The sequence below is a fragment of the Chelonia mydas genome, chromosome 1 (assembly GCF_015237465.2).
Source record: "Chelonia mydas isolate rCheMyd1 chromosome 1, rCheMyd1.pri.v2, whole genome shotgun sequence".
In the NCBI taxonomy this organism is placed as follows: Eukaryota; Metazoa; Chordata; order Testudines; family Cheloniidae; genus Chelonia; species Chelonia mydas.
The window spans coordinates 279437300-279695855 of record NC_057849.1 but is presented as its reverse complement, the minus strand read 5'-3'; the positions used below and the strand labels follow the sequence as shown (position 1 = coordinate 279695855).

The 258556-nt window shown below is 43.8% G+C and overlaps 5 protein-coding genes and 1 long non-coding RNA gene across 9 annotated transcripts; 4 read left to right on the top strand and 2 right to left on the bottom strand.

Annotated features, from left to right (window-relative positions):
• Positions 1-20222: 20222 nt before the first annotated feature.
• Positions 20223-40584, bottom strand: CCDC107 (coiled-coil domain containing 107). Its single transcript, XM_027832831.3, has 6 exons — positions 40233-40584; positions 32499-32704; positions 27779-27845; positions 23292-23382; positions 21700-21809; positions 20223-20825 (listed from the first exon to the last, which is right to left on the bottom strand). Exons 1-6 carry the CDS (start codon positions 40393-40395, stop codon positions 20533-20535), a joined length of 930 nt encoding a protein of 309 aa, XP_027688632.2. The 5' UTR covers positions 40396-40584; the 3' UTR covers positions 20223-20532.
• Positions 40585-41981: 1397 nt separating this feature from the next.
• LOC114022105 (glioma pathogenesis-related protein 1) lies at positions 41982-100608 on the top strand. Of its 2 annotated transcripts, XM_027832835.3 has the most exons (6): positions 41982-42281; positions 52863-53108; positions 62045-62148; positions 84652-84737; positions 97146-97172; positions 97267-100608. In XM_027832835.3, the coding sequence occupies exons 1-6, from the start codon at positions 42096-42098 to the stop codon at positions 97419-97421; spliced, it is 804 nt and encodes a 267-aa protein (XP_027688636.2). In that variant the 5' UTR covers positions 41982-42095; the 3' UTR covers positions 97422-100608. The 2 variants fall into 2 exon arrangements, with proteins under 2 accessions (XP_027688636.2, XP_043403569.1); XM_043547634.1 differs by lacking the exons at positions 84652-84737; positions 97146-97172; positions 97267-100608 and adding an exon at positions 69712-69869 and having other exon boundaries at positions 42060-42281.
• Positions 100609-104382: 3774 nt separating this feature from the next.
• On the top strand, positions 104383-116473 carry LOC102944414 (glioma pathogenesis-related protein 1). 2 transcript variants are annotated; one of them, XM_043547621.1, is made up of 7 exons: positions 104383-105340; positions 106279-106524; positions 107178-107290; positions 110653-110735; positions 112091-112117; positions 112214-112259; positions 112327-116473. In XM_043547621.1, exons 1-7 carry the CDS (start codon positions 105161-105163, stop codon positions 112373-112375), a joined length of 744 nt encoding a protein of 247 aa, XP_043403556.1. In that variant the 5' UTR covers positions 104383-105160; the 3' UTR covers positions 112376-116473. The 2 variants fall into 2 exon arrangements, with proteins under 2 accessions (XP_043403556.1, XP_027688634.2); XM_027832833.3 differs by having other exon boundaries at positions 104385-105340; positions 112214-116473.
• Positions 116474-126694: 10221 nt separating this feature from the next.
• LOC102944644 (glioma pathogenesis-related protein 1) lies at positions 126695-142161 on the top strand. The gene is made up of 6 exons (XM_027832830.3): positions 126695-127032; positions 134459-134704; positions 136701-136810; positions 138504-138586; positions 140133-140159; positions 140248-142161. Exons 1-6 carry the CDS (start codon positions 126853-126855, stop codon positions 140415-140417), a joined length of 816 nt encoding a protein of 271 aa, XP_027688631.1. The 5' UTR covers positions 126695-126852; the 3' UTR covers positions 140418-142161.
• A 9695-nt stretch (positions 142162-151856) lies between these two features.
• Positions 151857-162805, bottom strand: KRR1 (KRR1 small subunit processome component homolog). Of its 2 annotated transcripts, none has more exons than XM_037886281.2 (10): positions 162520-162805; positions 158139-158314; positions 157676-157810; positions 157185-157310; positions 157007-157090; positions 155720-155776; positions 154981-155151; positions 154739-154816; positions 154511-154604; positions 151857-152578 (listed from the first exon to the last, which is right to left on the bottom strand). In XM_037886281.2, exons 1-10 carry the CDS (start codon positions 162590-162592, stop codon positions 152436-152438), a joined length of 1137 nt encoding a protein of 378 aa, XP_037742209.1. In that variant the 5' UTR covers positions 162593-162805; the 3' UTR covers positions 151857-152435. The 2 variants fall into 2 exon arrangements, with proteins under 2 accessions (XP_037742209.1, XP_037742217.1); XM_037886289.2 differs by lacking the exon at positions 162520-162805 and adding an exon at positions 161999-162053.
• A 43342-nt stretch (positions 162806-206147) lies between these two features.
• On the top strand, positions 206148-229813 carry LOC122466071. The gene is made up of 3 exons (XR_006291295.1): positions 206148-206187; positions 228758-228800; positions 229766-229813. It is a non-coding gene; the product is annotated as an uncharacterized LOC122466071 (long non-coding RNA).
• Positions 229814-258556: the final 28743 nt, after the last annotated feature.

Sequence of the window (258556 nt, the reverse complement as noted above, 5' to 3'; positions counted from 1 at the left end):
CTCTGAGGAAGTAGGCTGAGGCCCATCGCCAGACTCTCAAAGCATGTAGCAAAAATCTCATAGCTTCATCTGCAGTGAAGCTATACATACCTTTCAATAGGATATTAATCCGCAACCGAATGACTTTTCAAATATCTCACAAGGCCTACTTTGTACAAAACATAACATATATAACAGTGGTGAATATGTGGGTATGGGGGTTACATGGGGTACAATATGTCACAACCACAAACACACTGGGCACTGCACAGTTCCACATAAACATCACCCACGGTCCTGAAGCACTTACAGCCTAAAGGCTAAAAGCTCCCACACACACACAGACCACCTTTTTTTTTTTGTATTGGGGCAGGGGTGATGACTACACTTAAAAAGATAGTAGCTGTTTAATTTCACTTTAATGAGTAGTTTTATACCATGGCAAAGTTTGTCCACATTTAACAAAAGAGAAACAAGTTTCTGTTCCAAATTCACTGTTTCCTTTATTTATTAGCATGCCCCCACTCATCTATGCACATCCAGGGAATGGTGTGGCCACAAGATAGGGAGACAGCCACAGTGCCCAAGTATCCTTGTCCCCTCTGGCACTGGTAGCCACACACTCAAACATCACCAAAAAGGCATCAAGGCCATCCTACATAGTTCCAAGCCCCCCGCCAGATTTCCGGTTCCCTCACTGGAATTTACTAATCTCTTTAGGAGGTGTTGCTTTATTTGAGACTGTTTCTTAATAAACTTCTGTAGCATCCTCTCCTGCTCTGCCTGCCAGCCCAAGAGCGCTTGCCTCTCTGCCTGCTGAGTTTTCTGTATTTCTGTCGGTTGCTCACTAGCCAGCCCAGCATCTCCTTCACTGAGTCCAGATCCTCCTGCCCTCACACTGGTTACCTCTTCAGTCACCTTCTCTCAATCAAGTGTGTTAAACTGACAGACAAGCATGTCTCAGGGTATTCTTTCAGCTACTCAGTGTGCTGCACTGTCTAGCCTGTTTCTGCCACCTCATGCTGGACTGTTTTCCTTTCATCACATGTACCTTTTATTCCTCTGCTCATCTACACACAGAACATAACACACACCTTATGAAAGGCACTTTCCACACAGCCTTCCCCCTCAGCACATCTTACCTTTAAAGCCTCTGCTTGCTTCCTGTTCCTTCTACTTATATCCTCCAATTATATCATTATCTCAGTAATTACCACACAGGTGCACATGGTACCCGACATCATGTGTTTATTGGTCACAGCTGAGCCTACAGTCTTCTTTATGCTGCCGCAACATCAGCGATCAGGGTGCTGCTGATAGCACTCTGTCACAAACACATTTATTGCAAATGGCTTTATTGCCAGAGTGAACAACAGGGGGAATGACAGGAAAACTTGTCTCATACCACCTAGATGAATTAAAAGGAGGGAATTTGATTACCATTAACCAAAGTACATGCCCAAGGATGAGTATATAGGGCGGATATGCCCCTATAAAAGTGATTTCCAAAACCAAACCTTATCAAAATCAGTCTGAAGTTATCCCACTCCAGCCAGTCAAAGCTTTCTTGGAATCCAAAGTAAGTAGCACACAGGAAGAATTACTCGAATTAATATTATATATCAAATTCAGAATTATTTTGATATTATCAGAGAGATCCCTGCCAGCAACAAACCCAGATTGGTCAGGGTGAACATATTTGGACAAGTTGACACTCAATCTGTTTGCCAGCATGTTAGCATAAGTTTTAGCATCCACGTTAATTAAAGAAATAGGTCCACATGATGTACAATTGGTAATATCTTTTCCTTTTTGAGACTGACAACAATTTTTGCCTCTTTTTAGGAATCTGGACTCTCATTCCCTTGCAATATAGCATTAAACAATTCAGTTAAAAAAGGGACCAACTCCTGCTTTAGCATTCTATAATACTCCCAGAAAACCCATCGGGACCTGGAGCTTTATTGGATTTTAAATTCTTAATTACACCTTCAATTTCCTCTGCAGCAATTTGCCTATCTAGAGCTGCCACATCATCCTCTGAGAGGTGAGGTAGTCTCACACTTCTCAAATATCTATTAATAAATTCAGGACTGGGGTGTTGTGAAGCATACAAAATACAGAAAAAGTTAGCAAATGCTTCAGAGATTTGTTTGATGCCAATAAATAAATCTCCCTTTTTATTTCTAATCAGAGGCATGACAGATTTATCCTGGTTTTTTGTTTTTTTGTTTTTTTTTTACTTTCTGGCTAAAAACCTATCAACTTAATTGCCCTTTTCATAATATTTTTGTTTAATATATCTAAGTGTTTGCTCAGCCTTCCTTGTTTGTAATAGGTTAATCTTCCTTCTTATCTAATTATTTTCTTATACACCCTTTTAGATCCTGTGGATTTATGTCTACCTTCCAAATTAGAAAGTTCTTTAACCAAACACTCTTCTTCAAGAGCTCTCATCTTTTTGAGGTATGATGTTTTATAAGGATCCCCTCATTACTGCCTTTCCAGTGTCCCAGAGAACACTGTTATTGATCCCTTCCTTATCATTTTCTTCTCTGTGTTTCTGAAAATTTTCTTCCAGCTCTTGAATTCTAAGATGGTGTCATACAGTAACGCTCTATTCAACCACCAGGCACTTTGTTTTTCCACTGAATCCCAATTTTTAATATAATATATGCAGGGGCATGATCAGACCAAGTTATAATTCCCAGATCAGCTTTTTTTGGCCAAATTAGCCCAATGTCCTAGAAAAGAAAATTATATCAAGACTGGAATAAGATTTATTAGTAGCAGAATAATAGGCATAATCCCTGACATCCAGATTTATCTCCAGCTAGACATCTGCCAGATCATCATTTTCTAAGTGATGCAACACATTTGTACTTGCTACCCCTGGATGCCCTCTGGGCACAGTCAATCAATTCAAAAGGGGATTAAGCACCTCATTAACACCCGCCACTCCCCCTGGAGTAATATCACCTTCCCTAAAATTTCCTAAACTAGAAACTGCTTTTAAAACAGGAAGTTTGCCCTTGATTGAGAGTATATAATTAGCTATGATGAGAAATTTACCTTTCAAGGACCCCTTAACTAAAATATATCTGCCCTCTGTAACTGTAAATTGTGCTGAAACAAGAAAAAGGAAGTGTTTAGCAAAGAGTACTGCCATCCCTATTCTATTATATTGCCCTGGAGAGACATATGGTAGATGTATCCAAGAAGCATTCAGGTATTTATCAACATTTTTCTTCCGGTGTATTTACTCTAAATAGATTATACTAAGATTATACTCTTTCAGTGAGCAGAATACCCTTTTCCATTTTGTTGGATTGTTCATTCCCTTAACATTATCAATCATGACATTATTAAACTCATCCTTGAGTACCAAGGCTACTCTGGCCCAGTATAACACCCTTTGTTAAAAAGGTCCCCATTACATTTGCACCCCCTTCTTTAAATAAGACATTTTTGGTAGAGTTCCCATCATACACACAGTAATTTTAAAACTCCCACATATATTGCTTTTCTTTTTTAACACCTATATTATTGTACCCTCATCCTGAGTCTGATTTGCCATAAATTTTTAATTATTTTTATTAATATAATCATTCTATTAAAACATAAAAGGACATTTAACATCTGGTTTTGGTGTTGGTAAATTTGTACAGTCAATTGCTTGACCACGCGTTGGTTCATTATGAAATATACTCAAGAGATCAAATAACCAATAACAGTCACCTTTATTGCTAAAAGTCAATAATATTATAGTACAAGGGGAAAGGTTCTGTACCATACCAGTGTTCAGGAAACCATCTCTTGGAGCATTGTTCAATACACTTACACAGAAGGCATTCTTCCAAAGTTACACATTTCAGCTAAGAGTATTTATAGGATGATTTTACAAGCTACAAAACTGTTTGCATATCACTAAAATCCAACCCTTCAGATTGTCCAAGGTCCTTATCTTGTTGTTCTGTACCTTCCTGAGCTTTAGATTGGATACTAGCATTCCAGGTACTGATCCATGAAGGTATCTCCCTAGCTTGTACCAGGGCAAAACATTAAAGTATTTAGCCTTTGACAAATTTTCTATTTTCTAATGCCAATGCTAATTTCAGCTTTTTAAACTGTTGTGGGATACTTAGCATAAGAGAACAGGATTATGAAAAAACATATAGCCTGAACTGGCTTATAACTGCTAGCAATAAATAATGGTATATTGATAGTGTGCTGAATACATATTAATATATGGGTATGAATAATACATATTGATATGCTATATATATGTTAGCCCAGCATATATATTAGTCCACAGGTCCCCCGCTTGTTGCTTTGACAATTGTTATTAACGAGGCAACCCTTTTGTCAAATTAATATATGAAGCAGTGGTGAAGGCATTTATATGTGATTTATACCATCTCAACAAACCGCATAAGCGACAATACATAATTCACACAACTAAAACTAATACTTGTAATACAAGCAAAGCTTTAAATGCAACTTTTATCCAAGTGTGGGAAATCAGCATTTTAAGATTCCCATCACAGCTAAGGTCTTTTGAGGCTTGCTTTGCCTTGTACATGTCATTGCTAATCTGAATCATATGTGTGTCTTTTTGATCTGATAATGTTACTAAATTTAAAGGAAGTGGTCAATGTGCACATTAAAAATTGTTAGATACTTTTTGAATTCATCTCTGATACTGGGGTTCACATTTAATCATAGATTCATTTTGAAAATCTGGGATAGGCATTTTTATAGTGTGTTTGTGTTGCTGTGTGATACACCTGTAGTTGAGATAGATCCAGTCATTACTGTTAGATGCCACTTTCCTGGTAACCTACTGAATGGACTGTAGTTAATGTATTAAATATCGCTGTGTGAGGATCCAATATTGGTAACAGTACCATAAAAGAAATCTACATAGAACCAGACGCAGAGCAAGATTATTTTGAATAACGTGTGCCTCAGCTAGGATGCAATGTCACTGACCCCAGATTACAAATGGTACTAAAGTGGAATTTATCTACAACTTTTAATGCATTGCCAATTCACAATAACTTATATTATGCACCGAGGACAATGCCATTTGTCTAATTGCTCATCATTGATAAGAGCAAGCAATAAATTTATTTTCTATTTGTCAATACTGTTCTCTGATCCCCATTTCCCTCCTTCCTTGTGCATTTTCCCCCATTGTCACTTGATCCCCTCTAGCTGTGGGAGCCTGGACTCTCCTTACTTCCCCCCATGGGCATGTTAGTTCCCTGTTGGTGGGTTTTGTTTTTGTTTGTTTGTAATATGTATATATTCTTAAGAACTAAGCCTTACCTAATCTTATCAAACATCTTCATAACATTGGAAATTATGAGACTATTACACCATATCTGAGTTCACTTATTCTTAAAATTTTCCATGATAGGTGACCTTTCTTCATTTAATATAAATTTTGGAATATTTTTTTCTAAAGTCAAATTTACCTCAATAGGGGAGACCTAGGTCTCTTGCTATTAACTTTGTTTATGTTTATAATACAAATCACAATAAATTAAATGTAATGTTATACCTATTAAGTATACTTAGACTTGGAAGGATTAGGTTTTTGATTGGTAAATGTTGATTTCACAGTACACAAACTGACAAATATTTCCATCAAAAATAATTGAAATTGCCAGATAGGTAAAGTAAGAAAAATGCTCCTTGAGAACTTATTAGAATTTGATTTAAGGATACTTAGGCTGTGTCTATACTGCTACTTTCAGTGCTAACACTTCAGTTGTTCAGGGACGTGAAAAAAAAAAAACACAACACACCCCTGAGCAACAAAAGTTTAGTACTGAAAAGCGCCAGTATAGACAGCACTTTATCCCTGGCGATAAAGCTACCACCCCTCAGTCAGGGTGGGGTTTTTTTAAATCGCCAGGAGAGCTCTCCCCTGGCGCTAAAGTGTGACTAAACTGCCCACATCACAGCACTGTAACATGGGCAGTGTAGACATACCCTTACTTTGTATATTTTGACATGCAATGCTGACAATTTGTGTTTTAACAGTTTATAAAGTTTAACTTCTTGAATTTCAATGCCTACTGTTATTAAATAATTACTGTCTGACCTTTCCTCATAATTTCCTGAAACTCTAATCATTTTGATTTTTAAATATTGAAAAAATGCTTATAATACATAATTTTGTGCAACTAAAAATTGATAAAAATTGAAAACAATGCTTAAAAATAAAGATAGTATGTCAAAGTTATACAAAAAAAATTCTTCCAAGCCTAAGTATACTGTATCCACATAGAGTGAAATATCCTGGATGGTATACAGCCCAGCTTCCATTTAACTATATCCTTTTATCATTATAATCACATGGATTTATTATCTATTATATATTGTAATGTCTTATTTTTCCTGGACCTGGATTGTTTCTTCTGCTCTCATATTTGTCCTGTTGTCTTGACGTTGCATCTTTTTGTGCTGTTCTGGCTCTCTTTGATCTCACTGATTTGTTGGTGACCTATAGGACAATGCCTTTGATCCCATTCAGATTGTTCTTGACCTGTTTTGCCTGTTCCCATGTCCACAAGTACCCGTTTCACTGGAAGGGCAGATAGATATCTATCTTAAAAAAAAAGAAGTGAAAGAAGTGATTTTTCAACCTTTTTTCATTTATGGACCCCTAAAATATTTCAAATGGAGGTGCAGTCCCCTTTGGAAATCTTAGACATAGTCTACAGGACCCCCACAAGTCCACAGACCACAGGTTGAAAACCACTGTTCTGTGATAACAAAAATCTTTTGTGGACCCCTTAGATGTAGTCTGCTGACAAGGGGTCCACAAACCACAGGTTGAAAACCACTGCTTAAGGTTTCAGAGTAGCAGCCATGTTAGTCTGTATTCGCAAAAAGAAAAGGAGTACTTGTGGCACCTTAGAGACTGAGCTGTAGCTCACAAAAGCTTATGCTCAAATAAATTGGTTAGTCTCTAAGGTGCCACAAGTACTCCTTTTCTTACTGCTTTAAAGGACAGTCTAAATGGGAACCCACATTTGTATCTTGTTATTTCTGCGAACTGTGGTAACCTGGTATAGTTCTCTTCACTTTCTAAGGGTTGAGGTTGCCAGATGAGGGAACAGATCACTTGATTACCTGTTCTGATGACCCAGCACACGTTGTTCATTTTAAGAACACTTTCACTGCAGATTTGACAAAATGCAAAGAATGTACCAATGTGAAATTTCTAAAGATAGCTACATCACTCGACCCAAGGTTTAAGAATCTGAAATGCCTTCCAAAATCTGAGACAAGGTGTGGAGCATGCTTTCAGAAGTCTTAGAAGAGCAGTCCTGTGATGTGGAAACTACAGAACCCAAACCACCAAAAAAGAAAATCAACCTTCTGCTGGTGGCATCTGACTCAGATAACGAAAATGAACATGTGTCGGTCCATACTGCTTTCGATAGTGATCGAGCAGAACCTGTCATCAGCATGGACGTATGTACCCTGGAATGGTGACTGAAGCCTGAAGGGACATATGAATCTTTAGCGCATCTGGCACGTAAATATCTTGTGACGCCGGCTACAACAGTGCCATGAGAATGCCTGTTCTCATTTTCAGGTGGCATTGTAAACAGGAAGTGGGCAGTATTATCTTCTGCAAATGTAAAGAAGCTTGTTTGTCTGAGCGATTGGCTGAACAAGAAGTAGGACTGAATGGACTTGCAAGCTCTAAAATTTTACATTGTTTTATTTTTGAATGCAGGGATTGGTTGTTTTTTTTTTACATAATTCTACATTTGTAAGTTCAACTTTCATGATAAAAAGATTTCATTACAGTACTTGTATTATGTGAATTGAAAAATACTATTTCTTTGTTTTGTTTTTTTACAGTGCAAATACTTGTAATCAAAAATATAAAGTGAGCACTGTACACTTTGTATTGTGTTGTAATTGAAATCAATGTATTTTAAAATGTAGAAAACATCCAAAAATATTTAAAAAGGTATTAACAGTATGATTAATTTTTTAATAGCTTGACAGCCTTAAAAAAAACCAAAAAAAACCCCAAAACCCTGATACACAATCCCTTATTGTAAGTTAAAGAGCATTCAAAGTACAATAGCATATCATTCAAATGATTCTAAGCAAAGGGATTTGTTACAAGTGGTCAGTTTGTAACAAATTGCTGACAGCAGTTCTAAAATTGCTTTAAAGTTTACATAGATTGTTGCAATTAAAAGCTGAATTTTATGCATTTTTATAAATACACACACACACTAACCCTATACACTATCCTACACAATACTTATACTATGATATAATTAAAAGAACAGGTTTACTTTATAAATCTGTTGGTATTGCTTTATAAATTCTTTCGAATTTTTCCTCTAGTCCCTGTTGCTGTTCAGTTCGTGGTCAGTCAGCTTCGGTCTTCTTTCTTGCTCTCTGGCACAGATTTTCTGACTTCTTTCCACCAGCTTTTCTTTGGCTCCTCTTGCTGGTTTTCATCTTCTCCCGATCATCCGACCCTCTCTCTCTCTCTCGCTGACTCAGGATCAGACTCAGAAACTGCCTGCTGGCAGCTGGCCTTTTAAGCTACATTGTCGCTCCCTTCTAATATAGGTTTTTATTTTTTTGAAGCAATTATCTCACTCGCACTTGCCCAGTATTAACTATTACTTCAGAATTCTGAACAGTTCTGACCTTTGTTTTAAAGTTGTGACCGGTTTGAGTGGGCTCCAACCAGCTAGCTACTCAGTTAACTGACCTCTCTGTCATCTCTTACTGCACATGCTTAGTAGCCACCAATCTTTCACATGCTCACTGTTGTCATTTGCCTCAGAGCTATGATTCTGCTGATCCACACATACCTGGCTCTTTGCAACGGCACCATTTTAGAAATCCTGGGTTCTCCCTGAGTATGCTCAGGGTCCACAGCGTTCAACTCCAGGTGGAGTGACTTTTGCTTATTTAGAATAGAGAATAGAAAAGCAAAGTGGAGATTGGAGAATTTCTTTAGTAATACAGGGAGCCAGCATCTTGAGCTTCAGGAAGGATTCCATTGTTTTGTTAAGTGCCAGAATACAGCAGTTTTCAAACTTTAGCAACCCTAGAACTCCCATTTTGATTTAAAAATTTTCATGGACCCCTAAGCCAACTTTAATTTTCCCGAGGGGTGCTCAACCCCTGCTTGGCCCCAGGCCCCGCCCCAACTCCACCCTTTCCCCCCCAAGGTCCCACCCCTTCCTGCCCCCTCCGTGCTCCTCTTCCTTGTCTCTTTCCACCCCCTCCCCCAAGCACGCCCCGTCCCCGCTCTTCCCTTCCCTTCCAGTGCCTCCTGCACACAGTGGAACAGCTGTTCCGTGACATGCAGGAGGCACTGGGAGGGTGGGAGAGGAGTTGATCAGAGGGGCTGGCAGCCCCGGACATGACTCATGGACCCCCTGGAGCCAGACATGACTTGCAGACCCCAGTTTGAGAACTGCTGCCATAATAGATTCCTGGAAGTAATCTAGTCTTACATCAGACCTACACTTTTAACTTTAGTATTTCCAAGTGGTGTCTCATTTCCCAACTAGAGACATTTGTTGAGGCTGTGGCTAATGTTCTTCTCTTAGCTCGGTGAAACTTTAGTGTTAAAAAAAAAATCCGGCTTTAGAAAAAAAATTTAATATATTTTAGTGGAAAATGTTTTCCAACACTCTTCTAGAAGAAAAAGGATGAACGCCATGTATATTGCCAACTTACAGGACAAAATAAACTGTACCTAAAATTATTTCTTTGCTTTAGCTCTTGCATATTTAATCCCTCTTTAGATATTTAATGTGAATGTTTGTGCTTTTTTTTTTTAAAAGAGACTCAAAGCATTCACACTTGCATATGATTAAATACAATTGATTTCACTTAAAGCAGCTTCTGAGTTATAGAAGTGTGAATAAGGATGAAGCCAATACACAATTAATGATGATGAAGGAGTCTCCTATTGAGTTCAATGGATGAGCTAGTCAGTCACTTATTGTGGGTCGTGAGATGAGACCCAAGACCAATTTCAGCCCTCCAGCCCTATCCACAAGTGCCACAGGTAAAAACAAATAATTGCAGATAAGCGTGCACTGCTTTTAGTTTTGTGCCCTGCACAGCTCTCCTTGATTGCAGCAATCCATGAGCTCTCAAAGTCTTTCAGTTAGAGATGGCAGAGCTACCGCCATCGGATCTTGTCATGGTCTTAGACTCCTAGGTGTTGACATCAACTTTGCAAGATTGGAGGTTAGCTTTGAGTCTTTGGAATGTTTCCTTAGTCTGCCTCTAAAACAAGTTCTAGCCTGCAATTCTCTGTAGAAGACAGCCTTCGGTATTCTATCATCAGACATACAGACCACACTACCGCACCTTCCGAGCTGCACTTTCACTATAAAAGATTCAATGCCTGTGATGCTGCAGCACTTGAGAACCTTGGTGTATGGAATCAAATATGGTCATTTAATCCTCCTTATCCACCACAGACATCGTAGTGGAAGTGGTCTAAGAATTTTAGGTGGCATTGATAAGTAATTAATGATTTGCAGCTGTAGAGGAGCATGATGCTGTTGACATCGCAGTAAACATCTGTTTGTTTGCAGACTGATAGCATATTTGTCCCAGAGATGATGCTGAAGTTTTCCAAAGACATCCCTGGCTGCACCAATGTGCTTCATAATGTTGTCATCAAACCATGCATCTCATGAAATGACACTGCCTACATAGCACAATTTGTCACTACCTTGAGTGGTACATTGTGGATGGACAAAACTAGAGTAGTTGCACCACTTCCTGACTGAGGATGTACCATGACTTTGGTCTTCTTTAGGCTGATTGTTAAGCCAAAACATTTTGGTGCATGTGCAAAACAATCTGTAGGCAATGTCAAGGTGAATGTCCCTGAGTATATAGGTCAATGAAGTATCATCATCAATGGAAAGTAATTCATGAATAATTGTTTTCATTAACTTTTGTCTTCTCACACAATGTAGATTCAACACACCACTATCCATACAGTACTGGTGACAAAGGGACTTGAGAAGCAGCCTTGGTCAAGGACATGAACCTCCATTCTTGCCTGAAAAGATTTAATAATGTTCACAAACTTATCGGGACAACCAAACTTGCAGAGGACGGTCACAAGCCATCTTGATTTACAAAATCAAAGGCATTAGTAAGATTGACAAAAACTACATAGGTTTTGATTGTGTTCTCCTGAATTTGCCCAAGTACAAATCATGTATGAAGCACCATGCCCAGAATGGAAGCCACACTGGCTTTCAGGGAGTATCTTGCAATTTAAAAAAAAAAAAAGTGATAAGAAGTTAGTCCTGGACAGAGATTTCATATGCCAAAACTCTGTCCAAAGCAAGTGATAGCTGAGTTATAAACTTTCAGAAAAGGTTATTTCTAATAATCTGACACAAACTACATCAGCCCTGAAATACCACTGTAATTATGGTGTTAATCCTGTTTTTTTTCTGGCACATGGTCACCAAACCTGCTCATAACATTCTGAAAAAAGTAAAGTGGAACAGAATTAGAGCACTTTAGCTTTTCATCGTAATTGTTAGACATTTAACTTTTTAAGCAGCATTTGTCAATGGTGAGTGTGTTTTGCTTAGAAAGCTGTTCATTACTAGATTGAATATTTTACTTTTACATATTTGTTTCCTTGTACTTATTAAAATGAAACTGAAAGAAAAGGAGTACTTGTGGCACCTTAGAGACTAACCAATTTATTTGAGCATAAGCTTTCGTGAGCTACAGCTCACTTCATCGGATGCATACTGTGGAAAAATGAAACTGAGTTTGCCATATGGCATCCATAATTATTTAGTCAAGTTCATTTGCTTGTTACCCTGTTTACTATACTTGTATTGCATGATATTGTTCCGGACACTGGGGCATGGCCACTAGGTAACTCGAGGGGATGGAAGACCATGAGTGTCGATGAAGCCCCCTCGCACTAGGCCCAGGTGTCCTCGGCCCCCCCTCCCGCCTGGAGGCACTCGCAGCAGCTCTGAATACTAGGCCCAACTGTCCTCAGCCCCCCTGCCTGGAGGCACACACAGCAGTTCTGCTGAGAATCTGCAACAATATGCTGCAGAGTCAGACTGCCTGAAACTAAGCAAGGCCAAACAGGACAGATATGGAAGAACAATGCTGAATAAAGCAGCTTTATGTATAGTTTAACAAATGATACAGAGAACCAGGGAACTAGCTGGGAACTGGATTGGCTGGCTATATGGATACTTGGGGCAGCTTGCTATTGGATAAGTATGCTGGGAAAAAGGATGTATAAAAGCCTGTGTAACTTCCTGCTCTGTGTACAGGATTTGAGATTCAAATCTCTCTGTACCTATTTGAAGCTTCAAATTAACTTTTCTGCTTCTCCATCCCGTTGTGATTATTGGGTGTAGCACACCGGGTAACGAACCAACTCAAGCTGTTGTTCAGCCTCTCGGCACTGGGTGCCGGCAACAATATCAAATGGAGTTCTTTATACTAGTTATGTCCTGAGAAATTATATAGATTAGAAAACAGTAAACTGAGAAGCAATTGCCATATGGAAGATAATTTTGCATTTTTCTATTATTTTGGATTGTTCTTGAAAGTTTGTTTTAAATGAGCATTTTTGCTATAGCTCAACCACTTTTAGAAATATGCTAGATGGACCTTTATCAGACTTCAAGAAATTCAGGTGTTTTCACGTATTGTCTATAGTACAATATTAATATTTAACAATTTATTTGCCAAACATGTATGTGATGGTTTGGACCCCTTAAGGTGTCACCTGATGTGCTGAGATAACGCTGAGCCTGCTTGTTAAGCCAGCCTGGGCACCCTTTTTACCTGTCTAGCTGAGCCAAGCTATTAAGCCTCTTCCAGCACACGCACAGGCAGGGCCATACCCAACTGCAGAACAAAACAGACTCTGAGATCAGTTCTGGGAAGGCTCGGTGTAAGGGACTTGCCCTCAGCACTCTAGTGTCCACTTTCCTTGAGGTGCAGAACCAAAGCTATATTATGAAATCCGCCTCCTTCCTCAATGTGGAGGAAGGTATGCACAGCCTCTTTCCCTGCTCCCAATTATTAATAAAATAACATTTAGGGTAAGAAATTGCATTTTGTAACCTGTTTTATGTTCACATCAAAACCTTTTATAGTTTTGTTTATAATATAACCCCTTATTATAAGGGTTATAAACAAAACTATAAAAGGTGAATTTGATGTGAATATAAGCAACAACAGACAGAACAAAGCAGATTACTGAGCAAACAAAACAAAATATGGAAGCTAAGCTCAATATACTTCAGAAACAGGTTACAAAATGCAATTTCTTACCCTAAATGTTATTTTAGGCAGGTTGCAAAGTCTCTGTGGTTTAGAGTTCCAGTTATATTTCTTTTCAGACTGGATCCCTGTCTCAGTCTGGACTCCCCCTTTGCCTTCCCTTCAGGTGTCTTTAGCAGTCTTTCTTCTTGGGCAGGCAGGCAGGCCATGGAGAGGAGTCCCCCCATTTGCCTTCCTCCCCACCCTTAAATTAGATTTAGATGAGGCGGGAATCCTTTGTTTCCCAGACTTGACTCCCCTTCCCTTTCAATGGAAAGTTACAAGAAGTATCAGTTGACAAGACCACCTGACCTAGTAGTGTCACAGTTAGGTCCCCAGACACCTTCCAGAAGGGACAGAGATTAGTATCTTCATAGTCTTGTTGTTCCTTCCTGATGATCCATCAAATGTGATGGCTGATCATCTGGTGGGTGTCTTCCCAATGCACACCCAGTTGTAATTGTAATGTAGTCCATATTCGTAACATTAGATACAGAAATGATACATGCATACAAATTGGATAATCACATTCAGTAAATCATAGTCTTTCCAATGATACCTTACAAGACCCATCTTGCATAATATATCAGTTATGTCATATCCATGTTATAAGCATATTTCCATAAAGAATATGGAGTGTAATGCCACAATGTATATTTGTTAACATAGAAGTGTTTTTGTATTTTCCCTACTATATTTATTTTACATGACAAAAATGTATGCAGATTGTCTGTCTTCACAGGAATTACTATATCAGGAAAGTATCCTGCTTCTACCATTAAGTCACATTACCCAGATGCAACAGAGGAAGGAAAACTGGGTCCTTCAACCATTCAATAATCTTCATGCAAATTTATTCCTGATTGCACCTGGTAATCACCTTATTCCAGAAAGCTAGAAGAATAACAGCCAATCATTTAAAGTCTATCTAGTAGAACCAGTTTTACATTACGTAATACTTTTTGAGAGTTGATTTATACAATGCAGATTCTTGTATGTTGGCTAGGCTTATCACTGTGGCTATCCAGTACGAAGTTTCCCATAAGGAAGACCTCAAAGCTTCAACTCTATTGTAATACTCAAACTTATTTTGTACCCAGAAAAAAACCGAGACTGGAAGAAACAGCTGTTGAATTGCAACTGGATTCAAAACTTGGAGACTAGCCTGGTACAGAATTCTGTGTTTCCGTTAGGTCAGTGTAACAGGAAATATATTATAGCAGTAAAAACACAACATCTGCAAAGTTTTAAAACTTGGATGCCTAAGGCACTTATGTAGGAGTGTGTATTTCCAGACATGCTGACCACCTGAAACTACCATTAACTTTAACGGGCTTTGGGGAGGTTAAGTGTTTCTGGAAGTCACACCACTTAGAGGCCTAATGATGGCAACCGAGGTTTGAAAACTTGCCACAATGTAGACTGTTATTCTCCAGCTGGATCTTTGCAGCCAATTTAGAAAGGTTACTGGTTTTGAATGTGAAGCTGAATTGTGATAAAGATATTACAACTATGTCTTACACAGTGAGAAATGAAAGGCAAACTATCAGTTTGGGTATTTTAAGTGCTAATCTGGCTCCTTTAACGTAAATTGTTCTCTCATTTGGTATCTCTGCTTCAGAGGCCTATCCCTGTCATACTTCAAAAGATTTTTAGCTTAGTACTGCACAACATCTAGCTTAATTTTCCTAAGGAGGGGCAACCTGTAAGATTATAGATTTTAAGGCCATAAGGGACCATCATGATGATCTAGTCTGATCTCCTGCATATCATAGGCCACAGAAGCTTATCCACCCAATCCTGTAAAAGACCTATAACTTCTGGCTGAGTTACTGAAGTCTCAAACATTGATTTAAAGACTTCAAGTTACAGAGAATCCACCATTTACACTAGTTTAAACCTGCACGTGACTCATGCCCCATGTTGCAGAGGAACGCGAAACCCCCCCAGGGTCTCTGCCAATCTGACCTGGGAGAAAATTCCTTCCCAACCCCAAATATGACCATCAGTTAGACCACGAGCATGTGGGCAAGACCCAACACCAGACACCTGGGAAAGAATTCTATGTAGTGTTCCATCACCAGCCATTGGAGATATTTACTGCTAGCAGTTGCAGATCAGCTACATGCTATTGTAGGCAATCATCATACCATCCCCTCCATAAATTTATCAAGCTCCATCTTGAAGCCAGTTAGATTTTTTTTGCCCCTGTCAAGGTTCCTTCCCCACTCTGAACTCTAGGGTACAGATGTGGGGACCTGCATGAAAACTCCCTAAGCTTATTTTTACCAGCTTAGGTTAAAACTTCCAAGGTACAAACTATTTTACCTTTTGCCCTTGGACTTTATTGCTGCCACCACCAAGCATCTAACATACATAACAGGGAAAGAGCCCGCTTGGAAACATCTTTCCCCCAAAATCCTCCCCAAACCCTACACCCCCTTTCCTGGGGAAGGCTAGATAAAAATCCTCACCAATTTGCATAGGTGAACACAGACCCAAACCCTTGGATCTTAAGAACAATGAAAAAGCAATCAGGTTCTTAAAAGAAGAATTTTAATTGAAGAAAAAAAAGTAAAAGAATCACCTCTGTAAAATCAGGATGGTAAATACCTTACAGGGTAATCAGATTCAAAACACAGAGAATCCCTCTAGGCAAAACCTTAAGTTGCAAAAAGACAGAAAAACAGGAATATACATTCCATTCAGCACAGCTTATTTTATGAGCCATTTAAACAAAACAGAATCTAACGCATATCTAGCTAGATTACTTATTAAGTTCTAAGACTCCATTCCTTTTCTGTTCCCAGCAAAAGCAACACAGACAGAGAGAGCCTTTGTTTCTCCCCCCTCCAGCTTTGAAAGTATCTTGTCTCCTCATTGGTCATTTTGGTCAGGTGCCAGCGAGGTTATCCTAGCTTCTTAGCCCTTTACAGGTGAAAGGGTTTTTCCTCTGGCCAGGAGGGATTTTAAAGGTGTTTACCCTTCCCTTTATGACACCCCCCTTGGTAGATTATTCCAGAACTTCACTCCTCTGATGGTTAGAAACCTTTGTCTAATTTCAAGCCTAAACTTGTTGATGGCCAGTTTATATCCATTTGTTCTTATGTCTACATTGGCGTTTAACTCCTCTGTAAATACATCAAAGAGATAAATACAAGGGTGGGAGAGAGCAACCATATCTTCCCTCAGCCTTCATTTAGTTAGGCTAAACAAGCCAAGGTCTTTGAATCTCCTCTAAGGTAGGTTTTCCATTCCTCAGATCATCCTAGTAGCCCTTCTCTGCACCTGATCCTGTTTGAATTAATTTTTCTTAAACATGGCAGACCAGAACTGCACACAGTATTCCAGGTGTGGTCTCACCAGTGCCTTGTACCATGGTACTAACATTCCCTGTCTCTACTGGAAATACCCTGCCTGATGCATTTTTGGACTGCATGAGCCTTTTCACAGCTCAGTCATCCTCTGATCAACTAATTCACCCAGGTCTTTCTCCTCCTCCTGTCGCTTCCCACTGATAAATCCCCAGCTTATAGCAAAAATTCTTGTTGTTAGTCCTTAAGTGTATGACATTGTACTCTTCATTACTAAGTTTTATCCCATTTCTATTCCAGTTTTCAAGGTCATCCAGACCTTCTTGTATGGTATTACGGTCCTCCTCCATATTGGCAATTCTTCTGAACTTCATGTCATCCACGGATTTTATTAGCACACTCCCAGTTTTTGTGCCAAGATCATTAATGAAGTTAAAATAGGTCCCAAAACCAATCCCTGAAGAACTCCACTCATAACCGCCCTCCATCCTGACAGTTCACCTTTTAGTATGACTCCTCGTAGTCTCCCCTTTAACCAGTTCCTCACCCAACTTTCTGCCAACATAGTAATCCCCCATCTTCTGTAATTTAATAATTTCCCATGTGGAACTGGATCAAATGCCTTACTAAAATCCAGGTAGATGTGATCTGCATGTTCTTTGTCTACAAAAAAATCAGTTATCTTAAAGAATGAGATCTCATTGGTCTGGCACAATCTACCTTTTGTAAAACCATGTTATATTCTATCCCAATTACCATTTACCTCTATGTCCTTAACTACTTCCTCTTTCAAAATTTGTTCCAAGACCTTACATACAACTGAGGTCAACCTAATGGACCTGCAGTTTCCCAGATCACTCTTAAAAATAGATACTATATTAGCAATTCTGTAGTCATAGGGCACAACCCCCGAGTTCACAGATTCATTAAAAATCCTTGCTATTGGGCTTGAAATTTCATGTGCCAGTTCCTTTAATATTCTTGGATAGAGATTATCCAGCCCCCTGATTTAGTCCCATTAAGCTGTTTGACTTCCACCTCAGATGTGGAAATTTCCACTTCCATATCCTCATTCCCATTAGCTACCCTTCCACTATCCCGAAGAACCTTATTACCACTTAGACACTTTGCCTCAGTTTAAGTGTTGTCATGCCTAGATTATCTTTAATCTCCACCCCATCCTCAGTGCTCAGCAGTCCCACTTCTTCTTTCCTTAGTTTCTTTCTACTTATATGGCTACAGAACCTTTTACTATTGGTTTTAATCTTCTTTGCAAGGTCCAACTCTGCTTGGCTTTTGACAGCTCTCTTTTCTGACCTCCAAGAGGAATCACCTTTCCTTGCTGATCTAGCCCATTCTGCTTTCTCTTAATAACCTCTTTGAGATGCTTATCCATTCAGCTTGGTCTGCAACCCTTCCCTACAAATGTTTTCCCCTGGCTTGCGATGCAGGCTTCAGACAGTTTTTGCAATGGTGACAAAGTAATTCCAAGCCTCCACCACATTCAGAACCTTGAGTTCAGTCCAGTCCACTTCCCTAACAAATTCCCTTAATTTTTTAAAGTTTGCCCTTTTGAAAATCAAGGACCCTTGATGCAGATCTATTTTTGTTTATCCTTCCATTTAGTTTAAACTGAATTAGCTCATGATGATTTGAACCAAGGTTGTCCCTACAATCAGCTCTTCTATGAGGTCCTTACGACTCACCAATACCAAATCTAAAATGGCATCACCTTTAGTTGGTGCAGTGATTCACACCCAGGAAAATCTGGGCCCTACTATTAGTAGTAACACTTGTCCTCCAATCTGTGTGTGATTATGGGAAACTAACTTCCCAGATAATTCCCAGTATTTATTTCATTAAAAACATTAAAGAGGTCTCTATCCATATCCAAATTGGATTCTGGGGGGTCTGTAGCATACCCCAAGCACTAGCCCTGGGGAACCTCTGGTAGTTCTTCCTCAGTGATTTTTGACCCAAAACAGACTGTCTTATCCATCACTTCTTTTATTTACAGTCTACCTTGTCATTAATATACTACTCCACCACCTTTACATTTATTTCTGTCTTTCTTGAACAGCACATACCCTTCAATACCTGTACTCCAGTCATGACTACTATTCTACCACATTTGCTATCCTTACAATACCTGGTTTCACTTCCTGCATGAGTAGTTCTAGTTCCTCCATTTTGTTATCCAGGCTCCTTGCATTGGTATACAAACATTTTAATTGTTTCTGCTTGGCTTTGCCCAGATTCCTCACCCAATTGGGTACAGCCATTTTACTGCCAGTGTCACCTACCTGTTAGCTTAATTGATATGAGCACTCTTTCCTCTTAACGTTCATTCTTCTACCCACTGCTGTTCCTTTCTCCATTGCTGCATTCTCCTTCTTGATTTTCCTCCGTCAACATTAGAATCAGACATGAAGATTACACGATCATCTCCCAACCATCTCCTCTGAGTTCCTAGTTTAAAGCTCTTTTAATCAATCAGTTGTGCCAACCTCCAACCCAGATGTCTATTTCCCTCCCTACTCAGGTGGCGTCTGTCCCATGAGAACAGTCCTCTGTCCCTGAATACTTCCCAGTGGTCAAACACTCCAAAACCCACCTTACAGCACCACTGCCTGAGCCATCTGTTGATCATCATACCTTTGAGATCTGGATGCACTGGGCTTGGGGGGCGGGGGCGGAGTGCTGTTCCTAGGTGCAGGGGCAATGGGACTCAGCAGGGGATCCCGGTGAAGGTGTTGGAGCTCAGCAGGGAGGTCCGGGTGTGGGGGCTCAGTGGGGAGGTTCAGGTGCTGGGGTAGTGGGGCTTGATAGGGTGGGGATCCAGGCGCAGCAGGTCGGGGATCAGTGGGGTGGAGGGGGCTCAGAGGGTCCAGGTGTATGGCAGTAGGGATTATCAGGGTGAGGGTTTGATGGGCCTGCTTAACAGGGGAGCCCCAGCTGCTGCCGAGGGGATACTGCATGCCAGACTCTTGCTTCTCCCCACGATTCCCCTATCCCCTTTCTTCTCTATCCCCCTCCCCTCACTCCCACATTCCCCTCCCCCTGCTCTATTCCACCCCTTCCTTCCTCACTGCCTCTTCCCCCACCCCCGCTTACCCAGCCCCACCGCAGGTACTCACTGTTGCACAGAAAACAGGAAAGCTCCCAGCACACACAAAGGGAGCACAACTACCACTCGGACTCAGGAGGCAGTGTTCAGCTGCAGAGGCAGCAGAGCAGAAAGCAGCCTCCTTCAGCTGGGTAGCTGTGCTTGCAGAAATGAGGGCGGGCAGTGGCATGAAACCCTGTGTGTCTCCCATGCACCTCACTCTGTTTGGAGGGGGCAATCCCCCCCAAAAAACTGCAGCCATGGTCACCCCACCTCCCTCCTCTGGCGTGGCTTCCCTTTGCTTCCCTGCCATTTTCTGCAGGGAAGCCCAGGAATTCTACAGGAGAGCCATTTTCAGTGGGCATGCAGAATCTCCCAGGCAGTATACTTCCTTCAGTTTGCATGTGCAACTCCAGAAAAAGACCTGTAAATTACTCTAAGATTTCTATATTTAAAATAATCACTATGAGTTATATCTATTCCTCTTAGTTTTAATTAGGTATGAAAACAAATATTGTATTAAGAAACCTTGATGCTTTAGTGAAGCACCATGTGTAATTTCAGTGTATTATATACAGATAGTACAGAAATATTTTCTATAGGAAAAATAAACAGAAATATATGTGTAAACATTCTGGGTGAAAGCCTGCCACCCACTGAAGTCAACTGCAGAACTCCCATTGACTTCAGTGGGGCAGGATTTCACCTCTAAAGCATATAGCAGTGACAGAATATTTTAAAAGTGCATACGTTATGTGCAACAATTCTTTAATTTTGAACATTTTATATAAGCATATTTAATTCATATCTATTACGCCTCCTTAATTCAGTCTCTTCTGGTTCCAGTATCTCTCTATTTATTATTTCTTGAACTTCTATCACCTTTGGCTCAATCAGCTGACTAAGTGTGAAATCATCATCACACAGTTCATGCTCTTCCTTTCTGTAACAACCATCAGTATCTTCAAGCACATCTTCAATACTATGATCTTCTTTGTCATCTGCTTTTTCCTGAGTGTGTCTGCCAAACGACTGAATGAGATCTTCAAGTTTCTCATTACACGTGTGATTAACATCTTAGTTTACAAAACAAGAAAATGGAGATTTAAGATTAGTGATAGGGTTTTCAGTTTCAGAAGTCATTCTTAGAAGTTTCAGTTTGAATTCCTCCAAAAAGTCTGACTAATGCATTTGAGACCTATTGAGGCTGAGAACTCATGATGCGTTCAGACAATTCCAGTCTCATTAATAAAGCAGCAGAGGACTTCTGGCTCTAAATGCAGCAGTGTATTCTGGTAGGATTGAACTGTGTTCCCACCTCTAAAGATACAACATCTCAATTTGTAACTAGGTACCCGGCAGGTAAGAAGTGAGCTGCTACTTTTATAGACTACAACAAGAGGCAAAAAATAAGATTTTAAAATACTGTCTGATAATATCCACCAGTCTGGAAGTAAGAACCATATTGCATCCAAGATGTATGAACTGAACATTCAATTATTTACAACTTAAGTAAGCTAAACACTGATTTTACTGTAATAAGGATCTACAACAGGGGTCTCAAACACGCAGTCTGCGGAGCTATTTGCTGTGGCCCGCCAAGTTCTCCGTACCCCTCCCAGTTATTTCCTGCGGCTGCCAAGCTCCCCTCCCCGGCCGCCCCTCCAATGCGCCTCGTCCCTGCTCCTCTACTTACCTCCAGGCTCTTCCAGCCGCCAAACAAAGTGCTGTTTGGCAGCACTTAGCGGTTTCCAGGAGGGGCGGCAGGAGCGGGGAGCTGTGTGCTCAGGGGAGGAGGTGGAGAAGAGGCGGGGCAGGGATTTGGGGAAGGGGTAGTGGGCAGTGTCAGTGATGCGGCCCTCAGGCCAATGTATTAGTCTTCATGCGGCCCTCCTGGTAATTTGAGTTTAAGATCCCTGATCTACAACATTGACTGAAAACTAGAAGTACCTTTTATTTTCATTTCTGATTTATCCAATCCACTTTCCTTCATCAGCTGTCTAATGGACTGGAGCTGTGTCATTATTTCATCTTTCTGTTCACAAGCCAAAGCATTAACACTGAAATGAAGAAAGACACAAGAAGCTGAAGGTTCACCTGAACTAAAGCTGGAAATGAATACTTGTCAAAATTGCATTGAAAATATTATTCTGACTCCAGAATAGATCGAACTATTTTTTCCAGGTGAATTACTACTATCATGGTTGGAGTGACTAAACAGTTTGAAAACTTGTTGGCAACCATCATTACATTTCCTCTGAAGACTGAGGGAGAAAAAAGCAAAACTGAAATATAGCTACTGGCTGATTTCATTACTGAATTTTTATGATGGGTGTTCCAGTTTAAGTGCCCACTGAAACATGGAATTAATGATGAAAGCTATTCTAGACAAGTTGTCTAAAGACCTCAGAAGGGGAACATTACAGCTTCGATAAGAGTGTTTTATCAAGATGTTTTGTTTTGAAGAGATTGCCGTTAGAGTATTAGCCAGTTGCAAGTTTGTCATTAAATTTTCTGATTTAATAAGGAGTTTCAACACATGCAGTACCTGTTAAATTTAATAATGTATTGAAAGTTATTAAGTTCAAGAACAGCACTGAGGTAATACATTTGCTTTAATTTAATAATGTAGTTCTCATGAAAGATGTCAAATCAACACCCAGTACTCAGTTCACATGCAGATAGGGACTCCTGATTGCTGATGTACAACACTCCCAATTAGTGTGCCTCAACCCTACTTCAGGGGAGGTACTTTTCTAGAAGTATAGGGAATAACTAACATGAGCTACTTATTTTCTACTGAGACTACCAATGGATCAGAAATTATGATAATTCCCTATGATATATATTTATAGCTACCTAAACCAAATAAGTTAAGTTCATAAAGGCCAAATATGGTCGCTATCAAATGGTAGTTACTTTTGGTCACTACCCATGATCTGGAAGGGGAAGAAACTCCATATTATGTTAAGTCATGAGCCATCCAATCCCCAGCAAAGAATTTCAAATGCTATTTAGGTTTACTTTGTATTTAGAAGAGATTTCACTAAACTATACTTATTTCTCCTTCCTCAGAATCTGTATTAAGTTTCAATTAAGATCAGTTTTTCTATAACTGGGCTTTCCATAATTCTGAAGACAATCTTTATTAAAAAATCATTTGAGAAACCAGGAATTTTACTTAGTACTTAAGATAATATTGTTTCTAAAGAACTGAAGCAAAATTGGTGAACATGTTTGTATGGGTGTTTTGAATGTGGCAAGACATGAAAATACCACTTTGCAGTATTATTATCCCATTACTATGCAGCTTACATCTGTATGTCAACAAGGGAGCTGTCTGTAGGAATGTCTGTTTAAATCTGAAGAGTTGGCTACTGTCTGTACAGCATTATACAAATGCTACATTACAAACAAGGTTTCTCAGTACCTCATAAATAAGATGATCTTGAGATGTTTGTAACTCCCTAAAAAAGTTAGAAGTCAATTAGTATAACTTTATTTAAGGCATAACCTGTATTCCTTATCCTGGAATTACTCACCAGTTTGACAGTGGGTCTAACTGAGTCAATAAAGAATTTAAAATTTTCTCTGTCTGTGCTAGATGCTGCTCCAGTTCCAAAAGCTGATGTTCTAAAAGAAAAGAGTGTATTAGACATGTGTTTGCACTGCAAAATGGCAGCAAAGAAATAAAAGCCAATTATATTTCTGGTTGGGTATACATCAAAGAAATAAAGTAACCCCATCTCTGTAAAACTTTGGAGTGACTGTGTGTAAAAGTTGCTCAGCTCTTGGCACTATCTTACCAAAAAAAGGAGGAACTGAAGTTCAGAAAAAGTAACTCCAGTTATCAGACAAATGCAGGAAAAAATTGACGAATGAAAAAGAAAAACTATACACACAAATATTTTTCTAAGCATGATGGGGAGGACACCCTAATAGGTTACAGGGATTTGAAGGATGTAAACACCAGCAAAGGCACAGGAGTTGGTTAGGGTAGTAAATAAAAAGCAATGTAACTAGGAGCAATAAAGGGGAAATCATGACTACAAAGGCAAAACATCCTGAGAGTAAATATTAAGCTCTATTGCAGGTTCCCCAAAGGACGTAGAAACCACATTACTTGGCATTTAGACTAGGCTCAAAAAGACACTAGAAAGTGAGCTGTGGGGAACAATCCTTTATTAATATGCAGTGGTAATGGATTATTCCATTACTCTTTACTATATCTCTTCTATAAAGCTGTTATGATTTTTAAATACACTGTAAAGTTTGACATGCCCAGTCTGACCTACTCTAAAAAATGACACATTAGTACACATTGATCTTCTGCTCTAGAGTGCAAGACCCAAGAAAACAGACTGTAATCTACTTAAACTGCCAAACTCCCACCCTCAAAATTACTTTATTGGAAAACATTCAACCAACCATAACAGGGGTGGGCAAACTATGGCCTGGGGGCCACATCCAGACCTTCAGATGTTTTAATCTGGCCCTCAAGCTCCAGCCAGGGAGCAGGGTCATGGGCTTGCCCCCCTCCGCATGTGCCATGGCTCTCGAAAGCAGCAGCACGTCCCTCTCCGGCTCCTACGCGACCAATGGGAGCTGCAGGGGTGGTGCCTGCGGACAGGGCAGCGCGCAGAGCCGCCTAGCCACTCCTCAATGTAGGAGACAGAGGGGGGTCCCAGCCCAGAGAACTCTCTTGCACCCCCAACCACTCATCCCCAACCCCATCCCAGAGCCCACATCCCCAGCCAGAGCTCCCTCCCACACCCTGAACTCACCATTTCTGGCCCCACCCCAGAGCCTGCACCCCCAGCCGGAGCCCTCACCCTAACCCCCAATTCCGTGAGCAATCATGACCTGCCATACAATTTCCATACCCAGATGTGGCCCTTGGGCCAAAAAGTTTGCACACCCCTGAACCATAAGAATGGCCATCCTGGATCAGACCAATGGTCCATCTAGACCCGTATCCTGTCTTCCAACAGTGGCCAATGTCAGGTGCTTCAGAGGGAATGAACAAAATGGGGCAATTATCAAGTGATTCATCCCCTGACGTCCACTCCCAGCGTATCATAGTCAGAGGCCAGGGACACCTAGAGCACAGGATTGCATCCCTGACCATCTTGGCTAATACCCACTGATGTACCTATCCTCCACGAACTTTTTGATCTCATTTTTGAACTGAGTTATGCTTTTGGCCTTCACAACATCCCCTGGCAATGAGTTGAAGAAGTACTTCCATTTGTTTGTTTTAAACCTACTGCCTATTAATTTCATTGGGTGACCCCTGGTTCTAGTGTTATGTGAAGGAGTAAATACCACTTATTTACTTTCTCCACACCAGTCACAATCATATTCCCCCTTCATCATCATCTCTTTTCCAAACTGAAAAGTCACAGTCTTATTAAACTCTCCTCATATGGAAGTTGTTCTATACCCCTAATCGTTTTTGTTGCCCTTCTCTGTACTTTTTCCAAGTCTAATAGATCTTTGAGATGGGGTGACCAGAACGAGACATAGTATTCAAGGTATGGGCATACCATGGATTTATATAATGGCATTATGACATTTACTATCTTACCTTCTATCCTTTTCCTAATTATTCCTAACGTTCGGTTTGCTTTTTGGAATGCCACTGTGCATTGAGTGGACGTTTTCACAGAACTATCCACAATGACTCCAAGATCTCTTAAGTGGTAATAGCTAATTTAGATCCCATTGTCTTGTATGTACAATTGGGATTAGGTTTTCCAGTGTGCATTACTTTGCATTTATCAACCAAGAATGTCCTGTTACAGCAAGTTATTCTAAATGTATATTGTGTCCTCATTGCCAAAAAGAACAAGCCAACCAATAAACAACAGTCATGCCCTTAGCATTTTGAAACCAAAGGCTCACAAATAGCTCCTTTACCTGAAAAATGAAAAAAGGAATTTATAAATGTAGAAACAGAGAAATTGCTAAGGACGGACAGACAAGAACAGCACAAGCATGTAGAGACAAAAATCAGAACGCCTAAGACAAAATGTGTTATGTCTAGCAAGAAACAAAAGGCAATATGAAGAGGTTCTAGAAATACATTAGGAGGAAGAGAAAATACTGGATCACAGCTTAGCTGGAGAAGAAAAACTGAGAACACGTGACATCAAGAAGGCTGAGGTGTTTAATGCCTGTTTTGCTTTAGTCTTCCATAAAAAGGTTAACTGTGACCAAATGCTTAACACAATATTAACAATAAGAGGGAAGGAACAAGTTAGAGAATATTTAGATAAATTAGATGCATTCAAGATGGCAGGGCCTGACAAAGTTTACCCTAAGGAACTGAAGGAATTAGACATAGCAATCTCAGAATCATTGGGAATTATCTTCAAAAATTCATGGAGGACGGGTACGGTCCCAGAAGCCTGGAAAACAGCAAACATAGTACATATCTTTAAAAAGGGGAACAAAGGACTCAGCTAATTAGAGACCAGTCAGCCTAACTTTGATACTTGTAAAAATACTGGAACAAGTTATTAAAACAATCAATCAGTTTGTAAGTGCCTACAGGATAATAGGGTTTCATGTAATAGTCCACATGGATTCATCAAAAATAAATCCTGACAGGCCCCTTCTTTGATAGGGTTACTGGCCCATTGGCTGGGGTGGAAGTAGCATGTGTGATAGATCTTGATGTTAGTAAAGCTTTTGACATAGTCCCACATGACAGTCTATTAAGCAAACTAGGTAAATGTAGTCTAGAAGAAGTTACTATAGGGTGGATGCACAGCTGTTTAAAGACCATTCTCAAATAGTAGTTATCAACAGTTCACTGTCAAACTGGAAGGGTGTATCTAATGGGGTCTCTCAGGGGTCAGTCCTGGGTTTATTACTATTCATTATTTCCATTAATGACTTGGAATGAAGTGGAGAATATGCTCGTAAAGTCTGAGGAGGACATCAAGCTGGGAGGGGTTTCAAACACTTTGAAGGACAGGATTAGAATTAAAAACAAAACTGAAGAACTGGTCTGGAATCAACAAGATGAAATTCAATGAAGACAAGAGCAAAGTACTGCACTTTGGAAGGAAAAAAAATCAAATGTGTGAATACAAATTGGGAAATGACTTGCTAGGCAGTAGTATTGCAGAAAAGGATGAGGGTGTTATAGTGGATCACAAATTGAATATGAGCCAACAATGTGAATCAGTTTTAAGAAAGTCAAATGTCATTCTGGGACGTATTAAGAAGGGTTGTATGCAACACAGGAGGTTGTTTTGGAACGCACTCTAGTTAGCAATGGTAGGCCTCAGCTAAAGTTGTGTGTCCAGTTTTGGGCACCACACTTTAAGAAATATGTAGACAAGCTAGAGAGTCCTGGGGAAAGCAACAAAAAGGATAAGAAGTTTAGAAAACCTGAACTATCAGGAAAGGTAAAACAATGGGACATATTTAGTTTTGAGAAAAGAAAGCTGAGGGAGAACTTCAGTCTTCAAATATGTTAAGGGCTGTTACAAAGAAAGAGGACAGTGATGAATTGTTCTCCATGTACACTCAAGGCAGGACAAGAAGTCAATTGTTTAATCTGCAGCAACGGAGATTTAGGTTGGATATTAAGAAAAACACTCACTAAAACAATAGGTAAGCTCTGGACTAGGCTTCCAAAGAAGGTTGTGAAACCCCTACTATTGGAGGCTTTTAGGAACAGGTTGGACAAACACCTGTCAGGTATGATCTAGGTATACTAGGTGCTGCCTCAGCACAGTGGGTGGGCTAGAAAGCTGCTCCGAGTCCCTTCCAGACCCACATTTCTCTGATTGTAAGTATGCCACTACTGAGCACTGCTCTATGCCTATCACATACCCAAGCACCTAATTTTAAATTAACAGTCTTGCTAATGTTCTTCAAAGCATTTTAATAAACTAAGGGATTGGGTTTTGTTCTGCAACATATCAATGAATGCATTTTTTTTATTTTATTGGTTTTATTTTAGAAGGAAAACTATGCATTTTGCAATTATGCAGGTTCTGAACTGATGCCTTGCCTGTTTCTTTTGCCTTATCTTCTGTATTTTTCTGTTTCTTGGAAGAACTTCCTTCTTGAGATTTCATCTAAAAAAAAGTGAAGTTACACTTAAGCCAACATAAAAGCTTAATATATGTTTTAGAAGATAGAAACCTTATTTAAGCATCTAAATCTATTAAAAGTCTCAGCTACTGTTTACTTTGTGATATTTTCATTCACCCTTGATCCCCCCACTCCTCAAATGCAGCAAAGCTCTCACTGAAACTATCCAAAGCTTTTTGCTAAAGGGACATTTTAACATTTGTGAAATAATGTCCATAAAACGTTTGTCCAAATCACTCTAGTTTTGCTAGTGTAGTAGGTGTCCTGTTGCTTTCAGCACATGCATTATATAAAACAAAATAATTTTATTTGTTTCAGATCTCACCAGAAGTACCCACTTCAGAATCAGACAATTTATTTCAGAAGCTGCCAGAAAACAAGCCAAGGATAACAAAGATGCGTGTATAAAACTACGTTCAAGATCTTACATATGTTCATCGACCCAAAATATTTTGACCTCTACCTCAAATATGTCATTGTAAGCACATAGAAAAAAAAAAAAAACACTGATTTACACTGCTACCTTAAACTAGGTGCCACATTTTTGTCAAAACGGTTTACAGAATTTCTCAAGTCACTGTATGAACAATGCATGAAAATTGCTATACGGTTATTCAATTGTGCAAATACACAAATTGGTCTCAAATTTATTAAGGGGAATTTGTTTTAGCAGACACATTAACACCTTCAATTTACATTTAACCACAAAAATCTTCAGAAATTTAACCTCCTAGACCATATAATTATGCAAGACAATTAAGACTCCATTTCTGATCAATGTATACTAACTGCCTCAACTACAGTATGTTAATAAATCTCCAAGTATGTGAAGACTATAAACACCAAGAATGCTGAGGAATGCCAGCATACAGGGTGGTAGGGAGAAATCTCAATGGGAATGATACCTTTATTTAAAAAAAAAAAAAAAAAAAGTTATGCTGAATGTCAGGAAAATTTTCTTGATAAGGCCTTTCGGGCCCTGGAATTCTCCCCCAAGAAAAGTGGTGGAAGCCCTCTCTATATCTATATCTAGGGCTTCCACTATTTTTCTTGGGAAAAATTCCAGGGCCTAAAAGGTCTTATCAAGGAAAACAAATATATATATATTATATAATATAATATCTGGGGCATTTAAAAGGCAAAGGGGGGAGGTTTTCCTTTGTATACTGGATAAGCAACCTCTAGCAATGACCTTTTCTCTCCAACCATACCGTTAAGCCTCTTGTAGCACAGGCCCTCATCCTGAATCTCAATTACCACTACCTTTTCTTCTCCAGCTTTGAGAAATGCAGTCTGCCCTGCTTATATTGCTGCAAAAATAGTTTTCATGGCTCACCACTTTGACTAGGCCAGCCCCCTTTGCATTTCTCCCTCTCCTCACAGCAAACACGCTACTCATCTTTTCTGTTAAGGCCCTCCATGATACTTCTGCAGGAATTCTGTGCCAAAAAATTCTGCATATTTTGTCAAAATAACACAACATAATCACACTTATGTCAATTATTTTGGTAATACAGCAAGTATGTCTGTAATAATTGCTGGAAAGGAGCCTGGGAGTGAACCTGGAGGGTTGTTGGGTGTGGGTGGGAGAGTATGGAACAAGGTTTGTTTGTTTGTTTGGAGGGGGGTGGATTGTTAGGCTGTTTGGAAGCATCCGCCACACTGACCCTAGCTGACCCCTAGCCTCTCCCCCCCCCCTCAGCCACCCTCCCATGCCCCCTGGGGTCCTACAACACCCCCCTCACTCAGCCACCCCCCCATACGCCCTGCCTCCCCCATCACCCCTGGGGTTCCCCTCATCACCCTGCACCTCCAGTCCTAGTCAGCCCCTAGCTCAATGCTAGCACACCCTTCTGAACCCCAGTCTATGTGACCCCCAGCAGCCCTGTGTGCCCTGCTCTGTCCATCCCTCCATATCCTGAGTCTCCTCACCTGGCCCTGTTGGCAGGGCACTGTGAGGAATGCAGTCTCTCCCCTCCTCCCTATCTGCAGCTGGCTGCTCCAGCCTGAGCCAGCTGCCCTCTGTTCTGGCATCACAGCAGCCCCTGGTGGGTAAAAGGTGTAACCACAGCACCTCTCCAGCAAAATTCTATTTTCTGCAGAGAAAAAAAAAAAAAAAAAAAAATCTGTGGGGGACATGAATTCTCCACATGTGCAGTGGCGCAGAATTCCCCAGAAGTACCTTCGAGGCCTGTCCTCCATTATCTCCTATACACATGAAGATGTCAACTTCAGCAGCATCCGCTTTGATAACGACACCAGCCTTTGTAAATTTAACAAATGTGTTACAAACAAGCACCTTCACGTTCTCTCCCATATTGCTTCTCATGCATGGGAGGAGGTTCCCCATAAACACCCACAAGGCCAACTGATCAGCCTCCTTAAAACTCTCTTCTCTCACAATGTCCACAAAAGAAACTTACACCAGCTGCTGACTGCCGTTAAACGTGACAACTACTTTTCATGCTGACCAGTTTTGACTTATTACCTTATGCTCCTTGTTTGTTGTACCCACCTGTAGTCTCTGGTCTCATTTAGACTGTAATCACTTCAGAAAAGCGACTGTCATTTTATTATGTGTTTGTATAGTGCCCAGAATGGTTTTTTCCAGTTCTAGGAGTGGAGATCTTAGTAGCTACCACAATGCAAATAAATATCAGGTCCTCACTTCACTAGAAAACTGGACTACCACCTCTCTTTTGGTGGCAAAGGGGGGAGGTTTAAATACATATGGTGTTCTGTTTTTTAAACAAAATTCCCCATTGTTGCTGCATAACTGATGGGAGGAAAAAAAGTCTAGACTTTTCTTACCGCTAAAGATTTCAGGGCGTGTCTATACAGTGCTCCTAGCATGCTCTAGAAGGTACCTAGTTACATGAATTAGGTACCTTTAGACCCTGCTGGCATGTTCTATGACAGGGCAGGTAGATTTACTCCTGAGAGAATTTTACAGAAAAAAAAAAAAAAAAAAAATTCTACCTATTTTATTTGTCAAACCACCACACCACCACCACCACCCCATTTTCAATTATTTGCTGAAAAGTGTTTTGAAATAAATTACCAAAATAACTGAAAATGGTGTGGTTCATAGAATATCAGGGTTGGAAGGGAGCTCAGGAGATCATCTAGTCCAACCCCCTGCTGAAAGCAGGACCAATCCCCAATTTTTGCTCCAGATCCCTAAATGGCCCCCTCAAGGATTGAACTCACAACCCTGGGTTTAGCAGGCCAATGCTCAAACCACTGAGCTATCCTCCATTGTGTTACTGTGTTATTTTGACAAATAAAATAGGCAGCATTTTGCAGAAATTAAAGTTTTTAGGCGCAGGATTTTTAATTTTAGGTTCAGAATTCCCTCAAGAGTACCAGGGTTCTGTGTGGTACAATTTAGATGCAGGCAGCTCTGCGGGAAATCCAGGTGTAAGGGGGATCTGTATGCACAGGGACTCGTTGTGGGGTTCTGGGTGCAGGGGAGTCCAGGTGAAGATGGTTAGGGCTCAGTGCTGGGGGGTCCGGATGCTGGGGCAGTGGGTGAGGTTTGAGGGGGTGGAGGGCTCTGGATGCAGGGAAGTCTGAGGGTGGGGGGCTCCTGATGCAAGGGGTGAGGCTTGGCAGGGTGGGAATTCCGGGGGGGGGGGGGGAAGAGGGGGGGGCGTGGGTGCTGGGTGCAGGGACTGGTCCAGATGCACAAAGGTTGGGTAGACAGGTGGAACAGCTCCCCATACAGTGACCCCTTCCCTCGTGGAGGAGGAACAGTGGGGCTAAGAAGTGGGGGGATGGGTCACTGTACGGGGAGCTGCTCCCCGTCTGACCAACCCCCATGCATCTGGACTCAACCCACATACCCAAACCCCTCACCGAGCCTCACTCTCCCACATGCAGAACTCCCAACCCACTGAGCCGCACCCTCTGCACCCAGACCCCTCCGCCATTCAGAGCTTCCTGCAGCTGGGGGGAGGTTTCTGGGGGGTTGATCTGACCCAACCCTAGTTGCTCCGTGTGGGGAAGGGGGAACTCCATCTCCATGTCATCCTCCTCCCCCATCCCCTGCCCAGCTGGGACTAATGTCCCTGTGCAGCCAGGGCATCCACAGACACTTCCAGCCCCTTTCCCTCCAGCAGTGAGACTTACCTATCCCCCAGCTGCTCCAGGTGCCTGGACAGATGCATCTGCACTGCCAGGGAGTGAGCACTGGTACAGCTTCTCTTTGCTTCACCACAGAAACCATTTTTCTGCAGGGAAACAAAGAGAATCTGCAGGGGGACACGTTTCTACATGGGAAGAGAGAGAGAGAGAGAGTTTGAGCTGCTGCTTAGATTATGAATAGTACTATCGTGTGAGGCTGTATCTCCAAAGTCTTGCCCAAGACCCAGAGAGGGAAGTTAGGATCTTAGATTTTAAATGTAAAAGACAAGAGGAAAAATGAAGAGTTAGAAAGTCTCCATACACACACACAAAAAAGCAGTAAACAGCACAGTTTTTACTTTGCAGCTCACCTTTGAAACCACACTGGGCAAAAACCAAAATAGGAGTATTTTAAAAAACAATCTGCATGGACACAGGGGAGGAACAAATGACCTGTTAGATCTTTACAATCTCTCACTTCTATGGTTAAGATATTTATATTTAATATTTACCTTTAGGAATTTGTATGCTGCAAACACCCCCACACCAATAGCATACAAGGGCATGAGGGTAAAAGCTAAGTCTTTGCCACTTCCTCTAGTTCTCTCACTCTTCCTGTCCTTTTCCCTTACATGCCTCATCTGCTGAAAGCTTTGGTATGTTTTACTTTCAGAACTTCCTGAATTCAGATGAGACTGATGAACTCTCTCAGAGGCACCTGCAAAATGAAATATTTTAAAAGAAAAAGTTTAGCCTTGTAGTTAATTTCAAAATGAGACTGTTCTCAGATTTTCCTCCTTGTAGATTCACCATTTCTTTAATATTGTGTCAACTGAAAGCTATTATAGAACAACCACATACAAGACTACACTAGACCACCCTTTCACATATGCACAGTAAAGGGTATCTTTAAAAAATTCTCAAAGTAAAACACTCTTTCTTCAAAACTACTAAATAAAACACAAAAAGAAAAGGAGTACTTGTGGCACCTTAGAGACTAACCAATTTATTTGAGCATAAGCTTTCGTGAGCTACAGCTCACTTCATCGGATGCATACTGTGGAAAGTTTAGAAGATCTTATTATATACACACAAAGCATGAAAAAATACCTCCTCCCACCCCACTCTCCTGCTGGTAATAGCTTATCTAAAGTGATCACTCTCCTTACAATGTGTATGATAATCAAGTTGGGCCATTACCAGCAGGAGAGTGGGGTGGGAGGAGGTATTTTTTCATGCTTTGTGTGTATATAATAAGATCTTCTAAACTTTCCACAGTATGCATCCGATGAAGTGAGCTGTAGCTCACGAAAGCTTATGCTCAAATAAATTGGTTAGTCTCTAAGGTGCCACAAGTACTCCTTTTCTTTCTGCGAATACAGACTAACACGGCTGTTACTCTGAAACCTGTCATTAAATAAAACACAGTACAAGTTACTAGGCGATTTCTTTCTTACCAATGGAAATAATTTGGCAAAGTAATTGCAAACTGCAGTTAAGAAGGATATAACCAGTAATACACTGACATTAAAATGAAAATGCAAATAGCAATCTGGCATTGAACTTAAACCTACTGGAACTGATTTTTATTATTAGCATCAAACTTTCACTAATTTTTCCATAAAAAGAGCTGTGATTTCAATATTATCTATCTTTAGAAACAGAAATTTAATGTTTCCCTGTCTAAGCAAGAGACATTCACTGAAATAACCAGATTAGCATATGTAAAATACAGGTTTTAGCTCTAGGTTCGGTGTTATTGTGAATGCTCTTACGCACGTGTAGGAGCATCATATCTCAGTAGAGTTAAATATATAGTATTACACATATGCAGTACACGTTTTCCAAACACTTAACTCTATTTCTAAAAAGGCTTTCCATGTGTCTTATTAAGATGTCCTATTGACAACTGAATCAACAAGGAGTCTGAAGTTTCCAAATCAGTATCTTTGAAATGTGAATTGAGGAGAGCAAGAATTGTATTGAAGCATGAAAAGTCTGCCTCCCACATACCAATATGATCTAGAAAATGGAAAATGAAATTTTAGCAACCTTTACATGGCTAACAAATATATACCCTTAAGATGAAAAGAAGCATGAAGTTTCAGACTACAGTGTAATTCTCCCCCCAGAAATAAGTAACAAATGCATTCTTAGCTCAAGTGCCACCTCCCAGTCACAACTTCTAATATCCTTCAGAACACCAACACAGCTGAGGATTTCTAGTGAGAGTAACGAAGAACATAATTACAGACAGTTCTCATGTGAATCTAAGTAAGCTTACTACTTCTGCCAATAGTTGATAGCCTATGGTCATATTTTGCTGCCTATTGAACAATGTGCCTTAAAGTTTCCAGAGATGTGAGCCTTGTTTCCTTCAACACCACTTCACGAGAAGGTGATACTGTACTTGAAAACACACACTCCCTGGTATTATCTTACATCAAGATAGCAGTGTCCAGTGAATGTACAACAAGTGGGATTCAAGCCTTAAACAAAAATAGACATTGCAATTTTGTCACAGTCAAAGGAGAAAGATTACTAAAATAGATTCCTCTAGGTGGAGGAGTGGTTTTGATACAGATTTTTTTTTTTTTTTTTTAGTCAAGAAGTGAAAACATGAACTTAGATGCAGGGAGACGACCCCAAATCATGATATTTTGTAAATCTAGAATACATTATCTAATATGAGAGGTTTCAGAATTATCTTAAAATGCCAAAGCCCTCACCAAAAAACATTCAGACCTCTAATGATGAATTGGCAGTATAGTTGAGATTAATATCAGCTCTTCAGTGGAGCAGTTCTCAACAACCCTTCAAGTTCTGTCATATTTAATCAGTTTTTTTTTAGTCAAGAAGTGAAAACATGAACTTAGATGCAGGGAGACGACCCCAAATCATGATATTTTGTAAATCTAGAATACATTATCTAATATGAGAGGTTTCAGAATTATCTTAAAATGCCAAAGCCCTCACCAAAAAACATTCAGACCTCTAATGATGAATTGGCAGTATAGTTGAGATTAATATCAGCTCTTCAGTGGAGCAGTTCTCAACAACCCTTCAAGTTCTGTCATATTTAATCAGTTTGCAGCATCTGATATTTGAGCAAGTTTTACATATCCAATTGTTGTTCCTTGGATCATGAAGTAGAGCCGGGTAGCCATATTAAGATATCACATGAGCTACTCCAACTAATGCAGACAGAACTCAAGACAGCACAAACAGCTACCTCAATCAAGTTCATGGATATCCTGACAGAGCTTATGAGTTTAAAATGAGTTTAAACTAAAGAGTTTAAAATGACATTGGCAGGTAGCAAACAACGTTTGAATAAAACAGTTAAGTCATTAGGCCATTGTGTATTAACTCAAACCCAGGTAGATTTTGGGTTTAAGGTATCAAATCATATCAAACTTTTGGCATAGCTCTGATTAAGGGATTGGTACTCAAAATTAGAAAGCCTGCTTTTTATAGAGCCGCAGTATTTTTAATATAGTGTCCAAAAGTCACTAGATTCTTTCCTAACATATGGATGACAAAAATTTACAGTCTTAACAAACCAAAAAGGGTAACGTGACATGGAAGAAATAGCATGCAATAATTATTTTTAAGATATATATTTTCCTTCACCTAGTTATTTTGCCCATTAATAGTTAGTCTTTACTTTCTGTTGTTTTAACTTGTGCTCAGTCATAGCCGTTTGTACCTACTTCCAGTTTTGTTTGTTTTCAAAACATTTAAGTTACTTTAATCTCTTATTTCCTTTTTTTTTTAAAAGCCATTTATGTAAACATTTCTACATGCTTAAACTTTGTTTAGATCAATCATCTTGTGTAGTCCTCATGACTAAGGCTACGATTTAGTCATGGGTATTTTTAGTAAAAGTCATGAACAGGTCATAGGCAATAAACAAAAATTCATGGCCAGTGACCTGTCTAAGGCTTTTACTAAAAATATCCATGACTAAATGGGGGGGTGGGGTGGAAGGAGAGACGCTGATGCGGGGGGCGGGCTGCTGCTGCTCAGGGGGAACACCACTCCAGCAGCGGCCAGTGCACCGAGCTGCGGGGCTGCCCGAGCAGCTGGGTGCAGAGCTGGTCCAGCAACTGCTGGTGTGGCTGTCCCCAGAGCCATCTGAGCAGCTGGTCCCGGAGCTAGCTGCCTGAGCCGCCCTGGGGTCAGCCACACTGGCCGCTGCAGAAGTTACAGAACCTGTGACTTCTGCGACCTTTGAGAAAACACATGGACAAGTTAAAGCACTTTCTTCGGTCTTCTTTCTTTTGCATAAATAACCAACGGGAAAATAGTCAGCATGATTTACTGACCAAACATCCAAGACGTGCAAGGGTCTTACCTAATGTATGGGTCAGAGTCTGGATATCTTCTGAATTGGCACAGGGAACTGAATATGTGGGAACTGCACAGCCAGCTAAAGAGTTTATTTTACTTTGTTACCATACCAAAACACTGGCTCCAGTAGGTAATGCACAGGAATGTGGGCCAAATGCTGGCCTCCAGTCAAACAGGATGAATTGATTTAACTCATTGATTTTGATCATGATTTAAATCAGCAAGCAGGAAATTTTTATTTAAATAAAGAATTTTAATCTCATTTTGCATTTGCACTTTTTAGTCCTTCTAATGAAAAGCTGAATCTCATTGGTTGGTAAATATATTGATTTTTAATTAAATATAGTCTTTACTCTAAGTTTGGTGGTACTTTTTGCTAATAAGGAGGAAATGCTATATCTATTTAATTATATAGCTTAAGACATTTATTCAGATTCTTATTTTTATTATGTTAAAAATGGCCTCTGGCATCTTATTTACTAAATGATTCATATGTTGTGTGTGATGTTTTTCCAGCTGCATGTAGATGGAAAATTAGAATTAAAGATAACTTTAAAATGGCGGAGTTTTGTGTTTTTCGTTAAATAAAACCCATCTTAAATTCACTGGATAGGCAAGAAAAAAAGTTTATCAAGATATATTTTATATTTAAAACTAACTTATTTATTAAATAAAAGGAAGTATTACCTATAGTTCCAATTGTTTCTGGTCTTCATGTACTTCAAGATTTTAAAACTAGTACATCGCATCCCAATTTTATTCATAGATTGGAAGAGAAAAACTGCTTTTTCAGCTGCCAATCAGCATCTCAGTTTTAAATGGATTAGTCAGTGAAATGAAATATATGAATAAACTGAAATGGAGTGTGTTCTCTACACCTGAAGAGACTACTGCTATCAAAAGGTAGTTTAGCGCTTCAGCAAACTCTGATTCCAGGTGCTTAGCCAGTGACTTTCAACATTTCAGCGACATGACTCTTTAAATTTTACCAGCAAATATGTGCTGCTTGAATATTTAATTTAATTTAAATGGTTTTAAATAGATTATAATAAATTCAGGTCTTAACATAGGTTGTCAATCTCAAATTAATTTTGAATAGTTTTTTTTTTTAAATGTAATTTAAATTTTAAAAATCCATTTTTTAAAGTATTGATTTTTATCCACCCTGCAGCCAACTCATCTTCAGTAATGGGCATGGAACATACTCAGATGCAGAAGGGATCTTTTGTAGTTCAGTGGAAACCCCTGTGACAGTGCCCCCCATAAGGCTTTATGGAAATACGCTTATGCATATATATGACATAATTGGAATATGTTCTATGCTACATATGCCATGTAACATATCTATATAAAGGTTATGATCTACTGCATCTATTAATCCTATTTGTATGCATGTATCATTTTTGTGTTGGAAGTTATGAATATTGGCCGTGTACTGGCTTGATTTCTAAATAACCTTAGTAGAGCATTTGGTCAGTTCCTGGAGAAAGGAACTTGTAAAGTTAAGTGCCCAATCAAGAAGCACTTAAGGAACAATGCATCTTGGAATGCTCCAATCCACATAAGAAGTCTTACTGGAGACATTCAAGATACCATGTGGGCAATGGCTTCTGCCTGTAAAAACTGTGAGTCATGCACGGACATATGACTTGCCCAGGTGACTCCAGAACTCCATCTTGGAGCTGGACTTTGCATAGGAGAGAGGAGGGGGTTTCCACCCACAAGAGAAAGTCTATTTAAGTCCATGGGAGACCCTTCCATTTTGTCTTCAGCTGGCTAAAGAGATAGCCTCTTCACCCCCAAGGAAGAAACTGGAACAAAGGGCAATAACTACAGGGGGTGTGAGTGATTACTGGACTCGGACTAGAAGGAGATCAGTCTGTAAAAGGAAGCTTACTGGAACTGGTGAGGTTTGGTCTGTATTCAGTTTTATTAGACATAGACTTGCGGGTTTTATTTCATTTTGCTTGGTAATTCACTTTGTTCTGTCTGTTACTACTTGGAAACACTTAAATCCTACTTTCTGTATTTAATAAAATCACTTTTTACTTATTAATTAACCCAGAGTATGTATTAATTCTTGGGGGGCAAACAGCTGTGCATCTCTCTCTATCAGTGTTCTAGAGGGCGAACAATTTATGAGTTTACCCTGTATAAGATTTATTCAGGGTTTGGGCCCCACTGGGAGTTGGGCATCTGAATGTCAAGGACAGGAACACTTACGTAAACTGCTTTCAGTTAAGCCTACAGCTGTTAGGGGACATGGTTCAGACCTGGGTCTGGGTTTGCAGCAGGCTAGCGGGTCTGGCTCAAACCAGGCAGGGCACTGAAGTCCTAAGCTGACAGCGCAGGAAAGCAGGAGCAGAAGTAGTCTTGTTATTTCTCCTGGTTTACAACTGCCTTCAATTTATCAAATCCTAAGGCTGTCTCAAGAAGTTAAATTGATCTAATTAATTGCAAATATTAAAATGGAGCACTTGCCTTTAGATTTATAGGGCCAAATCCTTGGCTGGCATAAATTAGCACAGTTCCATACCAATTTAGACCAGACAAGGATTTGGATTTAGTGAACAGCTCCAATCTCAGCACAGATGAAGATTATTAGTTTTAAACAAACTCACCCCCAATGCCTGTTTGCAGAAGTAAATACTAGCACATTACCCACCAATCAACATTATTTGATTTCCTTATTGAGATTGTAACACTCAGCTTTTTCACACTTCCCTGCATCCTGTTTTTACCATTTATTTGGAATAAAAAAAGACTAAGACCACCAGTTGGTTACAAGCAATACCTCGTTAGCCTAATAAAATGTGTGCTTTTGAGAACAGAGTATCATCTACAATTTTAGGAGAGGGGGAAATGCTCCCAGTTACCTCCTCTCTATTAAATGAAACAAAGTGTGTCTTAGCAATGTCTCTATCTTGTGATTCCTTTATAATGACTTCATTCTGTTGACTGCAAATAGTTATGTTTATTTTATGCACCAGAACACTGGGTGAGTGTAGGAAGTTAGATAGTTTGACTTATCCAGAGTTGATTGTCACAAAACTCTTCAAGCTAGCCTCCGATGTGTAGCTCTAAACAAGAAAACACAAAGCAATTCCAACTATTGGCCACATCTAAGTGTTTACAGAGAGGGAGGCAAAGGCCAAAGCCTGGTCTACACTATAGGGTTGCCTTGACACAAGCGGTCTTACATCACCCAGCTGTGGAAGTCTTCACTTACATTTGACTCCAGCTGACATAAGTGCCTCACTACACCAATTTAGTAACATCACCTCCCCAAGCAGCCTAGAATCAGGGTCAATGTAATTAGGTCAGCATCCATGTAAACACCGAGTTGCTTACATCAACTACTAGATGCTTTCAGGAGCCACCCCACAATGCCCCACACTGGCGATAAAATTGGTAGAAGGGCTCCTGGTGGTGTCCAGGACCCACACCACCAACACAAGGAGCCAAGCCTGCACAAGAACACAGGAGCGCTCTGTGGCTGTATGCCAACATAAGATAGGTCGACATAATTTTGTTGGGTAGACATGGCCTAAAAAGGCTGTGGCTTCACCCCATTCCACAAACCCTCCTGACTGAAGACCAGGGTCACAGATTGCGCCATCTCTCACACCCCCAAGCTAACCCCCCACGGGGAGGAAGGGAACAGCATAAGAGAAATCGCAGCCTGTTACCCTTTCTTCTACCACCACCTCTCCTCCAGCTAGGGGGACAAGGGGGTTCAGCCTGTTACCCAAAGCCGGCCCACCGGCCTAAGGAGGACGCTTAACAACAAGTGGCGCCGCCAATCTCCGCTGCTGCCGGGACAGAAGGGAGGCTCGGGCGGCGGCTCCTCCGGAGACAAGTCGCAGCGCCCGGCGGGAGGGGGCGGTCTGTACCTGTGGGGGGCGGATAGGGACCGTAGCGACCGGGGCCAGCCTTGCCCCCCCGCAAGGCTCTGCCTGCTCCTCCTCCGCCCCCGAACAGCCTGGGCACCGCCACGAAGAGACAGAGCAGCAGCACGACAGAGACCATGCCCTGCTGCAGCGCAGAGACCGCCATGGCTCAGCCGCGCGCGCGCCCAGACGCCCGCTGCGAAGCCCTAGCCCGCTGTCCCTTCAGGAGGAAGAAGGAGTCGGACCTGCCGAGGAGCTGCCAGGGAGCCCGGAATGAGAGGCGGCCCCAGCCCTGCTGCGGCTCCTCCTCCCCTGTCGGTATCGCCCCCCTGCGGGCTCCAGCCTCTCCTTGGCTAGCAGCAGGATCTGGTTCAGACAGCGCTGCAGTCATAGACTGTCCCCAAGCCCTGTCATGGGTCCCGCTCCCTCACTGCAAAACAGCCCCCAAACACCCCTGCACAGAGCCAGTTAGCGCCTTACAGTCCTCCTAATACACCCACCACAGGAACACCACGTGGTGCAGTACAGTCCTGTTACACCCACCCACTGAAACACCACGATAGGAGCTGCTTAATGCTCCAGTCAGGTCACACAGAAACCCCACAATACTGAGCCTTTCAGTGCAGTACAATTATAATAAACACACATTCTTTAATGAAAAATAAAAATTAAGACATTATAAATACGCCTCATCCACAAAAACCAAGATTTAGTAATGCCAAATGCCTTTCCCCATGAGTGTTTTAGACTGAGATAGATGAAGTCTTTAATAAATAAAATAAAATACGAATAATTAATTATTATTATTTATTGGACTATTGTAGCTGAATAGACGAGAAATTTCATTACGTAATGGGAAATATTTACAATTTCAAAATATTTTCTCTCTCTCTTCACCCCCCCTACATACGCACACACACACACTTACTTTTAATTCAGCATATATCCTTCTTATTACTCAACAGTGGAAAATGTAATTAGACAAGAACTCGAACAGTTCAGGTAGTTGGAAAGAATGCGGATGGAAAACCTCTGCGCTATAAGAAGTATATTGGGAATGCTGGAGTGGACTTGACACATTTTTGGAGGCTATGCAATGTTTCCAGATTGGACCTGTTTCAAACATTTTCCAGGAAAGATCTCCAGAGTCTAAGCCCTCTCTGATTTTAAAGCCACCAGCAAATTTAACTCCTCATCCTGACATCTGTTTGTCAGGAGCTATATGTTTTTACCAAGATGCAGGAAGTACCTATGCATTCCAGGGAGGCAAAGTATATTCTCATTCATACGTCTACAGACTTGGTGGCAACCAGGGGGTGACAAATGCACAGGGAACGGGGCTCTTTGCTGCTGCAGAGCCTTGCAATTAATATCAGGTTGGAGGAAGGGATGGTTTTCACGGAGAGAAGTAGAGTTAGTGATGCTATTATGTGTGAGTTCCAGGAAATTTGCAGGTGTCAGAGTGCTGTAGCTCGATGTCAACGGGAGTTTAAAGGGGACTATGTGAGTGCTTCCAGATTACTCTTTCGGAGGGGGATACAGAAAATGCTGCTGGGGAGGAATCCTGATGCGGAGTAGAATCTATACTGGGGACGAGTGGCGGGGACGACTTAGTGGGAGACTGTCAATGCATGCACGTTGTGAGGGGGCCCAGTCAGTGCTGTGTGTGTGGACGGGTCCCCGGAGGCGGAGGGGCTCAGGCAGAGCGGGGGGTCGGGCTCGCCTGGGGGCGGGAGATTCTCTCTGGGACCGTTGGAGTCACAGCGCGAGCGCGCCCGGGGAGCCGTTTGAGAACTTGACTGGTGCCGCTCCCGGCGCCGGGTAGAGGCCGCCTGCGACCGCAGCCTCGCTCGGACCGGCGGCGCCATGCGGCTCTGGCTGCTGGCCGTGCTGGGGCTGGGAGTGCTGGCGGAGGTCTGCCGCGTACAGGGCAGGAGGGCCAGGCCGGTCCTGCCGACCATCACCAACCAAACGTTCATCAACGCGTGCGTGCGGGAGCACAACAAGCACCGCACCGCCGTCCGGCCCGCGGCCGCCAAAATGCTATACATGGTAGGGAGGGGCCGCTGGGCCGGGGCGATAAAGGGAGGGCGCAGCTGGGCGGGCTGCAGTCCCTGGGAGACAAGAGGAGGACGGTTGGAGGGGGCGCTGTCTCACGGGGGACGTTGGAGGAGGGGGTTGATTGGAGGGGGCGCTGCCCTCTGGGGACATTAGGAGGGGCGCTGCCCCACAGGGGACGTTGGAGGAGGGGCTGATTGGAGGGGGCGCTGTCCCATAGCGCCTATGAAAGATCAAGGCTGGAACCAACCTAAGAGTCAGAAATGAAAAAAAAAATATTAATGAATAATTGACACTTAAATGGCTGGTGCTGCGAAAGCATTTTATAAAGGGAATGGTGAAGAATAATTGTTCCTATTTTAGAGATTAGACAAAAAGGCCTCATCTACAATGTAGATCCAACAAGGTGGGGAGCCATTTACACTACCATTCAATACAGATCAGCTGCGTGCTGTGGGCAGGACCAAAACATATTTTAACCTTTCCACCGCATAAAACTTCAGCCTTGAGCTTTGCAGAGTTGCTGCCCATTTCAGGAACACCATTCAACCCTCTCAGTGCAAAAGTAAACCATGCCGTACCAGGGGCTACCCGGTTCTAACTGGGTCCCCCCCGGCCCTGTCGGATTCGCAGTGTACAGAGGACCTTTCTTGTTTAGACCCAGGTATTGGAAGGGGGCCAGGCAATTCTCCTTTACTGCAGTGGAAGCTGCAGCCTCACCTCAGGATCAGTCCCACACATTACATTCATCAGGGTTGAGTGTGAGGGAGTGATTAATTTATAATTATATTTAATTATTTAAATATCTTATTTAATGGCAGCTAAGGAAACTTGATAAGAGAGATCTTAAGAGAGGGAAATTCAAGCTACCTCTAGGATTGGGGGGTGCCACAGGGCATCATGGGGATTGTAGTCTTTGATGGTCCCTGGGTCGGTCTTTCTCTCTGTCTCACACACACACACACACACACTCTCACTCACACTCTCTCTATCTCTCCCCCCTCCCCCTAGGTGATCAGTTCCTTGCCCTCCTCACAGCACAGGCGGGCCTGGGAACATCTGTGGCCAGCAAGATAGAAACTAGATAAATCCAACATGAGGGCAGGATCCTATCATGGCGAACAATGGATGTGAAAATAAAAAGTCAAGCAGCTTAACTGGGGAGAAATGTTTAGGTGTCAAACTATGCATTGTTACTATAGCCATGTTGGTCCCAGCATATTAGAGAGACAAGGTGGGTGAGATAATATCTTTTATTGGACCAACTTCTGTTGGTGAGAGAGACAAGCTTTCAGTGCAAGCTAACACAGAGCTCTTAAGACTTCAGGTCTGGGAAAGGTACTCCCAGCATCACAGCTAAGTACAAGGTGGAACAGATTGTTTAGTATAAGTAGTTAACACAAATTTCAAGGGACTATTCAAAGTGAAGTGGCCAGTTAACACTAGGTCAAATTACAAAGGATGAATATAAACAAACAACAAGCATATAAAGGGACAGAATTAGAAAGGCCAAAGCACAAAACAAGATTAAACTAGCTAGAGACATAAAGGGTAGCAAGAAAACATTCTACAAATACATTAGAAGCAACAGAAGACCAAGGACAGGGGAGGCCCTTTGTTCAGTGAGGGGGGAAAAGACAATAACAAAAAACGTGGAAATTTCAGTTTTAAGCAAAAAATTAAGTAGTGGTTGGATGTCTAACATAGTGAACGCCAGTGAAAATGTGGTAGGATCTCAGGCTAAAATAGGGAAAGAACAAGTTAAAGATTATTTAGACAAGTTAGATGTCTAGTCAGCAGGGCTTGATGAAATACATCCTAGAATTCTGAAGGAGCTGACTGCAGAGATATCCTGAGCCATTAGCAGTTATCTTTAAAAACTCATGGAAAACAGGCTAAGTTCTCTGTAAGCAGCGCAGCCACGCAGCAGCCTATTTAGTGCCATGCAGGCACTCAGGGAACCTGTCCAGGGACCTGTCGGGAGGGGCGCCTCTCCCCCGGCCCCAACATAGGCCAGCCCCCAACCTGCCATGGCAGCCCCCTAACCCCAACTATGCCACAGCCTGAACCTGCTGTGGTCGGGGCAACCCCCCAGCTGCAACTATGCTGTGGCTTGGACCTGCCACGACTGGGGTGCCCCAACTCCGGCCTGGAACCAGCCGCAGCTGGCGCAGTGCGGCCCGAACCTGGGTGGCCCTAGCCACTGCAGCCCAGCCCATATCTGTCGTGGGGCCCCCCTCCCTGAACCCAGCCCCGTCTGGACCACGGGGGCCGGGGGAAGGATGGCTATCCTGCGGCCCCAGCCCTGGAGCTGCCATGGCGGGGAGAGGTGCCTCTCCCCCCCAGCCCAGGTGTTGCTGCGGGGAGAGAGAGCTTGGGGGAGTCCTCTCTCCCTGCCGTAGCCCCGGAGCACCCTCCTGAACCCCTAACAACCTCATCCTCCGTGTCCCGCCAGAGCCTACACCCCCATCCGGAGCCCTCATGCCCCTGTACCCCAACCCTCTGCCCCAGCTCTGAGCCCCCTCCCACATTCCGAACCTCTTGGCCCCACCCCCACCACATGAATTTTGTTATGTGCATCGATATGAAGGTGATGTGTCACACATCACCTCCATATTGGTGCACATAACAATTCATTCTGCACATGGGTGGGAAAAATTAGAGGGAACACTGAAGACGGGAGAGATTCCAGAGGACTAGAAGAGGGCAAATGGTCAATTTATAAAAAGGGGAATAAGGACAACCCAGGGAATTACAGACCAGTTAGCTTAACATCAGTACCCAGAAAGATAATGGAGCAAATAATCAATTTGCAAACATCTAAAAAATAATAAGGTGATAAGTAACAGTCAACATGGATTTGTCAAGAACATATCATGTCAAACAAACTTAATAGCTTTCTTTGACAGGGTAACAATCCTTGTGGATGGGGGGAAGTGGTAGATGTGGTATATCTTGACTTTAGTAAGGCTTTTGATGCGATCTTCCATGACCTTCTCATAAACAAACTAGGGAAATACAACCTAGATGGAGTTACTATAAGCTGGGTGCATAACTGGTTGTAAAACTGTTCCCAGAGAGCAGTTATCAGTGGTTCACAAGCCAGAAGTTCCTATCAAGTGGGGTCCCATAGGGATCAGTTCTGGGTCTGGTTCTGTTCAATATCTTCAGAAATTATTTAGATAGTGCAGGCAATACCAAGCTGGGAGGGGTTGCCAGTACTTTGGAGGATAGGATTAAAACTCAAAATGATCTGGACAAACTGGAGAAATTATCTGAAGTAAATAGGATGAAATTCAATAGAATAAATGCAAAATACTCCACTTAGGAAGGAACTATCAGTTGCACACATACAAAATGGTAAATGACTGCCTAGAAAGGAGTACTGCAGAAAGGGATCTGGATTATAGTGGATCACAAGCTAACTATGAGTCACCAGTGTAACACTGTTGCAAAAAAAAATTTAAAAAAGCAAACATCATTTTGGGATGTATTAGCAAGAATATTGTAAGCAAGACATGAGAAGTAATTCTTCCACTCTACTTCATGCTGATAAGTCCTCAGCTAGAGTATTGGATCCAGTTCTGGGTGCCACATTTCAGGAAAGATGTGGACAAAGTGGAGAAAGTCCAGAGGAGAGCAACAAAAATTGATTAAAGGTCTAAAAATCATGACCCATGAGGACAGATTGAAAAAATTGGGTTTGTTTAGTCTGGAGAAGAGAAGACTGAGGTGGGACATGATAACAATTTTCAAGTACATACAGTACAATTTTCAAGTACATACAGTAAATGTTATACGGCCCTTTACTAACTGGAAAGCTCTATAAACTGGCATTTCTAAACTTCATAGAAAGTCCGGTTTATAGTACGGTTGGTGCGGGGCCAGCAGGCTACCTACCTGGCTCCACGTGGCTCCCTGGAAGCAGCCCCCTGCTGCTCCTAGGCCGAGGAACGGCCACGAGGAGTTCGGAGTACAGGAAGGGGTGCGGGGCTGCGAGTTGGGGTGTGGGAGGGAGTTTGGGTGTGGGAGGAGGCTTGGGGGAGGGGGTTGGGGCATGCGGGGGGTGGGGTGCTGGATCCGAGGGGGGACTCACCTAGGGCAGCTCCCCGCAAGCGGCGACCTGTCCCTGCTGCTCCTAGGCAGAGGTGTGGCAGGCAGCTCTGCGTGCTGTCTCTGCCCGCAGGCACCACCTCCCCAGCTCCCATTGGCCGCGGTTCCTGGCCAATGGGAGCTATAGAGCCAGAGCTCGGGGCGGGGTGGGGGCAGTGCGCAGAGTCCCCTCCTGCACCCAACTCCCTCCCAAAGCCCACACCCCACACTCCCTCCTGAACCCCAACCCCCAGCCCCACACCCCCTCCCATACTCAAACTTCCTCCCTCTTAGTTAACCGGAATTTTTCCCTTTCCAGCACCCCCCATTTCTCCAACATGCTGTATAAAAAAGCATTTACTTTAAAAGGCTGTTAGAAGGAGGAGGGCAAAAAAATGTTGTCATTAACCTCTGGACAAGAAGCAATGGGCTTAAATTGCAGCAAGGGAGGTTTAGGTTGGACATTAAGAAAAACTTCCTAACTGTCAGGGTAGTTAAGCACTGGAACAAATTTCCAGGGAGGTTATGGAATCTCTGTTATTAGAGGTTTTTAAGAACAGATTAGACAACACCTGTCAGGGATGGTCTAGTTAATACTTAGTCCTGTCTTGAATGCAGTGGACTGGACTAGATGACCTCTTGAGGTCCTTTCTTGTCCTATACTTCTATGATTCTATGTAGCGTAGACATGGCTACAGTTTTTGTACTGATTTTTCTAGATTGGTTTAGAAGACGCCACAGTTAAATCAGTGCAACCTGCTAGCATGGCCACAATTATATAGAGGGGCTTATATTGGTAAAGCTGTATAGTAAATTTTCAGAAACAACAATACCAATATAAGCATTATTAGAGCAGTAGAATTGCATCCACACCAGAGGATTGCACTGATTTAACCATAACTGTTTCTAATCCGATAGTTAAAGCAGTGCAAAAACTGAATGTGGACAAGCTCAAGGCTAAGGAAAGCCAAGTATTGCAAAGTATTCAGGTGAGGTATGTTATGCTGTGGGGGGAGCGGGCCTCCCTAGACCCTCCCCAGGTTCCGCTGTCCATTGTTTATCCTTGCTTCCTCCTCCCCCCATTGGCAGCACTGGGGGGGGAGCTCTATGACTCTGTGGCAACTGCACACAGGCAGAGGGTCAGGCTCCTCCCCTTCCCTTCCCCTTGCAAGGGATAAGGATCTGCCTGGAAAGAGGGCCAGACAGCCCCAGGATATTCAGTTCTAAGGGCGTAGGCTCCCAGAGTCTATTGCCTCTTTGCGACGTTTACCTTCTACCCCTCTTCCTGGGGTGTATTGCCTCACTATCAGTCAGGGTACTGCTGGGAGTGGTGCATCTTGCAACTGTCTTCTCCTCAGCTGGACTACCTCTGCTACCAGCAATCTCTGCATGGAGCAGCCTTCTTCCTGTTCATCTCTCCTTCCTGTGGTAAGTTTCCCCCTTTTAAGGTCCTCCTCCTCCAGGCTGAACAAGTCTTGTAGGTACATCTTGTTAGTGTGGAAGTCTTACTTGCACAAAATTCTCTGTTACTCACACTCTCTAGGGGCACCCACCTTTACTCATTTCCTAGGGCTCAAGGCGTAACCCTCTTAATTGAGGCACCCATCCTTACCCCGTTCCTAGGGCTCAAGCATAACCTTACACTTTAGGGCACCCACCCTTACCCTGTTTCTGGGGCTCAGGCATAACCCCGTCAATTTAGGCACCCACCCTCACCGTTCTGTGGGCTCAGGCATAACCTTACACTCTGCGGGTTTGCAGGGTCTTTTACCGGTGAAAGAGCCTTACACACTAATATCCTTATTCTCTATTTATTAACAATCACCAAAAACAGAATGCACACACTACACATACAATGCTCACCACTCCGAATTAGACAGGTGAACTTTTCTTGATGGCCAGTCAGGATCAGGTTCATCTGGGGGACTCCAGCTTCTGCACGGTGTCATTGGCAGAGTGTTGAGGTCTGGCAGGTCTATTTGAGGCTGTGTCCTGGAGTTGATTTCCAAAGAACTCCTTTTTGGACCCCAGTTTACATAGTGTAATTTGAGTCCTTTTTAGCTATACCTTAACCAATCATTATTCTAAAATTTTACTAACCAATCCTAACATAGTGTAACGACATTCTCTAACCAGTCCTACCCCACCAACTTAATTAATTTACACCTAGCAAAATTAATTATGTAACAGACAGAAACAATTAAAGAACCAGACTGAGACCATACAGATAAACAATAGGGAAGTGGGGACCATAATGACAAAACAATAAAGAAATGAGGATTTCACAGCCACAACTATTGATAAGTCATTTCTTGACAGACAGAATGCTATCAAACTAAGTTTTGTTTAACCATCTTAAGATCTGTTTCTTTATCTGGTGATAGTGGGTGCTATTAGGAGAGGGTCTCCTTACCAGCCCGATACTACATTGTTTTAATGTAGTTTAGATGGAATGTGAGGATGTGACTTCCTCCTTCTCAGCTAATGGCTGCTGCTCAGCTGCTCTTTTAATCTGGCCGCAGACGAAGGCCTTAGGCCAGTGGTGGGCAACCTGCGGCCCATCAGGATAATCCGCTGGCGGGCCACGAGACAGTTTGTTTACATTAACCCGCCGCAGGCATGGCCGCCTGCAGCTCCCAGTGGCCGCGGTTTGCTGTTCCCGGCCAATGGGAGCTGCGGGAAGCGGCAGCCGGCTGTGCCTGCGGACGGTCAATGTAAACAAACTGTCACGCGGCCCGTAAGTGGATTAACCTGATGGGCCGCAGGTTGCCCACCAGTGCCTTAGGCCTTACAACATGGTTGCAGACAAAGGCCTTATCCTTACAGAACAGGCCCAGAAGAGCTCATTAGCCTCCTCCATACTAGTATGAGGGCATGCTCCTTCAGATATGCGAACTGTTTGTTTTACAACTTACCGTTTTCACTCTATTAATAAATCTGTTTTTTAAGAAAACTATTGTTGTATGTGTGATGTCACACAGATGGCCCACAAAAATCCCGCACGAATCCCTCATTCCGTAAGGACAAGTGCTGAATAGTAAGAAATTTCAGGAACCTAATCCCTCCTCTCATGGTCTTGGTAACATGGGGCATGGAGAGGAAAATGTCCTCTCCCTTTAATGCATATCTGGCAACACAGGAGAGAAACCTAGTGTTCAAGGAGATGTGCATTGGTGAGGGCTCAGCTAACATTAATATTCCACTGTGAGAATTATCCCAACCAGAGTCAGTCACTTGTGGTGGAGTCAGTTCTGAATGTGCCTTAATCAACAACATTTATCCCATTAAACAGATACCAGGATATTCTGGCCACAATTTCCTGGTATTTTCATGGTTTCAGTTACAACTAATGGACTGCATTCATTTAAGATAGTTTTCTTCACAGTAAGACTACACAAACAAGCCAATCCTTATTCTCCAAGAAACAAAGGATTAGAGTAGCCAATATAGTGGTGGAGGAGTGCAGTGAAGGGAAGCTTGTTTCTACAGTTATCTTCCTTTCCATGGGTGATGGTCCCCAAACTGTGGGGCATGCCCCCCAAGGGCAGCATGGAGAAACATTCGGGGGAGGGGGAGATAGTGGGGCCCAACCCTGCTCTGACCTAAGCTATGTTCCAGTCCCACCTCAGCCCCGGCTGTGGCTTCGCTCCCAGCTGCAGCCGCAGCTCCAGCCCCACTCCCAGGCGTGACCCCACTCCTGGCCCCTGACCACGGCCCCCGGATCCTGGAGGCGGGATGTGGACTGGTAAGAGGGGGCGCAAGCAAAAAAGTTAGGGGATCCCTGGCATGGGGTGACCGTAAGTCCTGTTTTGACCCCAGATGTCCCAGCTTTTTTGGCAAAACTGGTAATCAGTTGGCAAGAGCAAATGGGACAAATGCCCAGTTTTACCAAAAAGAGGCTTTGGGGGGGTGAGCAGCAGGGCTCGTGGGGGAGGAGTGGAGGGGGCTTGGGCCAGCTCTGTGCGAGGGAGGAGGGTGGCTTGGGTGAGTGGCTCAGGCTAGTCCAACATAGGGGCAGGGGAGAGGGGTTTGGGCTAGTGCTGTGCCGAACGGGGAAATGGGGGCCCCCTCAGGCCAGCTGTGTGCCACATGGTGGGGCCCCTCAGGCCAGCTCCACATCGCGCGGGGGAAGGGGGACCCCTCGGCCAGCTCTGTGCGGGGCTTGGGTGAGCAGCTCCACACAAGGGGTCAATATGCTCATCCTACCACAGACTGCACCTTCCAGCCCAGCCACAGGGTGGGGTCTCAGGCAGAAGAAGAGGAACAGGGCAGTGGGGCACCAGTTAGAGAGGAGGAGCAGGAGCCGGGGCCTGGTTCTGGTGCTCCTGCAGGGCCCCCAAATTGGCCAGGGCCCCTAGGCACAGTGCCCGTTGGCCCATGTGATAATATGCCACGGGCTGGAGGATTTTATGTGTATTTACCTGTTTCCATAAGCTCTGTTTCAGAAAATGTGTTTTTTAAGAAGTAATAGACACAGAACTGAAACTATGTTATGTATGCAATTTGACATTTCCTTGATTGATATGTAAACACTAAAACTCCCAAATAAACTACTTGACCAAAAACAAAACAAAAAACAAAAGAACAGTTGTGTGTGTAAAGTAATGTAAATTATGTCATTTCTTACTTTAAGATAAAAATGCATTTTTAAAATTTTATGCACTGATTAAAAAAAGTTGCCACCACTGGGATACTCAGGATCTCTTTTAATGTCAACAACATCAGGTGCCCAGGCACACAGGTGAGTGTTGCCTGCTCTCAAGTAACCCAGGGAAGAAAGGGGTGGGGGGTTACACACACTTACCCAAGGTTCCTTCCCCTGCATTGGGCTTACTGGTGGGACTGGCTGGACTGCAGTAGGGTCAAAAACAGATCTTGGCTCACTGTGCAGCTGGTTCCCCTGGCTGCCTGTCTTCCATACACCTCCTCCTCCTTGTTCACGAGCCTGTGACTCGGGCTCTTTGGAGGTATCCACAGTGCTGTAAGGGTGGTAGTGGAGTCTCTGTCAAGTAGGGCATGCATCTCTTTGTAAAAGTGGCCAGGTCTGCAGACCGATTGTTGGCCTCCCTAGCCTTCTGGTATGCCTACCAAAGCTCCTTGGCTTTCACGCAGCATTGCTGGTCCTGTTGTAGCCCCTGTCCTGATTCACCAAGCAATCTGCTCATAGATATCCACCATTCTATGTCTGGACATCCAATATTTCCTGTCTGCGCATCTGGAGGCAGAGCATGTAGCTGGCATGGTCAGCATGGCAGTTGCACTCAACAGTGGAGAGCTGCTAGGTGTCCTCACCAAGCCAGGCAATCTGGAAAAGGAATTTCAAAAATTAACAGGGCTTTAAAGGGAAGGGTGGGCTTCCAGTCTCTGTGACCTTTGGCAGCAGAGTTCACAATGGTGACCAGAGCGGTCAGCACTGGGCATTGTGGAACAGCTGCTGGGGGACAATAAAGGTCGACTTAAGTAATGCAATATCTACACTCACACTGCATTGACCTAAGTACATCAAACTTGGCTCTATGTCACATGGGAACATGGCGTTATTAAGTTGGCGTAATGGGGCTCTTATGTTGGTGGGAGCCAAATTTAAGTGTAGAGTCATGACTAGGTCAACGTAAGGTCAACATAAGCTGCCTTGTGTTGACCTAACTTTGTAGTGTAGACCAGACCTAAGTTTTCTACAGCAACACAAGAAAAAAAAAGAAAATGTTGCAATGAGTCATAGAAGGTGATTCATTCTATAACACAACAACTGTCTTTTGTTCTACATCTGCAGAAGTGTTAACTGCCCACTTCACTTTGAATGGTCTCTTACAACAATCTGTTCCTCTTTGTATTTAGCTGACACACTCTGGATATGTCTACTTAGCAACTGACACTTATGGCTGGCCCATGCCATCCAGCTCAGGCTCACAGAGCTCAGGCTGTGGGGATGTTTCATTTCAGGCTCTAGCTGGTGCCCAGGCTCTAGGACCCTGTGAGGGGGAGGGTCCTAGGCCTTTTGCTGCAGCTCGAACCCGGAAGTCTACACAGCAATGAAACAACCCTGTGGCCCGAGCCCTGCAAACCGAGTCAGTTGGCATGAACCAGATGCAGGCATCTAGTTGCTGTGTAGTCATACCCTCTGAGTACCTTTCCCTGACCTAACAAATAGCTCTATGTAGGCTCGAAAGCTTGTCTCTTTCACCTGCAGAAGTTGATTCAATAATCATCCACCTTGTCACTCTTCTATGAGTAAGTCAGTTTACATTTCTATACAGCTACCCTAAAGTTCACTGGTAAGTTAAAGACAGGATTTTGGAGTGCTTGACTGGATGACAGAAGGGGAACAAAATATTTGTATTGTATAGTTTTACAGAATTTACAGACAATTTTAGTTAAAGTCAATTTATAGCTATTCATTTTCTACTTTAATTTGTCTGATGGATACAAATGCCATTGTAATTTAACTCTCTGCATAGCTTCTTCAACTTTACTGTTTTGCAGACTTGGGATGCAGCTTTAGCACGGACTGCCAGGGCATGGGCAAAAAAATGCCTTTTTAAACATAGTCCATATTTAACAAAAAAATTTATGTCCCATCCTCATTATGGGCATGTTGGAGAAAATATCTGGACTGGACATTACGGGATATTTGGTGTCCCTGAAGCCATCAAATTATGGACCGATGAAGTCCAGCACTACGATCTTCAGACTCACAAGTGTACTAAAACATGTGGTCATTATACTCAGGTAACAATTTTCATTGCTAAAACAGTTTACACAGCTCAAAGCACAATCCCAAGAATTAGAATTGGTGGACACAATAAATAATTACCAGTTAGTGGCAAATAGCTGTTATAATGAGTGACCCATACCCCACTTTCTTTCAATGTTCCATTTAGATACGTTTACAGCCCCCATCATCATACTGTCTGCTAACTCTTAAGATACAGTTTGAAAACGATCACCCTCGGTTGCACAACAACTGTGAAAGACTTCCTAGCTAATACTGTGATTATGTTAACTGTTGTAAACAGAAATTTTCTCTAACTTGGTGTTCAATCTAGCCAAAGCACCTCACTCATCTTTTCTAAGTTTTTCAATCTTATAAGAAATAAAGAAAATTCTGTAGCGGAAAATGGGGAATGTGACGCGGCTCCACTCATCACACTGGTGACTCCTGCTGGCCGTCTTTGGGATTAGCTCCGTAGGTCAGTATGCCCACTCCTGGTGGTGCCTTGTCTGCCGTCACTTTTGCTCCCGGACCCACGTCACTCCAAGGACTGTGGCGTCTTCTTCATGAGCGTCTGTATCATGCTCTGTGCTCCCCCCTTCCAGGGGTCAGTACCGCAACCCAACTGTTCCAGCACTTCCCCAGTTGCGACGGGGGAGGGTAGGGGGACCTGGACCCACCCATTACTCCGTGTCCTGGCACAGGGACCCTGTAGATGGCAGCCACGTGCTGCATCCCCTACAGCTCATCAGTACCTTTCCCTGGACCACTTTCCTGTGGCCCCAGGACCCTCTTCGACCTTGCCTCAGGGCCTCAGCCTGCAAATCCCAGCTGCCAGCCAGAAGCTCTCTCTAGCTCTCCTGGTCCCTGCTAGCAGCACTGCTTTGTCTAGGGTGCTACCTTCTTTCTGCCTGACTAGGAGCCTGATTTTCCCTCCGTGAACTCCAGGCAGCTACTGAATCCACTCTGCCCTGCAGTCTTCTTCTATGTGCCTGCCAGGCCCTGATTGGCTGCTTCTTGCAGCCCCTCTCCTATTGGCTGCTTCTCTCTCAGCCTCCCTAGGGCTCTATTAACCCCTTACAGGCCAGTGTGGGGCAGATGCCCCATCACAGGGGGGAAGAAAAGAGATAACTAGTTATTTGACAGAAATATAACTCTGTTTTATTTGTATCAAAAAGGTAAATAAGCTTTATGAAAATCTTAAATGATTGTGAATCCACATGAACTTTGAAACAGAATTGTTTTCCAGTATTGCAGATATAGTCACATTTTACCTCTCTGAAACAGTAGTTAATTTTGTCAGGCTCAAATTGTTAGCTAGCAGCCAATAGAAGTGGGTATTTAAAAGAAAGACTTCATCCTTTATTTTTAATTATGAAACACCAGATTGTGAGTTATGCTTATATGTTGATCTTGCATTTTTTCATGTAGTGAAACCTATTAACAGCCACTGGAGTGACTACCAGTTCATCAAGTGGCTTCTGCACTTATGGGACCAAGGCAGCTGTATTGTGAGCTTCCAGAAGCTTTTACAGAGAAGTAAAGGGCCACTCACCTCTTCCCTTCCCTCATGTAGAGTTCTGAGGTTATAAAAGGGGGAGTTAGTCCCAACTGCCTGTTTCTTCTAATTGCCAAGGGTGCCATATCATCTAATTGCCAGATCACACTCAATATCCTCAGTGCTTACTTTGGTTCCATGGTCCTTTTAAGATCCTGCAACAGGTTAATCCAGTCACTTTTGAACTCCAGAGAGCGGGGTAGTTGAAGATTCATCTGGTGATTCACGTATCACTTTTGAAACCCAACACGGAAACCCTTTCCCTCACAGGACCCAGCTGCCTCCTCCATCAGTACAGGTACAGGGTCACAAGAATTATTCATTTAATGAGATCCTGGACTCTAAATGTAAACATGTCAGACTCTGGTATCTTGTTGACTGGGAGGGGTGCAGGCCTGAGGAGCACACCTCGGAATCTGCAGAAAATGTACATGCTACCACACTTGTGCGGGTGTTCCACAGGAATTATCCTGAAAAGCCTGGTTTCACATCACCCTGAGAGTGCCCCTTGGGGAGGTGATGATGTCATCAGAGACCACAGGTCTATTAGGAGCTTGTACATTCCAGCCTGCCATCCAGTGACCTAACAATTTCCAGAATTGAAGCTGAACCCCAACAAAGGTTTACAGTCCTGGAATCTAATTGGCAGAACGCTGAGGGACCTGATTGGTTCACAGCTTCTATATAAATCCAGCTCAGGAACAGGAAGTTGTCCTTGCAACTAGAATCTCCCTGCTTAGGACTGCTTCCACTGCAATACCTGTTCTTGCTACTTGCCATTGATCTCCTGGTAACCTGACCCTGCCTGCCTCCTGACACCTGACTCTCAGTTTTGCCCTTTAGCTTGCCTTGAACTCCGTCCTTCTAGTATCTGACCTGGCCTGACTCCTGACTCCCAACGCTTGCTCTGACCACTAGATCAAACTGCCCACGCTCTGGTCGTTACAAAGGCCTCGGTTCCCTTGACTGTATATGCCACAAATGGTACTGAAATCTATGGACCTGAGTGGGTTGACGGAGTCTGGTGCTTATGGTCAAGCTTTGCAAAGAGCTGCTCAGTATCATGGCTCCATATCTGGATGGACTTGGAGGTCTGTGTTGGGGTTTCTCAGTGATCTGACTTTCATCCTAACACTCCTGGGCCAGACCACAACTTGGGTTTTATCCTAGAACAGCAGGGTCAGGTCCCCCGTCTCCCAGTCAAGTCTTACTCACAGTCCTGGTCTTTCCCCCGTAGTTCACTCTGTCTCAGCTGCTACAGCGTCTGCCTTCTTGCAGCCAGTCTCTCATCCACTATCCCCCTGCACTTGACTGCCAGAGCTTCCTTTTAAGCAGGTCCTCCATAGGAAGCATACCTGGCAGCTGCTGGGGGCAGGGCCTTCTTAGTCCAATACTGCTCCACCACTCCTTTTAACCTTAGTGTGGGGGCTGTAAGCCCCATCACAAGGACACAGTGCTTTCTCAGAAGCTGGTCAAGGACTCAAGGTGCATTTCTTTAACTTTGCCTATAAATATATAGCAGTGTACATATTTATTTAAAAGAAAAAACAGTTACCAAAACACTCCACTTCACAATACTGGAGTTTAGTGACTGATTTAGTGATAGTCTTCGTCTTGGATCAGCAGCAACTGGGGTCGAAGAGCTTGCCATCCATTCTGTATTAGATGTGAAGTACAGAGGGGAGCTTGTCAGCGTTGAGAAGGAGGATGACAGCAATGAAGATGGAGGGGTTGGAGCGATGACATAGCCTTTCTTTACTCCTGTCTTGACTAGGAAGGGGTCCGTTTTGTATCCATTGTTGGTGTGGAGGAGTTGGAGGACGGCAACAAATTTTGGCGGGCATCCAAATCTAAGGAGAATTCTCTACATAGCCTCATGATTGATGGAGTCAAATGCTTTCTTGAAGTCGATGAAAGCCATGTACAGAGGTTGATGTTGCTCACGGCACTTTTCCTGAAGTTGGCAGGCAGTGAAGATTATGTCAGTGGTACCACAAGGTGGCCTGAATCCACATTGTGACCTTGGGAGGATTTCTTCTGCCAAGGGAAGCAGCTGGTTGAGGAGAATTCTGGCAAAAATCTTTCCGGAAATGAACAACAGGGCGATTTCTGGATAGTTTGCACAATCTGATTTGTCTCCTTTCTTGAAGATGGTCATGATCATAACATCCCTAAAATCAACTGGGATTTCTTCTGAATTCCAAATCTTGAGGATTAAGATGTGAAGCTGGTGAGCCAGCCTTCTTCCATCAGGTCCAGATGCCTTATTGTTCTTCATCTGTTTGACGACTTTTTTTTACCTCGACGAATATTGGTGGGGTTCTGAGGTCATCCTTGATAGGATATTAAGGGATTAAGTCAATGATGCTTTCGTCAGCATTGGAATCATGATTCAGGAGGTCTTTGAAGTATTTCTTCCATCATGCATTGATTGAGTCATTGTCCTAAGGAGGTTGGCTCCATCCCTGGATCTGAGACGGGGTTAGCCCTTGGGTCCGAAGAGGGCTTTGATGGCATTGAAGAATCCGCTCATTTCATGGGTGTTGATGAGTTGTTGGATCTCCTTCGCATTGTTCTCCCACCACCTGTTCTTCATTTCCTTTAAACCTCAGCTTTCAGTTGATGGTGGATATATTGCTTCTGGTTGGAATTGATGTAATTCTGCCAAGCACAGAAGGCCTTGTACTTATGTTTGATCAGGTCTTGGATTTCCTGATTGTTCTTGTCAAACCGATCTTGGTGCTTCCTGTTTGAGAAGCCCAGTGTTCCCTCACACACAAAATGGACAGCCAATTTGAGCACTTTCCAGTGATCTTTGGGGTTCTCCATCTTGATTTTGATATTCATCAGTTTCTTGGTGAGGCACTGCTGGAAAAGGTCATGGTATAGTTGGGTCCTTAGGACTCTCGACATTGATCTTCTGTCTGGCTGATTTCTTCTGCATTTTTTGTTTCAGTGCGAGTTTGATGGAAATAATGGAGCAGATAAGGTGATGGTCTATCCAACCATTGTTGCACAAGTCAGCACTTTGTTGATGTAAAGTCTTCACAGTTACGAACACGGACAATGACATAGTCAATCAGATGCCAATACTTAGATCGTGGGTGTTCCCACAAGGTCTTGTACTTGTTATTTTGGCAGAATGTGGTGTTCGTGAAAATTAGGTCATGTTCTGTGCATATGGTCAGAAGAATTCTGTTGGAATTGGTCTTGCCCACTCCTTTATTTCCAATTGTGCCATTCCAAAGGTCCGAGTCACATCCAACTTTTGTGTTAAAATCACCAGGGAGTATGAGCTTGTCCTCTTTGCAGATGGCGGAGAGAATTTGGTCAAGGTTGGTTTAGAATCCCTTTTTGGTTTCATTGTCAGCATCAAGGTTGGATCGTATGCACTGTTGAGTGTTGCCTGCTGGTTCTTGGCAAGTTTAAGGTGGAGGGTCATGAGTAATTCATTGATGCTAACAGTCATTGAACTCCAGTATGCATATAACTGTGCCCTGTGTGCTCAGTAAGAAGAATATCTTCAAAAAATATTTCACATTTCCTCTGAAGCCTACAACCAACTTGTCATCACACTCAACACCAAGAAAATGTAACTACTTGACCAGCAGGCTCCGAATCACAAGGATGCTGCTCCCATAATTCAGATCAATAAAGAGACCCTGGAGAACATGGAGCACTTTTACCTTGGCAGCTATCTGTCGCAGAAAGCTGACATTGACGGGAAAATTTGACACCGCCTTCAATGCGCCAATGCAGTTTTCGGACTCTTGAGAAAATGAGTCTTTGAAAATTGTGACCTCAAGAATCAAACCAAGCTTCTCATGTACCAGGCCATTGTTACCCATGCTTTTTTGTACATGATCGAGGTTTTGGCACTGTACAGTAGATACCTCAAAGTTCTTGAACAATACCATCAACAGTGCATCCGCAAGATCTTCTGAATCAAGTGGGATGACCAATGCACCAACATCAGTGTTTTGTCCCAAGCCAAAACCTCCAGCATTGAAGCTGTGGATCATCTGCTACCAACTCCATAGGGGTGGTCACATGCTTTGAATGCCAGAGAATCTACTCCCTAAGCAAGTTCTCACAATGGAGCAATGGCCAGCGGATGAGGGGTGGGCAAAAAAAGCACTTCAAAGATACCCTCAAAGTTAACATGAAGAAGTTCAACACTGACATAAACTCACGGGAAACGCAAGCCCTCAACCGACCAAAATGGAAAAGGACCTTTTAGCAAGGATCCGAGTATTTTGAGATCCAACGGAGACAACAGGAAATGGAGAAATGGGAAAGGAGGAAAGAATGCACCACAGCCTGACTCAACAATCCAGATCTACCCCTTCCATCGGGAAATGTCTGCCCCAACTACAAGATCTGTGGATTGGTCTCATTAGCTGTCTGAAGATCCACCAGTAATAAGTAGCTATCATTTTATGGAAGACAATTATCCTTGAACTCCGAGGGATTGACCACTCCACAAACAGTTTCCCCCCTGAAGAGAGGAAATGTAGTACATGTGACAGATGTTAGCCATGTTGCTTAATGCGTTACTGGAAGAGGTTCAAACACTACAGTGATAACGTTGATACAAGAAACTATAGAGAATAGAATAGAATACCTAGTATCTGGTACTGGCTACTACCATCAGTGCTGTTTTGTGTGTTGCTGAGCCCTGTCTTGGTGCTACAGACACCAAAGAACTCTCATCCTGGGTCTTCACTGAGCCCTTCTTTGGATGTGAGGAGTAAACAAGCTTCACATTTGAGAGGGTCTCTGTACCTCAGCTTCAAATCCCCCCATCTTGGAGATGGCAGCTATTCTGTTTTTGGACCCTGAGAAGTGATGAATATTTTTACACTCATCTGAACTTAGGTAGTGACTTTGGCCAATGGGAAAAAACAGTAGGCTGGAACTCTTGGATTCACACTTAGGGGTAAAGACACCAGTTACCCAGCTTATTGGTCTGTATGGTATATTCCTTGCCCCTGCATCCCCTTCTGCAGGTGAGAATTGCCTGCTATAAAGCAGAGTTGGCTATATGACTTCCTCATCTCGGGATGCATTACCTTGTCATGTCATCTCTCACGGAGCTGATTCAAGACAAAATCACTTTTCTGTGGGTGCCAGAGATAGACCTCTTGATTATTTCCAATCAGAAATATTTCTTCTGCCTATGGTGTCTGCTCATCAATCACATTGAGCTAAAAGCAGCACATGATGAGACACCCTCAAAAAACATCTATTTTTATATCTTAATCTGTATATTCCAGTGAATGTACTCTGGTTTGCATAGCAGGAGACCTCTATCAATGAAGCTGTATCCTACACTTTGGCCTTTATACGGCACCAAGAGTTTTCACCAATTGCCAGACTGACATAACTATTTTTTATCAGCTGTCAGGACATCCAAATCTATATCCAGACTTTGGGCCTCAAGAAAGTGTGCAGGTTCTTCTAGTCCTTGGAACTTCACACACACAAATAATGCTTTACTTTGATCCAAAAGCAAAAGGTGGCTAGCCCTGCATATGCCATATTCTATATGGAAAATGTGATCTTATTTGCATCATCATCCTAAGTGATATCTAAAAAGGTGTCTGATTTCAGTTGCTTTCAGGTTACTAGCCTCTTTATTTCATCAAGATTCATTCACATCCAGGGAGGTAGGCACCATAACTTGAATGTCCAAAGGTCCTTAAGTTATCCATCTGGAACCAACCTGGGGGACTGGATAGAGCCACTTCTCCCTTTCCCTTCCTTTTTCCCCCCTTCCCTCCTCTTCACTACTCTGCACAGACCTGGATTGGCTAGAGGGAGTGCCATTCCAAAACAAGGCCACAGAATTAAGTACAGACCACCTGAGAGGGTTTGAGCCAGTGAGGAGATGGCTGGGGAGAGGCAGGACAGGGAACAAGCCTGGAAAGTTTTAGAAAGAGAAGAAAGAAAGAAGAAAACATAAGCAGCAACTCTGAGCTAGGGCAGAGACGGAGACACCACCAGAGTGCAGGAGTGCAGAGCCTGAACTAGGAGCTGCTTGGAGGAGAGCCAGCTGCTGCACTGGGGCTTGCAAAATAGGACTCTTACAGCTTGAAGCCAACAGGACAGCTGAGACCACGCAGCAAGACCCACCCTCACAATGCATGCCAGTATCAAAGTGCACAAACAGGTTTGGGGGGCGGGGTATTGGAGCAGAGCAGACAGTCAGTATGTGTCTAGCTGGCAGGGTGTGTGTGCGTCTGTGTGCTGTATACTGTATCGGGGGCAAAGGAGTCTATCTAGCCAGTGCTACAGATCCTGACCTGGGCCTGTTCTTGGCTTTGCCGGGGTTAAGTAAAAGGGCTGTTCTATTGTTAGGTGTGGTACTTGTTCCAGTAGTTAACTCTGACCCCCTCAGAGGGAGGGTTGGTGTTTGTGCAGAGATTTATGGGTGGGACCTGGGGCCCCTCATCCAATCCTGGCATTCCTCTACACAACAAACCTAGCCACAAGTTCCCTACACTATTAGGGGGATGAAATCAGGGATCAGTCCATCACAGCTCAGAGACTCGCCAGGTCACTCAGACTATGAATCACAATTCTTATGACCTAGCATATATTCAGCTACTTGGAGATATCAAAGTGTACTCAACTAGATCTCAGGCAGGTTCCATAGCATTCCCTCACATTGTTGTCATCATAAAAATGTACAAGGATGTTAAGCAAAATTCTATACATGTATCAGGTAGCTCTTTTTGGCAGCTGAGGCTTCATTTTGGAGAGCGAGAGATGCTGTCACTTCTAGTACACTCTTGACCTGGGATCCAGAGCTGATGCTTGTTTTGGCAGTTCTGCTGTTTTTGTCACCTAGAACTCCTCAGCTCGCATTCCTGGTGGTTGTACTACTCGCTAAACTCCCATAAGTGGGAATGTGCAAAGGCCATTTGAAGAAGAAATGGTTATTTACCAGTAACGAGTTTTTTCAAGATGAGCTTGTGTACATTTACACGTCACCCACTTTCCCGGAGTCTTGGATTAAGAATTCCTAAAATTAGTGAAAGGAATTGAGGAGTAGTTGGGACCACTTTCCCCTTTTTACTATGGGAACCCTACATAAGGGGAGGGGGAAACAGAGAGTGAGTGACCAACTGACACTGCTGCGTAGAAGATTCTGGAAACTTCTGGTACACGTTCCTTGATCCGACAAGTGCAAATGTGCAGAAGCTCATCCTAAAGAACTCCAGTAACTGGTAAGTAATTTTTATTTTTCTGGGTACTGTAACAGGTGGCTGTACAAAGCAAATAAATCGAAGAACTCTCATGAGAACTGAGATTCTCCTGGCTCTTAGAATAGTTCACAGTGAGCACAGTTTAAGCTTTATTTTGTAAAAGAAAAATTCTTATTTCTTCTAGGTTGTTTGGGATAATTCTCATAAGGTGGGCTGTGCTGTTGTTTTTTGTCTTAAGGCTGCAGGAGTAAGAGATGCAGCACATTTTATATGCAACTATGTACCAAGGTAAGTTATTTTTAAAACATTTTAAAATGAAAAGAGTATTCATAATATTTATTCCTCTAAAAATAAATTGGAATCCATACACATCAGTAGTTTAGTGTGTGGAATCAGGGAAATGATTCATCACTCAGTTAATGCAGGCATCTAAGGACCCATGAACTCTGATTAATGGTGCCTGGCAGAGGTTGGCTGACCCTCTAAACTGGTCAGAGGACCAGCCTACCTCTGACAGGCTCCACAAGGGAGCATGGGGTAGCTCAGGTTCACCTGGGAGTAGTTAACTGTTTGAGTAACAGGAGGTAGTTAATTAGACAGGGAAGCACTTAGGCATGATAAAAGGTTAAGGACCTCAAAGGAGGAACTCCTGAGGAGAAAGGCAGTTTCCAGAGAGAGGATCCCTCCAATAGACTGGTGAGAAACTGCCTGAGAAGCAACACTCCAAAGAGGGAGAAGAACGATGAGAGGCTTGGGAAGCCTACAGAGGAGGAGACGTAGCTCAAGGAGTGGCCAGGGACAGAGAAGGATTGGTTGTGGCTGTTCCAAACAGAGAGCCTGAGCTGGAACCCAGTGGAGTGGGTGGGCCTTGGCGTCCCCTACCTACTCCAGCCAAGAACTTTGAAGAAGAAGGCTCTAAACCCAGAAGACTTAGGGCTGTTTAGCCACCACTAGAACCATGGAACTTCCAACTCCTCATTATCTTGAAGGGGACAGAGACTATTAAGAACTTGTGCAGAGGGCTGGAAGATGAACAATTGAGTGTGATGACATAAGGGGAATGGTGTCAGCTGGTGTAGCTTCCCATCTTGCCACAAAGGGGTGCTAAGGGATAAAGGCCCCATATAATACCACCTGTCAGTAGTTTTGATTTTGTGAGCTTTGTTAGTAAATCTTACACCTTCTAACAAAGGAGGGAACTTCTGCACTAGGAGAGGCCTTACATTGTAGACTCTCTCTGTGGAGTAATTTCTAAATGCATGAACCAGATAATTGGTTCAAAGGTAGATGGGTGTTTCCGTGCCTGTAGCAAGATGGAGTGGCCTCCTTCTGAGACTGACAGGGAGGAACCACTCTCTGCTTTCTGGTGAGCAGAGCCAGCTGGGCCCACCCCTCGTGCCAGAAGTGGAGGTGCGGAACAGGAAGTATAAGAGGAGGGGCTTCCAGCTCAGTTGAGCCAAAGCAGGAGCTGGACACCTCTGCCTTGCTGCTGGCCACTGCACCAGAGACTGAGCTGTACCAACCCTACCCGTGGAGGAGGATCCTGAGGGAAGGAACGGACATCTGCCGAGTACCCCAAGGAGCTGCTGGGACTGCTGGCTGCCAGGCACCCCGAGAAGACTGAGAACCCACGAGCAACAGAGCCCTACAGACAGGGGTAGGAAGTAGCCCAGAGAAACCAGACATTACTCTTGTGTTGCTGAAACCACAGTTTGTGTGTTTCGGTAGGCTTCCCGGTGACTCAGTGGTCGGATTCTGCATCACTGTTAAGGTCCTGGACTAGGATCTGGTGGAGTAGGGTGGACCGCTACCTCCTGCTGCCAACCCCACCCCTAAGGTGGCAGCCTACCCACCTTAGGCTGGATGTCCTGCATTTGCTTGATATCTGCCCCAGCCACGGAGCTGGGCCAGAGACCACTACTGCACGGTCATGTCCAGACAGCTTGAGCCTGACCGTTTGTTGTCTGCTTCAGCCCAGGAGCTGGGTTGAAGACTAATTGCCCTGCCCTGCCCCAGTGGACCAGAGCCCTAGACTCTTTGCTGACACTTAGCCAATGGACACATTTAGCAGGGTATCAGTTACTAGATGGTGTAGTGAGGCGGAGTGGCCTCCCTCAGAGGCCGACAGGCAGGAACCACTTGAAGCTACTGCAGTGCCTTAATACACCTTCTGTCTGAGCAATTTAGGCCCATCTGAAATGGATAATGTGTAGCCCAGTCATGTTAACTGTTTTTATATAAACAAAAAACCTAATGTTTTAACTATAGTAGAGAATCGTGTTTTAACCCTGGCACAGTGCTTAGGTTAAAATATGGTCTCTTAAAATGGTCATAGTTTTTCTGTGCACAGAGAAAAAACCCTCATGTTGTAACCCAGCAGGTGAGCAGGGCTACAATCTTGTTACACAATCATATTAAAAGAGTTATTCTGGTAATCTAGACAAGCGATTAAGCTATGCTATAGTTTGTGGATCAGTCAATTGGTATTTGTGTTCCATCTTACCTCCTCAAACCACATTATTAAACCTTGAATATTTACTTTCATAAACCTCATAGGAAACTTGTAAATCTGTTTTTAATCCTTTTGTTATCTGACTGAGAAGATATTAATTTGGTTATAACAGAAAATCCTCAGTTCATTTGCAAACTGTTAGTCAAATCAGTTACCCCAAAACCAAACCTGGATAATGTGCTGTGCTCCAGTTGACTCCTCTGACTTGGCCCACCTCACTGGGCTTGAGAAATAGTCAAGAGCAGAGTCAGGGTAAAGCATAAGCAGAATAGGCACATACCAGATTTTAAACTGAATAATTTTCTTGGAAATTTCTTGGTAAAATCCTTGGAAACTGAATACTTCCTTTTGACTTCTCTTGGGAACTGTAGTCACCTTCACCTATTTCCCACAAACTCCTAGTTTAACATGTCTTCCCCAAACCTAAAACTTTCTATTACCAACCTGGTTCTCTTATGCTTATAGCATCGATCATCTTTTTGGTATACTCTTCACTTCAGAGTTCATCAGAGCCTAGCAGACTTAAATATTTCTTCTCTCCACCATCTTCTCAGCTACCAATTGGGATTCCTTAGTTTTTTTCCAAAAAGTTATCTACCATGCTTGCAAGAGCTGATGCCTATTGATGAAAATGTTAAGGTCTCACAAACCCAGCTGCCAGTATGCTTGGTAACTACAATATCCTTGTGTAGATAATGGACTATTTTAATTTGATTTTGCACCTGAGATGTTAAGATAAGTGTTAAGCAAAAATGTATGATGGGGTATATTGTGGGATGAAAACCAAAAAGAACAGAAGCTGCTGGGTTCCTAGAGGCTTGCACTCTTGGATGGAAGCTCCAGTCAGATTACCTTTTTAGAATTTTGTGGGTGTCGAATGTGAAGGATCATTGCTTGGCTCTTGAGGGGAGAGAATATGATCATAGAGGGGACTGGGGACCTAGACTGTGATCAGGAAGGGAATCATTGTTAGGCTCTTATAAATCAGGCTTTTCCTCTACTACTTATTCCACAAGGGTTACTGAAAGCTATTATGTACTATTATCTTTAATCTAGTTAAACAAAAGTTTAGTAATCAGTGGGTGAGGTTTTGAAGAGAGCTCCAGGGCCCTTGAGACAGAGTTAGGAAAAGCAGCCAGGATTGCCTAATATTTATAAGCAAGTGTCCTGAGAGGAAGATCAGATGGGTAGAAGGGCTGTACTAGTGACCCAAAGGCACCAATGTAGAACAAACTGTGTGCCCAGAAAGGGGCAGGTGGTGACAGCTTAAAAAAGGGATACCCAAATGTAGTGGTACCAATGGCCCCATTGACAACCGTTGAGAAACTTGAAGACCATACCTAATCTGTATGATCATTTTATACATTTTCCATGAATGTGTAAATTCTTCGAGCAATGTTCCTGTGAGCGCTCCACTTCAGGCGTGCATGCACCCTGCACCTTTGATCAGAGATTTTTGGTAGTGGTGCCCATTCAGCCCACGTATGCACCCTACACATCTTCATGCCGCATACTGAGGCTGTATAGGGCTGTGCGAGCAAACTGCCCTCACTTCCTTTGCCCAGAGATGGAGTTTATGTGCCTGTTTTTTTTTTCCTTTAGAGTTAGAATATACTACACAGTGTTAGTTTATAGGATTCTTACAACTTGTATAGTTATTAGAACTATTGTTCCTGTTTTCTTAGAAAAATAAAAGCTATTTAACCCCTTATCAATGGGTCAAAGGGGATGCCGGGCTCTATGAGTTTTAAAATGTGCCTTTTCTGTCAAGAAGTAATTCCCATCAGCAACTGGCATTTTCAGTGTATTTGTTGCTTGAGAGACTCATATCCCAGAAAGTGCAAGATTTACACTTCTTTTAAGGGAAGGTCCATAAAAACAGGAAAATGAAGTATAGATGACTAATGATGGAGCAAGCCTTAAGTCCAGCTTCAGAGCAGGTACAGAGAATCTCCCCTACCCCCAAACCAGGAGCCTGTAGTTCTGTTAGTGCCAGTCTACATCGAGATAAGTCGCTGAGAGCTTCCAAGGTGAAGGCAGCATCAAAACCCTGGGCTCCAGCATGCTTTAAGTACTGACTGAGACCTAATGAAGTTGTTACTGACAGTTTCCCATTAAGGAGGGGGATAAGAAGAACAGAACAGAGTTCCTCCTCAAAGAAAGCTTGGTCACTGGAGACCTCAGGCCCAGAGAGGAGTGCTATGAGGCTCTGAGTCCTTTGGCTAACGTGATGCACTATAAGACTTCATCTAAGTCCCATACCTTGGCAGTAAAGAGCATGACACTGAAGACTACTATTATGGCTACCATCAGTGCCCATGATGGTAAATAGAGTAGCCTCATTAGAATATGTGGTACCATTAGCAGCACCTCAGACAGCATCAACTAACCCTACCCCCTCGCCTGGGGCCATGGGGGGGAGGGGTCAAGCTCTGAGCCCCTTCCCCCTGCTGGGGCCAGGAAGGGGGAGGGGCTGAGAACAGCAAGAGGGGCATAGTCTCTGCTGTAAGTAGTGGGGCATGGGGCTAGCCTCCTCAAGGGGAAGCTTCACCCACGGACCTCTTGGTACCTAATGAGCCTGAGTCTCCCCTCGTTGCAACTTCCAGACACCTCTCGATACTGATATCTGGTTGGTCACCAACTGCACATGTTCAATTGAGACTCACTACTTCTCAACATCTACCGTTCAAGAAGAGGTATTGTCGCCTTCTTTACAATATGTGGGAGGGCATTCTGACTCGGAGCTTTCTGTTCAAAGCACTCAAGCTTATTCGAAGAGATGTTGTTCTCCTCTGCAGATACAAGACCTGTGCCTATCAATACTTGGGTCAATGAATGATGGCTACCTCCCCTTTGTCTTATGGTCCTTCTCATTGGCCTTATTAGAACCCATGGGCAGTGTACCTCCAGCAGTTTCACCAGGCCCCACTATTCTCACAAGAACATAAAAAAACTAGTTCTCTGGTACTTTCCATCCCTCCTCCCCACTCTGAATCAATAGATGAGACATTTTGAGGAGCAAGAGGCGAGGGCCGACCAGGAGGTCACCCCCACCCCTTTACAAATGCCTTCATCGCCTGATGAGACAGTAATGCTGCTGCCGCCACTGCCACCATCATTAGCTGATGACTTTTGGCAGTTCCAGGACCCGAAGAAATGGGTTGCGGACACACTTCAGATTCTCCTGGGACAAGTTCCCATCATAAGCTCCTGGACATATTGCATGCTTCCACTTCAGCAGGGATAGAAACTACCAATTAATGAAGCTCTCCTGGAGCCATCCAAGACCATCTGGCGAACAGGAACATGGAGATCCGTTTTAGTGCCGAAATAAAGGAGGGTCAGCTCGTGGCCAAGACATCTTTGCAGGCTTCACTTTGTAGGCCTGACTTGACATGACTAAACATGGGGGAGGCCTCATTTTTTGGAAGACAGGATTAGAGAGGTCAGTAGGCTGAAAAGGAATGTTTGTGCTAATAAGTAAATGGGTCAGTAAGCTAGAAGACACTGTCTGAGTCAGCTAAGATAAGAAGGAACACTCAGCGAACCATTTACTAAGAACAATACTAACTTATTCTGTCCAATTTAGTGAAAGGGTGAAAAGTATATAGAAGACGAACAATGCATAGACAGAGCATGCTGCACAAGGACTTGGTCCTGCAAAGTAACCAAGCCAATGTGTGATGCAATGTATATAAAGGGAGAGTATTTCTGTGTAACTTTGAAATTATAACCTGCATCGACCCTGCCCCATGACTCATTTGAATCTGATCAGCTCAGTGTAGCATTGCTGTACGCTAAATAAAGATACATGACTACTGAAGTCTAGAGTCAAACTGAGTTCTTGGGAAGCTGAGTAGAAAGAGGTCTCTGAGGGAATCCCTACACGCTTGATGCAGCGACAGTGCAGCTAGGTCTATTTCAACCACAATAGTGATGAGATGAGCTTTCAGAGTGGTAGCCGTGTTAGTCTGTATCAGCAAAAATAATGAGGAGTCCTTGTGGCACCTTAGAGACTAACAAATTTATTTGGGAATAAGCTTTTGTGGGCTAAAACCCACTTCATCAGATGCATGGAGTGAAAAATACAGTAAGCAGTGTGAGTGTTTGTGTGTGTATACACACACACACACACACACACACACACACGAAAAGATGGGAGTTGCTTTACCTCGTGGGGGGTCAGTGCTAACGAGGCCAATGCAATCAAGGTGGACATCACCCATTTCCAACAGTTGACAAGAAGGTGTGAGTATCAGCAGAGGGAAAATTATTTTGTAATGACCCATCCACTCCCAGTCTTTATTCAGGCCTAATTTGATGGTGTCCAGTTTGCAAATTAATTCCAATTCTTCAGTTTCTCGTTGAAGTCTGTTTTTGAAGGTTTTTTTGTTGAAGAATTGCCACTTAAGTATGTTATTGAGTGTCCAGGGAGATTGAAGTGCTCTCCTACTGGTTTTTGAATGTTACAATTCTTGATGTCAGATTTGTGTCCATTTATTCTTTTGCGTAGAGACTGTCCGGTTTGGCCAATGTACATGGCAGAGGGGCATTGCTGGCACATGATGGCATATCACAATGGTAGATGTGCAGGTGAATGAGCCCCTGATGGTTAGGTCTTATAATGGTGTCCCTTGAATAGATATGCGGACAGAGTTGGCAACAGGGTTTGTTTCAGGGATTGATTCCTGGGTTAGTGTTTTTGTTGTGTGGTGTGTAGTTGCTGGTGAGTATTTGCTTCAGGTTGGGGGGCTGTCTGTAAGCGAGGACTGGCCTGTCTCCCAAGGTCTGTGAGAGTGAGGGATCGTCCTTCAAGATAGGTTGTAGAACCTTGATGATGCGCTGGAGAGGTTTTAGTTGGGGGCTGTAGGTGAGGCCTAATGGCGTTCTGTTTCTTTGTTGGGCCTGTCCTGAGCTTTGTTGCTTCAGTTGTCTTTTTAACCCGGGAGGTACAGTTGACTATTAAGCATTCATCATTTAATGGCCACCAGCTCTTTGTGGACTCAGACAACTCACTTCATGCCCGAAAGTACTCTACAGCTACACTTAGATCGCTGGGGATATACACACCTGGAAAGAAAAGGAAATTCAGCAGGTCTCAATCAGCACAAAGATCCCATCCTGCTCAATTTTCCACCTTCCGCTCTGCTTCGGTGTTCTCTCTGTGGGACTTTTTCTGTTTCTTCTCTACTGCAGACTTGGGGAGGCCAGCATCACATATAAGAAAAAATTTGATCCTTCAATAAGGGGTAAAGCAATTTTTTTTTCCTAAGAAAAACAGGAACAATTCCAACAATTATAAAAATACTAATACTATAAACTATATTCTAACTCTAAAGAGAAAACAGGCACACACTAAACTACATCTCTGGCCGAAGGCAGTTGAGAAGAAACGGTGGGCGGTTCACTCACACAGCCCTGTATAGCCTCAGTAGGGGGCATGAAGATGCATAGGGCACATGTATGGGCTGAACGGTCACCGCTACCAAAGAGATCCAGTCAAAAGGCACAGGGTGCAAGTGCACCTGAAGTGGAGTACCCATACACATCTCTGAGAACTTCAGTTACTGCACAAGGTGAGCAACCTCTCTTTTCCTCTTTTTTCCCCTCAGCCTTGGATGACCTTTAGAATAAAACAAATGTCTAAATCTAGCTTACTAAATTTAAACTTGTTTTGCTCTTCTTTGTTTAATTCTCCTTCCCTCCCTCTCAGCTGCTTCCTCATTTCCAAACTATTTACTTTGTTTTTCTTCTCCTTTCTAGTGTTTTCTTCTTTTCCTCTTACTGGATTACTTTTTCCTTCTTCAAGTACTCATCCCCATTTCCCCCTCTGCTCTCATTTCTGCAAGTATTCCCCCCCACTCATGCTTCTTTCCCTTTTGTCCTTAATATCCTTCCATTCTCCTGTTGCAGATTGGAAACTGGCTGAAGGATTGTAAGTAAAAAAAGGTATGAAGTTGGGAAGGTGTAGAGTGGGGGACAGTAGGGATCAGTGTAGGTCATCTTATTTAGTATCTTCATTACTGGTAAAAAAGGCTGCCTGCACATAAATGAAATTTGCTGAGGATACTTGTGTTTTTGAAAGTAATCTAAAACCCATAGATATGCAATGGAAGAGAGAATCCTGCAAATAAGTAAAGCTGTGGGAGAGGCAATAGTGGACAACAAATTAGACCTGAGTTTGCAATGTGATAATGTAGCAAAAAACTCCATAAGGTCAATGCAATATTTGGCTGCATACATAGAGGTTAAGTAGTAGAGATAACAGACCATTTAATATGGTACTGGTGCAACAGCATCAGAATATTCCATTCATTTCTTAGCATCACATTACCAGCGAGATGGTTGACAAACAGGGAGAGCAACAACAGTTATGAGAAGACTAGATTGACAAATTATATAGCTTAAAACTACTAACAGATGTGGACATCAAAACAGTCTACAAATGCTTGAAGTGTTCAGACATTAAAGCAAGGCAGAGGAATTATTTAGGGAGGTGCGAGGGGCTATAACTATGCAGGGGAAAAAGGGAAAACTTAAGGTGAATATCAGGAAAAACTTTTCCTGATAGTAAGATCTATTAAGATGTTCAAAGACAACTTGGGACACTTTAAAGTGAACAATACAAAATACTACAAACTGTACTGAACTCTCCAGCATTGACCAGGAGAACACCTGCATCGTAATTCTCCATTTCTAATGTCTGATTTAATTGCTTCTAGTTTCTGCATTCTTTGACCTACTATTGGGGTTCTTTCTGATATCCTGGGTCTTTATTGCCACAGAATACTATTCAAAGTAGGCTCCCAAATTACAGGGACTTTTTGGCCATCATCTTTATTTTGTTCAATGTAACAAATATAGAAGGATCATGTAAAAATAATAAGACAGTGCAACATATGTAGGGGAACATAAGAGTTTGGAAAAATTGTAGACAGGATCTGTTGTGTGAGTGTGAATTTTGTAACAAGGTGTCATCTAGTGGTGGAGGAAGAAATGTTCATCCATATTTCTTATGCTTTGTCTGAGGATGGTTTGTAGTTCTAAAAATTGTAAATATCCACACTTAATTCAAATTTTCATCTCATACCTCTGAAGGCTTCAAGCCACATGGAGGGATGCGGGCCACTGTATAAATTTGAAATGCATGGTTTTAAGTTAGTAGGACCTTTGGTTCCTGACTCCTGTGTCTGTATACTACCTATTTGTATTTGAAGGATTTAACTGACTTCATGTACAAAATGCAAGATAACATACCCTCTGTACTGTATCTGAAATTAGAATTTTACTTATATTCCTGGATACAAACTACATGAAAAGAATTCAGACTGAGAATATAGATATCAACCATTTAGAGTAATGGGGAATTGTGATTACCCCAAAATAAGCATTTTAAAACCAGGAAATTCAAAGTTAAGGTTAATCTTAAAATAAATGCAAACATCTTGAGTCACAGAAATGCACAGTTAAGGCACCCAAATAGCCTTAACTCTGTCCTGTAGGAACACCATGCAATAACCATACAGTTATGATTAATGCATCTTTAGTGTTTGTAGTCCTAGATTAAATTTCATGATTTCTTTTTCTATCCACCCTCCTCCCCTCCCATGGTATCACTATATGGCAGAGTTAAGGTTGTTTGGGTCCCTTAACTGTGTCAAACCTGAGAAAAGGCAACATCTATAAGAACATGCATAATGAAAGTCTCTGTGGGGGATGGGAGGGACTGTTAAAACATACTTCACTATGAGAATACCCCACATCCTGTATGGCTTATTAAAATACTGCTTTATTAAGTGTGACAAAGTTCCTGCTCTTCTTTGGTGGGTCTTGCGCTTATTGGCGGATTTGCTCGCCTTGGAGCTTCACGGCAGCCCTCAGCTTGGCCGTTTTTCTTAACCCGCAGTCCAGGTCGACGACTCCTGCGTCTGACCAGGAGTTGGGAGGATTTGGGGGGAACCCGGGCCTGCCCTCTACTCCGGGTTCCAGCCCAGGGCCCTGTGGAATGCAGCTGTCTAGAGTGCCTCCTGGAACAGCTGTGCGACAGCTCCGACTCCCTGGGCTACTTCCCCATGGCCTCCTCCCAACACCTTCTTTATCCTCACCATAGGACCTTCCTCCTGGTGTCTGATAATGCTTGTACACCTCAGTCCTCCAACAGTCCGCATTCTCACTCTCAGCTCCCAGTGCCTCTTGCTTCCAGCTCCTCACACGCACACCACAAACTGAAGTGAGCTCCTTTTTAAAACCCAGGTGCCCTGATGGCCTGCCTTAATTGATTCTAGCAGCTTCTTGATTGGCTGTAGGTGTTCTAATCAGCCTGTCTTAATTGTCTCCAGAAGGTTCCTGATTGTTCTGGAACCTTCCTTGTTACCTTACCCAGGGAAAAGGGACCTACTTAGCCTGCTCTCCTGCTGCTGCCCTCTGGCCTGGGCTTTCTTTGCTTTCTGCCCCTGCTTTCGGCTTTCCCCCTTTTCTTTTCTTTTTGTTGTTGTTTTTTTTCCTTTCTCTGCTGTTGCTAGAGTGGTGGCCGGCTGCCGGCCGGCTGTTAGCCCCTCCCGCCCGCCCTCGGACACTGCTGCCGCTCCTGCTGAAACCGCCTCCCCGAGCCTGCTTCCCCAGAGGGGGGGGAGTGGAAGGACCCAGTCTCCAGACTCAGCCGCTTGCTGTTTGTCTGCGGACCCGTCTCCGGTCGAGAAGACTTTTATCACTTGCTCCGGCATTTCTGGAATGCAAAAAAGAAAGCCCAGAACAGACAGAGAAAAAGCCGTCCACCGGAGGAACGCTGCCCGGGGAATCTATAAATCGCCGTGGAGGGGGCCTAAGACTGAGTAACTTTCAAACTGTGCTCTCGTGTGGGGGGAGGCCTTGACTGTGTCTTAACTGTGTTTGTAGGGACACAGGGGGTGTGGCACAGAGCTGCACCCCTGATCCATCCGTGTCCTCCCAACCCCCACACTACGATCTTCACACCCCCCCCCACCATCTTTGCTGGCTGTCCAACATCTGCCTCTGGACTCAGCTGCTCACCCTGATTCCACCGCGTGGGCCAGAAGCACCAGCCAACCAAACAGGACTCTCTGGACAAGCGTACGGTGGTTCATGTGCCCCCCCTCCCAGAATTGTCCACCCCACAGCTTTCCCTTTCTACCTGACCCCAACTCCTGTTAATCACCTGCCACCGCCCCCGCTGGGGCATTGGCAATGGAGGGCACCGGAGTGACCTCCGCCGCTGCCATGCCCGTCGCCTCCCCCAGACTCTAGGGAAGCTCCCCCCAGCCGGCGGGAAAGGCCAAGGCAAGAAGAAGGGGAAGGACCCCGCTAAAACCACCAGGCCCTCCATGACAGGGACCACCCCCACTGCTGCAGCCCCGCCACCAACCATGGCATCCTCCCCCGCTGCCCCCTCCACCAGCTCTGCGGATGTCCCTCCCCTCAGCCCCCAGGATGTATGCCCGGGCGACCGCAGCCCCCCCCCCCCGCCGCCTTGTCATCTCTCCCGCCCACCGCCTCCATCAATAGCGGCCGGGGCCCCTTTCCCACCATGACAAGGAAGCACGGTGTCCGACGCCTCCTGGTGCCCGCCTCGCCCCACGTGGAGACCTACGTGCAGGCGTTGGCGAGGGTGGTGGGGCCTTCGGCCATTGTGGCGGCCTCCAAAATGTACAGGAAGGTCGTTTTCTTCTTAGCATCGGAGGCTGCCACCCAGGAAGCAGTGGAGAGGGGGTGCTTGTCCCCCTAGAGCCGCTAGAGGACCTGGGCGTCCGCCTGGTCCTGACCTCTGTCCCTCCTTTTCTCCCCAGTGCTGCCCTGCTACCCGCCCTTTCCACCCTGGGGAAACCTGTTTCTGTTATCAGCCCTCTCCCATTCGGCTGCAAGGACCCCACCCTCCGTCACATTTTTTCCTTCCGCTGGCAAGTGCAACTTTTACTGCTGTCGGCGGCGCGTGACGGAGTGGTGCTCGAAGGGTCCTTCCTAGTCCCCCACTAGGGGACCCGTTACCGGGTGTACTTTTCCACGGGGGAAGCCCGTGCTACCTCTGCCGGGCGTCGGGGCATGTCCAGAGGGACTGCCCCTTAGCCCGGGAAGGAGGGGCACCTGGGATCCTCGAGACCCGACAGGACATCGGCCCCGTCATGGCCGACGCCCCTGGCTGCCCGGTACCTGAACCCACCCCCCCTCCTCTTCGGACCACCGCTACTCCTGCTCAGGCCCAAGGGCACCTCCCCTACAATGCCCAGATGAGCGGGAGAGCCCTGCCCTCGCTGCTGACAATCTAGCGGGGCCTACAGAGGAAGGTGTGGCAGAGATACCACCAGGCATGGGAGAGAGCCTGCCCCAGGGAGAATCCTCCCTCCCTTATGCTGCCCACCGTTCCCCCCCCCCCCCAAGTCCCTGAGCCATCGCCTTTACCCCCTGACATGACCCCTGCTAACCAGCCCCCAGCTGATGCCATGGAGGGCTGGGCCCTAGTCCAGGGGAAGCGAAGCAAGCGGAAGGCTCGAGCTCTGCCTCATCTACCTGAGGCAGAGGCCCCCTGGAAGACCAGGAAAGGGGGCACCGATGCCGAACCTTCCGCCTTGCCCGCGAGTGCGTCCCATCCACCGGTCAGCCAAGAAAGACGTGGCAGCACCGGAGGGTAGTATCTCCCCTCCATGGGAGACCCTCCCCTCCGAGACCCTCGAGGAAGTCCCTTCTGTCCTGACGCCACCCAAAGCCCCCGTGAACCCCGAGGCAACCGTCGTGGCAGGTGCTGGCGGGAAAAACCCCGGGGCGGCGGAAAGTGTCCTCTCCTCCATGTTTGAGGAGATTGAGGCCTTAGATCTGACCCCGGTCGCCCAGGGGGAGGACGACCTTTTGCCAGCAAATGTCGATCTGGGTGACCTCATTCCACCCCTCTTTTCCCCATGCTCCCTCCCCTTAACTGCTGCTTTCTCTCCCACCTCCGAGGAGCCCCTGGACTCCTCCATCCGACCCGGTCACTGATGGCACCCTGCTGACGACCACCGAGCCTGCTCAGGTGACAGCCGGCACCATGCGGCCGGGGCACGAGTCGCCAGGGGCACCCCCCATTGGTGCGGAGCAATCGACTTCCTTCCCGGATGGGGGCCCTACAGAAGATAATCCACCTCCTGATGCTGTGGCCGCTAAATCCACCACAGAGCGCGCGCCCAATGTCACTGAGAGCTCCCTCCCCACCCCCTTAACTCTTGAGCCTGATCGGGAGGCTCCACCATCCAGCTGCTTGCCTCCTGAAACCCAGAACCCCGCCTCTGCCCCTGCCCCTACCCCTACCCAATTTACCTCCTGCAATGTCATTGCCGCCCCCAGGGCTGTCTCCTTCCCTTTCCCAACCGATGACCCCCAGGGAGCAGCGTTTGTGTTCTCCTGCCCCGACCCATTAGGAGCTGCTATTTTCCCTCCACCGTCCCCTATCGCCCCAGAGCTTGAGGCAGGCCTAGAAGCTCCAGCCCATCAGACACCCCGTCGGGGGTCCGCACCCTGCTTGTCCATTTTAGTGGACCACAGGGCTGCACCAAGGGCCCCGCCGGGGAACAACCGGGAAACCATAACCCCACCCCCCCCATGAGCTGCGAGGAGAGCTGCGGAAGTTTTTAGAGGATGTCTGTGGCTCCCGCAACAAGGTACAGCTTGCTCTCCAGCGATGGGGGAACTTTTCTCAAATCCTCCGGGCCACAAGGGCTCTCATAGGGGAAGGTAAAGGGACGGGGAAGCAGGATGCCGCGGCCTACTGGCGGGTCCATGTCTTCCGTGAACAATTACTCACCTACGGGATAGGTCACAGACTGCTGGGTGGCCCGCTGGGAAATGCGAGCGTCCCTGCCAGTGAGGACCCCCCCCGACCCTCCCCTTGACACTTCTCACCATCGCAACGTTGAACACCCGGGGTTGTAGGATGGCTCTCCGCAGGTCCCAGGTGCTCTCCTTCCTTCGCGAGGGAGGGTACTCTGTGGTTTTCTTGCAGGAGACCCACACGGACCCAACCGCCGAAGACAGTTGACGGCTGGAGTGGGGGAGACAGGGTCTACTTTAGCCATGCCACGGTTCGACATGCTGGAATGGCGACCCTGTTCTCCCCTGACCTACGGCCCGAGGTGCTAGGGGTCGCCGAGGCCGTGCCGGGTCGCCTGCTGCATCTCCGGGTCCGTATGGAGGGGCTCGTGGTTAACCTCGTTAACGTCTATGCCCCGACATCGGGCCCAGAGCAGGTGCAATTCTACCATCGGGCGTCCGCCTTCCTCGGCACCTTAGATTCTCACGAGTGCCTGGTCTTGGGAGGGGACTTCAATACCACCCTCGAGGAACAGGACCGCTCGGGGACCGAGCGGAGCCCGGCTGCCGCGGACATTCTCTGGGAGATAGTCGAATATCACTCCCTAGTGGACATCTGGCACGACCACCACCCGGATGACACTTCCATGTTCACCTTTGTCCGGGTGGAAGCCCATCGGTCGAGCCACTCCCGGTTGGACCGCATTTATTTATCACGCTTCCATCTCTTATAAGCCCACTCCTCCAGCATTCGGCTGGCCCCATTTTCTGACCATCATCTAGCCACTGTGCGGAGAGGCCGGGGCCGGCCTACTGGCATTTTAACAACAGCCTGTTGGAGGATGAGGGCTTCGTGATGTCCTTCTGGGAATTCTGGCTGGCCTGGGGAGGGCAGCTGTGTGCCTTTCCCTCGGCGCGGCGATGGTGGGACCTGGGGAAGGTGCGCGCCAGGCTTTTCTGCTGTGACTACACCCGGGGCACCAGCCGACGGAGAAATGTGGCAATAGAGCAGTTGGAACAGGAGGTCTTAGAGCTGGAGAGGCGTCTGGCCGCCAGCACCGAGGACCCGCTCCTCTGCGGAGCGTGCCGGGAGAAGCGGGAGGAGCTCCGGGCCCTCGAGGACCATTGGGACCGGGGCACCTTTGTTCGATCCCGCATCCACCTCCTTTGGGAGATGGATCGTGGTTCCCGCTTCTTCTATGCCCTGGAGAAAACGAGGGGGGCCAAGAAACAGGTCACCTGCTTCCTGGCAGAAGACGGCACCCCCCTCACGGAACCGGTGGAGATATGCGGGAGGGCCCGAGCCGTCTATGCAAGTCTTTTCTCTCCGGATCCGACCGACCGTGGCGCTTGCAGAGTGCTCTGGGAGGAGCTCCCTACGGTCAGCACGAGCAACCGAGACTGGCTAGAGTTGCCTCTCACTCTGGCCAAGTTCTCGGAAGCCCTCTGTCGTATGTCCACCAATAAGTCTCCAGGCATGGATGGGCTGACCGTGGAGTTCTACCGCATGTTTGGGACATCCTCGGCCCAGACTTAGTCACCGTCTGGGCCAAGTCTCTGCAGAGCGGTGTCCTCCCTCTTTCGTGCAGGCGAGCTGTGCTCGCCTTACTACCGAAGAAGGGGGACCTCCGTGATTTACGAAATTGGCATCCCGTCTCGCTCCTCAGCACGGACTACAAAATCGTAGTGAAAGCAATCTCGCTGCGGCTAGGGTCTGTGCTGGCGGACGTGATCCACCCAGACCAGACCTACACTGTCCCGGACCCGCAGTATCTTTGATAACCTATTTCTGGTTCGGGACCTTTTGGAACTCGGGCGTAGAGACGGTCTGTCATTCACCCTCCTGTCCCTAGATCAGGAGAAGGCGTTCGATAGGGTGGACCACGGGTACCTCCTGAACACTCTGCGAGCATTTGGCTTCGGACCCCAGTTTGTGGTTTTCTCCAGGTGCTGTACGCCTCCGCAGAGTGTCTGGTCAGGCTCAACTGGACCCTGACCGAACCGGTCAGCTTCGGGTGAGGAGTACGGCAGGGGTGCCCCCTCTTGGGCCAGCTGTACACTCTGGCGATTGAGCCCTTCCTCTGCCTCCTCCGCAGGAGGTTGACAGTGTTGGTGCTGCGGGAGCCGGAGCTGCGGCTGGTCCTGTCGGCGTACACTGATGACGTGCTCCTCGTGGTCCAGGACTCGGGCGACTTGGTGCAGGTGGAAGCTTTCCAGGCCATCTATTCAGCAGCCTCCTCCGCCCGGGTCAACTGGGTCAAGAGCTCTGGCTTGGCGGTAGGAGACTGGCGGCAGGCGAGCTCCCTCCCACCCATGCTTCAGACCATCCGGTGGAGCACGGGTCCGCTGTTCTTCCTCGGCATTTACCTTTCTGCCACGCATCCCTCACCGCCTGAGAACTGGGAAAATTTAGAGGGCGGGGTGATAGAGCGGCTCCGGAAATGGACGGGGCTACTCCAATATCTCTCCCTTTGTGGGAGAGCGCTGGTGCTTAATCAACTAGTCCTGTCCAAGCTCTGGTACCGGCTCAACACCCTGGTCCCAGCCCCGGGTTTCCTGACCAGCCTCCGGACATCGATTCTGGGGTTCTTTTGGTCAGGAATGCACTGGGCCCCTGTAGAGGTTCTTCAGGCCCTGTTCTCCTTCCTTCAGGGGTAGATGAAGTGTCTGCACACTCAGGTCTGCGTCTTCTGCCTCCAGGCCCTACAGAGGCTCCTTTATAGTGCAGGCAGTTCGGCATGGAGCATACTGGTGCCCGCCATCCTGCGCCGCATCCGAGGGCTCCGATATGACCGGCAGCTCTTTTATCTCTGTCCGGGAGGTCTTCCACGAGACCTCTCCGGGCTGCCGGTCTTCTTCCAGGACCTCCTCTGGACTTGGAAATGGTTTTTAATGACCAGGTCCATGGTGGCCACCGAGGGGGCAGATCTCCTCGTGGAGCCCCTGCTACACAACCCCCAGCTCCGTGTGCAGGTGGCGAAGTCCTGCTCGGTGCGCCAGAGCTTGATCCTGACAGAAGTCATGAGAGTCGGAGACCTCCTGGACTACGACCGGGGAGACTGGCTGGATCCCCTGACGCTCGCTCGGCTCATGGGGCTCTCCAGACCTCGTACCCCCCGCCGCGTACTTCAGGAGGTGAAGGCCGCTTTGCTGCCCACTGCTAGAGCTTACCTCGATCGGGTCCTGCTCGAGGGCACGCCCCGCCCACCCTCTACCCCAGGCCCGCCGGACCTTTTAATTGGTCCCCTGCCCCGTAGACCCAATCGACCCCCTCACTCCTTTACGGCAAGTCAGCTGCATGAACTGCAGCTGGTATGCTTCCAAACCGCGCCAAGGAAACATCTATACACGCTCGTGCTCCACACCCTTCACGCCCTCACCCTAGTGTCCCGCCCCGACACAAAGTGGCGAGACCTTCTACCACCTTTGGAGGGTGAGCAGCCCCGGTGGGCCAGCCTATATTCCACCTTGGTTCCGAGGGCTGTTGGGGACATCAGTTGGTGGCTCCTTCACGGAGCTGTGAGCACGGGCACGTACTTGGTGCAGTTCAACCCCATCCCAGATACTTGTCCCTTTTGTGGTGTGAGGGAAACCCTGGCGCACGTATATTTGGAGTGTGCCAGGCTGCAGCCCCTGTTCCGGCTCCTCACAAATCTTTTATTATGTTTTTGGTTGCATTTTTCCCCTCACCTTTTTATTTATGCACTTCCCATCCGTGGCCTCACAAAGTCGCGGGATCTCCTAGTTAACCTCCTCCTGGCCCTGGCTAAAACGGCCATCTATAAAACCAGAGAGAGGAGGTTGGCCAATGGAGTTTCCTGTGACTGTGGGGCCGTTTTCCGATCCTCGGTCCGTTCACGTATCTGGGCGGAGGTCCTCTGGGCGGCGTCCACTGACTCCCTTGATGCTTTTGAGGAGCGGTGGGCGCCATCCGAGGCTCTCTGCTTGGTGTCCCTGTCCGGCTCCCTTTGTTTTGACCCTTTGATTGGAGGAGAGAGTAAGGGACCCCAGCCCCAGCCATTGCTGCTGCGGACACCACCACCTTAGAGGGGTCCTTTCACACGTGGGTGCACGTGCCCCCCGCCGGGTTGTCCACCCCACAGCCTGCCCCTTTCAGAGGAGGGAATTGTTGGTGACACTCGGGTGTGGCGCCAGGTAACTCGAGGGGGTGGCAGACCTTGACAGTCGATGAAGGCCCCTCGCTCTGGACCACCAGGTAACTCGGAAGGGTGGAAGACCACGAGAGTCGAGGAAGCCCCCCCGCTCTGGGCCCAGGCAAGCTTGAACACTTCCCTCCCCTGAAGCTAATGAGAAAACAATTGTGATTGGTTGCTGTGTTACACATTGCATATGCTGTTGTTTTGTAAGTGTGTTATGCAAATAAAAAAAATTTTTGCTTCAAAAAAAAAAAAAAAAAATACTCTCCTATAACCATCTGGCCTGACCCTGTCACATAAGTTACACTAGGGTAAAATTGGATCATTTAAAAAAATTGCTGGGCAGTTTCCCCATTTTCTGTGACCAGAAGTAATCTAACCAAGGGAAACATTTTCATTAAATAATGTGAAGCTATTGAACTCCTGGGCCTAGCTATAGAACTCTAAGAAGGAAAGGTGTCTGCAAAAGGGGAGAGGACAAGAAGGGAGGCACTTGGATCCTGAGAGATTGGAAGGGTTATGACCGTCATTGAACAGAAAACAAGCAAGTATCTGGCCCCAAAAGATTTCCCAACAGTTTAATGCTAGGAGTTGCATCCTAATAGTTTCCATATCTGCACCCAGAGGTGCCACAGTTTTGTTTTATTTTTAATTTTTAGCAGACAGAAGGACGGACACCTTAAGCGCAGTCTCTGACCAAACAGCAGTAATTCAGGACTCACCAATTATCCACATGTAAAAACCTCTCTGGTGAATTTTAAAAGTGCAAATGCTTTCATTTAGCCAATGTTCCTGTCTTTACAGTGTATCTGGGAAGGAAGACATTTTTATGCAGTTTGTTTCTTTTGTCCCAGAATATATAAAGATATACAACTGGAAAACAAAGATATTTCATCTCCAGTTGTGTGGAAGTGTCTGGGACTCTAGGTTTCCAGCCACTGGAGGCAGTGGGGAAGAACATCTACAAGCAGCAAGGGGCACAAATATTACAGTTCAGGACGTTGCTGCTTTATTTTCACCAGAAAATAATCTAGCCAACATGTCACTAGACTGAAAGAGCTTGAGAAGCATAACTGAAATGGCCTACTGGCTGCCAAAGAACATGAAGGGGGAGAGAAGGTCCTACTAAATCAGGAATTTGAAGGCATGTTGGACCTGGGTTTTACATAGGGATTCTACACATTAGATCTTTAAAATAAAAGACTAGGAAATTAGCCTGGAATTATTCCATTAATAGAAAGGTGTGTGGATGTATTTCATTGGTATCTCCCAACAAATCATTTTGCAATCAAATTTGAGTTTAAGTTTACCCTTATTCTAGAAGGATGTTGCTTTCAGGGGTTTTTTGTTTTTTTTTTATTTGTGACAAGCTTTCATAATACATTAGATTTTTACCATCTGAGTTTTCCTCTCCATTTCACCACTTGACTTATAGGGGTATCTGCTTTGTATGAAATCACTTCCACTTTGCCTTCCAGAGTGATATTCAGGCATTAATCTTACAGGCAGATGAATTTATCAGATCCAGCATACTTCAGTTAAACAGCCTTCGTATAAATCTTTCATCAAGAGTTAGGATGATATCCTAATTTTCAACTCAGCCTGCATTGATCTGAGAGAAGTCAGAGCTGTTGGTTTGGTCTTTTTTTATTAAGCACTTTGGTCCCAATTAAGCAAGGCAGTAAGCATATTCTAACTTTAAGTCCCATTGACTGCAGTAGGATTACTCACATGCATCAAGTTAAGCAAGTTCTTAAATATTTTGTGAATCAAAGCTTTATCTCAGGAATTTAAATCAGTTGTAAAGAGCATGCAAATCTCTTTGCTGAAAGAGATCTTGGGAGTGTACTGAGTTTTCTGCCTACAGAAAACTCGCAATTATATTTACCTTAGTTGCAGCCAAACTCTACTGCTAGATATTCATTTTAAAGAAATTTGTACACTTCTGCAGGGTTTGATTTATAAATCGTTAGCTTTTTCTATTTGGAAAAAGGTAGCATTTTAATGCAGTTGTCTTTAATAGAGGAAGGAGAACAGTGAACACAAGGAATGGTTTCAAGAATGTTTGTTTTCCCACGAGGTTTTACCAGTTGTTAAAATATGCTGAGAAGTTTATATTAATGTATTCAGAGCTGGCCTTTGGCTGTCCAGACCCCTGCCCAGGGCAGCCCGCCAAAGAGGGCCAGGGCCGGATTAACCTTTTGTGGGCCCAGTGTCAAACATATTTGTGGGCCCCCATGGGGGCAATGGAGCATGGTGCGAGGACGTCAGTCCCCAGAGCGAGGGGCCAGCCGGGGCAATGACATGTGGCACGGCAGGGATGACCCCGCTCTGCCCAGCCCAGTGCGAGGGCACTGTTTACAAACTGGCAGTATCCAGACATACAGTGCCCCGCCTGGCCTTGTGCTGCCAGCATGCCCCTTCCCCTCGAGGCTGGGGCCAGGCCCATGCCGTGCCATACAGCCCCCCCACCCAATCGCCCATAGGTGCCAACTCCGTGGGGGCTTCAGAGCTGGAACACCCACAGGAAAAAAAAAATAGTGTGCACTGAGCACCCACCAGCAACCCCGCCAATCAGCTCCTCCCCCTTGCCCACAACACCTCCCGTGCACTTCTGATCAGCAGTGGGCAGGAGGCACTGGGGGGAGTGGATGGGGGAGGAGCAGGGGCAGGAAGAGTCAGAGTGAAGGCAGGGGGGCACTCGGGAGAGGGTGTGGGATGGGGCAGAAAGAGGCCAGCATCTCTCTGCCCACAGCCCCACCACAACTGCCCAGCACCCCACACAGAACCCCCACTCCCTAATGCCCCAACACACACACAGATCTTCCCTGCCCTCTCACAGCCCAGTACGCCCCCAGGCCCCACTGAGACCCACTCCCCCATGCCTTGCCTCCCGGCCGCACTCACCCGCCCTGCTGGGAGGCAACTGTCTGCCAGGCTGAGCCGGCAGCACAACCAGGGGTGGTCATCGCTCCAGCCCCTCGGGAGTAGCGCGATCTGGGCTCCCTCAGGAGCCACTTGCCTGGAGGAACCCAGCCAAGCCCCCGACACTGTCTCCCCACAACTGGCCAGGCTTCTGCACCAGATCCAGGCAGATCAGCTCCAGGGAGGCAACCAGGGCCCCACAGGGGGTGAGAAGCAGAGACTGCCTGGAACTGGAGGTGCACTGGGGTCTGGCCAGGAAGCAGAGAGGAGCCCTCGGCTGGGCTGTGGGCTGGCCGAGAGGAGCAAGTGGTGGGTGGGGGGGAGCCAGTGGGCTGGCGGGGTCTTAGGGCACAGTACAAGCGGAGCAGGCCGGGGCCCCTTCTGAACATGGACCCGGCTCCATGGCACCATTGGCGCTATTGTAAACCCAGCACTGAAGAGGACGCTGTGCACAGGGTTTGGATTTCCACCTGACCTGCCAGAGCCAGCTGAATCCTGACTCCTGCAGAGACCTGAGCTGCAGGGGGCATTTGGACAACCAGCCCTCTGAGCCAGATGACTCCTCCGGAGCAGGGATTCCCCTCCTCCACCTGCGAAGCTGCTGCTGTCCCTGCCTCCCTGGCCACTCCAGACTGGGAGTGTCTGCCTGTCTGCTGTGGGGTGGCAGGGGCTGATGTCAGGGTGTCCCCCCCCCCCCCACACACACACCTGTGCACCCAATTTTCACTGAGCTGGGGTGACAGGACAGGGGGAATCTGTGTCCCTACTCCTGCCTCTCTGGGTTTAGAGCTGCTGGCCGCTGCTTGTATTTGAACACAAGCCTTCAGGATCTTGACCTTGAATGCTTTTTTAAAGAGACAGCACACTCATATACTTAGGCACACACACACTCCCCTCAACACACACAACACCAGGGCTCCCTGCATTCAGGTCACTTCCCCACCTGGGCTGTGCTGAGGCATCAGCAGCTGCTACTCTCCTGCCCTCTCCGTAGGCAGCCCCGGGGGGTGCATGGGGCGGAGGAGCAGCAGTCCAGTGGAGGAGTGAGCAGCAATGCCAGCTGTTTTGTGCATCCAGGTGGGTCAGTTTCCCCACGTGGGTGCAGGAGGGGGATGCAGGGTAGGGGGTTCAGGAGGGAGAAGGGAGAAGTGAAGGAGGCATAGTGCAGGGGTTAGGGGCACAGGATAGGAGTGAAGGGGTGCAGGGATTAGGGTTGAAGGTGGCACAGTGCAGGGGTTGGGGGAAGGGAGGGTGGGGAGCCCATGGGCACCAAAATGCAAGTTCGCCCAGGGTGCCATTTTCCTTAAGGCCGGCCCTGAATGTGTTTAATACCTTAAATGTAGGATCTTATTAAAATTGTACACAGTGAAATTCATCTAACAGAATTTTCTTCTGCCTTTGTAGCGGCAATTACCCAAGAAAACCTTATAAAGCAGGAGCATCATGTAGTCAGTGCTCAAAAGAGGACACCTGTGTGGACAATCTATGTAGTAAGTAAAAGTGAATTTATTAAGGACTAGGAAAAGGCAAACAATATCCACCCTATTGATAAACTGTTCCTTATATTTTTTATGCCATCTCAGGACACTCTCAGGCCGCAATTCAACAAAGCACTTTAGCGTATACTCAAGTCCATTCCTATTCAGTAAAGCACCTAATCAAGTACTTCATGTCTTACTGAATTAGTATCTCAATAAGGATTGCAAACTACCAGATTGGTTTTAGCCAGTTATTACTGTCATTGGGACAAGATGCTACCAATCACTGACTTTCTGTTAAAGGCTAATAACCAATTTAAAAATCACTGATCCAAGAAAGTAAAGTTCCAGCTAAGCACTCTTTGGGCAGCTTACAGTATATCGACATTTACTTGTCCACTAGCATCCAGTCACTTTTGGGAAACGGTTGTGACTAATTCATGCCAGAGATATAAAAGAGTGACTTATCCCTTCAGATGTGCAGCCTGCAGACAATTAATCTATAGGAGTGTGCCATTCTTCACAGGGCTGTTTCATATAAATTTAACATCCTTGCAGGGGGGGAAATACCAAAGAAACCCAACAGACTAGCAGTTAACTTCAAAAGGGGGAACTGTATAAAAATGAGAAGGCTAATTAAATAGAAATTAAAAGAAACTGTCAGTAGTGTGAAATGCTCACAAGCTGCATGGAAATCTTTTAAAAACCACCATAATAGAGGCTCAAACTAAATGTATACCCAAATAAAAAAATAAATAAAAAACCCCACACTACAGGAAGAGGGCCAAAAAAAAACAAAAAAAAAAACACAACCACGACTAAACAAAGTAAAAGAGGCGGTTAAAGGCAAAATATATTTTTAAACTTGGAAGTCAAATCCTACGGAGAAAGATAAAAAGGAGTATAAATTCTGGCAAGTAAAGTATAATTAGGTAGGCCAAAAAATTTGAAGAGCTTCTTGCAAAAGCCACAAACTAACAGCAAAATTTTTTGTTTAAGTACATCAGAAGCAGGAACCCTGGAATCCAATCTATTAAGGCACTCAGATACTATGGTGATGAGTGCAGTATAGAAAGCTACAGAGAATATCAGGGTTGGAAGGGACCTCAGGCGGTCATCTAGTCCAACCCCCTGCTCAAAGCAGTACCAATCCCAACTAAATCATCCCAGCCAGGGCTTTGTCAAGCCTGACCTTAAAAACCTCCAAGGAAGGAGATTCCACCACGTTCCTAGGTAACCCATTCCAGTGATTCACCACCCTCCTAGTGAAAAAGTTTTACTTAATATCCAACCTAAACCTCCCCCACTGCAACTTGAGACCATTACTCCTTGTTCTGTCATCTGCTACCACTGAGAACAGTCTAGAGCCATCCTCTTTGGAACCCCCGTTCAGGTAGGTGAAAGCAGCTATCAAATCCCCCCCTCATTCTTCTCTTCTGCAGACTAAATAATCCCAGTTCCCTCAGCCTCTCCTCATAAATCACGTGCTCCAGCCCCCTAATCATTTTTGTTGTCCTCCGCTGGACTCTCTCCAATTTTCCCACATCCTTCTTGTAGTGTGGGGCCCAAAACTGGACGCAGTACTCCAAATGAGGCCTCACCAATGCCAAATAGAGGGGAACGATCATGTCCCTCGATCTGCTGGCAATGCTCCTACTTATACAGCCCAAAATGCTGTTAGCCTTCTTGGCAACAAGGGCACACTGTTGACTCATAATCCAGCTTCTCGTCCACTGTAACCCCTAGGTCCTTTTCTGAAGAACTGCTGTCTATCCAGTTGGTCTCCAGCCTGTAGCGGTGCATTGGATTCTTCCTTCCTAAGTGCAGGACTCTGCACTTGTCCTTGTTGAACCTCATCAGATTTCTTTTGACCCAATCCTCTAATTTGTCTAGGTCCCTTTGTACCCTATCCCTACCCTCCAGAGCACTTATCACTCCTCCCAGTTTAGTGTCATCTGCAAACTTGCTGAGGGTACAATCCATGCCATCCTCTAGATAATTAGTGAAGATACTGAACAAAACTGGCTCCAGGACCAACCTTTGGGGCACTCCGCTGGATACCAGCTGCCCACTAGACATGGAGCCATTGATCACTACCTGTTGAGCCCAATGATCTAGCCAGCTTTCTATCCACCTTATAGTCCATTCATCCAGCCCATACTACTTTAACTCGCTGGCAAGAATACTGTGGGAGACCGTACCAAAAGCTTTTGCTAAAGTCAAGGAATAGCATATCCACTGCTTTCCCCTCATCCACAGAGCCAGTTATCTCATCATAGAAGGCAATTAGGTTAGAATAGATCTTATTTCAAAAAGCTCTTACAGATATGCAAAAGAATGACAATGCTAAAGGCCACAAACTAGAGGTTTCCCCGATGCTGCATAGATGTCAAAATAAAGTGAGGACTTGAGCTTGGCAAAATTTTTGGCTACATTTTCTTTTTCTACCAAGAAAATGCAGATTCAGGTTGACTGAAGCATTTTGTGAATTGGTGTTGATTTCAGTAGTTATTTTGACCAAAAGAAAGAAATTTTGAAAATTGTTAAGCTGTTTCATTAATGTCAAAATAGTTCATTTCTGGGCTAGACTCAAAGGAATTTAAGTACAAAAATAATTGGTGGAGGTGGTGGTGCCCCCCCAACTGTCCAGGGGGCAAAAGGAGCAGTTTGTCCTAGTCCTCTATTCCAGAAGGTTCTCAAGCCCTTTGAGTGTGTGGTGTTGCGATCTGGTGCACAGAGTTGCAGTGCCAGTCAGTGCTAAACTTCAGGGGTGCTTGTGCCCTGTGTGCCAGGCCTCAGTGCCCGGTGTGGGGAGCCAGTCTTGTCCCTGTGGGACAGGAGCCATTGCTGCACGGTGAATGCAGGGCAGACTCACTCTCCAACCCACCCTGAGGCCTCCCCTCAGTGGTTTTTTCACCCTTAGAAGGGGGTGACCCTCACTTTCAGATTTTTCCCCAGGCCCCTACAAAGCTCTATGTAGTCCTGTCACCACCCCTCCGCGAGTAACCTTTAGCACTGTGGTTAGGGCAGTCCTCTTGGGAAGCCTAGGTTTGAGATTTGAACCCAGGTCTCTTCTCCCCCCACTTCAGTGAGTGCTCCAATCACCACCCAAGTTCTAGTCCAGGGGTCAGCAACCTTCAGCACATGGCCCATCAGGGTATGCCAATGGATTAACCTGATGGGCCATGTGCCGAAGATTGCTGACCCCTGTTCTAGTCCCCACTCCACTAAATATTTAAACATTTATACAAAGTGGAACATCCTCAACGGGAGTGATTGAAAAAACAACCCATCCAGAATACCCTATAGCCTGGTGATTAGGGTGCTCACCTAGGAGTTGGGGGACACATCTGGGTTTAAGCTCTTACTCCCAACAGGGGATTTGAACCCGAGTTTTTCCCCTCCCGTGAGAGTACCCTCACCACTGAGCTAAAGGTTATAAGGATGTTTTGTGAATCTATCCAGTCATTTCCTTTGCCTTTCTTAAATACCTGAACCAAAGTGTTCCATTCAACCCAAACATACTTTTGTATCTTATTTTTCAGAATTGCCAGTGAGCCAAATTAGTTATTTACCCAGCTCTAGTTAGGACATTTATTTTCTGTTTCAGTTGAGAGGTACAGACTGAAATCAAGGCACTAGGAAAGGCCTGGGCTCTCTTTGACAATTGCTTATTGCCTTGATTAAGTTACATATAGATTCATAGTCTAAGGCCAGACGGAACCATTGTAATCATCTAATATTACCTTCCTAATAGCACAGGCCAGAGAACTTCCCCAACATAATTTCTAGAGCATATCTTTTAGGAAACGCCACCCTTCTTGATTTGAAAATTGTCAATGAGGGAGAATCCATCGAATGGTTAATTATTCTCACTGTTTAAAAATTTACCTTATTTCCAGTCTGAATTTGTTTAGCTTCAACTTCCAGCCATTGGATCATGTTATACCTGTCTCTTTAATCAAGAAGAGAACATCATTAAATATTTGTTTTCTATGTAGATCCTTATAGACTGTAATCAAGTCACCCCCTAGCCTTCTCTTTGTTATGTTAACTAGATTGATAGACTTGAGTTATAAGGCATGTTTTCAGAGAAAAGCCACAAGAATGATGAAAGGATTAGAACTCTCTCCACTTTATCAACATCCTTCTTGAATTGTGGGCACCAGAACTGGACACAGTATTCCAGCAGCAGTTGCACCAGTGTCAAACATAGAAATACAATAAACTCTCTACTCCTATTCAAGATTTCCCTGTTTATGCATCCTAGGATTGTACCAGCTCTTTTGACCACAGCATCACACTAGGAGTTCATGTTCAGCTGTTTATCCGCCATGACCCCCAAATCTTTGTCAGTCACTACTTCCCAGAATAGAGTCCCCCTTTGTGTAAGTATGGCTATATTCTGTGTTCTCAGATGTGTACATTAACACTTAGCAATATTAAAATACATACTGTTTGCTTGTATCCAGTTTATCAAGCGATCCAGATTGCTCTGAATCAGTAACCTGTCCTCTTCATTGCTTACCACACCCCCAAATCTTGCGTCATCTGCAAACTTCCTCAGCGATGATTTTGTGTTTTCTGCCAGGTCATTGATAAAGGCTTTGGCCTAGAGTTTGCTACTGACCACTGTGGCGCTGCCTTGGGATTAGCACACTACTAGTCTGACATCCCTGCCTTCAGTTTCTTGCCCCATGGTCTCACACTCAGACTTTCTGGAGTCAGATTATTTCCTCTCTCTTGCTCAGGGTGCTCTCTCTTCAGAGCTTTGCCCTGCAGCTAGGTCACTATAATCCTCCCCTTCTGGGGTACCAAAGTCCTACAGGACAAGCCATCTCAGGCAGTCTTAAACACCACTGCCAAGTCAGTGCCATTTCTCCAGTGGTTGTTATGGAAACCTGGGCCCAGCCATTACTCTGGATTCCAGCCCAGGAACACTACAACTCACAGCCAAAAGCTGCACTGTCCCAAACATCACTGCTGTTTCCCTGGGCTGCTTTCTACTTAGCCTTGATCAGGTTCCTTCTCTACCCTTCTCTCAGGGCCAGGGTCCCAGAGCTTTTATTGTCCCTCAGGTTTCCTCCTTTACCTCTTTAAGCCCAGAGAGTGACTGCAGATCTTTTCTGTTGCAGCCCCCTTCTTATACTCCATTTCCTGGTTTTATCGCAGCTCAGCCTGACCATCATCAATTAAAAGCTTATCAGCCCTGACTCTCCCCCAGGTGCAGCCTGTTGCAGGCTTAATTGGCCCTTTCTCTCTACTCAGGCCTGTTGTGGGGTAGGCACCCATCACAATGTTAAATAGGGTAGGGTGAAGAACAGTAGGACCCTGCTGGGAACACACCTGCTCAATGTTGATTCCCCATTTACAATTACATTTTGAGGCCTATCACTTAGCCAGTTTTTAATCCATTTAATGTGCATCATGTTAACCTAGAACCTAGAACTATATTTTTAAATCAAAATGTCAAATGCTTTACAGAAGTCTAAGTATATTACATCAAACTATTATTATTAAGTATATTATTATCTTTATCAACCAACTGTGTAATTTCATTAAAAAAATCAAGTTAGTTTAACAGGCTCTATTTCCCATCAACCATGTTGTTTTGCATTAATTACATTACCCTCCTTGAGTTCTTTATTAATCAAGTACCATATCAGCTGCTCCTTTATCTTGCCAGGATCAGTGTCAGGCTCACAGGCCTATAATTACCTACGTCACCCAGTTTACTCTTTTTTAAAAATTGGCACATTAACTTTCTTCTAGTCTTCTGGAACTTCCCCAGTGTTCCAAGACTTATTGAAAATAAACATGAATGGTCCAGCACACTCCTTTATCAGCTCTTTTAAAACTCTTGCATGCAAGTCATCTGGACTTGCTGATTTAAAAATGTCTGACTTTAGTAGCTTCTGTTTAACATCCCCAAAGACACTAGTGGAATGGAAAGACAGTCTCATCATATGGTGATAACACTATCTTTTTTTCCCAAATAAAGAATAAATATTAATTGAACACTTCTGCTATTTCTTCATTATTATTGATAATTCTACCACTTCCGCCTAGTAATTGACCAATACTATTGTCAGGATTCTTTTTGTTCCTCATATATTATTGTCCTTAACTGTGGTGTCCAGAGAGTTCTCTGTACATCCCTTGGGTTCCCTTAACTTTCTAAAATTCCTAACTTCTGATTTATATTAATTATTATTAACTTCCCCATTCTTCTGTTAGTTATATATTTATTGTTTACAGCTGCCTTCACGTCCCCTCTAAACCAGGGTTGTTTTTTTTAAAACCAGCAGTCTTCTTCCTCAGTTGTGGCACTGGAGTATCTAGTACGGTGTTCTTAAATGGTTCCCAAATATCACATATTTCTGATTAAATTCTTTCTCTGATGAAGTGGCTCATAATTGTTTCCAGCTTTGTGAAAGTAGATCTATTAAAAGTACCATGTGTGTGTGTGTATATATATATATATATATATATATATATTATTACTGGTCTGGACTTTATTTTGCATGCACATTGTAAATGTGGTCAAGTGATTGTCACTTGTATCTAAGCTGCCACTAACTTTTAGTTTTGTAATCAGTTCCTCTTTATCTGTTAGGACAATATCTGATATAGAATTCCCTTGTGTTTGTTGCAACATTTTTTGAGTTAGAAAATTGTCATCTATAATGTTTAGAAATTCTAAGGATGCTTTAGTACTGGCAGAATGAGACCTCCAGTGTGTGTCACTCAAGTTGAAATTCCCCGATGATCACCTAATATTATGTTGGTTTTTTGCCCCCCACCCCCACCTACACATTATAGAGGGTGCGTAAGGAGGCAGTTATCTTGTTCCCCAGTGTGATTTGGTGGTCTGTAGCAGACACTGACTAGTATCTCATCTTGTGCTTTATCTGTTAAGACATTGATCCATGATTCAAAAACATTTTCTTCCAAGCTATCAGTGACTTATACAGGTAATGCCATTTTTGACAAAGTGCCACTCCCCTTCCCCTTTTGCCATTTGATCCTTCATAAATAGGTTATAACCATTGATTTTTAACATTCCAATTGTGGACTCATTCTACCAGGTTTCAGTAATACCAACTAGATTAAATTTATGATAATAAATTAGCAATTCCAATTCCTCTTGTGTGTTACCCAAGCTTCTAGCATTAATATATAGGCAGTTAAAGAATTTCTTGATGTCCTTTGGTTCCTTGGTTAATTTTGTTCTCAACATCTCGATTTTGTGCTGAGTTCTCATATCTTCCCTCTTTTTTTTTTTACCCTCCCCTGTTGCTATTAATTTAGCCCCCTCCTAACTACTCTAGTCAGCCTATCCACAAGGAGATTGGTCTCCTTTCTACTGAGGTAGAAGCCATCCAACCTATATAACCCCTTCTCCCCATGGAAGATGGATTAGTGCTCCATAAAACCCAAGCCCTCCATGCTACATCACTTATTTAGGCAGTGATTCACTTCCAAAATCTTATGCCTTCTGTCTTCCTTTGCTCAGGGGACAGAAAGATATCAGATTAGCTTTATTTTCAGAATCAGTCACTGATCCTTTGAATCTGAATTTTTAAGTGACCAGCTTGAAACACATTAGCTACAGTTCTTCTTCGAGTGTCAATTCCAGTCAGGTGTGTGTACGTGCACGTGCACAGTAGCCGGATAATTTTTCCATTAGCAGCATCCATGGGTCGGCCTAGGCGCCCCCTGGAGTCACACCTTCATGGCGCTCAATATAGAGCCCGGCCGATCCGCCACCCCCTCAGTTCCTTCTTACCGCCAGTGCCAGTAGCTGGTACTTCCCCTTACTCTTACTTTGGCAAGCAGCTTAGCAGTTCTTTACTTACGCTATACATAGTTAGTTTCCAGTTTAGTAAGTTAGTATAGTCTAGTAGTAGTTCTATAAATTTCAGTTACGGCGGTGGGGTGGTTTCCCCCCGTTTCACCCCCATTTGTTACCGGGGCATGCTGCAATCCCTGGGCTTTAAGACTTGCCAGCTCTGCATGAAGCACATGCCCAAAAATGACCCCCACACCTCTTGTTTACGGTGCCTGGGTGAGGGTCACCAAAAAGACCGCTGCAAGATTTGTCGGGAAATCTGACCGAGAACCCTTAAAGAGATGGAGCAGTGTCTCAAAATTCTCCTCATGGAGGCATCTCACCAACCTCAGTTGGACACAGGCACTGGAGATCCCACTCCCAGCGTGTCATCTTTGACGTGAAGCACTCCGGTGCCATCCTTGAAAGATCCAGCATTGAAGAAAGACACTGGCAAGGAAGCTCGGCAATGTCATGGAGCCCCTCAGGGGCATTCCAGCTTTCAGCACCGGTCCCAGTCGCCAGCGCAGAAGAAAAAGAGATCAGAGAGGAAGATCCCCCTCAGCAAGACCCAGGACCAGCCACATTGACTCCTGCCCAGGTGAGGCAGTTGAGTCCGGGCCTGTCTTGCTCACCGAACCCATCGGAGCACCTGCCACTCCCATCCACCCCAGAGACTTTTGTAGTGGCGCAGGATCTGCTCAGACTCATGGTACTGTTCTCGCCGCCGAGACAGGAGGACGTGCCGGTACCGCAGGCTCCATCCTGGCACCCTGGACAGTCTAAGGGAAAGCTGGTGATGATGACATGTCGTTCCCCATCACCTTGGCACCCCTCCATGCCAGCGCCTCCATCAAGGCAGCGTGGTCAGTCCCCTGGTTCTTGATGCTCTACGTTGAGAGGAGCTGCGCCACCCTGATCCTCCTATTCCGAGTCGGAGTCTGACTCATACTGCTCCAACTATAGTAGGAGAAGAAGATCCACCTCTTGGCACCATAGGATGCCCGATGCAGTGGCCCCCTTATTGGCAAAATCTGTCTCAGTGGCCCTTTTGGACTCAGTGGGCCTTTCATCAAGCCCAGGGTCGGAGGCATGAGTCCCGCTCGGGAACAGCATCAGTGGCGTCCGCGACATTCGTTCTGCGACAATCAGCAACGGCACCAACGCCGACAGCTGCGGTGCCATCCTCGGCATTGACACTGACCCACGGCGCCCACCTCAACCACACCTTCGGCACCGGAGAGGTCAGGTACAACACCAGCACTGGTGTGGGGGCGCAATGCTGGTACCAACCATCACGCCTCTCGCAGCACTGGGACCAGGCAGGCCTATCGCAGTCCCCCCCAGGTTCATGAGATCCCTCAGGTGGGGATGGTAGGGAGCAACCACCTCCCCTGCTGGCCTCCTCCCCCTCCTCACCTGATCGGGCCCTGGCGGGCACTTCAGTAACCGCAGCTCTGGAAGACTTCAGGGTGTTGCAGCAGCTGCTGCGCCGGGTTGCTGGGGTTGGGCATTAAGGTGGAGGAAGTTGTAGACGATGCAGACCCTATGGTGAACATCCTTGCCCCCTCTGGCGCTTCCCATATCGCCTTGCCATTAATCAAAACAATTATGGATATGAATAAGACCTTGTGGCAGACCCCGGCCTCGCTGCCACCTACTGCAAAGCGTAATGAGCACCGATACTTTGTGCCCTCCAAGGGCTACAAACATCTCTTTTCTCACCCCCAGCCTGACTTTCTGGTGGTGGATGCTGCTACTCAGTGGGAGAGGCAAGGCTTCCAAGGCCCTTCCCCCAAGAACAGGGACGCAAAAAGTTAGATCTCTTCGGACGAAAGGTTTACTCCATTGGGGGATTACAACTCTGAATATCCAACCAGCAGGTCATAGTCATCAGATAGTCTTAATTCACAGAGTTGGTCCCCTCGGACTTCCGTGCTGAGTTTTCAGCGTTGGTTGAGGAAGGGAGACTGATCTCAAGGGCATCCCTTCAGGTGGCACTTGACAGGGCAGATGTGGTCACAAGGGTTATGGCCACAGGAGTGTCTATGAGAAGGGGCTCATGGCTCCAGGATTCTGGCCTCCCCTCCAAGGTACAGCAAACCATTCAGGACCTGCCTTTCGAGTGTGAGATTCTCTTCTCAGAGAAAACTGACAAAAGGCTAAACAGCCTTAAAGACTCAAGAGCCACCCTCAGGTTCCTGGGCCTCTATACACCTTCAACGCAGAGGAGACACTTCTGTCCGCAGCCTCCTCAGTGGTTCGATCATCAGAACCACCAAGATGGCTCCAGAAGGAGAAATCGGAGTGGCAGGAGAAGGTCATGTTAACCCTCTGGCCAGGGCTTGGGACAATCCAAGCAATGGTCAGGGGAAACTGGCCTTTTGATGGTGCAGTCAAGGAGAACGTACCAGAGCAAGATCTGGATCCACCCTGCCTTACCTTTTCATCCCAACTATCTCTTTCTACCGAGCATAGTCCCATATTATTTCAGACCGCTGGGTGCTCCACACGGTAGAGAGGGGATACTCCATCCAATTCTGTGCCCTCCTGCCCTTCCAGCCCCCTTCCCCGTCCCTCTTCAGGGACGCCTCTCATGAGCAACTCCTTATACAGGAGGTGCACTCACTCCTATTGCTAGGGGCAGTGGAAGAGGTTCCTCAGGAGCAGAAGGGCAAGGGCTTCTATTCCTGGTATTTCCTAATACTGAAAGCCAAAGGTGGCCTCAGGCCCATCTTGGATCTGCGATAACTCAACAAGTTCATGAAGAAACTCAAGTTCCGCAAGGTCTCTTTGGCCTCCTTCATCCCCTCACTGGATCCAGCAGACTGGTATGCTGCCCTCGACTTGGAAGGACGCGTATTTTCGTATTGCAATCACTCAGCCCCACAGAAAGTATCTCAGGTTTGTAGTGAACAATACCCACTACCAATTCACAGTCCTTCCATTCGGCCTGTCAGCAGTACCTCGAGTCTTCACCAAGTGCATGACGGTCATCGCCACATTCCTGCGTAGGCACCAGGTACAGGTGTTTCCGTATCTCAACGACTGGCTGATCAAGGGCTGCTCCAGGACCCAAGTGGAACCTCATGTCAGATTCATCAGAGCCACCTTCAACAGCCTGGGTCTCCTTCTAAACGAAGCAAAATCGATTCTGTCCCCTGTCCAGAGGATAGCGTTTATAGGGGCAGTACAGGACTCGACCCAAGCCAGGGCATATCTGCCGGAAGCTTGGTTTCAGGCCCTGGCCAACATCATTCGAGGCCTCAGACATTTTCTCACTACCACAGCAAGAAACTGCCTGAAGCTTCTGGGACACATGGCTGCCTGTACCTATGTGGTACAGCACACCAGACTCAGGCTTTGACCTCTTCAGTCGTGGCTCGCGTCAGTGTATCACCCAGCCCGGGACAGCATGGACAGGATAGTGACCCTGCCTTGCCTGGTCCTCGACTCCCTCCTGTGGTAGCTCAACCCTCAGGAGGTATGTTCAGGGGTCCCCTTAGTCAGTCCACAACCATCTCTTTCTCTAGTGACGGACGCATCAGACTTGGCGGGGGAGCACATCTAGGAGACCACAGGACTCAAGGTGTCTGGTCTCCACATCAACATCAGAGAGGTGAGAGCGGGGTGCTTAGCATGCCAGACCTTCCGGGCATACTTAACGAGACAGTGTGTATCAGTCCTGATGGACAACACAACAGCAATGTTCTATAGCAACAAACGTGGGTGCATGCTCTTTTCCCCTGTGCCAGGAAGCTGTGTGTCCCTGTTGTAGCCTCTGTCCATCATGCCCTTGGAGATTTTGGCAAATATATTGACATTTCGTCTTTTGGAACAGAGTTCTGCCTGCACGGATTCTTCTCCCCATACAGCGATCAGATCCAGTACCTCCCGTTCAGTCCATGCTGGAGCCCTTTTGCGATTCTGGGACTCCATGGTCACCTGTGCTGATCAGCTCTCCATGCTGGCCAAACAAGAAATGAAATTCAAAAGTTCCTGGGGCTTTTCCTGTCTACCTGGCCAGTGCATCTGAGTTGAGAGTGCTGTCCAGAGCAGTCACAATGGAGCACTCTGGGATAGCTCCTGGAGGTCAATACCGTCAAATTGCGTCCACGCTACCCCAAATTCGACCCAGCGAGGTCGATTTTAGTGCTAAACCCCTCGCCGGGGAGGAGTACAGAAATCAATTTTAAGAGCCCTTTAAGTCAAGAAAACAGGCTTGGTCATGTGGACAGGTGCAGTTACTTTACAGTAACTGATTCTTTGAGATGTTCTGTACATGTGGATCCCACGACCTGTTCTCCTTCTCTGTAGCTTGGAATCTTTCATTTGGATTCTGGGTGGTAAAACACCTAAATAGCAATTGGTGTCCCTATGCCCTTTCTGCCCTTGAGTGGGGGAGCGCAAAGGAGAGGGCAACCCCAATGGACACTGCTGGTCAATTAACTCTGAACTCTTGTGCATGTAGAGCATGTGCAGCAAGAGTGGGATCCACATGAATCATCTCAAAGAATCACAGTGACTGTATGATGAGTAACTATTTGTTCCTAGCTGATTAAACTATTTCTTTCTTTTTTCCCTCCTAGGAAATCCAAAACGTGATAAAATTATACGTATGTATTACAATTCTACACTATTACTTCAAGTTTAGTTCTTTATAAGCATGTTGTGCCCAATAAGAATTTGTGTTTGTATGCTTGTTTATAGGTTACACAAGATGGTATCCACCCTGGGAGAATAGGATCGTATGTGACGAGTCCTGTATTGCTGTTGTGGTTTTAAGACCATCACTGATGTTAATGGCTTTTCTAATTGTTTTTCTTATGCAGAAGCGTTATTCAAATATGAGTATATCTAAATAATCTATGTGAAATATATATTTCGTGAAAAGTTATGAGAAGTCTTTAAAAGATTAATAGGTCACACCCACCTGTTAATCAAGAGAATTCTCTTGATTGATATTTTTACAGTGAATTTGATAATTTAAAACAGATCATAAAGTGTTATGGATGTTTAATGGGTTATAAAGAGTAAATTATTTTTGCTCTAAGCCCTTACTTATGGTATTTATAAATATAGATAAATATATTGTATTAAAGATGTGAAAATAATAAAAAAGGCAAAATTTTAAGTTAAAGGTGACAGTCTGGCGAGAGTCATCAGAGGGATATCTAGTAAATGTTTTTTCCATGATGAAATTTTAACAAATAAAGAGGAACACCTGGCATCTGGAATTTAGTAAGTAAATTAAAACAATGTTTCCATTGTATAGTATTTGTAGTTTCCACTATATAAATATTTGAAGTGGTGACTACTTAATTTAGATGTCTGTCTACAGAATCATACTGTTATGGACCTAATCCTACTTTTCTGGAGTCAAGTCAAAACTCTAAGTAAAATGGGAACAGAATCAGATATCAATTCTATAAAAAGAAAGCATTTTATAAATATTCAATAGTACTAGTATAGCTCTAGAAAATTTAGATACATTTGTAAATGGCAGCTATTCATTAAGGTTTCAACTATTAAAAATTATCCTTCAATTAATTTGTTCCTAACTTATTTTGAACTTAGGAAAAAGTGAGTAAAATGCTCCAGTTTATACTTTTCTTGTAGTTCCTGGTTTGCTGTCACAACTATTGTTATTTAAATATGGATACCTTATCTGTTTTTAATGTAAAACAATACAGAATTTTGTCTGAGAACCATTCCAAACCCTCTGATAAATATATATGTACCTGTATCTTATCCAAGAGACTTTAAAGGCATTAAAGCTATCCTATTTAGATGCATGTTAACTTGAATTGCTGCAAAAGAGCATATGTATTGACTCAGGGATGTTAAAGTATTTTTCTTTTGCTATGTAGTAAATTCTAGAGCCACGATTGGTCCAATATGTCTAATATTTAGTGAGGGCTTGTCTACACAAAAACACTTACTTTGCAGCGAACTGGGGTGTAAATCTACCCAGCAGTAGCCTGCTGCACACTAAATGTCCATGAGGATCATGCTGCCACACACTAGAAGTTCTGTAGTGTGCTTTAATCTTCTCTGCTTTGAAATGGGAGTAGATTAAAGTGCACCACAGAATTTTTAGTGCACAGCAGCAAAGTCCACACAGACACAGTGTGCAGCAGGTTAGCACAGGATAGATTTACACCCCAGCTCACTGCAAACTAAAGTGTTTGTGTAGACAAGCACTGAGATTGCTTAAAGCAATTCTAGTCTACATGGTAAATATGTAACTTTTTACAAAATGTGTATTGTCTCAGAAATCTTTATTATTTCAAAAGCTTAATTGATAGTTTTTTGTTTATTTGTTTGTTTTTTAAAGCACAGGGTCAAATTCTGCCATGTTTTCATGCCCAGAGCTCAGGATGAAGTTAATGGGACCTTCACACATGTTCATTTTAGGGAACAGTTGGCCCATAATACCTTTATATATTCCATTGTAGTTCTAAAACATTATACTTGTCCTATAATACTATATTCAGAATTGTATTGATTCATCTTATAAAGTATCCCAGAATAAAAATGACTCTGTTCATAAAAACTTCTTTAAAAAACAGTTATTGGACATAAATGCTTTTACATTTCTAAACATTTAGAACGTACCTATTTCAAAACTAAATTACCAAGAGGGTTGCTAGTTTTTTTAACTTGGGCAAAATTTTTCACAAATGGGTGCCTAAAGTTGGGCAGGCAAAGCCATACTTAGGGACCTAAATAAAAGTTGCCCAATATTCAAAGTTGCTCAACATCTGTAGCTCCCAATGACTTCAATGAGTTTCAGATGCTCACACCTTTGAAAATGAGTTTACTTATTTAGGTGCCTAAATATGGCTTAAAGAGCCTAATTGTAGGCATCTGGTTTTGGAGAAAGAAAAAAAAAAGTCCTTAATCCCTAACATACAAACGGTTTATATTAGTAATAAGGCGGTTTAAAGTTTTAAGCTTCCTGTTTAATGTTATTGCATAACTTTAAGGCACTACCTTTCTTGCAAGCAACAACAAAAATCTAGTAATATTCAAACATTACTCAACATAGGATTTCTTAGTTGTGGAAGATAATATAATTATGGAAGATAATACAATTATACCTACTCAAACCACCAGGGGGAACTCCATCATCACTTAGTAGCTCCCCTTGTAACAAAATTTGAGAATTCACTTATCTCATATGTCTTTCTGAAAACAAAAGAAACTAGTTTGAGAGCAAAGGAGGGAGGGAGGAGATCTGTTGTCTTCTAAGTTGTGTGAACACCCTCAGCACATATTGGCCAGACTTCTGCCAGCATGGTTTGAGGCTTGTAAACCTTAAACTCAAGGCACAGCTTAAGTGGGTTTGAGGATTGCTCTGTATTTCTTGGAGAGCTCTAGTTACGAAGTCCTAAACGAAAACATGTGAGTCATACAACTGCTTAACTAGCAGATAGTGGTGCCTACCTGATTAGGAGACAATTACTTTACCATCAATTCCTTTTTCAGTGGGAAAGTTTTCTGTATGCGTGAAGCTTATTTTTCACATCTCAGATGCTGAGCCTAGCATGTAATTGTTCTTTAGCTGTTTGTTTCTTTGTTAGTGAAGATAAAGAGTGAGATTGGAAGATGCCTACAGGTTTATCAAAAAATTAGGATATGATTGATGTGCTTTACACAATGCATGGTTGTCAGCTAACAAAGCTTTTTCTGAAGGGGAGACATACCATTTTGTGACAATCATTCCATGTTCAGTTCAAATCTCATACAGAATGGGAATGTGTACTCCAGATGGCATTGCACCTTTGTGAGCATGAAAAATTTGAAATGGATGGCCAAAGACACTCACCCTAAAAAGGCCTCCACATCTTCTGAGCCCTTCACATGCCATCTCAAAAGATAAGAGAGATGAACTAAGAGTCCTGAGTTTTTATCCCAACTTTTCTGCTATTTGTATGTTTGTTAATATAGTGTTAGTATCTGAAAGTGTACAAGACAACAAATGTTTTATTTGCTGTAGATAACAACTTTATTTCCATGTTTGTTTCAAATAAATTCTTTTCACCTTCACGGACTGCATTTTATTTTACCATAGTCTGTGTGTCCATTGTAGTCACCTAAGAAAGAATGACACTTGCAGTAATTAATTGAAAAGTAAAGGAGTACTTGTGGCACCTTAGAGACTAACAAATTTATTTGAGCATAAGCTTTCGTGAGCTACAGCTCACTTCATCGGATGCATTTTTCTTTTTCGGATACAGACTAACACAGCTGCTACTCTGAAACTTGTAATTGAAAAGTGACACTCTTGCAGTGTATGTAATTTTGATTGTATTTTAAAGCATTAATTATTTGTAAAGCATCAGCAGTGTGCTTGGTTTTGTTCAACAGATTTCTCCTAGAAATATTACCCCCATAATTAGGCTGCGGTTCCACATGAGCCTCTTCGCTAATGTACCTGTGTTGATTGTATTTTGGATTAAAATATAAAGGAAGGGGAAACAGCTGCATGAATTTTCTTTGACATGTTATTATAGTGAGGAATCAAGCAGTTCTGATACATTTTTAGGTAGGATTTAAACTATAGTTTGAATTTTTCTGGATATGTGCCCTACTGTAATTTGCTGTAGCACAGATTTTTCTCACTTTAACTTGAATCTGGTAGCCTCAATTGTCTTCAGAATTTGTTTTAACCTTCTGTTCTTCTTAGAGTGCTTGCTCATGTCTATTCCAATGCATGGGTGTGTTCGCCCTGAGCACCACCACTGGAAAGTATTTCCCTCAGTTGTATCCGTTGGGTCGGCTCTTGTGCCCCTAGAGTTGCACACATATAGTGCAGATATAAAGGGTCCTGCTGACCTGCAGCCCCCTGAGTTCCTTCTCACCGCCCGTGGTGGTCGCTGGAATTTCAGCTTGTCCATGTGTTTTCCGCAAGTACTCCTCTCAGTGGACTTTGATTCTTTGATTGTGCATAGTTACTTTATTCATAGTAGTTAAGTTTTGGTTGTTAAGTTAGGTAGTTAGATTAGCGAGCCCCACTGGGGCATGCCTAGGTCTCAGGGGTTTAAGCAATGTGCTTAATGCCACAAGCCTATGCCTGTCAATGATGCCCACTGCAGTTCCCTTAAGTGTCCGGGGGAACCTCATGTGCGGGAGCGCTGCAAAATCTGCAGAAACTTCAGGCCCTGCACCAGGCTTAGGTTCCTCCTCACGGAGGCAACAGTTGGCCCTCCCTTGGAGCCTAGTCACTCCGACTCAGCATTGAGTACTTCAGCCCCAGTAAGAAGTGCCCGGGCTTCTATTAGTGATACTCAGTGCTGTTCTACATCTCCAGGGCCAAAAAAAGACACTTCTGCTTCTTGGGACTCCTGGCACCATCAGTCAACCCCAGTGCCGAAGAAGATCACTCTGGCAAGGGACTCTCGGCACCGTTCTCCATCTTCAGTGCCATGGGCGGCGGGTATAATAGGCCAGGGAAGGCTCTGCCTCCCCTGGCGCTGCCAGTGGACCCCTGGTTGTGGGATACTGGGGGAAGTTTTTGCTTTATTATGCCCCATGCAGGTTCTCAAGCCGCTGAGGAGGCGGTATGGGCTATTCAGCTTCCTGGGTTCTTCAGTAATCTCTCTGGACTCCAGGGCGATTACGGACAGACCCAGGAAGGTGAGTAGCAAATACTGCCTCCTCAGCGGTCTCAGAACCTGCATGGGGCATATCAAAAGCTTCTTCAGATGAGAGTGAGAGGCAACCACATGTGAGGAGCGACAGGGCTTTTCCCAGGGCTGTGCTGCAGCCAAAGCCTTTAGGAAGGAGAAGAGAGCAAGGAGTGGTGTTGCCTGGTGGGGTACATGGTATGGTGTAAGCTGGCCATAGCTGGTCTCTTAGAGTTCTGAGCAGTACAAGGCCCTGCCTTGTTAGTGTAGTGGTGAGTATCCCTGCATACCCTACAGGAGACTGGGGTTCAATTTCCCAGTGGGAAGATTGACACCTTTCAAATGGGAAGAAAAACACCTTGTCTGGCCAGCACAGTCCGCATTTCCTGCTTCTATGGCAACTTGCATTCACAGCCTGCAATGTTGATTTTCACCTCCTGCGAGACAATTAGCCCACAAAGCCACCCCTGCCTACTTGCCCTAGTGAAAGCCTCTACTTTGCCTTCCACCACTGGGCCCAGCTTCAAGATCTGCATGTCAGGGCACGTTTCAGAGTGGCAAAGGGAAATACTGTGACAAAGGACATGAGGACAATCGCCCAGCCAAACAGGGTGGCAGCTGGTCAAGGGGCAAGGAAAAGACAAAAGCGGACTGGCAGCAGACTGGCCTCCTGTCTTTTTTCCTTTTGTTACGATTTTAACTGTAATGGGGAGACTTGAGAAATACCTGTGGCCATTGGTGAGGTAGGTGGCTTCCCGAAAGCGCAGACCTGAGCATTTTAGGCTCAGCTGCTGTGTAACTTGGCAGCTGGCCATGATCGTATGCTGTTAGTACTCTGTGCTGTGTCCGCAGCAACCTCGGCTCAAATCCAAGTCACGGCCTTGCTTTTTGGTGGGGGATCTCCTGACACGCACCTAGTGGCTCAGCCTGATCGCATCCATTTGCAAAGACAGACAGAAGTTGGTTCCTAGTTTCTGCTTGGTAAAGGAAAGTCAAGCAGGTAAATCAATCAGAAAAAGAGTTACAGGAATTCTTCCTGGGCGCCAATGTCCGTAAGCAACATATTCCATCCTGGAAATAGCTGTGTTTCGCATGTCCGGCCACTGCACGTTGAAAGGAAGGAGCTGCAGGCCTGAGAAGCTGCAGCCCTCAAGAGGCGCTTCTAAAGCCAAAGGGGCCTTGGCTGAGTTTGTGATGGTGTGACTTTGAGGAGCATCTGAAGTGTGGAAGGGGGAGGGTAGAAAGAGACGGTTGTTGTGAGAGGAAGAAGGTGCTGAACAGCCCATCATTGAGGGAAAGGTCCCAGGCAGGTGTTGTGGGAGGAGCTGTGTAGCCCCCAAAAGCGGCCTGCAGCTAAAGCCTTTGGGAAGGAGAAGAGAGAGTCTTCTAGGACCTCTCCTGTCATCCATGAGTTTGTAAATATTGTTTGCACTAGAGATAGAGAGTTCTTCCCCTCCCAGGAGACCTGTGGCCATGTTGGGGCTCCCTGACAGTTCAGAATGGGGTGCTGCTCCAACCAGACCATTATACACATGGTAGGCAACCATACCATTTCTGGGGAATAAAGTCAGCATAGCCTCTGTGCTGCCTCAGTGCTGAGGCCTTGCAGTGAACCTGTGGGCCAAATGCACAATATTATGCCCTCCCAATCACAGTGAGAGAGGGCTTCTCCAGAACTGACTGGTGTAAATATGTGCCCCTCCTCCAGTTACCTGGAAGGGTAGTGCCCTCCTCCCCCCCAGCCTGGCCATATTCTTTCTTGCCCCATCCAGGAAAGCATTCCCTTCCATCTCCTATTTCAGAGCACGCTCATATGGAGTAACAACCCCTTTTCTTCCAGCCAGCCGGACAAAGGAAGGCCCCACCACATATAGTTGTGGTGAGCACATTTTTGCTTTCATCTAGGCATCCAAACAGTAATAAAGCTCAACAATAATCTAAAGAATTATGAGGCTCCTTTAACAACTAAATAGTGAGTTCAGTTGTACAATGCTTTAAAGCTATGAAGTGATAGAAAAAGTTATTTTCTTCTTGGAAAACTTCTAAAAGAGTTAAACACATATTTTATGTTGTTGTTTTTTAAAAAGACGTAATCCAGTCTCATAATCAAGGACATTTTTAATGTAAATTATATTTAGTTTAGAGAGGAAGGAGAGTGAAGTGGTTAGGGTGCTAGTCTAGGGCTGGCAAAATTTGAGTGCCACAGATGTGCGTAACCTTAAGCAAGCCACTTAGTCTCTCTGTGTCTCAGTCCCCCCACCCCTTTACAATGTGGTAATAATACTGTTCTACCTCACAGAGGTGTAGTAAGGATAAATACATTAAAGACTGTGAGGTGTGTAGATACTACAGTAATGAGGACCATTAGATCATTTTGTTTTCAAGGCCTTCATAAACATTAGCTAATTCTGCTAACAGCCCTGTTGGTTAAGCACTACCCCCAAGCTGACAAGCTACACCAAATTCTGAGGTTCAGGTCATGAAATCCAGCACTTCCCATGGGATTCTTCTGTAAATCAGAGTGGGGCAACACAAAGCTCCTGGAGGAGAGGTAGGGCCTCCTTGATTTCCAAAGATTAGCTGACCTAGAAATCCCATCCACTTTTCCTCATTTGTAAAGAAGGATAATGTGACATGAGGTCTTGTAGGAGGGGATTGAACTGTGGTCTCATAAAGGTAAGAAGGCATCTTCCACAGAGGGCAATTTGATTTTTTTTTTTTAAATTAAGCAACATTAAAGTGACAAACCAGTTTCCTTACTTTTATGTTGAAGCTGCTGAAGCAGTTCATTTCCTGTTATCACACGGGCACGAATCCGCATGACTTCTTCTTAGGAAACTGACAAGAGCGGAAGATAGAACCCAGTTTGAAACCGCACCCCCAGAGTGCTATGTGGGAAGCAAACAGCACCATAGCCACCTAAGAGATTCTTCTTACAAAGTTTTGAGAGAAATCAAAAACAGTTGAGAATCATGAAAGTCAGATTATTCCTTGGTGTTCTGCTATTACTAAACCTTTTAAGTTCCTGTTATTCTTATAAGCCAAATACTTTGCCTGATATAGAAGATACACAGTTTATTAAGGAGTGCGTGAATGCTCATAACAACTTTCGGTCCAAGGTGAATCCACCAGCCAGTAACATGCTTCACATGGTAAGGAGACCTTCACCATCTATTTGTAATGGAAATTGGATTGTGCTGTTGAATTAACACATTTGCCTTGTACTTTTCTCACCAGTTCTGTGAATATTTTAGCTACTCCAGTTGTTAGTAGTTTATAGTAAAAACAAAAAAGGCAATTAATGATTACAGCTGGGTACAGACTTCTTCAGTCTTCCTCATTTGGAAGGAGAGTCCTTCATTTAAGACTGGATTGCCAATTTGTAGTCCTGCCTGAGTCAGGAGGGCAGTGCATTGCTGTGCTGCTTCAGGAGAAAGACAGAGACCAAATAGACTTTGAGTGCCCTTGTAATACTGGCACAGTTTACTTGCCCTGCTGTCCTGGCTCAGGTGTGCTGGACAGCATGTTGAAGTGTCAAAATTAAGGCTCTTTCCACTTCTTGCCCCTGCCCAGCCACTCCTCCCCCTAGTGACAGCAGCTACTGTCCTGTCAGAGCCACACACACAGTCTGATGAGTGGGTAGCTTAGGAAAGTAAAGGGGCTTCTTATGCCCCCTACTCCCTGTGCAGGTGCACAGCTGAGCTCATGACTGAGCTCTCACTGTTTAAAAGCTTCCTTAAATGAGTTCAGTTATAGAGGGCAGATTTGACAGCGTATTTCAATAAGACACTTAGAATTTCTCCCATTCAGATTGTCATAGCTTGACAGCACATCAGAGGTGAGTGCACAATATTAAATATCTTTCAAGATATGAGGGACAGGCAGGAAAGAGTGGATTTTGTAGTGAAAGGGAACAAGTGACAGGATTTTAGGAAAGACTGGATGTGGGGCAGGGAGACAAGCAGAGAAGAGTCCAAGTTTGCAGGCCTGGGAGGCAGAAAGGATTAAGAGAAAAGTTTCTGCTAAAGAGGTTTGAGTTTGTGCAAGTCATTGCATTTTAAGTAATTTTCATGTCTTTTTCATTCTGCAGTCCTGGGACTCTGCTTTAGCTAAGAGTGCCAAAGCATGGGCAAAGCGATGCCACTTTGATCATAATGTCTACCTTAAAGTACATGGAAAAGTGCACCCTAACTTTACTCCAGTTGGAGAAAACATCTGGACTGGCTCTCTCTCTCTTTTCTCTGTGAGTGCAGCTATCAGCAACTGGTATAATGAAGTCACAGCCTACACTTTTGAGACCCGCCATTGTACAAGAATATGTGGCCATTACACCCAGGTGATTCTTTTGTTTCTCCATCTTAATTTCAAATGAGTTGTGGTCTTTGAAGAGAATAAGACACACACACACACACACACATTTTGCCTTCTACGTGTTATAAATTGTAGCCTAAATCACTTACAAAATTGTGATTTACAAAGTGTGGGTTAGGAGAACTTTGTGCTAAAAAAGAAAAAGGGACAGAGTCAGGAGGGTGCTGTGCAGCAAGAGACCCACTGGCCTTGGTTTTGGTGTGGAGACACAGCACCTCCATGCAGATATTCCTGTGCCTCTCTCGGAGAGATCCGTGAGATGACTGGTTCTGGCATTGAACCTGACATGGAGCGGGAAGAAGGCATGCTCTGCTCTAGGGAGAACTCAGTGAGAGGATATTTAGATTTTTCTCCCCTATCCTCACAAGCCCTGGGGGATTTCTCTGCAGGAGGGGGATGATTTGAGTCTAAGAAAGATTCCAATATTACACAATCACAAACCAAATAGTAAATACAAGAACTGTTCATCTAAACGGCTTCCTAGGCTGGAACTAACGCTTCTGTGGTTGCTGTTACAAAACATGCCCCTTCATCTGGTTATTTCTTGTTTGATATCATAACTGCAGCTGTCTCTGGGTAGTCCTGGAAAAGTTTAATATATTTTGGTTTTCCTTTTAGGTTGTTTGGGCTACAAGTTACAAAGTTGGCTGTGCAGTTCAGTTCTGTCCTAGCGTTACAGGTTTCAAAGGGCTCACCAATGGAGCACATTTTGTTTGCAACTATGGACCAGCGTAAGTCAGTTGATGTTATTTTAAAAGATCCCAGAGCAGGTGATCAATTCCACTCTGGCTGATGTTTGGAGTGGTCCAGCCAGAGAGCTGCACCCAGGTTTCTTTGACCTGAGGAACAGTTGCCTTGGACCTTTGATATGGAGGCATGAAAGGATATGCCCATCATCTCCTTTAGAGTCTGCAGAATAGCCCTTTCAAAAAAACTGATTAGAGGTTATGCAGATGCAGAAGGCATAAAAACTGCACCTTCCCCGGGGGGAGGGGGAGGAAATAAACCAAATTGCCAACTAAAGCTTCACTGTGTCCCTCTCCGTGAGGAAGCCTAGGGTCAAACAGTGCATTCATTTTAGTACAACTTGGCAAATTGCAAACCAGCCAGTGTTATTGTTTTTCTGACAAGGGGTAAGCATGACTATTTTCTAATAAAAACATACCACCCAATCACACCTATGCCGGGTGTGAAATGAATCCACGCAGGAGGGATATCTTTTATTTAACTAGATCCTCAAGCAAAACAGAGGCACAGTAAGTTCTGTGGCTAGTCTGTATTTCCAGTTTGATTATTTATTGGGTCTTTATTACAGGAAGGCAAGAGTTAGATACTGCCCCTCACTTTAGTACGTGTTGGCTAGCAACCCAGTAATAATGGTTTTTTGCCTTGCTTCACTCTGACTATTCTATTGTACTTCTAGTTAAAACCACTAAAGAACCAATAAAAAAAAAAGTTATTTCCCCACAAAACCATTTTAGGTTCATCCATTACTAGTACACCAAAACAGATACAGTGTTTAAAGCTCCTTAAAAATCTGCAAAAAGAAAAGGAGTACTTGAGGCACCTTAGAGACTAACCAATTTATTTGAGCATAAGCTTTCGTGAGCTACAGCTCACTTCATCGGATGCATACTGTGGAAAGTGTAGAAGATCTTTTTATGTACACACAAAGCATGAAAAAATACCTCCTCCCACCCCACTCTCCTGCTGGTCATAGCTTATCTAAAGTGATCACTCTCCTTACAATGTGTATGATAATCAAGTTGGGCCATTTCCAGCACAAATCCAGGTTTTCTCACCCCCCCCCCCCCCACAAACCCGTTCTCCTGCTGGTAATAGCTTATCTAAAGTGACCACTCTCCTTACAGTGTGTATGATAATCAAGGTGGGCCATTTCCAGCACAAATCCAGGGTTTAACAAGAACTTCTTGGCGGGGGGGGGGGGGGGGGGGAGGAAAAAACAAGGGGAAATAGGTTACCTTGCATAATGATTTAGCCACTCCCAGTCTCTATTCAAGCCTAAGTTAATTGTATCCATTCCAATTCAACAGTTTCTTGCTGGAGTCTGGATTTGAAGTTTTTTTGTTGTAATATCGCAACTTTCATGTCTGTAATCGCGTGACCAGAGAGATTGAAGTGTTCTCCGACTGGTTTAGGAATGTTATAATTCTTGACATCTGATTTGTGTCCATTTATTCTTTTACGAAATTGGTTAGTCTCTAAGGTGCCACAAGTACTCCTTTTCTTTTTGCGAATACAGACTAACACGGCTGTTACTCTGAAACCTTAAAAATCTGCTAACAGCCAACAAAAGCTCACTTCCTGGGAGACTTCTTATTTCCTCCATACTAGCTCTCTATTTCTGTAACACGTGCCTAATGTAGTTCCAGTTTACCAAGTTCTGCACAATTATGTAAGTCTCATTGGTGTCAACATGCTAAAATGTGTACAAAAGGGGGCCCTTCACAAATAGCATTTTTAATGCAAAAAAGTTAGTAGCTTAAAGGTAACCTGCAAGGGATTTTTTAAAATGGGGTTTGTGCCTCTTTTAGCGTCTTGATAATGTAACAAAGTTACAGAGTTTTGTATGTTTAATTGAAAAGGTGTGGGAAGAGCAGCTTCTGCTTCAACTCAAATCTCAGGAATGTCACATTTGTGCTTCTTTGATTCTGCTGGAAGATTTGTTGGCGATCTCAGCTGTGTATTGGAAGCTCTCTCATACCTATGAATGAGCGGGAGCACTGAGTCTTCAACACAGTTCTCCTTTCTCTCAGCTATTTTAGACATTGATATTAAGTAGGTGTTGATAAAAACAGACAAGCAAAAAAACAGAGTTTTAAACGGACTAAATATTCTTACCATCTTAAAATCACTCAGTTTTTAATCTCATCCCATTCATAGGCGGGGGTCCTTAAAGGACCCAGAATTCAGAGGTGCTTTCACGTGGGTTCACATATCCCACCCCTGAAAAGGGAGCCTGCTGTTACCATCTCTGCCAATGCGGTCATCTCTGCTGGTGCACTCTGCGGCTGCCACCACTGTTCTCTCCACCACTGCTCACCTCTGCCGCCGCTTGCTGCTCGTTTGCGTCTCAGTGCCACTTCTGTGATGCTGCATTCTGAGGGCCAACCCCACCCTTAGTGATTTCACTAGGTAGCGGGGAACCTCTCAGCTGCTGCCTCAGTTGCCTTTCACCTGAACACTGTTCCCACACCAGATACAAGACTAAGCCACTAGACCAGCTCATCAGTGATGTCAGCCGTTGTAACCCCAATAACAAGGACTTTCAATTGAGTCTGGTCATTTTTGTCTTTAAACACTGGAGAGGGGAGGGGAGGGGAGGGCCAAATAGTGTACAAGACCCTTTGGGTAGAGTGCACATCATCAGCTGAGAACACCTGTCATTGTGCCTCTCATTTTCACTGGGATTTTACATCCTTAGCCATTTCTTAGCAAGTGAGGTTCAGTGTAAGGTGACCCAGTCAATCAGGGCATGCGAAGTACAGTGCTGATGCCCTTTACTCATACAATAAGGATAACATGTTTCATTGCCCCTGCATTCAATACAAAAGTGAATCGTAACCCAAAACCAGCCAAAATTGGGGGAAAGGAAGCAGTTCTCCACCAGGCTAGCACTGCAATCCTGCTACAGCCCACTCAAACTTTGCAGCTACTGTAAATTCAAACTCCAAAAAAAAAAGATAATTTCCATTAAAGAAATACCCTCAAGTTACTGTCTTCCACAACTGTGGTATAAATTCTTTAAATAAAACAGGTTTCAATAATGCTGAGCCAGATTCCCAGACCGTGAATAGCACATTGCTCTCCAGGAAGTCCCATTCATTTAAATAGGATGAGTCATGTGAGTAGCTGCTCCCCAATGTGAGTGAGAGATTCATAGTCTGGACCAAAAGAAATTTCTAAAACAATTGATTTTTATTTTTAAAAGCTACATATTTCTGGGTTAAGGGTTTTTTTTGTTTGTTTGTTTTGTTTTTAATAATCTTATGTGATTGTAACAGTTCAAATCACATGATGTATTTAAATTCTTCCCCCAAAGGATTAAACAAAACATTTTTCTGCTTTGCAGTGGGAATTACCCAACACAGCCTTATAAAACAGGAGCAGCATGTAGTGACTGCAATGGTGAAAAGTGTGTGGACAAGCTCTGTGGTAAGTGCAAGGGAATCTGCTAAGGGCGTTCTATGGAAAGCAAAGTCGCATAATTGGCAGGGGAAATGTGGTAGGTATTCAAGCTGTACCAGGTTAAATGAGTTATTGACATTATTCCATCAGCTGGAGTATTTTCCTAGAATTTTTACATCTGAATTCAGAATTGACATGGAACAGAAAACCAACAATGAAGAACCTCTGTGATTTCTGAAAAATAGCAATAAAGCCTAATCCTGCAAAGGGGTCTGCAACACAGACCCTTACTGCTATGTAACATCCCAGTGAAGTCAGGAACCATCTTTAACATCAGGGATATTTTCAGTAGGTGTAGAGGCGCTTAAAGGACAAACTCCAATACATAAAATGAAAATATCTATTTTTAGACTGAATATCCCCACTAACCAGGCTCAGGGGTGCTCCAACCGCACAAATACCCAAACCTTTAGATTTTTTGTTTCCTGGCTGTGAAATCCTGCTAGCATGTTTTGCAGTCCATGGCATCTGATATCACAGACTGATGCATCAAGGGATTACCAGAAACATTTCACAGAGGGAGTTAAAAAGAATTTTCAAACGTTTAAGGCTAGATCCTGCAAATATATCCACCTGCGCTGTTCTGATATGGAGTATGACTGACTTCCATGGGGTACGCCCAGGCAGATTCACTTGCAGGATTCAGCCATTAATGAAAATTGTGTTTCAGCACAAATGACTGTGCTTATTGCACTTTTTAAAGTTATGTAAATCTATCACATTTTAAAAACAATAAATCCCACCTTTTATATTTGCAGTTTCCCTCATCTCAGTGATACCAATTTTATTTACTGTATCTTCCACCATTTTTTATTATCAGTTCACAGTCAGAGCCAAACTTTTAGATACCCCTCAGCTAGGGATACAGTTTTGTTGACATGGGTCAAATTCTTGACACGGGTCATTTTTGTAGGACATTTGGAAATCTACCTGGGGTGTGAGTGCAGTCAGTGAGTTAGTCATCTAAATGGTGTTTGCCACTTCCGGCTCTTCTCTTGTGCCTTTCACATCATGGGTTGCTTTGTATGATTTGCTGAGTGATCTGGCTCAAGTCTCTGCCACTTTGGCTGAAAGTGGGTGATGACCAAATTCCAACTCAACAAGCCTCTGTAAAAATCTGCAATTGTTGATCTTAGTACTTTAACACTCTTATAAAATTAAGGGGGATCCTTAAGTATTAGCTGCTGTCCAGGCAGGGAGAAAACAAATCCTAGACTGACTGTTATTCGGAATATCATCAGCACCAATGGGCTATTCATTTTTCATTAATAAATACAGCTGAACGATAGCCATAATTACATTTCTCTCTCATCTCTCACCAGAAAATCCAGAACGTGAGAAATTGAAAAGTACGTATCACAATCGTATATTGTTACCTGAATTACTTACAGTCTTCTACAAGTCACATGGCTTGATAAATACATTATCTCCTTTTTGTTTTCTAGGTTACTCCAGTTGGTATCCAGACTGGGACACCCCTCCACGCCCCAACCCCTCTGGTGCTCCACGCCCCAACCCCTCTGGTGCTCCACGCCCCAACCCCTCTGGTGCTCCACGCCCCAACCCTCCACGCTCCTCATGTGACCAATACTGTATTACTGTTTTAATAGTAAGGCTACTGTTTGTGTTACTGACTTTTGGTGCTGTCTTAGTAGTACAATGGCAGTATCCCCAGATATTTATATATGAGTAATCTCCATTTGCCTCCTATTGTCAATGTACATAAGCATTAGTGCCAGCCAGGTTTCAGAGTAGCAGCCATGTTAGTCTGTATTCGCAAAAAGAAAAGGAGTACTTGTGGCACCTTAGAGACTAACAAATTTATTTGAGCATAAGCTTTCGTGAGCTACAGCTCACTTCATCGGATGCCAGTTTTCCTGGGCTGCTCATGATTGTTTGGGACAAGGAGAAGGAGGAGGAAGGTATGTTAACTATTCAATCAAAACCAGACATTTTGTACCTCTCTGCACCCCAGGCGTACCTCTTTGTTGTCCATTCTTTTCCCTACGAAGCACCTTAGAACACAAGGCCAGAAGGTGACAGCTTTAGATATTTCACTATAACTGCCTTCTCCTAACCATCACCATTGTCAAGTAATGATCTCCCGTAAACCCATCATGAGAATCACCCCAGATACCTTCCCTAAAGGGTTCCGCAGTTAGAGGGTCATTGCCAGTGGTGAGCTGCAGCCGGTTCGCACCGGTTCCTGGGAACCGGTTGCCAAATTTTGAAGCAGTTTTAGAACTGGATGTTAAAAATTGTTAGGAAAACAAATGTTATAAAATGATCTTAAAACGTATAATCTTAATCTTATAAAATGGTGTAGAAAATAATAGGGCAGGGGTCGGCAAAGGCGATTTTTACTGGCACGCTGCTGCCAGCTGGGGTCCGCTGGTCCCACTCAGCCCACTGCCTGCCTGGGTAAACGGAACTGAGCAGGGCCCGCGGCCGGGACCCCGGCTGGCAGGAGCCGGAGGCCGGAACCCCAGACCGGCGGCGGGTGAGCCACTGCTGGTCTGGGGTTCTGTCCGCCACCCTGCTCAGCCTGCCACCGGACTGGAGTTCTGACCGCTGGCCCCTTGCCAGCTGGGGTCCCAGCCATTGGCCCCTCTCAGCCCGCTGCCTGGCTGGGACCCCAGCTGGCAAGAGGCCAGGGGCCAGAACTCTAGTCCGGCGGCGGGCTGAGCTGGGTGGCGGACAGAGTCTGGGGTCCCGGCCGCCGGCCCCTTGCCAGACAGGGTCCCGGCCGCCGGCCCCGCTTAGCCTGCTGTCATTCTGGGGTTCCGTGGGGGGCACAGGTAAATGTAAAATTTATAACTGGCACGGGAAACCTTAAATTAATGAAGACTTGTAATGCGGTGTACAAAATAAACTTCAAATGCAAAGGGACGCGGAATTCTAGCAATTAAAGAGCCGTTTCTACAACAGATAGTTCAAGATTTATGTTGCTAGGCGCGTGCGCATGTAATGTCGCAGGCTGCGACTCGGTCGCATCCAAGTTCATCCTGATGCAAGACAAACGTCTCGTTTATTATTTTATTAACGGGGGTTGCACTTGCCTTGTTCGTGCACTTGCTCAACTGTTTTCTATACAATTCAACACGACCAGTGAGTCGTAGTCGGTCTGTTTCTAGTAAATTGTGTGTGATATTTCGGTGTGTAATACTAACTGGACTGTTATTCGAAGATTAAAGTTTTCTATTCAATATTATTTATCCTTCATAAGGAATCGCCAGAAAAGCATTAGTGACTGGTTTTCCACTAAAATGACAAAATCATTTGTCAGTAGTTCTAGTAGTGAAAATAATGATTTAAAAACTGAAAATGCCAATGCCAATAATTTTGGTGATGAAAATATCTTAAATGTTGAATCATCTGAAAATGTGTCCGCAATGGAAGAGGATTTACATGATTGTGAAAATGTAGTACCCGATTGTTGGACTTCCAAGCAGGCACAATATTTTTTAAAGAAATATAATGGCTTGATAATTGAAAGCAAAAAACTTGGCTGTTCCCACTGTGCAAATATGTCACATTTGGGGGTCCTTGGAGGAAAATCTTGACACATTTCTTTGGAATGGCAAAAGTGTACTATTAAAGCCTCTGGAACTGATAAAAAAGTTCAGCAAGCTTCATTAAGAAAAAAAATGAAGGAACATTTCGAATCAAGCTCTCATTTGAGAGTTATAAATATTTTAAATGAATCTAAAAATAGAACCTCTCACTAGAGTGATTGATAAAGTTACTGAAAAAAATATTGCAATAACCAGCAAAATTTTCAACATAGTTTGCAGCTTAGTAAAAAGAAACCGACCAATGTCAGATATGGAGGATGAAGTAGAGCTACAAATTAAGAATGAAACCGATTTAGGGAACTGGCTACATTCTTGATTTTCGGCCATCAGAATCGTAGAGCATATTGCTGAATTAATAAGAAAACAAATTTTTAGTAAAATCATTGAAAACAATTCAAAGATTTGCATTATTATTGATGAAGCTTCTACAATTTCAAGTAAAACTGTGCTTGTAATTCTTATAAAATGTGAAATACAAGATTCTTCACCAACAATTTTTCTCAATTTAGTGGAATTAGAATCAACAAAAGCAGAAAATATTTACAATGCTTTGAGAAATACGTTAACTGATACAGGATTTGACACAGAATATTTAAAGAAAAATTTAATTGGATTTTGTTCTGATGGCGCGAGCACCATGTTTGGACATAAATCTGGAGTTGCTACAAGACTCATTCAGGATTTTCCAAACATTATAATTTGGCATTGTTTGAATCATCGGCTACAACTGGCTTTAGATGATGCTATAAATGATATTAATGAATTAAGCCATTTCAAGATTTTTTTGGACAAGATTTATGCAATTTTTCATCAGTCAAATAAAAGTCAGTTTGAACTTAAACAAGTTTCTGAAGAACAATATATTGAAATAATGAAAATAGACCGTGTTTTTGGTCCACGATGGGCTTCTTGTAGCCTTAGAGCTGTCAGAGCTGTCTGGAGAGCTTATCTAGCTCTTTATATCTATTTTTCCAAAAATAAGAAATTTTCTGGCATGGAAAAAAGATTGAAAGACAAAGAATTTTTAAAAGACTTGGCATTAATGATTGACATTTTGGATGAACTTGATTATCAAATGCACTGCAAGCGAGACAATTGAGTTTAACAAAGGCAGATAAGCTAATCGAACGAACGATTGATTTTTTTCATACAATTAAAAGATAGTTTTGGTATACATGAAAATAAAATTAATGAAATGATAGAAAGTGATGCTTTTAAATGCATAGAGTTTGAAGATAATGTAAGGTTTAAATCACTGCCACGAGACAAAGTAATAGAGTGTATTATTGAAAAAATGAAGGCAAGATTATTAAACGAAAATCACATTAAATATAAAGAAGATAATTTAGGTCATTCTAGTAAAACACCTAAAATAGTTGAATTATTCAATGTTATGGATCCCACTTCATGGAATATTGAAGAAGTCAGGTTACCTTGGAAATCAGGAGAAGAAAAAGTGCATGAATTAAACAAATTCATAAAATTGGTAGTCGATTTAAATGATTTTCGTGACTATGTAGAGAATAACATTCAATCAAAACATCTTCCTGATCCGGAAATAAGGAAAGCAAAGCAAATTATGAACACAATTGCAATTAGTTCTGCAGAAGCAGAAAGAGCTTTTTCGTTGATGAATATTATTTGTAGTGATAAAAGGGTGAATTTAACAATTACACATATCTCAAGCTTTATGACCATCAATTTGTTGGGAAAACCACTAAGTTCCTGGAACCCAATACCATATGTTAAAGCATGGATGAGAAGTCATTGATCCACATTAGATACCCGAGTTTGTGTATCCAACACCAAAGATTATGGAGAAGATCAAGAAGCCATTTGGAAATTACTACCTAATTAGTAATAAATAATGTACTTAAATATTCTTTAAAATATTGCTTGTTGCATTGTATACTTCAACATGAATATATTACACTTTTTATTTTTAATAACTTAAGTAGTTCACATGTAATATTTTAAAATACAAAAATAATAGGCATTTCATTCTTAAATATTATTATCATTTGCTTACTCATACATCTCTTCTTTATATTTTCTTCCTTTCAAATGTATTTTAAATTCATTTAAGAAAGCAATACTTTGTTTCTATTGTAATAAAAATGTAAAAATGCTTTTTAATTTTTTTTATTGTTAAGTATGACCCCCAATGACTCAATGCATTGCCACGTCTATGGAAAAAGGTACAAAAAATACATACTGTGGCACATCCCTTAAATCAGAACTTTTTATAGGGAACCGGTTGTTAAGATTTTGGCAGCTCATTACTGGTCATTGATATATATATATATATATATATACACACACATACATACACACACACACACATATTAGACCCAGACCAGTGGGATACAGGAGTCTGGTCCTATTGGGATCCAGGAAGTGGGCGGGCAAAGCTCGCCCACTGCTAAAGGATCCCCCCCGCAGCCTAAGGGGGAGATCCACAGGACCTGGAATCCAAGTAATTACGGGGGGCAACTAATGAAGAACAGGGACGGGAGTGCGGTCAAAGGGTCAAAAGAAGGGAACCGGACGGGGACACTGAGCAGAGAACCCTGGACAGCGCCCACCGCTCCTCAAAGGCGTCAAGGGAGTCTGTGGACGCTGCCCAGAGGAACTCTGCTCGGAGGCGTGAACAGATGGAGGATCGGAAATAGGCCCCGCAGTCGCAGGAGACTCCATCGGCCAACCTCCTCACCCTGGTGTTATAGATGGCCACTTTAGCCAGGGCCAGGAGGAGATTGACCAGGAGGTCCCGCGACTTAGTGGGGCCACGGACAGGGAGTGCGTAGATAAGAAGGTGAGGGGAAAAGTGCAACCAAAACCTTAACAAAATATTGGTGAGGAGCCGGAATAGGGGCTGCAACCTGGCGCACTCCAGGTAGACGTGCGCCAGGGTTTCCCTCACGCCGCAAAAGGGGCAGGTGTCTGGCATTGGGGTGAACCGCGCCAAGTACACGCCCGTGCTCACGGCCCCATGAAGGAGCCGCCAACTGATATCCCCGGCGGGCCTCGGGACTAAGGTGGAATAGAGGCTGGCCCACCAGGGCTCCTCACCCTCTAGAGGTGGCAGGAGGTCCCGCCACTTTGTGTCAGGGCGGGACGCGAGGGTGAGGACATGAAGGGTGTGGAGCACGAGCGTGTAGAGATGTTGTTTTGGCGCGGTCTGGAACCGGACCGGCTGCAGCTCGTGCAGCAGGCTCGCGGTGAAGGGGCGGGGGGTCGGTCGGGTCCACGGGGCAGGGGCCCTATGAAAAGGTCCGGAGGGCCTGGGGTGGAGGGTGGGCGGGGCGCGCCCTCTCGCAGGACCCGGTCGAGGTAAACCCGAGCAGCGGGCGGCAAAGCAGCCCTCATCTCCTGAAGTACGCGCAGGGCGGTACGAGGTCTGGAGAGCCCCATGCGCTGAGTGACCGTCAGGGGATCCAGCCAGTCTCCCCGGTCGTAGTCCAGGAGGTCTCCAACTTTGGTGACTTCTGCCAGGACCAACCTCTGGCGCACCGAGGGGGACTCCGCCGCCTGCACACGGAGGTAGGGGTTGTGTAGCAGGGGCTCCGCGAGGAGATCTTCCCCCATGGAGGCTGCCACGGACCTGGTTGCTGCAAACAGTTTCCAGGTCCGGAGGAGGTCCTGGTAGAAGACCGGCAGCCCGGAGAGGTCTTGCGGAAGACTCCTCGGATGGAGATAAAGGAGCTGCCGGTCATATCGGAGCCCTCGGAGGCGGCGCAGGAAGGCGTGCGCCAATATGCTCCACGCCGGACTACCTGCACCATAAAGGAGCCTCTGCAGGGCCTGGAGGCGGAAGACATGGACCTGAGTGCGGAGACACTTCAGGCCCTGCCCTCCCTCCTCCAGGGGCAGATGGAGAACCCCTGCAGAGACCCAGTGCAGTCCTGACCAGAAGAACTCCAGAATCAATTTCCGGAGGTTGGCCAGGAAATCCGGGGCCGGGACCAGGGTGTTGAGCCGGTACCAGAGCATGGACAGGACTAGTTGATTGAGCACCAGTGCCCGCCCTCGAAAGGACAGACACCGGAGCAGTCCCGTCCACCTCCGGAGCCGCTCTACCACCCTGCCCTCTAAACCTTGCCAGTTCTCCAGCGGAGACGGATGCGTGGCAGAAAGGTAAACGCCGAGATAGAGCAGAGGACCCGCGCTCCACTGGATGGCTTGAAGCGCAGGTGGGAGGGAGCTCGCCTGCCGCCAGTCCCCTACCACCAAGCCAGAGCTCTTGACCCAGTTGACCCGGGCGGAGGAGGCTGCCGAGTACACAGCCTGGCAAGCCTCCACCCGCACCAAGTCGCCCGGGTCCTGGACCACGAGGAGTACATCGTCGGCATATGCCGACAGGACCAGCCGCAGCTCCGGCTCCCGTAGCGCCAACCCCGTCAACCTCCTGCGGAGGAGACAGAGGAAGGGCTCGATCGCCAGAGCGTACAGTTGGCCCGAGAGGGGGCACCCCTGCCGTACTCCTCGCCCGAAGCTGACCGGTTCGGTCAGGGTCCAGTTGAGCCTGACCAGACACTCTGTGGAGGCGTACAGCACCTGGAGAAAACCCACAAACTGGGGACCCAAGCCAAACGCTCGCAGAGTGCCCAGGAGATACCTGTGATCCACCCTGTCGAACGCCTTCTCCTGATCCAGGGACAGGAGGGCGAACGACAGACCGTCCCTACACCCGAGTTCCAAAAGGTCCCAGACCAGATACAGGTTGTCGAAGATGGTGCGGCCCGGGACGGTGTAGGTCTGGTCTGGGTGGATCACGTCCGCCAGCACGGACCCTAGCCGCAGCGAGATGGCTTTCGCTACGACCTTGTAGTCCGTGCTGAGGAGCGAGACGGGACGCCAATTTCGTAAATCGCGGAGGTCCCCCTTCTTTGGCAATAAGGCGAGCATGGCTCGCCTGCACGAAAGAGGGAGGACCCCGCTCTGCAAAGACTCGGCCCAGACGGTAACTAAGTCTGGGCCGAGGACGTCCCAGAACGCGCGGTAGAACTCCACGGTCAGCCCGTCCATGCCCGGAGATTTATTGGTGGGCATGCGGCGGAGGGCTTCTGAGAACTCGGCCAGAGTGAGAGGCAGCTCTAGTCGGTCTCGGTTGCCCGCGCTGACCGTCGGGAGTTTGTCCCAGAGCACTCTGCAAGCGTTAGGATCGGTCGGATCCGGGGAGAAAAGGCCTGAGTAGAAGGCCCTGGCCCTCCCGCACATCTCCACCAGATCCGTGAGGGGGGTGCCGTCCTCTGCGAGGAGGCAGGTGATGTGCTTCTTGGCCCCCCTCTTTTTCTCCAGGGCGTAGAAGAAGCGGGAGCCGCGATCCATCTCCCAAAGGAGGCGGATGCGGGATCGAACAAAAGCACCCTGGGCCTTCAGGAGTCTGGTCAAAGGCAAATATTCTGGCCACTGGATGAACAGTTTTCTGTTCCCTTAGTGACCAGAGCATGGGCTGCCCGAGAGCAATCAGGAACCTGCTAGAACCAATTAAGACAGGCAAACTAATCAAGACACCTGGAGCCAATTAAGAACTTTCTAGATTCAATTATGGCAGGCAGGCTAATCAGAACACCTGGTTTAAAAAGGACCTAGTAGGAGGGTGTGCTAGGAGCAGGGAGTAAGAAGGTATGCTGCTGGAGGAGTGAAGAGGTCAAGTGTGATCAGGCTTCAGGAGGAAGATCCTGCAGTGAGGATAAAGAAGGTGCTGGGGGGAAGGCAATGGGGAAGTAGCCCAGGGAGTTGTAGCTGTCATGCAGCTGATACAGGAAACACTGTGGACAGCTGCTATCCACAGGGCCCGGTCTGGAACCCGGTGTAGAGGGTGGGCCTGGGTTCCCCCTCAACCCCTGATTGGACACAGGAGGAGTTGACCTGGTCTGTGAGAAACACCAGAAGGGAAGGTCTAAATTGGAAAGGGATCTGCCCTGTCCCTGACCCACTAGGTGGGACACAGAGACTGTGGGGATTGACCTCTGTTTCCCCCATGCTGGCCAGTGATGAGGTTAGCTGAGTGGATGGCAGGTTTGAGCCACTAGCAAGAGTGGCTAAACTGAGAGCTGCTGTGAATCTCTGAGGCAAACAAATCTGCCAGTAAGCACAGGACCCACTGAGGCAGAGGAGGAACTTTGTCACACTTTTTTATATATAAGTTGGTGTATTGAAGCATTGGCAGAGCAATGATGGAGTCAGCTGCCTGTGTACTTGATAGCAGCAAGGAGCCCCATTCCAGCAACAGCAGGCTGTGTGTCATGTCCTACATGATCATCTGTTCTCCTTTTGTATCCTCATCACTAGACATTACACGCACACTTTCTGAGGGCTGAGTGACTGTGGGGAAATAGAATACAGAGCATTTCTGCTTCACATCCAGAGCAAGTGACTGAGGATTGGAAGTTTTTACCAACCAAATGACTAAGGTGGAATGAATTTGTTAGGTCTCAGTCCAATTCCAGGAGGACAAGTAGTTTGAGGACCTACAAATATAATTACAGAATACTCATTATGACCCATATTCCCTTAACTGTAACTCCAAGGACTCCACTCAACGTTTCCTTGGCTTCAACCTGGGATAGGTTATAGAATCAAGGGAACTCCCCTCCTACCTTCTGTCATAAATATAACGGGAATGGTAAACACCTTTAAAATCCCTCCTGGCCAGAGGAAAAATCCTTTCACCTGTAAAGGGTTAAGAAGCTAGGATAACCTCGCTGGCACCTGACCAAAATGACCAATGAGGAGATAAGATACTTTCAAAGCTGGGGGGGGGGGGGGGGGGGGAAGAAACAAAGCTTCTCTGTCTGTGTGAGGCTTTTGCCAGGAACAGAACAGGAATGGAGTCTTAGAACTTAATAAGTAATCTAGCTAGATATGCGTTAGATTCTGTTTTGTTTAAATGGCTGATAAAATAAGCTGTGCTGAATGGAATGTATATTCCCGTTTTTCTGTCTTTTTGTAATGTAAGGTTTTGCCTAGAGGGATTCTCTACATTTTGAATCTGATTACCCTGTAAGGTATTTACCATCCTGATTTTACAGAGGTGATTCTTTTACTTTTTCTTCAATCAAAATTCTTCTTTTAAGAACCTGATTGCTTTTTTCATTGTTCTTAAGATCCAAGGGTTTGGGTCTGTGTTCATCTATGCAAATTGGTGAGGATTTTTATCAAGCCTTCCCCAGGAAAGGGGGTGTAGGGTTTGGGAGGATTTTTTTGGGGGGGGAAAGACGTTTCCAAGCGGGCTCTTTCCCGGTTATATATTGGTTAGATACTTGGTGGTGGCCCCAATAAAGTCCAAGGGCAAAAGGTAAAAGAGTTTGTACCTTGGGGAAGTTTTAACCTAAGCTGGTAAAAATAAGCTTAGTGGGTTTTCATGCAGGTCCCCACATCTGTACCCTAGAGTTCAGACACCTTCTATTTCCCCTTCCTCTGCCCCCAAGCTGGTTTTCCATACATAAGGTTTTAATAAGTGTCTGTCCTACCTCTGTCAGCGCTGCCATGAGGCTCTTGTCTTGCTCACTTGGGAGGTTCTGCTCAGTCACTCTGGACCCAGTGCTGCTTCCAGACGTGTTGATTCAGCACAAGGGTCACAAGTGGGACTGCAGCAGAGGTAGGACAGAGAGAGGCGTTAAAAGACTTATTACCAGTGGGTTGGATTTGACATTAAACTAGCAACTAGCTTGGATTAAAATAACCCTCCAAATCCCTGCAGTTCTAGTTGAGGGGGTGCGGGCAGGAAAAGAGCTGGAGAGGTATCTATTTAATACACAATAAACACTGAATTACATACCCGAATACGCTATACGTGACTTTACTCACCTAAAATGTAAGCCACCACATTGCAAGCCCAGTGTTCTTGTGTGATACCAGACTAGACTCAATGGTTTCATGTTATGACTCTGGCAATGGCCATACCCAATTATTTACAAAAAAATAACCCATTATGTACCTGGCTGATTGTGCAATGCTTTGTCCCAGGAGAAAAATTCCTCCCTGACCCCCAAGGCAATCAGACTGTGCTCTGTGGTATGACATTTGGCTGCACTTCTCATGCTGAGCTATAGTACAAGTATTCTCAAGGATCATAAAATTAACGATAGTCAATATTGCCCTTTAAAAATATGGATATAGCTGAAGCATTGTTCAGTTAACTGTCTGCAGCACGGCAATGCAGAGTTTGATATTACTCTGAATAAAGGAATATTTCTTTTTTATTGGCTGTAAATTGACACTTCACCAGTCAGAGTAAACCAAGGGTCATGGTAGATTCTCCTTCACTGACTATTTTTAAATCAAGATTGGGTGTTTTTCTAAAAGCTGTGCTCTGGGAATTATTTTGGGGAGTTCTATGGCTGACTGTGTTATACAGAAAGAAAAGGAGTACTTGTGGCACCTTAGAGACTAACCAATTTATTTGAGCATAAGCTTTCGTGAGCTACAGCTCACTTCATCAGATGCATACTGTGGAAAGTGTAGAAGATCTTTTTATGTACACACAAAGCATGAAAAAATACCTCCCCCCACCCCACTCTCCTGCTGGTCATAGCTTATCTAAAGTGATCACTCTCCTTACAATGTGTATGATAATCAAGCTGGGCCATTTCCAGCACAAATCCAGGTTTTCTCACCCACCCTCCCCATACACAAACTCACTCTCCTGCTGGTAATAGCTTATCTAAAGTGACCACTCTCCTTACATTGTACATCTCATCACTAATGCTTTTGGCACATATCACTTGGGTACAACCAACCCAAGTACCAATGGGGTCATGGTTTGTCTCAGCACCACAACAGTTGTTGTCGAGCTTTACGGCATCAGAGGATTTGGCCATCTCTACATTTCCTGAATCTTTTATGCTGCCTTCATTGGAGTCACATATGTTTGTATCAAAGGCATTCTCAGCACCAGTCTGGAAGCCTTCTCCAATGCACTACCTCCAAACTCCAATAAGGACTGCTCCACCACTTCAGGAACAAGAGTGATTTTCCTCCTCAGCCCCGTGTAAAAAGAATTTGAAGAGCAGTTAGCAAAAGATGACAACTCTCAAGGTTCATTCCCCACTCTGAACTCTACGTCAGTGGTTCTCAAAGCCAGTCCGCCACTTGTTCAGAGAAAGCCCCTGGAGCGCCAGACCGGTTTGTTTGCCTGCCGTGTACGCAGCTTCGCGGCTCCCACTGGCCGTGGTTCGCCACTCCAGGCCAATGGGGGCTGCGGGAAGCAGCATGGGCCGAGGGACTGTTTTTGTCAGTAAATTCAGAAACTGACAGTATATACCTGAAAGAAAAGGAGGACTTGTGGCACCTTACAGACTAACCAATTTATTTGAGAATAAGCTTTCATGAGCTACAGCTCACTTCATCGGATGCATAAAATGGAAAATACACTGAGGAGATTTATATACACACAGACCATGCAAAAATGGATGTTTACCATACACATTGTAAGGAGAGTGATCACTTAAGATGAGCTATTACCAGCAGGAAAGTGGGGTGGGGGGAGAGAAAACCTTTTGAAGTGATAATCAAGGCGGGCCATTTCCAGGAGTTAACAAGAACGTCTGAGGAACGGGGGGGGGGGGGGGGGGGAATAAACAAAGGGAAATAGCTTTACTTTGTATAATGACTCAACCACTCCCAGTCTCTATTCAAGCCTAAGTTAATTGTATCCAATTTGCAAATTAATTCCAATTCAGCAGTCTCTCATTGGAGTCTGTTTTCAAAGTTTTTTTGTTGAAGAATAGTCACTTTTAGATCAGAAATCGAGTGACCAGAGAGATTGAAGTGTTCTCTAACTGGTTTATGAATGTTATAATTCTTGACATCTGATTTGTGTCCATTTATTCTTTTACGTAGAGACTGTCCAGTTTGCCCAATGTACATGGCAGAGTGGCATTGCTGGAACATGATGGCATATATCACATTGGTAGATGTGCAGGTGAACGAGCCTCTGATAGCGTGGCTGATGTGATTAGGCCCTATGATGGTGTCCCCTGAATAGATATGTGGGCACAGTTGGCAACGGGCTTTGTTGCAAGGATAGGTTCCTGGGTTAGTGGTTCTGTTGTGTGGTTGCTGGTGAGTATTTGCTTCCGGTTGGGGAGCTGTCTGTAGGCAAGGACTGGCCTGTCTCCCAAGATTTGAGAGAGCGATGGGTCGTCCTTCAGGATAGGTTGTAGATCCTTGATGATGCTTTGGAGAGGTTTTAGTTGGGGGCTGAAGGTGACGGCTAGTGGCGTTCTGTTATTTTCTTTGTTAGGCCTGTCCTGTAGTAGGTGACTTCTGGGAACTCTTCTGGCTCTATCAATCTGTTTCTTCACTTCAGCAGGTGCGTATTGTAGTTGTAAGAATGCTTGATAGAGATCTTGTAGGTGTTTGTCTCTGTCTGAGGGATTGGAGCAAATGTGGTTGTATCGTAGAGCCTGGCTGTAGACAGTGGATCGTGTGGCGTGATCTGGGTGAAAGCTGGAGGCATGTAGGTAGGAATAGCAGTCAGTAGGTTTCCGGTATATGGTGGTGTTTATGTGACCATCGCTTATTAGCACTGTAGTGTCCAGGAAGTGGATCTCTTGTGTGGACTGGTCCAGGCTGAGGTTGATGGTGGGATGGAAATTGTTGAAATCATGGTGGAATTCCTCAAGGGCTTCTTTTCCATGCGTCCAAATGATGAAGATGTCATCAATATAGCGCAAGTAGAGTAGGGGCATTAGGGGATGAGAGCTTCTACATCCATAGTGGCCAGGATGGTGTTTTCAGGAAGATCACCGATGGATTGTAGTTTCCTCAGGAAGTCAGTGGTGTCTCGAAGATAGCTGGGAGTGCTGGTAGCGTAGGGCCTGAGGAGGGAGTCTACATAGCCAGACAATCCTGCTGTCAGGGTGCCAATGCCTGAGATGATGGGGCACCCAGGATTTCCAGGTTTATGGATCTTGGGTAGCAGATAGAATACCCCAGGTTGGGGTTCCAGGGGTGTGTCTGTGCGGATTTGTTCTTGTGTTTTTTCAGGGAATTTCTTGAGCAAATGCTGTAGTTTCTTTTGGTAACCCTCAGTGGGATCAGAGGGTAATGGCTTGTAGAAAGTGGTGTTGGAGAGTTGCCGAGCAGCCTCTTGTTCATATTCTGACCTATTCATGATGACAACAGCACCTCCTTTGTCAGCCTTTTTGATTATGATGTCAGAGTTGTTTCTGAGGCTGTGGATGGCATTGTGTTCTGCACGGCTGAGGTTATGGGGCAAGTGATGCTGCTTTTCCACAATTTCAGCCCGTGCACGTTGGCGGAAGCACTCTATGTAGAAGTCCAGTCTGCTGTTTCGACCTTCAGGAGGAGTCCACCTAGAATCCTTCTTTTTGTAGTGTTGGTAGGAAGGTCTCTGTGGATTAGTATGTTGTTCGGAGGTGTGTTGGAAATATTCCTTGAGTCGGAGAAAATAGGATTCTAGGTCACCACAGAAGTGTATCATGTTCGTGGGGGTGGAGGGGCAGAAGGAGAGGCCCCGAGATAGGACAGATTCTTCTGCTGGGCTAAGAGTATAGTTGGATAGATTAACAATATTGCTGGGTGGGTTAAGGGAACCATGGCTGTGGCATGTAGTATATATACCTGGGGATTGGCAAATGCCTGTTAAATGGCTTCATTACCACTTGAATGGCTCTTTAACAGTTTCAATGTGCTAATAGGTCTGGCAGGCTTTTTCACTTTTAAGTACTAGATGCACTTCAGAGGAAGACTCACCAGGCTGCAGCAGCCAGCTGTGGTGGGAACCTACAGGAAGGGTCAGAACAGGGATAGGACGAGGCGGAAGGGTGAACACTAAGACCCAGGGATGCTCCACATTTTCAGGTGCCCTATGCAGCAGCTGCATATGTCTAAGGACAGCCCTAACTGTGATCATCTAGTCAGACCTCCTGCATAACACAAACCATAGAACTTCCCCATAATAATTCCTAGAGCAGATCTGTTAAAGTTACACCTTATTTTCAGTCCGAAACAAGAAATGAAACACACACAGACAACACATCTTGAACTCCAGTTACTATACAGAGAGTTAACATTGCTGTAAGAAGTGCATTGCTGTAGAGTTCACTAATTTGGGCTATTCTAAACTCTAGAAGTTTCTGTCTGAAACGGAGGACAGGGGTGCCAGTGGGGCGGGGGAAGTTTCCCCACATACCACCAGCCGGAGCAACGCTGCTTATTCGTCCCCTCCCCTGCCAGGAGCAACATCACGTGCTCCTCTCCCCCCTCCCCTCCCTGGCCTATTCTTTGCCCAGCCAATAAAAATGCTCACTAAAACAGAAACTTGACAGCTTCAGTGCAAAATTTATTTACCACAGTTTCTTCATTCCTTTTTTTGAGGCTGCTGAAGCTGAGTAGTTTCCTGTTACCAGTACCCTATTAAGCAGTTGTAATTTGAAGATAAAACTCAGCCTTCCAGCCAAAACACCATCCGAGGAGCTAAGAGCACCTTATATAGCTAAAATATTTTGCTTTCAAAGTTGGAAGGTCAGAGAGACATGAAAATCATGCTGTCCCTTCCTGTGATGGTAGTATTGGCTCTCTCAGTTTGCTGCTACTCTTATGAGCCAAGTACTTTACCTGATACAAGAGACAAACAGTTTATTGAGGAGTGTGTGACAGCTCATAACCGTTTTCGGTCCCGGGTGAATCCAGCAGCCAGCAACATGCTTCACATGGTAAGGTGACCTTCAACAATATTACACAATTTTACTCCTCACTTGCACACAGACGGTGAATGTTGCAATGGTGTTAACAGTTCTCAGGAAGATTTACTTTTGTAACTGCTTGCAAAAGCTTTTCAGCTACGCCAACCCTCCTTGAATCATAGTCAAAAAAACAAAACCCACACCCCCAAAACCTCAAACCACTTCAGTAAGACTCCAGTTATCACAGCTGGACACAAACCTGCTCAGTGCCTCTCCCTGGGTTCAGATGGATTTTTCAAACCCCACTCTTACGTTTGAGGTTTATGGTATGAAAATCCTCCTTATTTTAAACTGTCACAGCTCAGCAGCCTGTGTGATTTATGTGAAGCCTTAAATATGCCCATTAGTTGGTTTCCACCCCTCCCGGCTCTCTTCAGTGTTGTGTGCTGTAAATCTACGCTGGAAGAGGACACTGTCATCAAGTTACTTTGTAGATTTTAAAGCTGTTTTGTTACCTGCTATGCTGTCTCAGGACTTCATCCAACAGAGGATTATTCACAGCTGGTGGTGGTCATAGAATATCCGGGTTGGAAGGGACCTCAGGAGGTCATCTAGTCCAACCCCCTGCTCAAAGCAGGACCAATCCCCAATTTTTGCCCCTATTTTGTTCCTATAACCTGGAGGTGCTGGGGCGGCAGCAGAGGCCCAAAAGAAACTAAACCAAATCTAACCAGGAATGAAGTCCCTGGCTGTCAGTTCTAGGATCTTTCAGGCTCCCCATTCACCTGATTATTACTGTTGGGAGTGCAGTGTCTACCCATCCCACGCTTGGATACAGACAGATCCAGCCTTCTGTTAAAAATATAAAAATCCCCTTAAGGGGATAACTCCCATTTGTCAACTGCAACAGTGATTCCCTTTCCCTAGTTCAAGGGACTCACAAACTACATTGATAAATGTGTATAAGTATGTAACAGAAACCCTGCTGTTCTGTTCAGAGGGACAAATCCTTGGGAGGGTTTCTTCAAAGTCCTGTTTCGGAGTAGCAGCCGTGTTAGTCTGTATCCGCAAAAAGAACAGGAGTACTTGTGGCACTTTAGAGACTAACAAATTTATTTGAGCATAAGCTCTCGTGAGCTACAGCTCACTTCATTGGATGCATTCAGTGGAAAATACAGTGTGGAGATTTAAATACACAGAGAACATGAAACAATGGGAATGAAGCAGGAGAGCGGGTGGGGGGGGGGACCTTTTGTAGTGATAATCAAGGTGGACCAGTCCCTTGTAATTTTTTATTATTAATTTATATTATAGCATCACCTAGAGGCCCCAGCCAAGCTCAGGGTCACCTTCTGCTAGGCATTGTACAAACCTGTAGTAAGAAAAGACAAATATAAAAGCCAGATATAAGACAGAAGGGGATACAAAAGGATTAAATGATTTGTCCATAGTCACCCAGTAAGGTAGTGGCAGAACTGGAAATGGAATATAACTCTCCTGAGTTTCAGTCTTGTGCCCAATCTACTAGACCATGCTGTTTATTACATATGTAGTGATGTTTAGAATGCTTAAAAGAGATTAATAATAGTCCATCTCATCTCTTACTTAGTTTAGAAGGTAAATAGATATTAACTTTATTTGGTTTGAATTGCCCTGGGCAGAAAGCAATAACATAACATAACAATATAACATTCAAAAACCAATCGGAGAACACTTCAATCTCTTTGGTCACTCGATTACAGACATAAAAGTGGCAATTCTTCAACAAAAAAACTTCAAAAACAGACTCCAACGAGAGACTGCTGAATTGGAATTAATTTGCAAACTGGATACAATTAACTTAGGCTTGAATAAAGACTGGGAGTGGATGGGTCATTACACAAAGTAAAACTATTTCCCCATGTTTATCCCCCTGCTGTTCCTCAGACGTTCTTGTCAGCTGCTGGAAATGGCCCACCTTGGTTATCACTACAAAAGGTCCCCTCCCCCGACTCTCCTGCTGGTAATAGCTCACCTTACCTGATCACACTCATTACAGTCTGTATGGTAACACCCATTGTTTCATGTTCTCTGTGTATATAAATCTCCCCGCTGTATTTTCCACTGCATGCATCCGATGACGTGAGCTGTAGCTCACGAAAGCTTATGCTCAAATAAATTTGTTAGTCTCTAAGGTGCCACAAGTACTCCTTTTCTTTTTTCAAAGTCCTGGGAAAACATCCCACCCTACCTAGTTCCCTTTCTTGTTAGGATGGGTAATATTTAGGTTGTGATGCTTCCTGTATCTTCTCGTTGGAGAAGTCTCCATTACTGAACTTCAAGACAGGGAAATCAAGATATATTGGTGCTGTGGCCAAATATACTCTAGGGAAAAATCTGCCACCACATAAGATGTACTGTGTCCATGCTCAGCAAGATCCCTGCCAACATTCTAAAACTCATTTGCATATATGACAATTGGAGTGACCAGCGACTGTGAATCCACCACCAGGAAAGAGGTGGCCGCTAAGAAGCGGACCCTATGTACGCACAAACCATGAGTAACTTTGCTGAGACAACTACTGGAGAGGCAATTTTTTTTTCCTGGATAAACACCACAGACTGGAAGTTGGAAAATGTTTTTTTTTTTCTTTTTACAGTTATGAGAATAGTGTGTGTTTGTTACAGTAACTCCTCACTTAATGTTGTCCCAGTTAACGTTGTTTTGTTATTAGGGAACATGCTCGTTTAAAGTTGTGCAATGCTCCCTTATAACGTTGTTTGGCAGCCACCTTCTTTGTCCACTGCTTGCATTGGAGCTAGCTGATGGGGGTTGGAACCAGAGTGGACTGGCAGCTCCCCTATCAGCTCCCCTAAGTTCCCTGTGCAGGTTATCAATTGCTGGGCAGTTCAGCTGTCCCTCCCCCCACTGCTATGTGCTGCTCCTGCCCTCTGCCTTGGAGCTGCTCCCAGGAGCCTCCTGCATGCCGGGGGGGGGGGGGGAGGGAGGGAAGAGGGGTGCTAATGTCAGAGTGTCCCCCTCCCCCCCGCTCCTGCCCCCCATCTCCACAGAGCAGGGGGGAGGGACAGGAAGGGGATGGAGGGAGCTTGCTGGCAGCAGCTGCTGTCTCAACTTGCTGATCTACTTAAAAGGCAATGTACTTAGAGTGGGGTCAGCATACTTAAAGGGGCAATGCACGTCTCTCACACTCACGGTATATGTCTCGGTGTCTCTCTACCATGCTGTGTCTCCTCCCTCCATTCATGCTGCCTTGTACAGTGTGAAGCTACATTAACAATGTGTTACCCTTGAGGGCTCAACGGAGTGCTAGTTCATCATTTAGCAGTAAGGCATTCCCTGGGAAATATCCCACCCTCTTCCACCCTCTGACTCCACCAGCTCAACCAAGCTTCACAGTCATAATTGTTGTGTAAAGTATTAAATTGTTTGTTTCAAATTTTTGTACTGTGTAGATGTGTGGGGGTATGCACACACACAAATCTAGTCTTTTGTCAGGTGAAAAAATTTCTTTGGAACCTAACCCCCTCTATTTACATTAATTCTTATGGGGAAAATTGGATTTGCTTAACATGGTTTCACTTAAATTAGCATTTTTCAGGAACATAACTACAACGTTAAGCGAGGAGTTACTGTACGTGCTGGTTCAAAGCTTCCAGATGAAGCTGGCCCTCTCACTAGGTTCTACCTGGGTCCTGTCTGCCTATCCCCCTCAAGGTTCTTTTACTGGTGCCTGTCACCATCCTGAGTCTTGTACGTCTTATTGAAAGAGCAGTAGGGTTGTATATTAGGATTACAGCAATGAAGTGCAAAATTTCTTTGTTTTAAATTAGACACAAAATCTGAAGAATTATGCTCACAAATTATAGGGGAAAGATTATATTACAACTAGTATGAGGCCTAAAAACCTTGACAGAATTATTTTTGAAGGAGGTCAGACTAATTCAACCCTGCCCCCCCCTCCAATGAGGTACCTAATGTGGAAGAAGCAATAGGGGAAGTGCCAAAACCTATTGTGAAATACAATGTAGTGTAAAACCACACACGTCTTAGTCATACTTAACTTTTAATTGTTGAAGAGCTAAGCAAAGAGAATTACAGTATTTCACTTGGAGCCCTTGTTTACCTCAGGGCAAATCTACACTACAAAATTAAGTTGACCTAAGTTACACTGATATATAGCCACCACAGAATTGAATCAATTTTACACGTCCACACTACTCCTTTCGTTGGTGGTGTGCATCCTCACCAGGAGCGTTTGCACTGATTTAACTGCTAGCATGGGGCATTGTGGGACAGTTTCTGAAAGGCAGCAATAGTCAGTATAAGCAAAGCATGTCTACACTGACAGTGCAGCGACCCTAACTACATCGACTTAAGTGCTACATCTCTCTCAGAGGTGGAGTTAATAAGTCAGTGTAGAGGGCGACTTACATCAGTGGAAACTACATATTATTGTGGACACTTACAAAGAATTAGGTCAATGTAAGCTGCCTTATGTCGATCTAACTCTGTAGTATAGACCAGGCCTCAGATCACGCTCAGGATTCTATCTACAGATATAAGAGAACAAACTCAAGATATTCCACCTTTTTGAGAATAGCCTTTTTAAAATGGATGTGAGAAGCATTTCCTCTTTCTCTTCATGCAAGCAACAAAAATACAAGAAGAGGCTGTTGACAGTGTTTGTGGTGTCTTCAGCATCTAAAGAATATGTCAATTTCAAAATAACTCTACACATCTTACTGGGAGGTTACAGAGGCATTACCAAAGAAGAGAGACTGTCAAATTCTTCGTTGCAAACAAGTGAACTGACAAATGTAACCCTTCCTCCCTGCTCAGTTTGTGTGAAGGCACTCCTTGGGCCTCATCCAAAGGCCATTCAAGTCAGTGGAAAGACTCCCAGTGACTGCAATGGGATTTGGACCTGTCACTTCCTTGCAAGTATTCAGCAGTTTTCAACTGTTCATGCACTGTTCACTTTGGGTACATTGACACTTCCTCAGGGACCATGCTTCCCAGCATAGGTAAACAGACACGCACTAGCTTTGCTCGAGCTGGTTCGCTAAAAATAGTGGGGTAGCATGGGTGGCAGCTTGGGCTAGCTGCCTGGTGCAAACCTGCCCACAGCCCCAAGGTACAGAGTCTGCCGGCTAGCCTGAGCCACCACCCATGCTTTCCCTGGCTACACTGCTATTTTTAGCATGTTAGCAGGAGCAAAGCCAGCACATCCTTCTCCCCACACTGGGAAGCGTGCTCCCAGATGTAATGTAGTGATATTCTTTGCCTGTACAGTGGTGGGCCATTGGTCACCCAAGTCATATGGCATTGTTTCTGCTCCCTAATTTGATGTGTGAATTATTTTTAAATGTGAGAATAAAAATTGATGAGGAGTTATTGAAAAATAATGAATATGTTTTCCATGTGGTATTTGTACAAAAAACAGCCATTCCTCACACGCTCTTATTGGCTTTTCACATGAATCAATCTTTGTTTATGTGAACAAAGATGCAGTCACACGGAAAGCTAATAAGAGTTATAAATATGGTCAAACAAATCAGTCCTTTGGGATCTGAGTGTTTACAAACGCTGTTTTTGCAGGAGTCAACCAACTCTAACTAGGTGTAGTCACACAAATAGGAAAAAAATGCACAGATTGTTTTCGGAGGTAGAGGAGAAAAATTGAATTGTAAAGAAGAACAAAAACTACAGAACAGGTCCCCTAAACTCTCTGAACCAAATTCACTACTTGCAACCATTGTCTGGGTCTCTTTCTTATAACTCATAGGGGTTGCACAGATGTAACAAGGAATATTACTCTTAACTTGTAATAATATTAAGGCTGGAATTGGAAAGTAGTCTCTTGTAAATATTCATTCAAGCAGATCTATTGTATTTGTTCTCTTTAAAAATTAGGGAAATATCAAGTAACAGTTTGTCTAAATTACTGACAAAAGCTTGATAAACCAGTTAATATGAAAAAACAAACTTCAGGAATATTTTGTTGGGCAAGTTGTTTTTATATCGATTTTGTGAGACAAACCCAAGCAAAGTCAAAGATTTAAACCATAAATGCTGACATTATAACTCACCTGTTCTGAAAGGAAATCACCTCAACTTGAGTTAGTTACTAAATGTCAGCTAGAAATATCTTAGCTTTTGTTGATTTATGCACAATTCACTTTTACAGTCTTAGCTACAAAAAGAAAGGGAAGAAATATATATTTGCAGTGGGTTATAAAATGTATCTCTAAAATATGTTTAGAAATTACCTCAGTTTAATACTACTGTAACATAATACAGTTGTCAGCATATTTCAAGTACTGTACTTAGATAAATGTCATAAGCTACATTTCATAAAATTTAAAGTCTCATTGTGTTAGTTTTACATTTCTAGTGATCATTTAGTCCTTGACAGAGCAGTTAGTATTGATAATTAATTTGAAAAGAAGAAAGTTTATTTACAGACACTTAGGCAGTCAGGAGATGCAACAGAAATTCCACAAGTTAAAATTTTTCTAAAAAACAAAATACGTCATGCAAGCATGGAATTGACTGGGTCACTGAATTTTCACAATAAAAAGGGGTCTTTTTAAAGATACAAGTGTAAGATCCCAGGGCTGAGTTTTCAGAAAGACACAACTCTACATTTGTCCCAGAAGGCTTTGTGTGCACAAAGAAAAAGCAAAAGCAAAACACTTGTGCAAATAGGCATTTGAGTATACAAATTTCATAGACAGCAATTTGACTGTCTGATTTGCATAGGCAAATTCATGTTTGTTTATGCAAATATGGATTTGGAGCCAGCGTTTGCACTCACAGAACTTGTGAGTACAAATTTACAGGCAGAGTTTAAACCACGTTAAAAGTTTGGCTCATGGTATGCACATGACTTGATTAGAAAGTCAAGGGGCTCTGCCAACGGGCATGCATATTAAGCTCTCATTGACTTTAATGTTAACCACACACACAGATAGGATTTGCTCTAGGATTGTGCAAAAAATTGGAACATCTGGGATTATCCTCAGCCCATAAAACTGGACAGATGGCAACACAAATTTGCTCTGAAATACCTATGGTGCTCTTGAAAATTAGTTCTTTAACACAGCAATGAATCCCCATTTTTGACTAAAAAGAGCTTAAATGCCTACATTTATTTTCCAAACAAGTTTAGTGTTTGTCTTATAAACCCAGGAGTCCAGCAAAAACAGAACTTTGATGTGCCTGTCTGAATGAGTGGTTAAACTTATCAAAAACTGTCCTGTGTACTCATTTATCAGCTGGTTCTATAAAACTCCCGAGCCCTTTCTTGGAAATCTCCAAGGAGGCCAGGAATGAATAGATATGCAGAACATATGAAATTTTCACATCTGCGATGGCCTCCCTAGGAAATTCCTTTGCATTACTGTTATGCCAATGTAACTAAAAATGGTTTGTGTCTGTCTTTACATTTGGCAGAGCTGGGACCCAGATTTGGCAAAGACAGCCAGAGCATGGGCAAAGACATGTCAGTTTAAACATAATATCTATCTCAAGATACGCGGGAAAGCCCACCCTACCTTTACTTCTGTTGGAGAAAACATCTGGACTGGGTCTCTCCACATTTTTTCTGTGACTGCAGCCCTCACTAGTTGGTACAGTGAATTCAAAGACTACGCCTATGGCACTAACACTTGCACCAACATGTGTGGCCATTACACTCAGGTAAGTCATTTGCTACATTTCTCCAGCTGAACTTCAGAATTATTTTTGTCGATCGTAATTTAAAATGGGAGATTCTTATTCCAATTCAACAAACTATTTTCTAAGTCTTGTAATCACACTGTGCGCATGCGCTTTTTATTTCACTGTTTTAGAAAGGGCCCTTGAAATAAAGAGGATTTTTTTTTTAATCTTTTAAATTTAATCTTATTTGTGTTTCCCTGAAAAAGACTCTCTCTAGCAAGGAATCAGATACAGACCCTCAGGCTCGTAGTAGCAATACAGGTTATTTAAGAGTTCAGAATGGGCTCAAAATCAGAATGGGGCAAGACTGGAAATTGGCTACAGGGTCTTTCAGTTTTAGGTCAGCAATTCAAAAAGATCAGGCTCAGATTGGTAATGACTAAAAAAATCATTATTACTGTTACCAGCTGTGTAATCCAGAAGCTATTTGCAATGCACAGCTTTATTCAGCCTATATTTATGAAAAATATGCACCATTTTTATGTGCAAGTAGGAGGTTTGCTTTATATTAACTATCTACATATTCTCACATATATATAGCTCTCGCTTTTATAAAGAGTCCCATTAAAAACTGCTTTCCGACTGCACAGTGGCCTATATGTTAAATGAAATTGTGGCATCAGCCCAGTTCGTAGCAGATAAGGTTCATGTCTCCTGTGGGCAGTCTCACCAAAAAGAGGCAAAGGATCATGCGGACATGAAGGCTGAGCTGTTGAGCTTTGCCTACAGACAAAAAGAGGATTTCAGTTTCTGGGAACATCACACCAGCATTTTTTGGGAGCAATAAATTCACTAAAACTTGTTATAAAAAGTTTAAAATACGGTGGAGGAATGGTTAGCGAGCAGAAAGTCACATTCCTGGGATGCTGAGAGGCAGGAATCCAGCTGAGAGCCTTTCATTCTCATTGGATAAAGGGTAACTTTAGGTACTTTGAGCCAAACTGTACTCTTACATAACCTAACTGGCTTCAGCATGTGGGGAAATTGAGTTGAGTGAGAGATGAGCTGAAATGGGCCTTTATTGCACGTCATGTCTTTGACCTATTAACGCTTTTCCAGATAGAAAAATAGTGCGGGTCAGTGGACTACAATGAAGTCAATGAGACCGATTCAACACACCTAACCTTCACGTTTCCTAGAAGAAGTCAACTACCTGCCCAAGTTATTTTCCTAGTCACACAAGATCAACATATGAAAATGCATCAGTGGAAAGAATTCCCGTTTGCCAGTGTTTTCAATAATTTAATGTGTCCTCCTTTATATGCATTTAAACATGACATATTTGGGGACTGGCTTGGTTACTTTTTGCAGAAGCCAGTCCCTGTACAGCATTCTCTGTCCACACCTGACTTAGGCTATGTCTACATTGGCACTTGTCGGTATAACTTATGTTGCGCAGGGGTGTGAAAAACACACAGTCCTGAGTGACGTAAGTTACACCAACAGAAGCACCAGTGTGGACAGCGCTATGTCAGCAGGAGATGCTCTCCCGCCAACATAGCTCCTAGCACTTATTGGAGGTGATTTAATTACGTTGACGGGAGAGCTCTCTCCCGTCAGCATGGAGTGGCTACATGGGAAGTCTTACAGCAGTGCAGCTGCATCGGGACAGCTGTGCCACTGTCAGGTCTCTAGTGTAGACATGGCTTCACGCTGTACCTCATCTTTATGTTCCTGACTTATCCATTGTAAACGGTGCCCTGGATGTTCCACCTTTTCTTAGCTGGTACAGACATTCTGTTTCCAGCCTGCTGATCCATTTACCTCCTTAGTCCTGTCTCCCCAGAAACGAGGCCTCACCCGTGTCCAACTACTCATGTCAAGCCAGGCCTGGACAAGTAAAGAGTCCCTAGGATACATTTTTCTTAGTTCAGCAATTGTGTGTGTGTGTCACAAGTACGGTAGCAGTCTCTCTGTAGTCCCATGAATGTTAAATCAGGTATTTGATTGTAGCTTATGGTCCACTTCTTTTCAGGTTGTTTGGGCGACAAGTTACAAAGTTGGCTGCGCTGTTCACTTTTGCCCTACAGTAACAGGGTTTCATGGATCGAAGGCAGCACATTTCATTTGCAACTATGGGCCAGCGTAAGTCCTCTCATTACAATTATTGTACAAGGCTGTGGTGTGGGGGAGGAGCGACTCGTTACTTTCCGAGAAACTCGTGTGGATAATGCTTGAAGCAGCAATGAGATCTTCCACAGGAAGCCATGCCCAATTCTCTTTGCTCGGGGAGAGGGCTACCCACTGGAGTCAATAAAGGGGCCAAAGGTAAAATAGGGGAGATGCTGGAAGATGGATTGCATTGAATATTTGAGCAACTGATCTTCTGATTGGTGTATCACTGGCAAACCATACACTTGATGTTACTTCTGAGCATGCATGGAAATTTTTTAAGACTTGGCAGGAGTTCAACCCTAACTCTGAAATTTACATTCAAGGGATTTAGCCCTTAAACACAGAGCCTTTATCTGTGTAAACATCGCCACTCCTTTTATCTATTCAGTGGCCCTTTGGGGGGAGGGGAGTAGTTCTCCAATTTAACTATGTCATTCTATACATAGGGTATGTCTATACTGCAATTGGAGGTGTGGTGGTAGCTTGGGTGGACGTACCGGAGCTAGCTTTAATCTAACTAGGGCAAGTACTAACAGCAGTAAAGCCGCAGCAGCAAGGAGTCCAGCCTAGGTTTGCCACCCAAGTAAGTACTTAGGGTTCCAGGCTCGCAGGCCAAGTAATTACCCAGGGTCACGGGCAGGCTTGTACAGCCCGCACTGAAGCCCATGCTGATGTGACTTCACTGTTCTCAATTTTCAGGCTAGCTAGTTTATACGATGCAATCATCCCTCCCTCCCTCCCCCACCCCCAACTGCAGTGCAGACATACCCTAGGGTAACCAAGATTGACTAGAATACAAGACTGTACTTGCAAATATGTCAAACCAGTGCTTTATAAAGTGTACTGCAGTATCCTTGGACTTCTAATACATCTCTTGATACTGTGTGAGCCAGCATCCTATTGGTGTCCTTTACCGCTGCTGAATAGTAGATTGAAACTCTGTATGCTGTGTTTCTTGTACACCCAAATTCTATCCTTTAGCATGTGAGCTAACCGAATCAAACTATACTTCATTTGGGCATTAGTTCCATGAGTGTCCCTTTTGATTTAGTGACATTCAACCCTGTGCAGGGGGAGAGCACAAAAGCTATGGACCACTTAAATTCCACTTAATCCTTCATTTGAGTGCTTGTCCTCAAGAGGGTTTACTGGAGATTATATAAACAAACAAATATGGGGTGAAATCCTGGCCCCATTGAGTTCAGTTGGGAAAGGGGTCCTAGAAAGGAAGGAGGGTGCGGAAAGAGAGAGAGAGAGAGGGAGAGACAACCGATGCCTATAACAGTCTGCATATAAACTGAAATAAAATAGCTCCCTTACAGATTCCCAGCCAGCCTGACAGGGATTCCTCTATATTAAAAGGTGCAGTGCGCACAGTATTCAGTAACTCTTTCAGTAGCATAGCTAAATACCACATTTTCAAAGTTCTCAGCATCTGGAAGTTGACATTTGGCCGTGTTAGACAAAACTTCATTAAAATGGAGTTCCTAAACATGGGGTCCAGTCATTCCTGCTCTCTTCCATTTCACTGCATGTTCTGTGTGCAAGGGACTTTGCTGTAGTATTTCCTCATGATAAAATCATTGCAACAAAACGTGAACCCAAGACAGTCAAATGCTTCCCAAGGAGGTCAATATCAGAACAAAGTTTTCCCTCTTTGCAGTGGGAATTATCCGACACAGCCTTATAACACGGGAGCAGCATGCAGCAAATGCAACGGTGAGAAGTGTGTGGATAACCTATGTGGTAAGTAAAAAGGAAAGTTCCTCACTGAATGATATCATATGGAAAGACCCATAAATAAGACATAATATCAATGGACCATTGTCACAAGACAATGGTTGCTTGCTTTCAAGTATGTATGAGAAACGACATCCAAAAGCCAAGTATGGTGGGGATCCACATGGAGGAGGAAAAGAAAATATGAAGAACCCCTTTTCCACCCCAGGTAGCAAGAGACACTCTTAGCACACCGGTGAGCATTAGGAGGGAGCCAGGCTAATACCCCCACCAGTGCAACAAAACTGCAAGGGAGTGGCTAGCCAGCCTGGGATCACAGCTAGGCCCAACCTTCTGTAAGCGTATGATTTGCTCTCCACCACGTGTTGGGGTGGGGATGCAGAGAGGCAATATGCTGGTTTTTCAAAAGGAACATGAAGCAGCCCAGCTGGAAAAGTTTTCAGAAAATGTTCAGCCCAGTGACTGTACCACTGTGGATAACTACTTAATAGTCATTGGGCCAGAGACAGAGAACACAACATTACAATCCACCTGGGAGGTGGAAGACCCAGGGTCCAGTCCCCCTGCTCCAATCTCTCTTTTGTTATTTATCCACAGTGGAACAGCTTCAATAGAAGAAACTGAGGGAGCCCCAACATCAGAATATCCCAAAGCTCAGGGGTTAGAACCTGCTCCTGGGGAAGGGAGACCCCTGTTCAAATCCTTCCCCTCCCCTCAGAGAGGGAGAGTGGGGAATTGAACCTGACTCTCCTACATCCCAGAAGAACACCATAATCACTGGGCTAACAGTTATAAGGTGGGTGGCAGCACCAGCATCTCTTCCTCCTCTGGCTGTTTTGAACTGAGCAAGGCAGACGCCTAACTCATTCCTGCAAGAGGTGCCTAAACTGCCTGACTCCACGCTCTGGATTCCCATTCATGCATCACTAAGCAGAGAGAGGTGCCTAAGTCCAGGCTGCAGGGAGATGGGGCTATCTCAGAGGGAGTGGGGCAAAGGACACACCCCTCTCATCAGCATCTCCCATTGGCTATCTTAGGCTGCTCCCCATCTAGTGTGTTGTGGAATGCATACTCTCTCCCCATTCATTGTATAGGGGCCTAAATGAGACTCTGTGGATCAGTGTTTGTTCTGTGATTTTCTAGAGGCCTAAAAGTTAAGTGTTGTGATGTTCAGCATTGTAGCTCCTAGGTCTCTTTGTGGCTCCAAGCCTAAGTAAATAGCGATAGCATTAGTTGCAGTGATCAAATCCTACTTCCTCTATTTCAGCCACGAGGGGCTAAAAGAAGCAGGTGGTTATGAGCAAGTTCTGTCTCAGCGAGGCCCGGAAGTATCATTGTGGAAATACGTTATTCTCAGATTTCCTCTTTTGGGAATTTTTTCAATGTTTTATTAAAGTGAAACAGACATATTTATATTACACCCAGGTGAGAAAAGCACAGATCCTGGAGCATCTCGTTATGTACCCAAGTTCTCAATTATTTTTCATTTTTTTTAATTAAAATGGTTTCTAACTGGTAAACATGTTTATGTTCCTTTCTCTTCTCTTGCCAGAAAATCCAGAGCGTGAGAAAGTCATAAGTATGTATCACAATCAGATATTGTTTCTTGAATTTGTTACCTTAAGCACAGTTATGCTGGAAAATAATTCCTCCTGTTTTGTTTATAGGTAACTCTGGGTGGTATCCAGACTGGGACAAGTATCCAGACCAGGATAAAGCCATGTGTGACCAGTACTGCATCACTGTTCTAATTTTAAGGCCATCACTAATTGTACTGACTTTTGGAGCTGTCTGGTTTCTACAGAAGCATTATCCCCAAATATCTATAAGTGACTAATATGCATTTGAAAGATTGCAGGAACACTTTGGGCTATTCTGCTCCTATTCCAAGTGCAGATTTCCCCATTATTAGTGTGGGGGGGTGGAATCTAACACAATGATCTGTAGAATGAGGCCTATTCTATTAATGATAAATTGCATGTGATTTGAAAATAGATAAATGCAAAAAAGCCACCCACAACTCTTAATCCAAGGTAACTATCTGAATATAGGTGAAGGCTCACTGTAAGTCACTTGGTTAAGGGCCAGAGTTCAGTGCATGAATTCACCCTTCTCTTTTACGTGCCCTGATATTTGAGGACCTAACTGCACAAGCTTAAGGACATATTAACATACAGCTAATTACTGCTGTCCTTACCCACAAGAATAGTTGAATAGAAGTCAATTGGATTACCTATGTGAGTAAATGAGGCAAGATGTGGCCTGTAACCTTTTGCATTTGACACTGTAGGTGTTTGGTTTTTGTTTAAATGTTGGAGAGGATGAAGAGAAGAGTCACAAGTTCCTTAGCTAGCAGGCACCCTCAGTCCAGCCACAGGCCATCTGGTGCCCTTCCTCATCCTCCTGCACCTCAGTCATATGAGCATTTCTTGACAGGCACCAGTTAGTGGCAGGTGACTAGTGTTTGTTCATACTGTGGGCTGAGCACCGGATATACCCATGCAGTTATTGAAATGTGCATTGCCTCGCAGAGCTTGCAAAGTGTAAACTTTTGTAACTGGAAAACTACTGATTAGATTTTCTTCACTTAGATCTTTTGATTAGATTGTGAGCTCTTTGAAACAGGGACTGTGTCTTTATTGTTGGGTGGAAAGCACCTAGCATGTTGTGGGGACTACCAGAATATAAAGAACAATAAACTCATGCTTTTTAGAGTTTAATGAAGTCTAAAAGCAAGTCAAATAGAAGAAAATACTTCAAACTTGCATTAAAAGTTACCTATTTCACTTTATACAATGTGCATCATAATTCAATAGTTACATAGCCTAAACAATGTTTACCTACAAGGGGCCCAATCCTGCAAACACTTAGGCATGTGAGTAGCTTTGCCTGTGTGAACAAACCCATTAGTTTAACTACTCAAAAGAATAAATGGACACAAATCTGACATCAGAAATCATAACATTCAAAAACCAGTAGGAGAACACTTCAACCTCTCTGGTCACTCAAAAACAGACTTAAAGATAACAATTTTGCAACAGAAAAGCTTCAAAAACAGACTCCAACGAGAAACTTCTGAACTGGAATTAATTTGCAAACTAGGTACCATTAACTTGGGCTTGAATAGAGATTGGGAATGGCTGGGCTATTACACAAATTGATTCTATTTCCCCATGTTAAGTATCCTCACACCTTCTTGTCAACTGTCTGAAATGGGCAATCTTGATTATCACAAAAGTTTTTTTTCCCTCCTGCTGATAATAGCTCATCTTAATTAATTAGCCTCTTAGAGTTGGTATGGCAACATCCACCTTTTCATGTTCTCTGTATGTATATATATCTTCTTACTATATGTTCCATTCTAGGCATGGGATGAAGTAGGCTGTGCTCAAATAAATTTGTTAGTCTCTAAGGTGCTGCAAGTACTCCTGTTCTTTTTCCGGATACAGACTAACACGGCTGCTACTCTGAAACCTGTCATTAGCTTAACTGACTACTTGTGAGAATGATGTTACTTATACGCATTAAGTGTTTGCAGGCCTGGGCCCTAGCCACTCCTCTGAGACCCCCCCAAAATAAAAGACAATGCCCTCACTTGCTCATCTCATCTCTTCCAAAACATTTGGCTGAGTAAGAAGTATTTGCAACATCCCCTGTGACAAATCTTGGGGCTCTGTCAAAGAGAGCAAGATGATTTGGGGAACCTATGTGCAACCTACAAACTGTTTGGTGTTATTCACCCTCTGTAAGCCCTTACGATTATTTTAAACTGTATTCTGACTACATACTCCTTGTGCTAAACACAAAGGGAAGGGTGCCTGACTGTCTGTCTTTGAACGAGACTCTGATGGGCCTTTAAAGACTGGAGGGCTGAGAAGTTGGGGAAATACTCACAGAAGGACTGACAGAGAAACAGGTTTCCACACAGGAGGGGAAACCTTTTAGACTGCTGGTCAGGCCAGGAGCTGGAGGACATTGACTGGGGGGTCAGAGAGAGAGAGAGACAGAGATAGACAGACACTTCATGTTCTGAAGAAGTCATGTGCAGGAGGTAGGAGAAGGAGGAGGATCCTGGACACCGTAGAAGACCCTGACCAAATCCCAAAGAACCCTCAACAGTGGTGAGGAAATTGAGGCAGGGAATGGCGTATAGGTGTTTATTTTTTTGCCTAGATCTGTATGGCTCTCGTATGTGCTGTCTAAAGTAAAGTAAAAAGAGGAATTATTTTTAGAAATCCTACTGTAAAATCTCTGTATTGTCTTCAATATCACAAGTCCCTGAAGGGGTAAACTATAAACCAGAGTGCCTGCATGTCTGGAGCCTTGGGAAAGGTTGTGTTTAAGCTACGAGGGATCAGCACCAGTCCTGGGGACCTAGGGCAGCTGAACCATGATGTGCACACCCACTTCCAGAAGGGGTGTCAGACAGAGAGTCTGTGCCCAGGAAGTGTGCCAGTGAAGTCAAAGAAGAATGGTGACTGAATAGGGTAGCTACATTCCCAGAACATCGGACATTCTGGCACTTCCAGAAACACCATGGGCTTGCCCCAACCAGTGTGATCTTTCCCCCCCCCCACACCAGTATGACCCCATAAGCATGGAGCGTGTGAGGTAATGCCATATGGGGGGGGGGCACCATTTTCAAGAGCACACTGCCCTGCCTATGCCAGCTTGACCGGACAAGCAGCATGGAGGTCATGGGGCAGGGCAGCACATTGTTCAAAATTGTGTCCCCTGTCTGATAATGGGTAAAACTACATCTGGTTTTGTCCCAGAACCAGACGGGCACAAACCTCTCCAAAAGGACTGTCTGGTATAAAATCAGACAAGAGGCATCCCTGTGACTGACACTTGCTTAGAGTAAAGGGAGCATAAGAGCACACGGGCCCAGCATGTGGGTCCAAGGACAGCGGTGTGTTGAGTGACCAGCAGGGGGAGTTCCACTAAGGCTTTGTAAGGAAGCGCAGCATAAGTCCATTCCAAGTCAAAGGCCCTTCACCAAGATCTAAAATTGATCTTGGCTGAGAATACTGAAATAAAAGGTTTTGTTTTGCTTTGTTTTTTTAAACCCAGGATTGCAGTTAATCGGATGAGGTGTTTGAGATAAGAGAATTTACGGACACAATGTGTTCCATTTGAGAGAGAAAATCAAAGGATACGTCTCAAAAATCACAAGTGTAGCTTCTGCTAAAAATTGGACACTCTCTTCCTTTCAATCTCTATGGAATGTTGTGGGGTTTTATTTTTGGAGTCACTCTCTGTGGTCGTATGAACATCTGAGAGCTGACTGAGATCTCAGCAGGGCTTTTTAGCGTCAGTCAACACATCTTTGGACTCCAGAACCCAACTAGCCAGATTCAGGCCTTTGGCTCTGATCCTACAAGTGACTTTACATGGATGGACCCCTGAACCCATAAGGAGCCTGGTGCAGGAGTCTGCTTGAGTGAAGTCACATGCAGATGTGTCCTTTTTGAACAGATTTAATTATATGCAGCCCAGCTCCTACGACTATAAAAGAGGAGCACACAGTCTGCCGCTGCTTTGTGGGAAGTGAAGTTAAACATAGTAAGATTTCTCCTCCCTGACATAGCTTACCTTGTGCTCTATTTTATTAGACTTCCTTATTCTCCAGGGAAGAGTTTAAAAAGTTCAGAACAGTCACACAACATTTCAACACACACTCAAACATCCCTGTGGAAATACCCATACAAAAAGCTTCATTAAGATGGTTGTAAATCATAAACTTTAGATACAAGACCCCAAACACAGGATTTATCAAATGATTGAAAGCCAAGAAATTTAAAAGTTAAGGATCAATAAACAAACTCTGACCTGACGACACCCATTCAATGGCCACAAAAAACCCAGATACTATTTCCAGTCATCCCAGTAAGTCACCATAACTCATCCACATTTTCATTATGAACTACAAATCCCCACCTTCTATATGAAAAGTGCAAATTACATACAGGCCATCAGCCTTAAACACAAACCCTTTCCTGCTTCAGCTGCTCTGTGTTTCTAGCCAATAAACATAATAATCCATTCAGTTAGGAAATAGACAGCCCAAACCACTGTAGATTGTTGCTGGGAAAAAAATCACTATACCTACCCTTTTCAACTCCTTACATAGCACACCATTAGAGCTATATACTCACATCCTCTCTTGAAATTAGACACAAAATTCACTAAGAATGATTATATGTAACCAGTTATAAGTCAGGAATGAACACTAGGTGGGCGTATGCATCAGTTTAGATTGTTTACAGAAACATAATTAGGCATTTCTTGATTTTCCAGTATATCACCTTTCTACCCCAAAACCCCTGAACAAGCCAACCATAAAAGAAAATAAAAAATTAAAAATACATAACGCTTCCCCAAGCAGAGTTCTTACTCTGAAACAGAAGCAACAGAGATTCCATGAAGTTCACTAGGGACTTAGTTATTGCTAGTGATTTTATTTGGCAGGTGCTCACATACTATAGTGATGGGTGGCAATATAAAACCCTAAGTTCAATAGGGCTTTTTCTTTATTTTTTTCCTTTTTACTTGAACCTTAATTTTGCATTTCTTGGTTCTCTCTCACTCTCTCTCTCATATATGTACTATTTTTTTTTTTTTAAATCTCACCTATCAAAGTTTCTCTGGGGATAGTAACATTCTGAATAAAATGTAGTCATATCTAAAGCCAAATTTCAGCACAAAGGAAAAAGGAACACCATCAGCTTAACAAAAAAACCCTGTACAACTTCGTCAAAGTCCCCCTCCACCCCCAAACCTACTTTTGTTACAACTATTCAGATTTTTTTTTTTTTTTTAAAGTGAATGCATCTGTCAGCATTTTATGCCTAGTTAATTTCATTGTTCCCCTGTATAGGTAAATAAATACCAATTCAGTATACATATATGTGAGTAACTTTACTCCAGGCCAAGCAGTAGTCCCATTAAATTCTGTGCACAAATGACCCACCTGAGTTACAATTTGAAATCAATGGGGCTACTCTCACATATAAAGTTGTTCATATACATAAGTATTTGGAGTCTTAGGGCTTTAGTTAGTTTCTACTGTTGTTTAGTGGGTCTTTCAAACACTTACAAGTTAAAAAGAAAGTATGTTTAACAACTGGGAAAGCGCAGTTGTAAAACCACAGAAGTCAGTAGGGATGCCAAGGGACAGGTGCTGTCCCTCAGGCTACTTTTTGAACTCATATTTTAATTTACTAGATTTCATGTTGGCAGGGTCCCTTGAATATGTTCTTGGTAATTTATCCTTTTTACTCTTGTTTCTATTATTACAAGATAGAAAGTTTTTTTGTATGTGATTGACTTGTTTCAGTGTTGCAGCTGTCATACAGCAAACTAAGACTGAGAAGAGAACTATCCCAGTTGCTTCAAATACTTCTGACTATAAATGGAGACACGCCCAAAGTGGCTTCTCTACATATATGTGAAATCTGTAAGGTTAGTGACAGGATTAGGAAAGAAAGATTAAATTAAAAGCATCTTATTAACAACATCTAAATAAGTGCATTGTAAGACTTGTAGGAATAAAAGTTTCAAGTCACTGAACAGTTGCAGCCACATGACTCATTAGAGAAAAATCAAACAGAAATGTTACCTCAGACTCTAACCTGTGAGAGCACAAATTGCAGGTGTAGCCCAGAGATTAAAACATGCAAAGGTTCAAGCATTACACAGTGCTATTTTATAATCCCAGTCAGGCAAAACAATCAGATACCAGACTATCAATACCAGAGTATTTTGAGGTCTAACTAGCAAGCATTTGCAGACTTTACAGAAGCCATTGAAAACAAATGGACAATCTTACCCCTTCTCAGGATCTTAAACAAAGATCAAAAAGACTGATTTCTAAGAAAACATAATAAAAAAAAAAAATAGTTTTAGACCAGCAACATTTGAAGAGACCTTTATAAATTAGCAATGTCCTTTCCCCAAAGGAAAGAGCTGTCAATTGCTGACACTAATTGCTCAAAACACATTACTTAATAATTCATTTCAGCTGGTCCAGTCCTGCATTTAGCTAGCCTGATTCTCCACAGCTTGCAATCTATGTTACTCCTGGGGGAATTCTGCACCAACAAATTAAAAATCCTACACACAATATTTTAAAATTCTGCATATTTTATTTGTCAAAATAACACAATAGAATCATACCAATTTCAATTATTTTGGTAATTTATTTCAAAATACCTGTCAGCAAGTATGTCTGTAACAAAACAGACAACAAAAAAGATTCAGAAAATGTTTTTTGACAAATAGATTCCTTCTGCATAATTAATACAGAACTCTGAATAATGAATAATAATTCATTTAAAATACAATACAGAAATGTATTTCCCGCACCCCTCAGAAGCGGCGGAAAGGCTTCGGGGAGTCAGGGGTAACGGAGGAGCTGAGGGAGAGGAAAGTAATTGCTGGGAAGGAGCCTGGGTGTGAACTTGAAGGGTTGTTGGGTATGGGTGGGAAAGGAGGGGAGCAGGGAGGGATTGTTAGGGAGCTTCCCCCATGCAGACCCTGGCTGACCCCTAATCTCTCCCATTCAGTCAGGCACATCTCCCTCTGTCCCCATGTGTCCCTCCATCCCCACACAGATACCCACTCTCCCTATCCCCATGTGCTCCTGCACCCCTTCCCCCATCTGTCTCTGTGCCCCCCAGCTGCCCTCTATCCCCATGTATCCCTACTCCCCAACCCCATGTGTCCCTGCAATCCATCAGCCAGCTCCCTCCCCTCAGCTCCATGTATCCCTGCACCCCTGTCCCTATGTCTCTATGCCCCTACTCAGCCATCTCCCTTCCCCCCTGTAATTCTGCACCCCCTCCCCCTCTACCCATGTGACCCTGCACCTCCCTCCCACCCTTTGACCCTGAGCCTCCACTCCCACTGAGCCCATCCCAGTCTGTCCTCCCCCACTAGTCCTTATGAGCCCCTATCTGACTGTTCAGCAGCCCCATGGTGTCTGACTCCCCAACCCCTGTCTCGTGACCTGGCCTGACAGGTGCTGTGAAGAAGGCAGGCTCTTTCTTTTCCCTATCATAGCTGGGTCTGGCCAGGTGTAGCTGCTTTGTTCTAATGCCACACACCCTCTGGTGGGCAAAAAGCAGAACTGCAGCAATTTTTCTGCAAACAAAATTAAAAATATGTGCGGCACAGGAAATATGCATGTGCACAGTGGCACAGAATTGCCCCAGGAGTAATACTATGTATTCCTTTGCAACTGTGCAAAGTGGGTATAAAATAGTACTATTCAGCTTTGAGTATCCACGTACTGTCTTTACTCTAGGAGAGTCAACTTCACTGTGCCAAAGTTTGGATGAACCTTATACACTCACACTCCACAGAGTAGGCGATCCAAGACTTGATTAACACACTTAAATATATATTTTAAGAGAAAAACAATACATGTTTTTTTAAAGCAATCAATTTGATATGAGCCCATCAAACATTAACAAGGATACAACAACAACAGTATGCAGTATAAGTACACACTAACAAGCAGTATGCAACTCACAGTTTGAGTTTGGTTCTTAGCATTATTAAATAAGTTTTCCATATCAGTGGTGCCCATTAAACCTACATTGACTGCCATTAAGCCTCCCTCTTCAATTTGATTTTCATGGTGGGTAGGTGTGGCCGGTTCTACAGATCCTCATGACTCACTATAGATAGGACCTATTTTTAAGGTAATTTTCATATTGAACTTAAAATAACCATACTCTTAATTAGGGAGTCTTTCTAGATGATTTTTTAAAAATTAGATTAACCTTGAAGGGGATTAAAATTTCTTTATATTAATGGACAGATCATGCGGTAGCTAGATAGTATAGTGCAATGTGTTTCAAACAATTGGTCACAATCTCTGGGAGTGACAGGTGTGATTGAATGCACCATGTAGTCACACACTACACAGTATTAATCTTTATACAAAGTATGCCTTGTGCGGTATCATTTGAAAACTCATAAATTACTGGTTAATAATATCATGGTGAAATTTGTGTAGCAACATTGTATGTAACATTATCAACATAAAATGAAATGATGACTGAAATGTTGCTACCAGTCAAATCTGGGGAATGGATAAACCTGTTTCTCAAAGACAAAGGACAAGCTGAGGCCTCTAGCCAGGTGTCATCAAAGTTGATGGGCAATCACCTGTCAAGTGGCCATTTCTTGGCAAAGAAAGGGGCAAAAACAGATCGATGTACATTTTAGCCAACAGCAGCATGGAATCTCTTTTGTCACAAGACCCCGTGGCTTCCAATCTCACAGCAGGAATGAACTTTATCTAGGGGTAACCCTCAGGAAAATGCATTTCAAAGATTGACTGGACTATAAAAGTGAGGGACAAAAACACCCCCAAGCAATTTCTCCTTCTCTCTCTTTCTCCTAAGAAGCAGTGGCCATTTGGCTTTGGGAGAGAGTCCAACCTGAAATTTGGTCAGTCTTGTTAATGGGATTGTATTGTAAGAATTTTCTCTCGACCCAAGTCTAGTTTGTGAAGTTTTAGCACTAGAAAGCATTTTATCTTTATTTTTCTTGTAACCATTTCTGACTGTAATGCTTTGCACTTTTACTCATTTAAACTCTCTCCCTCTCTTTATACTTAAATAAACTTGTTTTATTCTTGAATCAAAACTAATCCAGTGTGGCATTCCAACTGAACTGTTTCGGTAACTCCATTGAAAGTAGCAAACTGTTGGCTATTGTTCCCTTCCAGGGGCAATGGACCTAACATACCTCAATTGTCCAGGAAAGGGCTGGACAGTGCAGAATACACACTCTGGGGCAAAACTCAGGTCTGGGAGTGTGTTGGGGTCATCCTGCAAGCTATACACAGACACTCAGTGTGACCTCCATGCTGTTTGGCTGCTTGTGAGGGACCCACCATGGGAGCTACAGCAGCAAAGCATTGAGGCACCCCAGGTTGCACAGCAGGTGGTGAAAATCCCTCACTGGTCTGGACTGCATCCCAGAAGGTCTCCATTGTACTTACCACATCCTTGTCCTTCAATGTCAGGTATTCTGACACCTCAAAACACAGGCAACTAACTAACTTAGGCTTATCATTATGACTGATTTTTTTATTCTTACTTTTAAAATAAATGCAAGGGAGTTGTGAAAATGTTCAGTTTCAAATAAGGGGTCACCAAGCTGAAGAAGTTGAGCAGCATTGGTCCAGTGGAATAGTTCTTGCTTTCTATGCAAGTAATCATGGGTTCAAATCCCAGCTAATCTTTCACAGACATGGGGGAATGTACTTTATGAGGTTTATTGCCTGTGTTATGTAGGTGGCCAGACTAAATGATCACTAAATGACATTCACTTCTGGCTTTAAAATCTATGAATCTCAAAAGCATGAACTGAATGCCAGCCAGTTGGTTACTCCTGGAGTTTTATTTCAATTTAATCTCCACTTACTGAAATAAAATAAAAAGGTCCTAAACATGTTCACAGAACAAAAGGTTAATTAAGAGGAAGGCCTACATACATTTATTAGTCAAAGAAAATGTACCGAGTATGATGATGTCCCTTAGAAATAGCAAAAACTTGAGTAAAATTGCTTAAAAATGAAAGTTAAGAGATACTTTATATATTACCCTCTACAACCAGGGCTCAAAAAGTTAGGTACTTGTCTTGCAACGAACTCCAAAGGGCAAATCTCTGCATCATGCCTCAGTTGTGCATGACATAGGTATGTTATTCTTAAGACAATAAGTTAAATGGTAACCAATAATTTTCACGAGTTAATTAGAAGGGTGAGAACTAAATTTTAGTTGCACACTGCTTTGATACTGCCATATCCTTGTTCAGCTTTGATTGGCTTAATAACTGTTCCAAAATTCGTTTTTATGAAATATATACTGTTATAAATATAAAGGGAAGGGTAACCACCTTTCTGTATACAGTGCTATAAAATCTCTCCTGGCAAGAGGCAAAATTCTTTCACCTGTAAAGGGTTAAGAGGCTAAGGTAACCTCGCTGGCACCTGACCCAAAATGACTAACAAGGGGACAAGATACTTTCAAATCTGGAGGGGGGAAAAAGGCTTTTGTGACACCTTTGCCGGGAACAGATCAAGGATGCAAGCCCTCCAACTCCTGTAAAGTTAGTAAGTAATCTAGCTAGAAAATGAGTTAGGTTTTCTGTGTTTTGGCTTGTAAATTCGCTGTGCTGGAGGGAATGTGTATTCCTGTTTTTGTGTCTTTTTATAACTTAAGGTTTTGCCTAGAGGGATTCTCTATGTTTGGAATCTGACTGCCTGTGTGATTATCTTCCATTCTAATCTTACAGAGTGTTTCTTGTATCTTTGTTTTGGTCTTCTAATAAACTTCTGTTTTTAAAGAATCTGATTGGGTTTCTAGGGTACTAAGAAACCCAAGCTGATCTGTGCTCAACTTGTTTATTCTCAAGCCTCCCCAGGAAAGGGGGTATAAGGGCTTGGAGGATTGCTGGGGGAAGAGGAACGCCAAGTGGTCCTTTTCCCTGGTTCTTTGTTAAAGTGCTTGGTGGTGGCAGCATACCCTAGTCCAAGGGCAAAGATTTTGTGCTTTGGGGAAGTTTTTAACCTATACTTAGGCTAGGTCTACATTAGAAACAATTTGCCAAGACCCTACTTATACCACTGGAATCAGTTATACCAGCAAAACAATTGTATGCCATCATGTAGCTGTAACTACACTCTGACTTTTGACATTATTCCCACATTGAAGAAAAAGGAAAAAAAAAAAAAAAAAAAGCACAGCGCTAGTCAGCATTACTACACTGGCAAGTTTCTAGTGCAGACTTTGCCTTAGTGAATGAAGTTTAAAATTTTTAATGTCAACTTTATATGCAACTTGAAAATGTAAAAAGTACCTCCACATCACCACTCCTTTTCTGACTTAGTTGTATTTGTTAAAGCTTGTTTCCTACTGCCATTTTATAAATAATTATGTATGGCAAACACTGGCTGATAGACCATCATCCAGGCCACCTGTTTTTTTGTTAGTATGTTTCTCAAGCAGTTACTGAAAGAGAAGTATTTTATTCCCTTGGCCCAGAGTTAGGGTATCAAATGTCAGTGTCACGCACTGAAATCTCCATTCTTTCATAATGCTTAGTTTGTTTCAAAACTGCTTCCATAAACTGAAAAAATTAAACAAGTGTCTTATGATAGGTACCTGCATACTCTACATGGAAACAATTTCACACATGTTGCAGTCACGTTATAATGTGTAGAGGACAAATAGTGAAGAAATACACACCACACGTATAAGAAAATAAATATTAGCTCTGATAAACAGAATGACATATAATATATAAAAATACAACTGGTTGCTTTTACAAAAGTTATCAGATTTAACATCTCCACATCTGAAGCTTGTTATACAGTGCCAGTCTGTTAGAGAAACATTTCTTCAAAAACCCCTCAAACAAACAATCCCCTTCCCCTAATATATTCCCGTCAAATTCTTATGGCCAACCCCCCTTCCCCAATATGTGTTTTGTATTATGCAAAACTGAAAACCCTCACGTAAGGTTTAAAACTCCTAATCGCTCTCAGACATATGATGTGAATGGTGAAAAGATACTATTGTACGTTCTCAGTTGTTTAGGATGTGACAGAGAGCATACCAAATTATTTTCTTTACAAGTTCCAAGGATTTTATACTGCTTATTTAGGTCCACAAATCCCCAACATATTCTCGTTGTCATGAATTTGTTTTTTAATCTTTTCATCAGTGTTCACTGGCAGTATGGCAATGCTGATGACCCCAAGTCTTAAATCTTCAAAGTACGAAAACAGTTCCTTTGCAAGTGTAAAAGAAATGCAAGTGTTCCAGCTGACAAATCATTTCTTTTTCTTCTTTTTCTTTTCATCTGCTACAATTTTTAATTTAACTTCTTCCACTGGAAGTGCTCCCAGCTTCTTTTTCTTTGCTTTCTTCACCTTTTCCTTGATTGCTTCTATATCAATTTTTGTTTCAGTAGAAGCTATACAATAAAAACCAACATACAGATATGAGAAACATCCCTTTTGATTTTTTTCCCAGTATCTACTGGAAACAGTCTACAAAATGATTCCATGTTTATACACAATGAGCTATGTCTAACAGTGGACACAGAAAGAGACATGGGAGGAAGGCAGGTTGGCACGTGTGTTTTTGTATTCCCCAGCCAGTGGCCTTTGCGAGCAGTGATTTTAATAAAAAGGGTTTTAATATCACATATAAACCAGGACCTTGGGATTTCCTGCCCCCACCTCCCTCTTGGGCAGAAATCATGAGATAGGATCAAGTGTTATCTCACATAAGCTACTTCCTACCAGAGCAGAGGTGGGCAAACTCCGGCCCGCGGGACTGTCCTGCCCAGCCCTTGAGCTTCTGGCTGGGGATGCTAGCTCCCGGCCCCTCCCATGCTGTCCCCCCTCCGTAGGCGTGCCGCCGCGTGGGCGGCACGGCTGCCAGTCCTGCTGCTCTGAGAGGCATGGTAAGGGGTGGGGGGACTGGGTAAGGGGCAGGGAGTACTGGGGAGCAGTCAGGAGACAGGGAGCAAGGGGCTGTTGGATGGGGCAGAGGTTTGGGGGGGGGGGGCGCGGTCAGGGGATGGGGAGGGGGTTGGATAGGTGTGGGAGTCCCAGGGGGCCTGTCAGGGAGCAGGGATGTGGATAGGGGTCAGGACAGTCAGGGGACAGGGAGCAGTGGGCGTTGGCAAGGGAGTGGGGTCCCAGTGGGGGCGGATAGGGGTGGGGGGTCCCAGGAAAGGGCAGTCAGGGGACAGGGAGCAGGGGAGGTTGGACAGGTGGGATATGGGACGGGGGCCAGGCTGTTTGGGGAGTCACAGCCTTCCCTACCTGGCCCTCCATACAGTTTTGCAACCCTGATGCGGCCCTCGGGCCAAAAAGTTTGCCCACCCTTGTACTAAAGCATAGGCTTGAGCTGACATTTTTGGATCTCAGTTCTTCTCTTTAGCTTCAAAAATGTTTTTGTAACCTATTTTGGAAGGCTGAGAGATTTACATTAAAGTATATACAATAGGTAAAAGTAGAGCTGGTCGAGAATTTTTTGACAAAATCTTTTTTCATGAGAACAATGCCCATTTGTCAAAACCAAACTGTACAAAAGGGTTGGTTTTGATGAAATTCTTGTTTCTACATTTTTTGTTGGAAAAAGTTTCAAAGTTGCCAGAAGTGTCCCATTTCAACATTTTCTAAGTAAAAAATTCTGATTTTCAGTCAAAAACAACTTTTTGTTTAGCAATCGAAGTCATCATAGTAAAATATTAAAAATAAAGAAGGTTGAAATGTAAAAGTTTCAAAAATATTGAAACAAACATTTCGATTGATCTCAACAAATATTCCCCTCCCCAGATTGTCGATTCGCAAAAAATGGTAGTGTCAGACCTTTAGTTCCAGGTCAGGATGGGATACTTTTTCAGCATCTCAGTTTCCCCCTCTAAGTAGTGTCTTTATGTCTCAAACAACAACCAAGTATGATCAGCAAGTTCATCTTTTCTTTAAGTTTAAAGAAACTGTTAAAGTGGAAAAATAAACAGACCTTCACAGCTTCTATTCTAGCCCACAGCCTGAAGTAGCAAACACACCTTCTGCATATCTGATGATCCAGTAGGCCCTCTCTGGCTTTTCTCCCAATGTCACTCTCTAGAGTCAACACTCTGTTACACTAAACATTTAAAGGCAGCACTGCTGTGCGCTGCTACACCTATTCCGTTGCCCCATGCAGCTCTACTGATGGACTTAAATAGCAAGGGGGTCTTGCACTGAACCTCCTCACCCACAAGGTAAATTTCATACTTAATGCTCCATACACTTTGGTTGGCTAAATAGCCACCAACCAAAGGAACAGTAGCTTTAAAAAACAAAAACAAACAGTGGAAAGGATTCTAAAGACAGAAAACAAACATTACCTTTTTTAGGTTTTACAACAAGCTTTTCCTTGGGAGGGATAAAAGCTTTATTTCTTTCCTCTTGTCTCCTATTAATGGCTTCTGCTTGTTTTGCCTAAAATTACAAACAAAAGGTCAAACACCTGACTTACCAGTCACATTTGACAAAATGAGAATCATATTAAAAACAAAAAAAACCCAACCCATTTTCATTTTGCTGAAGACTGAAACAAATCAGAACTGCCTTACCTTTATCTCTTCCACCCTCTTTCGTTTCTTCTGGCTTTCTTTCAAGAAGTATTCACCACTTGTCAATTCTTTATCAACCTGTAAAAAACACATTTACGATTCCTGAGAGTCTTTAGCTATGTGTTAGAGACAGATACTGAGGAAAGCATCTGGCATCAACTGATTAATGCTCCCAATTACTTACGAGCAAGATTTCAGGACCTTTTATCTTTCCTACAGACTTATATGAAGCTTAGACTGACCTGGCTTTCTGGTTGCGGAGGTGGGAAAGGCGTGTACTCCTTCTTAACATTTTTCTTCTTTGGCTCCTTGCGTTTGTTCAAGTTCTTGTGTTTGAACTGAGGCAAAAATCGTTCCCAACTTTGTGTTCTTAGTTCAGGGTCCTTTGACAGCTCCCGTTTAATCATGAGAGTCTTCAATCATTTCAAAATATTAAAAAGGAATATTAGTTAAAACATATAATTGACATACTTCCTAAGTCCAGTTATTTAAATGTATAGTGAATCACCTACACTCACAGGGAAACTGGGTGGTTTAAGCAGGAGCAGTCAAACATGTGAGGTAATTATGTCTCAAGGAGTTCGTTCTACAGGGGCTCAAAGACATTAACAGTACCAGGGAAGCTGCCTTGATATTATATTAATGAGTATCAAGCTGCTAATCATGGAGACATATAGATGAATATGCACTTTTCCTTTGGTGCCTTGTCAGGTACTGTTATGATTACACTGATTGTGTACCCTAATACACAGAAGTATATTCAAAGCAATATACTGTAAAAGTTTCTTTAAAAATTGCATTATAGGAGAAACCCTCAAAATAAAGTATCACAGGAATACTTAATTGATATAGCCTTTTATAAATTAAGGTGGCTTGTGACAAGGAACATACCTTAATACAGAAAAATAGGCAAAGATGCAACCCCATACAAAATGCACAGTAATGTACTAGCCTTAATGTAATACACTGGACCACACCCACCTTTATGTTATATATGGGATGAATATTCTTCATAGTGTCCAGGACCACTTTTCTAACCTAGGTTTAAAAAAAAGCAAGGGGAAGGGAAAACGCAATCACTATTCTAAATTATCGTAAATGAAAGTCCTAAATATACATTTTCTTCAAACTCCTTTGCACAAGTGGACCTTTAGAGAAATATTTTTTTCTAAACCTTTTTGAATTATTTATCATAAAACTAATTACTTATTAGTTCCCCATAACAAAAGTAAAAAAGTTTCAGATAGAAATATGATTTTTAAATTTTTAAGTGGTATCTTCAGTTTAAAGAGGCACAATCAAGTCAAATTTACCACCAAATTTAGATTTTTATAAAACAAATGGATCACAATACCCATAACCAACAGAAAGGTTTCCACAGAATTGTGTTATAATTCCAGTGGAAACAACTGCTTATAACATTCTCCTGCAAAGTTTGCAGCTCAAAACAGCACTCAATCTGACAGTGAAACCAATTACACTGACACTGAAAAATACTGTTACTCATATACCTTTATATTGATTATTATCGGGTGTATTACTGTAGCCTCTAGCAGCCCCTGCCATGGACCAGGAGCGCACGGTGCTAGGTGCTGAACACACACAGAACAAAAGGATGGCCCCAAGTTGCTCACACACTAAGTAAGAGACAATAGATGGATGCAGACAGACAAAAAGACAGGGAAGTACAAGGAAACAACGAGACAGTGTTGGTCAGCTTGATAAGCAAATGTCTTAGAGCAATATTTCCATCCTCATGAAACTCATGTATTTCTGCATTGTTTCTACTCCTACTGCGTATGACGTAGGTTAACCCACTTACCTTTCCTGCAGTCAGACCACTAAAAGCAGGAAGGGGTCAAGTTTAGAGCTGATCCATGTGTGACAGTCATGCAAATTATTCAATGAGTTAATGTGCATGCCAACAAATAATTTGAATATAACTATCAACTTCACCTGATGGTTGAACACACTGTACCCCAAGTAATGGCAGGGATAGCACATGGAAGGTGAGTGAGTACTGGGGTAGGTCAGATGGAGGCTATCTAGGGTTGGTTGGTAAGTGGGTGGGTGCTGGAGGGTTTAAAGAACACTGAGGTTGTTGGGATGGAGAGTTGTCTCGGAAGTATCTACGTGCTAGCTAGGTGCTGGGGGTGGGTAGGAGCTGGATCGTAGCTGGAAGGTTAGTGGGGGTGGGGAGGGGCGGGGCAGGGCAGGGCTGGTGTTAGGGATCTATTAAAAAAAGCAAGTGAGTTCTCTCTCTCTCACCTCTTTTAGCCCATTAAAAGGTCCCAGAGCTGAAACAGTGTTCCCTTGAACCATGATATAACAGTTTGTTAACAGTTCCAGAGCCTACACAAAAAAGGGAATAAATAAGTATAAATTGGTGCTTAGATAAACGACTTCACATAATTAAGATCTTGATTATTACACTTGTAAGATGTACCTTCAGAGTGGATCCTTTTGGCCCAATGAGTCTTTGTCTTCTTTTTATAAATCTCTCTCTGTTTCTCACTAGAGACCCTACTTTAATGATGTCACATGCAGTGTCATCCTGAAGGATGCGTACTGCCTAAAAAGGAAAATCAAAGCTATGTTAAAAATAAAAGAGAAGAGCAAACACATAGGCAATCAGCACTACCACCAGCACTGTGTCATTGTGATAAAACTAATCAAAGCACAAACTCATTACTTGTTACTAAATGAAAGTCAACGGAACAATGTAGTCTGTCACTCTGGTTTAAGCACAGTTTCAGTATTCCCAGATGTATTTTTCTTTTGAAAGTTGTATTTTATTCTCCCCAACTGACTTTACTTGAAAATCATAAACTTCTTTCAAATAGGCATGTAAAATTAACATAATTTAATACAGATAAATGCAATATTAAAATTGACCTACTAAACAGTTGATATAAATTAGTGGCTTTAGCTACAAACCTGTTCAAATGGAACACTTCTTGCTAAAAGCTTTATTAAGTCTCTTGCCCTGATGATCATATATGGATCAAAAGTCTTCTTAGTTGTTGTGACAGTTATACTACCTTCAATTAAGTCCAACGTCGCATTCACATGCTGCAATATTTATAAAGAAATTAAAAATAATGGTCAATCACACGTAGCCAATTCTGATTGTCAGAATAAAACATTACTATTTTTACGCTGTGTGCAGGTTTGATTTCTAGACTGACTTCCAACTTAATAAATTAAAATAAGAGTGCAGGATTCCATTCTAAATTCTTAAAATATGAGTTAGCCTATTAAAAAATATATACTTAAACTATTGTGAAAATAGTGCATTTTCCTGTATGATTTTGCTTTAAATAATTAACATTATGTGTAATAAATCTTTGAAATGATATAAAATAAGTTTACTTAATGTATATGTAGAAATTATTCATACATGTTCATTCAAGGCTTTCTGCACCAGTGGCCAACATTCTTTCAAGTAAGCTTCTCTGTATTTCGGGAACAGAGTTGCAAAGCTGCTTTCTTCCAGAAGCCCTCTAGGATTATCTTCTCTTGTAAAGGCTGGTTCTTTCCATCCATCAGGAACAGTGAGAAGTTCTGACTCATTTACTGTTACAAATAAAAATTCACTTGCATTAGAGTGCTTTTCTCTCCAACTATGACTTTTTTCCCATTTAATGATTACAAAAGGAACTAGATTAACAGTTCTAAATCTTGGGGTGGGTGGGTCTGATTTTAGAGGAGTGCTTAGTATAAGAAGTACAAGAATATTGAAAGGCAGATCTTAAATTCCTCTATTTATTCAAGGAGCAGATAAGGAAGGTCAGTGGCAATGCAGACCCATGGATAAGAGAGGCTTCAATCTTTGGTAGTCTCAGCATGGAGGCCGACATGGGCACTAATAAACCCTGATGGGGATTCTATTGATGTGGACACCTGCTCTTTAGAAAATGGACTGAACCTAATAATTCATTTCATATAAGACACCAAACAACTTTCAGGTTTCAAGTGGTACTGCTTGCTGAATTGGAGCCCGAGCAGAGAAATGTCACATACCATTAGCAATCACTTGAGCCATCCAACTCCCATAATGATTAATTCTAATAAAAATATTATGAAAGATTCAAACTGTTTCATTTTGTTGCACACATGATATATTTGTTATGCTTAGCAGACATTATAATAAAAACAAATGATTACCAGGCAGACAAGTTTAATGACAGTGTGTAGTTATTAGACATTTTTCTGTGCAGGCAACAAGAAAATAAGATTTGGTGACAGACATTTGAGGTCTAATTTTTATTTAGTCATTAGGGTGAGCTCTGAGGAGTGGGAATCCACAATAAAATTATTTAGTTGGGAGCAGAGCTATTTAGTGTTATTCAAACTGAGTAACTTAACATCTCTTTATTATCTGGAGTGATTTAGAGAGGCAGGTGCAAAGGACAATCTGCCCTTAAGCACCTCCCTTTAATGTTACAAAATAATTCATACCAACGTTATCAGAAGTTCCTCATAATTGGAGCAATTTTGGTGCAATAGAACTCTAGCAGTCACACCTGTTATCTTTGTTGGCAATGAGACTACTTGCATTGCTAAATATTATGTATGTGACTAAGGGTAGGTCTACACTACTACTTAAGTCGATCTAATTTGTGTCGCTCAGGGGGCTGTAAAAGAAACCCCCGTGAGTAATGCAAGATACAGAGACCTAAGTGCTCTCCACACCTGTGCTACATCAACAGGAGACACTCTCCCACTGACATAGCTTCTGCCTCTCGCAGGGGTGGAGTAATTGTGCTGACAGGAGACTGCTCTCCGGTCGGCACAGAACATCTTCACCAGACGTGCTGCAACTATGCTGATGTAGAGCCTCTAGTGTAGACCTGCCCTAAGTTTGCAAAACTAGGCACTTATTTTTTGAAGTGTTTTAAAACAAACTGTATTCCCAAATGCTTGGCAAAGATGACCACCACCACACCACAGTGGGAGTGGGAAATAATTGGTATAAATGCGGGAGAAAAGATTAGTTTTAAAATGAAAACAGAAAGCACACAGTAATGCAAAATAATTAAAGACAGCCCTTCACCCCTAACATTTAGTTTACAGAGGACTGGATAATTCTTGGCTCATTTATGTCTGAAATTCTTGGCATTATTTGTTTACAAGTAACAAGGAATTATTTGAAAGACAGAAAATCCATTAGTCTCCATGTGCCAACCCTGCTTCCTTTCTCTGTAACCAACTATTGGCGTCATACGATCTGAAGGTATATCTACACTTACAGAAGCGTGTAGAATACAGACACAGCACACCCAGCTAGCATGGGTATAAACAGCAGGGGAGACGGTGAGGCACAGCTGCAGCAAGTAGAATGCCCTATATGCCTGAACTCAGTGTATCTAACCCTCTACACGGCTCTCTATGTGCCCCAACAGTGCATCCCATGTCTACACTGCTATTCTTATCTGTGTAGTGTCCCGTCACCTCCTTGCTGCCAGAGCCTTTACCCACCACAGTGAAAGGCTCTGGCAGGGGAGAGGCAGCCCTGCTTCCCCGGGCAGAGCCTTTCACTGCAGTGTTTAGCTAGGGTTCCCAACTTTCTAATGTTTGAAAATCAGACCACCCCCCCTTGTCCCGCCTCTCCCCTAAGGCCCTGCCCCTTCCGCAAGGCCTCTCCCCTTCCCCCGAGGCCCTGCCTTCTGCTCACTCCTCTCCCCTCCCCACATTGCTTACTGTTCTCCACCTCCCTTCCTCCTCCACCAGCTGAACCCCCTCTGCTCTGGGGCTGGGATGGGACCAGCAGCCTGACGTGGAGCCTGCTGCCTGCCTGCCCATGACATGCACATAGGAGGCAGCCCTGGCTGAGCAGGGGCTGACATGGGTTCATGACCTGGCACCCTCCCCCTCGCCCACAGTAACCACACTTTTGGTGTTCAGTTAGTACATCTGGAAACCCTATATGGAGCTACATAGGTAGAGATAAATGTAAACATAGTCTGTGTAAATGTAGACATGGTCTGTGATACACCCCTGGGGCCTGACCCCAGACAAAGCTCAGTCACTATAAATGTTATCTGGGGATGTCTGCGTGAGAAGCAACTGGGGTGAGGGGATTCAGCTGCACATTTTGATTTTATTCTGTTTATTATTTTTTGAGAGAACAGAAACAGGAAGCCATCCATGCCCACCCTACACTGAGCATCCCTAGTAGCCACCAACCCTGGACCAGTTATAGCCCTGTATCATTACCACACCAACGACTGGTAAAGTAGTGTGCACACTCATTCTATGTCATGTCCCATTCCTGGCACGACTACAGAAGTGTAGTGCCACTGTGACTCTGGCTTACACTTGCCCCAAATGGATGTGCAGTAGACACTTGTTTGTACAAACACCTTGTAAGAGCAACCACTGCTTACAAGCAACATTTCCCCTGGAAACACTTTCCCCACTGTGAATTGTCCAGTTGGTAACAGCAACATAACTGCCACATAAGAGCAACATTTGTGACATTGTGATGTCACATCCAGGGGCGGAGATGCAGAGGCATGTAGGGGTGTTGCCCCATAAAACTGCATCTTTCCAGTCCCCGACTCACCCTGGCCCTTCAGCACAGCTCCAGGGCACACAGCCCTGTCCACTTGCCCTGCCTGACAGAGCCTGCATGGAGAGCATGTGTAGGGGGGAAGGTCTGAAAGAGAGGAATTTTGAGGGGGATGGGATCAGAGGAGCACAGAGATGCAGCTGGAATGTTTCCTCCTCCCTTCCTCAGCATCTGGCTTGACAGCAGCAGAGGGCTGCTATATTGCAGTGGGGAGTATCAGGGGACCCCCCCGTGCACTGAACTGTCCCCTCCATTTCAATTGCCAGTGGTGAGGTGTGGGTATACTGTTTTGCACTACAGGATTGCTATACTGCAGTGGGGCGTATCAGGTGACCCCCTTCCCAGCGCACTACCCTGTGGGGCCTCTCTGCTGTCCATGCTAGGGGACACCCCTTTCTCTCTTCCCCCTATTGCAGGCTACACACAGTGCCGTCCCCATGCCAGGGTGGAGCATGAAGCCGCCAGAAGGCGCATCCGCAGCTTGTCCCCAGCAGCCGGGCTCATGCAGCCATTTTGCTGACTAGGGGCTCCCCTGCCCCATTCCGCCCAAGACTTGGGGTTCCCACACCCGCCAGGGTGAAACACCCTTAACCCTTCATACGGCTTTGGTCAGACAATAGTCCCCTTAACAGCAACCGCCGCTGAGGAGCAACATAGCAAACGAGCACTGAAATGTAAGCGCCTACTGTATTGCTCCCGCCCCTTGAATCTTTGCCTGCATGCCATGGGCAGGCCCAACGCGTGGCATCTCACCGCCGATGCTCAGGAGAGGTCCCAGAGCAGCACAGGCCAGGGGTGCATGTTGCACTTCACAGGCGCCTCCCCCAGCCCGCGCCAGGTGCGGGGGGCCAGGGCTCGCCCGGCAGGGGACGGGGACGAGCAGGGCTGGCTCAGACGGCGGATCCGGGCTGCACCTCACACGGTGGGGCTGCAGGTTTTCAGGTCTCCATGCGCAGCTCACCCCAGCTGCCTTCCAGCAGGCTGCAGCTCGCCCTTCCCCCCACCCGGCACACAGGGATGAGCGCGAGCGCAGCCCTGCCCGCAGCCCGCAGGGGCGAGCACGCGCACTGGCCCCCAGAACGAGGCGGCGGCGGTGGCAGTAGTAACGCGCTCCCCACTCAAGGGCGCGCGCGCGGAGGGGTCCCAGGCCGGCGCGCGGAGCCCAGGCCGAGTCGTCTAACCGGCCCGCCGCGAGGCTCCCCTTTACCGGCTTTCTTGTTGCTCCGGTCCTTGGACGCCGGAGCCACCTGGCCGCTCTCTGCTTTCTTGGCGGCCGCCATGTTGCCGCCACCGCCCTGACCTCTCACCCGACGCACGAACGGACGCTCCGCGCGGCCCTGGCTCCTCCCCGCAGACGCGTGGTCGCGACGATCCTGCGGCCAGGCCCGTCGCGCTGCATGCTGGGGCCTGTAGTCGCCCCCGCCCCCGCGCTGCGCGCAGCCTTGGCAACTGCCGCCTCGAGAGTCGGGCGGGGGCCGGCCGAGGCCTCGCGCGCTGCAGCCGCGGGAGCGCGGTGCCCTTGTCGGGCTACTGTGGGCGCCCTGCGTCAAGCACCGGATCCATCCGCCCAGCCCAGCCTTTCACAGAATAGCAGGGTTGGAAGGGAGCTCAGGAGGTCATCTAGTGCCACCCCCTACTCAAAGCAGGACCGATCCCCAATTTTTGCCCTAGATCCCTAAATGGCCCCTGAAGGATTGAACTCACAACCCTGGTTTAGCAGGCCACTGAGCTATCCCTCCCCTTTGTTGCTTTGCACATGGAGGTTCTCGCCAGGATAGCCAGGTGTTTGTTGCGTCCCCAGCACTGTAATATCGAAGCCCTGCCAAGGAACCACAGTCTGTCTGTCTCTCTTTCCCTGGACCCACAATGCGGAAGAAAGGTTGCTGAGCGCTAGAGAAGAAATTACAAGGGTTGCCAGCTTTGGTGACACGTATCCCTGGGATTGCATCACAGGACATAATCTTTAATCAAAGATTAGTTTTTAATTCTCAGGGACTCCTGGACAGTCCTGGAGGGCTGGTAACCCTACGAAGTCAAGGAATTGAAGACAAATTTGCATTTAATCCTGAAGTTGTTGATGTCCATGTTTATCTTTTCTGGGAACCTCTGAAGGCCTCATAGGAAAAGTAAAGCAAATGAACACACACTTGCAATAGTTATTGTTCCAGGGGATAAATACCTTTTACACTGTGAATACTCTACTCGGCTACAAACCATGAAAATAAGTCACTAATGAAAATAAAAGAGCAGGACTGCTTTAAAAAAAGGGTGTTTCCCCCCACCCTGAAACTTAAAAATCAAAATTAGTTTTTGATGAGAAAAATTGATAAAATTTTATTTTTAAAAAAGGAGAGGAAAATAATGAAGAAACATAAACCAAAGGGATTTTAGGATTTTAACATAATTGAAAGTTTTCTGAAAAAATGTGGGGTTTTTTTGGTAACGGTATTTTCTATTAAAAAAAGAAAAGAAAATGCAGCTATCTCTATAAAAGTTAATTAACGAAATGACACCTCTTCATGTACGCTGCTTTCCTGAAAGACTGGAAAAGTGTGGGGACTGGTGGACTGCCAAATGTGATTAAACTATTCTAGTACTCCACTTAGGGTATATTTATATGGACAGCGCTGCAGTGGTATATGGACAGCTGTACTGATATAGCTGTGCTGTTGCAGCGTGTCTACTGAAGAAGCTCTGTGCCAACAGGAGAGAGGTCTCCCAGCGGCATAAAAAATCCACCTCCCCCTGACATAGCTCTGTGCACATGAATGCTTATGTTAATGTAACTTACGCTCGAGGATGGAATATTCACACTGCTGAGTGACGTACGTTTTGTCGACGTAGACTGTAGTGTAGACATAACCTTAGTCTTTGACACAGTTATAATTAAATTTCACATGCTGGTAACATGCTTACTGTACCCAGTGCACTATATGCTGTACTAAACCATTTGAAATAGCACACAACAGGGTAGGATGTAATCTTCAGATTTAGATTTAAGTGCTTAAAAGTAACATACATGTTATAAATTTCCATCAGTATACTGTCATCATAATATAGCCCCAGGTTTTGATGCGTGTATATGTGTTGCTAAACAAATGGAAAGACAGCAGCGCCACCAAATGGATTGCTGCTGACTAACAGCATGACTGACTGCGGCAGCATTGCAGGATGTGGGTATTGCAGCCAAATGATCAGAGTCATCATGGTTGACGCATTTCCGCAGGGTAGTATGATCAAGCCAGCAGAGCTGTTGCCTGTGCTGTATCTCTTGTGAAGACAGAGGACTACAGTCTGAAGTGTTGTCAAAACGGCAACTTTAACAAGAAGTCCTTATGGCACCTTAGAGACTAACAAATTTATCTGGCCATAAGCTTTCATGGGTTAAAACCCACTTCATCAGATGCATGGAGTGAAAAATACAGTAAGCAGTATAAATAATACAGCACATGAAAAGATGGGAGTTGCCTTACCAAGTGGGGGGTCAGTGCTAACGAGGCCAATTCAATTAACTTCCACCTTAATTAATTCCTTCCTTGGTATCCTGCTGTTAATTGATTTGTCTCTTTAGACTGACCTCACACATGGTAAGACAACTTCCATCTTTTCATGTATTTATACTTGCTCCTGTATTTTCCGCTCCATACATTTGATGAAGTGGGTTCTAGCCCACGAAAGCTTATGCCCAAATAAATTTGTTAGTCTCTAAGGTGCCACAAGGACGTCTTGTTGTTTTTGCTGATCTTTGAAAGTGACTTTGTAATTTGGATACACAGTAGCATACATTTTTCCATGAAGTTGTCCTTCTCCAGAAACAAAGGTGAAAATAAAGTTAATGCAAACATGCACTGATATATTGCTGTGTTTCAAAGTGATAGAGAACAATGTTGACCTCATTATTAAAACTACAATACATGTAGTCAGGTGCTTGATAATTCAGGATGCATAACAGACCAAAAATATCTGCTCGCTGTCTGTGAATGGAAAAACATCATTTTAATCAGAATGACCTTTATTTTTAGATTGAGAACCAAACCAGCAAAACAAGAACCAACAAGAACGAAGTCTCTATGTGAGAGCACAAACCAGGACTTTTCAGACAGTCTGAACTCTGACAACAAAGTGGTTGCTAAACTGTGCATCCAGGGAGAGAACTTAGAAACATAAAGGTGCAGTACGGAGGAAAGAGAAGAGTATCACAGTTTCATGACTACATATGAATCACATACAGTGAACAAGTGTAGAACTTAACAGTCACCATTCCATGCAGTAACCATAATATCTTCCTAAGCATGGAATAGGAGATACAGCAGTATCACAATGTCTGTGAAGTGGAAAATTCTCTGGGTTTTTTTTTTTAATGTGCACACACTTTTTCTCTCCCTCACCTTGTTTTTTATGCCTCATTACTGCCCCCTCCCACACTATTAACCTAGAGAGGTCAGAAAATAAGTGATCAGAAAGGTTCCCAACTGCGTTCAGGAAGAGATCATTCAGATTTTCTGAATTTACTAGAAAGCAGATTTTTTGACCTGAAATGCATGCCTACAAGTACAAATGTCCCTGACAGTGAAATGTGTGTAGGGGAGGCCGAGGAATAGTAAAATCAATGTGAAATGCAGGCACAAGTCCCAGTGGCAGCAAGTCTCAGAGCCTGGGTCAACTATTTCTTGAGGGACTGAGTTAGGTGCCTGCCTTGCTTCCTCACAAAATAGCCAGAGGAGATGGTGCTGCCCCCCATCTTATAACTTTTATCCCAGTGGTTAGAGCACTCGCCTGAGATGTAGATTCACTTCCTCTGCTCTGCCAGAAGGGGAGAAAGGATTTGAAGAGGGGTCTCCCACCTCTTCAGAGGGCGCTCTAACCACTGAGCTATAGAATATTCTAATGTGATGCTCCCTTAGCTGTTCTACTGTGGATAAATAACAGAAGAATGATCGGAGCAGGAGGACTGGACCCTAGGTGTCCCAGCTAGGTGCCCCAACCACTGGTCTACATAATCATTCTCATTCTCTCTCTCTGGCCCAATGACTATTTAAGGAATTGAACCTAGCTCTCCCATATCCCAGATGAGTGCTCTAACCACAGGACTAAAAGTTATAAGGTGGGTGGTAGCAGCTCGTCCTCCTCTTCCAGCAGCCACATTTTGAACTGGATCTGAGCTGGTAGGCAACCTCTGAACTTGATTTCCGGATCAGGCCCCACATGCTACTTAGGCTTCTGAACACCTGTCCTCCCTGCTTCATGAATTGTTCTGGGGCTTAAGCTGGAGATAGCTGACTGGATGCCTAGAGCCTAGTGACCATGTGCATGCCCACAGGCAGAAACTTAGGTGCAGAGTGAGATTAGGTGCCTACAATGTTCGGCAGGAGTTTTGTGGATCACCGTGGAGCCTAGAACTGGGACTTAGGCATTCCTTTGTGATTGGAGCCAGGGTAACTGCAAGAAATTTAAACTTGAATACTGAGGTGAGAGAGGAATATGCAAGATAACCCCTTTTCTCTCCCTCTTTTATTTATTTATTTATTTATTTGTGCAGCAGGTTTTCTGTCCATGTTTTGGAACATTGAAGGCAGCCTTACTGTTATGCAGCATGAAGGGAACCGCCCCAGCCCCCAAAATTAGAATTGAGGTATTTTGGTAGTGCTTGTATCTAAGAAAATATAACATGTTCCTGAAGTGATGCAATTTTTAAGTTGAATAATGCAATTTAAGATTCACCAGATGAATATTTTTCTGTTCTTTAGATAATACATAGCAAAGACCCTCCTAACATCTGCCTCTGTCATTTGAATTCTGCATCTACAATTGGTCAGTTTTCTGAAAGAAGGAAAAAAGCAAGAACATGCCTGTTATTCTCCATTATGTGGTCATTTATAGAGAGTATATATCCACAGGAAACCTACATTGTTAAAAATAATGTTCTTTGCAAGGATGACAAACTGGTTATACATGAAAAGAAATTTAAAGTATTTCATGGGTCAGGTGATCATATTCCTATTGTAGGTTATACTGCAAAACTCAATTACCTGAAGCACAGTGAATGAGGTTTCTTTGCCAGTGTACTTCGGTTATGTGAGCTTGCCTATCTTCTGCACTATTACAATTTCCTTTTCTTAAGTAAATCAAATATATAGAACAGAAATTTCTCTTAAACAATTTTTAAAACAAATTAACATCTTCCTGACTGAGAAAAAGCTACAGCTCCATTGTATTACCTTCCACTATAGTAATATTTAAATACATGTATGAATATTCAGTTCCATCTGTGAAGATGAAATATACAGATCCTGCTAATCCTGGGTGGTGAATTATTTTATGCATATTGAACAGATACACAGCAATCCTTTATTTGCATGTAGAACACATCAGTAGCTTGAACTCTACTGAAAAGCAATCAGCCATCTTCACCCATTATGTTCATTTTATCCTTTGTGACAAGAGGGACTGCAAACAAATATTCAGCACCAAATTATTCAGTTAAAATGTTTTAGACATTACATTAATTGTATTTTTAAAATTACTTTGAGATAAAAATTAAATATGGCTGTGTTGCAAATTCAGTACTGTAATTAAAAATGGTTAGTTCAATGGTTACCATTGTCTCCTACAACAGACAAAGGATGGGGCACCAGGGTAGGAATCAGTTTTGTTTCCAGTTCTGCCATTATCTTCATGCATGGCCTAAGGCAAGTCACTTTAACCTTCATGCCTCAGTTTCCCTATCTGTGAAATAGGAATGATGATGCTTATTCACCTTTATAAAAGTGATTTGAGACATGCAGATGGGGAAAAAAATCAATAGTGCTAGATCCATAAAGGGATTTAGGCATTGTTTTCACTAACAAGGTCAGCTCCCAGACTGCTGCGCTGGGCATCACAAAATGGGGAAGAGATGGCCAGCCCTCTGTGGAGATAGAGGTGGTTAGGGACTATTTAGAAAAGCTGGACGTGCACAAGTCCATGGGGCCGGACGAGTTGCATCCGAGAGTGCTGAAGGAATTGGCGGCTGTGATTGCAGAGCCATTGGCCATTATCTTTGAAAACTCGTGGCGAACGGGGGAAGTCCCGGATGACTGGAAAAAGACTAATGTAGTGCCAATCTTTAAAAAAGGGAAGAAGGAGGATCCTGGGAACTACAGGCCAGTCAGCCTCACCTCAGTCCCTGGAAAAAATCATGGAGCAGGTCCTCAAAGAATCAATCCTGAAGCACTTACATGAGAGGAAAGTGATCAGGAACAGTCAGCATGGATTCACCAAGGGAAGGTCATGCCTGACTAATCTAATCGCCTTTTATGATGAGATTACTGGTTCTGTGGATGAAGGGAAAGCAGTGGATGTATTGTTTCTTGACTTTAGCAAAGCTTTTGACACGGTCTCCCACAGTATTCTTGTCAGCAAGTTAAGGAAGTATGGGCTGGATGAATGCACTATAAGGTGGGTAGAAAGCTGGCTAGATTGTCGGGCTCAACGGGTAGTGATCAATTGCTCCATGTCTAGTTGGCAGCCGGTGTCAAGTGGAGTGCCCCAGGGGTCGGTCCTGGGGCCGGTTTTGTTCAATATCTTCATAAATGATCTGGAGGATGGTGTGGATTGCACTCTCAGCAAATTTGCGGATGATACTAAACCGGGAGGAGTGGTAGATACGCTGGAGGGGAGGGATAGGATACAGAAGGACCTAGACAAATTGGAGGATTGGGCCAAAAGAAATCTGATGAGGTTCAATAAGGATAAGTGCAGGGTCCTGCACTTAGGATGGAAGAATCCAATGCACCGCTACAGCCTAGGGACCGAATGGCTAGGCAGCAGTTCTGCGGAAAAGGACCTAGGGGTGACAGTGGACGAGAAGCTGGATATGAGTCAGCAGTGTGCCCTTGTTGCCAAGAAGGCCAATGGCATTTTGGGATGTATAAGTAGGGGCATAGCGAGCAGATCGAGGGACGTGATCGTTCCCCTCTATTCGACACTGGTGAGGCCTCATCTGGAGTACTGTGTCCAGTTTTGGGCCCCACACTACAAGAAGGATGTGGATAAATTGGAGAGAGTCCAGCGAAGGGCAACAAAAATGATTAGGGGTCTAGAGCACATGACTTATGAGGAGAGGCTGAGGGAGCTGGGATTGTTTAGTCTGCAGAAGAGAAGAATGAGGGGAGATTTGATAGCTGCTTTCAACTACCTGAAAGGGGGTTCCAAAGAGGATGGCTCTAGACTGTTCTCAATGGTAGCAGATGACAGAACGAGGAGTAATGGTCTCAAGTTGCAATGGGGGAGGTTTAGATTGGATATTAGGAAAAACTTTTTCACTAAGAGGGTGGTGAAACACTGGAATGCGTTACCTAGGGAGGTGGTAGAATCTCCTTCCTTAGAGGTTTTTAAGGTCAGGCTTGACAAAGCCCTGGCTGGGATGATTTAACTGGGAATTGGTCCTGCTTCGAGCAGGGGGTTGGACTAGATGACCTTCTGGGGTCCCTTCCAACCCTGATATTCTATGATTCTATGATTTAACTGCCACTTTAGGTGCCTATGTTGAAAATTCAGATCCTCAAAACTTCCACTCAGTTGCTGCCTAACACTGTGGGCACCTAAATTCTCCAGGCACCTAAGTTTCCATTCATGAAGTCCCCAGGTGCCTAAAAATCTGCCAGAGAGCACATGCATCACCGCCTAAGTCTTGACAGCTGGCACCTATCTTACATCTAAGCTGCAGTAGGGTCCTCAAACTAGGAGTTCCCCTGCCTATGTTGTCTGCGGGACCTGATCCGATAGGCATTCTCAGGCTGCGTCTACACTACAGATGCTACATATATGGTGCTGCAAATGTGCTGCTGTAGCGTAGACACTTGCCACGTTGACAGAAGGGGTTATTCCATCACTGTAGTTACTCCACCCCTCTGAGAGGTGGTAACTAGGTCAAGGAGGAATTCTTCCATCAATTTAGTGGTGTCTGCACTGGGGCTTAGCTTGGCTTAACTACATCTCTCAGGATATGAATTTTTCACACACATCCCCTCCACCCCTGAGCCATTTAGCTAGGTCAACTTAAGATTTACTGTAGAACAGGCCTCAGAGATTGCCTAACAACACATTGGGCCCCACCCAAAACACAGCTGATGCTGCCCTCCCCCCTTTATAACCATTTCCCCAGTGGTTAGAGGGTCTCACCCAAGTAGCAGGAGACCTGGGTTCAAATTCTCTGTGACACTTTGTACCTCAAAGTAGCACCCTGGAAGCCCCATGGGGATATGATGATATGTTTTGTCCAAAATATGCCTTGTGTGGTATCATTTTAAAAGTCTTGATCTGTTGAACATTAATATCCTGTTAGATTGTATGTGCTATCATTCTATGTGAAGTTTTTCTATGTGTGTTGTCACCGTGCCTCTGTGGGTCACAACTGAGAATACCAAATTCAGGACAAACTGCTGAGAAATAGGGCAGACACACCCCAATCTTATACAGTCACCAGTCCTAGCTAATATTCCTCCTCTTAACATCTGGCATCTAAATGCAACTGATCACCAGGGTACAGCAAATGCCACACTTGCCACTGGATATATAGGTTGTACCCTGCCACATACTGCATATTAGAAATCCTGTCTGGACAGTGCTGCACACTTTGCATCCAGCTGACAACATCAGCTCGCTGGGGTGAGCAGACTGGGAGAGCGCCGCTGCCTCTCCCAGGAACTTTCTGGTTTTGGGCTTCCATGCCGCCTCCGGAGCCAGCTTAACAGCTTCAGGTGTGGAGTGGTTCATTGTGCTAAAACTAGCCAGGCCTGGGGCATCCAGGACTGCCCCCTGTGCAGCTGTGAAGGATGCTGCATACATGCTGGATGATCATTCTTTTCTTGGTGGTGTCTCTGGAGTTCTTCTCAAGCTATACTCTGCTGACACAGAGGCCAGCGGCTAGCTTGAGTGTAGTTAGCTGTTCTCCACCCCACCGCAAACCTAGCCTTGTTTGTCTTGCCCATCTGCAGTCAATGTGTATGATGACTAAGTCCCCTTTGTGGATCTAGCCCAAGACTATATGCAAACGCAAATTCAGTGCATTGTTACAGAATGGAAGTGCTGCATAGGCAGCATAGCTGTGCCCTGGGCTCATAGAATGCTATAATGCCTTGCTGTGAAACATTTTCTCTAACGATGAACCCGCGTGTGGCATGGAGACGCTTCAAAGAGAACTAAATCTAGCTGTCACCTGCCAGATCAAGTTAGGCTGATGTTTGGTGAGGGAGAAAGCAGAAAGTAAGGGGGCCCCAGAAAGGGTTTCTCTTGTAGTTTAATGTGCTTTGTCTATCAAAAGTTATTTATTTTTCCTCTCTACCATTAGGTGGCAGTAAACACTCAATTCCCTTTGTTGATGCTCCATATAAACAGCAACTGCTCCTACACACAACCAAAATTGAACAGTTTCATAAGGTTGAGAGGTTTGGGGTGATGGGACGCAAGCATTTATGTAGAGATATTGTACACACTGTCCCCACTCATTTCGGGCTAGATTGTGAAAATTGCAAAGCCCACAGAAAGGTGCAGTGCTCCAGAATGAGCACCAAAAGGCATTTTGCCTCCTTGAGCTCCTGGGGAAAACAGACTGATCATTTACTGGAGTCTGTAGTAGGGTACCGCTTACTTACGAGTCTGTAGTAGGGTACCGCTTACTTACCTCCACACTGCATCGCTGTCCAGAGCTGTTGCGCAGTGTGTACAAGGTGGGGTTGAGTGTATGGGGTCAAGTTCTCACCTCCTCCAAGTCCTTTTGGAGTACTTGTACCCCCTCGGGAACAGTCCCTGCTCTTCCTTGACTGCCCCCAGTGAGCTCTCCCATGTAAGGATCGGATAGATTTTAATATTTCCATACTATTGCTTGAAACACACTTTTGTCCAATTTCTGAAGGTCTGCTACAAGTGATTAGAAATGCATGATAATTGTGTTCTTAATAGATTGGGAAGCTTCTTACCTCACCCCTGCTAGATTGTCTGAGGGAGATAGGAATTTCTCTGCACCTACTAACATAGTTTTGGAGTGCCTTCCTGTTAGCAGGAAGCTTTCTTCAGATACCACAGGATATCCTCACCGATACTCACCTTACTATTAATTAATTTACCCCACCTTTGTAAAGTATTGCAGGATCTACAAATGAAAGAGCACTGGCTGTGTTAAAGGCATTATATTAGCCACATTTCAGATGAAGTAACTAAGGCGCAAAGAGGTTGAATGACTTGGCACAGTGTGGGGTAGAGAAAGAACTATTATTAAGTGAGTTGGGCATTGACTGTGGCACCAAGGAACCTGGAGACATGCCTGGCCCTTGTTCTGGCTGCTTTGGGTGGCAACGGGACTGTTGCTCTACAGGGGCAGATAAGAATTTTCCAATTATAGGGAATCCTTGGGTGGATTAATACTGGGGTAGCAGCTCCGCACCACCTGCCGAAACCACCCCAGGAGTTTAGCACACAACACTGTGGCCAAGCCTCAACTGGCACAACTTAACATGCTAAGGAGTGCCCTTCAGCACTAGGGGAGCAGAAAAGGGATCTTCGAGTCACCTTTACCACCAGCCGCACTGAGGATGAGCTCAGCGCAGTTGAGGATTTAGCTCCTGAGGTCTTATTGTGTGTTTGACACTTTCCTAAGATTTTTTAAATGCTGACCGCCAGAACTGGTAGTGAAGGTAAGCTGTGTTATGCATCTATGCTTGGCTAACTTGGCTACGTGGTGAGCGTTTGGAGCTTGTTGGATGTTACAGGGTTTTTAGGATCCCTTATTATAGTTACAAATAGACTTTAAAGGATTAATTTTTTATGGGTAAAGGTACAGATTTTATCATACACACACAAACCAATGAAAACACATTTCTATCAATAAAAATTGAAATTTACAGAACAGGAAAGTAAGAGAAATGCTGCCTGAGAACGTATTAGAGTTTGATTTAAGCAAGGGTATTTGTATATTTTGATATGTTATTGTGATGCTCTCTCTGACAATTTGTGTTTTAACTGTTATAAAGCTTTCACTTTTTGAATCTCAACGTCTGCCATCAATAAGTAATTATTGTCTGGACATTCTCTGCTCCCCTAAAGTTTTCTGCTACTGTGAAAATTTAAAATCTATAAAAATCAGAAAAAATGCTTAAAAATAAAAACAGATATTGTCAACTGAAATTATAAACAAACAAACAAAATAAAAACCAGGCAGCAAATTCTGCTAAGCCTAGTTAGGAAGCTGCCCATGTTAATGTAATAATCTGGTGATCCTCCATTCCATTTAAAAAAAAGATGATATCTTAGTTTAACTATACAGAGGAAGTCTGATGGGCTCTCCGCAGGTACGCCCTGAAACTGGGGTACCACTGAGCCCCCGACCCACCAGCCTGGGCTCCCTCTCACACTGTAATGCTGTGACAAGCTACAGAGCCCTCTAGCTTGCACATTTACCAGCATACATACAGGTAGGGACACACCCAACTGCAGTTACAAGCAGGCTCTCTGACCAGCCCCTGCATGGAAAAGCTACTCACAGTTCCTCAGGCACGCACCTCCTCTGGAGTATAAACCCAAAATTATACCATCTTACGCTGCACAGAGAACTGTATAGTGTAAGCTCATAAAATTTGCCCCCTCCCTCAATGTGGGGAGGAATATGCAACAGCCTTTTGCCCCTGAGTTATGATTCCCACACACTGGTTTAGATAAAGCAAAACCAAGTTTATTAACTACAAAAGATAGATTTTAAGTGATTATAAGTGATAGCAAACAGATCAAAGCTGATTACCTACAACATAAACAAAAAATGCAAACTAAACTTAATATACGACATGGATCGGATATGAATAGCAGATTCTCACCCTAAGAGATGATACAAGCAGACTGCAAATTCTTAAGGGGCAAGCTGCACTTGCTTTACAGCTTGGAATCCCCAGGTATTCTATTCACAGGCTAAAAATCCTTTTCGCCTGAGTCCAGCACTTCCCCAAGTTCAGTCTTTGTTCCTCACTGTGAAGAATATGGGTTGCAGTGTCACAATAAGCAGGTAACAACTCCAAAAACCATAGAAAAAAATACCTTCATTTCAAAAGCCAGGAAAGGTTGCTAAGTGACAACAACGTATTTGCCTATCACAATTTATTATAACCTAAATGCTTGAAAGTCAGGAGAGAGATAGTCCATTATGCATAATTTTTCTTATAAATTTACGTACATGTTTAATATTGTACAATATATTTTTCTTGAGTATTTATACTATTTTAATTGTCAGAATGGTCCAGTATGTCATTAGGGACAGTCTTTAATATGATATCCCCTTTTAAAAGTTATTTATTTTAGTAATATAGACCTCCAAAAAGATCCACATACAGGAATCCATACATCTGCTTAAAACGATATGCTGGATTAGGGCCTTCGCTGCCCTATATGTATATTTTCTTTTTTATGCAGCGCAACCTTCTTTAGGTGCAATTCAGGGTATGTGATGAGAGAGAGAGCAGACCATTGCTATTGGTACCCATTTACTCTGCAGTGCAGTAATTATTTCCTAACCTTGTAGACAGAACTCTACAGCCACTTGGCACTTCCCCATATCACATTTTCAGATCCAAAAGAACAGTTTGGGATTTTGAGATAATTCAAGCAATCAGATGAGCTAATGTACATGGCATGCATCCTCTAGAAATGTCATGCAAGTCCCATTCAATCTTAACACCAGTAAAAAAAAATCCATATGCCTATGTTTTAATCAATTTTTAGCTCTTAACAGCAGGTTATGATTGTGGTGCAAGACACTTTCTCGGGATTAATAAGTGACTTGTGTTGATGGCTCAAGGGGTAGGCCATTAACTGCATCTTTATGGTCATTAATCCCCATAAAGTGTTCTGCACCTGGATCATTACTACATAATTAAACAATCAATATTACCTTTTGATTCACATACCTGATGAAAAATTCTGCAACTTTATCTTGGCTACAGCTATGCTCAGTTCTTCTAATTTACAGTGGAAGGGAAATCAACAGCATGAGCAAATAATAGCCACTTTAAATCTGCTGGCTCCTATAATTTTCACTTATTTTATAAAATGGCAATCAAAGGTTGTCTAAATACCATTTAGAACCATTAATATTCTTCTGACTATAAAGGAATGTTAAATAGAACAGATGCACACTGGAAATAATCTCTCAGTCTGAAAATTCATATAATGCTCTTGTCAGTTTAAGTTTATTTGTTTTGATTCAAACAATAAACCACCTATACAAGACCTCTGGGGCCCAAATCCTCAAAGATATTTAGGTGCTTAACTCCCATTTATTTCAGTGGGATTATGTCAATGGTGGGCAACCTGCAGCCCATCAGGGTAATCAGCTAGCGGGCCATGAGACTTGTTTACATTGACTGTCCACAGGCACAGCCGCCTGCAGCTCCCAGTGGCCATGGTTTGTGGTTCCCAGCCAATGGGAGCTGCGGGAAGCGACGGCCAGCACGTCCCTGAGGCTCGCGCCGTTTCCCACGGTTCCACTGGCTGGGAACAGTGAATCGTGGCCACTGGGAGCTGCGGGCAGCCGTACCTGCGGATGGTCAATGTAAACACTGTCTCGCGGCCTGCCAGCAGATTACCCTGATGGGTTGCATGCTGCCTGCGGGCCTCAGGTTGCCCACTACTGGATTAGGTGCTTAAATACCTTTGAGGATCTGGGCCTGAGTGCCCTAAAATGTATTAAAACAATCAGACAGGAACTCTGCCTGCCAGCCATCCATCTACAAAGAAAACTTCTTTCTATCCCTCTATCATTCTGGGAACATACCCTCAACTCTTTCAAACAGATGTTAAAGTCATCTATTTCATTTTTCTTTTCTCTCTTATTTTGCTCCAGTACAGACTACTTTGGCTTCCTCAAATTTCTACCTTTGTTGCTAGAATCCAGTGATCTGTCAAGATGTCAGTAGGTGAAGATAATAGTACTCACTGCAAACTCAGTCAAGTAAGGAGCACACCGTATTGCTCCAGCATGATGCTGTCAGCATTGCTGCATTCCAAAAGAAAAGCTGTTGAAATGCCAAGCTGTTGAAATGCCTAAAAACATACAGTACTGTATAGGACAGGTTTAGGATAAGCAAATAATGTAAGGCTTTCACATTATGGGAAGACTTGCTCTATTATAGGATCACACATTATTCCCCATTATCTTTGCCATTTTGTCATTGTTAGCAGATTGTGGTTCACCACAAACAGAATCACAGAAAGGTTGGGCTGGAAGGGATCTCAAGAAGCCTTCTAGTCCAGCATCTGTGCTAAGCAGGACCACGTGCACCAAACCATCCATGACAGGTGTTTGCATAACCTATTCTTAAAAACCTCAAATAATGGAGATTCTACAACCTCCCACAGAAGCATATTCCGATGCTTATCTATCCTTATATAGTTAAAAAGATTTTCAGAATATCTAACCTATAGCTTCCTTGCTGCAAATTAAGCCAATTACTTGTTGTCCTATGAAAAATGGAAATGGAGACCAATCACCCACCAATAATATAAATTATATACAAATAATTCACGTTACTTCTCGCTACTAAACCAACTTAAACATTAGAAATTATTGTTCACGTAGAGAAGGGTCTATTTACCATTGAGGTTGTGAGCCTACGTGACTTGGAGGATGATGGGATTATCAACACTGATAGCGAAGGGAGGAAGAGACAAGATTGTGCAAGGAAAAGTGAGAAACTTAGTCTTGGCCATACTGAGGTTGAGGTGGCATGGCATTTCTAGGTGGAGGCATCTGAAAGACAGTTTGAGATGAAAGTCTGAACAAAATAAGAAACATAGCTTTGGTAATTAGCAACATAAAGAAGATAGCGGAATGTATGAGATTGAGCAAGTTCCCCTAGAAAACCGAGCATAGAGAGAAAAAAAGGAGAGACCAAAGGCTGAACCTTGAAACATACTGATAGACTGGGAAATAAAGAGGAAGAATACCCACAAAACATCCAAAGAAACTAGGAGAGCAAAAAATTGTTGAAGAAGTACAAAGTTTAGGCGGAAGTAGTAGATATAGACAATGAGAGCATTGGCCAGGAAAAGGTCATTGGCAACAGCAATTTTGGTGGAGTGAAAGAAATGAAACCAAACTGAAGGAGGTCCATCCAGAGGGAATTAGTGATGAAGATATCAAGACAGTAGGTTTAGATCACAAGCTCTTTAGGGCAAAGGCCGTCTCTCACACACCTAGGATCTTGGCTGGGTATGTACTTGGGGTGACTAGTTCATCCTACAGCTCATGCTGCCACAGCTATAGTCTACTTTTATTGCACTAGCTTGATGAGAGGTAGCATGATTATGTCTCCTTGGGCTGGGAATCAGTGGCAGAATACACCCGTGTTCACACCCTGCACATTGTTGTAATAATGTTTGTTCAAGGTATGCCTTGCGAGATATCATTTAAAAACTCATATGTTGCTGATAAGTAATATCATGGCAAAATGCACATAGCAACATTATGTGTAAAGTTATGAACATAAGCTGAAATCATGACTGAAGTATGTTTCCCAGATAAGTCTGTGGAGTGTCAAAACCAGTTCCTCAGAGACAAAGGGAAAACTGGCACCTCAGCCAGGTGTCAACAAGGCTGATGGATCGTTACCTGCTAAGTGGCCATTCTTTGGCAAGGAAGAAGGCAGGGACAAAAATCTACATTTTAGAAAATAAACAGCATGGCGTTTCCTTTCTTCACTAGACTGCCTGTCACTTTTCTGTCAATGCTTCTCAAAGTAGGGACTAAAACTATAAGGCTATGTCTATACTGGCAATTGAACGACAAAACTTTTGTCTTTCATAGGTGTTAACCCCCACCCCCACCCAAAAGACAAAAATGTTGCTGCAACAAGTGCCAGACAACACAAATGCCGCTTGTTGGGCGTGGAAGTTTTTTGTCAGCAGGAGAGTTGACAAACAGCGGCTACACTGCACGACTTTTAGTGGCATGGCTGTGACGACACAGCCATGTTGCTAAAAGCTGTGAAGCGTAGACAAAGCCTAAAAAAGGAGGGACAAATACCCCCAAGGCACCCCTCCCCCACCCCTCAGCATCACAGCACCCCCTACCCCACCCCTCAGCATCACAGCACCCATTAGCAATTTGTGTTGTGTACAACTGGCTAGGTCAGATTCACTTACAATTTGACTGGTAAAACAGGTATGATAAATGCATGAAACTAATTTAAAAAGTTTTAAAAAAAAAATGTCCAAGATGATCAATATACTGTTTTTAAACACTGGGCTTAATTCACCACTGTTTCTCCAGTTTTATACTAGTTTAATTCCATTGGAAAATTGGGCCCACCGATTTAAAAAGAAAAATCAGTGCATTTGCTTAGTTACCATGGTAAGTAGCTGAAGAGCTATTTTCAGTCACTCAATTGTATTTGATTTATGAGCACTCTTTTTTATAGCACATTGTCCTTTTCCACTGACCTCCAATTTATTCCCTTTGGTGGTCAGGTCTGCATGGTCCTGCTTCATTTAATTCCTTGTAGGTCAGCACTCTTTATGAGCCAGATTCTGCCACGCTTATTCATGTCAAGTGATACATTAACGTAATGAGCAGTCCCTATTAGGTAGCATCTTAATACGAAGTAAATTACTACTCAGCATGGGGAAAGGTGGCACTATCTAGTACAGTTTAACAACCAGAGTAAGTTATTTCCCATATTCATTCTCTTCTTTCTACAGTAACAAAGCACAAAATATTTTAGATCCCACAAAACTGTTTCCTTTTTAAAAATTATATTGACAATGGTGGGATATAATATACCAGAGATATTTAAAAATGATGATCTATTTTCTGGATTTCAAAGTCAGACCTAAATAACCTGACTCTGACCCTATAATTTTTAAGGGTGGTTGCCGTGTTAGTCTGTATCAGTAAAAATAACAAGGAGTCCTTGTGGCACCTTAGACACTTACACATTTATTTGGGTATAATAAGCTTTCATGGGCTAAAACCCACCTCATCAGATGCATGGAGTGAAAAATACAGTATTTTTCACTCCATGCATCTGATGAGGTGGGTTTTAGCCCATGAAAGCTTATAATTTTTAAAGAATTCAGGATAATGCCTGTGAAAATTTGCCTGAAACACATCTGCAATATATGCTTACAACCCATATCTTTTTCACAAGCATCTTGTGTAGATGTCTACTATAGCAAAATTATGGCAGAATAAATAGCCCCGGCTATACATGAAGAAGAATCGCATTAGAACTTTGATAACTCTCACTAAGCATCATTACTATTATACCAATTCAACAGACAGAAAACAATTTTTAATTAAAAATATTTATAGCAAGCATAATACCAACTGCAAGTTTCACTATCCAGTGAATGAATTTTGCAGCTGGCATTAATTCTCTTATTTAAAATGAGGTTAGCCAATAACAGCTGCTCATTAAACAGAAGACATTTCAGGAGTATCCATATTATGTTCTGTGACCAACTGAGAAGTCTTTTCTTTGAAGGATTTTAGGGAACAAAGTTTGATTTGACACATTGTTCTAGGATTTTATAATGAAGTCATTTCCCCTTCATTTGAGTTTTCTGCATCATCAATATAATTCAGTCGCTCCGATGAATGGCTTAAGCTTTTCAATAGATAAAACATTTTAATTAGCAATAGTTCTTTTGTCTGTTATCTGTGGGGAAGTGAGCGAGGGAAATTGATTTTTAACATGCCCTTTATTTTACTGGGACAGCAGTGCAATCAGAAAGAGTCAGTGGAATCACTCACAAATTCATTTTGAAATACATAAGGCCAAATCTTGCCACTCCTACTCACATTGAGCAGTACGTAACTTTCGCCATGTCTCCACTATGAAATTATGTCGACCTAACTTACGTCGGCATACAGCCACCGCAGCGATTATGTTGCGTGCGCATGCACTTGGTTCTTCGCGTTGGTGGTGCACGTCCTCAACAACAGAGCTTGTATGAATTGTATTGTCAGTGCGTGTTAGGGATTATCCACCATTTTTGTTTGGTTGTTTGTCAGCCTCCATATCGGTTCACTTTCTTGTTGCTTTGTTTGGCACTCTTGCTTCCCTTACCTCTGATTGGGCAAGCCTAGAAGAGTTCTACCTAGTAACAGGGACAATGGCGGGAAAACTTAGGAAAGGCAGGAAAGATCACCTGCTCTTCGGGGAAAATCTGCCGGGCTATATAAGGGCTCAGCACAATATATAAGGGCTCAGCACAGTATACGAGGTGCTTCCCGCTCCACTGGCAGTCTGTGTCTGTTTGTGGTAATATCAGAGAGGAAGAAAGACAGAAGATAGAAGATACTTACCTGTTCCTGACACCAACCTGTTCCCAGTTCCGCTGTGTCATATGCTTCCATAAAGTTCATGGTCCCCTGGTTCCTGGTTTGAGTTCCTGGTCCGCTGCTCCTGTTTAGTTTCCTGGGACTCCTGGTTTTGTTTGTCTCCTGTGCAAGATTGAGTAAAGTAGATGATATTTGTCACACGCTTGCTTTAGTTCTTTGCCTGCTTTGGGTGTTAAACCACCGAGTGTTTTGTTAATAAACCCTATTTTGTGTTATCCCTTAACAGTGGCTAGTGTAAATCCTGGGGTTACCATAGGTGATAGATAGTAATTTAAGGGAATGGGCCTGTATGGGTGGGAGTCCTAATTCCTTTGGTAATATGTGAGGCATTATGGGATGGCTCCCAGAAGTCAGTAACAGTCGATGTAAGCAACACAGGGTCTACACTGACATTGCATACATCCAATTATATTGACTGTGACTCTATGCCATGGTGGCGTTAAGTACTTATGTCGGTGGGCACCAAATTTAAATGAATACTTCCACAGCCAGGTGGATGCAAGGCAGCTTATGTTGACCAAACCATGTAGTGTAGACCAGGCCCTAGTGAGCAAGCCCACTGATGTCATCAGGGGGACCATTCATGGAGTAAATGTATTACTTTAAGTGAATAAAAGGGACAGAATATGATACAATATTCTAGGAGCAGAAGCAGGCCATAGGCACTTGTAGTCTAGAAATATCTGAAGAGAACTCTGTCATCTCCTTCCTGAACTCTTCAGTGCTTGTTGTACCAGAAGGCATGTAAGGCCCCAATGCCGCACTACATTTGAGCTGCATTTGTATGTAGTGGATGGACAGTGGCAGTCGCCTGACCCTAGTGGTAATTAAAGTAGTAAGAGTCCTACTCTAACTTCTGCCACTGGCATAAACTCAAACACAAACGGAGCAAATGCCAGCAGAGGATCTAATATAGTAGAACTTTATTCTCTATAACACACTCTTGACACATCTCCTCCAACCCCTTATGCCAAAGGAGGTGCAGCTGGCGTAAGAGGCAGATGTATTGTCTCCACCAGCCTAATGCCTGTGGAGATTCCCTTCACACAGGGAAAGTTCTCCAGGATCGGTCTCTGGTCAGTTTAAGTTCATGTGGCATGAAGTGAACTTGGCAGGATTGGCGAATTTGTCCCATAGAATCTCATATGATGATCCCCTTCCTCCATACTTGTCTCAAAGAAAAATAACAGGGAGCCTGGTCAGTGGAAAATTCCATGCTAACTTGCCAAAGTAACAGCTGGTTACTCACAAACACAAGGCAGCTAATCATAATTTGGTTTATAATTTAACTTGTTACATTCCATATGGTCATTCAGATTTTGCTTAAATACGTAATAGTGGGTTTTAAAACCCAACATCTAACAAAAACTTTACTTCACAGACTTTATAGAGTCTGATTTGCTTTGGGTTTTGGCTTAATTGTTTTTCTTTTAATCTTCAGTGTATTTTATACTGCTTTGGTACATTCTAGCCCAAGTCTTCAGCTATGGCTAAGGAGTGCTCAGTGCAATTCAAGAAGTGGGTGGTGCAAAGGTGACGTAAAAACACACTTTTGCCAGTGCTTAATTTGTGCCAGAGCTTGTCAGCGCTGAGCCCTGGCACATCTTTCATTATAAATTAAGCACTATAGATAATAATGTTGATTTATAAACTTTGTTAAACGATAGAAACACTAATACTTATGTTGCAATCAAGGTCTTTCTTTACTGGCAGCTAAAGTTTATTTTTTTAATTTTGGCAGCTTTCTGCTCAAATGGCCCACCCCTTGTCATAAAATTCTCAAATTGGTCCATGGATAGATCTAATTGAGTATCACTGGTCTAGTGGATAGGGCACTGAGCTGGGAAACAGGAGCTCAGTTTTATCCCCAGCTTTGCTACTAACCTACTGTGTGAACTTGGGCAAGTCACTTTAGCCCTGTTTCTCATCCCACCTTTCTTGACTATTTATATTGTAAATTCTTTGGAGCAGGGACTCCTCTCTTACTATAGGTCTTTACAATGCTTAGCACAATGGGGCTCTGATCTTGGTTTTGGTCTGGCAGTGCTACTGTATTACAAATAAATAAAAATTTTCCAGTGCTGGTTTGTCTTTAAAAAGTCACATTATCTAAAGAGGAATGCAATGACCTGATGGGTGGTAAAGGAGCTATTAAAAGAACCATTTTAAATCAAGTTTTATAGCTTAAGTTTGATATAATTTTGAATAAGGAAAAAAAACTTCTGTCCTTCAAGCATTTCACATTGTTCAAAGCATAGAGCTTGGAAAATTAGAATAGTTGAAGAAAAGCCAAACCATAGTTGAGTTGAGCCTAAATATATCTAAATTTACGCAAAACAACAACATCAAATTATGGTTATTACCAGGAAATTATGCCAAAGTATTCTCATTGGTTGGCTCATAATTAACAGCCACAAGACTACTCAAGAAACGGGAACAGTACCTTGCTGAGCCTGGCTTGGGGTATCATTGGCCTGCTTATTGCTGAAGGGATGCATGTGTTTTTCCTAGCAGACAAACACACCATTATCCTTTACCTCAGCAGGGTGGAATGTCAACCAAATAATTGGTTTAATTTAGAATATTATATTAAATTTGTGAATAGGGCTTTTCTTGTGTCCTGGAAAGACTTTGTGCACAAAGCAGCTGGAATCCCATTGACAGTAAAAGCCTCTTCCTCTCCCTCCCCCACACATTGCTTTCAGTAAGAACCTGAAAGGACTGTGAGGAGTTTCTGCAATTATATGCCTTTGAGTAGTAAAGCCCAGTGGTGCAAAACAGTTCGTTTCCTAAATTTAACATCTGACAGTAATTAATTAAAAAAGACCAAGACAGGCATTTTATCACTGAGATCAAGTTTTAAATACAGGAATGGGTAATGAGAAAACATTTGTGGACATTTCAAAAGGCTGTTTTAGAAGCCACAAAGTCTGGGGAGGTTTGAAAAGTAGCATAAAGCTCTGAAAATATCTAAAATTAGCCTGCATCTTCATATAGCAAAAACCTCTGCTCTTAGCTTTGCTTCAGAAGAAAAATATACAAGTTCATGTTATTAATTTGTTCATGGTAGCACATATAGTATGTTGGACAGACACTTTCCAGACAGGCAAGAAAGGACAGGCCCTACTGACAAATTACACTGATGGATGCTGGAGATGTGTGTTTTCCAATCATAATAGGATATAATGTTCAAGGACAATAAGTAGTTTAAATATATTGGGAATAAAATAAGTCCTAAAGATTGTATAAGCCTGCTAGTAGATGGAGATGGTAAAACTGCTAATGCAGAAAACTCAGAAGTGTTCAATAAATATTTTTGTTCTGTATTTGGAAAGAAGCAGGGTGATGTACCCATCACACGAGGATGATGGCAAACTTTCCAATCCATTGGTAACTAAGGAAAACGTTAGTCAATATCTACTAGGGATAATCATTCTGAAGTCAGCAGGCCCAGATAACTTGCACTTATGAATCCTAAAAGAGTTGGCTGAGGAGACTTTGGTCCACTGATAATTTTAATAAATTTTTGAACAGGGAAATTCCAGAAGACCGGAAGAATGGTAATGTTGTGCCAATATTAAAAAAGGACAAGCAGGATGACCTGGGTAATTATAGGCTGGTTATCTAGACATGAATTCCATGCACAGTAATGGAAAAGATGCTATAGGCTTCAATTAAGAATTAAATAATGAGAATATAACTAATGCCAGCCAGCATAGTTTTATGGAAAATAGGTACTGTATTGTGACACAGATCTGATGTCATTCTTTGAGGAGATTACAAGTTTGGCTGATAAATGTAACTGTGTAGATGTATCATACTTAGACTTTCGTAAGGCATTTGACTTAGTACTATACAATATTATAAATTAGCACTACAGTATTATTAAAGCAAATATTAAATGGATTAAGAGCTGGTTAACTTACAAATCTCAAAAAGTAGTTGTGAATGGTAAATCAGAATTGTCAAATAGGTTTTCTTCCATTGTGGTTCTGCAGGGATCAGTACTTGACCCGGTGCTGTTTGATATTTTTATCATTTATTTGGAGGTAAATATAAAAATACTGCTGATAAAATTTGCACAAAGATTGGCGTAGGGGTAAGTAATGATGACAGGGTAGTCATACAGAATGATCTGGATCACTTGGTAAACTGGGCCCATTCAAATAAAATGCATTTTAAGATAGCCAGATGCAAGGTCATACATCTAGCAACAAGGAGTACAGGTCATAACTACAGAACAGGGACTGTATCCTGGAAAGCAATGACTCTGAAAAGGACTTAAGGATCATATTGGATAAACAACTCAACATGAGCCCCCCATGCAACACCGTGTCCAAAAGGGCTAATGTGATCTGTGGATATGTAAGGAAGGGACTAGTGAATAGGAGCCGGGTGGTGATTATACCTCTATGTATGGCAATGGTGAGACCGAAGCTGGTATACTGTGTATAGCACTGGTGTTCACATTTTAAAGAGGATGCAGAAAAACCACAAAAATGATTCAATGACTAGAGTAAATGCCTTACAGTGTGATATTTAAAACTGTTTAGCTTATCAAAAAGAAATTTGAGAGATCACTTGATTACAGTGTCTAAGTATCTTAATGGGGAGAATATACAAAGCATTAAAGGGGGCTTTAATGTAGCAGAGAACGGCATAATAAGAACCAATGCCTGGAAGCTGAAGGCAGACAAATTCAAAATAAGGCACACATTTTTAATAGTGAGGGTGATAAACCATTAGAACAAACAAGCAAGGGAAGTGATGAATTCTCTCTCTCTCTCCTGATTTCTTCAGATCAAGTCTGTATGCTTTCTGGAAGATATGCTTTAGTCAAAGTTATTGGGATCAATACAGGGGTAACTCAGTGAAAGAGAATGACCTATGATGCAGGAGGTCAGATTAGATGATCTAATGGTTCTTCCTGATCTTAAAATATATGAATATCAACATTATTTATAGACCTTTCCCCACACGGCTCTTTACATTACTGAAAATTGCACTGTGAAAACTCCAAGTAGAATTGAAAATATTCACCTTAATCACTGTGTTTAAGCATTTCTTTTCCAGCACCCATGAGTTTCTTTAATGCAGGAGACAGGAAATAATGGAAGTCAGCAACAGACACAGCATAGGTCAAATGAGCAATTTTAAGAGTTAAGAATATTCTGGGCACACTGGTCACCAGAGTAAGTTTAGCTCAGCTGCTTATGAGTTGACAGATAGAATAATGCTGCCAGCTATGGAGGTAAATCTCATCCTAAGTGGCCCTCTTCTTATATGTCTGCTCTAAGTCTCCAGGCTACTTTAGCTGTCAGAACACAGACCAACTTTCACAAGAATAACAGCAGGAGACCCAGTCCTGATAAAACTGCACAAGGAAAAAGACGGGATATCACCAGCTGTTTTCAGTGGATGTAGCTGTAATTTGAGATTTTGCATGGTTGAGGAAGATCAAGGTACAAGGTACAGACGAAACAGGCAGCATCTTTATCTTGTTCCACTTAACTGCTAATCCTTGTAGCCTCAGTAAAACGAGGAGATAAACCTGTTGAAAAGGATCATAGTTCTGATGAGAAGAGCCCTAAACTGATTTAATAAGAATATACATCTTTGGAATTTAATAATCCATATGAATCAACTGGATGAAACTCTCCTGAAGGCCAGAATATGACCCGAGCTGGATGAGTGGTGAAGCGAGTAACTCCATCTATAACAAGAATATTTAACAAAGAATTAAATATGATTTATAAAGAAAAAGATGGGATGGGGAGAAAGATGTGAAAATGTTTGTGTATGCTTTCTATAAATTAGCAGAAAGTCAGACAGGAAGAAGGTAGGGGAAGGCTGTAGGAAGAAGTTCTGCCGTGGAGAGACAGGCACTGAGTTGCTCTAGGGATAATATGATTACATTATTTGAACAAGGGGAACTTCCTTACAATGTTGGGAAAAAAGTGACTCCTCCCCCATCTTAGCAACACTAACAGTTCATCTTTGGTTTTGCCGTCTGTATTCCAGGACGTATCAGTGGCATCTCTTCTGCTTGCAAACAAAAAGAAAGTTATGTTTAAGACTTTTTTTCCAGTTAGACAGAAGATAACACTGCTTACTAGTACGAGTCCTCTAGAACTTTCACAAAGAAACTCCAAATTAGACAAAGATCCCCTGATTTCAGGTTTTATTACCAACTCAGATCTTGTCGCAAGCTTGTTGCCCTTTCAGTGAGCCAGAGTTGAATTTCGAGAAAACTGGGGCCAAAATCATGGTTTTCGGTGGAAACCAGGCAACATACTACAGTCTGGCTGTCATTCAAACTTAAAAGTCAAGGCGATGCAAACACCATGGCTAGTTCTCCAGTGGTTTGCTGACAACCAGCAATATCCTGCAGTCTCCCAATTTAAAGCTGAATACTTTACCAGCCCAAATATTGTGCTGCATGTAAAGGAAGAAGGAGGGGAAGGTCAGGCTGGTCTCTGCTTATAGCAGAGCCAGTCTTTAAACAAAATTGGAAAATAATGGGATCAGATAAACCCTAGTGAACTAGAGTCAGCATGTTCCACACAGCTTTACATGGAACCACCAGAAATAGGGATTGGACACAGAGGGCCCTAGACAAATTGGAGGATTGGGCCAAAAGAAATCTGATGAGGTTCAACAAGGACAAGTGCAGAGTCTTGCACTTAAGACGGAAGAATCCCATGCACCGCTACAGACTAGGGACCGAATGGCTCGGCAGCAGTTCTGCAGAGAAGGATGTAGGGGTGACAGTGGACAAGAAGCTGGATATGAGTCGACAGTGTGCCCTTGTTGCCAAGAAGGCCAATGGCATTTCGGGATGTATAAGTAGGGGCATTGCCAGCAGATCGAGGGATGTGATCGTTCCCCTCTATTTGACATTGGTGAGGCCTCATCTGGAGTACTGTGTCCAGTTTTGGGCCCCACCCTACAAGAAGGATGTGGAAAAATTGGAGAGAGTCCAGCGAAGGGCAACAAAAATGATTAGGGGACTAGAACACATGAGTTATGAGGAGAGGCTGAGGGAACTGGGATTGTTTAGTCTATGGAAGAGAAGAATGAGGTGGGATTTGATAGTTGCTTTTAACTACCTGAAAGGTGGATCCAAAGAGGATGGATCTAGACTATTCTCAGTGATAGCAGATGACAGGACAAGGAGTAATGGTCTCAAGTTTCAGTGGGGCAGGTTTAGGTTGGATATTAGGAAAAACGTTTTCACTAGGAGGGTGGTGAAACACTGGAATGCGTTACCTAGGGAGGTGGTAGAATCTCCTTCCTTGGAAGTTTTTAAGGTCAGGCTTGACAAAGCCCTGGCTGGGATGATTTAGTTGGGATTGGTCCTGCTCTGGGCAGAGGGTTGGACTAGATGGCCTCCAGAGGTCCCTTCCAACTCTGTTATTCTATGAAATAGATTTCTTTTGTTTTGTGTTAAATACCACAAAGTGGCATCAGTTCCTTCTGTTGCTCCTATCACTCTTTCCCCACCCAGTCAGTCAATCAGAGCTAAACTCCCTTCTTTAGCATTCACGAAAGCTTGTGTTGGTAATGATGAGCAGTGATCTCTCTGCTTGGAATGAGGATCCTGACAGCAGAATCATTTATTCCTGTAGCATGGGAAGAGGGAGCAGCAATAAAGTTTTGCTATACTCTTCAGATTTTCCCTGTGATGGCTGTGAAATGTCTGCATCTTAGAGAAGTAGAGCACCAATATATTTCCACACAGCAAAATCTGGAAAGCATATGGCTTTGACCATTCAAAGTCTTCTTCAGGACCCTACCAAGAACATTTAAATCTCAACCATTTCAGTTTTTGCTCACCTCATAGCGGATGGGTCACATTCTGGATCTGGTGCTTGAGATGGAACTAAGGAGGTGAAATGCATTCCCTTTTCACGGGCTGACTTTTACTCTTCAATGTGTGTGTGTGGGGGGAAACTTTCCCATCAGGGCCATTAACCCCTAAAGGATGACCCTCAAAGTAGGTCAAATGGAGCCTTCAAAACGTCCAGAAGTCAGAGGGAAAATATCATTCCTTTGGCAGGCTACTACTCCATGACCTGGTAAGAATTTATAATTGTGCACTCAGCCTTCAGTTTCATGGTCCCTAAATAGCCAGTCCCTGGCTTTGCTCTCATCAGTGACCATAATTAAAAGATGAAGCAGGTGGGGAGTTGGCAAAAGCACAGGTGGCAGAAATTTCATCCCAAGTCAGACCAATAGTGTCACAAGAAGTTTTGAAGTCTTTATACTGTTCAAGGCCAGAGGGAAAGAAATGTTTCTTTACTGCCACTTCAGAATCTGCAAGCAGACCTGTTCCATGTTGCAGTCAAACCAGCTAATGCAGGCTACCTCTGCTCAGTTACAGAACTGGCTCTCTCTCACCATTAGGAGTTTTAATGGAAAAATAAAGCATTGCTTGGATTTGGACTAATATGTCTCCCTGTAACAGGGTGTTTATCCTCTTTATACACACATGCTTGGATTGTTTGAATTTCAGCCAGTCATTGTCACTCTTGAAGGTTCTGAAGTTCTGGAAATGCTACAGGTTACAGCCTATGAATTGGGTTCAGGTCTTGCCTGGCTGGTGAAGGCCAGTGGGGACATAGGTGCTCCGGGGCTGAAGCACCCACAGAAAAAAAAGTAGTGGGTGCTCAGCACCATCAGCCACAGCTATCTGAAGGGGCCGCTATCGATCAGCTGTTCAGCAGCACCCCCAATGAACTAATTGGGGGTGCCACCAAACAGCTGACCGGCAGCAGGGCCTCAGGGGAGGGAGTGCAATGAGGGCAGAAAGAGGCGGAGTGAAGGCAGGGCCGTGGGATAAGTGGGTGGAGCAGGGGCAGGGCCATGGGGCGGAGTGGGGGTGGATCACTCTCAGGGGAAATTAGAAGTTGGCGCCTATGAGTGTGGAGATAGTGGATCCATTATTTAAGATGATCAAGGTCTTTTCAGAAAGGGGAATAAATAAGGAGTGATTCCAGTTGTTTAAAGAAGCTGACTTAACAATTAAGATCTTGCTAACTATCAAATTATATCCAATCTCACATTTTTGGGATAATTGTTGAAGAAAGTTGTGACTGGTCAATTGTCGTAGCTGAGTTTTCAGTTTTCTTTGTTCCAATACAGTTAGCTTTCAGCCTAGGGCTGGGGTCAGAAAATGTACAGCCTTGTGATCCCATATAGCAGTAGATATTGTCAAGATTACAGGGCTAGCTATATCCCTGTCCCCTTTCTGATCTCTGACAGCACGGAGCTCAGAGCTTGGGCCTCTTTGCCCATATCTGTCTCAGGGTGAATCTTTTAATTCTCACATTCAGACCAGAATCTTGGAAAGACTCTATGATGCTTCATGGGGGTACCCAGGGTTGTGAGGCACCTCACTACCACCTGCCCTTTTTGTGAGGAAGCCTGTCTGTGCCTGCTGGGGGGTGAGCTCCCCCAACTCCACTAGCCACAGGCAACACAAGCACTCCCCTCTAGGCCTCACAGGCCCCACTGTCACTCTACAAGTTAGCAATTGGCACACCCCAACCCTCAAACCCTCCAAGCGTCTCCTTACAGTGTCTAGCCCCCAGTCCACTGCCAGTATTCAAAAATTCATGGCTTCCAAAGAAACAGTGCACCCCAGCTTACCAGTTCCACCTCAGATCATCACTCTGCTTAACTCACAGCACTTGGATTTGTTTATGGTGAAATCAAGTGTAAGTTTCTTTAACAAAGCACAGAGATTGAAGTGGCAGCAAGTAGAAGCATTGGAAACAAATGGTCATATATGATTTTATTTTATAAAAATGTATTCTAGAGCCTAATCTTAGATAACAAGATACTCATGTCTAATAAAGTATTTCTCCCCCCAAAATTGTGCAATGCTTTACAACCAGGCTGACTGTGACCCTCCTTTCAAGAGACAGGCACATTGTCAGTTTGCCTGCTACATGAAGGATTGTGTGTGTGTGTCTCTTTGCACTACAGACTAGTCCTTTGTTTTTCATCATTAACAGAGCACCCCCCTGTAGTTTGTTTCTTTCTGTGGATTCCTGCTCTTGTAGATTTTGCAATTCTCCATTTGCACCTGGCTCAGTGTGCCAATAGGCACACAGTGTGAGGCATACAGTACACAAATGGCCAGACAAGGAGATAAGTGTCTGTTACCTCCTGCCTGAAGGGAATATTTCCAAGGTACATTACCTCCTGGCAACCAGCCTTAACTCTAAGACATTAAGAACATAATTTTAAGTACTGATCAATAGCACCGTAGATATTACCCCTACATATATTTTGCAATGATTATGACACCCAGTAGGGTACTGGCTCTCAGTAGAGACCTCACATGCCTCCTTTTGAGCTCAGAGATCCATGTACAACCCTATGCACCCCTCTGTGCCCTCTGCCAGTGGGCATCACAGGGTCCTTGGGTCACAAACACCCCATCTGTGCCAACCACTTATTACCCTGCAGGACTGACAGGGGTTTGAGCACCTGCTGGATCTGATCTTTGGGGACCTGTGACCAGTGCCATTGACCAACAGTCTTCTTAAACCCAAGTGTTTTATTCAGCTGTAGGAACAAAGCTTTAGAGAAAGATTTCACTAAACAAAGAGTCTACATACATATTGAACCTCATCTAATCTTTATGTTTTACTACAAACCAAGTTAGATGGTCTTCCCTCTTGTGTTACAGGACCAGAACAGAATCAACTTACTTTCGGTTAGGAAGCCAAGGAGCTCTTGGGACCCAGCCTGGTTCCACTTTGTCTCAGAGTCTGGGCTTGTCTAGACCAGTGGTTCTCAAACTTTTGTACTGGTGACCCCTTTCACATAGCAAGCGTCTGAGTGAGACCCCCCCTTATAAATTAAAAACACTTTAAAATATATTTAACGCCATTATAAATTCTGGAGGCAAAGTGGGGTTTGGGGTGGAGGCTGACAGCTCACGACCCCCCCCATATAATAACCTCACGACCCCCTGAGGGGTCCTGACACCCAGTTTGAGAACCCCTGGTCTAGACTGTAGAGCCTTGGCTGATAGACCTACGCCAGCAGAGCCCTCTAGTGGAGGCCTGTATACATGACATCAGTCGTTCTTCTGTTGGCACAGTTGCAGCCACACTGGGGTTTGGCTGGTAAAGCTATGTCACCAAGGGAATATTACAGGGCCCAGGTATGACTTTTGCCTCAGACTGTTTTTTTCCCCAGTTGGCCGGCCATTAAGGCTGAATGGGTCTAACTGCCTGAACAATGAAGCAATCAGTCTCAGGACTGTACCTACCTCTCGGAGTATATTGAAATGGAATGCCAGAGAGGAGCAGACAAACATGCCATCTCAGAAGTAAAATACAAAATAAAGCATATTTTGGGGTACTCATTACCAAGCAGCCCCACATTGTCAGATATATTGAGTGTTTTGCATCTATCAGATGCCTTTGACAAAGGAAATGGTTGGCAAAGTGGCTGGTGTCACTCAAGTGGCCCTGCTCCTTTTGCAAGAGGACCCAGAGTAATCATGGGCAATTGCTTTTCTTCCCCAAATGTTTTGTAAGAGGAGTCGTCTTCCAGCCCCTATATGTGGCCACTAGGAGAGCAAGACAATGAGTGGCATCTTCAGTATGTGGATGATACCCAGCTGCCTGTCTTCATCACATTTCACCTAGCTGGCATAGTGGAATGAATGATCCAGTATCTAAATAAGATTGGGTCGGGTAAAGGAGATTGATGTTGGATAAGGTTATATCAACAATCCTAACTGTTTTTCAAAGTGCAGGATAAGGCCTTGAAATAAGAAATGCAAAGGTAGTAAAATGCCATGGGCATCACCTTAGCACCTCTTTCTTCCAGATATCATGTTTTAGGAGTTGGCAGTACTGCCAAAAGAAGGGAATCAACAGAATGAGACACCTTAGAATCACAGCGTGTGCCATCAGTGTGTCAAGCACTCACATCTGGGAGATACTGAAATCTTCTCCTGGGATGCTTGTGGCATCTGTCACTGGATACTCTTCAAGTGGCTTTGTGGCCATGGAGTAGATTGGATTTCCCCCACTTATTGTGCCGGGGGCCTGAATTTGTCTTGGGAAGTCCTGATGGCAGAGGTGAAATTTCTGGTATTTTTACATTTGGAGGTCAGACTTAGTTATCATAATGGTCCTTTCTGGCCTTGAAATCCATAGGCGCCAACTCTCTGGGTGCTCCAGGACTGGAGCACCCATTGCAAAAAAATTGTGGGTGCTCAGCACCCACCAGCCACAGCTGTTGGCAGCGCTGCCACTGATCAGCTGTTTGGCAATGCCCCTGATGAGCGGGGGGTAGGCAGGGGCTGCAGGGAGAGGGAGGGGTGGGAACACCCCCAGGGAAAACTAGAAGTTGAAATGTATAGATCTGATTCCACCAAGACTTTGGGGTAAGATTGGACTTGAGCTGTAGCCCCAGAGGATATGCCCTAGTCATTACGACATTCACTCTCACTTACTGCCAGTTGCTCTTGCAACCACAGCATGAGTTGAATTCGTGCATTGTGGAAGTTAATTTTCTCCCTTCAATTTATCTTTCAGCAAATGGTTGAAAAGAGCTTGAATAACTTTCACACATTCTTAATATAATCTGTGACTTCTACTTAAAAAAGGATAGCAACAAAAGCCATATTATCCCAGATATTTCAATGGAGACTAAATTCCTTATAAACTTCAAAAATAACTCATTTAAACAAGAGTAAAATATCATCTCATTAGGCACAGATCCCAGCTTGTAGGGATATTCCTTCAAATAGCACCGGAGGAGATGAAAGTCAAGTCAGAGTTAACATGCTTTGCTACTAAATTATGGGAGGATTTTTTGTCCTTACTTCTGAAGTTGTCAGCTAACTACCAGCTCAGCTCAGACACCCATCTCAGATAACTACCATGGAAGGTCTTAATCAGCACTCATGAGACGGTTAAGTGCATACTGGAGTAAAGTTCGCTGGGTACTTACATATTGCATTAGTCTTTCAGGTACTGGAAATATTCTTTGTTCAATGGATGACGCTATGTAAGATGCTGGCAGATCAGGTCAGGTCAGGGTCACAGACCAATTTGCTTGTATGTTAGTATAGCTCAAAGTGTTAAATGTATACGTGTGTATTCAGATGTTTAAACTTCATGAAAACTAGTGGAATGTTATTTGTATTGTTTTCATTTATCTGCTCCTGATACAATGTAATGGTAAACATTTACATTGTGCATACCTATCTAACTAAATAACTCATACAAAAAAATCTTATGAAATGCTAATGAAGGACTTTAACAGAAAATGCTAATTTCAAAGCAAATGGCCATTATGGATGATGGTCGGAGGTCAAAAGACTAAGTGCATTCCTAACTCCTCCTCCTCCTCCTCCGAGGAAAAGCCTACATGGGTAGAGAGGCTGTCAGCTTGTATTTTGTGAGAAGATATAAGAAGGGATACAAAGAAAGATCCTTCATCTTTGAACTGTTTGGACTCTTACAGGGAAGTATACCAAATGCAAAGCGGAGATCCCCAGACAATCTGGGTATCCTGAAGAGACTTTAGGAAACTCTCAGTTTATTATATCACTGCCACTATTTGGAGTTATAAACTGTGATTCACCTGTACATATCTCTTACCTGCGTTAACCTCTCAATAACTCCCATTCTTTTTCTTAGCTAATAAACCTTTAATAAGCTTACTGTAGAATTGGCTGCCAGCCTTGTCTTTGGTGTAAGATCTGGAGTACCAGTTGATCTGGGGTAAGTGACTGGTCTCTTGGGACTCGGAGAAACCTGATGTGATGTGATTTTGGGTTTGTGTGACTTTATCACAAAGTCCAGTTTGAGTGAGTGGCAAGATAGGCTGGAGTGTCTAAGGGGACTGGGTCTCTCTCCATGGTAAGACTGGTATAGTGATCCAGGAGTTCATATTTGTGACTGGCATGGTGAAATCTAATTGCAGAATACACCACCAGTGTGGGGTTGTGATACTGTCTGACTGAGAACGACCATATGTATAATTGTTGCTACCACTGTTCTACAATTGCAACAAATCTTATATGAAGTGTATCATGTAAAGGGTCAATGAGAAACTTACAATCAAGTATGATTATCCTCGTTAAATCCATGTATCATCACTGTATCTGAAGTTACGAATATTGGCTAGGTATCTGTATCTAATATGTGGTTGTTCCTGGGGTAACACCCACAAGATAGCTTACATCCAGTCTCACCAGCCCATTGTGAATGGACTATTAAACGTTTGATGGGCCACTAAGAAAAATCAACTCTCCAGATAGCTCTTCCTGTAGATGCATAAGCAAGAATATGGGCAATGGCTGTCCCCGTGAGTTATTAAAGCATGTAAGGACATGTGATATACCCTGGACTCCTTCTTGGGCCAGGCACCTGGCTGTGACCTTTGTTTGAGCCAGTAAATTTCCAGGCATATGGCAAAGGGTATAAAAGACCCCAAAGATATCTCCATTTTGTCTCTTTCCTGCCCTGATTCTCTGGACTATGGACTTACAACAAAAAGGAGCATTCTGAACTATGGGCTGAGGACCTTCCAATCTTTTGGAAGTTACCAGAGAATTTACAAGCCTTCAGTTTATTCCATCACTGCTATAAACCTGATACCCAAGAACTTTTCAATTATTTGTTTGTAAATGATCTATTAACCATTATTAGCTCTTTTCTTAATAAACTTTTAGATTTTAGTTACTAAAGGATTGGCAGCAGCATGGTTACTGGGTAAGATCCAAGTTATATATTGACTTGGCTATGCTGCATGACGAAACTGGTTTTCAGTAACCACTCCACATAGAGTCCAGTGTCTGGGTGGTGAGATAAGGGCTGGAATGCCTAAGGAGACTGCATCTCTGACTTCTTGTTAACTAGTGTGGTGACACAGAAGTTCACTTTTGTTACCAGCCTGGTATAATCTAATGATAGAATAACCACCAGTTTGGGTGAGTCTGCCCTATATCTCAGCACTTTATCCTGAATCTGGTATTCTTAGATGTGACCCACGGAGGCACGGTGACAGGCACTCACTGTTGTGAGCCACTCCAGACCAGACAGCGTGACACTATGTTCATTTTATTGGCAAAGAAGCATACCTGATATTCCTGGCACTTCCACCCCATTGACTGCAACACTGTTCACAGAGACATTTGTGAAAGAACTAGAGCAGACAGGAAAATGGTTTTGTTCACCTATCCTTGACCCCATGCCACACACAAGCTTTTACAAATTCAGAAACATTTATGACTCCCCAATGAGTATCTTCTGACAAAGCAAACATCCTAGGACAAGAAAAGGAAACAATGCAAACACAGAGACAGAGATTACATTACCCTGCACTGCTCAGGCCACAGAGAGTATATGCTATAAATGACAGTATACTATTTCATACAATAAGTGTTGCTATAAATAACCCTTAAATCCATAGAACATTTAAAAGACAGTGATCTAAATGCTTTCTTTGTTAACCACACCAAATTCTTGGTTACTCACACACTGTAGGGCAGTGGTGGGCAACCTGTGGCCTGCGGGCCGCACGTGGCACGTCAGGGTAATCTGCTGGCGGAGTGCCAGAAAGTTTGCTTATATTTGCACAGCCGCCAACAGCTCCCAGTAGCCATGGTTTGCCACTCCTGGCCAATGGGAGCTGCAGGAAGCAGTGGCCAGCACATCCTTGTGGCCTGCTCCGCTTCCCGCAGCTCCCATTGGCCAGGAATGGTGAACTGCTGCCATGGGGAGCTGCGGGTGAATTGCCCTGATGGGCCACGTGCAGCCTGCAGGCCACAGGTTGCCCACCACTGCTTTAGGGACACCCATCCTTACCCTGTTCCTAGGGCTCAGGCGTAACTGTTAATTTAGGCACCCACCCTCACCCTTCTGTGGGCTCAGGACGTAACCTTACACTCTGCGGGTTTGCAGAGTCTTTTACCAGTGAAAGAGCCTTACACAATAATATCCTACTTAACCTGTATTTATTAACAATCAATCATCAAAACAGAATGCACACGCACATACAATGCTCACCACTCCCAATAAGGCAGATGAACTTTTCTTGATGGCCAATCAGGATCAGGTCATCTGGGGGACTTCAGCTTCTGCATGATGTGATTGGCAGAGTGTTGAGGTCTGGCAGCTCTGATCTTGGGGCTGTGTCCTGGAGTTGGTTCCAAAGAACTTCCTTTTGGACCCCAATTTATATAGTGAAACTGGAGTCTTGCTTAGCTGTACCTTACCCAATCATTTCACTAAAATATTACTAAACAATTTTCTAACCAATCCTAACATATTGTAAAACAATCCTTTAACCAACTATACCCCACCACCTTAATTGATTTACACCTCGCAAAATTAGTTATGCATAAGACAGAAACAATCAAAGAACCAGACAGAGACCATACAGATAAACAATAGGGAAGTGGGGACCATAAAGACAAAACAATAAAGAAATGAGGATTTCACAACCCCAACTATTGATAAGTGATTCCTTGCCAGATAAAGAAAACTTCGTTTGATAGCATTCTAACAATCTTATGGTCTGTTTCTTTATCTGGTGATGGTAGGTACTCTTAGGATAGGATCGCCTTTTTAACAGCCAAATATTACATTGTTTTAATGTAATTTAGATGGAATGTGAGGATATGACTTTCTGCTTCTTAGCTCATGGCTGCTGCTCTCCTAATATGGGACTCAGACAAAGGCCTCAGACCTTACAATATGGCTACAGGAAAAGGCCTTATCCTTACACCCCACTGTAGAAAAATCATCAGGAATCAAAAAGGGGTCAGGACACAGAGGTTGAGTCTTTCAGAACTACTGATTCATACTCCCCTCTGCGGGGAGAAGTTTGCAGCCGCTCCTTACACAGGCAGCAATTAAGGGCACATAGCTCCCAACCTCCACAGAGCCCATGAATCTACATATAAGTCTAATTCCAGCCCTGTAGACATCCATAAGGAGGGACACTCTTTAAGATTCCTCTCCCCTTTGTCAGGGCAGTTCCTAAGGGATCAGCTCCTTCACCACAGCTGCACATTCCAACCCTCTTTGGGAGGAGTCAGTACTGGTCAGATTAGGAAATACCCAATATATTTTTGGCTGCTATATAAATAAAGCAACCATCTCCTCTGTGTCAGCTAGCCATAGATTTTAAGCCTCTCTGTCAGGAAAGCATGCTGGGTGAAGGGGCTGCTTCTCTCTGGGATACCCTCTCTGCATTGAATACTCATGAAACGCCAGCCATACGGTACTAGTTTGTGTTTCTGTGTGTTCAGGGCAAGATGGGGAACCTGGGAACTTAGGCTTCATTCCCTTTCCTCCTCTTATATATGGGCATTTTCTGCTCCTTTGGTTGCCTCCATGCTGTAGAAGCGGATGAGCATTTCTGATCCTTGTCAATAGCACTCTTACGGATTATTGTCTGTATAGAGGCTAATGTTTGCAAAAATAGAGGCATTAAGAGTCCAAGGTTAGGTCTGCACTACCAACATAAGTCGTTATAACTGTCTCTCAGGAGTGTGGAAAATCCACACCTCTGAGCTATGTAGTTATAGTAACCAAACTCCCGGTGTAGACAGCAGTGTGTTGATGTGGGGACTTATCCTATCAACATAGCTACCGCCTATCAGAGAGGTGGGGTATCTACACCAACAAGAGAAGCTCTGCTGTCGGCATAGGTAACGTCTTTACTGAGCACCACAGCAGTGCAGCTCTGCCAGTTCAGCTGTGCCGCTGCATCTCTGTAAGTCTTTATTGCTGGGGGTAATTCTGCATCACTCTGCAATGCAGAATTTGAGCAGAATTAATGTTCTGCACAGAATTTCATGTTTTCCTCACAGAACTGGGGCTGCAGAGCTGCTGGCTGCCAACTGGGGCTGCTGGACTCTGCAGAGCCCGGTTCTCCAGCGTGCAGTGAGCTGAATGCCCGGCCCAGTGGCGATGGAGGCTCTGTATGCTCTGGCTGCAGGGCTTGATCCTCATCTGCCCAGGGATGGGAGTGGGCCCAGGAAACCCAGCTCTGGCAAAGGGTGAGGAAGGGCAGGGCTTCACCACGTCCATCAGTGGGACAAAGCTGAGCAGAGCGGATTATATGGCCGGGCTCTCGGGAGAAGTGGGGGGGGACACATGTGTGGGCAGGGGGGGCACAGCTGGGCTTTGTGGAGCCAGGGGATCCTGTTTCTGGGCTCTGGGGGAAGGGGGTCCCCACACAGCCCTCTCTAGCACACCCCTCCCCCGAACTGGAACTGGGTTGTAGTAGGAGTTTCTTTAACTCTCTACTCCTGGGGGAATCTTTTTCATTGTCTGTGTTGTTGACACATTTGCTGACAAGTATCTTGAAATAAATTACTGAAATAATTGAAACTGATGTGATTATTTTGTGTCATTTTGACAAATAAAATATGCAGAATTTTAAAATATTGTGCACAGAATTTTTAATAATTTTGGCACAGTATTCCCCCAGGAGCAGTAACTGTAGAAAAACCCTTAAGCTATTTTTAGGGATATGTCTCCACTGCAGCTTGCAGGGTGCTTCCCAGCATAGGTACAGAGCTATGCACTACTCTAATGCTCTAAGAACAGCAGTATAGTCATGGCGGGATGGCAGTGGCTTGGGCTAGCTGCCCCAGTACATTCATGCCAGATCCCCTGGGTATGTAATTGGGTGGCTAGCCTGACCTGCATCCCGTACTGCCACTACTATACTTCTATTTTTAGTGTGCTAGCTAGAGCAGAACTAGTGCTGGTTTGTCCACCTGCATTGAGAAGCACACTCCCAGCTGCAGTGTAGACATAAGCTAACTGTCCAACTTGAGACAGTTTTAGTCTGATTAGAAGAGGTTCTGCGAGCTCATAATTCTCATTGACTACAGCTGGCATGAGTACTGAACAGGTCTGAAAAAAGCAAACCCAAGATATCACTTGTTGATTACCCAAAAACTGAGGCACTTAAAAAAAAAAATCAGAACTATGGCCAATTTTTCAGAAATAAAATTAACAAGAAGCAACAGCAGAAACCTATACATGAACACCGTCTAATCAAAACTGACTTCGCTCTCTTTCTGTCATTTTGGTATATACTACCTATGCTTGTGCTATATTTTCTTCTTAGTTAAAGCCGAAGAGAGTGTAACCATGGAGGCTCAGCATTTTCATTTTCTTTATGTTTGCTGTGTGTATTTTCAGATTGTAAGGTAACGAGGGACAACATTGGATACATGTGCAACTCCATTTGAAATCAGTGGGAATTGTCTACATATCTGTGAGGAGATTTGGTCCCCCAGAGTGTGATAATTTCTTTCATTATTCAAAGCAGTTCCTGTTTCTCTCAAGTGACTTCTGCCTTCCAAGAACAGAACTTTTAAAAATTGTAATTAGGGCTGTTGATTAATCGCAGTTAACTTGCGATTTACTAAAAAAACCTCTACTCATGATTTTAAAAAATTGCGATTAATAGCAGTTTTAATCGCACTGTTAAACAATTGAATACCAATTGAAATTTATTAAATATTTTTGGATTTTCTGCATTTTCAAAAATATTGATTTCAATTACAACATTGTATACAAAGTTGACAGGGCTCACTTTATATTATTTTTATTACAAACATTTGCACTGTAAAAATGGCAAAAAAAATACAAATTTTTCAATTCACCTCATACAAGTACTGTAGTGAAATCTCTATCATGTAAGTGCAGCTTACAAATGTAGATTTTGTCATCACATAACTGCATTTGAAAATAAAATGTAAAACACTTTAGAGCATACAAGTCCACTCAGTCCTACCTATTGTTTAGTCAATCGCTAAGACAAACAAGCTGGTTTACATTTACGGAGCTGCCTGCTTCTTATTTACAATGTCACCTGAAAGTGAGAACAGGCATTCACATGGCACTTTTGTAGCTGGCATTGCAAGGTATTTACATGCCAGTTATGCTAAACATTCGTATATCCCTTCATGAGTCGGCCACCATTCCAGAGGACATGCTTCCATGATGATGGTGCTCATTAAAAAAAAGTGTTAATTAAATTTGTGACTGAACTCCTTGGGGGAGAATTGTAGGTCTCCTACTCTGTTTTACCTGCATTCTGCCATATATTTTGTGTTATAACAGTCTCAAATAATGACCCACAAAGAAGATACCAATGTGAGATTTCTAAAGATAGCTACATCGCTTGACCCAAGGTTTAAGAATCTGAAGTGCCTTCCAAAATCTGAGTGGGACGAGGGTGGAGCATGCTTTCAGAAGTCTTAAAAGAGCAACACTCCAATGTGGAAATTACAGAACCTGACCCACCAAAAAAGAAAATCAACCTTCTGCTAGTGGCATCTGACTCAGATGATGAAAATTAACATATGGCGGTCTGCACTGGTTTGGATGGTTATCGAGCAGAACCCATTATCAGCATCGACTCATGTCCTCTGGAATGGTAGTTGAAGCAGGAAGGGACATATGAATCTTTAGGGCATCTCACACATAAATATCTTATGACACTGGCTACAACAGTACCATGCGAACGCCTGTTCTCACTTTCAGGTGATACTGTAAACAAGAAGCAGGCAGCATTATCTCCTGCAAATGTAAACAAACTTGTTTGTCTTAGCAATTGGCTGAACAAGAAGTAGGACTGAGTGGACTTGTAGGCTCTAAAGTTTTACATTGTTTTATTTTTGAATGCAGTTATTTTTTGTGCATTATTTTAGATTTGTAAGTTTAAATTTCATGATAAAGAGATTGCACTACAGTACTTGTATCAGGTGAATTGAAAAATACTATTTCTTTTGTTTTTACAGTGCAAATATTTGTAATAAAAAATGAATATAAAGTGAGCACTGTATGCTTTGTATTCTGTGTGGTAATTGAAATCAATATATTTGAAAATGTAGATAATATACAAAAATATTTAAATAAATGGTGTTCTATTATTGTTTAACAGTGTAATTAATCATGATTAATTTTTTTAATCGCTTGACAGCCCTAATTCTAATTAATTCCCCCATGAACGCAGAATTAATTTTTCCTACTGTAAAACCAATTTAGTAGTGAGTTTCCAGAGTGACCAACTATGCATAATTATGGACAGTAAAGCACAAGTGTGGAAGCAGAGACAAGCATACAGATGAATCCTTCTGAAGATTTAAGCATTTTAAAGAAGTCCATCTGGAGCTGGATTTCTAGTCTGAACCATGAGTAACAGGTAAATGTTTTGATGCTGAGAAATTTAAGAAAAAGAAAGAAATCCCCATATGTTGTTAATTTTGAACTTTTTTTAAAGTTCTGGTGGTACTTGAATTCATTTCTATATTTATAGAAAAATAGCACGTATATAATGACATTAGAGGGAGAATTATGAGTAACCCTTTTTCTAGGAATGAATTCAGTGATCATGATTAAAATAAATTAAATTTGGGGAAGTAGTTAAATAGGAATAGGCCTGAGTTTGCCTGTGAACATTTAAGAAAACAAAAATATTATACCCTTGAACTTTTCATACATGATGACTGACAATACATAGAGACCCAGACATCTGTAAAAAGAGAATGGAAAGTTGCCAGATGTAAATGGAGCAGCCCCATAAGTATATTTTAGCTTATTGGATTTTCATGTAGCAAAAATTCCACTGGAGAGAAAAGAACACTAATCAGACAGCAAAAAATGGTGCATTAGAAGACAACTCATTAGCCAACTGGGACTCAAACACTATTAGAAATGACTGGGAAGTGCCAAGGATGTGCCTACACTATTTGACATGTGATTAGCTACACAATTTAAATACTGTGGTCAAGTACTTATTTTTGTATGATTTAATACTTTAGCAAATAAACATGTTTGATCAGAGCTATTTACTAAGTCAGATAATACACAATCAATCATTACACTATAATTAGCACACAGATTTGCACTGCAACAGTTTGATTCATAAAAATGCAGCTTGAAATCCCAGGATTAGCACAGATAAAATTTTGTAAATTACAGACCAAATCTTGCAGTTTTCACTTGCAAACATTTTGAATTCCAATTATTTAAATCCCTCCTGCTATTAAGATGACCACACGGTAGGATTTTTTGAAAAATAAATTTTTTTAAAAAGTCATAAGAAAATGTCCTATTTTGAAGACATGTATAAGTGAAAAATTTCAAAATAAAAATCGATAACTTTTTCAATAAAAACATTGCCCAGAAATAAATTTTTGGCCAAAAATATAAAAAGGACCAGATCTACCATTAACAAAGTATAGCACCAACAAACTGAGTGGAAATTAATTTTTCCTTTTTTCTTCAGGTATGCACCAAAATAATTCTAGCACTTTGTAGACCATTGTTTGTTCTGGGCTGTTCATTAGGAAATGTAATGTAACTGCATATATATTCCCTGAACAACAACATTTTATGAGGAAAGGTATAGAAACAACCTTGCTAGTGATCTCATTTCTATATTTCATAGAAAAATAGCACATACGTAGTGACATTACAAGGAGAGTTATGAGTAATCCTCCAGCCAAGAACACAACCTCCACAGACACAGGAGTGCAGACATTCCTGGCTGGGATTCCTGTCTTTTAACAGCCACACTTGATACTCCTAGATGGTCTGTTGACTGACTCTTTGGATGGCATCATGCCAGATCACAGGCTTTTGCCCTGTTTGAATAACCAGGCCATGATAAATTTAGATGTGTAGCCTGCAAGCCAATACTGCTAGGGGCATATCTTCTTCCGGAAGTAAGTCTGTGCCAGCATTAAAGCATTAACACCACACGCCATTTTACACTTGACATCTGTGGACACAGAGTATGTGACAAAACGAACAGCAACAACGAAAGAGGAAAGGAAGACATGCAGTTTATAGGCTTGGCTGGAGGCCAGTAGAGGGGATGAATTGCAGCTGGGGCCCAGGAAACCCATTAAGAATCCTTGAGGTATCTCTGTATTTAATATGAGAGCACTCTGACTTCAGGCATTCTATTTCAAGGCCAACGCACAACAGGACATCACAATAACAAACAAGTCAAGCCGGCAGAGCACGACACAGACAAGTTGTTCACATACACACCTCCTTGCCCACCAAAAGGTGTCAGCCTGCAGAATATGACACAATCCATTTTGTGAGGAGCAATGTCCAAAGAGTACACACAGTAATGCTCTATGGGAAGTGCCCATAATTGTGTGGTGCACAGAAGGGAACAGCTCAGATGGCTCTTAGCCAGTCTGTCATCTGACAAGCTTGAAACATCCAGCAGAAAAATGAGATATGCACTGCCCTTAAATGCCCACTAGCAAAGCACAACCAGCCTTTTAAGAACCATTTGCCTCTTCAAAGGGGTCATTCCACCAGAATATACTCACCCATTTACTGACATTACTACTTTTTCTTGCCATGAATCTCTCAGTTAATAAGACATAAATTATACATTGTATGTATCACTGTGATAATTCCATATTAGGTACTAATTTAAAGGCATTGTATAAATCAACAGCCAGAATCACAAGCAATCAGGAGATACTCATCTTCTAATTACAGCTTAACCCAGGCCAGCCTTAAGCACAAGCAAGTAGCCACTTAGCGACCCATCGGGTATGTCTACAGTGCAATTAAAAACCCACAGCTGGCCCGTGCCAACTGACTTGGGCTCTGGCTCAGGAGCTGTTTAACTGCGGTGTAAATGTTCAAGTCCAGGCGGCAGCCTGAGCTCTGGAACCCTCCCACCTCAGATTCCTAGAGCCTGGGCTCCAGCCCACTCCTCAATGTTTGCATTGCAATTAAGCAGCCCCTTAGGCCAAGCCCAAGTCAGCTGGCACGGGCCAGCCACGGGTGTTTAATTGTAGTGTAGACATACCCTCAGTTTAAAACTTCTGAATTCACAGGCTGGCTCTACTTTTCCCTCCAGCAATGGAACAAAATAAGGACAACCATCAGATCGCCACTTCTAGTACAGGGCCAGAAGGATAGGCTGCTCTTGGCCTGAATTCCCCTCTTTGGAAGCTAAAGGTCCCACAAATTGTAAGGCAGAGAGAGTTATCGGACGATGGATTCCACAGGTAAGCGTTATAATTCAAGTTACAGAACAATACATTTCTGGACTAACAAATGTCTAATCAGAGCAGGCCTTTCAACTCACCTCTATAAAAATAAATGAGAGAAATCATCAGGTGGCATACTTATGGGAACTATCCTGCTACTTCCAACACACTAAGGGCTTGTTTACACTACAGCCAGGCCAGGAAACCTGGTTCCACTTTGTACTGTAAATGGGACCTTATTTCTCCAACTATGTTAAAGCCTTGGCTATCCAAGATAAACAAGGCCTTAGCTCGGTTTGGGGGAATAGTAATGGCCCATTCTACACTGCTAAATGAAGGCACACAGTAACCAGGACCATCACCAGAGTTGCTGTGTCAAGTGTTCTAAAAGGCAGCCACAGAATCCAAGAATGGGGTAGAGGTCGATTGCTGCATACTTTCTGGGCACTTTGGGGGAAATTAGGAAATAAAGCTAAGAATGACTTTTCAATCTTCTTCCAGAAGTGATCTCCACCAAATTTGCTTCACTTTACAGACTTCTCCTGAAAGAGACCGTAAGACTAAAGCAGCATTGCTCTGTATTATGTCCCATCAAGAACCTAATGATCAATTGGAAAGGAATTTTTATTTTCCCCTGTGTGGCATAAAAATCTCTACTACTATCACCTAACATTTAACTTCTCTCCCATCTGCAAACAATTAACATTTAATTTCTAGGCCACATCTCCACTTGCAAATTTAGGTCTACTATTGCAGCTGCAGACATGGTAATCCTCCTCAGAGTGAGGAAACATGATGCTAAAACATCCAGATGCTGTCTACACAGCAATCTCCATGTTACTACCACCAGCAGAGGTGCAAACCAAGTGAAATTGCAATTGTGGCAAAATCCTAAATTTCTCATTGTAAACACAGCCCTAGGGAACAGAAAATAGTTCACTCCCTATCCCTGTTCCTTCTTTTGACTGTCTGCTCAGACTGCCAACATTGGCACTGTTTTCTGATGTGTGAATGCTAGGAATCAGACGGTAACTGAGGCCACCAGTCTATTTTACATAAGACACATTTAGGAAAGAAAAAGGAAATTGATTTCTGGGGCTGACATTGATGAACTGGTTCACGAAGAAGCAGCCTTGACTCCCTTCACACTCCTGAATGCTGAACAGTTAATGCAAACTCACAGACATCCCAGAGGAAACAGTGCAATACTGAGTTATATAACAGGCTTGGTTAAAGAGATGGATCCATCAGCTATCATTACTGTCCTGAAGACATACATGCAGCTTTGCTGGTGGACAGCACAATGTATTTGGAGGGGAAGGATTATTATAGTCAGAAGAGAGGTTAGTGGAAATATTTCAGACCTCAGAAGACAAGAAGTGTACGATGTAGCAATGTAAAGGATGAATATTTCACAGATTATCTCCCAGAAGTGTCTACCAAGATCTGATCCTTTCAAATCTCTTGCTCTGGTTTGTATTTATGCTTAAGTAGATCCGGTCTTTCACTTTTGAAAACAGATGATGGGCATAGAGAACTTGGCAGTGCAAAAAGGAGCTCTGACTTATGAATACTATGCATGCCAGTGTTTTAGTGGATTATGTGGTCTTTTTGAAGCAAAGAGGGAGGTTATTGCAAGAATAGGAGGCAGTATTTTAAACAGTCACAGTCAGGATTTGAAGCAGCAAACAAAGGTCACTATGACTGATTTCAAGTCCCAATGAATAATGTTTTCATATTTGGTACCTTTGGAATGCAAATCAAAGGAAACAATAGACAAAGACTGCCTTTGTCTTGAGTCACATATTACTGTACAAATATAGCCTACCAGTAAAATTACCTCTACCTCCTCCTTTAGCCTGTGTACTAGAACAGAATGAATACAAAGAAAGATTACTGACTTGTACCTATTCTTATCCATATGGTAGATATTACAAAACATCTTTTTTCCCTTCATTAGTTGGGCCAACTCTTGGGTACTGATTCTGTTTGGGGGGAAAATTTTTACAAAAAAGTAGAAAATGGGGTATTTCCCTGGGCCTCATCTGGTGAGTTCCACTAAGTGAGGGCCATCTTTGATCATGATGATATCCTCAGGTCCTCACCTGTTATTTAATACATTCCAGCCAAAACATTCACAAATCAGATGAAATGGCTACTGGGAACAAGAGTGGAAACACTTGCCTATCATGGCATTGATCTTAAAGTCAAATTAGTCAACACATTGTCAGCTACATGTAAGTACAAAGTTAAGCAAACTTGGAATGAATCTGAAAAAAAACAAAAAAACAAAAAACACAAATTGGTGATTACTCACATCCTCTCTGCTTGACATTCTCAATACTGAATTCCCTGATTTGACTTAGTTTTCTTTGTTTGATCTAACCCCCTCTCTATTCCCAGGACTTTGACTCCTCTTTACTTGGGCTTAATCAGTTAGAAAAATGCATGTACTCTGCTCCTGTATATTGAGAATGTAGTTCTGAATCCCAGGGGAGACAATAGCCCTGTTAGTAAATATTAATCTTTTGTGATTCGTTTGTGCATTAAATTCATGACTCCTTGGCCAAAAATACTGAAATCCTCTCTGAGTTAGCTAAACTCTAAATGCTAAAGAGTGTTTTGTTTAGGATTAACGAATGTCTAATCGGAGCAGGCTTGTATCCAATTATCCGCTCTGTTTTTACTCTGAGCTTTAACTGAGACACAAGGAATGTTATTGATAACATGAATATTAGCTGGACCTTAGAATGTTATTAAATAATGGATTGTGTGCCTTTTTACTCTAACCCTTGACCCTTAGGGAAATGTGTCCAGAGGCCCAAAAAGGAACTGCTTGTAACTGATTTGGGGCAGCTGTTTTCTATGATCAATACAATAATCTACGGAAAGATGCTTTTAGCTTATCAGACATTACTTTAATAGGTGATTTCTGTCATAATGACTTGGTTATAGATATGTTTTATAATTGATAATATAGTGGATGATAAGCTAAAGACATCTGCTCAATCAGTTGGGTAAACCAGATACCATGAAAAGCAGTCATGGTAAATAGGTCATTTCCTTGGTCTCTTTTCTGTAAACATGTGCAGTACATAAAGAGATGCCTGTTACTCGATTAGGACTGTAATGGACAAAAATGGTGTAACTGATAAGGGATACTCCTAAATGCACTATCTATAATGAGAAGATTAGTAACTGACTAAATGGACAAGGAACATTTGGTATTGCAGATATGTTCTATAATCAACATAACAGCAAACCATTAATGTATGAGCATTGAGACCTAATTGTAGTCACAGATGGTCCCAATGGTGCTAACTTAGTGTTATTGGCTTATTATTCAAAATAAAATCAAGCATGAGAAAGGATTTTTGTATATGAGAAATTGAGGTTTAGAAAGTTAATTACAAATAAATTTGCCCTCATGTCTCCAGTTTAAGATGTAGCCCTTCAGCCAGTCAGAGCTGGCAGCAAGAAGGGCTGGATTCAGGATCAAGGGGTTCCTTTTCAACAATACAACACAAAACCAGCTCGAGTCCTCACCCAGTGATCTGGGACAATTACACTCCATCCTCCTTGGCACCTCTAAGAGGCAATACTTCCCCTCTCGCAAGCACAAACTCTGAGTGTAGCAAAAACATTTAATAAAAGGAGGGAAGTTACTCAGCATTAATTTGGGAAACCACCACAACTAAGGTTCATAAACATAAACCATGAGCAAAAGACCCACCTCAAGTAATTTGGGCAGTGTCCTTTTCTTCTCAGGTTCTTAAGACCAGCAACCCAAAAGTCCCTTTAATGTGCCCATCCCTCCTCTGCACCCCACTCACAGTTGCTGTCCTTGGTCTGTGCAGACCCAGAGTTCAGAGGTTCATCTACAGAGTTCACCTCCCATCCTGGGTGGAAGGGGGGGCGGTAAGGAGGCACCTTACATGCGCCGCTGCTCGGGCACTCTATTGCTGCCCCACCGGCTGATTGCCGTGCCTCTCTATGGGGCTCTGCTCCTCTCTGCCAGCCGCCCTGCTTGCTGCACCTCTCCACCAGCTAGCTGGCCACTCACCGAGAGGTCTTCAGGGCCCACCACTTAACACAGTTGCCAGTGATTTCAGCTCTCTGTGATTTTCAGTGAGGGAGCCTCACTGTTGGTGCACTCTGGGCAGTCTCTTGCATCAGAGACAATGTCCCAAAGTAGGTCTAATACTTAGACCTAGGTATCAGTGATTTCAGTTTTGCAGTATGCAATAAGGCTCCCAACTGAGTCTAAATTAGCTCTTTTAATAGACCATAGAGAGAAGAAGGGTCAAATAGTGTCTAGGAACCTTAAACAAGGCCCACCCACCCTCAACTCATTGGGCTTTGGAACCCATGTCCCCTGCCTAGCGAGTGCCATTCAGTTGAGAGTAAAAGTCCCTCCGTCGGGGTATGCCAGGTACAGTTCTGTTGCCCTTGATTCACACAACAAGCATAACAACCCTTTATTACTCCTGCCTGAATAACAAGGAGACTGGGGATCCAACCCAGCCACAAGTGATCATTTGGGCAACCAATCCCATTATCCTGAGCACCTAGGCAGGGTGGGTGTGCCCATGCAAACCTCTCCCGTTATGCAGAGCTCTCCCGTCAGCATAATAAAACCACCTTCCAGCGAGGCGGTAGCTCTGTCGGCGGGAGAAACTCCCACCAACATAGGACGGCAGGGCACACTGGTGCTTAGGTCAGCATAATTTACGTTGTTCAGGGGTGTGGCTTATTCACACCCCTGAGCAACATAAATTATACTGGCATAACGTGTAGTGTAGACAAGCCCTAATTCAGAGATTATTCTGTAATGGAGACAGTGCTTTCACTCTCAGTTTGATACACCTGAATGGCATGCCTCCCACAGCAGGCAGGCTCTCCTATATGCATGGGTGACAATCAGGATCCAGACACCCCAAGTGGAGAACAGAAGGTTTAGGCCCCATGATAGAGCAGCTGAACCAAGTCAAGGTCTTTTATTAAAGCCTGTAATGTTCTAAACTTAATAATCAGTATGAGATATGTACGCAGGCTACGGGTATGAATTTGTATAGATGTAGAACTGTGCTCATAAACTTCGGTTCGACCTCACACCAGCACAAGTGAGCGAGAGGCACTTCTTAAGCCAGGTGTTTATGCAAAACCAGACTAAACTAATGATTCCTTGTCCAACCCAGATGGGCCATTAGAGTTAAATGGAAAGATATTGAGGCAACTGGGACTTTCCCCACATTGAATATCTATAGTGACCGAAGGGTGGAAAAAAAGTCAAACTTGCAAACCCATTTTAAATGGAAGGGATTTGAAGGGAAATCTGTTCAGAAACCAAGGCGCTGTTTCTGGGCAGGAAGCTTTCCCTGGATGCTGGACCCCCCCACCCCGTAGCTAAGGCAGTGGTTCTCAACTCTAGTCCACCGCTTATTCAGGAAAAGCCCCTGGCGTGCCAGTCCGGTTTGTTTACCTGCCACGTCCGCAGGTTTGGCCTATTGAGGCTCCCACTGGCTGTGGTTCGCCACTCCAGGCCAAAGGGGGCTGCGGAAAGGGCGGCCAGCATGTCCCTCGGCCCGCGCCACTTTCTGCAGCCTCCATTGGCCTGGATCGGTGAACCATGGCCAGTGGGAACTGCGATCGGCAAAACCTGCGAACGCGGCAGGTAAACAAACCGGACTGGCGCGCCAGGGGCTTTCCCTGAACAAACGGTGGACCACAGTTGAGAACCACTGAGCTAAGGGATATGGTGGAACACTATTCAAAAGAAAAATCACTAATTTGTATTAGAAAAGTTATATCTATTATGAAATTGTAATGCCTGAGGTTGTCTCTATGTTTATTTTCTGAGTAACTTGTCTATGTTTGCTCTCCCTTACTATTTTTGTCTCGGAATCTGTGGTTTTTCCTATTAACTAAACCCTTTGTTTATTTTTACCCAAAACAGGTCTCAGTAGTGCAAATTGCATGGAGAGTTTGTGTGGCAAAGTGAACTGATCTGTGGGGCTGGTTTTGTGCCTTTGGAGGTGACAAACCAGAAGGGAACAGTGAGAGTATCTGGTACTTGAGAACTCAGGGAAGACAGATTTGGGGAAACTCAGGACTAGAAGGGCTGTTGGTGTCACCCTGCAAGGAGTAACTAGGCTGGTGAAAGCCAAGGTGAGACCTTGTGCTTGTGGGCAGGCTGTTGATGTCAGGGAACTGAACAATAGCAGCACAGCATAAAAGCGGTGACAGAATCCCTGACTGGTCTGGTTGATCCCTAAAACATCACAGCATGTCATCACTGCCATATTAATAAGATCTCCATGACACAGTTGCCAATTTTCACATGGTAAATAAGCACCCCGACTTTCACAATAAGCCAAAAATCAAGCGAATGCCATTTCAAAACAAGGCCAAAACAAGCCAATCCCTAAGAACCCCACTACTCTATGTGACTAGATCCCCCCGCTGGGACTGTGGTGGGCCCGCTGTGCACCCCGACTCTCTCCCCCCTTTGCCCTGGCTTGCCCGGAGCCGATTAAAAAAAAAAAAAAAAAGCAGCAACAAGCAACAAACCAAACAAGCCCAATTTCTGCATTTTTTTTTTTTGGCAGGTTTGGCATGTCTGCTCCATGACAGAATAAGTTATATTACATCAATCACCGGTATATCCAGCAAATATTCTAAGTCCTCTCAGGAAATCACATTGGCACCAAAATCTCCTTGCAGTCTCACATGCAGAATAGCAGAGGGGAGAATTAAAGAAGCCTTGTGTCGCTGTAATTTCATCATTTTATGCAGCTTTTGGAAGGGATTACAGGAAATAAGATTTGAACTTGGCTACCCTTTGGAAGGCCATATACACTGTACTTACAGCTCCCCCAAAAAGCAAAGAAGCCATATGCACCACATTATGCCCATCCTGGCTCCACTAAGGGACCATCTTCTTTGATGCAATTTATACTATGGGATAATTTAAAGTAATTTCTACCTATTTTGGCAAAAGTACGTTGAGCCCCAGATGGGGTGGTCAGACCCCTGTGTTTCCTTCTGTTTCCAAGTCCATTTATGCCTCTCCAGTGCTCCATACGTGCTTGGTTGGAATAAATCTGCTTTGAATTCTATGTAACATGCTGTCTAAGCAGATGTGATCGTGTCTTTCTCTAGACATGCCTGTCCCTCAGAGGGTAAGAGCTTGCTATTGCTACCAGTTAATGGAGCGATTCCATAAGTGGCAGAGGTCTGTATTTTTTACGCTGAGGATCAGAGTTTCTGTCCTTGGTGATGACCAGTAGTGAGACTTGTTGCTTTAAAATATAGATGTAGAAATGTAGAGGTTGCTCCTGAAAACAAAAACAATACAAAAATACCTCTATGGCATGATTGAAAGAGTAAGTTTTCTGACTGCAATTGAGTGAGTGAACTGACAGGAACAAAAAAAAATGATTTGTCCTTCTCTGGTAGAAAGGTTGACTGCTCTATTGAGACCTAATCTTGCAAAGGGCTGTGTGCCTCCTGGGAGGTGCTAGGAGCCCTCAGCGCTCCCTGACTTTAGTGAGAGTTCAGGATCCTCAGCATCTTACAGTCAGTGGGACTGTGCACGTATGTAAGGGCTTTTCTACACCAGGGGTTCAAGTGAGCAAAGGAGATGCAGCGGCTACAATAGTTATTGTCATCACAATAGCACACATACGCCCCAGTCCCTATTGCTGCCACTGCACTGATGTCTCAGCTCTGGCTATTGCAGCATCGGCACCTGGCTCTTCATTCCGACACTTTCCACGCAATTGTTTTTAACAGTTTTGTATAGTAGTTGAGGAGGAGATGTGGCGATTGAAAGAAAGGGACTTGACCTAAAGTACTTTAAAAATTGGGATAGTTCACACATGCACTGACAATTTAATATTTTAAGAAGGTCAACTGATAGACTTCTGAATTGGCAGCTTAGCATCAAAATGTCAATGGTCTATTACAACTGATCTACTGGGCACAGCTAATTGGTTTGTTTACCACGACTGGATATGTCCTTGGTTAAAAGCTCACCTCATTCTTTTTAAAAAAGAAGGGAAGTTCAGTCTGAGTTCCCTTAAGGCATACAGAAGCAGATTCATAGACTAGTCATTTGTGGTTATATTTGCTGTTGTCAATGGAATGCTTTTCTGAGGCTATGGATATTGCAAACTTATTGTGAAATAAACTCATTACACTTTATCTCCCATGGTAGAAGCATTTATATACAGAGAGCTAAAACACAGGAAACCCTTCCGTTACTAGAAACTGAAAATATTGGAAGATGAAGACAAGAAGCATTTGATATACATGAAAAAAGGTACTTAAGTAGAACCATCCTTTCCATCCATATTAAGTCAGGAAAATGTGTGGTAAAAAAGGTGACAAAGTTACTAGCAATTTGAGTCATTTTTTCTGGCAATTATGAGTCACATGGTGCACCTTTTTATGATTTAGGCATTATCCCTTGGTCTGATCCCTATCCCTTTATTCCCCCCTTCCCACAGTGCACGCACGCAGGGCTTTTGAGATTGCTTTTGCAGGATGTCATACACCTGAACCTTTTCTGCTAGAACTGCTTAGTGGCCATAAATGATCATATTAAGCCATATTTGAGAAATCCACCATACAGCTCTGATAACTCCATAGTATCCTAAGCTCCTTGGGAGGCAGGATATTAGGCCATTGAATAATTAATGGAATGACCGTGCTTTCTTGTTGAACACACTGGCAAGATTCTTTCCCCTGGAGACCACACATGCTTCATGGGTTAATATTGTGTTTTAATCTACTGCTGGTTGCGAGAAAGCTATATCTGTACACTTTACCACTCACAAACATCAGTGCAAAAAGCCAACATATTATATGTGAAATAAGGGAGCCAGTTAGTGTTAGGCAGGTAAGCACTAGCAAGGATGATGCTAGATTACTGAACTTAAGTGGGTATTGAGAAAGTAGAAAGATTCCAAAGCATTGCCACAGAGATTAAATGACCTAGAAGAGGAGAAATGAATATGCACAGTCTAGAGCAGGGGTTCTCAACAAAATTTTTGGTGGCCTCAAAGTGCGGCCACCAACTCTTGCTGGTGGCCGTGCTGACAAATTTTTCTTAAGATACTTAATTAACTTTAGGAAAAACAAATAAATATGCACACACACGTTCAAATCATTGTAATTTATTGAATCTTTTTGCAGACTCAATAATAAAAATAATGTACAGTTGTCTCTATTCTTTACTGGACCTAAACAGAATAGAAACACAAATAAGGTGCTCTGTAGGTTCTTCTCTTTTTTGTTGTTGTTTCTTTTGCTTTTTTGGTTGCCTTTTTTTTTTTTTTTTGGACTTGCTAGCTAGTAAATTTGCTGCTGTGAAAAGTGATATTAACAAACATACAAATATCAATTTTCACAGCAGCAGACTTACTCAGTCCTGGCAAGCCCAGGGACAAATTAAGCCTTAGATGGGGAGGTCAGTACAGGGGAAATAGGGGATGGGGGGAATGCATGATAGGCCAGCAGGGGCAGCAGGAACCAAGGGTGATGGGGGTGTGAATTCTGTGGGGCCAGAGCTTGCTGCCCACCACCCCAGGGCTAGAGCCCAACCCTGCCATCCCCAGGAAGGTGGGGAACTCACTAACTGCCTGCTCCTCCAGCATTTGTGTCTCTGGGCAGGGGGACAGGGTCCAACCCCTGCTGGTGGCCCTGGGAGAGAGACCACTGCTTTGCCCCCCCCCCCCCATCACTGACCAGGAGGCTGTGGCTGCAAGAAAAGCCCCTTGTGGCCACTGTGGCCATATTTGAGAAACGCTGGTTTAGAGAAGAGAAAACACAGAAAGAGACAGTTATTGCTGCTGTCCCCACTTTGTTCCACTCTGGTAGAAAAAAAAAAAAAGGAATGATAAATGAAATAACTAAAACACAGTTAATCCTATCCCGCCTGCTCCTGGTCTCCTCCCCACTCCCAGTGTGGAGAGCACTGCAGGGGAGAGAGAGGGCATGGCCAGAACACACAGCACCTTGGTGCCTGAACAAGTTAGAGGTGCCTCAGGATTGCTCTAACTGTCTGAGGTTAAACCAGGCCCCAGTTGTTCCCAGGGTTGGGGGGACTGTCAAAATGGCATAACACAACCTTTGCCCCTCTCCTTGGGTATTGCACCAAGTTCAGTTTGGCTGCACCCAAGGATCTAGCCCATTATATCTATGAATACATAAGACTCTAATAAACAGTTTCAGTAAGCATCAGAGGCCAAAGCTGGATCATCTTATTCACATGGGGCCAGATTTTCATGGTGCAATTTTGTGTACATCCATCTCACATAGGTAGACCTCCGGATACACGCATAGCAGAGGCCTGGTCTACACTTAAAAATGACCTAGCTACATGGCTCAGGACTGCAAACAAATTTCACACCCTCAGAACTGTAGTTAGATCAACCTAACCCCCAGTGTAGATGTGCCTCAGTCGACAGAAGAATTCTTCCTTCACACTAGCTATCACCTCTTGGAAAGGTGGATTACCCACATCAACGGAAAGCCCCCTTCCATCAATGGAGGAAACATCTATACTGTGGTGCTACAACAGTGTAGCTGCAGCACTGTAGTGTAAACTGTGACCTACTGTACCCACGACATCCTGTACCCCCATGTTCACCACTTTTATATGGTTATGATGTATTTCATACAACGTATGCCTTGTGAGGTATCATTTGAAAACTCATAATCTACTGAACGTCATTGTCCTGTTATAATGTGTGTATCAACATTGTATATGGAGCTATGAGGTTGTACTATAGGATTGTTACCCAGAACTAGCACTCCAGCTAGGTGCTAAAAGGACATTACTTGCTTAATCAGAGATTCACCAGCAGGGGAGCTGTAAACAGGAAATTTACAATTCACCTGAAGGACAACTGGCAACCCACATACACCATGGAACTGCCTGACCCAGCAAAGATTTTTCCAGTACAAAGGATCAGAGTATAAAAAGGAGAGACAGTGACCTCCTCATCACCTCTCCTCCCTCATCTTTACTCTTGGCAGCAAGGTCACTTGAAAGACATACATGCATCATTGCACTGGGGGTAGTGGTCCTGGCCTGGAGGTTTTCCAACCAGTACAGACTATTGAAAATTTTGGGGTGAGAGAAACTTTTGCTTTTTCAACTTATTAGCCTTGGTAAAGTTTAGGAATTAGCTTGGTAAAGTTTAGGAGTTATCTTTTTATTTCTTTTGTAACCAACTCTGACTTTTATGTCTTACCACTTTTAAAATCACTGAAAATCTCTCTCTAGTTAATAAACTTATTTATTGTTTTATTTAAACCAGTGTGGTTGGCTGAAGTGTTTGGGAAGCCTCCACTTGAGACAACAAGGCTGGTGCATATTCATTACCCTTTGTTGGAATGATGGACTAATTTATGAGCTTGTATGGGCTAATGGGCTACTGAACGGTACAAGATGCCCATTTCTGGGGGCAAGGCTCAGACTGAGGGATATGCGGGCATCACCCTGTATCTATTCATGTACTCGGCTGGGAGTGACTTTGTATGCTGCTGGCTGTGAGTGAACAGAGCCTGGAGGGGTTTGTTGTTCACTAGCAAAGCAGTATAAAAAGGTATCCCAGACTAGAGAGCTAAGGGGACACAGCAGTTCAGGTTGCTTCCTGGGGAATGTCATATAAACATACCCTCAGGGTTTGCACCCACACAGGTCAGTCACATACAGTATTGCAACAGGAGGATGGGGAGGAGAAATCAATGGGTCAGCAGTTGGCCTGAAATCCATAGGACTACAAACAAGAAAGATTGTGTCTTTGGAACATCTGTCCTTTTCCTAAGAAGAAAATGGAATGTTCTTTATCCCCAGAGTCACTTTAAATTCCATCGTGCAGGGTGGAACAAAAGGCACTCAGCATTTTGCTGGACTGTGCCCTTAAATATCTGAAGGATTTAAGCATCAAAAAGAAGGACAGCTGCTGCCTAACATGGGCCAAAAAGATATAGCTAGAAGCAATGGGGTGAAGCTAAGCAAAGGAAAATTTAGACTGAATATCAGAAAAATTGTCCTAACAGCAAAGATCTATGAGATTGTAGAGTAGTTACCTAGTAACTAAACACTCGACTATTTAAAAATCAGACTGAACAAAGAGCTGGAGAACACAATGTAGGGAGCAATCCTGCACTGGCGGGGAATTGTCCTCTCTGGATAACCTCATAAGTTTGTTCAATCTCTTACTTTTAGTATTCTCTGTTAACCACAGCTTTGTGTGCTCCATATGCTCCACAGAGCTGAGCTAATAAATACACAGCCCTTCCCATTCTCTTTGCCAAGTCTATTTTATTCATGCCTAGTTCCCATTCTCATTCTTTTTGCTGCCATGCCTTTGAATCCAGTGATTGGATGCTGACATTTAGGGTGATCCCATTCCTGGGTAACTGTAAAATGTAATTAAAAAACTGCTTGTTTGGTATTTGCTTAGATAATTATTGTAATGATACTGACATCCTTGGTAAAGTACTTTCAGATGCATGGATGAAAAAAGGTACAATATAAGTGCTAGATCTATTATTATTATTATTGACAGTGGGGTAGCCTCTATGGTCACCATAGTCAGTTTCTGAAATGTTAATATGCTTGCCACTACACACAAGATAAATATACTTTTATAAGGTAGCCCAACTACTCTTCTGCATATCTCAGGACAATGGTTATGTACAGCCAGATCCCTCATTTAGATTTCTGTTAGACATTGTTCACCACTACGACGGTGATCAGATAGCAAATGTGAAACATCTGGACACTTTTTCCCAGCGAGGGGGGAAGGAGAGAAGGTTGCCTAAATAAGTCAAAGCCCCTAATATCCGGACATGTGGTCACGCTAACCACAACCCAGAGTATAAGCACGTAACCAGTTTAATGCCATTATTCTCAATTATTTTATAAGAAAGAACAGACCAATTTCTTATCATTATCCAATTCCATTTTCCACTCATCACTATCCCTTTATTGGAAAAGACTTAAATATCTCCCTAAATAGGATTTTCATCACAGGAGAAAAACAGCAAACTGAGCCAGATGAAAATGACAAAATATTACCAGAGTTACAGCAATTACTGTAGCATCCATTTCCCTCTTTTCTCCCCCTTTTGCTATTGTCCTTTATTTTAAGCCTGTATTGATTTTTATTATCCATCCCTCAGCATGCTCTTCCCTGGGTTGCTCAGATGTTTACAGGAATTTAAACAGACTTTCAGAAATGGTTCTCTCAGTTCTGAAGGTTGTTTAAAAAGGACACTGTCAAGCTGTTTCTTCATCTTTCAAGGTGTTTCTTCAGTTTTGATTAAAAAAACCCCAAACCCTCCCTGTTAATGACACCCTTTTAGAAACAGGATGTGATTTTATCTTGACTGGATTAATGTCAAGAAAGTGACTAAGTTGATACCATCAGGTTTATTTTCACTTGTTACCTATGCCAGAATTTCAGTCATTGGTTTCCTGAAGGAAAATGCCCAGTCGCCAGAAAACTGCTACAAATGAAAACATTCCTAACCCTTTAGTATAAACCCAGGTCTTCAGAAGTGAATGTTGGGGGCAGTCACTTGTTTCTGGTTTAGTACATGGTTTCTTTGATCTTTTGGGTACCAAAAAAATCCCAAACACACACACACACACACTTGAGCAAGAGACAAGCTTTTTTGTTAACTGCACGTATTTAAAGGAAAGAAATACACCTCTCTCATGAGAATATTAAAATTAGAAAATTGTGCTTGTTCACGTAACTACAAGCAGCACACTCATACTCAACTGCTATGATTGAAGCTAGATTTTAATCACACATAATTTGACACATTCATGCTGCAGTATTCAGTAATTAGATGCTATTTGCTACCCTTGAACAATAGCTACTGTATATGTCAGAATAACTATGGAAGCATGTGGTAATAAGATAAGAGCAGTGTATAACTGCAGCAAAGTAAAAGTGCATAACTAGATGAACAGGTTTTGTACAATTGAATGATGTAGTGAGAGATATAAGACTTTAAAGCTTACCATACATGGCACAGCTATTAGTTTATCTCTGACATAACATCTTTTTCTTTCTTTCCCCTGTACTAATCATACTTTTCTGACTTGTTTATTTATTTCCCTATGATCCATTTCCTACTACTCTTCTTAGTTTTTTTTATCCTTCCGTTCTTTCTCCTCTTTTACTTTCGGAAGCTTCTCTCACATGTCAGTTCAATCTCTCTTTTCTACGATACAGTCACCAATCTGGACCAACAGCATGTAGTGAGGATTGTAATACAATGATCACACACAACAGTTCTTTCTCTGCTATGTTCCAACAGACCTTGCCATTGCAGAGAAGGGAGGTCATAGCAAATATTTCCAAGTCAGTTTACCAGTTCATAACATACAAGTTGTTGTCACCCCCATGTCTTACTCCCCAGTTTAGAGGGAGAGTACATGGGCTTTTTTGGTGCTAAGAATTCAAGATGATTCTCTCTCCTGTGCATATAGAGTGACTGTGAGGCAGTCAGTTATTTCAGTGATTCACAAGAGTGATCAGGGCTTTATCACCAGAAAGAGATGGTAAAACACAAGAGAAAAATCTTTGGAGCAGTTTCTCAGCTGTGTAAGTTGTCATAACTCCATTGCCTTCAATATTGTTGGATCAATCCCCTTCTCTTTAATGCACGTTTCTTTCAGAATGAGCCTTCCCTCTTTGGACTGAGTTGAGGGAGTCCACTGCCAAATCCAAACAGGCTCAGGTCAACCAAGGAAGCCAGAATAAGGGTTAGAGCACAGTTTTAATTTGTTATTTGTGTTACAGTAGCACCTATGGAGTTCCCAGTTTTTAAAATCAGAACTCATTGCACTAGGTGCTGTACAAATACCTAGTAAGAGACAGTCCTTGCCCTGAAGAGTTTACAGTCTAAATGGAAAAGTATTGTGACGTTGCACTCCATATGCTTTATGAAAATATGCTTCTAAATGTGAATATGATGTAACCGGAATATGCTTTATGCAAAAGGTCTCTTGTAAGGTATCATTACAAAGTTTATAATCTACTGAGTGTGTTCATCCTATTTGTATGCATGTATCATTTTTGTATCTGAAGCTAGAAATATGAAGTATAACTCTGAGGTCCAATTGTAATTATGCAAAGTGTGGGCCATTAATGGTGGCTTAGAATCTTGATGGCTCCCATTGACTAGGAATTGGATGTGAATGGGCTTATTTACCTGCAAGCCTTCCTGTGTATGTGTGGGCTAGGAAGAATGAGGTCTCACAGGACATGTGACCATGTCACATGATACTGGAATCCATCTTAAATCTGGTACTTTTCCATTTAGAAGGAGGGGTGGGGACCCAGAGAGACAAAATATTCCCACCTTGTGCCAAAGCTATAAAAGGGGATGGAACAGAACAAAGGGGACCAGTCATGAGAAAGCCTCTGTTTTGCACCTAAGATGTCTGCTGGAACTAACAAGGACTGTACCGGGAAAAGGATTGGGCCCAGACTAGGAAGGAGTCTAGTCTGTGAAAGAAGCTTATTGGAACATCTGAGGGTGAAATATTATCTGTAATCAGTTTCTTAATTTTTAGGCTTAGACTTGCGTGTTTTTGCTTTATTTTGCTTGGTAACTTACTTTGTTCTGTCTGTTATTACGTGAAACCACTTAAATCCTTTTTTATACTTAAAGTCACTTTTGTTTATTAATTAATCCAGAGTACGTGATTAATACCTGGGGGAGCAAACAGCTGTGCATATCTCTCTATCAGTTATAGAGGGTAGACAATTTATGAGTTTACCCTGTATAAGCTTTATATAGAGTAAAATGGATTTATTTGGGGTTTGGATCCCATTGAGAACTGGGTGTCTGGGTGCTGGAGATAGGTGACCTGCTGAGCAGTTTTTCATTAAAGTCTGCAACTTTGGGGGTGTGGACCAGACCTGGGTCTGTGTTGCAGCAGGCTAGTATGTCTGGCTCAACAAGGCAGGGTTCTGGAAGTCCCAAGCTGGCAGGGAAAATGGGCTCAGAGGTAACTTCAGCACATCAGGTGACAGTCCCAAGGGGGTCTCTGTGACCGAACCTATCACAAGTATCATCACTATTTTATAGATGGGGAACTGAGACACAGACAGATTAAGTCACTTGTCGAAGGTCACACAGGAATAGAGCTAAGTGAAATTTTTTGCCCAAGACTTCATTCAGCAAAACATGCAGACTGGGCAACACCAAAACATTTCCTGAATTCATGTAGATTTTGCCAAAAGCCTTAATATTTTTTGGAAAAAAAACCCAAACAAATCACAAAATGTTTGGCTTTTTAAATGAAACGTTTTGATTTTTCCATTCAAAATGACTTTTCATTGAGATTTTATTTTATTTAAAAATAAAAAAACCTAAAAGTTCTAAGACAATGTGCAGTTTTTGCTTTTAAAATTACCACATGCAGTTCTTCCTGCTGTTCAAAAGAGTCCAATAGCTAAATAGGTCTGGAGTCCCCTAAGTTCCACTCACAGTGGCAGAATTTGCAATTCCTACTGGACAAAATACTTGATATAATCATAATCTTTCCCATCATTTTTCTCATATTCTATCAAGGACCACAATTCCTGTTTCACAGGCCAAATAGCAGAGACACATTTATGCCCTCACAATGCTGATTTTAAAATGTGCTTCCACTGAAAAGTGAATGTAGAAATGCCAGTGTTGGATTCACTATTTGTCTCTCAGTGACTGTAGATCAGAAGTTATTTGGTTGTATTCATTTTTTGACTTGGCATCTGATGGCAAAGCTGGGTTTTTTCCTGCTTGTATATTACTGCCAGTAATAAGATTTGAGAGCCAAATTCTGCCTTCAATTAGATCTGTAGAGTTGTACAGGTGTGAAGGCAAAATCTGGTTCCTCTCCACCTTTGACTGTGGTTCCATAGGTGCAACTGTGAATGAATACAATGTTCTTGAACTAGGTTGAATAGAATCCAGCTCACTCTCTCACCATTTTGTTGGCTCTGAATTGCTAACACGAGTAAAAATTAAGAACTCACTACGGTAATCAGATCTGTTGATTACAAAGCTGCCATGTTTTACATTTCTGATAACTGGCACCTGTGTTAATGGAATTTGTACTACATTTTTAGGAAGAGCCCCCTTAGAAGAAAGTGTGAATTCCAGACAGAATCCCCATTTTGTTCTCATTATTATGATCATGGGAATTAGTACTTTGTATATAAAGCTCAGCGATGAACCAGAAACTCTGCTCTCTTTGCTTACATTCAATATGCCGTAACACAGGAAGTGGTGGGGGATGGTATAATTGAATACACATAAGGGGAAGTGAGTGCCTTAACTGCTTTAGATTAAACAAAACAATCAGCCACTCTGTCCTAGAACCAGTAACCCTAACATATCTACCAGCATGGAACCAACTCAAGAGATCCCTCACTTCAAGCCCTTTAAACACCCCTGTATGTTTTTGAGCTAAGGGTGTAAAACTAACCCTTCCCTAAGTGCTAAACATTCATAAAGATTGTGTATGTAGGAGCATGAATTTGTCGTAAATAAGTTTAGGTTGTTGTCAAGCAGTCCTGCCATAGCTCAAGAGTATGAGTACCAACCTCAGAGCTGACTGTTAGGAAGCAGGGCACAAACCCCTAATTCGTTGTGAGTTCTATACTTAGATTTCATCACCCAACTATCAAGTGCAAACTTCTCTGGCACTATAACAGCCTTAACATGGAGTCACAGACAGTCCCCTTGGGTAATCCAGTCTGTCTCATCACCCTGGTAAACCTACCTTTGTGATAGGTGGTCCCTTATATGAGATATGACAGCAATATTCAGGTTGCTCCCAGTCCCAAGGGACCAGTCACTTACTCCAAATCAATTGCACTTTAAAATCTCAAAGACAATGCTTGTAGCCAATCCTATGGTACAGATTTATTAATAGGAAAAGGAAATGAGAGTTATTTACAAGGTTAAAGCTGGTAAATATACAAACCCAAATGAGTTACAATCTTAGGTTTCAAAAGGTGGTAGAAGCTTCTATAATAAATTAGTTCTAGATGTCTTTTAGGCTAACCCAGGCTAAGCAGCTGGGGTTCTCTTGCTTATGTCGAGAAAATTTTGCCTTCCCCCAAAGTCCAACAGCATAGAGATATAGTTCTTTCTTGTTAGGGATTTTTTTCCCCCTTCCCCATATGCTCTGAGATGTGAACTCAGTTGATGGGAGGAATTCACTTGCATGACTCCTTTTCATTGGGGGGGGGGGGGGAGGAGGATGAGAAGGAGAGGGGGAGGAGTGGAACAAAGTCTGTTGGTTCTCTTCAGTGTGCCAAAATAGTCCATCTGGTGCCTATGGAAATTCCTTGTTGGATGGGATGTAACACCTTCTGTTGGAGACCCACACTTTACACTAGTTAATGTCTCTCTCCTGTCTGGTGTTTTTCACAGTCACAATACAAATGCTTAAATATTACCTTACAATATGGGATAAAGATGCTGGAAGCGAGAGGGATGCATGCAGCAACTCACAAGCATTCAGTAACATCCATAGGCGTGCACACGGGGTGTGCCGGGGCACACCCTAATGCCCTGAGCTCCTAATGCTGCTCCTCCCCCTCCCGCACTGGAGGCTTGGGGGGTGGGGAGGAGGAAGAGGAGGAGGCTGCAGCAGTTGCAGGCAGCGATGGCGGCGGAGCCGTGTTTACATCGCTACTCCCCCCAGTGGCGCGGGGTGAGTGGAGTCGGCCCAGCTCCACCAATATTTGGGGCCGGGTGTCCCCCCCGGTCGCCCCTGCCACCCCCCCACGCCTCTCCCAGCCCCCTCTTGCTGCCCCCCCCACACCTCCCCGGGCCCTGGAGCAGAGCGTCTCTGCCTCTTCCGAGCAGCTCCATGCTGCCTCCCTGCAGCAACTGCTGCCGCAGAGTCCTAGTACTCCCCAGCTCCACTGCCAGGGCACAGTGACTCTGCGCCTGCCCTTCCACCTCAGACCCTTCCCTTTTCCGGCGGGACCCGCCACCAGCACAGGTGGCTCCCCCGCCCGCAGTCACCGCTCCTGCCCCACTCTGGACAAGGAGGCAGCCCCATCCTTCACCCCCAGTGAGGCTACAGTCAGGGGCAACAGCAGGGGAGGAGGTGCACACAGCACCCGCCGCCACCCACCACAGGGGAGGAGAGGGAGATTCCTGGACCTGAGAGGGGCCCTAGGAGCACATGCCGTTACAGTGGTGGGGGTGAGTGGGCTGCTGGGGGGGGGGTGAGAAAGGGGGCCTCCTCTCCCAGAGCTTGCTGCTGCCGGCAGGGAAAGGGCTGGGGGGAGTCCTCCTCTCTGGCCCCTGTCCCGGAGCAGCCTGCCTGCACCCCAAACTCATCCCCAGCCCTGCCCCACCCCAGAGACCACACCTGCAGCCAGAGCTTTCACCCCACCACCGCACCCTCTACCCTAGCCCTGAGCCCCTCCAACACCCTAAACCCCTCATCTCCAGTCCCAGCCAGAGCCCTCATCCCCCCGCACCCTAACCCTCTGCCCCAGCCCTGAGCCCCCTCCAACACCACAACCCCCTCATCTCCAGCCAGAGCCCTCATCCCCCCACACGCCACCCCTCAGCCCCTCCAACACCACAAACCCCTCATCCCCACTCCCAGCCAGAGCCCTCATCCCCTCACACTCCAACCCTCTGCCCCAGCCCTGAACCTCTCTAACACCCCAAACCCCCAAGCCCCAGACAGAGCCCTCACCCCCCACACTCTTACTCTCACCCTGAGCCCCTCCCACACCCAAACCCCTCATCTGCAGCCACACCCCACACCTCTGCACCCCCTCCCATCCCCAAACTCCCTCCCAGAGCCTGCACTCCAATCCCCTGACCCAGCCTCGGGCCTGCATTCCAGACCTCCCCCACCCAAACTCCCTCCCAGAGCCTTGGGCAGGTGGGGGGCGGAGTTTGTTGGGGCGGAGTTTGGGTGGGGGCGGGTTCTGGGCACCAACAAAATTTCTACAAAACTGCCACCCCTCGCCTCCCCAGTGCTACATGTGACCTTTGTTGACTTACGTCAGTCATAGCGCTCTTCCACCCCTGCGCTCCAGCTTGGTTGGCGCTCTTTGTACCTGCCCTGTAAGTGCCATCACGTCATTGGTCAAGGGGATGTCCAGGGGGTGTGTTATAGCCATACAGCTAAGGGTAGCCTAGAATTCCTCCTTACCTGTAACGGGTTAAGAAGCTCAAATAACCTGGTTGGCACCTGACCAAAAGGACCAATGGGGAAAGAAGATACTTTCAAATCTTGGGGGGAGGGGGAAGACTTTGTGGGGTGTTCTCTGGGGAAAGCAGACATAAAAACTCCTTCTCCTCTGAACCATCCTGTACAAATCTCCAATATTACAAAAAGAGTAAGTAAATAAGGCAAGGTGCGTTAGATTACCTTTTGTTTTCAACTTGTGAATTTTTCCTTTGCTAGAGGGAGGTTTATCACGTTTTTTTGTAACTTTAAAGTTTTGCCTAGAGGGGAATCCTCTGTTTTGAATCTGATTACCCTGTAAAGTATTTACCATCCTGATTTTATAGAGGTGATTCTTTTACCTTTTCTTTAAATAAAATCCTTCTTTTAAGAACCTGACTGATTTTTCCATTGTTCCAAGACCCAGGGGTTTGGGTCTTTGATCATTTTGTAACCAATTGGTTAGGATATTATTCTCAAGCCTCCCCAGGAAAGGGGGTGTAGGGGCTTGGAGGGATTGCTGGGGGAAGAGAAACTCCAAGTGGTCCTTTTCCCTAGTTCTTTGTTAAAATCATTTGGTGGTGGCAGCGTTACTTAAACCCAAGGTACAAGGGAGAATTTGTGCCTAAGGAGTTTTTAACCTAAGCTGTAGAATAAGTTTAGGGGGTCTCTCATGCGAGTCCCCACGTCTGCACCCTAGAGTTCAGAGTGGGGAGGGAACCCTGACAAGGTGGGATTTGGTGGGGACTCTGTTCTGAGCAGCGGTGTGGTAATGGGGCTGGGCCGGGGGGGTTGGATATGAGCCAGAGTGTCTCAGGGGCAGTCAGGGGATGGGGAATGGGGGTGTTGGCTAGGGCATGGGAGTCCAAGGGGGCAGGGCAGTTGGGACAGGGGGGTTGGATAGTTGGTGGAGTCCTGGGGGGGTGATTAGAGGGTGGGGTGGTCTCTGGAGGGGTGGTCAGGGGACAAGGAGCAGGGAGGGGGGTTTGGGGTGTGGAGAGGGGTCGGGGCAGGCAGGGAGCAGGGGGAGTTGGATGGGTCGGGAGTTCTGGGGGTCCTGTTAGGGGGTGGGGAGTGGTTAGATAGGTGTGGGAGTCCCAGGGGGTCTGTCTGGGGGCAGGGGTGTGGATAAGGGTTGGGGCAGTCAGGGGACAGGTAGGGGGTAGGGTCCTAGGGAGGCAGTTACAGTGGGGGGGGTCTCAGGAGGGGGCAGTCGGGGACAAGGAGCAGGGAGGCTTAGATAGGGGGTGGGGTCCTGGGGGGCAGTTAGGGGCAGGGTCCCAGGAGGGGGCAGTCAGGGGACAAGAAGCAGAGGGGGTTGGGGGTTCTGAGGGGGGCAGTCAGGGGGCAGGGCTAGGGCAGGGCTCCCTGGGTGCACACCCTAATGAAATGTGCTGCACACGCCTATGCTAACGTCTAAACACATTCTTAGAACCCTAATACCTATTTTTACCTGATTCCTGCTACATATTTGTCAGTGTTCAATTGTGGCACGATCAGGCAACTGGTCTGCCAGCATCATGGGCTGTTCACAGTCTTTTAAGACAAGACACTGTCTGCTCAGTCAGTCACTGACAATATGAGAGACTCCAACAAAGGTCAGCTAATAGCAAATGTACCATCTTCTCAAGTGGCCCACATAAGAGACAAGACATGTAGTGGGATCTATTTTGGGCCAAAGTAGGATTTTGTATACTCCCTCGTCTTGGTCTAGAAGTTCCAACATGACTTAAATTACGAGTGTTTTGGGTGAAACTCCATTCTCAGATTTTTTTGTCTGACCTACAAAGTGCAGCCACATGTTGAGTGGATTGTATTTAGGACACAGAATAGGTTGTGTGAGAGGAAGATATAAATGATTTACTTGGAGTGACAAAGAACTGCATTCCCATTATGACTTTGAGCCTGTAGGTTGCTTCAAAAAAAAAAAAAATCACTAGGGTGATAGCAGCCGGTTTAATCTATCCTTTTATTACTCATCCACTGGTGGACACATTTTGTTGTATGCTGCCTTTTATGTCTACAACAGACACCTGCAGCATACGTAAGCAGCATTAGCAGTTGAGCGCTATAGTCAAATAAGGGTATTTCTTAAGACTCCAGAGACATTCTGCAAAAGATCGCTAGATACAAACACTATTCCTGTATCTAAAAGATCTTTGAGATTATCTTATCTTTCCTGCTACATTCTAGGATCAAAGCCCTGTGACTGAATATAGCCTCCCTGAAGTCATCCTTTGAAATAATTGCTTATAAAGAGTTGACAGAATCCATTTTGCAAAGTCAATAAGGTCTTTGCAGTCCTTGTCCTTAAACAGCCCAATTAGTTCATACTTTCCCAACGCGCAGATCTTTTGAATTTTGTTTCAGCAGCTCTGTCTCATCTTCTGCTCACAGTTTAAAGTAACTATGAAGGAAGATGATCTTTAAAGTCATCTAATAGGCTACTGAGAAATACCCTCCATTGTGTGAGAGAGCTAGATTCCAGCAGTGATTTAGAGACAAAGGATAGTTGTGTGTTTAAGACGTCAGACTGGGACTTAGTCTGTGGTCGGAACCTAGGTCTCCTATTTGACCTTAAGCAAGACTTTTTTTTGTGTCTCATTTCCCCACCTGGGAAAAGTGTCTACTACTACCTCCTGTTTCTCTTGTCTAAGTGTACAACATCTAGCACCCTGGGGCCCCAAAATCAGGTGGAACTTCTAGGCACTCTTACAATGCAAATACGATGTTATCATTGCGGATGACTCAAGTGAGTTAATAGAAAAATCATAGATTACGTGAGTAAAACAAGGTGATTATTCTGTTGACTGTTCCAAAGTACTGTTTTAAGATAAATGGAAGCCATGGCTCTGGCCTATAGTACCCTTGGGTAATGCAAACTGTAATCAGTTCAATTCTTGCTGAGCAGGTGAGCAGAGGAAGGCGTGTCATTTTCATACGTTCTTTTTCATGGAGTTGGTCTGCCATGAATTCTGAATTAAGCCAACAAGGGGGTTCCAAATGAAAACATATTTACATGTTTATAGCTTGAGGACAGCACAGACTGCTCTGTTTTCTCAGAGAAAGCTGAAAGGGCCAGCAGAAGCTTTAGCCAGTACAAGTGTAGATAGACTGAACAGATGGAAAAGGACAGCTTGCCTTTGTTTTCCTTCAAGGTCTGCCTGACTCCTTAGAAACACAAAGTGTTGTTCATGTGACCAGCACAGAACTGGCATTGGAAAAAACAGTGGCCTTGAGTAACAAAAATATTCTCTTACGAAAAGGCAGAACACAATCAAATGAAGACCTGAGGTTTCTCTCTCTCCTTATATATAGACTCATAGACTTTAAGGCCAGAAGGGACCATCATGATCATCTAGTCTGACCTCCTGCACATTGCAGGCCAGAGAACCTCACCCACCCTTCCTGTAATAGGCCCATAACCTCTGTCTGCCTTTGTTTGCCATAAAGCCTTGAGTTATGAGAAAATGGAGAGCCAAAAATGAGTAAATTGACTTTAAGAACAGGAAAAAAAAAACATTAGCACTCCAGCCAAACCAATGAACGACTACACAAGGAAACATTATAAACCAAATACCAGAGAAGTCATGAAGATCCCAACAACGCAGGTATTTTATGTGTGGATTTAGAAAACAATACATTTCCAAAAATCAAAATAAAACAAACCACAAACTAATCTAGCACTGGGGCACATCTTTAGTGGGGAGTTCATTCAAACTGGTATAAAATACATACTTTTTTGTATATTTTTTATGGACTAGGTTTAGTGAAAATATTTTGAAGATGACATATTTTCATTGCTTTAGACACTATACCAGCATTGACACTCATCTGCAGTAGCTTGAAGAGGTAAAGTATGTTTGTTTGTTTTCTTGTTCTAAAATATTAAATGTCCTCAGATAAAATAGGAGGTTTATCTGTATGTTTCTCCTTAGCTATGTTTGTACTGGCATTAACTTAGACTATGGCAGTGTCTAAAGGCCATGCTCTTTGTGCTGGGAACTGTACTTAGTATAAAGAAAAGGAGTACTTGTGGCACCTTAGAGACTAACAATAGTTTCTAAGGTGCCACAAGTACTCCTTTTCTTTTTGCGAATACAGACTAACACGGCTGCTACTCTGAAACCTGTACTTAGTAAGCAACTATCCCTGTCCCATGTGCAAGGAGAACGAAGGAAGACAGGTGTAGGATTTTTTAAAAACCATAACAGTATTTAACCATATTTGTCTAATTTAAGATTTATTCTATACTGTCCTGAAAATTGGTATGAATTAAATACTGTGAGATAAGAGACTTTAGTAGCTGTATACCACTTGCTGGTGATAGTAACATAGAACAATGAGTCATTTTATTCTTTTGTTCTGTATTTCTAAAACCAGCAAGGATACATAGTTATTAGTTCCTCCTTTTCTGTGCATTTTCCCTTACTTGTGTTTGTTACTATTTAAGTTTTCCTTCTAATTTTGTTTTGCTTTGGTTTTGGGCTCTTATTTGTTTTCCTTGCTTATTGTCTCTCTCTAAATGGAAGAGATTCTTGTCCACAGTGATTAAGATTTTAGGGGGAAGTCAATGTAGTGATTCTTTGAGGTATAGCCTAAATTCATCTTGCATAAAAAAAACTGTATGAGTATCTGCTTAACTCCCTGCCCCGACCACCCACTCCAACCCTTCCTGATGCAGAAGTGAAGCCCAAAGCCCTACCTACTAATTAGTTTATGGTTTTAAATCAAGGAACCAGGCTAAGACTTTACTGTTTTAAAAAGAAAAGCTACTTTCTCCATCCTTTTTCCCTTCCCCTCACCCATTAATACAGCAAATTCAGTGGAAGTTTCCTGAAAGAAACTATATATTCCAAGAGTTCATTTGAAACAATCGCTTTGTCGTGGCTGATAAATGCCAGCAAACAAACAAGAAAAGAGTTCTTTGGATCTGGAGCTTCATTTTCAGGTAAGTAATTGTTTTATTCTTCTGTGTTGCTTTTTGAAGGGGGAAAGGTTAGGGCAGATATATGCCTGTGCTGTTCAACAGCAGCCATTTTCCATATACCTCCCCTACACAGATGCTAGACCTGATGCTCCATTGTCCTACACCTTGCATAGTAGCTTGCATTGGAGAAAAGCGGGTATAAAATTCTACCACTAGTGTAAATGAATGCAGACAATAGACATGTAGAAGTGCTGCACTGGTGCAAAGCGGGATATCAGTGATCCCCAGTTTCAAATCAGGGTATCAGCTATACCAGTACAAGCCAAAAAATTAGTAGAGACACAGTCCGAGGTACTCTGGAAACAAGTAATTATTACAACCCTAGGAAATATTCATTCCCTGACCATCCCTCCTTGAGTGATGATTTTAGACAAGTCTTCTATGTATGACGACGCAGTATGGAGTTCTACATTTGCTATTGTTTCTCATACAGGCTGAGAAACTGGATGGGATTTTGGAGACAGAAAGTCTATGTATTACCATCTCCCAAGAGAATTGTTTCTAGAGTTCCAGACAAAATGCAGCTAAATAGACAGATTATACATGATTGTACCAGATTCCAAACAAACATGGAACCTTCCTGAAGAGTGATATCCTTATGTTCTTATTTCCTTTACTTAAACACAGGTTTAGAAAGAGGGAACACAGACAACTTACTGATATAGTCACAATAGTATTCATGGGGTAGGAAGGAGAAATAAACCCCACATTTCTCAGATACATCTATATTTCATTGCTAAGCTTTCAGACGACACAATATCAGACGTTTTCTATAGCCACAGCATGAGCTTTCATTTACATTCTGTCCATACTTGTTTTTCCTCCCTTCTGCCCCACGTATTTTTGAATATTTGAAATAATGACAAATATGCATTCTGAAACCATCAAGAGACATATGTTCAAATGTATATGCCCTTTTGTTGCCTAGGCTTTTCTGTCTGTTCAGCTATTTAAAAACATTCTGCGGTAACAGACACTGTATATCAGGGGTGGCGAAACCACAGCTCACAAGCCACATGTGGCTCTTCTACAGTTAAAGTGAGGCCCGCAGAGCCCCACCCCCACCTCCACCCCTCCCCATTCTCTGCCTAGCAGACTGGCGGAGGGGGGGAAGCTGGGGCTTCTGCCAGAGACAACTGGTGCCTATTGAGAGTGGGGTGCACAATTTAAAGGTGTGCCCCCCAAACAGCTTGAGTCATGCCCTCCCAGGACCGCCCCCCCTTCTTACCCTCAGTGGCCCCTCCCTGCAGCTCCCAGGTGTTAGCTCTGCTTGGAGAGCCAGTGGCAAACAGCTGGGAGCTGCAGGGAGGGGCTGCTGCTTTAGCTCCATGGGGAGAGGCAGCATCAAAAGCAGTGGTTCCCCCTGCAGGTCCCAGTTGTTTGCTGCTGCCTCTTCCCAGGGTCGCAGCTCCAAGCTTGCTGGCTCCAGCAGCTGCCATGCAGGGAGGAGGCCTGGCCACGAACCATCTGACTGAGCAGGGCCGCAAACCCTGGGAAAAATCTGGGGTGGGGGGGGCATGTCCATGTGCCCCTACACATATCGCTTCTGCCTGCCCAGTGGGGATGGGGGTGTAGGGGCTGAAGCCCCCTGTGGGGCTGAAGCCCCGAGCCCCGGCAGGGGCCCCCTGGCTCTCGAACTTCTGAAGATTGTCATATGCAGCTCAGAGGGTCAGTAAGTTTGGCCACCCCTGCTATATATAGTATTCTCCAATCAACGTATCTTATAATGATTTGGCATTATCTATACCAAAGTACAGACAAACTGAAATCGCAGCTCATTTCATTCAAGTAGATTAAACTGTTTATCCTACCTCACTTATAAAGCACTGTAACATGCTCCTTCCTGCATTACCTGTTTGTGTGTTATATTACATGATGGGAAATGGGAAGCATCAGCTGGGCTCCTCCTCGTGCTAGGGGTCCTCTGATTTTTAACACTCAGAGACACTGGTAATTCAACCTCATTCAGAGACCAACTGTTAGTGCCTCCTATTTGGTTTCCTGGGTGAGCAAGAAACAGAGCTCAGCAAATTCTCAATGCAACAGAAACCCAAAGAATATTGGAGGGGGAGATCACCGCAGGAAAAAAAAAAAAAGGGTCACTGAAAAAAATATTACTCCTCTTCCTAACTCTCCAGGAAGGCAAGCAGATGTGCAGAAATCCAGTCTAACAGTGTCCTCAAAATAGTAGTTGAAGGTAAATATTCTTCTTTTCTCCTAGTGTACCAGAAGGGCTGATTTCCTGCTGAGACTGAAGAATTGGAGCAGAGTCTTCACAAGCTCAAATTTTTGATCATGGAGTAACAAAAGAGGCATGGCCATGTACTCGAGACTTTTCAAATCTCTATACACACAGGTTGTGGGAGATTTGGGGGAAATACTTTACAGGCTGCTACGAGCCAGAGGCAGGGCTACAAGGTGCTCTCACTGGGACAATATAAGGGCTGTACTGCAGGACAGCTAGGCTTGCATACAGTCAGGTCCTGGAGCAGATCCTTGCAAAGGGATCTAGAAGAGCTCTTTACCAGAGCAAGGTCAGAAAGGAATTGGCCTGGAATGTTCAGGGCAGGAGGCATTGAGGTACTGACATCATTGTCAGAATGGGGTTTGTTTGAGGGTAGCTTGGGACTGCAGTGTTGGAAACCAGCAGCCCCAGTGGGGGAAAACCATAACCAAACATTGTCTTTTCAATGCACACATCTGAAAGCAGTGAGTCTCTCTCAGATGTGGCTAGGTCAGTCAGGAGCAGGGCTCTCCTCAGCTTGGTTAAGGGAAAAGTCCACTGCCAAACCCCAGAGTCTCACATCACCCAGGGGAAACCAAATTAGAAAGCGAACACAGTCTTACCTTAATAGTCTCTGGCAAGATGCACAGGCCTTTGCAGGGGAATAAAACATCCCATTTCCCATAACCACTGTTTTCTATGTCTGGGTCAAGTATTCCTTTGGACTGGGAGGAAAAGAAAAGGTACAGACTTGGGCTGTGGCTGAGGACTCAGTTTCCCAGGATCTTCATACCGCCCGGCTTTCTCTACTTGGATTTGGGGGCGGGGGAAGGATACCTTCCTTCCTTCCTAGGCTACTTCTCCTTCCTGCTTATACAGCTGCCTTGATGAACCCAGGTGTGAATCATTCCCAACCAGCAGCCTAAGTAGCTTCTCTGTGGTTGGAAAGGCCCTCTGCCTGATTACCTTTCAAAAGAATTAACCCTTTCCTTGCCTGACATAGTTGGAGGTATGACTATCTCGTGACCGGGCTTAATTCTTTGTTTCTCAAAGGACCCCAGACTTTGAGCGCTAGGGAAGTTCTGTCCTGTCTCACCATGGAGGACTGAGACCCAAGTGTAAGGGATGCAATCAATATGGCATCTTTAGAGAAGAAAAGTTGGTTTGTCTTTTTTAACGGCTGATTGCAGCTGCAGCATCTCAGCTGCTGACATTTGGAAAGTCATTCATCATCTGCACTGATCATAAAGCTTAAAACTGGGTCAGAGTAAAGCAGCTCAACAAGTTTTATTTTCACTGAACACTCTCAAGAGTACATTTTTGCATAGGAATTGAATACACAAATCTTGCACACTGACAATGGACATTATGTAAGCAAAAATTACTGTAATGCAGGATGCTCCCTTGAACTCAGCTCTCCCCTCTCTTCAGGGAGCATCCTAGCCACTGTGCAATAGGCTATTCTGAGGAGGATTGCTCTCAGACGCGCCTGTTGAAGCTGTTCCACCTTGTATAAATTATTTAAGTAGTCAGTGTGCCAGAGACTTGAACTCAGGTCTCCTCTCACCAGGGGAGTACCCTAACCACCACGCTATGAGCTATTCTGCTCGCCATCTCAAACCATATCTCCCATTCCCAGGGGAGTGCCTCCAACATCAGGCTAGAGAGTCATTCTCTGTCCCTCCCTGCCCCAATGAATATTTAAGTATTTACACAAAATGGAACCTCTTCAACAGAAAAGAGTAAGAGCAGCCTCCCACAGAATAGCCTATAGCTGGGTAGTTAAGATGCTCAACTGTGAGGGGAGAGACTGGAGTCCAAGTCTCTGTTCCAAAACAGGGCTTCAAAGTTGGGGCTGTCACATCCCAGGCCAATACCCAACCACTGGGCTAAAGGGACAGACCCCAACATGTTTCCTGAAGCTTCACCAGAAAAAATGATTTTTCCAGCTGAACCTAATTGGGTCAAATTTGTTAATAGTTTTGAGTTGACAGAAACTGCAATTTTGAGCAAATAAATTATTTGTCTGAAAAATTCTGTCCAGCGCTAGATGGAACCTTCCTCCCATCTAGCATCAGAACATCAGAGAAGTGATTAATCACTTTTAATGAATTTGTAAACTCAGGGATTGTACCCTATAACTAGAGAATTGCTAAGATAGTACCTATTTGTAAGAAAGAGGGGAAAAACATGATCCAGGAAACTACAGGCCTGTTAGTTTGACCTCAACTGTATGCAATGTCTTGGAACAAAATTTTGAAAGAGAAAGCAGTTAAGGACATAGAGATAGTAAGTGGGATAAAATACAACATGGTTTTACAATAGGTAGAGTGTGCCAGACCAACCTGATTTCCATCTTTGAGAAGATAACTGATTTTTTAGACAAAGGAAATGCAGTAGATGTAATCTACCTGAATTTCAGCAAGACATCTGATGCAGTTCCACATGAGAACTTATTTGTAAATTGGAGAAGATGGGGATTAATATGAGAATTGAAAGGTGGATAAGGAACTGGTTAAAGGGGACACTACAATGGGTCATTCTGAAAGGTGAACTGTCAGGCTGGAAGGAGGTTACTAGTGGAGTTCCTCTGGGATCAGTCTTGGGACCAATCTTACTTATCATTTTCATTTATGACCTTGGCACAAAAAGTGGGAGTGTGCAAGTAAAATTTGTGGATGACATAAAGTTGACAGGAATTGCCAATATGAAGGAGGACCAGAATATTATACAAGATCTGGGGACCTTGAAAACTGGAGTAATAGAAATGGGATGAAATTTAATAGTGCAAAGTGCAGGATCATGCACAAAGTGACTAATAACAAGAAATTTTACTATAAGCTGGAGGCGAATCAGTTGGAAGCAACAGAGGAGGAGAGAGACCTGGGTCTATTGGTTGATCACAGGATGACTAATGTGATGTGGCCATGAAAATGGTTAATTCAATTCTAGGACACATCAGGTGAGGTATTTCCAGCACAGACAGGGAAGTATGGCACTGGTGAGACCTCATTTGGAATACTGTGTGCAATTCTGGTCTCCCATGTTTAAGAAAGTTTAATTCAAACTGGAACATATGCAGAGAAGGGCTACTAGGATGATCAGAGGAATGGAAAACCTACCTTATGAGAGGAGACTCAAGGAGCTTGGCTTGTTTAGCCTAACCAAATGAAGGATGAGGGGAGATATGTTTACTCTCTATAAATACATCAGAGGGATAAATACCAGGAATAAGAGGAGTTATTTAAGTTAAGAGCCTATGGTGACACAAGAACAAATGGATATAAACTGGCCATCAACAAGTTTAGGCTTGAAATTAGGCAAAGGTTTCTAATCATCAGAGGAGTGAAGTTCTGGAACAGTCTTCCAATGAGACTAGTGGGAGCAAAAAATCTAACTGACTTCAAGACTGAGCTTGATAACTTTATGGAGGGGATTGTATGATGAGATAGGCCACAAACCATTGTAGGCAATCTGTGACTAAAATCCCCCACAACCACAGATAGGGCATTAGATGGGGATGGCTCTGAGTTACTACAGAGAATTCTTTCCCAGGTGTCTGGCTGGTGGGTCTTGCCAACACTCTCAACGTTCAACTGATGGCCATATTTGGGGTCAGGAAGGATTTTCCCACTGGTCAGACTGGCAGAGACCCTGGGGGGTTTTCACCTTCCTCTGCAGCATGGGGCACAGGTCACTTGCAGGTTTAAATGAGTGTACATGATGGATTCTCTGTAACTTGAAGTTTTAAAATCATGATTTGGGGACTTCAGTAACTTAGCCAGAGGTTAGGGGTCAATTACAGGAATGGGTGGGTGAGGTTCTGTGGCCTGCAATGTGCAGCAGGTCACACTAGATGACCATGATGGTCCTTTCTGGCCTTAAAGTCTATGAGACATCTGTTCCCCTGAGATTGAAAGCCAATATTCTACTGTGATGGAGACCACATAAGTAGATAGACAGAAAACACAGCAAAATAAATAGCAAAAGGCAGTGGTTCTTAAACTTTTGTACTGGTGACCCCTTTCACATAGCAAGCCTCTGATTGTGTCCCCCTTATAAGTATTAAAAAGTGATTTTAATTTAACACTATTATAAGTCATGGTGGTGAAGTGGAGTTTGGGGAGGAGGCTGACAGCTTGCGACCCCGCATGTAATAACCTTGTGACCCTCTGAGGGGTTATGACCGCCAGTTTGAGAAACCCTGGCATAAGGAATGTTTTTGAAAACAGCACCATGTAACTCCCTATCTTGCATTTTTCAATGGCAGAAAAGGTCTAGGCGTGAAATCCTGGTTCCACTGACTTCAATGGAAATTTTGTCTGATACTTCAGTGGAGCCAGGATTTCAGCCTGCTTCTTTATAAGACTTTATTTCACTAAACAGATCGATTTCTAAGATATTCAAGAAGGTAAAAACAAAAGGAAAGGCAAATGGATCTCTGCCCTGATTTATATAAATTGTTCCCAGGCACTACAGCAGTGGGGGCTTTTTAAATGTATATAAACAATAATCATAATAAATAATAACAAAAATGGACTTAAGGCTCACAAAAAAGCTCTGCATGTGGATCTTCAGTATGACTGAAGAAAAGACCGAAGCATACTGGAGTTTCGTTTTCAAAAACAGTGACAGTCTATTAACACTAGAGGGAATCTTCATCATGCTCAACATATTAATAGCTGAAACAAGGAGAGAATTTACCAGCAACAATTATCACATATATATACTTATACACACTGTACACAGACATACCCGTACTATATTTCTGGTATGTATAGTTAAACCGAGAAGAACATTGAGAAACAGTAATAGTGGCATATTTCCTTTTCTGTGTTCCTAATTGCCTATCATTTTATTTCAGTATAAAGATTATCTTCCTGCTGTTCCAGCTGCTATTCCAAAAAAAAAAAAAAAAAAATTCTAGGGGTTGCCAAAATGTGTCTTTCACTGTTTGAACTTTGTAGTGTTTTTAAGGATTAGGGTGTTGGTATGTTTCTCTCTGGGGAATATCTCTGCTCATACATGCAATATTGTGTAATTTCGGGAATACCAGTGGCAGTATTAGCAGGTATTGTCTTAAACTAGTGCTACTTTCTGCAGACGCTATTCCCTTAAGTTTGTGGCCATAGATGTATTTAAGAAACAAATCTAGGGAGGAATAACCAACAGCACTGAAATCAACATAGTGGGGGAGAAACATGCCCCCATCCAACCAAAATTGTAGTTCTATTGTTTAGGCTAGCTAGTAATAATGAAGGTCACTGCTACAGAAACGATTGCTTCTGATAAAATGAACCAGCAGAAGTAACCTTGGAGCTCTTATACACAGCCAATTTGCAAAATACTTTAGCAGCTGGGGCTCTTCCTACCTGTGTAGTAAGCCAGGGCCAGGTTGCTTGCACGGATGTAATTAAGGACAGAATTTAGGACTACAGTTTATCAAGATACTTGCTGTTTAGGGTTCCTCCTTGTCCCTTGCTCCTTACGCCTGGTCTACACTATGAGTTTAGGTCAAATTTAGCAGCGTTAGATTGTTTTAACCCTGCACTCTTCCACACAACGAAGCCATTTTTGTCGACTAAGAGGGCTCTTAAAATTGATTTCTGTACTCCTCCCCGATGAGGGGATTAGCGCTAAAATTGACATCACTGGGTCGAATTTGGGGGTGGTGTGGATGCAATTCAACGGTATTGGCCTCCAGGAGCTATCCCAGAGTGCTCCATCGTGACTGCTCTTGACAGCACTCTTAACTCAGATGCACTGGCCAGGTAAACAGGAAAAAAGGCCCACAAACTTTTGAATTTCATTTCTTGTTTGGCCAGCGTGGCAAGCTGATCAGCACAGGTGACCATGCAGAGCTCATCTGCACAGGTGACCACGGAGTCCCAGAATCACAAAAGAGCTCCAGCATGGACCGAATGGGAAGTACTAGATCTGATCGCTGTATGGGGAGACGAATCCGTGCTATTAGAACTCCGTTCCAAAAGATGAAATGCCAAAATATTTGAAAAAATCTCCAAGGGCATGAAGGACAGAGGCTATAACAGGGATCCACAGCAGTGCTGCGTGAAACTTAAGGAGCTCAGACAAGCCTACCAAAAAACCAAGGAGGCAAATGGCCGCTCCGGGTCAGAACCCCAGATATGCCGCTTCTGTGATGAGCTGCATGCAATTCTAGGGGTGCCCCTACAATTACCCACCCCTGTATGTGGACTCCTGCAAAGGAGTCTCACGCAACAGGGATGAGGATTTTGGGGACGAGGAAGATGATGATGAGGAGGAGGTTGAAGATAGCACACAGCAGGCAAGTGGAGAAACCTTTCTCCCTGACAGCCAGGAACTGTTTATCACCCTGGAGACAATACCGTCCCAACCGGGGCTCCCGGACCCTGAAGGCAGAGGAGGCACCTCTGGTGAGTGTACCTTTGTAAATATCATACATGGTTTAAAAGCAAGCGTGTTTAATGATTAATTTGCCCTGAAGACTTGGGATGTATTCGTGGCCAGTACAGCTACTGGAAAAGTCTGTTAACGTGTCTGGGGATGGAGCGGAAATCCTCCAAGGACATCTCCATGAAGCTCTCCTGGAGATACTCCCAAAGCCTTTGCAAAAGGTTCCTGGGGAGGGCAGCCTTACTGCCTCCTCCTGGGTAGGACACTTTACCACACCAGGCCAGTAGCACGTAGTCTGGAATCATTGCATAAGAAAGCATGGTAGCATATGGTCCCAGTGTTTGCTGGCATTCAAGCAACATCCGTTCTTTATCTCTCTGTGTTATCCTCAGGAGAGTGATATCATTCATGGTCACCTGGTTGAAATAGGGGAATTTTATTAAGGAGACATTCAGAGGTGGCCGTTTCTGCTGGGCTGTGTGCCTGTGGCTGAAAAGAAATCATCCCTGCTGTTAGCCACGCGGTGGGGGGAGGGGTGAAGCGATCATCCCAGAGAATTGGGCATGTGGGGGGGTTAGTTGGGTTTGTGCTGCATGTTAACCTGAAAACCACAGCCCCTCCTTTTAAATGGCCAACCCATTTTAAATGGCCAACCCAACGGGTGCTTGGTATGTGAAATGAGAGCGCTGCTGTTTGAAACCATTCCCACTACTCTTCCTTTTTTTCCTCCTGCAGCTGCAAATGTTTCAATGCTCCCCCTATTATCTCCATCCCAGAGGCTAGCACAGATAAGAAGGTGAAAAAAACGCACTTGTGATGAAATGTTCTCTGAGCTCATGCAGTCCGCCTGCACGGAAAGAGCCCAGCAGAATGTGTGGAGGCAGACAATGTCAGAGTCCAGGAAAGCACAAAATGAACACGAGGACAGGAGGGACGCTCGAGAGGATAGATAGCTGGAGCAAAAGGAGCGGTGGCGACAGTGTGATGAGAGGAGGCAGGATGCAATGCTGAGGCTACTGGAGGATCAAACTGATATGCTCCTGTGTATGGTTGAGGTGCAGGAAAGGCAGCAGGAGCACAGACTGCCGCTGCAGCCTCTGTGTAACCAACCGCCCTCCTTCCCAAATTCCATAGCCTCCTCACCCAGATGCCCAAGAAAGGGGGTGGGGGGGCACTCCGGGGACCCAACCACTCCACCCCAGAGGACTTCACAAGCAACAGAAGTCTGGCAATCAATAAGTTTTGAAGTGCAGTGTGGCATTGTCCTTCCCTCCTCCCCTCGTCCACCACCCTACCCAGAATACCTTGGCAGTTATCCCCCTATTTGTGTGACGAATTAATAAAGACTGCATGAATGTGAAACAACAATGACTTTATTGCCTCTGCAAGCAGTGATCGAAGTGGGGAGGGTGGTTGGCTTACAGGGAAGAAGAGTGAACCAAGCGTGCGGGTTTTCATCAAGGAGAAAAACAACTTTCACATTGTAGCCTGGCCAGTCATGAAACTGGTTTTCAAAGCTTCTCTGACGCGTAGCGCACCCTGCTGTGCTTTTTTAACCCCCCTGGTGTCGGGCTGTGCATAATCAGCGGCCAGGCGATTAGCCTCAACCTTGCACCCTGCCATAAACGTCTCCCTCTTACTCTCACAGATATTGTGGAGCACACGGCAAGCAGTAATAACAACCGGAATATTGGTTTCGTTGAGGTCTAACCGAGTCAGTAAACTGCACCAGTGCGCTTTTAAACATCGAAATGCACATTCTACCACCATTCTGCACTTGCTCAGCCTATAGTTGAACAGCTCCTGACTACTGTCCAGGGTGCCTGTGTATGGCTTCATGAGCCAGGGCATTAACGGATAGGCTGGTTCCCCAAGGATAACTATAGGCATTTCAACATCCCCAGCGATGATTTTCTGGTCTGGGAAGTAGGTCCCTTGCTGCAGCCATTCAAACAGACCAGAGTTCCTGAAGATGCGAGCCTCATGTACCTTTCCAGGCCATTCCACGTTGATGTTGGTGAAATGTCCCTTGTGATTCACCAGTGCTTGCAGCACCATTGAAAAGTACCCCTTTCAGTTTATGTACTGGCAGGAGAGCAGGAGAGCAGAGTGGCAGCGGAAGCGGTCGTTCGGTCATTCGATGACGATGGTTTGCAGCTCTACTGCACCGTCTGCTGCCAGGGTGCATAACAGTACTGTAATTATACTCTTAGTTGCAATGTGGATAATTTGTAATGTTGTAGGTTAATGCTACCTCCGCTGCACTCCAGTGTTCAGCAATAACAAGTAATGGTGATGGTAGCATGCTCCTGCCCAGGCACACGCACTGTTAATTACACATTCATTCCAAAAGAAATGAAATGAAATCAAAATGAAAAAATGAGTCTGTGCTTGAAAGGGCGATGCCTGATTATCATACACCTGACACAGATGAGAGGCACAGCAGAGATCTGTGGGGTAAGAGAACAAGCTTTATGGTACAGTGTGTGCAGGCAGTGAAAATCCATTATTTCCTCTGCTTTTCCAAAGGAAATTAACGACTGAGTGCTTATTTCTGCTCAGTCACATGGACGTAATTCCTGTGGAGTTCAGTGGGTCTTGGACTCATGTATCAGAGAGAAGAACTATAGTTTGTGTTCCTGTCTCCACCTCCCCTGCTGTTTGTTTCTTTTCAGATATTGAGACCATCCAAGATCAAAAGTCAATGAGAAGAATCTGCTTTCATTGCAAACAATGAAACTTGCAATCATGTAACAGAGCAGAATTTGGCTTGCTGCATTTCAAAACACTGCATTTCAAAACATGGCAATGCTATCATTGAGGCTTTTCAATCTCCCAGTCATGACATGTTTCCACCCATCCTCTCAACTATAGTCAAGAACCTGGCTCACATTGAAAGAGAAGGGAATAGTCATTCTATTACATTTAAGAAAACCATTTTAATAAATAAAAGAAGACAAAAGGGAATGGACACTCCTCTTATAAAGGGCTGGGGAGAAATCCTATCTTCGATTAGATTGCAGATCTCTGATTCTGACCTCTTGGACTTATTCTGCACTCAGACATTCTGCAGAATCTCCTGTCAATAGCATCAAAAGATATTTACCTCACATGGTTATCTTCCAAGCCCTGATCAAGGGGCATTACTACTCACTGCAAGAGGGGAAGAAGGGGGGAATTTTTCTCTTTGAAGAGATAGAGGATAAGGGGAAAGGAACACATTCCAATGAGACCAGTCAGTTTTTAGAGGAAAGAAAAACATGTAGAAAGCCTGTTAATCATTCTCCTGACTCAATATTTATTATGTAGGAATATGTCTTGCCCTAACTGGTACTACCTGGGGATGGCCAATTAAATGATTGGAATGAAGACAATTCCCATTTGTTCTATGCAACAAGCCTGCCCATCTGCGGTGTGAACTCAGTAATAACCACACCAAAGTTGCCTGCCTGAGCAATGAAGGTAATTTCATAGCCCTTTGCCATGGAATTTGGATACATTTCAGAGGCAATTTTTCAAACTATTTGATTAAATTTCAGATAAATATACAATGTGAACCCACACAGACAGAGAATATACATGCTATGTAACAATTGTACACCCACCATGACTATCAAATCATTTCCTCCGGTCCTTTCACTAATGACATGGATTTCTGGATTTAAAGATCCTATTTCTACAACATAAAGAGAATTCTGTACCTGCAATGAGCAGTAAGGTAACCATCTGCCATTCTCCAGTCTCTTAATATACTGCCAGCTATAAAATACCAAAAGCACTGTCCATAAAACCAAGGAGTATGGCTATTTTATGATTCCATGGCCATGAAAGTGACTATCACGTAGCTTGTCATCCATCGTATTCTGTAGCAGAGAAAAGAAATGGAACACACTAGACATCTACCATCTCCATTACTGTAGAGACTGATGTTTAACATGGAGACTGTATAATCTCCTTTAACAGAGATGAGGCCCTGTTCAAGTAAGGTATTGCTATTGTGCGTCATGATCATAGTCTATGGCAATGGTATGAAATAAAACAAAGAGAAAGAATGTTAGTGGGAATGGTGGCAAATTCTAATCTAAAATGTCTGAAACTAGAGAAACGGTGTCAAGTTAAACATCTAGGGAGAAATCCTGGTCCTATTGAAGGTAACAGGGGGGTTGCCATTAACGTCAATCAGACTAGGATTTCAGCCACAGAGAGGGAATCTGGCTTAGTACTTGTGTTTTAACACGGGGAATGTGACCCATGTGGGTGTAGGGAATCATTTTCCTTTGTTCTTTTATTAAATCCTGACAAACTACAAAGTGTTTCTGGGTCAGGCCTGCTGCTCTTTTCCTCTTTGATTGGTGACAGTCCATCCTACTATAGCCTGGCACTATTGTAACACAGCAGCCTTTGTGATGAATAAAATACATCCTAACTCTGTTTTCATATTAGTATCATCCCACAGCAAGACCTTTGTCTATACAAGGCCATGTTTGTAGGACTAACATTTTTCTTCAGATGCATAATTGGACCTCTAATTACCTGTGAACACAAACCCTACCATACAGATGTCCAAGTATCAGATAATATTGTTAAATCAGGTAGTTGAATGGCTACATAGAAGGGTGTGGCCACAATTAATTACAGCTGCAAAAAAAAAAGATGGGCTCAAAGCCCCCTTTAAAAAGCAAGGCCCACAGTTCTTTAGGAGGACTGCATACTGTATTGCCTTACACAATAAGACCCTGTAGTTTTCAGTGGTGCAGCAAAACATACAGTGCCTAATTCTGCTTTTGGCTGCATGAATGCATGGTCCACTGAAATCAATGGGCATTGCAAAGCTGGGGTGAATACAATTTCACCCAAAATGTACAGTAATATTTCCTGTACCTAAAGGCGTTAATATAAGTGTTAAAAGATGATCTAGAAAAGGGCACTTGAGAGGATTTTATTACCATATATGAATGAGCGTAAGTATACAATGGGTAACTAGCCTGGGGAATTGTCTGCCAGATGAATAGTGGGAGCTGTTTTATTATGGAATTTCAGACATTTATATGGAAATGTGCAAATCTACATATGGCTATTGAGGAGAACAGGGTATTCCTGTTGCAAGGTAGAGGGTGATCCATAGATCTAGCAACCCAAAAAGGTCTGCTCCAGTGATGAAGTGGTTAGCATGGAGAAGCATCATGAAATCTGCTTTTTGGAACAGGCCAGCATTAAGCAGGTCTGTAATAGCTACATGGCTGCTTTGAGGACTACTTACTCCCTTCAGGATCTGCAGAAGCCTCTGCAGCTACTGAGCTGTGTAGCTCTCCCAGGCACCTTAATACAGTGGCCAGTAGGTCCAGAATATGGTATTTTATTTCTATTCCATTCAGGGAATAAGAACAGCTCAGTTGTGGCTAATTCAACGTTGCATATGCCACTGAGTGGTGGTGTGTGTGTGGGGGGGAGGGGGAGGGAGAGCAGGCGAAGGCTGTGGGTATGGCTACACTGCAATTAAAAACCCACAGCTGGCCCATGCCAGCCGACTCGGGCTTGTGGGGCTGTTTAATTGAGGTGTAGATGTTCAGGCTCGGAGTGGAAGTGAGGCTCTAGGACCCTGTGAGGTGAGAGGGCCTCAGAGCTTGGGCTGAAGCCTGAGCCCAAATGTCTACACAACACTTAAACAGACCCTTAGCCCAAGCCCTGTGAGCCTGAGTCAGCAGGCATGGGTGTCTAATTGCAATGTAGAAGCAACCTGTGTTTCCTAGTGGGAAAAACTGAACCTCAGATACATAAATGCAAACCCACTGAAGTCATGGGGGTTGTGTGTATGTAACTGAAGAAGGAATTTGGCCTCTTGGGTTCTAATTCTATCATGGCTGCTCTTTTATCAACATTTCTATTCGAATTTTTGCAGCAGCAGAAGGAAGAGGGATGCAAATCCTTAAAATAGTAGAGCAGAAAAGGTAGTCAAAGCTCTCCCCAAGTTGCAGTGGCTTATGTGACTCATATCAATATGGCTGATAAGGCAAAGGCGCATTGACCTTGGGAAGCATTACAAGAGTGATCGTTACTTAATGTAAAGATGCCTGTGCTTGAATAATAGCTCAGAGCCTTTGTTGAATTAACTCCTTTGACTGAAGGGTGTTTACTGCAGGGATGAATTTGTCCCATTGTCTGCCACGTGTTAGGCACAAACAGGTTTTTTTGGACATACATGTTTGCTTATACCACTGGTTTTATCACAAATGTCTTTATTATGGTCAATGAAAAAAAAAACAAGTGTCCATTTATAACTGAATTTCCTCGTATCCCACTTACTGTAACAGCATAAGGTATTCATACTCTAGAGAATATACAGTATCTCCTTACAGCTTTGTTTCCTTCAGGGCACCAGAGCCCTACACAGCTGGTAGGATTTGGTGCTATGTTGTACCAGTAATTCTACCCCCAGAGAAAAACCACTTTGCATCAGCAATTAAAATTACCAAGTAAAACAACAGCTTGTTATTTACTTATGTTAAGAATTATTTAAAGTGAAGGGACATTGAGCCAAATTCTGCTCCCATGAATTTAAAGTGGTGGATATCTGGGGTAACTAAGTAAATTTTAAAAGAAAAATTTAAAATATATGCAGTAAGTATAGTGGGTATGAAAGTAAAGGAGAGTATAAAAAAGGAGAAGTAAGGATGGCGTTGAAAAAAAGGAAAGCAGATACTGGGGAGGATTGAAGAGGGGATGAATAAGGTGACAACAAATGAAAGCTTCAATTGATAGAATGAACTGGATAATTTACAGGGAAAAAAGAAGTCAAATTTAATAAGTAAAAATAATTTTTACTTCTAGACAAGAGGGTGCTATTACCTTGTAATGTACATTTTTGTTCTGATAATATGGTAGAGGCTTCAGAATATGCTAGTTCCCATTTTCTTCAATGAAAGATAAAATTTTACTAGTTTATTTCATAATTGCATTCTTTAAATTACCCAGAGAATATTAGATCAGGAATCCAAAGCACATCACCCAATTCCTCTGTAGAGGCACCAGGTAATACTTTAACCTTGTCTTTGTCAATTTTCTGCTGTGTATGCCTCTAATTAGATTCAGAGCTCACATTAATACTGTGGCACCAAAAGTCTGGCAGTGACATCAATATTTCCCAAACTTACTCTGAATTCAGTGTTACATATTGATTTTAAAGACTGACATATGAGTTTCTGAGAAAATGAATGGAGTTTATCTGGGGTCATACTCTTAATCAGGGCATGTAATAGATATCTGGATTCTACAGCTCCTTCCCTATCCTGCGAAGTATGCAATGTGACTTTGTGTTCCCTAAGTATTATTGCAATCCAGGAAGCTAGAGCTGGCTCTAAGCTTATGTCTGATTTACTAAGCCCTGGTCTAGACTACAAGGTTAGGTTGAATTTAGCTGCATTAGGTCGATTTTATAAGCAATGTGGCTACACAACCAACCCCGTTTCGTTGACCTAAAGGGCTCTTAAAATTGACTACAGTACTCCTCCCCGCTGAGGGGAGTAGCGCTAAAATTGACCCTCTTGGGTCGAATTTGGGGTAGTGCAGATGCAGCATTGTGCAATTCAATGGTATTGGCCTCCGGGAGCTATCCCAGAGTGCTCCAATGTGACTGCTCTGGACTTTCAACTCCAATGCACTAGCCAGGTACACAGGAAAAGCCCCGGGAAATTTTGAATTTCATTTCCTGTTTGGTCAGCGTGGTGAGCTCAGCAACACAGGTGACCATGCAGTCCCAGAATCACAAACGAGCTCCAGCATGGAGTGAATGGGAGACACTGGATCTGATTGTTGTATGGGGAAAAGAATCTGTGCAGGCAGAACTCCGATCAAAAAGAAGAAATGCTAATATGTATGCCAAAATCGCACAGGGCATGGTGGAGAGAGGCTACAACAGGGACACACAGCAGTGCCGTGTGAAAGTTAAGGAGCTCAGGTAAGCCTACCAAAAGACAAAGGAGGCAAATGGTCGCTCTGGGTCAGAGCCCCATACTTGCCGCTTCTATGATCAACTGCATGCCATTCTAAGGGGGGACCATACCACTACCCCACCACTGTCCATTGATACCTGCAAGGGGGGAGTCTCATGCAACATGGAGGAGGATTTTGTGGATGAGGAGGAAGAGGAGGAGGAGAATGCGCAGCAGGCAAGTGGAGAATCCATTCTCCCTGGCAGCCAGGACCTTTTCATCACCCTGGAGCCAATACCCTCGCAAGATGGGTTCCCGGACCCTGAAGGCAGAGAAGGCACCTCTGATGAGTGAACATTTGTAACTACACTACAGGGGTTAAAAGCAATTGTGTTTAATGTTTGATTTGCCCTGAAGAACTGGGATGCATTCGCAGCCATTACAGCTATTGGATAAAAGTCTGTTAACGTGTCTGAGGATGGAGCAGGAATCCTCCAGGGACATCTCCATGAAGCTCTCCTGGAGGAACTCTGAAAGCCTTTGCAGAAGGTTTCTGGGGACGGCTGCCTTATTTTGTCCTCCACGGTAGGACACTTTGCCATGCCAAGCCAATAGCAAGTAGTCTGGAATCATTGCAGCACAAAGCATGGCAGCGAATGGTCCTGGGTTTTGGTCGCATTCATGAAACATTCGGTCTTTATCTTTCTGTGTCAGCCTCAGGAGAGTGATATCATTCATGGTCACCTGGTTGAAATAGGGGAATTTTTGTAAGGGAACAGTAAAAGGACCCCGTTCATCCTGGGCTGTTTGCACTTGGCTAAAAGGGATCATCCCGGAGAATAACCACACAGTGGGGGGAGGGGTGCGCTGCACTTCCAATCCAAAACCACAGCCCCTACTTTTAAACGACAAACCCAACTGGCACTGCTTGCTATTGGAAAGGAGGGCGCTGCAGTTTGAAACCATTACCACATATTATGACGGTGGAAGAAGCCAACCCCGCATATCCTTTGGCTTACCATGGCTGCCTGGAAACCGAATTCTGTTGCCCAGCTGTGTGTGATGTATCACCATACTGTCAGGTGCTCAATATAAAAGGCAAAATGAGACCTTGCACCTAAAGCACATGTGCTGTCTGCTATGAATTGCTTGATTAACTGTGAAAGAGTCTCCCTTTTGTTCTCAGAAATATATCTTCTTAAATTTTACTCTCCCTTTTTATCCCCCCTGCAGGTGCAAATGTTTCTATGCTCCCCGTATCAACTCCATCCCTGAGGTTATTGCAGATTAGAAGTCAAAACAAAAAACAAAAAAAAAACCTGCACTTGTGATGACATGTTTTCCGAGCTCATGCAGTCCTCCCACACTGATAGGGCGCAGCTTAATGCATGGAGGCATTCGGTGGCAGAGGCCAGGAAAGCATTCAGTGAGTGTGATCAGAACACGCAGGAGGAGATGCTGAAGCTAATGGGGTAGCAAACGGCCAAGATCAGGCGTCTGGTGGAGCTGCAGGAAAGGCAACAAGAGCACACACTGCTGCTGCATCTATTGTATACCACCTGCCCTCCTTGCCAAGTTCCATATCCTCCTCACCCAGACACCCAAGAACGCAGGGAGAGGCTCCGGGCACCCAGCCACTCCACTACAGATGATGGCCCAAGCAACAGAAGGCTGTGATTCAAACAGCTTTGATTTGTAGCATGGATACAATATGCAATGTGGCCTTGTCCTTTTCCCTCCTCCTGCACCCCACCCAGGCTACCTTGTCAGCGATCTCCCTTTTTTTTTTTAATAAATAAAGAATGCATGGATTCAAAACAATAGTGACGTTATTTCCTTTGCCAGCTGTGGTCAAAGGGCGGAGGGGGATTGGCTTACAGGGAAGTAAATTCAACAAAGGGGGCGGTTTTGCATCAAGGAGAAACACACACAACTGTCACACTGTAGCCTGGCCAGTCATGTAACTGTTTTTCAAAGCGTCTCTGATGCGCAGCGCACCTACCTGTGCTCTTCTAATTGCCCTGGTGTCTGGCTGTTCAAAATTGGCCACCCTGCCATAAACGTCTCCCCCTTACTCTCAAAGATGTTATGGAGCACACAGCAACCAGCAATAACAATGGGAATATTGGTTGCACTGAGGTCTGACCTAGTCAGCAAACAGCGCCAGTGAGCTTTTAAATGTCCAAAGGCACATTCTACCACCATTCTGCACTTGCTCAGCTTGTAGTTGAACAGCTCCTGACTACTGTCCAGGCTGCCTGTGTACGGCTTTGTGAGCAATGGGAGAAAGGGATAGGCTGGCTCCCCAAGGATAACTATTGGCATTTCAACATCCCCAACTATAATTTTCTGGTCTGGGAAGTAAGTCCCTTCTTGCAGCTGTTCAAACAGCCTGGAGTTCCTAAAGATGCGAGCGTCATGCACCTTCCCGGCCATCCCACATTGATGTTGGTGAAATGTCCCTTGTGATCCACCAGTGCTTGCAGCACCATTGAGAAGTACCCCTTGTGGTTTATGTACTGGTTGGCAAGGTGGTCCGGTGCCAAGATAGGGATATGCATTCCGTCTATCACCCCACCCCAGTTAACCCCATTGCAGCAAAGCTATCCACTATGACCTGCACATTTCCCAGAGTCACTACCGTTGTTAGCAGGTCACTGATTGCCTTGGCTACTTGGATCACAGCAGCCCCCACAGTAGATTTGCCCACTCTGAATTGATTCCCAACTGACCGGTAGCAGTCAGGTGTTGCAAGCTTCCACAGGGCTATCGCCACTCGCTTCTCAACTGTCAGAGCAGGTCTCATCTTGGTATTCCTGTGCTTCAGGGCAGGGGAAAGCAACTCACAAAGTTCCATGAATGTGGCCTTACACATGTGAAAGTTTCAGAGCCACCGGTAATCATCCCATACCTGCAACACTATGCGGTCCCACCAGTCTGTGCTTGTTTGCCGGGCCCAGAATTGGCATTCCACTGTATCAGCCTGCACCACTGCTACCATGATGTCCCAATTGCCACATCCCATGCTTTCAGGAACGTCTGTGTCCATGTCCTCCTCGCAATCGTCCTTGTGCTGGCTTCTCCTAGCCAAGTTCTGCACATACTGCAGGATAATGTGTGAGGTGTTTACAATGCTCACAACAGCAGCATGGAGCTGAGCAGGCTCCATGCTTGCCGTGCTATGGCGTCTGCATGGGTAACCCAGGAAAAAAGGTGCAAAATGATTGTTTGCCATTGCTTTCAAGGAGGGAGGGAGGAAGGGGAGACTGATGACATGTACCCAAAACTACCTGCAACAATGTTTTTCCCCCATCAGGCATTAGGAGCTTAACCCAAAATTCCAATGGGCAGCGGGGACTGTGGGATAGCTACCCACAGTGCACCACTCCGTGAGTCGATGCTAGCCACGGTATTGAGACTGCACTCCGCTGACCTACTGCGCTTAGTGGGGACATACACAATTGAATGTATACAATTGCTTTCTAAAGATCGACTTCTATAAAATCAACCTAATTTCGTAGTGTAGACATGCCCTTAAGTGTACTGGAAAGGTTTTACAGGCAGAAGGGTACTATTAGGGCTCTACCTGCCTGAGCGGCACTGTGAAGAACAAACCTACTCACACAAGGGTTTCCCAGGAGGTATTGAAAGATGAGAGAGCTTACTTGCTCTTCAGTGTCACTCTGTACCCACAGGCAACAGTCACAGACCAACCAAGACATGTCTCATGTGCTAGTCAGAGTCTCCTCTTCTTCCTGGTGCTGCCCAGCATTCTCCAGAGAATTTACGGCTATGCCGTGTATGTATGTACTAGGAGGAAAGGGATTCCCTGCACCCACTCCTCCTCTGGCATGCCATACAGGAAAGCCATGATTTGGCCCTGAAATGTCCGAATTATCACCAATTCAGCCTTCCTTTTGGTGATTTCATCAACATAGGGCCCAGTAATATGGGTTTTCAATTTCATTCTGTGGCCATAAGAGCCTGTCATCTGGTAGAGTTCATAGCCCCACACTATGAGAACAATGGTCAAAGCCTCCAAGCCTTGGTGCCCCAAGTTAAGCTCCTAAGCGCACATTTAGGCACCTAAATAAAGGTGACCTGATTGTCAGAGGCCGTGAACACCCTCAAATCCCACTCAATGCCATGGGAGCTGCTGGTGCTCAGCAACTTGAAGATCAGCCTCACTTTTATTGATGTTCTTAAATATGGAGTTGGGAGCCTGACTTTAGGGTTTGGAAATCTTGGCCCATAGCAATAATTATACTTGTTCATGCTCTGGATCCTAATAGTCCCATGTTTCATTACATTGTTTCTCAAAGATACTATTTTCCTTTGATCGATTGAACCCCATCCTGATAAATAACCTTTTGTGCTACCATGCATTTCTGACCTGCTGATCTGAGTTGGCTGTCTCAGCCTAGCTCTTCGTGGACCAGTACCCGCTACCCTAAAACCATCAGAATTGGCTCCCTTAGCAGAGAAGCTGAAGATTAACTGGAAGAGCAGATTGAACTAACTTCTGATCCCTAAAGACTTTTCCTCTAGATCAAAATCAAGACCTATTTGTTATCGACAGGGAAAAGAGGACTTCACTTTCTGTCACAATCAGTCTATCTCTAATATTTAATTGTTAGTATTATTTACTTACAATAGCACCTACAGGCCTAAACTATTTACGGACCCCATGGTGCTAGGCACTTTACAGACATATAGAAAAATGTCAGACCTCTGCCCCAAAGAGTTTACAGTCTTAGATTATAACAAGACATAACAGGTGATGAAAGAAACAGATGTGAAGAAGGAAGGAAAATGGGGATGGGGTGGCAGTAATATGAGCATGTTTTTCAAACTTTAGGTGGATGCATAATTCATACGTATAGTTATATGAATTAAAGAATGTGTAATGAATTGTGTTAGTCAAATACATAGTAAATAATGTTAGAGAAATGAATATTACATATACTATAAGAAAACAAAGGAACTTTTGCTTGTTGTATGTGTTTCTGCTGATACAGCATTCCAGACTTTGCTGAGATAGTTTTAAGGTTGTGTAAATTTGAAAACTGATTTCTGTCTCTTAGCTGTAAAATTCTTGGTCTGTGCAGATACCTGGGGGACAGAGAGTCAAGAGGGAGTTATTTCTCCAGTAAGTAATGGCCAGGTGTAATCTAAATAAAGAAAAGATATATTAATCAGCCAAGAGCTAGCTAACAGGTTAAAATGCAAGGCCACAAAAACAGACGAGTAAGAAGAACAACTGTTGTAAGACAAGAACAGCTTGATGAAAAAGCAAGAGCAAGGAAAAGATATGCTGGGAACTGGACAGATAAGAGTCAGAAGTGTATTAATTTATGTTCGTTATTGTGATTGATGCATGAGAATGTTTTAATTAAGGGTTTAGAATAGAATACATATGGATAGATAAGTGGACAGATGAGATAGTTTGGTAAACTGAGTCTGCACAAAATTATGGAACAGGGAATAAAAGATAGATAAGAAGAAGAAAGTGGAGAAGAAATAGAGGAAAAAAACCAACCAAACAAAACAGAAACCAGGAGATTTGAAAAGCATCACCATGTCCCCAGGAAAGGTAAATTTGACCATTTTCTTTTCTTGCCTTGTCTGTTTTTTGAATATATAGTTAATTCACAGATAATAGCATTGTCTTAAAATGTACATAGCAAAGGCAAAAATAAACTGTTTGAGCTGGATTTTGTTTCTCATCCAATATATGTTTTAAAAAAATTAATAGCATATAGCCTTGCAAAAAATGTGTCTATTACATAGTGGCAGAAATCCAATGTGACTGTGAAAATACTTGATCAATAAGATGCTGTGTTTGGAGTACATGGCTTATGAGTGATTTCCACTGTTTTTAGTAGTATATGGTGTTTTGAATTAAGATTGATTTTCACATGCTGCAAGTTCGGTCCTGTACACCCTATTCTCCACACAAGACGTGGGCTTAGTTTTAATTTCAAAGGTTTAAGTGTATTCTCAAAGCTTTAGGTTGGACAGTGAATTACATAAAGATTGATTTTGTACATGAAGGCATGACCACGACTACCAGCTGGTTGCTTTGAATATTATGGCCGCTAAGAAAATGAATCTGCATTGCAAAAATTTTTGTTAGCAAACTCCCCAGAGAGCAGCATACATGCATAAGCAGGAAAAAAATAAATGCAGTGGATTCATACTGATGAACTAACATGGTTGGATTCTATGAAGTTTTGTTTCACAAAATTTGGAGGTTATTTAAATGGAGAAAACCTATGGTCATTACATCAATTCCAAACTGGTCTTCTGTACTCCAAGTAGAAATTTTAACCATAAGGGCTCATATCACGCCATCTGATATTAGGCTGCGCTTAACTGTGTACAGTACCTTGCAAAACCAGTTACTTTGACATCCGTTCATAAACAAAGTAGCTGTTTGTACCAAACTATGGCCCGGACACTGCAAACACCAATGTGCTGAATTTTACACATGGGTGTAGTGCCCTGGGAAAAGGTGAGCACATGTTTTGTTTGTAGGGCCAGGCATTGTATAAAGTCATATATTAGACGACAGGATTGAGACATACATCTATTAGTACTCAATGCTTTTTTTTGTCTCTGTCTTCACAAACAAGGTCAGCTTCCAGACTGCTGCACTGGGCAGCACAGCATGGGGAGGAGGTGAAGAAAGAAGTGGCTCGGGATTATTTAGAAAAGCTGGAGGAGCACAAGTCCATGGGGCCGGATGTGCTGCATCCGAGAGTGCTAAAGGAGTTGGCAGATGTGGTTACAGAGCCATTAGCCATTGTCTTTGAAAACGCATGGGGATCGGGGGAGGTCTCGGATGACTGGAAAAAGGCTAATGTAGTGCCCATCTTTAAAAAAGGGAAGAAGGAGGATCCTGGGAACCACAGGCCAGTCAGCCTCACCTCAGTCCCTGGAAAAATCATGGAGCAGGTCCTCAAGAAATCAGTTCTGAAGCACTTAGAGGAAAGTGATCAGGAACAGTCAGCATGGATTTACCAAGGGCAAGTCATGCCTGACTAATCTAATTGCTTTCTATGACGAGATAACTGGCTCTGTGGATTAGGTGAAAGCAGTGGACGTGTTGTTCCTTGATTTTAGCAAAGCTTTTGACATGGTCTCCCACAGTATTCTTGCCAGTAAGTTAAAGAAGTATGGGCTGGATGAATGGATGATAAGGTGGATAGAAAGCTGGCTAGATTGTCGGGCTCAACGGGTAGTGATCAATGGCTCCATGTCTAGTTGGCAGCCGGTATCAAGTGGAGTGCCCCAAGGGTCGGTCCTCAGGCCAGTTTTGTTCAATATCTTCATAAATGATCTGGAGGATGGTATGGATTGCACCCTCAGCAAGTTTGCAGATGACACTAAACTGGGAGGAGAGGTAGATACACTGGAGGGTAGCGATAGGACATAGAGGGACCTCGACAAATTAGAGGATTGGGCCAAAAGAAGTCTGATGAGGTTCAACAAGGACAAGTGCAGAGTCCTGCACTTAGGATGGAAGAATCTCATGCACTGCTACAGACTAGGGACCGAATGGCTAGGCAGCAGTTCTGCAGAAAAGGACCTAGGGGTTACAGTGGACGAGAAACTGGATTATGAGTCAACAGTGTGCCGTTGTTGCCAAGAAGGCCAATGACATTTTGGGATGTATAAGTAGGGGCATTGCCAGCAGATTGAGGGACATGATCATTCCCCTCTATTCGACATTGGTGAGGCCTCATCTGGAGTTCTGTGTCCAGTTTTGGGCCCCACACTACAAGAAGGATGTGGGAAAATTGGAAAACGTCCAGCAGAGGGCAACAAAAATGATTAGGAGACTGGAACACATGACTTATGAGGAGAAGCTGAGGGAACTGGGATTGTTTAGTCTGCGGAAGAGAAGAATGAGGGGGGGATTTGATAGCTGCTTTCAAGTACCTGAAAGGGGGTTCCAAAGAGGATGGATCTAGACTGTTCTCAGTGGTAGCAGATGACAGAACGAGGAGTAATGGTCTCAAGTTGCAGTGGGGGTAGTTTAGGTTGGATATTAGGAAAAACTTGTTCACTAGGAGGGTGGTGAAACACTGGAATGGGTTACCTAGGGAGGTGGTGGAATCTCCTTCCTTAGAAGTTTTTAAGGTCAGGCTTGACAAAGCTCTGGCTGGGATGATTTAGTTGGGGATTGGTCCTGCTTTGAGCAGGGGGTTGGACTAGATGACCTCCTGAGGTCCCTTCCAACCCTGATATTCTATGATTAGGAATAGAAATTGAGGGCTAGCTTCACAAAGAAATTTAGGCACCTAGAAAAATCACCAGAATTCACAAAACCTGAGTTAAGTGCTCAGGGTCCCTATGTAGTGACTGAACGTGTCTAAGAATGGGATTCACAAAAGCCAGGACCCTAGGTAGCTCTCCACCTAAGTTAGACAATAAGAGGTGAGGGAGGGGTCCTAAGTTCACCTCTCTCAGGAAGTTCAGTGCCTAAATTCAGGCTGCAGGGAGTGCCTCCCTCTGTTGGGATTTTCAGCTGTAAACCCTCTTTTGGAGCAGGGAACTGACACCGTTTTTGGGAGAGGGCTGAGGAGGAGCTCCCTCATAACTTTTAGTCCAATGATGAGGGTACTCACCTGGGATGTGGAACAGCCCTGGCGGAGCTTTCCCAAAAGTCTGTGGGTGGGGAGGGAGCAGGGGCCCCCAACCCCTTTGTGGCCCTGCCCCACCCTTTCCACTCATGGCCCCGCTCCCGGCCAAGACAGAAGCTGGAGAGGGCCAAGAGCCGTGGACATTCCACCTGCCCGGGGTGGGGGGCTGAGAGCAGCCCCAGGCTTGTGTCCCTACCCCGTGGGCCCCCTGCACAGGGCAGGTGGAGGGTTCATGGCTTCCAAAGGCTGCCTGTGCAACCCGGGCCTGATAGGAGCTGGACGGCCAGGCAGCTGTGAGGAGCCGTGCACCCTCCACCTGCCCTGGGGGCCCAGGGGCGGGGACATGGGCTGGGGACTGCTCTCGAGGATCCTCCACTTGCCTAGGGTGGGGGAGCCATCTGCTTCCTGGGCTCCCTGGCCGGGCTCCAGCTGCTGGCCTGGCTGTGGGGGCGAGGCCTCGGGGGGGAAGAAGAGAGGTGGGGGTAAGTAGAGCAATTCTACTCAAAATTTCAAAAGTTTCCAGCAGGTGTAAAGGGTGAAGTTACTGTAGATTAGCAAGTACATTAGGAACTGATTCAATGTCCACTAAAGTCAATGGAAGTCTCCCTTTGGACCAGGCCCTTAAATTAACCACTGGTAATCAAATCTGACAAGTATCTCCAAAAGTTTTCAGTTTGGATGTTTGGAACTAGGAAGAGAGTAGGTGGATTTCAAGTATTATAGCTTGTTATCATATATTTCAGGTAGGAAGACTTCTAATTTAAAGTTGGCTTTGTAAAAAACAAGTTTAGAATGTGCTGTTTATCCTGCAGGAGATTTCCTGTCTTGCAGGATGAATAGAATTTAAAGCCTGCTGGACCATAATCTTTACAAAGTTTTATGTTTATTAAATACATAAACCCACACACATAAATAAATCAAGAATACACACTTGTAGGCAATTTTCAAATGAGTCCAGCTTCTATGTATGAATTATTCATGAAAACGTACCTTTTTTTAAGGAACATGACAAGGTTCCAAAAAAGGAGAGATGTTTTTGTAGTGCAAACATAACCAACAGTAAAGAAGATATAATAAGCAACAAGGCCATGGGTTGGCATGAGTACTGAAATCTGGCCAGTACAGGACCAGAACATGCATAAGATATTTTGTATGTTAGGCTGGAGGAGTTTTGGCAGAGCTGCAGAAAGCATGAACAGAGTGACTGGCTTAAACCATTGCGATTAGCCCTTTAACTACCCTATGTGATCAGTAAAAACAAAATCATTAACTGAAGTCTTTTAATAAGTTAGGTTTTATTAGGGATCAAGGAGAGTGTTTTAGCAACATAAGGGACATGAACTTTTAATTGTTACAAACAAACAGAGGTGGGCAAACTATGGCCTGCGGGACACACCCGGCCCGTGGGACCATCCTGCCCGGCCCGAGCTCCTGGCCCAGAAGGCTAGACCCTGGACCCTCCCCCGCTGGGCCTCCTCCCCCGCAGCCACGCCGCCATGTGGGCAGCGCTCTGGGAGGTGGGGCTGCACGCTCCTGCAGGGCAGCATGTCTGGCTCTGGCCGGGCGGTGTGGCTGCCAGACATGCTGCTCTGAGCGGCATGGTAAGGGGGCCAGGGCTGGGGCAAAGGGTCCCGGGGGGCAGTCAGGGGACAGGGAGCAGTGGTGTGGATAGGGGTCGGGGCAGTCTGGGGACAGGGAGCGAGAGGGGGAGGGGGGTAGTCAGGGGACAAGGAGCAAGGGGGGTTTGATGGGTTGGGAGTTCTGAAAGGGGCAGTCGGGGGCAGGAAGTGGGAGAGGTCAGATATGGGGTAGGCTGTTTGCGAAGGCACAGCCTTCCCTATCCGGCCCTCCATATAGTTTTGCAACCCCAATGTTGCCCACCCCTGTATTAGAATCTACATAACTGAAGCATTCCTTCTATCGCAGAATATGTAAGCATTAGGAATATAGAAGGTAAAAAGAGACATACTCTGACCTCCAGAATAAAATAGATATCCACATATGTCCCCCATTACACACCAGCTCATCATCAACATTTAGAAGTCAGCTAAGATAGTACAGTAACTAGTTTGACTAATGTTTACATTTTCATAAGGTAGAATCTACTGCTTAAAATGTTTACTGGCCTAGTAGGCATGCAACACAGGAGCAGACTATAAAAAGGTAGAAAAATCATACAAAAAAGAGGAAATCCCCCCTGTTTGGCCATTCCAGACAACCAGAACTGCCGTGGTTGTGAAGGAGTGAAAAGAGACATTTGTCTTTTCCATGTAATCAGTACCTCTTTCACAACTCCGGTGTGATAACACGAGATGGAGATTAATGTCCTGCCTAGTCCAGGAAATGAATATGACCATACTTTAGAGTCAATATATTCAACAAGCTGATTCACATTGTGATTTCAGGAGACTCTTTACAAGCATGCAGGGAACAGCTCATTGAGAAATCCAGATGATGATACTGGGACGTTAGTTTCTATTACAAATAGCACTAGAGTTACTACACTGGTCATTGGAATGGGACATTTAACTTCATTCTAAGAAAAAGAACAGGCGTACTTGTGGCACCTTAGAGACTAATACATTTTTTAGTCTCTAAGGTGCCACAAGTACTCCTGTTCTTTTTGTGGACTCGTTCTAATAGTGAATGTTATACTTAATGCCTTTCAAAAGATAAGTGTCACATGTTAACAGTGGCAATGATATTTTTATTCGATTTTTTAAATCAGTGGTCTATATTAAAAGCTACAATAAGTAAGTCTACATAAGTCAGACTCTCTGGTCTGGCCAAACTGTGCTAGCACAAGACTGAATGGGGACAAAGCTCGTTTTAGGATCCTCAGCTGGCTCATCACAAGGCTGGTCTAGCACAGATTAGTGACCTGTTAACATTAGAAAATCATGCACAGAAATATTGAGCACATGAAGGTGCATTGCTACAGCTTCATGAATGCATAAGTACAATGAAACAGTGGGCCTGATTCACCTGTGACTTCCACTGACGTGAATTGGGAGTGACTCCCACAAACCAATGAAGTTACATCAGTATGAAGAAGAATCAGGCCCATAGTATGCTAATTAAGATGGCCCTCAACTCCCTCTAGGGCCTAACCTGCCATCTTCCTCCTTCTCACTATGTTTATTTTGAATATATAGTCACTGAGAAAAAAATTCATAAATGCCATCTGATTGCAACGTAGAATATGTATCCATTTGAAAACATCTTGTTCACTTTCAACTGCCTTCCTGTCTTATTAAATGCTGCTGTTCTCACATAGTATTGTGACAGTGCATACAAAATGAATTGAGACTTTAAAATTTTGTCAAGTATGAAGAATAAAAATTTATCAGATATTCATGTAGCTGAATTCTCATTTGTAGGATTCTGAAATCCTTTTTTTAAATTTAATACTAGAATCTACA

Bases quoted from the DNA above. Each gene is read 5' to 3' on its own strand.
- LOC102944414 (XM_027832833.3), top strand. From the start codon at position 105,161: ATGAAAGTCAGATTATTCCTTGGTGTTCTGCTATTACTAAACCTTTTA. The intron at 106,525-107,177 runs GTGATTCTTTTG...TTTTCCTTTTAG, and splicing joins TATGTGGCCATTACACCCAG to GTTGTTTGGGCTACAAGTTA. The intron at 112,118-112,213 runs GTACGTATCACA...TTTGTTTTCTAG, and splicing joins AGAACGTGAGAAATTGAAAA to GTTACTCCAGTTGGTATCCA.
- KRR1 (XM_037886281.2), bottom strand. From the start codon at position 162,592: ATGGCGGCCGCCAAGAAAGCAGAGAGCGGCCAGGTGGCTCCGGCGTCC. The intron at 157,311-157,675 runs GTTTGTAGCTAA...TTTCCTTTTTAG, and splicing joins GAAGTGTTCCATTTGAACAG to GCAGTACGCATCCTTCAGGA. The intron at 157,091-157,184 runs GTACATCTTACA...TTTTTTGTGTAG, and splicing joins CAAAAGGATCCACTCTGAAG to GCTCTGGAACTGTTAACAAA.
- LOC102944644 (XM_027832830.3), top strand. From the start codon at position 126,853: ATGAAAATCATGCTGTCCCTTCCTGTGATGGTAGTATTGGCTCTCTCA. The intron at 134,705-136,700 runs GTAAGTCATTTG...ACTTCTTTTCAG, and splicing joins TGTGTGGCCATTACACTCAG to GTTGTTTGGGCGACAAGTTA. The intron at 138,587-140,132 runs GTAAGTAAAAAG...TTCTCTTGCCAG, and splicing joins GTGTGTGGATAACCTATGTG to AAAATCCAGAGCGTGAGAAA.
- CCDC107 (XM_027832831.3), bottom strand. From the start codon at position 40,395: ATGGCGGTCTCTGCGCTGCAGCAGGGCATGGTCTCTGTCGTGCTGCTG. The intron at 32,705-40,232 runs GTACAGACCGCC...TTCATTTTGCAG, and splicing joins TCCCTATCCGCCCCCCACAG to GTGCCTCTGAGAGAGTTCAT. The intron at 23,383-27,778 runs GCAAGGCATCAG...CTTTTCTTTTAG, and splicing joins AGATAAGGCAAAAGAAACAG to AACATCAGCTTTTGGAACTG.
- LOC114022105 (XM_027832835.3), top strand. From the start codon at position 42,096: ATGCGGCTCTGGCTGCTGGCCGTGCTGGGGCTGGGAGTGCTGGCGGAG. The intron at 53,109-62,044 runs GTAACAATTTTC...TATTTCTTCTAG, and splicing joins CATGTGGTCATTATACTCAG to GTTGTTTGGGATAATTCTCA. The intron at 97,173-97,266 runs GTATGTATTACA...GCTTGTTTATAG, and splicing joins AAAACGTGATAAAATTATAC to GTTACACAAGATGGTATCCA.